At 39.7% G+C, this 288,358-nt stretch overlaps 5 protein-coding genes across 8 annotated transcripts; 3 read left to right on the plus strand and 2 right to left on the minus strand.

The window, feature by feature from the left end:
- The first annotated feature begins 7,982 nt into the window (after positions 1–7,982).
- CFAP206 (cilia and flagella associated protein 206) lies at positions 7,983–46,064 on the plus strand. The gene is made up of 13 exons (XM_081093695.1): positions 7,983–8,252; positions 9,336–9,448; positions 10,538–10,621; positions 14,941–15,031; positions 17,044–17,232; positions 17,688–17,846; positions 19,154–19,362; positions 27,087–27,206; positions 29,011–29,209; positions 31,107–31,247; positions 33,658–33,851; positions 41,881–42,024; positions 45,453–46,064. The coding sequence occupies exons 2-13, from the start codon at positions 9,341–9,343 to the stop codon at positions 45,681–45,683; spliced, it is 1,869 nt and encodes a 622-aa protein (XP_080949821.1). The 5' UTR covers positions 7,983–8,252; positions 9,336–9,340; the 3' UTR covers positions 45,684–46,064.
- A 3,674-nt stretch (positions 46,065–49,738) lies between these two features.
- Positions 49,739–79,762, plus strand: SLC35A1 (solute carrier family 35 member A1). Of its 2 annotated transcripts, XM_081094413.1 has the most exons (8): positions 49,739–49,994; positions 53,626–53,803; positions 70,558–70,717; positions 70,899–71,051; positions 73,296–73,362; positions 74,992–75,168; positions 75,596–75,730; positions 78,682–79,762. In XM_081094413.1, the coding sequence occupies exons 1-8, from the start codon at positions 49,979–49,981 to the stop codon at positions 78,807–78,809; spliced, it is 1,014 nt and encodes a 337-aa protein (XP_080950539.1). In that variant the 5' UTR covers positions 49,739–49,978; the 3' UTR covers positions 78,810–79,762. The 2 variants fall into 2 exon arrangements, with proteins under 2 accessions (XP_080950539.1, XP_080950540.1); XM_081094414.1 differs by lacking the exon at positions 74,992–75,168.
- Positions 79,413–149,890, minus strand: RARS2 (arginyl-tRNA synthetase 2, mitochondrial). 2 transcript variants are annotated; one of them, XM_081094412.1, is made up of 21 exons: positions 149,800–149,890; positions 141,457–141,530; positions 139,091–139,190; positions 137,644–137,727; positions 124,958–125,055; positions 120,927–120,982; positions 118,967–119,050; positions 113,884–113,960; positions 102,058–102,216; positions 100,685–100,791; positions 98,952–99,047; positions 90,694–90,754; positions 89,152–89,228; positions 88,315–88,439; positions 87,169–87,236; positions 86,976–87,085; positions 85,057–85,152; positions 83,493–83,567; positions 81,299–81,362; positions 80,777–80,848; positions 79,413–80,045 (listed from the first exon to the last, which is right to left on the minus strand). In XM_081094412.1, the coding sequence occupies exons 1-21, from the start codon at positions 149,833–149,835 to the stop codon at positions 80,004–80,006; spliced, it is 1,761 nt and encodes a 586-aa protein (XP_080950538.1). In that variant the 5' UTR covers positions 149,836–149,890; the 3' UTR covers positions 79,413–80,003. The 2 variants fall into 2 exon arrangements, with proteins under 2 accessions (XP_080950538.1, XP_080950537.1); XM_081094411.1 differs by lacking the exons at positions 79,413–80,045; positions 137,644–137,727 and having other exon boundaries at positions 80,510–80,848; positions 149,800–149,889.
- A 117-nt stretch (positions 149,891–150,007) lies between these two features.
- Positions 150,008–206,817, plus strand: ORC3 (origin recognition complex subunit 3). 2 transcript variants are annotated; one of them, XM_081094409.1, is made up of 20 exons: positions 150,008–150,068; positions 153,684–153,738; positions 156,305–156,402; positions 158,837–158,981; positions 161,465–161,569; positions 162,556–162,701; positions 164,540–164,670; positions 166,422–166,581; positions 167,904–168,017; positions 172,385–172,518; positions 173,205–173,268; positions 183,049–183,165; positions 184,220–184,299; positions 192,352–192,485; positions 195,362–195,441; positions 196,575–196,675; positions 202,432–202,573; positions 204,601–204,717; positions 205,544–205,623; positions 206,130–206,817. In XM_081094409.1, exons 1-20 carry the CDS (start codon positions 150,045–150,047, stop codon positions 206,233–206,235), a joined length of 2,133 nt encoding a protein of 710 aa, XP_080950535.1. In that variant the 5' UTR covers positions 150,008–150,044; the 3' UTR covers positions 206,236–206,817. The 2 variants fall into 2 exon arrangements, with proteins under 2 accessions (XP_080950535.1, XP_080950536.1); XM_081094410.1 differs by having other exon boundaries at positions 150,009–150,068; positions 195,365–195,441.
- Positions 206,818–208,856: 2,039 nt separating this feature from the next.
- AKIRIN2 (akirin 2) lies at positions 208,857–229,595 on the minus strand. Its single transcript, XM_081094415.1, has 5 exons — positions 228,782–229,595; positions 213,637–213,780; positions 211,388–211,537; positions 210,092–210,163; positions 208,857–209,598 (listed from the first exon to the last, which is right to left on the minus strand). The coding sequence occupies exons 1-5, from the start codon at positions 229,014–229,016 to the stop codon at positions 209,588–209,590; spliced, it is 612 nt and encodes a 203-aa protein (XP_080950541.1). The 5' UTR covers positions 229,017–229,595; the 3' UTR covers positions 208,857–209,587.
- Between the last annotated feature and the right edge of the window lie 58,763 nt (positions 229,596–288,358).

Below are 288,358 nucleotides of genomic sequence, written 5' to 3' on the forward strand. Positions count from 1 at the left end.
AGGGAGCCCTCAGGCATGTTTTTATTGAAGAACAAACAAATCAACCAACTTCTGCTCACAAGCCCGATTTCTGAGATTTCTGAAGACTTAACCTAGGAGCCATCACTTCCCAGAGACTAGGAAGTCAGCCTGAAGATATTATTGAATACATTACCATATCTTAGCACAGCAGCTAACATCAGGGACCCTGTGTTAGGGATTCTTGCAACTGTGCATAGACATCAGTAGGGCTATGGGGACACTGAGGGTTACTACAGAGGGAGAAGCTGACTGAGCAGGCAGGAAAGTGACTCCCCTCTCCATCCCTCATCTCCCAGGGCAGAGGCGCCTCGCTCGCTTCATGACTCTCTGTTTTACATAATCTCAGCTCAGTATTTCTGCCACCATAACCATTTCTATTTAAACGTAGTGAGTCCTAGAACAGGAGAACAAGGACTGTCATTTTAGAAAAGGTCATAAGGATAGGTTATATAAACTTTAAAAGGAAATATGAAGACGTTTGGGTTTGAGGGGAAATTGCTGAATTTGAAAAGGAAAAAAAACAACCTAGGTTTTAAAGGAAATGGCTTTTGAATTTTAACAAAATTATTTTATGTTGCTAAGAAATCTGAGCAGAGTATATACTACTTTTTCTTCCTTCCTGAGTGATGTCCACCCCCCAAAGGGCCATCTGGGACCATTCTAAAGCTGCCATGGCAGAAGCTTGGAGACATTAGTGGAGCAGATGTCTTTAGTCTTAATATAGTACCAATTGCATTTTAAAATAAATGATTAGATAACCTATTTCTACTTTGTAGAGATGGGCACTTCCAAAAAATATCATTAACTGTATTTTCTTTCCATTGTAAATGGATTCAGATGTAATTTTACTCCAGGATGTTAATGTCACATTTTATGACCCATTGCAGAGTAATAAATAATTTGGAGTGCTTTGGATGACTGAAATGTGAAAGTAAAGCCAGCCTTGAGGTCATGTAATAGTTCTGCAAAACCTGAAGCCATCTTAAAGGTCAGCATCATCCATTCATAGTCCTGTCTGCCTGATCCCTCGGTGACTGCAGTGCTCGAATAAGCACCTATAGCAGACGTTTTTCATTTTCCCCAGAATTAGGACTTTAGAGGAATACCTAGCAGGGGCGTATCCTAGCATTATGTCATCAATGCTAAGGTAAAGCCCGATACTAAAGAAGGAAAGTGATTTGACTCCAAAAGGGAATAAAAATGTACATGAAAATATTTTAAAATTCAATTTTTTCAGATCTTAAATAAGGAATGTAGGCTGGAGGCAGTAGGTTTGATCGTGGAAAACCTATGGTGTGCAGTCACTGTGCTGGGTTCATGGGGACTAGAGAGATGTATCGGATGGCAGTGGGAGATGATGGATCCGTAAACAATAGTAATAACAACATGCCAAATCTGGGGAGGGCCCATGGCGGCATTAACAAAGCAGTTAGGGGCTCAGAGAAATGTAACGGCTAGTTTTGATCTGGGCCTTGAAGGACCAGTCCAATCCTTTTGGCAGACTGAGTAAGAAGAAGGTAGAGTAATTTATGAGGAGGGCACTGTCAGGAAAATGTGATCTGGGATGGTACATAAGGGGGGTCGTGAGAAATACGGCTGAAAAGAGAGGTCAGAGTTCATCATGGAGGCGTTCCAACACCATGCTAGATAACTGGGAACTTACTTGCTAGGCAATAACGTGATCATGAGCATCTTTAAAATGAATCAGAGGAAAATCAGAAAATAATCAACAAGTGAATCTAAGAATCAAGTGAATAAATAATCTGATGAACAGAGTGAACTGGTGATTATAATAGAATCAGGAACATAGAAAGGAAATGGACTGACTATTCTTTGGGGGGAAAGGGGTGTGGGAGATGCGGGAAGAGACTGGACAAAACTCGTGCACCTATGGATGAGGACAGTGGGTGGGGAGTGAGGGCGGAGGGTGGGGCGGGAACTGGGAGGAGGGGAGTTGTGGGGGGGAAAAAAGAGGAACAAATGTAATAATCTGAACAATAAAGATTTAATTAAAAAAAAAAGAAAAGAAAAGAAAATCAGAAAATAAAGAACAAATCCAACCACATGATACTCCAAATTCATGTTGCAGGGAGCTCTTCTGCTCAATCAAGAGCTGCTTCCCTATTCAAATAAAAGAGGGTGGGAGCTTTTTGCTATCATTACCCACTTTTGTAATTTGGAACACTGTTTAAGAAGGGGGTTTTCAGAAGACCTAAAGCTTAACAAAATAATGCATGTGAAAGCTTTGCAAACAATGAAGTCCTATTTATTTAATTCTTCTCAAGTGAGAGAGAAGGAGGGTGGGGTTGGAGTGGGGGGAGGGAGATGGAAGAAGGAAACAGGGAAAACAGGAGGAGAAAGAAAGATGGAAAGGAGGAGCGGCAGATTGCGGGAGGCGGAGCGGGTCCGCAGGAGAGAGGCCCGGGGTGGGGGATGCACACAGCTGGGAGGAAGCTGCGGAGCGTTCCCTCAGATGCTCCCTTCCCTACGCTGGCCGCTTCCTCTTTTCTTCAGCACTGGCACTGTCTCTCAAGTTCTGAGCTGGGTACTTCTTGCTGCTCTCTAAATCCAGGAATAAAGAAACCTAAGGGTGATATTTAGGTCATGGCTCACATGATGACAAGTCTCTCCATGGCCTGCTTTTGCAACAGGCTTCTTCATAGGTGTGTGATTTACTGCAAAGACATTTCACTTTTCAAAATGCCTTCATTACCTCCATTGATCATCAGTCTGCCCTTCCCTTCTTCATCTTCCTTTCTTCCCTGTGTCCATCGTCTATCTCCCTTTGGGCTTCTAGTTATGTAGGACAGACATTCTTATTCTCATTTTATAGAGCCGATGAGGTAAATGGTTCTAGGGTCTTCCTGAGTAAGTGATATGCATCTCCCAAAAGATCATCTGTGTCCATTATGATGTCACCTTTGTAGAAACTTGAGGACATGGGTAGGTCAGATGTCTAGGGAATAAGTGGAAACTGTCTGGAGTCTTGATAAAACACCAGTTTCATTTAAAGATCAATGATTTATAACCTACTTCTGCTTTTCTTTGAGGGGGAGTACTGTTTATTGTAGTGAAAGGAAACTAAGTTGAATCAGAAGATCTAAATTTTAATAGTAATAATGATATTAGCCAATAAAACTAGCTATGTTTAGAGGCGTATATGCCAGACACTGTGCTAAACCCCTTACATATATTATTTCCTTTCAACTCCACCACAACTGTATGAGGTCAACACTCTTTTCTGATGTGATGTAACTAAGGTTTAGAGAGCTTAAGCAATTTGGCCAAGAGTTTTAGTTTAGGCTCTGTATCATTCAAACTATTTATAGCCTCTTTGGGTCTCTTATTTCTTCATCCCTAAAATAAAACCACTAAGGTGATTTGAAAAACAATGAAGATATAGTTTATGCATGAAAGTAAGGGGGTCTGTTACACTATGTCAGGGGTTGCTAAACTTTTTCTGTAAAGGGTCACATATGAAATAGTAGGCTTTGCATGTCGGCTCTGTTGCAACTACTCCACTCTGCCCTCCCAGAGCAAAAGCAGCCTTAGTAAGTACACGGATGAGTATGGATGAGCAGGTCTGTGTTCAAGTCAGACTTTATTATGGACACTGAAATTGTCCATCTATAATAATAAGAGGATAATATGCTAATTACTGGACGTCTTCTGAATGTCATTTGGACGTCCTTCCTGACTAAGCCAGGGCCGGAGGGAAGCAGCCCAGGTCCCGGGTGCCAGAGGGAAACTGGTGCTGGCAGCCGGGGGAAGGAAGGCCTACTCTTGCACAAATTTTCGTGCATCAGGCCTCATAGCTAGAGGCCCAGCAGGCACCCAGGACCCGGGCTTCCCTTGCAGCCCCAGCTTCATCCGGAAGGCTGCCTGGAAGGACTTCTGGTCTAATTAGCATATTACACTTTTATTATTATAGATTAATGTGAATTTCATATAGTTTTCATATGTCACAAAAGAGTATTGTTCTTTGTTGTTGTTTTTTTCAACTATTTAAAATATAAAAATCATTCTTAGCTTGCAAGCCCTACAAAAACAGGAGGGGATGGATTTGGCCTGTAGGCTGTAATTGATGGGAAGCTATCACAGATATAGGTGTCTGTAGATTTTCTGAGAAAACAGTTGCATGTATCAACTTGGTACATTATTTCTAAATGACCAGGAAGGAAATGTTTTTCATCTATCTTCACCATAGCCCCTGACCGGGGAGTGTCTTATACTTTTGGTGTGTGCCATATTAGAAGTTATGCTGAGACATATAAGAATCTTCATGTCTGGGGACTCGTTGGGGTGGATTCAGTAGAGGCAAAGGCCAAATTAGTCTCAAGGCAAACAGCAGAAAAGAAACTTCCAGGTAAGGCATTGTTGCCAGATTCAGAGATAGTTGTTTTTCAAAAAGAAAAAGAAAAACATTAAACACGCATTTAGTAAACTAACGAATAGCTTTTGGGTATCGACAGTTATGGGTTGGGTTCTCCTCCAGGTAGTTAGGGCCCTGGCAGCAGGGGACAAACAGGTCCGGAGGCGACATCAAGTAGAAGTGATGACCAATACACTTTCCTCAGTATTTGTCTCCACGTGCTCTCTTCCTGGTGATCTCGCCATCATTAGTACCTCAGACGACAGTCACTGGGAACAAAAATGCCTGTCACCACTGCCAAGTGCATGCTCGCAGGCGTGTGCGCACGTACACAGTGTTGTTGGGATGTGCTCCTGGCTGGAGTTCGTGCATCTCCTTGGCTTCTCTAAATTCTCAGGCATCATGGAGGGAGAACTCCTTTTGTCCCTTGATACCCTGACTAAAAACTTGGTTTGTGGCCTCCTACTGCTGCACATTTTTTTTTTCACATTTAACTCTTTCATACAGCCCTTAGACGTATTGTGTTATCCTGTGGAGCCTTCAGAACACGTCTTATTCCTGGAGGGAGTGGCTGGAGGGCAGGCAACTCCCCAGGAGAGCTCCTGTCCAGTGTCTGTGGAAGAGGCAGGCCCTCAGACAGGAAGCAGAATTCAGAATTCTGCCTCCCATCACAGGGCATTCCCTTCCTCCCACCTCCTCCCCAGCCCTCTAGAGCCCCCTGTGAAGAGGGAAGGTACCCGGTGAATGCCCTGGGGTGGTGAACACAGGCATGGAGCTTCTGCAGGAAGGAAGATCAAGAGTCAGCCTTGGAGTGCAGGCCACATCTTGTAACCATATCCTGGGCTCTTTGTTATGCTCTCTCTTTGTTTTATTGCCCTCGATTTTGACACATTCTGGTTTAAGTATCTATCCTTGCTTCAGGACAGCTTGGGTTTTAAAAGCAAGCCAGTAAGCCGAGGTGTTAAAGGGGAGCAGTGTCTGCTGAGGCCAGCGCGATGCTGGCAGCGGCCACCAGGGGACTCCCCAGGGCCTGTCCCAGGCAGGAGATGCTCCCACCTGCACCTCGGCTACAAGATTAGGACTTGGAGTTCTCTGGAAAAGGCCACCGTTTCTAAATCTCTTTACAGATAAGTATTCTCGCACAGTAAGTGTGAGACCATAGCATGTAGTTAGGTATGAGTGACTTTAGGCAGGTTACTTCATCTCTCTGTGCTGCCGTTTCCTGGTCAATAAACTATGTATAATAGTTCCTCTCTGAAAGGACTTTTTAAGGGATTAAATAAGTTAATATATAAAAATACTTAGCACAGTACCAGGCTCATAGTACCTTCTCAGTACAGGTTCTCTTTTATGACTATAATATCTGGCCAGACCTTTTTTATTTTTAAAATCAGCCCGATTGATGGGACAAAATGGCCCTCTTCCCTGGGTCTTCTGCTTCATAGAAAGTTAATAAACTTTAGGAAACCAATAAACATCAGCTCTAAGAGCCGAGCACTAGGCTAGGCACCTTGAGAACTCCAAAAGCATTTTATGGCACAGTTCTTGATAGAGAAACATGGTAATTAACCGTAACTTCGCTACCCTTCCCATTGGCTAATCAGGGCGATATGCAAATTAACTGCCAACCAAGATGGCGGCCGGCAGCCAGGCAGCTGAAGCGAACAGGAGGCTTGCTTGCTCCAGTGACAGAGGAAGTCAAGGTTCCCCGCCTGCCGCAGCCGGCCTCTGAACTTGCACTCTAAGAAACAATGTTGCAAATATAGAAGCTAAACAAACCCCAGAAACCTGCTTTCAGCCAGCAGGCAGCTGCAACAGTGTTTCAATTATAGAAGCCAAACAAACCCAGACCTGCTTTCAGCAGCCGAGGTCTCAGAGCTGGAGCCGAGCCTCAGAGCTAAAGCCGGCTCTCAGCTCCAGTGACAGCCATAGAAGGTAAATAAATCACAGACTCAAAAAAAAGAAAAGAAAAAAAGGCGAGGTTGGGAGCTTCAGTCACCCGCCAGCCTGAAGATGGCCCTCAGACCCTCACCCAGATTGGCCAGGCACCCCAGTGGGGAACCCCACCCTGAAGGGGGTGTGACCAGCTGCAAACAGCCATCATTCCCTCATCCAGGCTGGCCAAGCACCCCAGTGGGTATGCCCACCCTGAAGGGGTTGTGACCAGCTGAAAACAGCCATCAGCCCCTCATCTAGGCTGGCCAGGCACCGCAGTGGGGACCCCCACCCTGAAAGGGGTGTGACCAGCTGCAAACAGCTATCATCCCCTCATCCAGGCTGGCCAGGCATCCAAGCGGGACCCGCACCCTGATCTGGGACACCCTTCAGGGAAAACCAGCCTGCCCCCACCCATGCACCAGGTCTCTATCCTATATAGTAAAAGGGTAATATGCCAACTGACCCTAACGGCAGAAGGACTGGGAATGACTGGTCACTATGACACACACTGACCACCAGGGGGCAGACGCTCAATGCAGGAGCTGCCCTCTGGTGGTCAGGGCACTCCCACATGGGGGAGCTCTGCTCAGCCACAAGCCAGGCTGATGGCTGCCAGTACTGCGGTGGTGGTGGGAGCCTCTCCTGCCTCCTCAGCAGCACTAAGGATGTCTGACTACAGCTTAGGTCTGCTCCCTGCTGGCAAGTGGGCATCCCCTGAGGGCTGCCGGGCTGCCAGAGGGATGTCTGATTGCCATCTTAGGCCCAATCCCCCAGGGAGCGGGCCTAAGCCAGCAGGTGGTCATCCCCTGAGTGGGTCCCAGACTGAGAGAGGGCACAGGCTGGGCTGAGGGGCTCCCCACCCCCCCGAGTGCACAAATTTTTGTGCACCGGGTCTCTAGTTTTTATATATAAAAGGCTAAGCCACCAACCAACTGGCCGGTAGGGATGACACACACTGACCACCAGGGGGCAGATGCTCAATGCGGGAGCTGCGAAAACTTGGCAGCAGCTGGTCTTGGGTGACACACGAGGAGGGAGCCTGAATCTGGGGTGCGGTCACCTGAGAACAGCCCTCTCGCAATCCGGGACCCCTGGGGGATGTTGGAGAGCGGGTTTCAGCCGACCCCTGCAGGCCAGGCTGAGGGATCCCACCTGCCCGAGGGACCCTGCTCACTCCGCAGACATCCTTTGAATATGCATTTTTCTCTTCTGGCATCTTGGACCATTCTCTTATGGACTTTCTTTGATAACAGGACATGAAATTAAACTGCGATCCTTTTTACCCTTGTTTTTTAAAACTAGACACTTTCACATGGACTCATTTCTCAACAATACTACGCTTTGGTTTTCCCATCCTCTGGGAACAGGTTCCCGCCTCTCCCAGACCCTCCTTTTTTAAAATGCCTACAGGTTCCCACGCTGGCAAGTTGATACCCTTGTTTAAGAAATTTCATGTTTAACACCCTTAACCCTGAGGTGTAATGAACCTGGCTTTTTCTGACTGGGATCTGGGCATTTGTGGGGGTTTTTTTGGTTTTTAAAATTCTTCCCACTCATCCTTCCGGGACAGACTCTCGAGGTTGGTCCCGCCCACACACTGGCCCCGCCCACACGGTGGCCCCGCCCCTGGTTTCTAGCGTTCGGTCTCCATAGTTACGCGGCCGCCACGGAGAATGCCCAGCTGCCCTAGAGGCTCCAGAAGAGACGGATAAACTGGGCTCCTGCTCTCGATTCCGGCCAAGGTCAGCCCACTCAGGGCTCCGTGCCCTTGAGATGCGTCCCGTGACGAGGCGAGCGTAGGCGGCGGGCAGAGCCCCGACCGCTGGCGGATCCCGCGCCGCCGGTTGAGTCTGACTGTAAAGGTCTCTCTCCTCCCGCTCGGCCGCCGCAGAGCAGATACCGCGGTCACTTCCGTCCGCAGGTGAGGACTTTAATTCGTCTTCCTGTCTCTGTTCAGCGCCGCTTGCACCCCCAAGGGCCAGAACTCGGGAAAGTTGGCGCTTCAGGGAGTGGGGCGGGCGGGGTACTAGGAGGCGTCAACAGCGACCGGGTGCACGGAGCCTAACAGCGTTCGCGCAGGCGCACAGACACAAGCGCACGGGGGCGACTAACGCCGAGTACTTGTTACAGGCTATTTTAAGCGCTTACCTTATGCCATGCACTATTGTAACCACCAAATATCATCTAGAACGCGGTCCTCGTCACGATGGACCCCAGGTAGTCTGGTTGTACTGGACAGAATGCCAGGTGCTACCTCTTCCCTGAGCGCTGATAGTGCTGAGCGTTAGCTTTGTCTCCCTGCGCTTGCCTTGTTGTGCTTTCCCTGCTCAGTTCCCCAGGCTGTGACTGATGCTCGGAAAACTCCGAGCACCCCATAGCCATTAACATCTACCAGCTTTTCCTGGTTTATAGTAAATGGAAGTAATAACCAGGAGTTCATTTTTCTCCATGATGCATAACTCTCATGTTTGGAATTTTGGCTTTTATGTTTTTAATTAAGAGTCTAAACTCCAACTTGGATGTGCAGTAAAGACAATTTAGATGATCTGAGCAAGAATGCCTTTCCAAGTGCCTTGTAATTATGAAAGTGCCTTATAATTATTTGGTGAATGTGGTGGAATAAGCATTTCCACTTTAAAGCTGTACTCTGCCACCTACACAGGTTAGGGTGGGGTTTCCCATGAATTCTAACCCCTCGCCCCATACTGTTTAACCTTTTTTAAAATTTAAAAATATGATATAAATTTATTTTGGTGACCACCATTATTTAAATAAAAAGGAAATGTTTCAGTTGTTTGAAGTCCCAATTTCTCTGTCATCAGCAAAGTCCTTCATTTTTATAAATATAAAGCAAATTAACTAATGCAAAACAGGAGAAGCCTACATGTTAATAAATACTTATAAGTTAATTAATAATATTATGACTCTACAGATGAAACATAAAATCTAAACAAGAAACAACATATAAATACAAATTTTTTAAAATAATTATTGTTTTATTTAGTCAGAATGCCTCCCACTCAGGCAGAAAGTGTTATAAAGAATATCATTCGAGAAATAGGACAAGAATGTGCAGCCCATGGAGAAGTGGCCTCTGAAACTCTGGTTGCTTTTATGGTAAGAATGAATATTTCTGTTAATTACTGGTTTATTTTTAAAATGTTTTTAAGTGGTACCTATTTTCCTCTTAAGCTTCTGTGAAACTTTCCTAAATGTTATTCAGTTGAAAACATATTGAGATCATCAGACAAGTTAGCAAAAAATACTTTTTAAGAAAGTCTATAAAGCATGTCAGTTCTAGAATTATAGAGACTGAGTTAGAAGATCTTGCTGAGTTTTAGAAACATCAATAGTGTACTGTGTCAGAGTTTTTTATTTATTTAATATTTTACATTTATTTAATATATGTTTTGTTGATTTCAGAGAGGAAGGGAGAGGGAGAGAGAGATTGAAACATCAATGATGAGAATCATTGATTACTGCCTCCTGCATGCCCCACACTGGGGATCGAGGCCACAACCTGGGCATGTGTCCTGACTGGGAATTGAACCGTGACCTCTTGGTTCATACCTCGATGCTCAACCATTGAGCCACACTGGCTGGGCTCAGAGTTTACAGTGTTTACTTGTAAACATTACTTGTTGCCTTGGTTTCTCTGTTTGCTTTTGGTTTAACAATACACAATAAAAGCACAGTAAAATATTCAAATAGTTTCCCAATCTAACATCTAGCCATTGCTTTTAGCCTATTTCTCCATGTAATTTTTCTAACACCATATTCAGATTTGATGTTTAGTACTTCCTTTCTTCAGCCTCTAATGAAGGTGCTGATGAGTTGAGTAATAAGAAAGTCAGCTGAATCATCAACCCCTGAGTAATCAAGAGGCAGTTGCTTAAAAAATGGAAACATGCCGAAACCGGTTTGGCTCAGTGGATAGAGCGTCGGCCTGCGGACTGAAGGGTCCCAGGTTCGATTCCGGTCAAGGGCATGTACCTGGGCTGCGGGCATATCCCCAGTGGGAGATGTGCAGGAGGCAGCTGATCGATGTTTCTCTCTCATCAATGTTTCTAACTCTCTATCTCTCTTCCTTCCTCTCTGTAAAAAATCAATAAAAATATATTTAAAAAAAAAAAAATGGAAACATATTAAGCTAATTTCATAATAATGTTAAATGAAATGATTTAATGGGCTCTCTCCTGCTCTCAGGTGAAAGCTGTTGTCCTGGATCCCAGAAATGGCTTTAACATGGATAGAACCCTCATCAAAAGTGACGTGGAGAAACTTGTTAAGGTGATTAGCCAACAATTCTCAAATTTTGAAATACCTATTTGCAATTATAAATATAGTATGAGTGTTAGCCATTATTGACTTCAGCTCCATGAAACAAAAACCCACCAAATGATGGTGTGAACAAATAAGAGACTTGTTTTTTCTCATAAAGCAGAGTCCAGAGGTACATAGGCTGTTATTCCTGGCTTCCTGGGTCACTCACCATCATGCATATGGATTCCATCCCAGGGTCACAAGATAGCTATTCCACCTTAAGGCAGGTGTAAGGGGGAAGGACAAAGAGCAAAATGTGTGTGTCAGTTGGGTCTCTCACTTTCTATTAGGAAAAGAATAGCTTTCCCAGGATCCCTCCCATGCTGCTTGACCAGAATACTGCAAGTCAGCCTGAAATGTTGATTTTCTTTTTCTTTTTCAGTTGAACAAATCTTTGCCCCAATCCAAATTGGGGCTTTGTTAGTAAAAAAAAAAAAAAAAGAAGGTATGGATACTGGCTGGTAGAATGTCTGCCACAGTATTTTAGAGACATCTTGTAATTAATCTAATGTTACATTCAGAACATTATTTTTTTTCCAGAACATTATTAACTGACTTGTCATATACTGTAAAATTACATAGTACTGAATTAAAATTCATATAATTTTATTTACTTTTTAATTTTCCCATCACCATTTATCCCCCCTGTACCCTCCTGCACTGTCGATTACCGTCCATCTCACACCCAGTCACCACATTGTTGTCCATGATCATGAGCTCTCATATAATTATTTTTGGTAATCCTCACCCGAGGATGTTTTTCCATTGATTTTTTGAGAGAGTGGTAGGGAAGGGTAGAGAAGAGAGATAAGCATCAGTGTGAGAGAGAATCAATTGGTTGCCTTGCACATGCGCCCTGACCAGGGCCAGGGGTCAAGCTTGCAACCGACGAATGTGTCCTTGATCAGAATAGAGCCTTCGACTGGACTCGAACCCGGTACCCTTTAGTCCACAGGCCAACACTCTGTGCATTGAGCCAAACGAGCTAGGGCTATCATATAATTATTGATTCAGTGTAATTTGTGTTTTTCAATTCTAAAGGAAAAAATTGAAGCCAAAGTAACTCATAATTAGAAATCAGGTAGACGTGCCTGAAAACCATTTTTAAAAATAATTTTTATTGATTTCAGAGAGGAAGGGAGAGGGGGAAAGAGTTAGGAACATCAATGATGAGAGGGAATCATTGACTGGTTTCCTCCTGTGCACCCCACACTGGGGATCAAGCATGTACCCTGACCAGGAATCGAACCGTGACCACCTGGTTCATAGGCCAATGCTCAACCAGTGAGCTATGCCGGCCGGGCTGAAAACCATTTTTAAGAACTAAAGAACATCATTAATTTTTTTCATATGTTTTAAGTTTGACTCACTGGATTTAAAGCTTAAATATTTATTTTTAAAAGATTCTTAAATGTATTCCCTAAAAGTTCAACATTTAAAAAATTTATTCTGGGCTTAATGATTTTAATTCCCTTCTTTACACAGAAGACTTGAAACAAGCTTTCCCCAACTCGTATATGGATATTTTCTGGGTTCAAAACAAATGGCAGAGAAAATTTTCATCATCCCCATCTTCTCTCACAGTCAGCAGTTCACACAGCAGAGCACAGGTCTATGTGCAGATGCTAAGGGTCCGGAAGGCCTTGGGAGCCTGAACTGGGGGGAATGTTGTCAGGGTGATTGTGCAGGAAGTACAGACTCCATGGTTCCGCAGGGCAGCCTGGAGCGGGGCCTCTCTGTGCTGATTTTAAATGTGCTATGGAACCTATTCGTAGCAATAGAGGCAATGACTGGCGGTCATTGAGAAATTCTGTTGGAAAGCAGTGGAGAATCGAGGAGGGGCAGAACATAGTTTTCTTCTTTTCTTGGCTCAAGATGAGTTTTTCTTTTTTCCTCTGATTCAGCTAAGTTGGAGAGAATCAAGCTCAGTATACTTTTAGTATGACAGGTATATTAACTATCAATGTATATCACAATTAAAATGACAAAGTTTTTTTTCTCAATTTAAAATTACTTGGATAATATTAAATATAAATTGTTACTGAAAAATATTAAAATTAAAAAAATGCAAAAACAAATCACCTGGATGAGGTAGACCTCGTAAATTCCTTGTTTATAACAGCCCTCCTCCACTTGGAGGGACCCAGGTGCACAGGTTCCATTCAGACAGTGTCCTGTCCTCTTGCATTCTTCCCATCCTCCCAGGAAGGCAGGGCTGGTGCTGGGGAGGTGGGGGGCAGGTGACACTGCAGACGTGCCAGCCAGCTGCAGATGAAGCCTAAAGAGTGAAAGAGTGAGACAGGAAAGATTGTGTGTGAGGGAGGGGGTGGTGAAGAGGGGAGGGGAGGGGAGGAAAGGAGGCAAAAGTTCAGGTTGATCATGTAATCTAAAGGGCAAAGCAGAGAAGGGGGGGAAATAGGAGAAAACAGACAAGAGGAAGACATTTTGAAATGAAAGGTAGAGCCAGATGAATTTTGTGAGCAGAGGAGGGTAGCTGCAGCAGTTTTTTATAAAATGCATATGCCCTCCAGCATCAGCAAGAGAGTATTGTTTAAAGGCTCAATTAAGTAGGAATGAGGAGTTTGAGAAAAGCTCTAGACATGAGTCATGAGCTTCATGGACCATTTACCCACATTCACTCTATAGACTAACCAAAATGTAAGTTTCTTGTCTTCATCTAGACCAGGGGTTCTCAACCTGTGAGTCACGACCCCTTTGGGGATGGAATGACCCTTTCACAGGGGTCGCCTAAGACCATCGGAAAACACATATATAATTACACTAGAGGCCCAGTGCACAAAAATTTGTGCACTTGGGGGGCGGGTCCCTCAGTCCGGCCTGTGCCCTCTCGCAGTCTGGGACCTCTTGGGGGATGACCACCTGGTGGCTTGGGCTGCTCCCCGGGGGATTGGGCCTAAGCTGGCAATAAGACATCCCTCTGGCAGCCCGGCAGCCCTCGGGGGATGTCCACTTGCCAGCGGGAGCAGACCTAAGCTGCAGTCGAACATCCTTAGCGCTGCTGAGGAGGCAGGAGAGGCTCCCACCACCACTGCTGTACTGGCAGCCATCAGCCTGGCTTGTGGCTGAGCAGAGCTCCCCCATGTGGGAGCGCACTGACCACCAGAGGGCAGCTCCTGCATTGAGCGTCTGCCCCCTGGTGGTCAGTGTGTGTCATAGTGACCAGTCATTCCCAGTCTTTCTGCTGTTAGGGTTAGTTTGCATATTACCCTTTTACTATATAGGATAGAGGCCTGGTGCATGGGTGGGGGCAGGCTGGTTTGCCCTGAAGGGTGTCCCGGATCAGGGTGGGGGTCCCGCTTGGGTGCCTGGCCAGCCTGGATGAGGGGCTGATGGCTGTTTGCAGCTGGTCACACCCCCTTCAGGGTGGGGGTCCCCACTGGGGTGCCTGGCCAGTCTGGGTGAGGGGCTGAGGGCCGTTTTCAGGCTGGCTGGTGACTGAAGCTCCTAGCCTCTCCTTTTTTTCTTTTTTTTTATTCTGGGATTTATTTACCTTCTATAATTGAAACTTTGTTGCCATCACTGGAGCTGAGAGCTGGCTCCTGCTCGCTCCCAGCTCTGAGGCCACGGTCTGCTGAAAGCAGGTATCTGGGGTTTGTTTAGCTTGTATAATTGAAACTTTGTTGCTTACGGAGCTCAGAGCCAGGTTGCAGCAGGCGGGGAACCTTGGCTTCCTCCATCACTGGATCAAGCAAGCCTCCTGCTCGCTTCAGCTGCATGGCTGCTGGCCACCATCTTGGTTGGCAGTTAATTTGCATATCACCCTGATTAGCCAATGGGAAGCGTAGCGAAGGTATGGTCAGTTACCCTTTTTGTCTTTTATTAGATAGGATATTGTTTTTGTGATTAATCACTATGCTTTAATTATGTTCAATTTGTAACAATGAAATTGGGGGTCACCACAACATGAGGAACTATATTAAAGGATCGCAGCATTAGGAAGGTTGAGAACCACTGAACTAGACTATTAACCCACCTGGGTATGATGATACTGGTTAACTCTGGGGAAATAACTTATTACTTAATAAATGTTCTTGGTTTGGTGAATAATAAAGTATGAAGTCCTCAAAAAGGAAAAATAATAAAAGGAGTTATTGGTAGATAAGTATCAAAAACTATTACTTTGATGTTTTCTTTATTTTCACACTTAATCTTAGCCAAAAGCTCAGAAACGATGTTTTCCTTATTTTTTAAAAATAAGTTTAGAAAATACTTTGGATCACTTTAGAAACTATAACTAGAAGCATTCATGGGGTATTCTTTTCTAGGTTTGTGTGAATCGGCTACTGGATGATAAAAATCCATCCCTGGCCACCATTAAGATGCAGGTCTACTTTGATATGAATTACACAAATCGAGGTAACATATCTATTTTGATATGCTTTTTAGAAAGTTTCATATTGTATTTAAGGTAATAAGGGCTTTATTTGGTTGACAATGAACAATTTAATTTTTTTGGCCTATCTTTTGAAATTTGTGCCGATTTTGAAGAATCCTATATAATAAAAAGCTAATATGCAAATCGATTGAATGGCAAAATGACCGGTCGCTGTGACGCACACTGACCACTAGTGGCGCACACTGACCACCAGGGGGCAGATGCTCAATGTAGGACCTGCTCCTGGTGGTCAGTGCACTCCCAGAGGGCGAGTGGAGAGCGCCGCTCAGCCAGAAGCCAGGCTCAAGGCTGGCGAGCACAGCTGCGGTTGCGGGAGCCTCTCCTGCCTCTGCCAGCAGCGCTAAGGACCCCGTGGGGGATGCCCGCCTGCTGGTTTAGACCCACTCCCTGTGTCCTGGACTGAGAGAGGGCGCAGGCCGGGCTGAGGGACTCCCCCCTCCCCCCCCGCCCCGCCCCGCCCCACCCCGCCCCACAATGCACAAATGTCGTACATTGGGCCTCTAGTAATAATGTTGGAAATGCTAAAGGAGAAAAACACCAATGGCCTTTCTGAGTGTTAAAAGTAAATTCTAATTATTATACCCATAATAATTGTGTTTCTAAATCTATTGTGTGTGTGTGGAGAGAGGGAGAGGGAGGGAGAGGGAGAGGGGGAGGGAGAGGGAGAGAGAGAGAGAGAGAGAGAGAGAGAGAGAGAGAGAGAGAGAGAGAGAAACATCAATTTGTTGCTACACTTATTTATACATTCATTGGTTGATTCTTGTATGTACCCTAACCGGGTATCCTGCAACCTTGGCACATCGGGTCAGCGCTCTAACCAACTGAGCTACTGGGCCAGGGCAAATCTATTGTGTTTTAACTGTTATACCTCTGATACATAATAATTAGAAATTAAAGCAACCAGCCCATTAAAGTTAAAAGTTTTTAATTTGCTGATTTTTGTGTGTGTTGCTGGCTATATTATCTCATAGTGCTTACCTAAATTATGTACCTAACACAAAAATGAAATGAATGATGGTAAATTTAAGTTTAGGACATATTTTCTTATGTAAATAGTTTAATGCTACATCAAAGAAAAACTGGAAATGAGATAAAGGAAAATGAATTCCCCTATAGACTATACTGCCTCTGTCCCACTGTAATGCAATCATTATTAACCATTTGTTTATTTGCATTGTCTTTTTTTCCTTCCATGCATTGAACTTTCATTTATGCTTCATATGTAAAATCATATATCTTGCTTTCTTTGCTTAATAATAATGAAATGGTAAGCAATAAATAATCATGAAATTGTTTTTTTAATAAAAAGATTATAAGTATGAACTGTACATGGTTAATATAGTAATTATTATAAAATGAAGTGTTTTTGTTGAGTTAGTTGCAAGAATTGTGCTGCTGGTAAATTGTGGCTACTGCTACATTAAGCGTAGACCTCTTCATATCACAGGAAGAAGGGGGGGGTGTACCGTTCTTGAGGCAGCATTATATTATCAGTAATGCTAGTTGTCAAAGGAAATTTATCTAGAACTAAAATACAAATACACACAATTGAACAGAAATATTTACACGACATCTATGTGTATACTGTATGTGCTTACAGTAAGCATACCTGTATAGTACAAATATTTATACCAAATGTTTATTATGTATATATTATAAATTGTCTTGTATAGTTTCTGCTTAATTGAAAGGTCTTAGCCCTCTGATATTACTGTGTGGATTGTCCATTTAAAGTCTTATATGTTTTGACAAGTATGCTATTTAAATTGCCGTGTTAAATCTTTCCCACTAGATTTTTTTCCTTGAGGTTAACTGCTGACCTCTGTTTATTATGACAGCTGATGAAAATTGTTGTTTTTATGCAGTAGAATTGCTATACCCAAGCCGTTTTCTTTTTTCTGGGTCCTACTTTTTTATGTGAGAAGAATTCTAAGTATCAAATATATGAAACATTGTCTTTTACCCCTTTTAGAGGAGTTTATTGAAGAACATCACCGGATCATGGAGTCTAAATTAGGCTTCATTATCAAAGAAATTACAGATAACAGAGCATGTTCTCGAGAAGAATTGGAAAGCCTCTACCGAAAGATCGTCAGCTATGTGTTACTGCGCTCTGGGGTCGGATCCCCTACAGATCTCAAGGTTGTCAGAGAGGCAACAGGTGAAAAAACCAACAACACACAATTTCCATTCTATAAGTGAAAATATTTGAAGACTGTATCTTATAAAATGTGTTGAGTTACAAGTGTTGAAGATTGAAGGTTCCCTTTTACCTGAAAACAAAATTAGCACAAGAAAGAGGTTAAAACTTACCCAGACTCCTTTCACACTGTAGCTCTCATTAGAAGGCTTGTTTTAATGCCCATTACCAAACATTACTGATGGATGCTTACTTACTAAACACAGACATGAGGCAATGGCAGAAGTTCAGTAGCTCCACTTTAACGTATGATACATTTTGCTCTGTTTTCTGAAATCAGTATCAGAAATTTAAAGAATCATGTAAGTAATTCTACAAAGACAGGCCTTTTAACACTTCTGCTGAAAGGAACTTGTGGTTTGAGTCCTGATGTTTTTATTGTATCACCTTGTTGTCCTTTTTGTGGTTTGTTTTAGCTGCCCTACAGAGTATTTTTCCTCAGGCCGAACTTGGGACATTTCTAAGCCTCTCTAAGAAGGAAAAAGAACACCAGCTGAAAGAACTCTCCATGATTGTTACTGGAATTCGTTTATTTAACCGAGAGACTGGAAAGGGAGGAGAAAGCATTGAATACCGTAGGTATATCGATAGGTTAATTCTATGGGTTATGCAGGTTTAACATTTAACTTGCATAGTGAGGAAAACAATTGCCAACACACCACTACTATCCTTAGATTGAAGGTTTGATTGTACCTTAGTTACAACTACAGTTCATAATGTGTAGTCATTTTTAATTTTGCCGGGGCAGGACTTTAAGTTCTATGTGTCATGGAGCTAGTCTAGAAGAGGGAGTCCGTGAAAGGAATGAGGAGACCTGCCTGGAAACCATTCATTGGGCTTTGTGTACTTTACTCTAAGTCAGGTGACCAAAAGGGAGTAAAACGCAGTGATTTAAGAAATAGAAATCACTCTGAAAATGAAACAGTTGCTGATGCAGTTACTGGAATGGAAAGGTCCAAGAGAAGATATCTTCAAGTCTGTAAATTCAGGAGCATTTACTGTGCTGTAATGCACTTACTGCATGTACTGTGTATACGTCCGAAAGTACTCATGAAATATTTCATCAAGGATCTACCAGTAGAAATAACTTCTTTAGGAGTTTGGTGCACATATAGACCCACTGTTAGGGTGTTAGTATTTTTTTTTTTTTTACCAGATCACTGATCTAGTACAATGGAGTAAGTTTTTGCATTTTAAAAACTTCTAAAAAGTCAGGCTCCCATTCTATATCAGGTTCTCTATTTTGCTAGACTGTTCTGTTATTCTTAAGTATTGTAATGAGTTTCTTAAGGTGTATGCTTTTTCTTCTCCTTTACAAACAGAAAAGATGACACAGAAGGAAAGATAGAGTGACTTTTCTAGAGGCTCGTGGTCAACAGTACACAGCACCACAGCCTACCAGCTTTTCAGGCTCTTCTGTATTTCAGTGGCAAAAACTGATCTGTTCTTCCTTTGGGTTATTATTCTGACAGTATCTTTTGTTTGGACAGGGATTTTTTTGGAATCTTCTTTTTCATGGTTTGGGACCCATTGAAGTATATGCCTCAGCATTATTAATTTGGCTGACATAAGACTAACTCAACTTCATGCTCAAAATATGACCACTTTCTAGACATTTTAGATTTAAAAAAAATATGTTTTTATTGACTTTAGAGAGAGAGGAAGGGAGAGTGTGAGAGAGAAACATCGGCGAGAGAGAAAGGTCAGTCAGCTGCCTCCTGCACACCTCCCCCACTGGGGATTGAGCCCATAACCCGGGCATGTGCCCTGACCAGGAATCCAACTGGCTACCTCTCAATGCATGGAACAACACTCAACCAACTGAGCCACACTGGCCAGGGCTTAGATTTCTTAATGTCTCTCTCAATACCTTTAAAAACAGTGCCAGCTCTTCTACAGGAAGCAATCCCAGCCACCACTCAACATATTGACTCCCAACTACAAATAGCTCAAGAACAGGCATACCGCTACACGGCCATCCTTGAGAAGGTGACAGAGAACCCGTTCCTGGCTGCAGACCTGCAGCCGTATATGTTAAAAGAAGCGCTCTATAATGTGCGGCAGTATGAGGTCTTCCTTCAGATCATTTTGGTGAGTTAATGTCTTAAGATCTGGCCTTTTCCATAGACTTCAACCTCTTTAGATATTGAGCTGAAACAAAAGGTAGAACCAGGTCACTGATAAAGAAGGCAACCTTAATAACTGCTCAGTTTATTAGTTTTTTAATTTATTTATTTTTGTTCATCCTCACCCACAGATAGTTTTCCATTGATTTTTAGAGAGTGAAATGGAGGTCTGAGACAGAGAGAGAGAAACATCAATGTGAGAGAAACACATGGATTGGTTGCCTCCCACACACCCGACCAGGGTACATGCCCTTGACAGGAATTGAACCCGGGACCCCACAGTCCATGAGCCGATGCTCTATCCACTGAGCCAAACCAGCTGGAGCTTATATTTAAGGTTTTAACTGATTTGGAGTTTATTCTTATATATTGTGTAAGAAGGTGATCTACCAGTAGTTTTATTTTTTTGCATGTATCTGTTTAATTTTACCAACACCATTTATTGAATCGACTGTCTTTACCCTATTGTATGTTCTTGTTTCCTTTGTCATGTATTAATTGACCATAGAGGTGTGGGTTTATTTCTGGGCTTTTTATTCTGTTCCATTGATCTATATGTCTGTTTTTATTCCAGCACCATGCTTTTTTGATACTATGGCCTTGTAATATAGTTTGATATCAGGTAGCGTGATATCTCCAACTTTATTCTTTTTTCTCGAGACTGCTGTGACTATTCGGGGTCTTTTGTTATTTCATAAAAATTCTTGGATTATTCTAGTTCTGTGAAAAATGCCGTTGGTATTTTGATAGGAATTATATTGCAGTCTATAGATTGCTTTGGGTAGTATGGATATTTTAATGATATTCTTTCTATCTGTCAGGCTGGCATAGGCTTCCATTTATTAGTATCTTCTTCAGTTTCTTTCTTTAGTGCCTTCTAATTTTTTAAGTACAGGTTTTTACCTCCTAGGTAAAATTTATTCCTAGATATATTTTTTTGATGCAATTGTAAATTGGATTGTTTCTTAGTTTCCCTTTCTGATAATTCATTATTGGTGCATAAATATGCAACTGATTTCTGAATATTAATTTTGTATCCAGCTACTTTACTGAATTCATTTATCAGTTCTAGTAATTTGTTAATGGAATCTCTAGGATTCTCTATATCTGGTATCATATCATGTGCAAATGATGACAGTTCACTTCTTTCTTTCCAATGTGGATGTCTTCTATTCATTTATTTTTCTTGTCTGATTGCTGTGGCTAGGACTTCCAGTACTGTGTTGGATAAAAGTGGTGAAAGTGGGCATCCTTGTCGTGTTCCTGATCTCCAGGAGAACCGTTTTAGTTTTTCCCCACTGAGTATCATGTTAGCTGTGGGTTTGTCATATATGGCCTTTATTATGTTGCGATATATTCCTTCTATTCGACTATGCTGAGATATTTTTATCATAAATTGGTCCTAGATTTTGTCTAATGCTTTTCTGCACCTATTGATATAATCATATGATTTTTATCTTTCATTTTGTTTATGTGATGTATCACACTTACTGATTTTCAGACAGTGTACCAACCCTGAATCCCACAATAAATCCCACTTGATGATGGTGTCTGATCTTTTTAATGTATTGCTGTATCATCAAAGATATTAAGTGAAATAGGCTTTTTATTTTTTAAATATGTTTTACTAATTTCAGAGAGAGGAAGGGAGAAGGATAGAGGGATAGAAACATCAATGATAAGAGACAATCATCGATCAGTTGCCTCCTACACAACCCCTACTGGGAATCGAATCTACAACCTGGGCATGTGCCCTGACCAGGAATCGAACCATGATCTTCTGGTTCATGGGTGAATGCTCAACCACCTGCCAGGCTGAAATAGGCTTTTTAATTGAGATATAATTACATATAATATTACATTAGTTTCAGATATTCAATATAATGATTTGATATTTATGTATATTATAAAATGGTTGCCACAATAAGTCTAGTTAATGTTCTTCACCACACATAGTTATGATTTTTTTTCTAGTGATGAAAACTTTAAAAGGTCTACTCTTAGCAACTTTCAAATCCTATATAATAAAAGCCTAATATGCTAAGTGTCCGGTCATCTGTTCAACCAATCAAAGCATAATATGCTAATGATATGCTAAGGCCGCTCAACTGTTCGCTGTGATATACACTGACCACCAGGGGGCAGATGCTCCGACCAGTGGGTTAGCTTGCTGCTGGGGTCTGGCCAATAGGGACTGAGCGAGACAGGCTGGACACGCCCTGGAACCCTCCTGTGGTCCTTCTCCAGCTGGCCAACCTCCCACATCCCTCCCCAGTCCTGCTCATGCACCAGTGGGGTCCCTTGGCCTGGCCTGTGCCCTGTCACAATCTGGGACCCCTAAGGGAATGTCAGAGACCAGTTTTGGCCTGATCCCGCAGGCCAGGCTGAGGGACCCCACTGGTGTACAAATTTATGCACCGGGCCTCTAGTATACAATAAAGTATTGTTAGCTATAATCACCATGTTTGTTACATTCTATCTCCAGGATTTAATCTTGTAACTAGAAGTTTGTACCATTTGACCTCCTTCACTCATTTAGCTCAGTCCCTAACCTCTGACTATGACAACTACCAACCTTTTCTCTGTATCTATGAGCTCTTTTATTTGGTTCCACATATAAGTGAGATCATACAATACGCATCTTTCTCTTTCTGACTTATTTCCCTTAGCATAATGCTGTCAAGATCCATCCATGTTGTCATAAATGGCAGGATTTCCTTTCTTTTATGGTTAAAGAATATCCTATAGTATATGGATGCATATATTGACATGTGTATAGATATGTGTGGACAAAAGTAGGTTTACAGTTGTGAGTACATAAAACAGTTTATTCTTAAATTATTTCTTAATTATATTATTTATTTGTATTATTTGTCTTTTTCCCTATTATTGTTATTATTTCATATCCTTACTTATGATTTATCTTTTAGGTAATAATGGCTGGTAATTTAACCTACTTTTACCCACTCCTGTATAAATACATACATTTACATTAAAAGATTATATATATAAAATATTTTCTTTGTCCATTCATTTATCAATAGATACTTATGTTGCTTCCATGTCTTGGCTATTGTGAATAATGCTGCAATGCACATGGAAATACATGTACCTTTTCTAGTTAGTGTTTTCATTTTCTTTGGATAAATACCCAGAAATGGAGTTGCTGGATCATATGGTAATTCTATTTTTTTAAATTGATTTTTAGAGAGAAAGGAAAGGAGAGGGTGAGAAACACTGATGTGAGAGTGAAACATTGATCTCCTGAATGCCTCCTGCATGCCCCCTACCCAGGATGGAGCCCGCAACCCAGGCATATGCCCTGACCAGGAATCATCGGACAGGCAATCTTTTTGTGCACGGGACAAAGTCCAAACAATTGCGCCACACCAGCCAGGGCTGGTAGTTCTGTTTTTTACTTTTGAAGAACCTCCCTGCTGTTTCCCATAGTGACTGCACCAGTTTACATCCCCATCAGCAGCGCACATTTTCTCTACATTCTTGCCAATACTTACCTCTTGCCATTCATTCTGACAGGTGAGAGGTGATCTCTCTTTGTGGTTTTGATTTGCATTTCCCTGATGATTAGTGATGTAGAGTACATTTCAGGTGCCTGTTGGTCATCTGTATGTCTTCTTGGGAAAAATGTCTTTTCAGATCCTATGCTAATTTTTTTAGATTGGATTGTGTTTTTTCTATTGAATTGTATGAGTTTGTTATGTATTTTGGATATTCATTCCTTATCAGAAACATGACTTGCACATTTCTCTCTTTGGCAGGTTGCCTTTTCATTTTGCTGATGGTTTCTTCTGCTGTGGGGAAGCTTTTTAGTTTGATGTAGTCTCACATGTTTCGTTTTGCTTTTCTTGCCTTTGCTTTTGGTGTCAAAGCCAAAAACTAATCATTAAGACTGATGTTAAGGAGCTGACTGCCTATGTTTTCTTCTAGGAGTTTTACGATTTCATGTCTTACTTCAAGTCTTTAATCTATTTTGAGTTGGTTTTTGTGAATGATGTAAGATAGTGGTCCATTTTCTTTTTTTTTAAAATATATTTTATTGATTTCAGAGAGGAAGGAAGAGGGAGAGAGAGATAGAAACATCAATGATGAGAGAGAATCGTTGATCAGCTGCCTCCTGCACGCCCCTCACTGGGGATTGAGCCTGCAACCCAGGCATGTGCCCTTGACTAGAATCGAACCTGGGACCTTTCAGTCCGCAGGCCGACACTCTATCCACTGAGCCAAACTGGCTAGGGCGATAGTGGTCCATTTTCATTCTTTTGCGTGTATCTATCCAGTTTCCCCGAAAGCATTACTTTCCCCCTGTTGTTTATTCTTCCCTCCTTTGTTGTAAATTAATTGACTGTATATACATGGTTTATTTCTGGGCTCTCTTCTGCTCCATTAATCTATGTGTCTGTTTTTATGCCAATACCATACCACTGTGATTACTATAGTTCAAATAATAATAATATAGTTTGAAATCAGGAAGCATGAGCCTTCCACTTGTGATCTTATTTTCAAGTCTGTTTGACTGTTTGGGGTATTTTGTGGTTTCACAAATTTTAGGATTCTTTGTTCTACCTTTATGACAAATGTCATTGGAATTTTTAGAGAGATTGCATTAAATCTGTATATTGCTTTGGGAAGTATGGGCATTTTAATAATATCAGTTCTTCCAATACAGAAACACAGAATATCTTTTCATTTATTTGTGAGGAATAACTTTACAACCTAAACCTCTACATGGTTGTAAATGAGCTCTTTTTGGTAAAATGTCAACAGAATGATTGTTCTAAGGCATTATCAGGAAAAATCAAGAAGTTCTGCATACCTACTCTGTGAATGGACCCTACAAACATACTTGGGGAAGAAGGTCTAGGGCAGTGCCGGGGTCCAGCCCCAGCGGGTCCAGGGGTTCCCAAAGGTGTGGACGGAGTCGGCGAAGAAGGAATGACACGGAGACAGTGTTCAGTTGATCAGCAGCCTAGCCAAGATCTCCAGCCAGGATCTCCAGCCAGGTTCTGTGTCCATGTTCTCTTGCTATGTTCTCCAGCCAGGTTCTGTAGCCAAGTTCCCTCGCTAGGTTCTCCAGCCAGGTTCTGTCCAGGTTCTCCAGCCAGGTTCAGTTACCAGGTTCTAGTCAGGTTCTCTTGCCAATTTCTGTAGTCAGGTTCAGTCCAGGATCTTTTGCCATGTTCTCTCACTAGGTTCTGTCTCTAGGTTCTGAGGCCAGTTTCTGTCCAGGATCTTTTGCCATGTTCTCTCCAGCGAAGTTCTTCTGTCTCTAGAGAACGTTCTGTGTAGGTTCTGTGCCTAGGTTCTGTCTCTCTCTGTTCTGTCTTCTTACATCTGTATTTATACCAGTTGATTCCAATCCTATCAATCTCTATTTCAAAGGTTTGGGTGTTTCTTATCTCCATTCCAGGGAGTAAAGATTATGTAGCTTAAGCATGATTGTTCGTAGTTAAAGTGATTAATTACCCGCCTGGCACTTAGTTAAGAGGTTTTTATTCCCTCCCTAACTTCAGGGGAAAATCCCTACCTGGGGAAACAACCTTTCTCAGAGACCTTGGTTAAAACACATAGTGCCAAGAAGGTGAGCAAACATATTAAGAACAGTATGCCATATATGCCAGGTCCCTTGAAACAGCAAGCATGGACCAGCCCCCGGCAGAGCAGTGGTTCTCGACCTTGGCTGCACATTAGAATCACCTAGGAATCTTTTTAAAATCCTGATTTCTGGGCCGCCTCCTCCGGAAATTCTGTTTCTTTGTTACTAATGTTGTGGCCCCACCCCATAACAAAGAAACAGAATTTCCGGAGGATGAGGCCCAGAAATCAGGATTTTATAAAAAAAAAAAAAATCCCAGGTGATTCTAATGTGCAGCCAAGGTTGAGAACCACTGGTCTAGAGCAGTGGTCTGCAAACTGCAGCTCACAAGCCACATGCGGCTATTTGGCCCCTTGACTGTGGCTCTTCCACAAAATACCGACTTCTGCGCATGGGCCACGAAGTTTCAATCGCACTGTACGTGTGCGCCTGCACGTGGTATTTTGTGGAAGAGCCACACTCAAGGGGCCAAAGAGCTGCATGAGGCTCGTGAGTCGCAGTTTGCCGACCACTAGTCTAGAGTATCTTCAATTGTAGGGTTTAAGAAGTGTTATGTGTTGGATATAAGTTGTGATTTGGAGGACATATGCATATTTATTTCTGTTTCTTGTTTGCTGTTGCACAAATCTGAAAAGATTTCAAGTACTGCATTTTCATATTTGATTCCTAAAACAGAGCTAACATCTAGGAAGGTAATTCTCTGGGGGATTAGACAAGAGACGCATTAGATAGGATAGATAATATGATATGGGAGAATGAAGCAAGAGGAAGGAAGATGCTTAAAGAGTCATAAGGGTAAAATTAAAACAGGATGCATGTTACATTTTTGAATAAAAATTTTCATTAGTTGGCCCTAGACCAGCTGTGGGCAAACTACGGCCCGCGGGCCGGATCCGGCCCGTTTGAAATGAATAAAACTATTGAAAAAAAAGGCCGTACCCTTTTATGTAATGATGTTTACTTTGAATTTATATTAGTTCACACAAACCCTCCATCCATGCTTTTGTTCCGGCCCTCCAGTCCAGTTTAAGAACCCATTGTGGCCCTCGAGTCAAAAAGTTTGCCCACCCCTGGTCTAGACGGTTTGGGTCAGTGGATAGAGCATCAGCCTGCGGACTGAAGGGTTTCGGGTTTGATCTCTGGCCCCGGTCTTTCCTGGTTGGGGTGCCTACAGGAGGCAACTAATCAATGTGTCTGTCACACATCGATGCTTCTATCTCTTGCCCTCCCCTCCACTCTCTCTAAAAATCAATGGAAAATATACTTGGGTGAGGATTAACAAAAAAATTTTTAATTAGTTGAAATACAGTAAGATTAGATATTTTTGTGAAGTAAATGGTTTTTTTATTCAAAAATAGGTACAGATGTTTGAAAACTCAAATGCACTTTTTTCACTTCAAGTAAATGTCACTCTTTTACACTGTACCGGTAGAGCCATACCACGCCATTTCTGATGGCGTCTTAGGCAGGACAATGGGTAAGAGCTGGGCTCCGCACGCTGATGGTCTGGGGTAGAATCATGATCCTACCTCTTATTCGCTGAATATTCTTGGGCAATTTACTTCCTTTCTATACCTTGGTTTTCTTATTTGTACGTATTCCTTTTTGTTCTTATGTATTTAATATGGCTTTAGTACATAGTAAGAATAAATGCTCGCAATTATTTCAGACTTAGCATTCAGCACCTATTTTCATATTACTATTACTGTATCAGATATATATTATTTTTCTGTCAATACTGAGATTTTTAAGGATATCAAAATAGTGTTCAGAAGAACACCTCATTAATTTTATCACTGAAAATAACAGTTATGCAAAGCTATGCCATAGGATCCATTTCTCAGGAACTCAGTATACATTTGAGAAAAAGTATAGCCATTGTGTTTCAGGAGGTTGACCCATCCACCAACAATTTGTAGAGCACTGTCCATATGCCAGCACTGTTCCTGGTGTCGGGGTAGCCACGGAGCAGAGAATCTCTGACTGACCTTCAGAGAGCAGATGGGGCTTGAAACACATACGATTTTTGAGGTGAAATTATAAAAATATTAATGCAAATTATGTTGTCTTCGCAGTCAGAAATAATTAGTTGTGCTCAAGAAGTGGAATTGCTGACAAAGCAGTTAGGAGCCCTACTTGAACAATTAATAATGACTGTGAAGTCCAAGACGGCTGTCCCAACGTCGCAAGTCTTTGTAAGTATCTGTCATCAACTTTGACCTTCTTGAAGGACGAATATCATTTGGGTCCTATAAAACGGAGTCAGAAGTAATTAAGATTATACAGGGTGGGGCAAAAATAGGTTTATACTTGTTCATATGGAAAAGAATACAATAATTAATAAAAAATTAAACAAGGATAAACTGTTTTGTGTATTCAAAACTGTAAAGCTACTTTCGCCCTACCCTGTATTTAATTATTAAAAATTTAATATTGGTTTCATACAAGTTGATTCTGTTCTTTTTGGTAATTTTGTAGTAATAGTGTATATTGAATGACAGAACTCCCTTGGTAGGCATTTGCTGCTGAAGAAAATACAGCTATTCTATATAATAAAAGTGTAATATGCAATTTGACCAAACAGCGGAATGACTGGTCACTATGACGTGCACTGACCACCAGGGGGCAGATGCTCAACACAGGAGCTGTCGCCTGGTGGTCAGTGTGCTCCCAGAGGGGAAGCGCCACTCAGCCAGAAGCCAGGCTCATGGCTGGTGAGCGCAGCGGTGGCGGGAGCCTCTCCTGCCTCAGCTGCAGGCGGGCGGTAAGGAGTGAGGGGTCCTGGAATGTGAGAGCCCTGGACTGCAAGAGGGATGTCTGACTGTCGGCAGGTGAACATCCCCCGAGGGGTCCTGGACTGTGAGAGGGCACAGGCTGGGCTGAGAGGAACACCTCCCCCCCACCCCACCCCCCGCTCCACACATACACACACACACACACACACACACACACCCAGTGCACAAATCTCGTGCACCGGGCCTCTAGTATGTAATGACAACCATACTATCAGTATTGGCTGTGGCAACAAAAATAATCCGTAATATAGTATTGAAAATGTGTTCACAGTAGCTGGTTTCTAACTGCCTTCAACAGAGAAGTGATGCAACTTGTGACTTTTCTGAAAAGACAAATAATAACCGCTTTGATGACCAGACCTGCATTTATGCTGACTTTTCTGATTATTTGGACCATCTTATGGACAAATCTGGTAGCCCCAAGGAGGTAGAAGATGCAAATGCAGTATTTTATAGAGCACTTTGGGGCTTTGATAATTTTCTATAATCATTCCCAATATTTGGTTTTAAAAACTAAGAAGCCAAAGGCTAAGTTGTTTCACTTATAATTTGAACCTGAATAGTTGTTTGTTTGTTCTATAAGTCTGTGATCTTTAATACAAATATTTTGTCTCACTGACCTAAAAATCTTTAACTTGCAGCTCACAAGACATGCCCCAAGATAAATTGCTAGACTTTACATGTTCTTTTGAATCATGTTGAGACAGATAAATCTAATCATGTGTCAGATTTAGCTTTTAAAAAAAATACAAATGAAGTTATTTTCCCTTTGACCTTTTGAGATGAAGCACCCATAAATCTTTCTGCTTTCAGGATGTCAGGGAAGAGGAGGAAAGGTTTGTTTTCTCCAGAGGGTGCTTTTAGTCCCAGTGGTAGCCACAAGGTCATTGGTGGTGTCTGCTATTTGGAAACAGAGCCAGACGATCAAATGTGTGTGTTTGGTTTTTGTATTGTTTGTTTGTTTGTTTTTTTGAGTAAATTAATGTTATAATAATCACACCAAAATAAAATGCTTTCAAATAAAATGTTTATTTTCTTATAATTTATGAGTTCACTTTCTATTTAGATTCTGTTGTTTAACTTCATGAGACTTTTATTTGTCTTAAGGAATAATTTCTTTACAAATTGTATTTAGTTTCAAGACTACAATGATTATAATTGAATTAAACAATTACATTTTGAACTTTTATTTTCTCTTCCTCAGCCCATCTTCATTGCACTTTCCAATGTGTGGACTGGCTTTCAGGATGAAACTGTTTTGATTGGAATCCTCACTAATTTAACCGCTAACCTTGAGCGCTTTCTGGGCACTCATGAACTGCTGTTTCCTGAAGGAGTAATGCAAGATCTTCTTGATGAAGTAACTGTGAAAACGGACATGATTCGACTGAAAGAACACATGGGTAATAGAAATCATCTATTATTTCCTTCCTCTTAAAATCACCTCTGGAATAAAGTCACTCTTTTGTTTTAATTTTTTCATAGTATATCTTTCTTATAAGGTGTTAAACATCTTTCTTGATTGTAAGGTAATTTTTCATATCGAGAATTTGGAAAACAAAAATATGTAAACTGGGTATCTTTTCAGCAATAACCACTCCTAATGTTATGGTTAGTGTTTAGGTTAACAATGATTTTTCTCTGCTTACATGTTTCTCTTCTAGTTTTAGTGATTTTTATTATTGATTTGCAGTAGAAAGGGATATTAATTTTTGCTATATTTGTTGCAAATTAAGTTTCATTTATTGGAGTGCTGTTTGCCATATACCTATCTCAAATTGAGGCTGAAATTTATAAATTAATAGATTTTATCTTTGTAAAATTTATTGAGCTTATTTTAGACCCTTTAAGAGATGCATTGATTCTTGAAAGGCTGTCTTTATCAATAAACTTCTCTTTACTTTTTTGGTCCCTCTTACCCTTAAGACAATTTAAAATTCATGAGAAATGCCAAAATAGAGCCTGGGATTTGAGTTGTTGCCTGAAAAGAAAGTTTTTCCAGAAAATCAAATTAGATAATTTACTCTCCAAATTTCCTTTTCAAATTCTATTTTTGTAAAGTGGAAAATAAAACTGAATCAGCAGTTTCATTCTTAAACTGTTAGAACACATAAAATCTGAAAACAAGATCAAAGAAACTCAAAGGCATGCTTCCAATTAAAGTTTTTCTTACTGATTTTATTTTTATTAAAACAGCATATCTATGCAATTACTAAATTAAATTAAAAAGGTACAGCCACTTCAATAGTAAATATTAAATTCAACCATATCGGCAAGACAGTTCACTTGCAACTTAGATTTAGACATGTGTTTCCCACCATAGGTCAGAACTTTGTACCCACTAGAACACTCTCAAGATACTGCTCCAGTGAATTGGGAGACCCAATGTTCTCTTAAATATATATATATATATATACACACACACACACACACAAACACATACACACACACACATATATATACACATATATATATGTGTATATATATATATATATATATATATATATATATATTTTTTAAAGAGAGGTGAAGGGAGAGGGATAGAGATAGAAACATCGATGAAAGAGGACCTCATCCATCAGCTGCCTCCTGCACACCCTTACTGAGGATTAAACCTGCAACCTGGGCATTTGCCCTGACTGGGAATCGAACCAGCGACCTTCTGGTTCTTTGGTCGAAGCTCAATCACTGAGCCACACTAGCCAGACCCAGTTTTCTTCTGAAAGAACTCACTTGACACTTGGCATCTGTCATAACTGTTCACGGCTTTCAGGCATATCGGGAAATAAAGAGGGAAGGCTTATTTTCTCCAAAGTATGAATTTACTTCTCGTCGTAGCCATGAGGTCACGTGTGGCATCTGATCGTTGGATATAGAGCCAGACACAGAAGTGTAGTAGGATCACGACAGCTAAGAATCTTGGGTATCAATGTTTTACAAAGGCATGTTTTTATTTGTGTAAAAATAGTCAATTTGCTTATCAAATGGAATAGGTTAGCTAACTGACACTGGGAAGAATATTTAAAAGTATAAAAAACAAAAATTGTACACCTTGTTATGAAAATGAAGCTACAAAGAGATATTTCCTTGACTCTTTCTGTTCAGAATAGTCTCACCTGACTCAAGAAGCACTAGTCCTGCTATGTAAGCGCCGCCTGGGGTAAAGAGCTGCAGCCTCTTGAGTGAAGTTGATGCATCTCTGTTGCAGTCACAGAGCAGCCAGTTCCTTCCGCCCATTTCCTTGGGTTGTTTGGTCTTCTCGTTGAATAAAGTTTTTCTTGTCCTCCTCTTTCATTGTAGGAGAAAGAGTACATCCAATGGAATTCAAAAGACAACAATGGCTTTTCCCAGAAACAACAGCAAATTTTGATAAGTTGTTAATCCAGTACCGGGGGTTTTGTGGTTACACATTGGCTGCGACAGATGGGCTTCTCCTCCCAGGTACCGCTGGAAATAACACTGCTCCCACTTCCTTCCTTTTCTTTCTTTAAATGAAGTGCTGTCATTGTCACTTGTTCACTTTTTAAATCTTTATGGGATCTGATGGTGAACTCAGAAAGGAGTTACAAAGATGACCTAGACAACATGTTCCTCTCTGATGTACTCACAGTGTAATCTGGTAGATTGACATAACCATGAAATTATGACTCGCGTGATAAGTAATTAAATGTGTAATAATAAAGTATGGATGCCACTGCATCATAAATAGGGGCTGACTCACGTGTCCGGTGATGGATTGTAGAAATGTTACATGACAGCACTGAAATGCATCCTCCTCCAAAGTAATTACATGAAAGAGAAACACTGATTTTATTGATATTTTATTTTAAAATACTCTCTGTCATTTTACATTCCACTACCATAGATCAGGATTTCTGTATAAGGCAGATGCCACTAAGGAAATGGCCAGTTTCTTATCAAGTAAAATCTATCTTGATATTACTAGAGCTTCTAAAGCAAACAGCAAATCAGGAATTGAGATGGAATAAGTTATTATCCAAAAAGTCCTGTGTGAATTTGGGATAAGATGTTGGCTAGGACTAGAATGGGAACAGTTTGACAAGATTGTGTCTTATTTCCCTTACACCATTAAGCTCCTCCTTCCTTTTCTTCTTTTTTATTTCTTTTGTTATATTTCACAGGTGGGTATTACTTGTTTACAAATAATTATTGGGATTGTGCATATACAGGCTAGAGAGCACACAAATGGACTCATTTCTATGGTATTGGATTTTTCACAATGGGATTAACAGAAGGGTTGCCGTGGGGAACTGAGAAAATAGTTTTCTGAGACCCCTGTGAGGGTCATGGATACTGGGGAGAAAACATTCAAGGTCCGTGAAGTAGAGCAATGGAATGAATGCAGAAAGATGGCTTCTTCTCTTTTCTCCTTAGCTTTCCTTCTGTCTCCCTCCTTCCTTCCCCCCATTTCTTCCTCCAGTCAGGAGAGACACAAACACGAAAGGAAACATGGGTGTGTGGAGCGACAGGGGTCGCTTGATGAGGTTGAAGAGCTATGGGCTGGGATTCAGAAGTCTGGTTTCTAGTCCCAGTTGTGCCGTTAGTGGGCTGCGTCGCCTTCAGCAAATCTCATGCTTTCTGTGGACCACGGTGTCCAAGTCCGGAAAAGGGGAAGGACCAACTAGGTAGGAGATCTGGTTGGTCCCTGCCAGCTTCTGTACACTGTGATTCTAAGAAAGAGCGAAAGTGGAAAAGTGGGGAGCTTGTGGGGCTCGGGTTTTAGAATCCTCTCGGAGTGAGCCAGTCCCGACTGCTCTATGTCTGTTTACTGCAGTAGTACTTCCACTGGCGGCATTATTTTCTGGGCAGCAGCAGCCGGCACCGCCCCAGAGGAATTCTGTAGCACCTCCCGGCCTCGGTTCGGTCCTGCAGACCACAAGAGGCCAGCCCTGCGGGACACCGTGGCTCCCCAGTCACGGTCCTTTTCCGATGGCCTCACCGGCTTCGTGGCTGCCACGCGTACCCTTGCTCCCTACTCCAGCCCCGCTGCCTCCTTGCTGTTCCTGGACGTGCTAAGCTCATTTCGCCCCAGAGCCTTTGTCCTCGCTGTGCTCCTGCCCTGTGGCTGCGGACACTGCTGCTTATTTCACTCCCTCTTCCCCGATCACCCAATGGAAGATGTCAACCTCCTCCGCTTTCCTATTACTGTGTGTTTAACCTGCTTTGCTTAGGTCTTGTGTTTTTTTTCTGTAGCACTGATCACTCTCTGGCCGAGGGTATAATTGCTGGTTTGGGGCGAGTGGGGAGTTTGTTTTCTTCTGTATCCTCAGTGCCAAGAGCAGGGCCAACAGCTATTTGTTGAATAAATGAAAGAACAAATAAGTAAGACAGACTTTCTATGTAACTCCCACCAAGCAGGTGGGTGTTTAATAACCCATATTTTAGGTGGTATCTGTTCACAGTGGGAAATGCTTTCTAACAGGCAAACGTACATTTTGAAAAGGAGGTCCCATTTTTGCAGTTCTTACAGAATTATTTTTAAACAATGATTATATGGTAGTTAGTTTAGTTGAAAGAGATCTGTGAAACCTGCCAGGCAATTGGCTTCTCTTAAGAGATTTTTAAAACACCTTGTATCTAGATAGTGAAATATTTTTCTATAAAATCATGCTTTAAAATAAAAGCATATAAAATTAATTAACTTAATATGAATTTCAGAGAAACTGTCATTTAATAAAATGTATACTTTAAAATTACTTTATTAGCAAAATAAAAACATAAGTGATATGTTAAAAATGCAGTATATAGGAAACGTTTCTACGGGTATATTACAAGCCCAGAATCAACTTAATATTTCATAGCCCATTCAGTTCCTTTTCTTAACTTTCAGGAAATCAAGCAATTGGAATTTTGAAATATAAAGAAAAATATTACACTTTCAATACCAGAGATGCGGCATATTCATTTGCAGAAAACCCTGAAAAGTACATTAACTTAATTACAGAAAGGGCCAAAAAGCATGCAGAATTAATTCAGCTACTGGAACTTCACGAACAATTTGAAACCCTCATTCCCTGTTCTGAGGTAAGCAGGGTAGATATAAAACTTACGATGTTTAAGCCCTGGCTGGTGTGACTCGGGTCGTTGCCCATTGTCCAGAAGGTCCGGGGTGTGTGCAGGAGACAACCCATCAATGTGTGTGTTTTTTTTCTTTTCTCTCTCCTTTTTTCCCCTCTTCCACCCTCTCGCCCCCTTTCCCTCTCTCTTAAAAAAAAAAAAAATCAAGTGAAGATTTAAAAAAAAGAAAAGAATTTATGACACTTAAAAATACAGTTAGTTTATTGCTTCCTGGCCTTTTGGCTAAGATCAAGTGTAGTATCTGTTCTTATCCATTTAAAAATATAGTTAACTTAAAAGTTATATTTATCTTGTTCCCAAACCCAGGCAGAGACAAGGTCAGATGAGGGCCTTTACAGGTTATCTGAAAGGGATGCACATTGAAGATGGAACTAAGGAAATCCACAAAGAATAGTGAAGACAAGACAAGGAGTCAAATTGATGCATTAGACTGGGAAAATCTGAAAAAGAAAAGCTACATTTAGAGAAATAATTGCAACTACATATTTTCTTGTCTAAAATTGAAGGAGCGCAGCACAGACAGCATGCTGGTCATTTGCACTCAGAGCTGTAAAATAATTTAACATGTTTCAGTTGCAGGTCTGAAAGGCCGCAAGATGGATCTGAAGGTGTGTTTCTTTGTATGTTGGCACTTAGTCATTCATTGCCGAGCCACTTCCTGTGAACCAGGCACTGGCTTGGCACTGGAGTTGGCAGTGCACAGAACAGATTAAAAACACCACCTCCTCCGCGGGCTCACATTCTGCTGCTGTGCTCTTCTCATTTTCTTCCCCTTTGTCTCTCGTTTTTGTTCACCTTTTCATTGTTCTTTTCTGTCTCTCCTCTCATTCGGTTCCTCTCTCTCTCTTTTTAAATGTATGATCTCTTTTTTAAAATATTTTTTTATTGATTTCAGAGAGGAAGGAAGAGGGAGAGAGAGAGAGAAACATCCATGATGAGAGAGAATCATGGATCGGCTGCCTCCTGTAAATCCCCCACTGGGAATCGAGCCCACAACCTGGGCATGTTCCCTTGACCGGAATTGAACCCGGGACCTTTCGGTTCGCAGGCTGGCGCTCTGTCTGTCCACTGAGCCAAACCGGCTAGGGCTCAGTTCCTCTTTTTTAAAAAAAACTTTATTGATTTCAGAGAGGAAGGTTGAGGGCAAGAGAGAATCATTGAGCGACTGCCTCCTGCACGCCTCCTCCTGGGGATTAAGCCCGCAACCTGGGCATGTGGCCTGACTGGGAATCGAACTGTGAACTCCTGGTTCATAGGTTGACGCTCAACCACTGAGCCACACTGGCTGGGCAGTTCCTCTCTTTTAAACTCACTGAAATAAAAACCTGAAATGTTGTGTGTGTGTGTGTGTGTGTGTGTGTTATTTTATCAGTTTTTTGACTATGATGCAGGTGGGTTTGTGTTCAGTTGACCAGGTCAGCAGGGACCGAAGCAGTGACTGTTAAGAAGAGAGTTGGGCTGGTGACAGTGAGGCACAGAGGGTAGTCTGAACATTTGGGCAAGGAGCCTGGCACACACTAAGGCTACAGCAGTGGGGAGTGGTGTGGAGGCCGCTGTGGCGGTCAAACCCTGGACAGCTCAGTTGGCGCTCTTATCTGACAGAGTGCGATCAGTCTATGAATGCGGCATTCCTCTTGGATACGGCAATGCTCCAGGCATTCTAGGCTTCTCCTGACGTGGACAGAGACAGTATATTTAGTATATTTCTGTATGAGGCTCAAATGGTAGGTCTACAATTTTTAGCTCAACTGAGACATGACTCTCAAAATAATTGGACCAATTTAATTTCAGTCAATGGGGCTTGTCACTTACCCATAACCCTGCTAGCACTGCTATTACCTGTGTTTATAATGTTTACCAATGTGATGAATTTAAAATGCTACTTCATTATTGTGGTAGCGTACATTTTTCTGATAATGAAGTTCAGCATTTCTTCCTACGTTTATTACTCATTCAGATTTCCTTCTCTATACACCAGTTATTCATAACTTTTGCCAGTTTTTTCTTTTTTATAGTACTCTTTCTGTATTTAACCTGTTGATGGGCAGAGATTCCTTGTCTATTATAGGCATTAATTCTTGATCGGTTGTAAAAGTTGCAAATGTCTTTGCCCCGCCTGTCACTTCTTGGTGAGCTTTGCCAGTTGCGTCCTTCACTGAAGACACATCTTTAATTTTAATGTAGTCACAACTATTAATTTTTCTCTTTAAAGAATGCACTTTTTGAAGTCTTGTTTTAGAAATCCTTTACTGTCTTGAGGTTATTCATTTATATTTTCTTCTGTTTTAATTTATTCACTTATAAAAAATATATTTTATTGATTTTTTACAGAGAGGAAGGGAGAGGGGTAGAGAGTTAGAAACATCGATGAGAGAGAAACATCCATCAGCTGCCTCCTGCACACCCCCTACTGGGGATGTGCCCACAACCAAGGTACATGCCCTTGACCGGAATCGAACCTGGGACCCTTCAGTCTGTAGGCCGACGCATTATCCACTGAGCCAAACCAGTTAGGGCCAACTTATTCACTTTTAAGACTTTAGTCTATTTGGAGATAATAAAGAGTTCTAACTTTATTTTTATTCATGTAATGAGCCAGTTTTCCTAACATTTACTGATAATGTATGTTCTTTCCCACTAAATCTGATGCTACCTCTTCTGTATTAGCAGTTCTCATATGAAATGGGTTTGTTTCTAGGCTCTCAATCTTGTCCTACTGGCCTATTTGTTTATCTCTATGCTGAGACCATACTGTTTTATTCCTATTGCTTTGTAATATATTTTATTATTTGATAGGGCTTGCCTTTTATTTTATTCAAAATTGACTTAGACATTCATGTATGGATCTTTGTATGTTTATGTAAATTTTTAAAAATAAATTTGCCAACTCCCTCAACCCCAAAAATCTTCCTGGATTTTAACTAGTATTGCATTAAAATAATACAATAATTTGTGGAGGAATTTAAATGTTTATTATATTGGGTTGTTCCATCATTAAAAAATACCCCATTTGCTTAGTTTTTGTTCTTACCATTAGTAGTTTCATTAACTATGCCTTAATAAAACTTAATGGTTTTATTTGTATTTTATTTTCTGTCTACTTCTAAAACAGTGAGATAACTTAAAAAGAAACCCACTTATGTATCAATTCTGATAAAAATAAAAGGCTGAAAAAAGACATTACATAAGGGAAATATGTCTCACTCATTTTAAATAAATAACTTTAACTTTTAATTGTATAATATTTATACAAACCAAAGAGTATGCAAAATGTATCACTATATACAAGCATGAAAAACAAACCTCTGCATATGTCACTTTTAACAAGTATCTCAGAGAATCCTATGTATCCCTTTCCAATGTCCTTCTTTTCTCTTCTCTGCAATAGTAACTACTTTATGAATTTGGTGTTATTCATTCCTTGTCTTTTTGCTATTCATGTCTATATTCCTAAACAATATATTTCTGTGAAATTACTAAGTTTTTTGCCCAATTTTCTATTGGATTGTAAGTCTTTTTCTTAGTGATTTATAGGAGGTGTTTTTTTTTAAAAAAAACATTTTTGATACTAATTCTTTGTGAGATATGATTTGCAGATATGTTCTTCCATTGTGTTGCTTATCTTTTCATTCTCTTTGTGGTGTCTTTTGATAAAAGTTTTTCATTTTTATCATTTTTAATTTATGTCTTGAACTTTTATGTCCTATTTAAGAAATCATGTATCCTTAGATCATTAAAATATCCTCCTAAATTGCTATTTTAAATATAAATTTGGCTTTTTTAAAATATATTTTTTATTGATTAAGATATTACATATGTGTCCTTATCCCTACGTTACCCCCTACCATCCCCCCCGCTCATGCCCTCACCCCCCCCCCCCGTGTCTGTGTCCATTGGTTAGGCCTATATGCTTGCATATAAGTCCTTTGGTTGATCTTTCCCCCTTACCTCCACCCTCCCCTACCTTCCCTCCAAACCCGACAGTCCAATCAGTGCCTCTCCGTCTCTGGATCAGTCCTTGTTCATCAGTTTATGTTGTTCATTATATTCCACAAATGAGTGAGATCATGTGGTATTTATCCTTCTCTGACTGGCTTATTTCACTTAGCATAATGCTCTCCAGTTCCATCCATGCTGTGGCAAATGGAAAGAGTTCCTTTTTCTTCTTCCTCTTCTTAAAGAATACCTTTCAGCATTTCATATAATGCTGGTTTGGTGGTGATGAACTCCTTTAGCTTTTTCTTATTGGTGAAGCTCTTTATCTGACTTTCAATTCTGAATGATAGCTTTGCTGGATAAAGTAATCTTGGTTGTAGGTTCTTGCTATTCATCACTTTGAATATTTCTTGCCACTCTCGTCTAGCCTGCATGGTTTCTGTTGAGAAATCAGCTGATAGTCTTATGGGTGCTCCCTTGTAGGTAACTGACTTTTTTTCTCTTGCTGCTTTTAAGATTCTCTCTTTGTCTTTTGCTCTTGGCATTTTAATTATGATGTTTCTTGGTGTGGTCCTCTTTGGATTCCTTTTGTTTGGGGTTCTCTGTGCTTCCTGGACTTGTAAGTCTATTTCTTTCACCAGGTAGGGGAAGTTTTCTGTCATTATTTCTTTGAATAGGTTTTCAATATCTTGCCCTCTCTTCTTCTGGCACCCCTATAATTCTGATGTTGGTATGCTTGAAGTTGTCCCAGAGGTTCCTTACACTATCTTCATATTTTTGGATTCTTTTTTCTTTTTGCTTCTTCGGTTGGGTATTTTTTGTTTCTTCGTATTTCAAATCTTTGACTTGATTCCTGGGATCCTCTTGTCTGCTGTTGGATCTCTGTATATTATTCTTTATTTCAGTCAGTGTATGCTTAATTTCTAGTTGGTCTTTTTTCATATCTTCCAGTGTCTCACTAAATTTATCGGCGGTTTTCATAAAATTCTTGAAAAACCTTATAAACGTGGTTTTGAACTCTATATCCAGTTGTTTGCTTTCCTCCATTTCTGTCATTTTTGACCTGTTTCTTTGTCTCCGCATTTTGGCTGCTTCCCTGTGTTGGTAGAGTGATTTTGTGTGCTAGGTGTCCTATAGGGCCCAGTGGCTCAGCCTCCCCAGTTACCTGAGGTGGACACTCTTGGTGCACCCCCTTGTGGGCTTTGTGCACAGTCTTGTTGTAGTTATGCCTTGGTTGTTGTAGGATCACTGGGAGGAATTGACCTCCAGGCCAATTGGCAGTGAGAATCAGCTGTGTCTGCAGTGGGAGAACTTCTGTGCTAAAGACACCCTTCTGGGGCAAGACTTGCTTCAGTAGGGCTTTGGTGCTCACTGAGACTGCACCCTGAGTGTGTCCCTTATGGATCTGAGGAGTTGTAGTCTGGATGATCCCACTCTGACCACTGGGTACACTGGCTCTTGGATCTAAGGAGGTGCTAATTTAGTCTCTGCCTGAGGTTACCCAGCAGGAGCTACGAAAAGATCTGCAGATTCCCCTTCCTTTTTTGGAGTTTGGAGGTGCCCAGATGAGGCCCAGCTGTGAAGCAATGCAAGCTGCTGTGGAGCCTTGGGCCTTCTCTTGGAAGTTCTGGGTCTGTCTGGCCTGGCTGCAGTTTGTTAGGTAATTTTCAGGTTGCAAAGGGCCAGGGCATTCATATGCAAAAGCCTCTGCCTCAGCCTGGGTGGGGCGGGGTCTCAAGGAATCAACAGGGCGGAGCAAGCAGCTATGGCAGATCCTCAGCCCTGCCCTAAGCGGCTGCGCGTCTCAGTGTCCCAGTAATTTAATTGCTGCAAGCACCTCTGAGGGAAAGCCGCCCTTGAGTTCCGAGTTCTGCCCGCTGCCAGACAGTCCAGATTCTCCCCGTATGAGTCCTGGGTCCCCAAAGACTTCCCAGAACCGGAGCTCAGAGCAGTCGGGAGCTTATGACTCCCTCCTGATTCAAAAAGACAGCCACGTCCTCAGGTACCAGCCCCTTTCCTTGTGCGCTCGAGCCTCCGTACCTTTGCACTTTACTCCCGCAGCTCCTGACTCTCAGTGTGCTTTTCTCTTTTCTTCTAGTTGTAGAATTTCCACTCAGCCAGCCTTCCTGTAGTTCTGGATGATGTCCGTTTTGTCTTTTTGTTGTATTTGTGAAGTTGTTGTAGGAGGCAGCAAGTTCGGTGTTTACCTATGCCGCCATCTTGGTTTCTCCATAAATTTGGTTTTTACAATAGAATTTTTAATCAGTTGGATTTGATGTTTTGGGTCTGGTGGGAGGTGAAAATCTAATTTTATTTTTTTCCCCCCATTTGAACAGCAAATTGTTCCAGCCTGTATGTTCAATACTCTCTCCTTTCCCCACTGTCTTATATGCACAGGCTTATTTTTTTAGGCTCTCTATTCTGTTCAAATACTCAGTTTTTTATTTTTATTTTTTAAAAATATATTTTATTGATTTTTTACAGAGAGGAAGGGAGAGGGATAGTTAGAAACATTGATCAGCTGCCTCCTGCACACCCCCTACTGGGAGTGTGCCTGCAACCAAGGTACATGCCCTTGACCGGAATCGGACCTGGGACCCTTCAGTCCACAGGCTGACACTCTATCCACTGAGCCAAACCGGTTAGGACCAAATACTCAGTTTTTAAAAAAATTCCTGTGTCTCTATCTTACTATAACTTCATAAGTCTTAATATCTGGTAGAGTAAGTTGCCCCGCCCTTTTCTCTCTAAGAATCTTGACTATACTTGACTCTTTACTTTTCGTGTAAATTTGAGAATCACATTGCCAGGTTCTGTAGAAAACCTTGAAAAAGTTACAAATTTGCATGTGTATAGACAAGATTTATTTGACCTTTCTATCACTGACCTATAACTTAGAGTTGTGAGATAGTTTGAAGACAATGAAAGGCTAGAATGGGATAGCCAGACAGGTGTGCTGTATGTAAACAATGCATACTTTTCCACCATAGAGGAAAGTTCCCCTATATGCCTGGTCTTGTTTTTCCCTTTCTTTCTATTTATTTTTTCTTTTAAAAAAATCTTTACTGTTGAAAGTATTAGGTCCCCTTCCCCCTCCCCCCTCCATTAACCTCTCCCAACCCGCTCCCATCCCCACCCCCTTTCTTTCCATTTAATTCTCAGCTGTTCTTCAGTGACCTTCAATACCATGGAAGTAAGTTTTCTCCCTCCAGTGCTATAGTCCGTATTGTTATTTACTTGCCATTTACCTGTATGGTATAATGTCGTTAATTATCTTTCAGCATGTTTTTATCTACCTTACTATATCATAAGTTCATTGCGAAGGTAAAATTCTGTCTCGTGTTAAATGGTAGGCACTCATATCTGTTGCTTGACTTGGGAAAAAAGTTAATCTTTTCTCTCTCCTTCATGCTGTGTCTGAGCTCCTTAAATCCCTGCCACTCCTCCAGCAACTTCATATCCAGCATAACGGTACCTTGTTAGCATGGAATTACTGAGTCCTTACTATGTGAATAGTAATAGTGAGCTTTAATTTATTATGTCCCAGCAGAAAATTCACATATTCAGTTAAAACACACACCCCTTTTGGATAATAATCTGGCTATGTATGCCTCGTTTGAGTTTCAGATATATCCTATGTTCCAATACTTTAAAGAAATGTGTTTTATACCAAATATTTAATAGCTATTTTAAGCTTCTGTTCATTTCCAATAAGGGTTCTCTTATGCGACCATTTGTGAAAGTCAGAGAGGGGGCATTTGACTTGGCAGTGAGTGGTGTTAGGTTTACCCCTTCCAAAACCCACCTCCTGCATTTAAGTCACAAAATCAGACAAAGCCACAATGCCCAGGAAGATAAATTATAAACATCTCACTAGTTATGAGCTATTTTCTCTGCTGGTATTTACAAGTATATCCCATGCTCAAAATTTCTTGTTTTTTTTCTAGCCTTTTGTTAGTTTTAGCTGAATACTTTATTAGTTAACTGTAAATAATGTTTATTTTTTGCAAATATTAATGACAAAACTCCATTTCTTTAGCTCAAAGATACTGGCAAACGTTTTATAAAACCAATTACAAAGAGTGAAGCCAGCACACAGACGGATACACACATATTACCACCAACAATTGTGAGATCATATGAGTGGAATGAATGGGAATTAAGAAGAAAAGCTATAAAATTGGTTTGTAACCATATTTTCTAAAATCACTTATAGGTTAGAAAATTTTAATATGTTGTTCTAGAGTTAAGTTTAATTATTTTTACAAAATATGGAGTTGTACACAGTTCTTTGTTAACATAAAAACTTACCATTTGCCAGCTTTAGATTGTAAGATTGTCTTCTGCTTTTAAGCATATGTGGAAATATGGAAGCATGAAACTACTCTCAAATTATCCCAGCCAGGTTCAGCTTCCTTCTAGAGCAGTGGCTCTCAACCTTGGCTGCACACTAGAATCACCTGGGAATCTTTTTAAAATCCTGATTTTTGGCCTCATCCTCCGGAAATTCTGTTTCTTTGTTACTAATGTTGTGGCCCCACCCCATAACAAAGAAACAGAATTTCCGGAGGATGAGGCCCAGAAATCAGGATTTTAAAAAGATTCCCAGGTGATTCTAGTGTGCAGCCAAGGTTGAGAACCACTGTTCTAGAGCATTGTTCCATTAGCGTGCGATGTGTGTGATCTCTCTCTCTCTCTCTCTCTCTCTCTTATTTTTCTGTTGATCTATATAATAGTTTTAATTTATTATGCTAATCTATGAGGTGCTAATATTTAAAGCACTCCCACTCTGGCCAGTGTGTGGCTCAGTTGGTTGGAGCATCTCAGGTTCTAGTCCCAGTCAGGGCACATATGCAGGTTGTGGGTTTGATCCCTGGTCAGGGTGGGTATAGGAGGCAACCAATTGATGTTTCTCTCTCCCCCTCTCCCTTCCTCTCTCTCTAAAATCAGTAAGAACATATTTTTTATTATTATTAAAAAATAAAGCACTTCCAACTTCCTCTAATCATAAAGTGTGCCCTTCTCTTCTTTGGACTCCAGTGAGGAGCAGAATGTACCTCTGTTGCATCGTAAGTACCGCCCCCTCTTCCTGGGGACATGCTCTTTCCAGACACTGAGCTCTCCAGTCCTGATTCTCAGTCATCTTAATCACAGACGGTGCCTCACGTGAAAGCCTGTCCCATCCCTATCTGACTCCGTGGAATACCCCCACTAGTTCTATTGAAGTGTCTTGTCATTTTAAACAACCATTCACTGTAGTATGAAGACAACAAACCCTTGATATCTTTAGCTTTTTCTTAACATATTTTATCCATCTCTTTAACTGAGGTCAGGTTTCAAAATAAATGAAGACTCCCCAAACGAGAACAGGCTGTTTCTTCAGACCTTGCTGCAGTGAGGGCGCTGCCATCACTTGCCTTTGGCGGAGACTCCAGGGCAGGGAGCAGAGCAGGAAAGCTTTACAGGGAAAAAATGGGGGGGAGGTTGTTGACAGGGGCAAAGCAGAGGCGGGCATCTCAGGCCTGTGGTTTGGTGAGCGTGTTTGGCTTTCTCGGGTTGGTCCCCAGTTGGGGGAGGGGACGGGCATGCAAATGGGGATGCCTGCCAGGTCCGGAGGGTCTGAGCCCGGATTGCTGCAGGGCAGGGTTGTGGTTGGGCTCCCGCACTGGGTGCTGCGGGGCTGTGGGTTAGAGTTCTCTCCTCACATAAGGTCTGGCCTTTGTGTCTCACAGGCTCTTCTCTAACCACCTCGTTTCCCTTGCCACCCTTTCTGGTGGCAGCTTTTCAAACAGGTCCCCGGTTTCCTGGGTTGAGGGAGGTTCAGCCCAGGGGTGTATCTGCTAGATCACTGTCCCATTAGCATCGCTATCCGTCTCTCTCCTGCGGTTCTTGAGACGCCCAGTCCCCATATTCCTTTCGGTTACCTACTAACCCTCACTCTAACTCATCAGATAGGTACCAGGTAGCATGTAGATTCCAATGCCTTGTCCTTCAGGAGCTGAGAGTCTTACCAAGTAGCACTGAGACGCTATAAATCTTTACCTCTTGCTAAGTGGCATGACAGGAGTGAAATAAAAATTCTACTAAATTGACTTAGGTGACATTTCCAGTTGGTGTTGAGATACAAATAGGCAAAGGAGAAGAGGGGCGTGATGGCTGGATGGGATATGAGAGGTGGAGGCGACAGCACAGGTCTGGAGTAGGCATGTTAAGAGAATGGGGTGTTCAGGGGGCTGAACCGCATACTGATGAACCCTCTCCTCATTCCTCCACCTCCACGTCATCCTGAGTCCCACCGTGGACCTAATTACCCCCTCCAGTCGCATCACCTCGAACGCAGCGCCCCATAGCTGCCCACACGACCTGCTGCTAAGACAGAGCCGAGCTATTGCCTCACAGTCACCAGGGAAACCACCTCCTCAGCAGAACTCGGCAGAGGAGCAGCAGCCAGGGCAGCACTTACTGAGAACCTGAAGTTCAGTTGAAGGCAGGCCTGTCGGTGCCAGGAGTAGATCAGGGACGGGATAAGGGCTTGAGCCGGACTGGATAGAGGTCACGAGGAAGCAGCAGCATGGAGGGGAATAGCAAGGTGACTCTTGGGGCAAGGGATGCAAAGAATGCTAGGGCTTAATCTACGTGTTAATGCTTATTTCTGAAGAAATGATGCATCTTTTAGGATGTTCTGTAATGAACAGTCAAGTTATTTGGTTTGGCAGGAGTCTCTTGAAATAGTAAAATTATGAGAATGAAGACAATGAAATAGCAAAGTTATGTTAATGTGGACAATAAGCTGTGTGGGGGGAAGTGATTTTGGTTCTCAGTCACCTGCAGTAGCTCAAACTCTGAAATGTTTCCTCTAATTCTAGGTCTCTCTTTAACTCATGCGCTCTAATGCCTTCTGTGTTTTTTCTTGCACTTCACCATAAGTCCTATTCTTTTTTTTAAATACAGTTTTAAAACATTGATTTTTAGAGAGGGAAGAGAGGAGAGAGAGAGAGAGAGAGAGAGAGAGAGAGAGAGAGATGTGAGAGAGATACATTGATTGGTTGCCTCCTGCATCCTACATGCTCCTGGGCCGGAGATGGAACCTGCAAACCTCGGTATGTGTCCTGTGTCCTGTGCCCTGACCAGGAATTGAATCTGCCACCTTCTGGTGTACGGGATGATGCCCAACCACCTGAGCCACACTGGCCAGACCACTCCTAGTCTTCTTATAAGCTCCTCCTTGCCTCTCAGCCTGAGTAATCTGTTTAACTTCATGTTTACTAAGAATTCACAAAAGGAGTAAGTTGTATGAATCTCAAAGTGATGAAGGAATTAGAAGATTATTTAAGAAATGATGGAGCTCACTGTAAGTCTGAGCCTGTATGTTCTTTGTTTGGGTCCATTTTCATTATTTAATATAATTTCCTACTTTGCAGCAAAGGGTACTTTCTATTCCCTCCTAGATTTCTTTAATGCTCTAATGTTTTGTTGAAAAAATGCTGTGTTGTAAAACTAATTTCTTTATGGATTGAAAAAATAGCCAGATATTAGCTGGTGCCTGATAATATTTTCTGTTATTCGTTTTTTAGAGAAATGTTAATCCTTATGTATTCTCTTTCTATGTAGGCCAATTTGCGGCGGAAAGTTACTCACTCGGTACAAACTGATCTCAGTCACATGAGAAGAGAGAATTGTTCACAGGTGTACCCTTTAAAGCTCGTGGGCACGCAGTGCAAGAGGGAAGGCAGCACCGCAGTGCCCAGGCCTCAGATTTTCATAGCTGGTCTCCGCGGGGGGCAGAGTAAAACTACCGGGGCTGTCAAGGTGAACCTAACCAGAGCTGTGGATGAAACCTAGTTAGAGACCATATTTTTAAAGAAGCTATCACCAAACTGTGAGCAGTGGCAGGTATTTAAAAGTATTTTTGCATCCATGAAATTTCACGAATGTTGTGGTGCTGGCACATTCATTAGTTGTGTGAATTTTTTTGAAAAAACTAACAAATGGTTTTCTGTGACATATTTTTCATTCTATTAAAATTGAAAAATAAAACTCGGTCCATTCATCTTTTATTTGTTAGAAAAGTTTGGCACATTAAGACTGAAATTATGATGCCATTTAGATGTTAATATAAGATTATTATGCCTGGGTTAGAAATTTCTTTCTAAAATCATACTTAGTGTTAAACATTAAAAATTTAAAATCTAATATGTAATACTTTAAACAATAAAGAATTAGAAAAAGAAACTGACTACAAAATAGCAATCATTCAATACTAGGAAAAAAATTTAAAATCTAGTCAGTATTTTCAGCTTCATTAGCTATTCATGGTTAACATAGATTTCATTGGTTACAGTTGTTCACGGGTTCACTTTCACCATTTCATTGACCCTCTGTCTGATCCAAAAATATTAATTAGGAACTTCCAGAAATAAAACATTTATCAGTTTTAAATTGCATGCCATTCGGAGTAGCTTGATGAAACCTTACATCCTCCTGCTCCATTCCACAGGATGTGAATCATCCCTTTGTCCAGTTATCCTCTCTGTACCTACAGTTGAATAAGATATTTTGAGAGAAAGAGAGACCATGTTCACATGGACTTTTATTATAGCATACTAGAGGCCCAGTGTATTTTTTATTTTCTCAATTATAAAACGCAATAATTCTTCTGCTTGTCTTCAGTAATATTACCCCACAGGAAAGAATTGTTCTAAAATAACAATAACCTAGCAAATCGGTTTTGTATGCTTTTCTTAATAGCAGAATAAGACTAATATGTTTAAACTGACATGGAAACAATTATGTTGAAGTATCTGCATTTGTCTACATGCTCTTCATGGTTAATGGTTTACTATACTTTAAACCTTAGCACTTTTAATAGCCTATTGTATAGCTGAATTTAACTATAACCTCCCTATGCGTCTTGGTATTTGCTTACTGCACAGCCTTTCTGTTTAAGTTCACACTTTCACTTTATTGCCCATGGATACAGTACTGGGTTTCCTTGTATGTAATTCATTGAGATGATGGTAAGCTCTCATGCCTGAGCAGAGAGAGAGGTGAGCAGAGTATCAAGACAAATCCTGAAGCTTGACAGTACCATCAGGACTATCGGTAGGCTCTCAAATGGCAATAGAAATTGCTGCTCGAGGACTGTCAGCTTAGCTCATTATCAAATTACCTTGTGGTTCACATGTTTAAGAGTTGATGCTTCTTGCGCTAACCAGTGTTGTATAGAAAGCTAGGCATACATAAAAGAAACATATTAAGCCAATATTGTCTCCTCCAAGACTTAGGATAATTCAGATTGGGAAAGGAAAAATTATTTCAAACTAAGAATGTAAATATCTGGTTGGCTATTTATTGGGTTAGGTTAACGAGCAGAAAACCCAGCCATAAAGTTAATAGGAAATAATATTTCTCCTAAGGATATGCTGTAAAGTCTTAATAACACTCCCCTCCTTTTAGTGCCTACTTTCTCACTCACTGCAAATTTTGGAACAATCATACTCTAGTAGAAGCTTTACTGTTGAAATTATGTCATTAAGAATGAAACACTCACCAGGCTGGTGTGTCTCAGTGTTTGAGCATCAACCCATGAAGAGGTCACCAGTTGGATTCCTGGTCAGGGCACATGCCCAGGTTGAGGGCTCAATCCCTGGTGGGGGGCGTGCAGGAGGCAGCCGCTTGATGATGTTTCTCTCTCTCTTCCTCTCCCGTCCTCTCTCTTTAAAAATCAGTAAAAACATGTTTGTTTGTTTTTTTTAAAAGAATGAAACACCCTACTTTTGCTTGGAGGAAAGACACAAAGAAGCAGCCTCAATTTCCAACCAAGGTGCAAAGCCTTCGATTCAGGGGCTCCTGACTACAACAGTCCACACCCGCGGGAACTGTGTAGTTTCCAAGAAACGGGATCCCCGAACTATTCTGCAGTCCGGGTCTGATGCTGTCCTCGTTACACACTGTTGTCTTTAAATTTTACTTAAGTCCATTCTCCCTCCAAATTCTATAACCCTGTTCCTTGGTTTCTCTGGTATGTAATTACCTTCACTGGAACTGGTAAAAAATCCTCACTCTACTTGACTATAGGTCTTGTCCCTTACGGTCTTGAGCTGATCAAGTTAGGACCAAAGGCATCAAAGTCTAGGTTTGTGTCAGTGTAGTAGGAAATCTTTGTGGGTAATGAAAATCTATAAGAAAAGTAGGTTCAGCCGCATGATATGTTCACTGCATCAAAAATGCTACAAAAGCGGCCTCTCAGCATTTTACCCACCATGCTCATGTGATCAGTGTGTGTGAGTGTGTGTGTGAGATACTATTCTCTACCAGAAGGAACCATGTAGTTCCTTGAAGTGTTGTGGAGTCCAGGACGCTGAACACAGAAACATCAGGATTGGCCTGGAACCTCTTGTTGCTAGAATGAAAAAGAATGCTTCAAAATCGTGTGTAAGCTTCAAGAAATGCGCAGGCTCACAAGGGCCACATTGGAGTCCTTGGAGCATCAAAAGGGAGAATAATTATAGTTAATTAATCTAAACTGAGACTATAATGATACTCGAAACAGAAAGAGATAAACTGGACAAGGCATTAGTTGTAAGACAAAAGAATGAATATGATAGAATATTTTAATTTTTAAAAGTAATTTCAAGTACACGTGGTTTTTTTTGTGTGTGTGTGTATAAGAACACACACACAGCAGGGAACTGAATAATTCTACAAGTGAGAAATGTATCAATTACAGGAAGAGCTGATTAACACTAGTGGACACACATACAACCAGGTAGAGGGAAGGTCCAACCCTGTTCCAAATGAGATTAGTCAACTGTACAAAGTCAACTGTGGTCTCCTAGGAGCCTCCTAAAATTAATGAGATGTTAATATGGCAAAATTTTCCAATAATGTTGGAAATAGACTAGATATATCTGTGTGTATATCTGATGATAAGAAAATAGTATATAACATCAACTACTCAAACCTTTAAAGTCATTTTGGAAATATTCTACAGAAGGTGTAACCTGCTGTGCATCTCAGAATCTTGTACCCCTGTTCCTTTGAGGGATGAAGTACCTTTGTAGTATTTTTAACCAATTCACATATCTTGAAAGACATTCATTTTGCCAATAAATTATTTCTAACATTGCTAATGCTAATATCCTCTATTGAAAGTGGAGATTATAGAGGTTGAAGTAATTGCCAGTTGACACATCTAATATTTTTGAAGCCCTTTTGTGCAGCAATGGTGTAGTTAGAATGTCTGGCTAATTATAATCGATGAGAGGCCCGGTGCATGAAATTTGTGCACTGGGGGGGGGGGGTGGTCCCTCAGCCCAGCCTGCACCCTCTTGCAGTCCGGGAGCCCTCGGGGGATGTCCGAATGACAAAAAGGTGGGAGAGGCTCCAGGCACCACTGCTGCACTCACCAGTGGTGAGCCTGGCTTCTGGCTGAGTGACACTCCCCCTGTGGGAGCACACTGACCACCAGGGGGCAGCTCCTGCATTGGGCGTCTGCCCTCTGGTGGTCAGTGCACGTCATAGCAACCAGTTGTTCCACCATTTGGTCGATTTGCATATTAGCTTTTTATTATATAGGATTATTATACAGGATGATAATCCTGACTATAAGGACACAGGCACAAGACTTCTGAACAGTATGTAATGTAAATTGTTTAGGTTCAGTAAGAGGTGACATTGGAAGGGAATGGACTTGCCGGAAGTTACAACGTTGCCGAAAGTAGTTTCTGTTATGAGTTGTGGGAGTTTCTGCAATAGCTTCGACCTACGAGAATCACGAAGGCTAACCGCAAATCCTTATTCGCTGTCGACTTGCTTTGGACTACAAGTCCCAGAAGGCAACGCTCTGCTCCCTTGGCTCCACTCCCTTGGGGGTCGTAGTTCACAGAAGACGCCTTCCCGTCGAGTTTTACGCACTTGTCAGCAAGGCCTCCGCTCCAGCCGTAGCGTCTTACTGTCGGGAGTGGCACGGGTTTCCGCGCCTAATCCTTGTCCCTGGATGGCCGGGAAGCGGGCGGCCGGCCGCCGGGCCCTCTAGGCCGAGCGCTTCGTCTCTATGACGACGGAGGCGGTCCCGGGTGTTCAGCGTGCGGGCGCGGAGGAGCGCGCGTCAGTTCCGCGCGGGGCTGTCGGGGAAGATGGCAGGGGCGAAAGGTGAGCCTGGGGCCGCGGGAATGGGGGAGGGCGCGGGGCTCGGCGGAGGCGCCGGCATGAGCAGTGCGTGCGGAGCCGCCCCCGGGAGTCCGCGCCGCCGCTGGTCCGGGCAGCCGGCCTCCCACTGCGGCTGCCTCCGCGCGGGATCGCTCGGCGGCTCCAGACCGCGTCGGCCCCAACGAGCGGGGTGGGCGGCAACCAGGTCAGACCGGCCGGGGCTGCGCGGCCGGGGGAGGGCCGGGGGAGGGCCGGGCACAGTCCCTGCTGGACCCGCGGCTCCCGGCGGGAGCGGTCCCGGCCCGGCCGTGCGCCCGCGGTCCCAGGGGCGCCTCCTGCCGCGGTGCCCGGAGGCGCGGGGGCGGCTCCCGTGCGGAACCCCCGCGCGGCTGGTCCCGTAACCGCCGGTGGGAAGGCCCCTGGGCGTTAAGGCCCTGACCCCCGGGCGGCGGGGAGAGCCGTGTCCCGAGGACGGTGCTGCGGGTGCTTAAAGGGACCGGATGTGCGGGTGAAGGTGCGGAGACCCACCCTCCGCAGGAATGGCCCGTCTGGTGCTGTTGGGTGACTGGCGGCCGCCTGCTGAGGGTGAGTGGGAGGGACTCCGCAGCTTTTCCGCTTTGCTGTGGGGTCAGTTAGGGCGGTGGAGCGGTGGCCGGGAGGGGTCGGGTGACACCCTTCCCCATAGAGCACTTGGCTTCATCTCTGAGTAAATGTCGAACAAATGTTTAAAGAGTACCTTTGCATGGGTGCCAGATTCGTTTCCTGGTTGGGGAGCCCGCATTTATCACTTAGCCCTGCCCAGGATGACTGCCTGTAGTTCCTTATGCTGCTTTTATGCATGTTCCCATTTCAAGTCAGTCCAACCTGAAGAGCCTTAAAAGCAGCACAGCACAGGAAACACAGGAAGAAAGACAGAATTGTTTTGATAATTAACAGGGTGGGAACAGCAAGAGTAATGAGTGAAACTTAAAGGAATCCGGGTCATTATCTGAAATAGTTGTAACATTTTATTGGTTACAGGCTATTGTCTGTACATATTCGTGTGCCTTGGTCATGTTATAGATCTCTTCTGCAATCTAGAAACATGTAATCCTAACAGAAAAGCAGTTGCTATAGCTTCCGGATATTCCCAAAGATTTATCTGGAACTTGCTAGAACTTCCAAGTTCTCAGGCATTAAAAATAATCCCCACTCTAAAATATAGTAAAATATAACAAAACAAAAACAAAAACCACTTCAAACCGTACATTCCTTTTGGGGAACATTAGTCTACGCAGGAACAAATAATGTGAGGGAGCGAATGGGAACTTTGGGAAATGGAAACCAGTGCAGATGTGCTAACTGCCAGTGTGCCAACTCAGTGAGTTGCGGGCTAGGTTTATAGTTACAGGCCTTGGGCACAATGCGAATACTTGGCAGAATTTACAGCGAGTACATGACATGAACTTTTTATTTTTACCTTGAAAATTTGAAATTGCTAGTAATTGAAATTCCATACTGGAGAATTTGTGAATGGAGTGAAGAACTATTTTGATCCAATGTTAAACTGAAATGAGAGAAAATAATGCTTAAAAGCATTAAGTATTTATTTAAAGTTTATGTTTTTAAGTATTCCATACCAAGTGATCATGATTCTCTCATCATTGATGTTTCTCTCCCCCTCTCCCTTCCTCTCTGAAATAAAAAAAAAAAAAAAGTGGGAACAAATGAGCATGGCTGTGTTCCAATAGTGAGTTATTTATGGATATGGAATTTGAATTTTACATAATTTTTGTGTCACAAAAGATTATTTAAAAATGTTTTCCAACTGTTGTTCTGAGCTTGCAGGCTGTATAACAATGACAGATGAGATGTAGTTTGCTCACCCCTAATCTAGAAGATGGGAAGTGCTTTCTCATTTATTGAGTAACTAAAGGTTATTGCTGTTTATTTTTGCAGTTATATACTTTTCCCTTGATTAGGGAAAGTGTTAAAACAAAGGAAGTATTGTAGTGATCTTCACTTCCTTTCACATAGACATTGCTTTTTGGCTCAGATCTTTTGGAAAGAAAGTTGAGGCAGATATAAGCTCTACTTCTTTTGTTCTACCACATTACTTTTTAGTTAATAACTGATATAATTTTAAAAATTGTCTATAATTTACAAATAATTCTTTAATTGCCCCCAGGGAAATATTTATATTGAAGAACCTGTAACCTTGAAGGTTTCTGCCTCACATATGTAACTCCTGGTTTATTTCCCTATGAAAACCATCTTTGAATTGTGGTTAGGCTCCCAAAGCAGTGAACAAAAGCATACTTCGTGGATATTGTAGTTACAGTAGCAGCCCAGGGTCGCCCCTGTCCAGAGGCGTGACGGATTCTTCATCCGGCTGCCAAAGTATGGCCCACTGGCCAAATCCAGCCTGTCACTTGGTTTTGTACGGCCCATGGTTTTTACAGATGAACAGTTGCAATTGATTTGATGGAGCAGTAATTCTGAAGACCATTGAAGCAAAACGTTACCCCTCGAAATAATTCTGTTCTCAATAGCAGACATATATTATAAAGCATTGTACTCAATTGTTATATTTTGAATTTGTCAGAAAATTTGTTTTCTCTTATGTTACATGTTGTTCGTGATTTTGCCTGGTAGGGTGAAGCCTAAAATGTTTACTATTTGCACTTTACAGAAAAAATGTTGCTTACCCTTGTGTAACCTGAACCTGAAGCTTTGAAAGGTTAAGGATGAGAGGTGGGAGGTTTGTAAAGAAAGTAGAAATAGTTGGAGCCTTAGGTGATGGCAGGATCAGAGCAGGGCTGGGAGTGAGGAGGGAAGTGTGGGGGAGACCTGGACCCCAGTGCCTGGGCTTTATGGAGGTTGTTGGACCCACCCTGGTGCCCGAGTGATGGCTGCAGCGCACATATACTTGCAAGCAGTTCTTAAATTGAGTGTGTATAAGTTGTACATATCCAACATTCCCAGTTTTATAGGGCTTCATTCTTAATACTCTTCTTTTGAGTTATGAAGTATTCTTCTGTGCATAAAGCTATGAAACAAGAGGCTACATGATTTTTTTTTTATTATATGATAAATTTTATATTAAGCTCCATTTTTATCACTCAGTCCTTTTTGTTTTTCTTTCTGCTGTCTTTAAATTTAGGATATAAATGCTATAATTGTTTTCATAAGTTTGAGTTATAAAGATTATAAAACTAGAGGCCCGATGCACGAAATTCATGCAAGGGGCTTGGCCCCCGCCACCATGGTGGCTGCCTCTGCCTCGGCCCCCGGCACTGCGGCTTCGTCCAGAAAGTTGTCCGGTCTAATTAGCATATTATGCTTTTATTAATATAGATTATTATAGATAGGTAATTTATAACATCCCAAACTAGAATCAGTCTTGCAATTGAGGCATTCCCAGGAACAAAATCAGTTCTTAACCAGTTGATATTCAAACTCACTGTGTTCTGTGTATGTGTGTTTGTTTATGTTCATATAAGTGGAAAGTATTGCTTTAAAGTAAATTTTTAAATATGGGTTTAAAAAATTATTTTGTGCTTGAAGTTGGAAGGCATTTTGAGGTATAATGTTGATTAACTTTTATATACATTGATATTGTCTACTAAATAATATCTTCGTTGATATTTTCCAGAAAATGTCAGCTTATTATTCAAGTTATACTGCTTGACAGTGATGACCCTGGTGGCTGCAACGTATACCATAGCTTTAAGATACACAAGGACATCAGACAAAGAACTCTACTTTTCAACCACAGCCGTGTGTATCACAGAAGTTATAAAGTTATTGCTAAGTGTGGGGATTTTAGCTAAGTGAGTGTAATTACTTTTTGATGAATTAAGTTCTTTTTCCACTTAAGGTATTTTCATTATTAGAAAAAAAAAATCAAGCTACATTTTTATATGTTTGATTGCTGTAGAGCAGTATTGCTCAACTTGAGGCGATTTTGCTCCCCAGGATATATTTTTGGTTGTCCCAACTTGGGGGTTGCTACTGGCATGTGGTGGGTAGACAAAGGATGCTTCTAAACATCCTATAATGCACAAGACAGCCATACACAACAAAGAATTAACCAGCCTTAGATATGCGTAGTGCCAAGGAGTTGGAGAACCTTGAGCCAAATCCAGCATGCTGCCTGCTTTGTTGCAGCAGAGACCGTATGACTCACAAAGTTAAACTGTTTGCTATTTGGCCTTTACCAGAAAAAATTTGCTGACCTGTTTAGAGGATTATAATGATGATCAGAGTGACCATCTCTTGAGTGTTTTCTGTGTTAAGTGCTCGGCACTGTGCATTGTGCTTTTCATGATGTCATTTAACCTTTATATTTGTAGGTAAGTACTACAATTACCCCTATTTTACTTGTACAGCATCTGAGGTCCTCAATATTACACTGTTAATATGTGGCAGCACTGGGCTTGGAATCAAATAACATCATATGAGAATCATTTTAGCTAAGGATGCAGTGTAAAAGAGGATTAAGAATAGGGACTTCGGAGTGATACACTTAATTTTCATCCTAGCCTCGTTGGGATTATGACTTTACATGCATTTCTTCTACCTCTTAAGCTTTAGTTTCTTCCTAATTTAATGGGAGAAAAAAATACAGGGTTGTGAGAATGAAATAACATTTTGTAGGAAATTACTTAGGGAAAGATTTATGATATGTGAGCCCATCTGGGTCCTGTGAGCAGGTGAGACTTCCTACAGGTTTCGAGATATGAGTGGGGAACCAATGCAGAATAGGATGTGTCAGAGTTTAGGTAGAAAAAATTACATTTAAATTTCATTTAACATGATTATTAAGTGATTTCTATGTGACAGTTTTATAACAGGTGCTGAATGTACAGGTGTGAATGAAAAAGATAGGGTTCCTGCTTGCTTGGAACTTAGGTTTAGTAGAAGAGGGAAAATCAGTAAACACATATGATTACAAATAATCATGTGGGGAAAAATACTAAACATGGCTTGGGGGAGGGAGAAAAGAACAGGAACGCAACTCAGGCCAGAAGGTAGAAAGTTTTAATGTTTTTGAGTTTAAAATATATCTTACAGGCAGCCTAACTTGTTAGGTTGAAAGTAAGGTAAAATCTCAGACCTTTCAGTTTCTTAATTAACAAGATTTATTTTTATTGATATTTGGCTTTCATTAAAAGATTCTTCATTTTGGATAATGTCAGCTAAATGAGAGGCCTTATTGTGCCTTTAAAAATAAGTGTTTCAGCCCTAGCCAGTTTGGCTCAGTGGAAAGAGTGTTGGCCTGTGGACTGATGAGTCTTGGGTTCGATTCCGGTCAAGGGCATATTCCTGGGTTGTGGGCTCAATCTCCCGTGGGGTGTGCAGGAGGCAGCTGATCGATGATTCTCTCTCATCATTGATGTTTCGGTCTCTCTCTCTTCCTTCCTCTCCGAAATCAATTAAAAAAGTGTTTCAGCCCTAGTGGGTTTGGCTCAGTGGATAGAGTGTTGGCCTGCAGACTGAAGGGTCCCAGGTTCAGTTCTGGTCAAGGGCATATGCTGGGTTGCTGACTTGATCCTCAGTAGTGGGTATGCAGGAGACAGCCTGTCATTGATTCTCTCTCATCATTGATGTTTCTCTCTCTCACTCTCCCTTCCTCTCTAAAAATCAATAAAAATATACTTTTTTTAAAAAGTAAGTGTTCCAAAGGCAAAAGTCTGTATGTTTAAAACTTCAGGACAGTTTCCATATAACAACCTAAGAGTGACTAAATGAACAAAATCTTAAGGTCTAACTTCTTTTAAGACAAATATAGTGCTGTTGGAAGAAGAAGGATAGGGGAACACATTTCTTCTCTTTATTTCCTAATTTTCTTGGGGACTCAAGATTGAAGTAGGACTGTTAAGCATGAAATGAGGCATTTTAAACTGTAAAATCAAATTATGGTTCAGTTGTTTTGTGACTCTTAAGAATTTTAAAAAACCAATGTGCAAAAAAAAGCAATGAGGCCTTTGGTGTAACTTAGCAGTTAGGCTAGTCTTCTGCCAACCCACCTGCACAGACTTTGTTCTATTTTGATGTTTTATGGTGTGTAGTATTTCTTATTTTTCAGCTATTCATTGTTATGGGTATGGTCAGTTATAGTTTGTTTTGTGGAAACTTTTTTTGAAATTATATAAAAACTAGAAAGGCTCAGTGCACAGATTCATGCACCAGTGGGGTCCCTTGGCCTGGCCTGCGGGGGTTGGGCCGAAACCGGCTCTCTGACATCCCCCCGAGAGATCCCGGATTGCAAGAGGGCAGTTTTCGGGTGACACACCCCAGAATCAGGCTCTCTCCTCTCTGGTTCTGGGTGCATCACTGGAGAACCACCGCTGCCAAGTGACCACAGCTCAGTAGGTCCTGTGTTGAGCATCTGCCCACTGGTGGTCAGTGCGTGTTATAGCTATTGGCCAATCAGCCAGTCGCTTAGGCTTTTAGATAGAGATAGAGATAGAGATAGAGGTATAGATATAGATATAGAGATAGAGATATAGCACACAAATTTCTAAAACTCCCCAGACAAGTCAAATAATGGCATTGAAATAACAAGTGTGGAAAACCAATTACTATACTTAATCAACATCATCATCAATAATTAGTTGCTGTTTCCGTCACCAGCATAATGTAGAGACTCTTTTGTGAACATTGACCTGCAAAGTACACAAAGACCAGGGACAATCAGGAAAAATGAAGGAATTATGATATACAGAGTTTTGGTGGTTGGCATTTCACATTATATGTCTAACTAAAACTTGGCTGTGAAGAAGAATCATTCAAAAGATTTCTTTTAAGTGAATAATTTTTTTTGGTCAATGCCTGTTTTCTGTCTTTTTAAATATAGTTTTATTGATTTCAGAGAGGAAAGGAGAAGGAGAGATAGAAACATCAACGATGATAGAGGATCACTGATAGGCTGCCTCCTGCATGCCCCCACTGGGGATTTGAGCCCACAACCTGGGCATATGCCCTTGACTGGAATCGAACCCAGAACCCTTCAGTCCGCAGGCCGACACTCTACCCACTGAGTCAAACCAGCCAGGGCCATTCAAAATACTTTAAACACAAGGAGTTTCTAAGTGGGGAAAAAATTTATAGACCATGAAAAAAGTGAAATATATTTGAAATCGCTGGATTTTAAAGTGAATATGATTTTTTATGGAGAAATATGTTGGTAAATTATCAGGCACTTCTTCAAAAACACATTGGCAGAAACTGAATACCTGCTATTCATAGCAAAAAATATTTTATTTATTGGAACAAAGAGTTTACTTTCCAGAGGATATCTGTGAAAATGTTAATTTCTTGGAATAAAGATAAAGGAGAATTATTTCAACCTATAAGGTCACAGATTGGTAGCTACACACTGAAATGGAAGGACATTGTGATTGCTTTTTCAGCACTGTCTGATGATTGATTTAATGAAACGAAAGCATAGCTACCAGTTTGGGAAAGATAACCAGTAAAAATGTTGAAAGTTGATCGTAGATCTTGAGAGGCGAGTTGGCTTATAATAATGCACCTGGAGCAATTTGAAATAGGGAAAAGATGAATAAAATACATGGCTGGACTATGACTGGGCTACTAAGTGAATCGAACAGGTAAGAGTTGCAACAAATTAAAGAGCTTAGAACTTTATATGTGTCTTTTCTATTTCTTGGTGTGACATTTGCAACAAAGTAAAAGATTTTCCAGATGTTCTCCATGCGTCATTTCTTGTTCACATTAAAATTGGTAATTAAAAAATAAGTTTCAAAGGCAAGTAGGATATTATATAGTTTTTAAAAAACATATTGGCTGCCAGTGCTTTATTTGCTGTGATGGAGAAACTTCTAAATATCAAAAATATTTGTTACTTGAAAAAATTTCGAGTTGATTTGTTATACATAAAGCTAACCAAAGTTGATTTCATATTTTTGAATTTATATCTGTTAGAAAATTCTTTACCACAGTGTTAAACTAATTCTTTCTATACAGCTAATTCTTTCGATGAGACTAGACTTTTAAAAAAATCTTTGTTTTCATAGTAGGAGCAATACTTTCACCATCTTTGAGAAAGGATAACCATTTCAGGATATTGTGGGAGAATGTGAAAGAATTATATGAGAAATAACAAAAGGTTTAGAACTTGAAAAACCTCTTCAAAGAAGAAAATACAGGAAAAAAAACTTTTTGATGATTAAAATAATTTCCTCTATGTTCCCAGGAAAATAAAGTTAATGTAAAAATTAGATAAAATATTACTGGATTTTTATTTCAAATTTTTAGAGAATGACAGAAAAAGGGAAATAAACTGGAACTGCTATTTAAATGGAGAAAACTATTGAAGGGAGTAAGTTATTTTTCTCTTCTTTCCACTTTAACCTATGGTAAGGTATAACTTTATCGAGTTGATTTGCATATCATTGCAGAACTTTATCTGAGCTATGCAAAGCTTTACCTCATTATAGACCAATTTGTTTGGCTGCTTATTTAGTATGGTCTCCATAGTAATACTCTTTACTCAGTAATATGTGTAGTCTTGGCTAATTGTTAAAGTAAGTGCACATCATTTTATACTATGTGGAGATGGCAGAGAGTCAATAAATTTGAATTTCATAGTGTCTTGCTTATAATTAAGGTTCATTTACAGAGAAACATATCACTGCCACATCCAAATAATAGGTGTTTCACTTCCTCCACACATTTTAAGCATATAGTCATGCTATGTCTATCTCAATATATTATTAAAAAGATGTAATGGGATAATCAGTTTCATTCATTTATTAAGCCCCAGTCATGTGCTCAGCACTGTTCCAGATGTAAGAAGTATAGCTGAGAACTAAGAAGGCATAGTCCTGTCCTCATGGAACTCACAATCTAGTGGAGAATCAGATACTTGAGCAAATAATAAATTGGTGTTGTTACGGAGAAGTAGAAGATGCTGTAACTATAATAGAGGGCTTCCATTTGGATTAGAGGGCTTTCCCTCTGAGGATATTATATTTAAACTAAGACCTGAAGATTGAGTAGAAGATAGACAAGAAAAGAGCAGAGAGAAGTCAAAGAGAAGAGTGAATAACAAATTAGTGTGTCTGGAGAATTGTGAGAGGGGAGTAAAGGAGGAGAGATCAGAAGGATATCAGAGCAACCCTATGGGCCTGTGAAGGATTTTGGATTTTATTTGATGTTGTTTTATGTGTGTTTGTGTTTAAAGACACCTTATCTATACTTATAATAGGGTAATATGCAAATTGGTTGGGGCACTGTCACATAAAGACTGAATAGCAGGAGGGTGAGGCAGCGAGCTACGGTGGAGAGCCATGAGCGGCGGTGAGCGGGGCGGCCAGCTGAAGCAAGTGGCAGCGAGCTACTTGTGCACGTATTCACAATATATATTATTGATTCATTAGCATTGAGCTCACAGACAACAACACTAGACTCATACCTGAACAAAACTTACCTAATGTATTTTTCTCTCTAAGGCATATAACAGCCTTCTTGCACTAAGGAGCACGACACTTTTTAGCACTACTCGTGGGGGTCATTTTTAAACAGTAAAATCACCAAAAAAAAAAATTAAAAATTAAAAAGCACAAAAATATAAAAAAAATTGGCACTAGATAGACTGTGCTTGTTTACAGTATGAGCTGAAATAAGAAGTCAGAGTATTGCCTTTATTTTACCTAGGCTGAAAATGTGAGCATCAGGCCACTAAATGTTTTTGCAACTCTACATTCCACCGATGACTGAAAGTGCTGTGAGGATCGATTCTGGGATTACAAATACATTTTAGCATATTGGCAGATTCGCATACAGACGGTCCTTGGGTTGCATCGGACTTGACGTACGTCGTTTTGTGGTTATGTCGCCATCTCCCATTTATTTATAAAAAAAGTTCTGTCATTTTGACGTATGTACATATGTGCTTTATGTTTTTTATTATTTATTTACCACAAGTAAAGGTCAGGAATTATCTTTCTTTTAATTTTTTTTACTGTCTCACTTCATTACTGCTGCGTACGTGCGCCATGTGAGTGACGCAGGTGCTTATGTAGGAATGGATCTCCGACGTAACCCGAGGGCCTGCTGTACACAGAATCCATGACTAATGAGGACCAACTGCAATAGACGAGAGTAAGGGAGGTGTCAAGAATCATATCTTTCTTTGTATAGAAGAGTAGGTAAATAGAGATTTTGTGTTTTCTTTTTTGAGACAGGAAGAAAAGCAGCTTTGAGGGAAGGTGAAACCGACAATTTGGGGTAGGTATAATGTAAAATTTTAATGCCTCTGAGACATCCTAGTGGGCATGGAAAAATAGGTACAGAATAGGCACACACACAACAGAGGTCTGGGCTGGAAAAATAAATATGGGAGTCCTTACCACATGAAAGTATTTAATCTCAGGATTAAAAGACTGTTAAAAGAGTGATCTTGTAAAAGTATCGTTTTCAATGTCCTTTGACCCCGTATACATTAAAGAGTATTGTTTTCTGTACAGTATAACCAGAAACTACAGACTATAAAGAGGACATACAATAATAGTTGCAGTGTTTAGACAAATGAAAGTCAGCTTAAGAAATAACTGTCTGATATGAAGCAGTGTCCAATAATTTTATGAGTTAAATGAAGCAGGATAGGTTTAAGGATAACTTCAGTCAAGGGCCCAGATCAGGCAAATTAGAATCATGAGTTCCCATGAGTTTATGCAGAGGCCGTTGTAGCTCCAGGGATCCTGGTGAGCCTTTGGAGGCCTGAGGTCTCTAGTTACTCTTCTCTAGTGTGAGAACTTTGAGCCTAGAAAGGGACTAATTGACGTAATCTTTGGCTAATGAATGTTACCTAATCAAATGTAACATCAAGGTTCCAGACCCAGTGGAAGGTCAGTCAGGCTTGGAAGTGACCCAGAGTTTCTATACCTACAGAATCTTATTTGGACAGAACTCACAATTGCAATCTAGGTCAAATGGCTGACACCTATTCTCTTTGGTTCTTTCTCTTTTCCCCTTACCTGGGGTAGGAGTAGCAGAACTGCATCCTTGAGGCATGAGTACCCTAATGTTCACATTATCAGATTGTTAAGACCTTTGAAAGCTGCATGGTATTGCTGGCTTGCCAAAACACTGCATGATGATAGCTTAATTTTAATTGCAAATCTTTCTTCTGCCCTACTTATTTATAACATTTTAAAAGGAACTAATTAAAAAATTATAAACAGAATTGACTTGAAAATCTTTTCCCTGATGTATTTAGGATTTTTAGCTTCTTAGAAGAGATATAGACTTGCTTCAGTGAGGAGTGCCTGATATATATTGGGGAACAGAGATCACAGACTTGATTTATATTTCTTCAGAAAAAAAGTAAAAACACCTCTTTCAGGCAGGGAAGTGCATACCTTGGTGAGATCTCCAAGAAAATTGGGCAATAAATTATGAGGAAAATTCTTAAAAATGTATCATTGCTATAATATATAACCTAAGTTAAAATTTCCTTAGAAAAACCAGAGAAGACCGCTACCTGTTCTTTTGGGGAGGGCTATTGTGAAAAACGAGGTTTTAAAACTAATGAGCAGATATCAAATTTCTGTGTTTTTTTTTTAGAGAGCAAGTAACTACTCTCTAGGATACCAACTGTTAAATCACTGTCAAAACATGTTATGTAAAGTGCCAAACATCCTCTTTTTAAGATTGCAGCAACTAAGTTTGCTGCCTTCAGACGTTCAGGACTGTTGCTATTGAGAATGGCAGGCTGCCAGAGTGATGGTGTTAAGAAAATGTTCTTTCCTGTCTCCCCTTAAAAACAGGTGAGGGAAACATACAGGTAAATACAGCTAATTTTCATCTCATTCTCATACCTCTTTAGCTGTATCTATTATTTTATCATCTGTGATGAGAAACTTTAGGCTGAGGGAAGTTATAATTTGTCAAAAATATCTAGAAAGTGACTGCAGTGATAGGAATAGAAGACAAGTTCCCTGATCTCTAGTGAAATTACTAAGCAGGTTTTTTTGTTTGTTTGTTTGTTTGTTTTTAATTAACTAAGACAAAGATAAACACTTAATAGCACTGTTAAATATCTCAATGATTTTCAGTAATTTTATTTTTTCTCTTTAAGTTTTTATCCCCAGATGTTAAAATTTTACCATTCATGTTTTATATTCTTTCTATGTATGTATTTGTATTTGTGTGTATAATTTTTCCTGAACAGTTTTACACAAGATGCCATATGTCCCTAAATTCTTTAAGGCATATTTCCTAAAAACAGGACATCCTATCTAATAAAAGAGAAACATGGTAATTAGCGTACGACCGCTACCCTTCCCATTGGCTAATCAGGGTTATATGCAAATTAACTGCCAGCCAAGATGGCGGCCGGCAGCCAGGCAGCTTGAAACTAACATGAGGCTTGCTTGCTTCAGTGAGGGAGGACTCCAACGTTCTCCGCCTGCCTTGCCGGCCTCATATCCTGCAGTTTGCAACATTGTTACAAATATAGAAGCTAAACAAAACCCCAGAAACCTGCTTTCAGCGGGCCGGGATCTCAGAGCTGGAGTTATACATTGTTTCGATTATAGAACCCAAACAAACCAGATACCTGCTTTCAGCAGCAGAGGCCTCAGAGCTGGAGCCAGAGCTAAAGCTGGCCCAGAATAAAAAAGAAAAAGAAAAAAAGGAGCAGTTGGGAGCTTCAGCCCTCAGCCCCTCACCCAGACTGGCCAGGCACCCCAGTGGGGACCCCCACCCTGAAGGGTGTGTGACCAGCTGCAAACAGCCATCATCCCCTCATCCAGGCTGGCCAGGCACCCCAGTGGGGACCCCCACCCTAATCCAGGACACCCTTCAGGGCAAACCAGCCAGCCCCACCCATGCACCAGGCCTCTATCCTATATAGTAAAAGGGTAATATGCCTCCCGGCACCGGGATCAGCGTGACGGGGGCAGCGCCCAAACCCCCTGATCACCCTGCGGCTCTGTGTGTGACAGGGTGCGGTGCCCCAACCCCCTCCACCCCCCCACGGGCCCTGCTCTGTGTGTGACAGGGTAGAGCCATAACCTCCCCATCGGCCCTGCCCTGAGTGTGAGAGTGGCGGCGCCCCAACCCCCTGCTCAGCCTTGCTCTGTGGGTGATAGAGGGCAGCACCCCCCCCCCATGGGCCCTGCTCTGTGTTTGATGGGGTAGAGCCATAACCTCCCCATCGGCCCTGCCCTGAGTGTGACAGTGGCAGCGCCCCAACTCCCTGATCGGCCCTGCTCTGTGTGTGACGGGGTGGTGCCCCAATTCCCCTATCGGCCCTACTCTGTGATTGACAGGGGGGAGCTCCTTAACCCCCTGATGGGCCCTGCTCTGTGCATGACACGGGGGAGCTCCCCAACCCCCTGATCGACCCTGCTCTGTGCGTGACAGGGTGGCGCCGCAACGTCCCCATCGACCCTGCCTTGAGTGTGACGGGGTGGTGCCCCAACCCCCCAATCGGCCCTACCCTGAGCGTGACTGAGGGTGGCATTGCAACCTCCCAATCCGCCCTGCTCTGTGCATGACAGGGGGCGGCGCCCCAACTCCCCAATCGGCCCTGCTCTGAGCCCGACCAGGGGCTGCACCTAGGGATTGGGCCTGCCCTCTGCCACCCGGGAGCAGGCCTAAGCCAGCAGGGCGTTATCTCCCGAGGGGTCCCAGACTGCGAGAGGGCACAGGCCAGGCTGAGGGACCCCCCCCTTCCCCCCGGGTGCACAGATTTTTGTGCACCGGGCCTCTAGTCTATATATATAAAAGGCTAATATGCTAAGTGTCCATGTGGGTAATGACGCCATATAGCAACGCCTGGCTTCCTCTCCCTAGCAACGACTAGCCTCCTTGCAGTTTCTTCAGCTCAGGAACATGACTTGCTTGCTTTACAGCCAGGTGCAAACATTTCACACTTTAACCAAATGTCTGTGAAGCATTTTCCCGTGCCTCATCTCATTTGATCTTCACAGAAGTCCTGGAGTAGGTAGAGACTCAGTAGAATCCTATTTTCTTTTCGTTAGCTGGAAAATGGAGATTTAGAAAGTTTAGAAACTTGACCCGACTGAAAAGAAGAAATGGTGGACCTTGAAAATGACTTCAGGTTTTCTCACTGTGCAGAATATAGTCAAACACCGCTGCAGTTAAATATTTTAGCCTTTGTTCTCCCTGCGTGATCTACAATAATAATCTGCTTTGTGTTGATATTTACTGCTGTGTTGCTAATTACCTGAAAGACAAGTTGGGGTGCTTCACTGGGCTGGAAAAAGTTTAGCTAAATCAGAAAGCAGGTCTAACTAAGCAACTTTATTCTGTGTATATAAAAGGCTAAGTTGCCTCATGTATGCATGATACATATAAAGCTCTCGCTGGCGTCAATCGCATGCGTGTGTTTTGATCTGTTATTTTCCATCGTGAATTTGGCTGACACTTCTATTATAAAGAAAGGGCGAATAGTGATATTAAAACATTTCTTCTAATTAATTTCCTTTCAGTGTACACGAATCCGTGCACCGGCCACTAGTTCTTACATAATCACACAATATCAACATCAATACAGTACTGTTTAATTCACAGACCTTAGATGACCTTGCCAATTGCCCACTATTGTCCTTTAATAGTAAATTAGTCAGTTTACATCGAGTTGCCGTATCTGTAGCTTCCTTTAATCTAGAACAGTTTCTCCATCTTTTTTTTTCATGCCAAGATGGTCAAGACTGATCTTGGATTTTCCCTGCCCCAACTCTGAAACCATACATTTCTCTAAGAAGCCTTAAAGCTTTGTTCCTTTTTCTTTATTTTTTTCCAGAATGGTACTTAACAAGAATATAGATACTAGGTGTGCTTATTGCTACTGGGGTATCATTGCTTCTAGGCCCTCTCAGCAGACAGAGCTAGGAAATATATGTATGTGCACATATACACACCTATCTGTGTATACATATGTATACATATATATGTCTGTGTGTGTAACTGTGTGAGTTACATATTGTTTGATGCCTATAATTCTGATCCAACACTGCAGAGTTGATTAAACCTTCCCCTTTTTCATATTTGTTCCCTTCTTCAGTGGTGGCGAGTCTGGCTCCCATTATTCTTAAGGTATTTATTTGCTCAATTCTAGAATACATAAGTAGATTTAGAATTTCTAACATACAATGTGAAAAACAAACCTACTAACAAGTTCAGTTTTTGTATATAGTTCTTTTTGCCTTTAGTTTTAGAGCACATAGACTGTTTGGAATACTTGGGTTATTCTTTTTCTGCTTCAGTGTAATTTTGTAATTAAAAAAACTGACCAGTTCTTTTTAGTTTCTGTTAGTAATTAATTTGGGTTTTCCCATGCTTGTTGATTTTACTTATAATTTGCAGTAATTTTTGGAATGGAAAATATACTTATTTCAATGAGAAGATAAGTTAGAACTGCAAGAACATAATGGAGTATGGGGAAGAATGAATGGACAGTTACTTTGATAAATAAGATTTAAGGTATATGTGGTCTAATTGGTGAGTTTTAGTTATATGCGTGTGTCTATATATACACAGTATAGACTGTACTCCTCTTTATTTACCTTAGAGATTATTGTTCCATGTCAGTACATAGAAATCTGTCTCGTTCTTTTTGAGAGCTGCATGGTTTTCCATTGTATGGATGTATCAGATATGGAGTCTCTATTGATGGGCATTGGGTCATTTCCAGTCTTCTGCTACTACAAAAATGAAATAATTATCTTTTTACATACACTGTAGTGTACATGTATGATTACATCAGATCACTTTTAAATTGAGAAGGGAACGATTAAATTCTGTTTTGGTGAATGGGCAAATTAATATTTTGGTGTTGTAAACGCTCTTATGTGAATAGTTAATTCCTAAAATCTTTGAATTATAAGTTACCAATTTCTAAGTTGTAATCTCATTTAAACATAAAACAGTATAACATTTTAAATATTTTGGTTCTTCATAAAACTAATTACTATTATAATTCACAGGAAAATTACTGGTTACTTGTATGATTTATTAAACCCTGTCATAGCTATTAAAACGGACAGTTTTGATTTAGTCTTTTGTGCTATGAAGAGAAGGAAATGAAAACACTTTCACATTGCCAGAACAAAGTCAACTTTTTATTGTTTGCTATTCACCACAGTTGATAAAATAAATCTAGTAGGATGTATAAATGTACCTATACTTTGGGTGTGTTTAGTAATAAAGCACATGTGTCTTAAATCTTTGAGCTACTATCCACATAAGGCTGGAGGAAATTCTTTTATTATTTCAAGTATTACCTAGAATAATTAACGTAGCTATCAAATACTTATGTTGTAGATTATCCAGCCCTATTCTATTTCTCCTGCTGAGTTTACATTCTGACTGCCTCTCTGTATCCATGCTATAAGGGGTGTAGGGACATGTGATAGTAAAAGTCTTGTACCTCATATGAGTATTTTTGTCCTCATATGACCTCATTATTGGGTTTTTTTTTGTTTGTTTTTTTTAAAATATATTTTATTGATTTTTTACAGAGAGGAAGGGAGAGAGAGAGTTAGAAACATCGATGAGAGAGAAACATCGATCAGCTGCCTCCTGCACATCTCCCACTGGGGATGTGCCCGCAACCCAGGTATATGCCCTTGACCGGAATCGAACCTGGGACCTTCCAGTCCGCAAGCCGACGCTCTATCCACTGAGCCAAACCTGTTTCGGCCTCATTATTGGTTTTTATACCTGGCCCCCTAAGTCTTTTATGTAAGTTAATTATACTTAACTTTACAGATAGGAAATTTGTAAGATTTAAATTTCTTACGCTCATAAGTAACTTCTGCTGTGTTCCATTTAGCACAGTGCCTTGGTAACCTAGCCAAGGATTTTATGCCTCCTAGTAGTTCTCGTCAGATCAGGAGCTGGAAGAATGAGGCCTACTTTTGACCAAATATAGGTCAGAAAGAATTGGTTTCAGTATTTGATAGGAAATTTATGAGGGGTGGAGGCCTTGGAATCTCTCTGCAATCAATATGGAGCCTCAATTTCTTCAGGTAACAAAAGGCTGCACATAGATTTTGTTTTAGTGATAAAAATAACATTGTTCAAGTAGGAAATACGTTTATGAAAACTAGTATATGCTTTTTGATTATACATGCTCTTTCTCTTATCTAGCATTGCCATTTACAGAGTTAAATTTAATAAATTAGTTTTTAACAAAAGATACTCATTAAGGTACTTGGGTAAATATGAAGGCATGAAAATGGAAGAAGAAAATGGCCATTGGTTTTTCTTTTTTTTTTTTTTTTTTTTAAGCTGGGGGTGGGGGTGGGGTGGGGAGAGGGAGAAAGGGGGGAGAGAGGGAGAGAGAGCGCGAGAGCGAGAGAGCGGCCATTGGTTTTTATTTGTTACTTTTTATAGTATATTTAAGGCTGCAGTATATTTAGAATTGATCATTTATTTTTATCTACTAAATAGTAAAAGGATTGATGATTAGTGTTTTCTGGAAGATACATTGCTGTTACTTTTTTTTAAACTGTAGTGATTAAAGCTAAATATAAGCTTTCAGAGCTGTATTAATACATGTTAAATTAAGCAGGATTTAATCTGATTAATACTGAAATCATTATCATCTTTAAAACTTTCTGTGTACTGATTCCCACATTTTCTTCTTTCTTATACCTATTTTTCTTTTATTCCCGAGCTTGTGTTTTCTTTTTACAAGTTCTTTTAGTATCCTCTGACATTTTTTGTAACTTTTTTCAAAATACCTTATAATTATAGTAGAGGCCCGGTGCACAAAATTCATGCAGGGGGGCGGGGAAGAATGTCCCTCAACCCGGCCTGCACCCTCTCCAATCTGGGACCCCTCAGGGAATGTCTGACTGCCAGTTGGACATCCCTCTTACAATCTGGGACCGCTGGCTCCCAACCACTCGCCTGCCTGCCTGCCTGCCTGATTGCCCCCTAACTGCTCCCCTGCCTGTGGAGCCACGGGACCCCCAGGCCTCACTGTGCGGAGTGGCCGCCGGGCCCCTCCTCCGCTGTGCGCGTGGCCATCTTGTGACAGCCTTGTGCTACGCCACCTAGACTTTTATTACATAGGATAATATTGCTGTAATTCTGAGGTACTACAGTGAAACTTGAGCATTCTAGTAGTTAGCATTTTGGTATAGCTTGGCTTCTCAAACGTCCACATTAGCAAAGGAACCAGAAAAAGATGCTAAGACCTTACTGGCAGTGAGTAAGTAGTAGCTCCGAAGCATTGAACAAAAGATATAGTCAGAAGAGCAAAAGATCTGAAGGTTAATCCAAAACACTGTTCTCTACTGGTTTGTCACATGTCAGGAAAGGTGTACTCAGACTGGCTGGTGGTCTCATAGGGCCATGTTTTTGTGAAAACTGGAAAGTATGGAAGAAGAGATAAGAAAGGAGAAAAGTGACAGGGAGGAAAGGGGCTACAGCCACCTTGATTATTGGTGCAGGTATGGTTATTAGAAATAGCAATAAGATCGTTAAGTAGCCCATATTTCGACAGGCAAAAGGGTACCAGTGATAGATCAACTGTATTCTCTCATTAGCCAAAAATTAACGATGCTGTTGAAGGCTTTCAGTGGTTCTCAACCTTCCTAATGCTGCGACCCTTTAATACAGTTCCTCATGTTGTGATGACCCCCAATTTCATTGTTACAAATTGAACATAATTAAAGCCTAGTGATTAATCACAAAAACAATATGTAATTATATATGTGTTTTCTGATGGTCTTAGGCGACCCCTGTGAAAGGGTCGTTTGACCCCCAGGTTGAGAACCGCTGGCTTAGAGTATCTCTAATGGGTGAAGGTAAATGGTATTGCCCATAGCAGATTAGGGAAAGGAAAAATAGTGACTATACTAGAGTTTGGGGAGTCTTAGGTGGGAGATCAGTGGACATGGAAGGAGGTAGAATGTGGGAAATGGGTACAGATGGGTACATCTCAGTAGCTCCTTGGGGAAGCACTCTGAATATGTCAATATATGTCAGTATTTTAGAAGGGCATTGAAAGTATGGTGAAAGCAGTATTCTATACTTCACAAAATCTGTAAGATTTATATCTCTACTATCATATAATTGCTTACTAGTGAGAATTATACATTAAGGAAAATGTTGAATTATGTTTTCTAATACATCACCTTGTTAATGATGGTTAGAACTGATTATTTTCTCTTTAATTTTTTCTTCAATTTTATAATTGAGGGAAAACATTCTTTGAAAAATTCTTTATACTCTGTTTTAAGATGTTGAGAAAGTGTATAGGTCACCTTAGATTTGCACTAAAAGTAATTTAAAAAAGAATGTGAAATGTTTAAAGGGCCCATCTTCAGATCCTTGGAAACCCCTACCCTGTAAAATTTCTCAGAGTGACCTTTCTGATATTTTCTGCCTCCTCTGGATGGATTGCAATCTCCCACCAAGCCATGTGTGTTACTTCTCAGCATAGAGATTTACCGTTGGAGCAGGGTGAATTTGGCAACAGAGGAAGATCTGTAACTCAGGATATCTTTTGTTTCTGTGGCCTAGGCCAAATTTCCTGCCTTACTTAATTAAGCACTTAAGCATTGTCTTGGGGGCTGGAGTGTTGTACCCTGGATAGGTATAGATAGTCAATTTAACATTATGGACTTTTTGCTCCCCCTTAGAACATTGATGATTATTTTTGTAGGAGAAAAATCAATTAATGACTCGATTCTAATAAGTTAACTGTATCAAACTTGGAGTTGAAACAGGTCAACAAAGTATTATGGTCCTCCTAAGTATATTGTGAATTGTAGTTAGGCCCTTTTGATAAAGTACTTTTTTTGGTGTGATGCTTATTATGATTTACAATGGGAGAAATAAGCCAGATTGTCTTATTCCTCCTGAGGAAAAATAAGAATAGTTAAGAGCATGGATAATCAATATGCAGTCAAGTAGTAAACTTTATATTCATTATAGTTTTTGTTGGTATTAGTTACAGATTTCCTGCAAAATTATAGATAGGTACTTGAGTTTTATGAGAATATACTTAAAAGTTGATTGTCCACTATACTTCATAAGCACTGAGCTAAGTTGCAAATGATATTGACCTGAATCCATCAATTCCTATCCCAAGTAACTTCCATAGCTACCAAAGCCTTTTTCTTTTAAAATTTAAATTTATTGTAATAAAAAAAAAACTTTAAAAACCGATATGCAACCTGATTAAGAAATAATCAGGGTGAACTTGATGTAATGGCAGTTAAAGTGTCAGGGGTTAAATTAAATAGGTAATCGTCAGCATTTCTGGCTTCCTGCTGTCTTACTATTTATTTAATATACTCAAAAACTCCTGGAACTTTTATCAGAGGCTGACAATGGTAAACCTGTTTTCATACTTTCCCAAAGAGAACTTATAACTGCTTTTCTTTTATGCAATTGTTGGCATTTTTTAAAATCTAAAATTAGTTGAAAATTATAAAGACAGAATAAATTTGCTAAATTAACATCAACGGACTTAATATAGCTATTCTATGTGTGAAGAATTCTTATCCAAAGGATGCTCTTTAATTTTCCTCAACTCCTTCTCCTTTCCTCCCTTTTGTTTTAAAAGAGAAACTGGTAGTCTGGGTAGATTCAAGACTTCGTTAAGAGAAAATGTATTGGGGAGCCCCAAAGAACTGATGAAGTTAAGTGTGCCATCATTAGTGTATGCTGTTCAGAACAACATGGCTTTCCTAGCTCTTAGCAACCTGGATGCAGCAGTGTACCAGGTAAGTGGAATAAATGATAATGGAGAGCAGAATCTTTAAAAATGTTTTTATGGTGAAATTATTTTTATTAACCCTTTAATCACATTATCAAATGTTTTTCTCAATAATTCTATTAATGATAACAGAAATAGTGGTGTCAGAGATTAATGTTAAGTTCACTGATTCATTATTTTATTTCTAGGTGACCTACCAATTGAAGATTCCTTGTACTGCTTTATGTACTGTTTTAATGTTGAACCGGACACTCAGCAAAGTACAATGGATTTCAGTTTTTATGCTGTGTGGTGGAGTTATACTTGTACAGTGGAAACCAGCTCAAGCTACGAAAGTCATGGTAAGAAACAAAATGCTTACCATAACTAAAATAGAAAACTTCCTATGTCTTATATACTTTAGTCACATTGATGATGAATACAGCACCATTATATTTCTTTGATTGAAAATATTTGCTCTATTTATAGGCTTTTAAAATCCCGTTAGTGTATTACTAAGGATAATGTAATTTATTGGCTTTCTTTGTTTTTAGAGGGGAATATGCATAAATGTTTGAGATGGAAGGTTCTTTAATGTTATGGATGACAAAACTAAAGTCCAAAGAGGTGAAGTAACCTGTAACTAAAATTGTGACTTCTACCAAAGTGTGTATGTTCAGAACTTTTAAGCCTCGTTAAGACATTTTCTCAGAAACACTGAGCAAGGTTTTGTCCATCTAGTTTTCATCTCTCTGTACCCCCAACTTCACAGTTTTTTTATCCCCCTTTTTAAAATCCTTACCTGAGGATATGTATATTGATTTTAGAACGTGAGGAAGGGCTGGGGGGAGAGAAACAATCGATTGCCTGTCATGTGCGCTAGACTGGGGATCAAACCCCCAACCTAGGTATGTGCCCTGACTGGGAATAGAACCTGAAACCTTTTTGGTGTATGAGATGGCACTTGAACCAACTAAGCCACCCAGCCGGGGCAGTTTTTTATCCTTTTGCATATACTCCCACTGTCAGTCATAGAGATTAAAGGGTAGTGTTTTTACTGATAATTGATAACTAAAATAGGGCAAAATGTGTACTTTACTTTACAACTTTTAGTTTGCTAAAAGTTAAATGTTAAGGTACATACCTGAATTTTTAAAAATATTATACGCTTTAATTGGTTATTTTCTTAAAGAGCTGTAGGAAGTGGAACTCCAGTGAATGACTTTCTGAAAGTCATTAGTTTCTTTCTACAACGGAAGACTCTTCAACTTTTAATAAATGAAAGCTCTTTTTAGGAATTTAGGGCAGCTGGGGATGTAAGGAGAGCCTGTAAAAACAGGAAGTCAGTTCCTTTTTAGATAGTTCCTTTCTAGTCTGGAGGAGATTTCTCCCCGCCCCCCAAGAAAATGAGTTTTAGATTAATATTTATTGTCTTCACATGTTTAAACATGCTCATATTCTTGGTGACATTTCAAAACACTGATCAACCATGCACTGCATATTGAACTCAGTTGTAGACTTTCAAAGAAATTTGTTGGGAAATAAGGCCAATATGTAATTAAAAGTTAAATGCGAACTTTAAGTAATACCTCACACCATTAGAAAAGATGTTAGGTCCACCTTATGTAGGTAATGTATATGAAAAGTTTAATAAACTAAAGCAGAGTTTAGGGCAGCTTATCCTACTTTTGGATCCCTCTAGAGCAGCAATTTTCAACCAGTGCCACAGGAATTTTTAAAACATGGAATACCTGACTATTCAGTCAGGGGTACTGACCTCTTTTACGTAAGATTTTGAAATTAAAAACAAAACAAAAAAACAAGACAACAGCCAACACAACCATAGCTGTCTGGTGTGAGTGAATCAAAATATTTTGTCAGATCTGCAAAAGTTATGTTTTTTTGGTGTATTTTGGAATTTCAGTAGTTTATGTGTGCCATGAGATGAAAAAGGTTGAAAATCGTTGCTCTAAAAAGTTCTTTTATACTTTAAACAGGGTACAGCTTCCTGTAACTGCCTCATTGTTCTTCGTTCTTGTCAGAATAACTCAAATTCCTACTATCTCCCACATAGCTTCTGAATGTTTGAGGACAGTGTCACATCCTTCCTCTCCAAGTCTTTTTTCCTCATTGAGACAACCTTGTGGCTTCTTTCTAGAATTTGGTTTCTAGAGACTTCCCGATTCCTGCCTCCTGCCCCAATACTTCCCTGTATTTCTCGTCTAGATGTATTCATCTGTTACCGTTCCTCATTATGTCCTAAAACTTTACACTATCTCTAGATTTTGACTGAGCAGTGTGAGATGTAACTTGCTAATTAACTTTGTTCTAAATACTAGAGACTTGTTACATCAAGATTATATTTGTGTGGTTTTTTTTTTTTGGGGGGGGGGTGGTATTCCATTCTATAACTGGTTATAGCTATATGTTTTTATCTCTATTTGTATTATTTCAAGAGTTAGGACTATAGAATAGCCGTGTCTAATATGGCAAATACTTTAAGTAAAACTGTAACACAAATTTTTGTGTTCATTTATTTGGTCTCTTCTCTTGGATGAATTCTATTTATTATTCATTAAAAATAACTTAAAACATTATTATTGCAGGTGGAACAAAATCCATTTTTAGGGTTTGGCGCTATAGCTATTGCTGTATTGTGCTCAGGATTTGCAGGTAAATCATAAAAGCATTTTACTGTTACCCAATTTTAAAAATATCAAGCTTTAAATAGGGATTTAGTTTATCTTGTTTTATTATAACATTTTATTTCCATTAAAGCTTACCTATAGTTTAGTTTATGTCAGCTATTTTTCCAATAAATGCATGGTAGTGTTTAACTCAGTTCAGACCTCAGTCTTTACTCGTACTTGCAGTTCTTTAAGAATATACTTGTTCTTGACCATTCTTAGTCCAGCCCAGTATTTGTTTTTCCCTCGTAACTTCAAGTTCTTCCTCTGCTTCAACAGGGAGAAAAAAGGGGTGGGGTAGAGGGTATCAGAACACTTAATACATAAAGTAACAGCCAAAAATGGAGGGACAAGAATCAAAATCACTAACATCAAATAAAGAAATCTGGAATTGTGTAGAGACAGCCATTCTGCACTCAATCAAGAGACAGTATATGAATGTGTAACATAAGAAATAAAATGTGTTTTAGAGATAGTTCTTTCTGGTAAAGAGTATATTAGTTATAGCTATATGACTTTACCTCTATTTGTGTTATTTCAAGAGTTTGGACTCTGCTTTTACTTTTGACTAGGAAAGTAGGCTGGATATGGAAGTGAAATATTGATTATAAAAAAAGATGTTTGATGAGAGGGGAATATCTAAATTTGAGAACATACCTAATGATAGCATCATGCTAAATTTTTATTCTTAGTAATGAGCAAATTAGAAACAAAATTGTGTTACCCCCCCCCCCCAAATAATATACTATTTGATTTTTTAGCATTACTTTTAACAATTAAATGTTTGTGTCCAACATTCTAGTTAGTTCAATTTCTTAAACAGTTGAAGAAATGGTGAGTGGCTTACTATCCCTCTATACTGGAATAACTGAGCACTCACTAGTTAAGTGGTTTTCCCAGATAGGAAATTCATAGGTGGAAATTATGTTTTTCCCCATTTTCTGGCTCTTCCCAATATGTTTGTCAAAATCAATCTTGTTTTTCATTAGAATTTTTAGTGGATTAGTACTTCAGTGGCGATTTCTAAATCTCCAATTCACATGGTATTTATAATTAAAATCTTCAATATCTTTGTTAAACGTGTTCATTTCAAGAGTAAAACTTACAATACTGATTGGGGGTGGATGGGGAGGTATCATGCGCTCTTTTAGAGTATCTGAAAAAAGCTGTGGTCGTCCCAAACACAGAAAAATGCAGAGTTCTTGGTCCTTCTGACATTGTGTATGAACGTGGCTTGGGGAGCCTTGCTTTAAAGGCAAATGGCTCCACTCAGCAAGTTCTATTAAAATTTCATTTTGGTTGTGTTACTTACTCTGAAAAAATCCCAAGTGGTGATTATACAGGTTACTTTGCAAAGCTGGGAATATTCACTAATAGGCAGATTTTATAAGGATGTGATTACGATATTGACTCTAATAGTATAGTTTTCCAGCTGACCAAAGCAAGTCTTTTTATTAGCATTAATAGTTTTGTGATGTATCTTACTGCTATAATAATGGCAGAACTGTTCTTAACAGTAATTTAGAGTCCTGTGAAATGCGAGTTAGGAAGTTCTTTTTAAGTTAATTTCTAATAATATCTTTGTCTCATATTTGCATGTCTAATTTTCTTTTAGGAGTGTACTTTGAAAAAGTTTTAAAGAGTTCAGACACTTCCCTTTGGGTGAGAAACATTCAAATGTATCTATCAGGGATTGTTGTGACATTAGTTGGCGTCTACTTGTCAGATGGAGCTGAAATTAAAGAAAAAGGATTTTTCTATGGTTACACATATTATGTCTGGTTTGTCATCTGTAAGTATCCAGGAATCAAAGGTTCTGGGTAGACCCTTAAAAAAAAAAAAAAGAGTCAGATGTCTATTTGAAGCGTTTATAGCATTTTAAAGTTGTTCCTTTATATTGTGAACACTAGTTTGAAAATGTAATTTTGGTTTTATTGACTTAATTTTGTGGCATAGCTGTCCCAAAGCAATCTTGCTTTCTTAATCAGAATTGTCTAATGTGTTAGCAATAAATGTGTACAAGTTAGTAGTGGACCACATAGCCCTTCGGGCATCTGAAAAACAGTTTTGTAGGCACTATTGCTGAATTTTAATGTAACTCTCACAGGTGGCTGCTTCTAAGGAAAATAGTATGGCACCTTTGAGGATGAAAATTTCCTTACCACATAGAAGGTTTCATTTATTAGCATGTTAACATGTTCTTTCTTTCTATATACAAGTTCTCGCAAGTGTTGGCGGCCTCTACACTTCTGTTGTGGTCAAGTACACAGACAACATCATGAAAGGCTTTTCTGCAGCAGCGGCCATTGTTCTTTCTACCATTGCTTCAGTGCTGCTGTTTGGGTTACAGATAAGTATGTCTTAGTTCGTATTTCCAAGTTTTTAACATGGAAAAGCCTCTCATTTCCTTGATTTGTCTTTTAAATGTGGCATGGTCATGGTGTTTTACAGAAATTCCTAGTTTCGTTATAATTTATTCTACAAGTGCTGCAGTTCATAGTTGTGTGGAATATGGGTCAGCAGTACTTAGGTGTTAGTTTTTAAATAGTTCTAGAGCTTAAGCTGAGGGGTGCTCATTCTGTATGAAAGTGAGGGGGCTACTGTTAAGCTTTTTTTTTACAGGCAAGACCTCCCAATTCCCCAGATGTTAGATAAGACAACGTAAGTGCTCCAGGGAGAATATACTATGATGAGATACATGAGGAAATAAGTATAAGGACTTTCGGAATTTATTACTTTCAAAGCAGTAGAATTAGAATAAGCAAGGCTTTTTGAGTAAAGAACAGACAGATTCTTTCATTTCCCCCTTAGTTTGTACCTTCCTAATTGTTTTGGACTTGGGTGCAAACTGGTTTTGAAATTACAATTCAAACCTAAATGTTCTATTCTCTTTTATAAAGATATCTTTGTTTCATTTAATATGTAACTGATATAAAATTCATTACTATAGGACTATACTAGTCCTCTTAATACAGTTGTCCCTAGCCCACACCCAGCATTAAGTTGGGTTTTCTTATTTAAGCATTGATGCTGACTTAACATTTAAGGGGGTTTTATGATGTAATAATAATTTTATTTAATAATATGAGGAAAATTTGTCAAATATCAACACTGAAAAGAAACATGTTTATATTTCATTTAAAAATTGACTCCTGTTATAAATGCAAGTAGAGGAATACCAACCTTGTAGACATCTTAGAAAACTATTTTATAGTAATAGAGGCCTGGTGCATGAAATTGGTGGACTGGGTGGTGGTGGGGAGGAGAGAGTCCCTTAGCCTGGCCTTTGCCCTCCATAGTCCAGGAGCCCTGTGATTGATCGTTGATCGCCCCAAAGAGGTAGGCCCTGCCCATCTGGCCAGGGCCCTTTGATTGATTGCCCCAAAGAGAGAGGTCCACCAACCCGGCTGGAGCTCCATAATGGATCACCACTGCAGAGATTGTGCCCCGCAGAGGGAGGCCCCAACTACCTGCCGAAGCCTGCCAGTTGGTGGCCTGGGCCTCTCTCTTTGGGGTGATCATGGAGCTCCCCGATTGATTGTTCCGGTGGCCTGGGCCTCCTTTTGCAGGGTGTTTGTGGGGCAATGGCCAGGCCCCAACCAATCACATTGCACCTGCCTTGGCTGGCCTGGTGTCATAGGGTGGTGTTCTGCTGTTCAGTTGTTCGGTAGATTTGCATATTATGCTTTTATTGTTATTGATGGCTCAAATTTTGCCTGTGCCATTTATTAACTGTACAACCTTGGGGAAATTATTTACCTGTGTCTCAGTTTCTTCATATGTAAAACGGGAATGGTAATAGCACCTACCTCCTAGGGTTGTTTCAGGGAAAGTTCTTAGAATAGTGCCTGTCACGTAGTAAGTATTCTGTATAAGGCCAACCATTTAAGTGTCAGGTATAGGCCCTCCTTTAGATATTTTTCTTACCTGATTTGGGTGAACTTTTAATTGAAGTTCTGATCCATCCTTATGCTCAACAAATCCTTATGACTTTGCTTCTAAATAATACAGTGGGGCCTTGACTTACGAGTTTAATTAGTTCCGAGACTGAGCTCGTTAAGGAGCTCGTTAACTCAAATTACTCTATCAACTCAATGCAAAAGATTGGCCGAGAGACAGCTGGTATCTCAAAAAACTCATTAGTTGGGACACTTGTAAATCAAGGCCCCACTGTACTTGGGAACAGTATAAAATGGCTTTGGTCAATGTTCTGTGTTAATGATGGTCAAGGAAATTAGACTGTCTTAGCAATCTTCCAGTTTCTTATTTACTAGAGGCCCAGTGCATGGATTCGTGCACCGGTGGGACCCCTTGGCCTGGCCTGCTGGCATCAGGCTGAAACCAGCTCTCCAACATCCCCCGAGGAGTCCTGGCAGGCCAGGCTGAGGAACCCCACCGGTGTAGGATTGGGGCCGGCCGGGGGGTGGGGGAACTGAGGGAGGGCTCCAGGGCATGTCCAGCAGTTCTTGTCCAGTCCTGATTGGCCGGACCCCAGCAGCAAGCTAACCTACTGGTCGGAGCATCTGCCCTCTAGTGGTCAGTGCGCATCATAGAGACTGGTCAAACGGTTGGACACGTAGCATATTAGGCTTTTATTATATAGGATTTTCATTCCCCTTTTTTGAAGGTAAAGCTAATCTTTTCTGGTTAGGGTTGAACTAAAATCATAGCTTGATGGCATTTCTTGACATGCCATTTTGTAAGCTGTTAAGATTGTACTCTATATAGAATGGAGTATACAGTTTTGACATAGCATTTATTTATAAAGTGACTACTGGTCAAGTTTAGACAAGTTGTAATTCAGTGGTGTCCTGATTTTTAGGATTAAGATGATAAAAAAAAAAACAAGGTTAGCAGAAAATGGAATTTTACTTAGTAAATCACCACTTCTCCTATTTAGAAATCTTCAGTAGATTTAATTATTGGTTACTTAACTACCTTGGCTCTAAATTTGCACAGGTTTCTAGTATCATGAAAAGCACACTCCACTGCTCTTTATTTCAGTCAGTGTAGAGGGAAGTTAGTATGTTCTTTGTCAATGGTTCAGGATAGGCATACTTGTATTCTGAAAAGTGTATGTATACTGTCACTCCGTTCGTTGGTCTTTCTAAACCTTATAATCATAGAAACAGATTTACGTATTTTCCATATTTACATTCCATTTTAAAATTGACTCTTGTCATAAATGCAAATAGAGGAATGGTCTGAACCCATAATTGAAAATCTTTAAAATTCTAAACCAATCATTTGTTATATTAGTTTTACAGACACAATACAAATTAAGCTTATTTTGTTTCCTTTTCAGCACTCACCTTTGCTCTGGGTACTCTTCTCGTATGTATTTCTATTTATTTCTATGGATTACCCAGACAAGATACTACATCCATCCAACAAGGAGAAACAGCCTCAAAAGGAAGAGCCAGTGGTGTGTAATTTCAGCCTCAAAGGAGATTCCTACTAAGATTGAAACCATTTGCATTAAACTAGAGCCTTAAGTCAACCCCAGAAGGTAGCTTAAAGAATAACAAATTAACTATGTGGTATAAGAATTAAGAAGAAAGCTATCTTTAATGAATTGCTACCAAGATTTAATGTGACCTGTTTGGGGTCAATCCATTTTGTTTTAGAATGAATTTTTTTATTGTATATATAATGTATATAAAAATATGGAGATAGTACAGTTAAAAAATCATGTGAGGCTATAATATTCAAATAATAAGGTTTGGGACAATGTTAAAGGTTAAAGTGCCAAAGCCATTTCTGTACTAACTGTTGTCTTGTTCAGGTACCAGGGGAGAAGGATGGCCCCTCCTTGTTCCCCAATTCATGTAGAGTATTTTGTTCCAGCAGCAGTAACGACCTAACTCTTTTCTTAAAAGGGAGACAAAAACAAGACAGGCTAGTCAGAAACAAACTGAATGTGGAACTTCTCAAACTGAATATTTCATAACTCAAGACAATGATTTCTGGGTGGTGACTGAATACTCCTGTAAGTGCTGTATTTGTGCCATTTATTGTATGGATTCATATTTCTTTGCTGTTAGATGATATACTTTTCTCCAAAAAATATTTCTACTGTCTTTTGTACTTTTTTTTATAAAATATGTTTAGCTGTGGGGCTCTCAATAATTTATGAAATTGTTTTTTAAAAAAATTTTTATATGAATAGGGAAATTCAGCAATAAACTTTATATGAAATCTGTTTGATCACTTTTTGTATTATAGCTATACCATTAAGGTAATGCAAAAACATAAACCCCAAACATTACATTTAAAATTTTCTCTATGTTGAAATTGTATTAGTGTTCTTTGGTTGCGAATAGTAGCCAACTATGACTAAAGATGGTATACCATACTTGCTAATATAAAACTATATTCATTCAACTAAGAAGTTTGGTTCATGCTAATTTTCCCCTCTGGTTCGTAAAAATTAGATAGTCACTGATACTGATACTACAGAAGACTTCTCGTAGCAACATTTAAAATAAATTACAGCAGTCCCAAATGGAAATGCTGGCAGCCATACTGATCAAACAGATCACATGTTAACCTAAACAATCACACAAAACATACTTTACCAATATGCAGATACGTGAAGTAAACGGTTTATGTACAAGTAATTTCTTGTTATTCAATGTATCCAGTTCCCGAGTTCACGCAGTAAGTTACCTGTATACGTATCAACAAAAAGATAAACACGAGATCTGTCCTCTGGGTGTTATCAGCTATATTGGCAAAAGGGTGTAATACTAGTCTCTCTAAATTTTTTCAGACTAGTCATAATTATAACAAATTTGATGTAAACATTAGGTAATCTCAGTTAGTTATAAGAACAGTTTCTGGCCCTAGCTGGTTTTTCTCAGTGGATAGAGCATCGGCCTGCAGACTGAAGGGTCCCAGGTTCGATTCCAGTCAAGGGCAGGTACCTTGGTTGTGGGCACATCCTGAGTAGGAGGTGTGCAGGAGGCAGCTGATGGATGTTTCTCTCCCATCAATGTTTCCGACTCTATCCCTCTCCCTTCCTCTCTGTAAAAAGTCAAATATATATATATATATATATATATATATATATATATATATATATATAAAAAGAATAGTTTCTGGAGGAATGACATTGTGAGAAACCTCAAAGTAGAATTTAAACTCTAACCCTTTATTCCTGTTAGACCACAATGCATTGAAAAGATTTAAATGAATTTTATAAAAGTCTAATACTTAATGAACATAAGATTTCTTTTTAAGGATTAAGATTTAATCAGATGATAAATCACTTATAGACTTAATATATAGATTCTGACACAGAATAATAAAATTCTAAACAGCAAGGCATATAAGAATAGATAACTAGAATTAATTAGTATTTAAAAAGCCATTTTCATTGGAAATTACATCCTACATACAGGTGTTATTCCAAGAAGTTTCATCCCATTGGCAAGGACAGAACGGACAGCTCTGAAAAGATGAAGTCTGGCCTGCAAAATAAATCAAAGAATGATTAAATGTTCAATAATAGGCTAATTATAAAATGAATAAGAATGTTTTTAAGAATAAATTTAACTTTCTTCTAAGTACAAACAATATCTGAAAAGTTCCCTGGGGTTTGCTGTAGGCAAGGGAATACAAATTCCTAGAATCCCTAACAGTAACACTGGTACCCAAGGGTTGGGGAGTGAGTGACAGTATCATCATACAGCACAGATTCAAAAAGGGAACCAATCTCTAACACTTTATGTAGGAAAATCGACTTCATAGTTTAGTATGTTGGAAAGTAGATAAATGTTGATTGTTACAACCAAATTCTAATAAGTACACTGCTGTAGTTGAACAATTGGATACTATTTTAGAAACATTTGCAAGACTGACTCAGTAATATTAGTCTGGGGAAGCTAGAGATTATACACAAAACACTCAGTGTAACATACCCCAGCCACTTCAGGAGGACTCTGTTTTATGGGCAGTGTTCTGTGTGCCACAGCTGCAAGGTGACTGAAAAGAGAAATCCTGATCAGGACCAGTAGTAATTTCCTGTTGTAACATATAAGTCTGATATCTAATCTTACTTCCTCAATTTAAAGATTAAAAAAAAAAATCAAAGCCTATATACAACCATTAAAATGTATCAAAAATTGAAGGTCCTGGCTGGGTAGTTTAGTTGGTTAGAGCATCATCCCGAGATGCCAAGGTTTTGGGAAACAAGCAACCAATGAATGCATAAATACACTGAATGGCCAGATTATTATGACCACCCCATCAGTACTTCGTTGGGCCACCTTTTGCCTTCAATACTGCGGCGATTCTTCTTGGCATTGACTCCACGAGATGTTGAAAGGTGATGTGAGGAATCTGACACCATGCCTGATGGATAGCACTGTCCACTTCTGTGAGATTTGACGGTTGTGGAACCAGCTGCCTGATGGCTCTTTTAACTTCATCCCACAAGTGCTCAATTGGATTGAGATCTGGTGATTGTAGGGGCCACCTAAGCAAGGTAAAGTCTCCGTCATGTTCTTGAAACCACTCCTGCATAATACGAGCACCGTGGCATGGCGCATTGTCTTGTTGCAAGAAGCCATCTCCATTGGGATACACCATCAACATGATAGGATGAACTTGATCAGCAACGATACTTAGGTATGTTGTGCTATTCAGACGTTGTTCCACACGAATTAAAGGGCCCAAATCATGCCAGGAAAACATGCCCCAAACCATAACACTGCTCCCACCAGCTTGAAGGGTTGTACTCATGCATGTGGGATGCAACTGCATGATTCATCGGACCACATGACTTTTTTCCAATGCTCGACTGTCCAATCCTTGTGTTCCTGTGCGAATTGGAGATGTTTTATCTTGGTAACTGCAGACAGCAAAGGTGTTCGAACAGGCCTTCGGCTTCCATATCCCATACGATGCAGTGTACACCTAACTTGCCTACAAACATCAGGTGGTCATAATAACCTGGCCACTCAGTGTAAGTGTAACAACAAATCCATCTCTCCTCTCACCCTCCCTCCCTCCCTCTCTCTCTGAAAAAAGATGATGGTTTCATTATTAGTTTTATAAGTATAGGAGACCCCTTTCTAATGAGCTTTTCCTCAATAGGCTTCCTTATGGTCTGGCCTTTCCCCCTCTGTATGGTGAAGAGGTCAGGTAGAGACTCGTTATGAGTGCACGCTGCACACATACTGGCCACTCATCTTTAAAACATTTTTTCTATTTAGGTAAGGCAGCAATTACAGCAGTGTACCGGAGAAATGATGCTTATGACATTTGTTTCAATGATTAAGTGGCATTTAATAAGACTTTCTGGCTTCTTCATTTCTATATGCCTAAGTGGATTTTAAAGGAAAAAATTATTTAAATCTAGAGAAGACAAAATAAAAAGCATAATTAAGAGAACAGTCCCAATAAATCTTTGGTTTCAATAAGTCTTGAGTAAAAGCAAATATTTCTTAAATAGCTTTATGGGGAGACAGTTATCACTCAGAAGACAGAATCAAATAGTCAAGTTTCTAAAATGGCTACCATGAAATGCCTATCATAGAGTGTCACTGACTTGCTTCTCAATTCACTCTTGCCCTCTAGCTGATATTTCTATGCCTCTGCTTAAAGCCTTTTTGTGGACCCTGCTGCCCTGAAAATAAGATGAAATGCCTTAGTACATGGCAGAAATGCTTCATCTGACCCCGCCCAGGACTATGCTGATCGTTCCTTTAATGATCATGTTCTTGCTTAATTCTGGGCTTTCTCTTCCTCCTCTGCCACCTTGCTTCTCCTAGTTAATATCTACTCCTTTCCTCTGAAAAGCCCTCTCTGATCCCTCAAGGCTGGGCTGAGTGCCCTGACATTTTCTCTCACATCCACTCTAGCCTAACACATATGCACTGTTCTGTAACCTCCTATGAGGCTGCTGTTTCCTGTTCACTTGACTTAGTGAATAGATGAACACTGATTGCTAATTTGCAAAGATGAAGCAAGAATTCCTGTAACTTAAAGAGCATAATATTTTTAGGCCAAAGGATTTATTTATAGGAACACTTCAGATGAAGGAAAGGTCCTTTGTCAGATCAGGCCTCAGCTGTCTGGTTACACCTGAAAATAGCAAGATTATGAAAGTACCTTAGAGTTAGAAGATAGCTGACAATGTGCCTGGGTTGAAGGTCTTGAGATGATCTATAAAGCACTTCGTCAAACCTAAAAGAAAGATGTCAGGAGCAACTGTCAGGGGAAGACTGTGCACATGTTACACTACGCTAAGCTGTTAAGACAGATGTAAGGTTGACTTGACATCACTAAGGGTAGGAGGTATATGAAAAAAGACCTGTGTACAGTTGAAGGTAAGGGCACATTTTTCTCTCACAAATTTCTAGATGGCAGGCACTTTCTAAATCATCTTTTCCTTAGGCCTACTTCAGCATAAGGACTCAAACCATGGCTGTTAAACTGAATGTAAAAGCTGCTTAGTGATGTTTATGGACAAGCAAACAGTGTCTAGCCTCAATGCCAAGAAATCCAAGTTGGCTCATTTTTCCTCATAAACTAGGTCCTTTTGATCCCAGGAAAGAATCACTGACCGCTGTGTGGCAATCAGACAGAACTGCCGTGTTAACCGTCCGCATCCCTGCTGGAGCCTGAGCTCTCAAGGCTGGCTTCCCCAGTGATGCTGCAGAGAGCTCAAAGGTGCAGTCTCCTGCCCAGATGAGGGCATCAGACAGATGCATATTTGAAACTGTGACTTGAAACCAAGAGGCAAATGAAACCAAGAGGCTGTGTAAAGGCAAGGATTTTCCTTTACTTATCAGAGAGGGTGAGAAGATGATCTTTTAAAAAATTACAGTTATGCTTTTACCAGGGTTCACATTCTCATACTACCTAAAGGGTGGTAGGCGCTTAGGCTAATTCAGTGGTGGTAATATTTTTAAAACCTAATGACTATTCATTCATATGCCCTCTGTATACCCTTAAAGGGCAATCACTTTTTAGTCTACCCTGAGGAAAATGTTGTCTAGAGGCAGGAGCTAGCTACTAGCCTGTTCCCTCCAGCGGTTAGCAAACCATCAACAATCATTTTGTAACCAGAACCCACAGGTCAGGCCCTCTGCTTATCTCTGCAAGTTAGGTCCTGTTTTCCCCTAACAAAACTGTATTAACCCACCCATTCCCTTGTAGCGATAGGCTGCTTAATGTTTAAACTGTGGGGCTTAGCAAGACTGACCAGTACCTGGATTAATAATTTATGACCTACTGGTCAAACAACATTTCAGGAAAACCACAGATAACATCTTAATTCAATGTTTCTGCTTCTTCAGAGAAAGGAATGGTCACAGAGCATTAATTTACAAGCTGACTTTGCAGAAAATGATGGAGACTCAATACCACCCATGACCCATGTGCCCTCTGACAGCATCTTAGAATCTACTCCTTGAGACCTTATCAAGAGACCAAAGACCATGGGTATTTACCCTAACACCCCTCTCCCAACTTAAAAATCCTTAACCTCGTCCAGCGGTAAAATGGATTTGAGGTACTATTAGGGCTCATACATCTTGGTTGGCTCCTCAATCAATAAATTCCAAATGCTGAGGTTTTGAGTTTTGGCCTTTCGAAGCATCGGGCATAGGAACCTGGGTTCAGAACAATTTCACTAAGCAGAAGCTGACTCAATAATACTCAAAAACCATACCTGAGAAGATGCTGGAGAATTGAAACAGACTGCGGCTCTTGTAAACAAGCAGTGTTGTAGTCATTGAGATAACCACATCCAAAAGTCTCTTCCAAACTAATCAAAAGTTTGAAACAACAAAGGATTAGACAAGTCATCGAAGGACACATAATTGTAAGTGATGAACACCATGTCATAATACAGTCTTGCTCTCCTTAATATATAGTCATGCCGCATAATGCTGGCCAACCATGGACGGAGTATAGGATGGTGCTCCCATAAGATTATAATGGAGCTGAAAAATTCCTATCACTTTGTGATATTGTAGCTGTCATAACACTGGAGTACAATGCACTATACAAATACTTACCATTGCGTGACAATTGCCTACAGTGTCCAGTACAGTAACATGCTGTACAGATTTGTAGCCTATGAACTGTAGGAAAACAGTATCTATTACCCCAAAATATGTCTATTTGGCATAAGGATTATTTAGGCTGGTTAATTTTAAGAGATAGAAGATACAATAGGGGTGAAGCTCTGAAAATCAAGTAGAATTTACACTTTGTAAAAGACATTTATATTTGTAAGAGAATCTCCATTTGTAAGGGTGTCTCCCTGTGGTACCCTGAAGATGAAGATGACCTTATTTCTAGAAACTCTTATCAATGCAGAAGACCAGGAATTAAATCTGCGTAACAATCTCACCCTTGTTTTTTACTGTGCTCTTCCTGGTAACCTTCCATAACTGACCACCCTCACCCCCAACATCTCCTTTTGTCTTCAACTGAAGATGGTATTTTAAGTTGGTGGCTCCAGGCATTTTGGCGAGTAACTCAGTTTTCCTGGGTCTCTTCCATGTACACTGGAAGAGTACACATTATTAAACTTTGGTTTTTCTCCTGCTAATCTTTTTTTAATATATATTTTATTGATTTTTTTACAGAGAGGAAGGGAGAGGGATAGAGTTAGAAACATTGATGAGAGAGAAACATCGATCAGCTGCCTCCTGCACACCCCCCACTGGGGATGTGCCCGCAACCCAGGTACATGCCCTTGACTAGAATCGAATCTGGGACTCTTTAGTCCGCAGGCCGATGCTCTATCCACTGAGCCAAACCAGTTAGGGTTAATCTGTCTTTTATTATAGGAATATTTCAGACAGGAACCCAGAAGGAAGGGTACAGGGAAATCATTTTTGCTCCCCTACCGAGCAATAGGTGTGTGTAGCAGGCTATACCATCTAGATTTATGAAAATGCACTCTATGATGTGTGCACAATCATGAAATCACCCAAGAACGCATTTCTCAGTCATGCTCCACTTAGTGACAGGGCCTGTCTTTAAAGGTAAGTTCAACCTGATGCTTCAATATTTCTTTAAAAAATATTTTTTAATTTTTTTTAGCGTAAGAAGAGGAGAGGGATAAACAAGATAGAGAGAGAGAGAGAGAGAGAGAGAGAGAGAGAGAGAGAGAGAGAGAAAGAGAGAGATTGATCAGCTGCCTCCCGCATGCACACCAACCATGCATCAAACTCACAACCTGCGCCACATGCCCTGACGGAACTGACCTCGCCACTGTTTGGTGTATGAGATGAGGCTCCAACAGAGCCACACCAGCCAGGGCTTGATGCCTCAATTTTTCCTAAATCTGTATTGTTATCTGAAAACGGAGTATATTCTTTTGGTAGGTTTATTGTGAATACTAAATTAAGTAATATGCATAAAAGCATTTCCTACATAGGTGCTCAATAAATATTTTAAAAACCCCACAAAAAAACCAACGTAACAGGTAGGCAGTCCACTGTACTTTAATTAGTTTTGAATATGAGATATCAGAGAAGCCTGGAAAATAGGGCCCTTGGTCTTAGGACTGCAGCAGTCAAACCCCACCCTGGGAAGGGCAGAGTGGCCCACTGTTTCCCTGCAGCCTCTTCTCACCTGTGGAGGCGGGCGTGCGTGTACTGCAGGAAGACACCTGTGTCCCCACGACTCTGGAACACACGGTCCCAGCTGAACTGATAGTCAGATAAGAGTGAACCTCTGAAGTCCTAAAATGACAGAGGAATCTCAGTGCTGGGATCCGTTCTACTACCACACAAAAGGGTCTCTCTCAGGAAGCAGTCTAACAGACCTGAATAATGAGTGCTGCCAGCCCGACCCTCTCTGCAGTCTCCTGCGGGTTCTCCAGTTCTTTGGTGGCTGAAACAGAAAAAGGTGGTATTGTTAACCTGCATGAACCTACACAGAGTCAGGGACTGAAGTGGAGACAAAATCTGACAAAAACGGATGCTGGCAGTATCAAGAACAAACAGGTTTATAGTGGGCAATTTACTTTTCTAATTTGGGTTAATTTACCTTTGATAATGATAATTCCCCTGCCTTCATTAAAAGAGAAAATACTCAAATTTATTTTTTTAATAAATAGCCCTTATAAGAAAATATCCTTCTAAGGCAATAGATATAGCTGGCACTTATTTTTTCAAGGGTGAAGGTTAAACAAAGCCATGAAAAGAGGCCATGGTAATATCAACTCAGATTACTGAACTGAACAATACTTGAGCAGCCAAGTCTGAAAATTCTGGCACCTTTAATTAGTGAAAGCTATTTTTTAACAAGGTTAGTGAAAATTCAATGGAGGAACGGTCATAATAAATCACACTGCACGAAAGTCCAGCAAAATATGCAAGTGGCATATAGAGTAAATCCTTTTTTACAGCTGCACAGCATTCCATGGTATAAATGTACCACAGCTTTTTTATCCACTCATCTACTGATGGGCACTTGGGCTGTTTCTAGATCTTAGCTATTATAAATTGCGGTGCTATAAACATGGGATGCAAATGTTCTTTCTGATTGGTGTTTCGGGTTTCTTAGGATATATTCCTAGAAGTGAGATCACTGGGTCAAATGGCAGTTCCATATTTAATTTTTTAAGGGAACCCCATACGGTTTTTCATTTTGGCTGCACCAGTCTGCATTCCCACAAGCAGTATACTAGGGTTCCCTTTGTTTAACCTTCACCCTTGCCAGCACTTGTCATTTGTTGATGGTAGCTAGGGATAGGTGGATGGGTGGGATGAGATTAACCAAAGAACTTACATGCATATATACATAAACCATGGACACAGGTAATAGGGTGGTGAAGGCCTGGGGTGGGGGGTGGGAGCAGGCTAGAAGAGGTCAATGGGGGGAAAAGGAGACGTATGTAATACTTTCAACAATAAAGATTTTTTAAAAAAGGAAGGTAAGTTAGTAAAACAAAAAAAAGTGAATTCACTCTTAATAGAAGCCATGTTCTGTAGCATCCTTAATCGAATCTCATTTAAGACATCTTCCAGAAAAGTGACATCTCCTCTTCGAGTCCTCATTCCCTGTACCACTCCGAAGGGCACATGTTGGCACCTGAAATGGAGGGGCATTTAGTCAACTGAACACTGAGAAAGAGCTGGTTACCAAAGGAGAGAATAATACCCTTTAGAGAGTAGTCTGAACTTAACTCTCATAATGGGGTTTTACAAAATTAACAGATTGAAACATGATGTGATTTATTATATGCCACAAATGTTAAACACACAGCATTATTTTAGACAGATAATCACTAGCATAATTGCCTTTATGAAAAACAGGAAAGGGGGGTAAAGAATTCTGAAAATCAGCCCTAGCTGGTTTGGCTCAGTGGATAGAGCATTGGCCTGCAGACTGAAGGGTCCGGGTTTGATGCCAGCCAAGGGCACATGCCCAGATTGTGGGCTCGATCCCCAGTAGGGGGCGTGCAAAAGGCAGCCAATCAATGGTTCATTTTTATCATTGATGTTTTTCTCTCTCTACTTCCTCTCTGAAATCAATAAACATATATTAAAAAAAAGAATTTTGAAAATCAAGCCACTGAGAGCAGACATCTAATAAAAGCATTTATTAAATGTTTATATAAGCTACATATTAATACAGCCAGGCATAAATTAACACACATAAAAAATCCGCTTTCCCACACTAACACCTTGAAACTTAGAAGTGAAGTTTCAATGAAAATTTTTAAAAAATTGGCACATTTTTGGATTTGGCTGACCTAACAATGATTCTGGAGGCAGGTAATTAAGAACCATGTACACATTACCTTTTTGCCCAGTCATATCCCATGATCTGCAGCATTTGGAACACTTGCTGAAAATGCCTTTTTTGCCCTTTATCTGTCTTTGGAGAGAGAAAAGTATTTAAAATAAAAGAACAATGATAATCTACAGAAATATGTTGGACATGAATTAAATGAAAATATTTGAGTTCTGACAGACTACAGTCATTGTTAATTGATATGTTTTATTTATTTTTTAAAACTATATTTTATTGATTTTTTTACAGAGAGGAAGGGAGAGGGATAGAGAGTTAGAAACATTGATCAGCTGCCTCCTGCACACCCCCTACTGGGGATGTGCCCGCAACCAAGGTACATGCCCTTGACTGGAATCAAACCTGGGACCCTTTAGTCCGCAGGCCGATGCTCTATCCACTGAGCCAAACCAGTTAGGGCTAATTGACGAGATCGGGCGCATTCAGGGTGGTATGGCCGTAGACAGGGCTAATTGATATGTTTTAAATAAACACATAAAGAGGATTCCACCAGAAGACTGTCTTAGTGAGTGCACTAGATGAGAAGAAAGAAAGAGCTGCTATACTGTAAGGAGGAAATTCAAACTTTAATATTCTGAATCTTCTATTTAAATTCCTTCTCTCCCAGCTGTTATGATCTTTATCTCAAAGAAGAACAAAGCTAAGCTCTAAAAAGATATTTAATGGCAACGTTTCTTCTTAGGGGAAAGGAGGTTGCACATGGAAGTGAAAGGGAAGAAGAGACTAAAATACTCAGCAACAAATGGAACAGATACAAACAAGAGATTAGGTGGTTCTCAAGGGCATTCATGATGCTGAGTAAAAAAAGCCAATCTCAAAAGGTCACCCGCTGTGAATGCATTTATATAACATTTGTACAACGACAAAACTGCAGTGATGAAGAACAGAGAAGTGGTTGCCAAGGGCTAGGGTTGGGGAGAAGGTATGGTTGTCATGAAGGAGTTTGTTTTGTGATAGAACAGTTTTGTATCCTGAATGTGGTGATGGTTATGTGCATCTACATATGTGATAAAATTTCACAAAAACACACCACACAAAAACATTCAGGCCCTTATACCAGTGATGTAAAAATTGGCAAGATTTAATTAAGGCCTCTTCCAATGTCGCTTTCTTGGTATGGACATAGTATTATGGTTATGTAAGATACTATCTTTGGGGAAGGCTAGGTAGAGGGCATATGAAAACTATCCTATTTTAAAACTTCTTGTGAGTATTAATATATTTAAAATAGAAAATTATTTTTTAAAGTGTATGACAGTGACCTGTACATATTTATTTTATATAACCATTTTCCTGATTTAGATAATTTTGTTTTTACTACAAAACAATGTGAACTTTCAAATTTTTATGTGTTTTTTAAAACATCGTGGTTACCACCTTAACACACTTAGTACTGAATTCTTTCTATAGTTTGACAAAATTGTTTTTCCATAATTTTTCAACATGGCATACATTTTCAACCCAATTTCTATCTTTGCAGTTTTTGTGAGTAGGGATCATAACCTTTTGTTCTTTACTGTTGATTACTTACCACATAAATCATTGTATCAAAATTATATTTGTCCATTCGATCTATAGCGGCTGCAAGATCTCTGAAAAAATGGCCATAAGTTAAGAGTTACTAAGCACATCTGGGTAATAATTTGTTTTACCTATTTAATAGTAATGAAGCTTTTCTAGTTAAGAACTCCTGTTATCCCACAGGCTGGGGTATATTACCCATGCTTGTATAATCCCAATATCATATTTTGAGATACCAAATAATAAAAATAGCTTTGGGAAAAGCAATAATAAGTGTGCTGTGAAAAGATAAAAAAATAAATGAGTAAGTCTCTGGGACAAGTAGTAATAATAACTAAAATAGCTCTAGGGAGATTAGGTTAAAAATGGCGGCAGAGTGGGAGGATGCTGCATGGTCATGCTCCCAGGAACAAGCTGGAATTACAACTGAAATACGAGAAGGCTTCCTGAATAATCAACGGAAAACTCACAGGAGAGAACCCTGATACCCAAGGACCAAGGTGGAAGGTGGAGCCCGCATAGACACTGGTAGGAGGGGCAGAGACGTGACCCACAGAGGGGAACTGAAGTCCCAGAGAGATATCTCAGCTGGTGGTGGTGGTGGGGGGAGGTGCCACTGAGAATTCTGGGATCTAATCCCAGAGCTGGGCTCCCCAGCAGAGAGCACCAAACTGAGGAAGGTATCCACATAACATCAAGCTGTGAAAAGCAGTGGGGTGCTGTCTGCCAGGGAGTGGCAGCTGAAAGTTCAGGCACCCTCTTAAAGGGCCAAGGCACAAACATTCCCTGTGGAGCCACCCACCTTGTGCTCTGGCAGAGGGAAGGTGAAGTGGACTGGAGTTATGAGAGCAGAAGCCTGCACTGGGGACTCGGGGGACAGAGCTCAGAAGGCAGACACCCCAAGTCTCCTCGGCTCAGTCATTCCCTCACACAGCCACATAGACATCTGCCTTGCCTGGGGGGAAGGCAGTTGACACATCCTATTGGAAAACACCTTGCCCTGAGGCCGCTTATGAGATTAAAAGTAACAATTCGAAGGAGTAGCAGCTGCTTGTGTAGCCCACCCCCATCCAAGGAACAGCAGCCTCGTGATCACCACACCTTCTGTCTGAGGAACAGCAGCTGTGTGTGAAGCCTCCCCCCACCAGCCAGAGGAGCCACCACAACAGTGAACAGCACCCACCAGAGGAACTGCTACCAACTGAGGAGCAGCTGCTACCACAACTGCCTGAGGAGCAACCGCAGCCCGAGGAGCCACTGCCACCCAAGGAGCAGCCACAGAACGACTCAACATCTAGATATGGCAGTCCGATCAAACATGGGTAGACAAACAAACCCCCAAAGGAAAGAAAAGGAGGACTCGCCAGAAAAGTAGCTAAGTGATACAGAGGCTTGCATACAGAAAAAGAATTCAGATTAAAGGTCCTAGAGTGCATAAACCGGATGGAGGAAAAAATCAACAACTTATGCAAGAAGCAAGAAGAAACAGATGAAAAAAATAAATTATGTAAGAACCAAGAAGAAATGAAGAGTGATATAGCTGCAATAAAAAACACCATTGAAAGTTTCAACAGTAGAGTAGGAGAAGCAGGGGACTGAATTAGCGAATTAGAAGACAGGGAAACAAAACACACCCAAACTGAACAGCAATTGGAGAGAAAAATGAAAAGACAGGAGGAGAGCCTAAGGGAGCTATGGGACACCATGAAACGAAACAACATGAGAATAATAGGGGTCGCAGAACAACAGAAAGAGGAACAAGGGTTAGAAAACCTATTTGAAGAAATAATATCAGAAAACTTTCCAGAGGTGGGGAAGAAAAAAATCACACAAGCACAGAGTCCCAAACAAGGTGAACCTGAAAAGACCCACACCAAGACACATCATAATTACCATGGCAAATGTTCAGGACAAAGAGAGAATTTTTTTTTTTATTAAATCTTTATTGTTCAGATTATTACATTTGTTCCTCTTTTTTCCCCCATAACTCCCCTCCACCCAGTTCCCACCCCACCCTCTTCCCTCAATCCCCACCCACTGTCCTCATCCATAGGTGTAAGATTTTTGTCCAGTCTCTTCCCACATCCCCCACACCCCTTTCCCCGCCAAGAATAGTCAGTCCACTCCCTTTCTATGCCCCTGAATCTATTATAATCACCAGTTCATTCTGTTCATCAGATTATTCACTTGATTTTCAGATTCACTTGTTGATAAATGTGTATTTGTTGTTCAAAATTTGTATCTTTACCTTTTTCTTCTTCTTCCTCTTCTTAAAGAATACCTTTCAGCATTTCATATAATACTGGTTTGGTGGTGATGAACTCCTTTAGCTTTTTCTTATCTGTGAAGCTCTTTATCTGACCTTCAATTCTGAATGATAGCTTTGCTGGATAAAGTCATCTTGGTTGTAGGTTCTTGGCATTCATCACTTTGAGTATTTCTTGCCACTCCCTTCTGGCCTGCAAAGTTTCTGTTGAGAAATCAGCTGATAGTCGTATGGGTACTCCCTTATAGGTAACTGACTTTCTTTCTCTTGCTGCTTTTAAGATTCTCTCTTTGTCTTTTGCTCTTGGCATTTTAATTATGATGTGTCTTGGTGTGGTCCTCTTTGGATTCCTTTTGTTTTGAGTTCTCTGCGCTTCCTGGACTTGGAAGTCTATTTCTTTCACCAGATAGGGGAAGTTTTCTGTCATTATTTCTTCAAATAGGTTTTCAATATCTTACTCTCTCTATTCTTCTGGCACCCCTATAATTTGTTTGTTAGTGCACTTGAAGCTGTCCCAGAGGCTCCTTACACTATCTTCGTATTTCCGGATTCTTTTTTCATTTTGCTTTTCTGGTTGTTACTGCTTCTTCATATTTCAAATCGTTGACTTGATTCTTGCAATCCTCTAGTCTGCTGTTGGTAGTCTGTATAATATTCTTTATTTCAGTCAGTGTATGCCTAATTTCTAGTTGGTTCTTTATCACAACATCGAGGGTCTCATTAGATTTCTTATAGATCTCATTAAGTTTATCGGCAGTTTCTAGAAAATTATTGAAAGACCTTAAAAGTGTGGTTTTGAACTCTATATCCAGTAGTTTGCTTTCCTCCATTTCTGTCATTTGTGTCCTTTTTCTTTGTCTCCGCATTTTTTATGCTTCCCTGTGTTGATACAGTGGTTTTCTGTGCTAAGTGTCCTCTAGGGCCCAGTGGTTCAGCCTCCCCAATTACCTGAGGAGGACACTCTTGGTGCACCCCCTTGTGGTCTTTGTGCACAGTCTTGTTGTAGTTAAGCCTTGATTGTTGTAGGTATCACTGGGAGGAATTGGCCTCCAGGCCAATTGGCTGTGAGAATCAGCTGTGTCTGCAGTGGGAGAACTTCTGTGCTGGAGACACCCCTCTGGGGCAAGACTTGCTTCAATGGGGCTTTGTTGCTCACTGAGTCGGCCCCCTGAGTGTGTCCTTTATGTTTCCACGGAGTTGCAAACTGGATGGTCCCACTCTGACCTCTGGGCTTCCTGGCTCTTGGAAGGGTGCTAATCTAGCCTTTGCCTGAGGCTATCCAGCAAAAGCCTCCCTGCAGGCCTTGGGCGGGGCTAGCAGTTATGGCTGCTCTCAGTCTTGCCTTCAGAGGCTTTGCTTCTCAATGTCCCGGTAATCACTGCAAGGCCCTCTGAGAGAAAGCTGCCATCGAGTTCCGAACGCTGTCAGACAGTCCCACCTCTCCTGTATGAGTCTGGGTCCCTAGAGACTCGCCCGGAACTGGAGCTCAGAGCCTGAGACTCCCTCCCGATTGAAAACGACAACTGCGCCCTCAGCCACCAGCCCGCTCTGCACGCACCTCCGCACCTTAGTATTTAACTTCTGCACTGCGCCTCCTCTGAGTCTCGGTATGCATTTCTCTTTCCTTCTAGTTGTAGCATTTCCACTCAGCCAGCCTTCCTGTGGTTCTGGGTGATGTCCGTTCCGTCTTTTAGTTGTATTTCTGAAGTGGTTGTGCAAGGAAGCAATCTCTGGTGTTTACTTATGCCGCCATCTTGGTTTCTCCTAAAGAATATTATACAGACTCCCAACAGCAGACTAAAGGATCGCAAGAATCAAGTCAAAGATGTGAAATACAAAGAAGCAAAAAACACACAACCGGAAAAGCAAAATGAAAAAATCCAAAAATACGACGATTGTGTAAGGAGTCTCTGGGCAGCTTCAAGTGTACCAATGTCCAAATTACAGGGGTGCCAGAGAAAGAGAGAGAGCAAGATATTGAAAACCCATTAAAAGAAATAATGACAGAAAACTTCCCCTACCTGGTGAAAGAAATAGACTTACAAGTCCAGGAAGCGCAGAGAACCCCAAACAAAAGGAACCCAAAGAGCACCACACCAAGACACATCATAATTAAAATGCCAACAGCAAAAGACAAAGAGAGAATCTTAAAAGCAGCAAGAGAAAAAACGTTAGTTACCTACAAGGGAGTACCCATATGACTGTCAGCTGATGTCTCAACAGAAACTATGCAGGTCAGAAGGAAGTGGCAAGAAATATTCAAAGTGATGAATAGCAAGAACCTACAACTAAGATTACTCTACCCAGCAAAGCTATCATTCAGAAGTGAAGGTCCAAAAAAGAGCTTCACAGATAAGAAAAAGATAAAGGAGTTCATCACTACCAAACCAGTATTATATGAAATGCTGAAAGGTATTCTTTAAGAAGAGGAAGAAGAAGAAAAAGGTAAAGATACAAATTTTGAACAACAAATACACATTTATCAACAAGTGAATCTAAAAATCAAGTGAATAATCTGATGAACAGAATGAACTGGTCATTATAATAGAATCAGGGGCATAGAAAGGGAGTAGACTGACAATTCTTGAGGGGAAAGAGGTGTGGGAAGAGACTGGACAAAAATCTTACACCTATGGATGAGGACAGTGGGAGGGGTAAGGGAAGAGGGTGGGGTGGGAACTAGGTGGAGGAGAGCTATTGGGGGAAAAAAGAGGAACAAATGTAATAATCTGAACAATAAAGATTTAATTAAATTTTAAAAAAAGAAATAACTAGTTTGCTTTACTTTAATTTTCAATGTCACTTCTGGGAGTAGATACATGAGGAGAAGTTAGTGATTTACATTTGGTACTTTTAATTCTGTAAGTTCAAAAACAATAAATGTTTAATAAAATAAAATCTCAAGAAATGTCAAAAGAAGTATAAGTGTCTTCACACATGTTTTAGAAAAAGTTAAAAATAAATGAGATTTAAAGTAAAAAATAAATTAATAAATAAATAAATAAATAAATAAATAAATAAATAAATAAGATAGCTCTAGGCAAGTGTCTGTAGGTAAGTATTTCAGGATCTTTTAATTATAAAAATAAAAAACCTATTGTAAAGAATCACCTAATTGTCACCTATTTGCAATACACTCTGTTAAAGAACATATTGAAAAATAGTTGATGTAGTATCTAAATAGATAAATTCTAGCTACTCCTCTATTAGTATGGTCAAGGAGTTTCAGTCTTGGATCAGTCATAAGTAATATTTTCTAAAGCATTTTAAAAGATTATAACGTATTTTAATAAAAGTTCTATTTAACTCTTTCATCTCTGATTAACTAGAAAAGACCCAGTTTACATGTTATATAAAATAATAAAAAATAAACCATAAACTATGAAATTTCAAGTCAAGATGATAAAAATGTTGAAATTAAAGTGATTTTTGATAATATATGATACTGGGGGAGGATTTAAAAAGTCCCTAGATCTTTTGAAATGTTAGGATTATCAAAATATCATTAGTACTCACCTCATAATCTATAATAATAAAAGTGTAACATGCTAATTAGATCAGACAGCCGAACGACCTTCCGGACATCCTTCTGGATGAAGCCAGGGCTGTGAGGGCCGAGGCAAGCTGTAGTGACTGTGAGGGCTGAGTTCCTTGCATGAATTTCGTGCTTTGGGCCTCTAGTCCTATGTAATAAAAGCCTAATATGCAAATTGCCCCCTAGACTGGGAGTGCGATTAGGTGGCAGGGTCTGAGGCAGTGGCAGGCAGCTGGGGGAAGGGAGGCACCCCGGTTGGTAGCCGGCAGCCGCTAGGGACCCTACCCGTACATGAATTTTGTGCACTGGGCCTCTAGTCCCATTATAACACAAAACATGCACTCTCAATGGAGGCAAAAACTGGCTCTTTAGGGACAGTAAAATCTTATTCTTTTTATGTATAAAGCACATATTTGCATACAATACATATAGGTATATAGTACATCTGTGTTGTTAAAATTCATGAGAGTAGGCAAGTAGGAAAAATGGTTCCCGAGAGGGGTTATAATGAAAAAAAAAAAAAAAAAAAAAAAAGGTTGTGAGACACTGGTCTAGAGACGATTATTCCCAAAATGAAGTCACATTATATACCCCAATTATACTTTTTGGTTTGAGCAAAGGACAAAACAGATAAACCTTCTGATCCGTTGAAAGAATAAACGAGAGGAATATAAGAAAAAGTTGTAGGTTGAGTTTGTAGAACTTGAATTGAAAGCTAGAAGATATGCCAGGTCATTTAGTTCAGGCCTCTCATTTCACAATGTATGGAACCATGGCCCAGAGAGGGTAAGTGATGAGCCTAGTCCCAGAAGTTCAGGTATCCAGCCTCACCCTGTGCTCTTGTCAGTATTCTATACTTTTCTTTGTGTTATAACAAATCCTTTAACTCACACTTACACAGATGTATTCTATAAGGAACCCAATGAAAAGGCAGAAATAACTAAAGATAGAGTAAGGCAAAAAATCAAACACTTCAAACAAGTAGCAAAAAGAAAATCATTTTCCAAAGAAAAAAGAGAAAGTGTAAGTATTATGATAAATACAGTTGGCCCTCCACACCCACAGGTATCACAACTGTAAATAGGAAATTTTGGACAAAAAGGTTATGTTGTTGATACATGTGTACTGTGTAATCAGGACTGCTCTATGATGGTTGCAACTGTACTAAACATGTATAGACTTTTTTTTCCTTGCCATTATTCCCTAAACAATACAGTGTAACAACTACTTACATAGTACTAGAATTGTTAAGTACTCTAGAGATGATTTAAAGTACACGGGAGAATGTGCGTAGTTTATATGCAAATACTATACTTGAGCATCTATGGATTTTGGTATCTGTGGGGCATCCTGGAACCAACCCCCCATGGATACAAAGGGATGACTGTACACAGAAAAATCTAGACCTAATAATAACCACAAAAAGATACCAGATTCAGGGCAGTCACAGAGTCTTCATGTCATGGAACTTCCATTCTGAGTGGACACAATTCTTATAACCATTGCTCATGGGTTTCTTTTGTAATCTGTCCAGCAATAGTTAGCTGGCACAATAATGTTTTCTACTATTTATTTTTTGTATCTAGAAAAAGAAATGTACTTCTTAGATATATAAGTTCTTTTCATTTCTCACCCTCAACTGTATGGAACTGATAAAAGGACATTTCAAAAAGTAATAAAAAGTAGATGAATTTTCTGAAGGACAGTAGATGGATGGCTGTTTAAAATTGTTTGGAACAAATGATAGTAGTTAACAAAAATTTTTAAAAAATATCATTACTTTCACTATGCTTACAAGAGGTTTGTGATGTAATATAAAACTAGCCCAAGAGACTAGAGCCTTTTGCCAGCATTGCTTGAGTATGGCCATGTTTGCTTGTGTGGCTTTTTTATTTTTCTGTCTTTTCCTTCCTATTAGCTTTGTCTCAGAAATAAGTGTGTTTAACAATCCTAGATCTTACTAACAGAGACTGCTTTGTTCCACAGGAGTCAGTCATGGAGACAGAAGAAAAAAATTTAAGTGAAATGGCCTGTTTTACCACAATCATAATGAGGACTGATTGTTAAGATGGTCTTTACAGAGTGAGGACACCACTGAGCTCACACAGCCACCTTTTAGCATACATTCCCTCCCACTATGCAATTGTAAAGAATTTATAGTTGATTATAAGAAATCTCAATTTTATAGTTGGTAGAATAATGTGGAATCCTATGATGTTTACTTAACAAATTGTAAGTAGTTTTCAGTCACTTTTCTGATGATTTTTAACCTTTCCAGGCAATATAACTCGCACTAAACAGAAACCCAAAAAGTATATTTTAGTGATGAGAACAAGAGATTTAGAAACTAGCTTTTGGTAATAGTTTTGAGGATAACATAATTGTTTTAGCATTAACTCTAGAACAAATAACATGAAGTCATATACACATGCTAATTCTAATGCTGACCTTCACATAAGATACAAACCTGGTTGCATACAGAGATGTCCCATCACTACGCATCACAGTACAAACTGAGGAGGGGTCACCATTCCCAGAAAGATCCACTACAGCCGTTCCTTTTCTAGAAATGCAAAAAGGTAACTTGAAGCAACATAATAAAAATTAAGACCTTTAAAAGTATAATATCTATAACATTATCTTTGGCAAACCAGAAGCTGTTTTTATTGCTTAAGTAGCAATAAGTGGTATAACCAACAACAACGAAAAATAAGATGGAATCTGACCATGAATCTATTAAGAGTGGGTATAATCCTATATAATTAAAGCCTAATATGCTACTGTCTGGTCGTCCGGTCAACCATTCAACCAATCATAGCGTAATATGCTAATGATATGCTAAGGTCCCTCAACCACTTGCTATGACATGCACTGACCACCAGGGGGCAGACAGTTGACCGGTAGACCAATCGCTATGACATGCAGTGACCACCAGGGGGCAGATGCTCCAACTGGTAGGTTAGCTTGCTGCTGGGGTCTGGACAATTGGGACAGAGCAAGATGGGCCAGGCACGCCCTGGAGCCCTCCTCCGGTCCCTCCCCAGCTGGCCAAACTCCCACGTCCCTCCTTGGCCCCAGTCATGCAACAGTGGGGTCCCTCAGCCTGGCCTGTACCTTCTCGCAATCCAAGCTGAGGGACGCCCCCCCCCCCCCACACACACACACAACCGAGTGCACGAATTTCGTGCACTGGGCCTCTAGTACAATTAATATTTGGTTATCTTGTAACTCTGGGTAAAGTACTTAGATAATGTCATAAACATACCTAAAAAAAATGCAATTACAACCGTAGTTTAACTATAAAACATCATATTTTTTCTCTAATTCCAGTTATTTTAATATTAAATATTGGACTAGCTTTGAGATGCCATAAAGTACCCTTGAATAATAAAACCATGGGATTTTGTTATTGTCTTTCCTGCCTGAGCAAAAATTAGAATTTGTATACAGTAGTCTAAAAATTTTCCTTAACGACATTGCTAAGGATGTTATTAAACACAGTTTCCATGTCTTCCTTATAAAGATGGCAAAAGAAATTGCTCTTTGGTTCTATGAAAAGCAGCCCCTCTAAGCAACTGGTTTGCTTTTACATTACAGATATCTGAGCTGCTATGACTGGTACTATTTTTCTGTTTGGTTGACAGGAAGCTCAAAGCTAAGTTAGATATCTACCTTAAGCCAGGAAACAGAATCCCAGTGTGTGTTACATGACGTACTAATATCACCCTAACTTCATATTATTTTCTGCCCCCACTTCCTGATTTTCTCCTTCACTCTTTCAAAAGCTTGTTGTATTACACCTATTTTCATGAGCTGCCTTAAATCTTTTTTTTGAAGAGGATAGGATTACTTTTTTTTTTTAAAGGCAGGGTTAAGTAAGAAGTTGTTAATTCTATTGCTTTTTTTTACAGTTATACCATTATCAGCCGTTGTGACCTTAGGCAGGTCATACGTACCTTCTGTTCTTGTTTGCTCATGTGCAAACAGCAGATAACATCCTTTCTCCCAACCTTACCAGACTTTTGTTATGGCAGCAAAAGACAGCATGTGTAAAAGTACTTCGAATAGCAAAAGCACTATTAAAAAAAATGCCAGAAAGGGCTGCAAAGCACATTCTGTTGTGCTTACTGAGTGAATATATCAACACCAATTTCAAAATAGAAGAAAAACCTTTACTAGAGAATAGTAGCCTGATCATACATTGTTTTCTGCAGGAGTCCTTTACTGTCCAGCAACTTTAAGACTTCTTGAGATTTTTCACGATAAAATGATTCTCCTGAGTATTCATCAAAATGTACTCCTAGACGCTAAAAGGGTTCAGAAACAAAAGAAAAAGAGTTACTTAAATGTCCTTTACCTTACCCTAAGACAAAATAGGATGCCCTACAGCAGTGGTTCTCAACCTTCCTAATGCCGCAACCCTTTAATACAGTTCCTCATGTTGTGGTGACCCCCAACCATAAAATTATTTTCGTTGCTATCTCATAACTGTAATTTTGCTACTGTTATGAATCGTAATGTAAATATCCGATATGCAGGATGTATTTTCATTGTTACAAATTGAACATAATTAAAGCATAGTGATTAATCACAAAAACAATACGTAATTATATATGTGTTTTCCGATGGTCTTAGGCGACTCCTGTGAAAGGGTCGTCCGACCCCCCACCCCAAAGGGAGAACCACTGCCCTACAGTCTGGCACACAGACCAAGTTACTCCTCTGCTCTAATCTTCTAAAGGCTCCTCCACCAGTCAAGTCCTCCCAACAGTATCATACTGTCCAATATGGTAGTTTTAGGCATAGGAGGCTATTGAACGTCCCATGAAATACAATTAAACATTTAGTTTCTCAATGACATTACTCACACTGTAGCCACACAAGGTTAGTGGCTGCCATAATGGGCAGCAAAGATATAGGACATTTCCATCACCTCACGAAGCCAGATTGGACAGCCCTGGAAAACATCCCACATCACGTCCCACCCTACAACCTCTTCAATCTCCTCTCCTATAGTCCGCATCTTGCTTACCTACTGCAGCCACACGGGCTTCTTTACAGAAACTCTCTTTAGTCCACGCATGCCTGACCTCTTCTTCCCTGCTTAATTTTTCTCCACAGCATCATTACCATCTAACAGACGACATGCTCTTATTTAATTCACACTGCCTTTGTTTAATGCACTGTCTCCATGCTAGAATGTAAAGTCCATGAGAAAACTTATCTTTTTTATTCACTGTTGTATTTTTCCCATGCCCTAAAATGTTAATTAAATGAACAAATTTATACCCATCATGAAGAAAAAATTGTAAAAAAAAAAAAAAAAGTGAAGGAATGATAGGGAAAAGAAAAGCCTCCCCGAAATGAAGTATCAGAATGTCAGTCTGTTAAGCTCATAGGCTGTAGGATTATTTCATAGCTCTTTCAGCCCAAAGAACAATATCTGAGTCCTAAACTCCAACTCAATGACAAATCTATTCTTAAAACATGAGCATAAGAAGAAACATGGCTGCCTGGTGGTACCAGTCAAGAGCTGCACCGTATCTCAAGAAAGCAGGAGAGAGCTCAGGTACCTTGTAAATCCGAATGTACTCTTCTACGCTCAAGTCCCGAAATTTTTGCCATAGTGCAAGTGCTTGCATGTCTCCTAGTTCCAATCGCTGGAAGAAATCATGTGCTGATTTGGCTACACTTTTGTCTTCTGCTGCTTCTTTATTAACTTGTACGTAAACCTAAAAGCACAACAGTAATACATATTACTAGTCACAGTTATCTTCAATAAGGAAAAGAAGGAAAAACAACCCTAAAAATTCTCATTTAAAGGTTATCCAACTACCCTCATCACAGAGTGTAACCTTTTCTTTTATTTTTTGCCATGAGCCTTTAGTGAACCCTATGGACCCCTTCTTCTCTAAATGCATAAAGTAAAGTACATACATTTACAAAGGAAATAATTACATTGAAATACAGTTATCCAAATATTTTTTATTTAAGATATAGTAATGAAGGAAAACGCTAATTTTCTGATAGAGATTAGTGAAAATGTGTAAATTTTTCTTCCCAACCAAGTTCACAGACCCTTACATTAAGAAAGCTTGGCTTAGACTAGAATAGCATGTCTTATTTTTTTATTTTTAAAAGTCAAATTGTTATTGCTGCAACTTGGCTCAATCTGGCAAAGAAAAGGCCAAAGAATGATTTAGCAGGTTTTTTTTTTAATGAAATATTTTTTAATTGTTCTCTAAATGCACAAAAGACCAGTAAAATAGGTGATCCAGGACAGTTAGCTTAGCTTAATTATACTCCAACGTGGGCTCCTGAAAATGCGTAGAGCCCTCACCACTGGAGTGCTTTGCACCACCTGCCTTGGCTGGTTCAGCTCTGTACCACCCAGTGACAGGTGTGGAGTTGGAGACCTTATTAAGGACTCTGGCAGTTCTAGGATTCTGTGTCCACAATACAGTTAATTATTTTCCAGTTTCCAAAATGCAAGGTTAAAAATTGACATTATAGCTCAAGTAGTTTTGAAGTTATGCATATGGACTATAAAGATTTTATTTACAAGTTGTAACTCACTTCCAGAGAGAAACAGGAATAAGTTACATACCCCCATAATTTTCCCCCAGAAAACTATTAAAGTAGCATGAAAGTAATATAATTTGACAAACTACCAAAAAAAAAAAATCAGGCCTCTAAACTCTGACAGTAATATCATCAAAATATCATGGCAGGAGTATTTACAGAGAAAATGCTTTGATTGCTGGAGAATATGTTGGGAGAACCAGAATATGGCTTATACCCATGAGATATTACCACAAGGGACAGGGCATTAAACATCTGTCTCAAGGTAAAAGTATCTCATCTTTCACAGATGGCTTGTGTTAATTATTGGAATGGCAGAATTGAATGAATACATACCTAACTAAAAGTAAAAACTACCCTAATATATTTTTCCTCTTTAAAGTATATTGTGTAGAAAAGAGTTAAAATAGCAAGTCTGAGACTGAAATCCTTAAAACATTCTGTTTGCAAGGTTAGCCCCTGACTGGCATCTAGGAACTTGGATTTTGGGAATGTTCTCACCAACCTCACTGATAAAAGTGTCTCACTGTGCCTAAACTGTTCGTGCAAACACTACGGTTTATGCTAAATAGCTGCTTTCCTCTGGGAGTTTGAAATTTTAGTACATGCTATGTAGAGGGTACCTACATGATCTTCCAAAAGAAACCCTGGACGCAGAGTATCTAATGGTTTCCCTGGTAGACATTATTTCACACATGCATTGTCACAACTGACTGCTGAAGGAATTAAGTGCATCCTGTGTGACCCTACTAGGAAAGGACCCTGGGAAGCTTGGGCCTTGTTTCCTCCAGACTTCTCCCCAGTGCCTTTTCCCTTCACAGACTTTGCTTTGCATGCTTTTGCTGTAATAAATAATAGCTATTAGTACAATTATATGCTGAGTCCTGTGAGTCCTCCTAGTGAATCACCAAACCTGGGAGACCTGACGCACATATCATAAAAATTAATTTCCATATGGTCCTATGAGTAAGTCCAAATAAGTGAGAAAACAGAAAAACATGATTTCGGTAAAGTATAGGCAACTGAGAGAGTCAATGTAAGACAGTAAGTTGCAAACTTCTTGACTCTTGAATGACCTATCTACAATGACAACTGCTTAATACACGCATACCTCAAGATTGCCTACAACTATGAAGAGCAATAAAGCAAAGTGCAATACAATGAGGTATGCCTCTACGCCAGCCTATAGGAGACATATACATATATAGTTTATGATTAAAAATCAATCTATCTCTCTCTCAAACATATACACACAATTTATAAGCAAACATACACAAAATACCCTTATTTTCAGACGAGGAAATATTTTAGTCTTTTTAAATCTAGGACTCTAAACTCAAATAGCCAAACATTTAAAAATCTAATAAGCATTCAAACTACTAGTAAGAATATTCTTTGAAAACCTTAACCAAAATCTTTTTCCTTTCTTAAATTTTAAAATAGAAATAAGTAAAACAAAACATAAAAACCCTTTCTGCCCGACCAGCGTGGCTCATTGGTTGAGTGTCAACCTGTGAATCAGGAGGTCACAGTTCGATTCCTCGTCAGGACACGTGCCAGGGTTTTGGGCTCAATCCTCAGTTGGGGGCATGCAGGAGGTGGCCAATCAATGATTCTTTCTCATCATTGGTGTTTCTATTTCTTCCTCTCCCTTCCTCAAAACAAAAACAACACAAACAAACAACAAAAAACCCCCACCCTTTCTAATACTTTAAGAATCTTGGCATTTCAGCAATTTGTAGTTATAAACCAAATATTACTGAAAATCAACTGACACTGTCAAACAACAATAAAAACCCGCAATTGGCACCTAACAATTAGCTTATAAAGGCACAATCCTACATAATAAAGAGCTAATATGCTAATTAGGCCAAACAGTAGAACGACTGTCTGGATGAAGCCCCTTGCACAAGTTTCATGCATCAGGCCTCTAGTAGAAACTATAATTATTAACATTCATCACTGTTTTAGAAAAGAAATGCCTTTTTTTCACAAATAAATTTAATACTGTGTACTTCTGAAAGTGTAGGTTTTAATTTACAACTACTACAAAGTTTTTACTCTTAGAAAGTATGCATTTGAAAACAGCTTTCTTTTGAGCCTAGATCTAGACACAAAGGAAATAAAAAGGCAAATTATTTGGATGTCTAGAATCAATTTAGTCTTGAATTATCTTCTTTACTTAAGTTTGAGGAATTGTTCTGGGACTCAACACCAGGAAAAATATGCTCTCTTAAGGAGTAGATACTTTTCCTCCACATTTTAAAGAATGAGAGCATCATGAGATCACTCATCAAATTAGCACTCATCAAGTTGGTTTTGATCTTGCCCTATATTTTCACTTACTACTATTTTTTACTTTTATTTTTGCTACTGATACAGGGAAACTCAGGGTCAAATCTCTTATATACTACTAGAGGCCCGGCACACAAAATTCATGCATGGGTAGGGTCCCTAGGCCTGGCCTGCGATCAGGGCCGTTCTTCCCTGGCTGCTTGTAGCCGGCCCTGCCCGCCGCCACCCAGCCTGGTTCCCTGTTCCCCATTGGGCGATCAGAGCCTGCTGGCTGGGGGGAGGGGCTGAGAGGTTGGCCGGCAGGCCCCCATTGGGTGATCGGGGCCTGTGGGATGGGGGCAGCTCCTGCATTGAGCATCTGCCCCCTGGTGGTCAGTGCACATCACAGCGACTGTTCGTTCCCCTATCCCAGCCTTGGGCAAACTACGGCCCGCGTTTGAAATGAGTAAAACTAAAAAAAAAAAAAAGACCGTACCCTTTTATGATGTAATGATGTTTACTTTGAATTTATATTAGTTCACACAAACACTTCATCCATGCTTTTGTTCCGGCCCTCCGGTCCAGTTTAAGAACCCATTGTGGCCCTCGAGTCAAAAAGTTTGCCCACCCCTGCCCTATCCAGTTGATTTGCATATTATGCTTTTATATATATAGATTTCCTAATTATATGTTATCCTCTGACTTTCTGTGTCTTTTTTAAGTGCCCATCACTGTCATTACCTCAAATCCGTTTAGAATGGAGCAAGGTAAAAATAAAATATTATGGGGATCATTTTGAACTTAAAAAAAATTTTATAAAATAAAAGGCATCCAAATTGGAAAGGAGGAAGTAAAACTATCATTATTTGCAGATAACATGATATTGTACATAAAAAACACTAAAGACTCCATCAAAAAACTACTAGATTCAATAAATGAATTCAGCAATGTAGCAGAATACAAAATTATGGCATTGATGGCATTTTTATGCACCAATAATGAACTCTCAGGAAGAGAAAAATGAAAAAACAAAACAAAACAACCCCACAATCCCATTTGCAATTGCAGTGCAGTGCTGGTGGCATAGTGGTGAGCACAGCTGTCTTCCATTTACTACTGTAACACAAAAATTAAGATACTTAGGAATAAACTTAACCAAGGAGGTAAAAGACTTGCATTCAGAAAACTACGGAATGTTGGAAAAAAGAGATAAAGATATAAACAAATGGAAGAATATACCATGCTCATTGATTGGTCGAATCAACACCATTAAAATGTCCATACTACCCAAAGCAATCTACAGATTCAATGCAATCCCTATTAAAATACCAATGGCATATTTCACAGATCTAGAACCACTGCTACAATAATTTATATGGAAACAAAAAAGACCCTGAATAGCAGTAGTAATCTTGAGAAAGAAGAACAAAGTTGGAGAAATTAGAATACCAGATATCAAGTTATACAACAAAGCCACTCAAAACAGCCTGGTACTGACACAAGAACAGGCATAAAGATCAATGGGACAGAACAGAGAACCCAGAAATTGACCCAAGTCATTATGCTCAATTAATATTTGAAAAGGAGGCAAGAGCATACAAGACAGTCTTGTCAATAAATGGTGCTGGGGAAAATGTACAGGTACATGCAAAATAATGAAACTAGACAACTAACTTATACCATACACAAGAATAAACTCAAAATGTAAGTTGTGAAACCATAAAAATCTTAGAAGAAGCCATAGGCAGCAAAATCTCAGACATCTCTTGCAGCAATGTTTACTGATACATCTCCTAGGGTAAAGAAAACGAAGGCTAAAATAAACAAAGTGAACGACAGCAAAAGAAACCATCAACAAAATGAAAAGGGAGCCCACTGCATGAGAGAACATACTTGCTAATGACACATCTGATAAGGGGTTAATTTCCAAAATACATAAGGAACTCATACAACTTAAAAGAAGATAAACAATTGAATTAAAAATGTGCAAAGGACCTAAATAGACACTTCTTCAAAGCGGACACAGAAAAGGCCAAGAGACATGAGAAAATGCTCAAAGTCACTAATCATCAGAGAGATGTAAATTAAAACGACAATGAGGTATCACCTCATATCTGTCAGCATGGCTATCATCAACAAATCAACAAAGGACAAGTGTTGGTGAGGATATGGAAAAAAGGGAACTCTAGTACACTGCTGGTGGGAATCAGACTGGTGGAGCCACTGTGGAAAACAGTATGGAATTTCCTCAAAAAATTAAAAATGGAACTCCCATTTGACCTAGTGACCCACTTCTAGGAATATATCCTAAGAAACCTGAAAACCAATCAGAACATGCATCCCTATGTTCACAGCAGCTCAATTAACAATAGCTAAGATTTGGTAACAGCCCAAGTGCCCATTAGCAGGTGAATAGATAAAAAGAATCTGTGGTACATTTACACAATGGAATATAATGCAGCTGTAAAAAAGAAAGAACTCTTATCATTTGCAACAGCATGGATGGACCTGGGGAGTATTATGCTAAATGAAGTAAGCCAGTCAGAAAAAAGATTAAGTATCACATGATCTCACTTGTGGACTCTAATGAACAAAAGAAACTGATGAACAAAATTTTTTAAAATAAAAAACTAATATTATCTGTTTTAATATATTTTGTTACCGTTATAAATGCCAGAGCTAGGGTACAGAGCTAATGTGTACTTATTGACATAATTTTTAACCCTTGTGAGAGGCAGCTAGTATTTCAGAGGAATATCTATAGTTATCAAAATCCATATTAATAAGAAGCATGCAATGAGTCGAATTTTAAAATCTTCTGTAGCAAAATAAAGAAAAAGAAAGAAAAAAAAGTTTATATATATATTCCTAAAGGTACAGTGTTAGATGTTATCAAGGTCTATTCAAGTAGTTTAAATCTAGGAGGAACCCTGAGAAATTTCTTCTAAATATCATCATTAAAACAAAAATAAATGATGACACCTATATATCCATGATTTAGATTTAACACTTGTTAACTTTTTACCATAAGAAATTACTTTTCAACATAAACGGAAAGTCTTTTTGTAAGTGTTCCAAAATTTATCACAAATGTTTTCCTTGAATTAACAGTACAAATTCTAAACAGCAAATGCATTAACTTGTTAACTCATCAGCCAATTCACTGGGGAGAAACTATTATGAAACCATTTCCCTATTTTGTTACAACAAATTAGAACAACAAATTAGAAAAAAGAAAAAGTTTCAAATGTTGGCTTACAAAGGCCTAATTTTATGTACAAAACAACCAGATGTCATTGGCAAAGAATGACTACACATACATAGAAAAACTAATAATGAGCACAAAAATGGAAATGCAGTAGAGAAATGACTAAAAGCGTTAAACATTTTCATCACAGAAAAGAAATGCTAAAAGTATTCTATAATATCATTTCCAACCTGGCTGAAACACTGAAAAAAAGATAGTGACCATGGTGCATTTTAAAGGGAGGTAGGACACAAAATAGGCTACTAGATGACTTAAGCCAAATTCGAAACAAATACGCCAGAGGCTGAAACTGCCAAAACTAAGTTACTAATTGCATCCCTGCTACAGCAATTTGATGATGAAAGAAAAAAAAAAAAATGCTATATAAATAATTACAACCAATGGAAATAAATGGCTCAAAAAGGTACTTTTATAGGGCCAGTGGGGGCAGGACAGTGTAGTACATAGTGCACTTGGGAGCCAAATTACCTGTGTTAGAATTCTGGGTCTGGTCCTTGGGTTCTTCATTAGTAAACTGCATAACAAAGTAAGTTAGAATCTGACAAATGGTAACTAGTATGTCCTACCACAGTTAGCCCTTTCCTGGAGCTATACAGGTTTTTTACTGCATAACTTAAATGAAAGATAGAGAAAGGGGCAAGACCAAATTCATTCAAACATTTCCTGCAAGGCATAACATTTGGAGCTGAGGATAAAAGATCAGGAAAACACAGTCCTTTTTCTCAAAGAGCTTACAACTACAATTTGACAAGGAAAAAACCAGAGGTTAGGCCACAGGTCAGGTTTTTTTGTGTGTTTTTTGTTTGCTTGTTTGTTTTTGGAACAGGATAAAGTCATTTTATAATATTTGCTTAAAGCTTTAAAAAAGGGGAAAAATCCACATTTATGCTAAAAGTTGTTGAAAGTAATCTACAGTGACAACTGTAATTTTAAAATAAAATCTAGGTCTGCAAGAATTAGCACAAAGCTAAAATAACCTGGAGGATGTCACTTTAGGCACTGCATTTTCTCTGTCCTGCAAAGGAAGAAGAAAGAGAGCAGGTGGGTGCTCTAATGGATTTCTATCTTCTACCACAAACAGCAAGGTGGGTGTATTTGACTTGCACTCTTTTGTCCATAAATAATGCTCCCCTATAAGGCAAAACACTTAATGAAAGCAAAGCCATTGTTCCTTGAGTTTTTAGTTATTCATAGGAGTACTCTTGCCCATTTATTCCTTCTGTCTATCCATTAATTAGTCACCTCTAACACAGACCCATGATCTCCTTCCTATGAGTCTCAAAAGACAGGAAGCTACATTAAACTACATAGAAAGAAACACATGTTTAGGTTTCTATGGAGTTTAAGAACAGACTTTACTAAAATATTTAAAACACTGTGGCCAACAAAGATTTACTATTTTCAAGATTCAATAAAAATTTTTGTGTGGGTGGAAGAAAGGTGAGAACACTTACTCTCCCATGTGAAGCAATACTCAAAATTCTTTTTTTAAAAAGTAATTTTCTTCCAAGAAATGTTTGTTAATCCTTATGTGGGGATATTTTTTCATTGATTTTTAGAGAGAGTGGACGGGAGGAGGAGAGACAGAGAAACATCGATATGAGAATGACACATGGATTGGTTGCCTCCTGACCTGGATTGGGCAGGGATTGAGCCTACAGCTGAGGTATCTGCCCCTGACCAGAATTAAAACTGAGCCAAACTGGCTAGGGCTGTACTCAAGATTCTTAAAAATGTTCTCTGGCCGGGACTGGTTTGGCTCAGTGGATAGAGCGTCAGCCTGCGGACTGAATGGTCCCAGGTTCGGTTCCAGTCAAGGGCATGTACCTTGGTTGTGGGCACATCCCCAGTGGGGGATGTGCAGGAGGCAGCTAATCGATGTTTCTCTCTCATCCATGTTTCTAACTCTCTATCTCTCTCCTTTCCTCTCTGTAAAAATCAATAAAATATATTAAAAAAAAAATGTTCTCTGAATGACACAAGGTCTCCAAGGCTGGTATTTTCTGCATCCTGGGTTGTCTCTGTGGGCCTGGATCAAATGAAAGGTTCACTAAGCTTGTGGTAAAAAATACTTGCCATTATTCAAAGTTTAATAAAATAACACAGTAAAAATTCCAGGCATTAATGTGACATACTTTATTTATAGACAACCATAAAGAATTATTTTTAAAACTCTTGCCTATCAATAAGACTCTTAATGAGAGAGAAAAAAATCTTTTGGTTAATCCTATCTAATAAAAGAGAAACAAGGTAATTAGCGTACGACCGCTACCCTTCCCATTGGCTGATCAGGGTTATATGCAAATTAACTGCCAGCCAAGATGGCGGCCGGCAACCAGGCAGCTGGAAGTGAACATGAAGCTTGCTTGCTCCAGTGACGGAGGACTCCAACGTTCCCCGCCTGCCTTGCTGGCCTCTGAGCCTGCAGTTTGAAACATTGTAACAAATATAGAAGCTAAACAAAACCCCAGAAACCTGCTTTCAGCCGGCCAGGATCTCAGAGCTGGAGTTATACATTGTTTCAATTATAGAACCCAAACAAACCAGATACCTGCTTTCAGCAGCAGAGGCCTCAGAGCTGGAGCCAGAGCTAAAGCTGGCCCAGAATAAAAAAGAAAAAGAAAAAAAGGAGCAGTTGGGAGCTTCAGTAACCCGCCAGCCTGAAAACAGCCCTCAGCCCCTCACCCAGACTGGCCAGGCACCCCAGTGGGGACCCCCACCCTGAAGGGGGTGTGACCAGCTGCAAACAGCCATCATCCCCTCACCCAGGCTGGCCAGGCACCCCAGTGGGGACCCCCACCCTGATCCAGGACACCCTTCAGGGCAAACCAGCCAGCCCCACCCATGCACCAGGCCTCTATCCTATATAGTAAAAGGGTAATATGCCTCCCAGCACCGGGATCAGCAGAGCCGAGAGGCCTCCCAGCACCGGGATCAGCGTGACAGGGGGCAGCGCCCAAACCCCCTGATCACCCTGCGGCTCTGTGTGTGACAGGGGGCGGGGCCACAACCTCCCTATCCACCCTGCTCTGTTCATGACAGGGGAAGGTGCCCCACCCCCACGTGCCCTGCTGTGTGTGTGACAGGGTAGAGCCATAACCTCCCCATCGGCCCTGCCCTGAGTGTGAGAGTGGCAGCGCCCCAACCCCCTGATCGGCCCTGCTCTGTGGGTGATAGAGGGCGGCGCCCCAACCCCCTGATCGGCCCTGCCCTTTGTGTGACAGTGGCGGTGCCCCAACCCCCTGATCCGCCTTGCTCTGTGAGTGACAGGGGGGAGCTCCCCAACCCCCTGATGGGCCCTGTTCTGTGCGTGACAGGGGGTGGCGCCGCAACCTCCCCATCGACCCTGCCTTGAGTGTGACAGGGGGCGGTGCCCCAACCCCCATCAGCTCTACCCTGAGCGTGACTGAGGGTGGCATCGCAACCTCCCAATCCGCCTTGCTCTGAGCATGACGGGGCGGCGTGCCAACTCCCCAATTGGCCCTGCTCTGAGCCTGACCAGGGGCTGCACCTAGGGATTGGGCCTGCCCTCTGCCATCCGGGAGCAGGCCTAAGCCAGCAGGGCGTTATCTCCCGAGGGGTCCCAGACTGCAAGAGGGCACAGGCCGGGCTGAGGGACGCCCCCTTCCCCCCGAGTGCACAAATTTTTGTGCACCGGGCCTCTAGTATTATATATAAAAATGTAGGAATTTCAAGTGCAGTGTAGGCATGGACTCAGAAGGAAATTACAAATCTTTAAAGATTTTCAAGAATTAGAATGTGTTTTTGTGAAATTTAACTACAAAACCAGCTGCAAGAGAAAACCATTTAACAAAAAGAAAACCAGAGAAAGATAAATATCACATACTCTCACTCATTTGTGGATTATAATGAACAACATAAACTGATGAATAAAAACAGATCCAGAGACTAGAAGCACTGATCAAATGCTCAAACCTCAGAGGGGAGGGGAGGGGAGGAAGGGTGGGGGTAAGGGGGAGAGAGATCAACCAAAGGACTTGTATGCATGCATATAAGCCTAACCAAAGGACACAGACACCAGGGGGTGAGGGCATGAGCGGGGGAGGGGGGGCAATGGGGGGATAAAGACACATATCTAATACCTTAATAAAAAAGAAAGAAAAGAAAAGAAAACTAACAAAATGCTCTTGGTGGCTTTGGCTAGAGGAATAAAGCATATTTTGACACCCACTCTTCCTCACACACAGCACAGGCATAACATCTTTAGTCTGAGCCCATGGACTGTCACCAATATGGCTAATGGTGTATCTGTATTTCTTCGTGTGAGGCCCAGAAATAGCAGAGATAACAACTGAGACAATGAAAGGAAACACATCCTTGGAGATTAATTGGACAGGAAGAGTTTTATTAATGAACTCCAGGATGGATTGATGACAGAGAAATGAAGGGACTAAATGAAGTAGAATAGAAGAGTTCACATTGGGCAAGAGCCAGGATAAAGAGCTGAAAGAAAGAAATGAAAAAAGGCCATATAAAGTTAAGAGAGAAACACACCTCCCTTCTTCCATACCAGAAGAAGAGCAAAAAGAGTATAATCTCATGTTTTTTCAAGTCTAAATAAATTATAGTTACTACCATGAACAAAGCTACAAAGGCTGTCCTGCAAAGGAAGGAGAAAGAGATGCTACCGGGATGCTACTGACATGTTATGTATACAACTAGAGGCCCGGTGCACGAAAGTGTTCTTTTGCCTTATAGGGGAGCATTGATTGGCTGGCATGGCTCAGTGGTTGAGCGTCGACCTATGAACTAGGAGGTCACAGTTGGATTCCCGGTCAGGGCACATGCCCGGGTTGTGAGCTCAATCCATCCCATGTGGGGTTTGCAGGAGGCAGCCGATCAATGATTCTTTCTCAGCATTGATGTTTCTATCTCTCTCTCCCTTTCCCTTCATCTCTGAAATCAATAAAAATATATTTAAAAAAAAGAAAGATGCAGTATATAACAACTAACAAAAATTCAGAAATTTCTCTCTGTATTATTAAATTTTTATCCTATGTGTTTATTCTAAGAAGATTTGATACCTGGAGAACTAGTGTCCCAAATCAACTAAAACAGTAATAAAAGAACTCTTGGATTTGAAAATTAAAATAACTCCCCAGTAAAATAAAAGCAACATTTTCAATTTTGTAGTTCCTTGTTTTAAGGAACATTTGTTAAAACCTCTGGGATTAAAAATGTGTTACAAAACTGTATAGCACTCTGGAAAAAAAAAAAGTTGAAATATTTTCTAATATTGTTTGTTGAAACTTACTTCAAAGAGATGCTGCAAAGGATTGGACTGGAGCTTTTCTTCATAGCCAAACAGTTGGAAGCCAGTCCCCAGAAGACCTACCACAATAATCCATAAGTGAAAACATTATAAAATGGAACAGTAGAGATCAGTCATGGCAGGGAACAGGTATAGTTCTACAAAAAGATCAAGCTCCCATAATTATGTATCTTGAAACATTGCAAAACACATGCTATCACCTGCTACCCAATAAACTAACACAAGTCAAATTCAATATATTGAATCACAAGTTTAATATACTGAGTTACTGAAATTAACTTTACAGAAACCAATAGACTATGAGCTCATCAAAGGCAGAGGTAAAAGTAATTTATCTTTGTACTAACAGTGCTCAACACTTCCCTAGCAAACATAATAAAAGTAGCATTTGTTGAGCAGCTAACTCTGGAGAAAACCAAAAATTGCCCCCGCTGGACACTGGGCACTCAAAATTTGTGAAAACAAACTGATGGCAAGTGATTTCAAAACTTTCTTTTTAAACTTGTAGCTGTTAAAATAAAACAAAGGTAGGAATTCTCTGGATATTATAATATCACTTCTTACACAAATAATTAATGAAAACAGTAAAAGATAAAACTCAAAACACCCCTGGTTACTTCTCTCATTCAAGGTGACCAAGCAACAAAATTCTTTTATTTGGCCATATTTTTGCCATTTGACAATTTTTGGGGGGTAATCTTTGGTGGGAAGTTCAGCATTCAGTGAGTGTTAGTTTGAACCTTTTTAAAAAATAGTAATTAAAGTTTATAAACCAGCAATGAAAATGCCTAGTTTGGAATGTGAATATTTATACTCTTAAAATATTTTGCTAAAAGATAATCACAATTTCAGTTTGAAAGGATATCTGCAGCCTGGGGTCAACAGCAATAAAAAGTAGTTTAATTATTTAAAAAAACATCTGTTTCTACAAGTGTATCAATTACCAAGCTTCAGCTCTACAGGAGCTACTGCCACTGGGCTTTGCTGATTGGGGTACATTTTTCTACATGGGCTCAGCAGAAAGTGGGATGCTACTGACACGTTATGTATACAACTAGAGGCCCGGTGCACAAAATTCGTGCACTTGTGGGGGAGAGGTCCCTCAGCCTGGTCTGCGCCCTCTCGCAGTCTGGGAGCCCTGGGGGGATGTCCGACTGACGGCTTAGTGGGCCTAAGCCGTCAGTCGGACATCCTTAGCATTGCCACAGAGGTGGGAGAGGCTCCCACCATTGCCGCTGTGCTCGCCAGCCGTGAGTCCGGCTTCTGGCTGAGAGGCGCTCCCGCTGTAGGAGAACACTGACCACCAGAGGGCAGCTCCTGCGTTGAGTGTCTGCCCCCTGATGGTCAGCACGCATCATAGTGACTGGTCATTCCACCATTCGGTCATTTGCATATTAGGATATGCTTTTATTATGTAGGATATGCTGTAGATGAGGCCTCCTAGAACCATAAGAAATGCAAAAAATTCACTGTTAACTGATTCTCAAATTGCCCCACTTAAAATGAAATTGCCCCCACTGTGGGGCATGTGCTGCACCTTGGGAACCACTGGGCTTGACACTTTTCCTCTCGGACCTTCATTTCTGAATACATATGCATATACTATGGGAATTGTAATCTCTTCTCAGCCTACCTCACTGGGTAGTCATGAGGAGGTTCTGAGCTAATACACCTAGAAATGTTTCATCAAGTAAGTGGTGTCTAAATGGGAAGAGATTATTATTTTTAAGCTCACGGGTACCCTTGTAGGTAGTAGATGCTGATTAGGGGAAGAGGGCATGATTGTTTCCTGGGATTGTAGCTATGAAGCTTTGCAGAGGGTTCCGCAGGCCTCAGAGGGGCAGGTTCTGGCCAGCAGCCCTGTAGAGGTGGTCGTCCCTGGAGGTGCTGGTGGGGGGCAAGGCCTTAGGGGGGTGCTAGGGCGGTGGTGCGGCTGAAGGGGGAGTAACTGTCAAACCTTCCTGCTTGGCATCATTCTTTAAATTGTACATGGCTGTTTCAAGCTGACCAGCTCAGGGCGGGGCTCCAATCTCCAGGAATGGGGTGGGGGCCAGGCCAGGGCGGAGCCAGGCAAGCTAGGAGGGCAAGTTTAGCCGTGCCCCTCGTGAGGTTCAGCGCACTTCTGCTGCGGAGATGGAGCTGCTGCTGTCGGGGGGGGGGGGGGGGGGGGGGGGGGGGGGGGGGGGGGGAAGGAAGGGTCTGACCCTGGGGGACTATTTAGGCCTGCCTCCACTCAGGTCTGGAGTTGTAGGGAGGAGAGGCACGCCCAGCCTCAGTGGAGGGGGCCTGGCAGCAGTGGGCCATGGGCCCCGGAGTTACTGACGGGTGGTCGCTGGGGTGCTATTGTTGTGGGCGCCTCTGGCGGGGGAAGAGATTGGGAGTCGGAGGTGCGGGCTGCAGCTACCTCCGAGGCTGGGTCTTCTCCCCACCCAGCCAGCCTCCCTGTTCCCCCAGAGGTGCGGGGGCTGGGGTAGAGTGTCCGTCCATCCCCCTGGGAGTGCAGGGACTGGGGCAGGGTGTCCGTGCAGGGGGAGTGAAAGAGCTCCCATGGCTGCTTCCTCTTCCTCTCCTCAGACCCCCGGGAACTTGCCTCCAGCTGCCCGCCCCCTGCTGCATGCACAGCCCCATGCTGGTCTGTCAATATGCAAATTGGCCGAAACTGGTTTGGCTTAGTGGATAGAGCATCGGCCTGTGGACTGAAAGGTCCCAGGTTCGATTCCGGTCAGGGGCATGTACCTGGGTTGCGGGTACATCCCTAGTAGGAGGTGTGCAGGAGGCAGCTGATCGATGTGTCTCTCTCATTGATATTTCTAACTCTCTATCTCTCTCCCTTCCCCTCTGTAAAAAATCAATAAAATATATTTTTTTAATATGCAAATTGGTTGTTACTGGGACCCCATAACAGACAATTAGCATATTACCTCTTCATATGTATAGATACTTTGGAGCTTAGACAGGAACTAGAAAGATGACTAAAATATGTACCAGCTCTATTCACTTTCAAGCAAACGCAAATATGATTGTGATTCAGGGTCTTGGGAATAAGCAGGGTGTGGAAAGATGCACAGAGTGTTTTAAAAAACAGAACTAGGAAAAGAAAAGGCCAATTCCATTTAACATTTCACCTAATATATTTTCAAAACCTCTATGCCTAGGTATCTCTGCCAACTTTCAATAAGGGATAGCTGAAACAACCAAAATTAAAACTCTTCAACAATGACGGTTATAATAGGAATGTTAACAGGTCAGTAACCACTGTAGTCCTTTAGAGAAAAACTACAATAAAATCCTGCAGCTAAAATTCCATGAATATCATCATCACATATTTGCTAATGCCTGTGAAATGCCTAAATCAGACAAACTAACATAAAGTAGATACCATCTATTAAGTCTGACTATTGAGCCTAGAGCCTAAACCTCTGCCAGCTGTTGTGAACTGCAGATAGATTTTTTAAATGCAGGGCATGTTTTCAGATTCCTCTACAGTGAATACAAGGGCACTATTAACAGGTTCAAATTTATCCACTGTAAGGTCTAAAAAAGATTTTTATTAACTCAAAGTATAATATTCACAAGAGAAGGTCCTGATAAGTCTGTCTTTTGAAAGCTTTGATTCCAATTCACTAGATATGGAACATACTATTATCAGTGAACTTTAGAACTAGCAGTGTACACTGCACCTTAAAGAAACTTTAAAATATTACCTAGCCTTTCTCTTGGATTAGGATTGTAAAATACGTTCCAGAACAGAGTCATTCATCATTCTGAGTGCCTCTTATGTGCCAGGCACTATGGATACAAAAATAATTAAGACACACTCCATGCCCTCAAAAAAACATTGTGTAGCAGGGAAAGAAGGACAAAAATAAGAAGACAGTAAGACAGAAACCTCTTTGAATAGAGCTGGGTACTAGGAACTTGGTGATGCAAGAAGGTGGGCAAGGGTGTGTCTGGGTGTCAGAATGCTTTAGACGTGACAGTGTAAAGCAGGGGTCCTCAAACTACAGCCTGCGGGCCACATGCAAATACAAATATTGTATTTGTTCCCGTTTTTTTTATTTCAAAATAAGATATGTGCAGTGTGCATAGGAATTTATTCAGTTTTTTTTAAAACTATAGTCCGGCCCTCCAACGGTCTGAGGGACAGTGAACTGGCCCCCTGTTTAAAAAGTTTGAGGACCCCTGGTGTAAAGGCTAGATCTTAAAACAAACATAGTAGTTGCCAGAGATTTTTAAAAACTTGCACTTCACATGCTTTCAGTCTTTTCCTGCCTTAGCAACTACATTTACCTTGCCCTTCTTATACCTTAATTTCTGGTGTATATGAACTAGGAATGTTTCTGACTGAACTGGACATTGGAGATCATTTGTGGCACTCATCTGTCTGGATCTCACTCCTCTTTTCCCTCTAGGCCACGGGCCCAGGATATAAAAACAGATCACTCTTCACATAGAATGGCCCAGAAGGGGCTGTGGTTGACAAGGGTGTATATAGCTAGCTAGACCTATCTTCTTCCCTGTATACGCACTCCTCCATTTAACTCACAAATATAAGCGATTTTTCTTTAATAAAACCACAAGAGGCCTGTATTATCAGGTGTTTCTCTGAATGTGTGAAGTTTCCTCACCCAAACTTACTTGTGTGGTGAGAATTACTCTAAAAAATAAAATACAAGATTTATGCAAAAGAGCCATTAGGAAAAAAAATGTAGGAGGTACTATTTTTTTTTTAAATATATTTTATTGATTTTTTACAGAGAGGAAGGGAGAGAGATAGAGAGTTAGAAACATCGATGAGAGAGAAACATCAATCAGCTGCCTCCTGCACATCTCCCACTGGGGATATGCCCGCAACCCAGGTACATGCCCTTGACCAGAATCGAACCTGGGACCCTTCAGTCCGCAAGCCAAAGCTCTATTCACTGAGCCAAACTGGTTTCAGCAGGAAGTACTATTTTATCTAATGGGATTCTGCTTATATTCTGTGCAGATGACCAAGTGACATGATATTAAAACATATTAAATTTAACAGTGAAATGAAAAATAAAATCTTGAACTTACTTACCAAACTGCATACCCCAATCTCCAAGGTAATTTATTCTCGTTACTTGATGTCCTAAAGCTTCTTTGAGATTTGCTATGAAATTTCCTAGTAATGATAAAATATACAGTTTCTCATTCTTGTTAAACATTTTGGCATAGGAATCGTGTGCTTCTCTATTATCAAAATATAACACAGACAATTCTTTTGGCAAAATTTACCAGTTCAGTTTTTTTTTGTTTTGTTTTGTTTTTTAGTAAAACTTTCATTATTGTGTTTTCATCTATGTTATGGAAAGTAAGGCATTATTGGGCGGGTGGTTATTACAAGAAATCTCCTAACTTTCATAAGAACAGAATTTTCATTAACATTAATGGGAGTTGGGAACATGTTAGAGTAATTGCTATTCCAAGTTAATCCCAAGGGCAGAAAATAATACTGTTTTAGTAATTAGCAAGGAATAATTTGGCTGTGCCCTACAGAACCTGAGCCATACTGGTTTTAGTTTTAAATAGCTCACTTTAATTTCCTTCAATCACTGAAGTCCATCTTCTCATGCCTGCTCCCTAACAGCACACAGCAGTCCAAGGCTTCCCGGAATGGCTAATACTGGTTTGATATTCAACATCTATTCCACTTTCCTTCTAGTGTGCACTCAACATACTGCAGAGGCTGGAAACCTAAAAATTACATTTCCCAGAATCTCTTGCAGTTAAAGTTCCAGAAGTAATTTAGCTTTAGCCAATCAGATATACTTTGCATGAGATTCAGAAGGTGGAAGGGGAACTACTTCTATTATTTCTGACAAACATAGTTGTGGGGCTTGTGTGTATGTGACCACAAATAGAGGGCCTGGCGTCCTACCATGCATCCTCCAAGGTAACTAAGTGAAAGACTGAGAATGAATGGGGCTGCCTCTTTTGCCAGTATGAATTCTAGAAGGCAAGGCGGGACTAGTGGAGTTTCCTGACTACGGCAGTGGCAGCGTGATTCTAAAGTAGTGGAAGTGATTGCAGAAAAGGGAGATGCTCCTTGATGACCAAGCTCATGGTATAGTTTTAGGAGTAATTTTTGCCAGCTTAATCCAAAGCTTCTTTAGCACTCCCAACAACTTTGTAAATTAATCAATATCCTGTAGTAAATCCCTTCCTGCTTTTACTAGAGTAGATCCAGTTTTCTGCAAATAATCTCTCACTTATATGTATATCTGACTTAAATTACTGCAGCTTCCCTATTTCAAGGTCTTCCCAACCTATAGAGTCCCAGCAACAGGAACCACCTCTTCAGGTGGTACTCAGACTGTATTCCTATTTTTTCTTAACGCCTTATTACGTTACAAATCCAACTAAAAGACTGAACCTAGGCTTTTGGAACCGACTGTCTAATTTCCAACCCTGGCTATGATACTTAGCTAGCTATGTGATTTTGGAAAAGTTATTTTTGGTATCTGCGTTTCCTCACACATAGACTAGATAGAAGCATCAGTGATGAGAGAGAATCATTGATCTGCTGCCTCCTGCACACCTCTTACTGGGGATCGAGCCTGTAACCCGGGCATCCTGATGGGGGAAACTGACCTGTGACTGCCTGGTTCATAGGTCAACGCTAACCACTGAGCCGCCTGCCAGGCAACAGTTTCTTTTTTAAAACAAAATACACGAACAAAAAAATTGCGGAGATCACTACCATCTTCACATAACTATTTTCATATTTTCTCCATATGCATACAAATTTTTTAAAAGTTAAAATCATAACAAACATTTCAGTTAAAACTGTTTCCTGAGTTAATCTTGAAGTTTTGAAACAAATTTCTTTTTTCCACTTCTAAACCAGTTTTTCCCATTTCATGTAATATTTAATGAGCACCAGGCTCATATAAATTTGAACTTTTTGTCCTATTGCTATTTAAGCATTAAACCATTAGACAGTATTATCAAATGTACCCCAAAGACTTGTTTAATATTTTCTGTGAAACAACACTTACCTATGATGGTAGAACGCAAATGTCCAACGTGAAATTTTTTGGCAACGTTAGGTGAACTGCAAATAATTGCAAAAGTTATATTTTTGTGCTAAGAACAAAGGTTCTAAAGTGAACTAGGTCATGCCTCCATAGTTCAATACAACTGGGGACTAAGGCCTTTGGTAATTTAGGGCAAAGGTAAGTTAAAAATTACAAATTTAGAGCAAAGATAAATTAGAACTCAAAGAATCATGTGTAGTGAAAATGACCCTGTGATTCATGAGGCTGTACCATACACAGAAGTGGCAAACTGAGGAAAACGCAGATACATTTAAGGATTCTAAAAAAGATGAAGAAATTCAGAGATATTGTTTTGACACAATGTTGACTATAGGGAATTAAATTTAGTGCACCAGTTAACAAATCCTTTATCCTTTTAAAATTCAGGACCCCAAAGAAATTTACTCTGTATGGTAGTATCTATCAATATTTACTGGATCAGAAATTAAAATATAAAATTATTCATGCATTAAGCTTCCCAGAATAATCAGAAATCTGATTCACCACTTAAAATTCTCAGTCATCACCTTTATAACTACTCTGTGTGTTTTGAGAAGTTTTAATCAATCATTTAACACTACAAGTGCTTCTAAGGCACTCACTACCTGACAGGCAGTTTTATGCATTAACTCAATTAATACTCATAAGAGGTGTGAAGTAAGGTACTCTTATTCTACAGCTGAAAGAACTGAGACAACAAGAAAAAAGAGATAAAACAAATGTGACAATATGTTGATGACTTGAATCTTAGTGCTGAGCACATGGGATTTCCTTACACTCCTCTGTTTTGTATATGTTTGAAATTTTCGTAAGTTTTTCAATACTAAAAAGGTAAATTGACCGGGAAACCAGAAACATACATAAAACACTGGTTTTATGAAACTGTATAAGATCTGTGATCCTGTGAGAATGAGAACAAGGTGATCCCTAGGACTGCCTTAAAAGCAACTCTATGAGATAAAGCAGAAAAGCTCATAGCACAAAATGTTTATATTAGAAAAGAAAAAAGGTTTCCAATCAATAATCTAAGATTTTCCTTTAAGAAACTAGAAAAAGAGAACCAAAGAAAGCAAAATAAAAGAGAATGAGACAAATAAAAGCAAAAATCAATGAAACAGATAAAGACAGACAATGTTCTATACTATAAGTGTAGTGGTAGTTACATGAACTGTACATCTTTACCAAAACTCATCAAATTATATGTTGAAATATGGTGAACTGTATTGTACAGTATGTAATTGTACCTCAATAAAGATGATTTTTTAAAAATTAACAGACTACTATGAAACAATAAAAATTACAAACCGCCCTGGATGTTCTGATATTAAAGGAGCATAAGATACATTGTTTTGTGAAAAAAAAAAAGCAAGGAGAACAATATATAATGTGTGAGATCTGTTTATAAATGCAAAGGCTATTTCTAGTTGGATAAATAAGAAAGTAGTGTTGGTGACTGCCCAGAGGAGAGAACCAGGAAACTGGATGGGGAGGAGACTTGCTTTTCACCGAGTATCCTTTTGCAATCTTTGATTTTTTTCAAACTAGGTATTTATATTATGAGGAGTTTTTTTGTTTTTTGTTTTTTTGCTTTCACAGAACTTTTATATTTTTTCCTTTAGGATTAGAAGAACTCAATCTATGTAGGTCTTTAGCCTTGATAAAAGATCACTTGAAATCATCAATTTGCCATTCTCTGTTACCATATTCCTACTGGGAAGGGAATAAATAAAATGGAAAATACAAATTCAACTCCTTTGGCAACCAAAGTAGCTGCAATGAATGAATGAATTATAGTTTGGACAACTTACTGGGACTTATAAATAACTATTTCATGTAACTTTCTCAATTTTGTAAGAAAAGACAAATATTATTGCTCTTATTTTCCAAAAAAGAAGAGACCAGGGAAAAAAAGCTGTCTCATCTGAGATCACCAAATCAGTTACTAACAGTCAGAACTGGTACTCTCATCTTTTGGATTCTCATTTTACCAATCAGAGGTTCTCAATCTGTTCTCTGAGAACACTTCAGACTGGGAACAGCAGAGGGTGGGAGAAGACTACGTTGAGGAAACTGCTGACTGTGCTCCTGCAGGTTTGATCTGAACAAAACAGGAAAGGCTGACTTTGCAGAGAGGAGAGGCAATAGCAGTTATCTATAAGTTTTACACCACCTACCAGGTACAGTTATCTACTCTGGTACTTCATCACATTGCTCCGACATCTGACAAAATATTATGACAATCAACACTGTATCAGGGAGGCAGTAAAGGTTACATATGTAGGCTTCAGAATCAGTTAGCGCTATGACCCTAAGCAAGTTAGTTGACCTATTATCATCAACATCTTTATGCAAGGAGCAAGTTTCTTGAGCACAGTGATTATATCTCTTGCTTTTGTGGGGAAAGTTGCCTGGTTTATTTAAGATAGTACATATTTAAAACATTCTCTTCAGTCATCTCTCTCATTTTCAGGAGAAATTCAAGAATAATGTTTTCTATCAATTTTGCCCCATCCCCCACCTGTTTGTCTCTACTTTGAAACCACAATGGTAAGCCCCACAGTAATTAGAAAACTTCTAAGGGAGGGGCAGCTATGGTCATCCCACAGCAATGCCAGAGAGCAAAGATGGCTGCTGGGAAAGGGACCCTGCCTTCATCAGCATTCAGATGCTCGTTTAAGTTCCAGCTCTCCGTAACTGCTATAGAAAATAGTTGAGAGGGACAAATCCATAGGCAAATAACACCAGAGAAAAAGCCTACAGAATACAACTCAAATAGAACAGGTTATTTTTAGACATTTCTTACAAGCATAAACAAAAAGAGCAGTACAATGGAACCTCGGGCCTTGAACTTAATTCCGGAAGGCTGTTCGAAAACTGAATCATTATTTCCCATTAGAAGTAATGTAAATTGAATTAATCTGTTCCAGACTCCCAAATGACTCCCTTTTTTAACCTTTCTTATATATAGTACATGTCTAAGGTACTATTTAATCTATAAATAAATACTTTAAAAACAAAAAGGACATGAAATATAAATGAAAATTTAATAAAAGGACATAAAATGTACAGTAAAAAATGAAAATTTAATAAAATAAGCAGTGACAAAAGCAAAAAACAAAACAAAACACCAAACACATACACACACAAATATTCACAGCATACTTTCCGGGGATGTTAACAATGTGAGGTTTAGTAGTAAACTGACTCATACTCGCACATTCTTTCCTTTGTCGCCCTAGAGAGATGTGACTGATCATACAGGTATAAGCATGAAGGGTGCATGAAGGGTGTTGGGTCGAGAGGCGAATTATTTGAGATGGGAGACGTTAGAGAACTGAGGTTTGATTGTATATGGGAAATGAAAATTGAGGAGAAAAGCCAGAGAATCAATGAGTAAGGAAGACTAAGGTTTTGGTATTTTGAGCTTAGTTGGGGAGGAGAGATGGTAACAGTGAAGTGAAAATGAGAAAGGTGTTAGGAGTGAGCCCTAGTGGCAACTTTTCAAGTTTCAAGAAACTTACAATGGCACTATTTCAAGGATGTATGCATGGGAACAGATATTGTACCACCTTCCTACTGATTTTCCTTTACTATTGGTTAGGTAACAGCAAGGAGCGTGAGTAATACAGTTAGTACTGAAATGTATCACTAGAGAAGACGGTGCTGTGTTCTGCATCAATTTAAAGATGTTAATTTCGTGAGCCCTTATATGGTAACTAGTGGCTGGATGCACAAAATTCGTGCAAGAGTAGACCTTCCTTCCCCCGGATGCCAGCACCAGCTTCTCTCTGGCACCCAGGACCCAGGCTTTCCTCTGGCCGCTGGCAGGCACCCGGGACCCAGGCTTCCCTAGCAGCCCTGCTTCATCCCGAAGGTTGTCCAGAAGGATGTCCGGACTAATTAGAATATTACGCTTTTATTATTATAAATAGTAAAACACTCATCTGATCAGCTAATTGATTAACAAACACATAAGAAGAATAGGCACTGACCTGAATTCAACCACGATCTTCTTCTGGGGAAGACCAGAGAAAAGCTCACTTTTTAATCCATATTTTGAACCATCTTCGATAACTTGTTTTAACACTGCCTGAAAAGTAAAGGTTGGGATTTAATGATAGAAAAAAACTGTAGTTTTCTTAAGTACTCTGCTACTGGAAACTAAACGTTGCTAGTTTGCTCATTTCAATTTGTGGAACTGAGACGTTTATAGCACTGTCAGCAGCATCACCTTCTTGAGTTCACATCTGTACTCTTTTATACATGCTGTCTGTTCCTCCTCACAGTGATTGATGAAGTAAATATTTTACAGGTGAAGAAACAGAGTTTAGAGAGGTTAAGTACCTGCCAAAAGTCTCACAGCAAGTAGTAATAAAGAAACCAGAAGCAGCATCTGAATATTTATTGACTGCATACTATGTGTCAGGCACTATTCTACATATTTTCTATGTATTTACTTTTATAATCCTCACAACAATCTTAAGAGATAAGTATCATTTTTTACAAATGAGAAAATAAAAGCACAGAAAGGTTAAGTAACTTTCCAAGATCACACGGCTAGTAAAATTGTTTTCACCCCATAGCTAACTATTGTATGCTGCTACTTTTTTTGATACTAATGATAACAAGCAATGGTAGAAAACAAAATATAATTCAAATGCTTATCCTATCTAATAGAGGGAATATGCTAATTGACCCTCACACCATCCCAAAGATGGAGGCGCCCAGAGCCAATAAGGAGGGAATATGCTAATTGACTGCCATGCCCTCAAAGATGGCGGCGCCCACAGCCACAAGATGGCGGTGCCTAGTTCCCTCGGCTTCGCCAGGGCGGCAGGCGCACGGCAAGGCCGGGCCCACTACCAGGCAGCCTGGCCTTGCTGCACGCCTGCCACTGGAGGCCCCCAGTCCCCTCAGCTGCCCAGGGCTGGCCCGAGGATAACCAGGTAACCAGGGCTGGCTGAGGCTTGCGCTGTCGGCAGTGGCAGCAGCAGAGGTGTGATGGGAGCGTCACCTTGATCCCCAGGTCACCTCCTGCCCCTGAGGGCTCCCGGACTGTGAGAGGGGTCAGGCCGGGCTGAGGGAACCCCCCTCCAGTGCATGAATTTTCATGCACCAGCCCTCTAGTTGGCTACATAAGTAAATAAAAACAGGAAATCATACAGAAACTGCCAAAACATATTCCAGGTTAATTTTTAGTTATTAACACAGAACTAGTGTATAGTTCACAAAATTCATATTTTATTACTTTTTTGCTAATGGTGATGATTTATTTACTTCAAGGCTTTAAATTTATTGTGATAGACTTTAATTTACTCTTATATTGGTTTTGCTTTTCAAATTGGATTCTGAGTCCTAAATGTGCAGTTTATGATGTAAAGAATTTCACTATCATAGGTTAAAATGGTCACTTAATGGAAAAGGCAGAGAGGTAAAAAGAAACAGCAAAGCAATACTTTTAAGATACATCTACAGAGTGCTAGGTTCAAGTCTAGATGCTTTTATGTTATCTTTAAGACCCACAATCTTAGAGGTGGGCAACAGCTGTAAAAACTAAGGTTCAGAAACAGTATGTATTTGCCCAAGGACACAGAGAAAATAATATTTTCTTCACTCACACTGTACAGTAGGACACAGAGATATAATATTAATAAATATATAGACATTAAAGAGAATAGTGTCTGTCATACACTAAGGGCCTATTAAATGTTAATTACTCCAAGAATATGGGCAACAAGAAGACTGCAAGTGGAGAGGTAAACAGTGAGAAGAAATTCATTCTCAAGATTATTCTATAGTTAAAGTCTAAGCATCTTTTTCATTTTCCATTCCTTTTCATGTAATGGATGGTAGACTCCATAAATGGTAATAGCAGTAAGTTAGAATTCTCTTTTACAAGTGACTCTCTGTTTGTTGATTTCTCTGGCACAAAAAAAAAAAATAACTAATCAAAAACTGTCTTATATGCTTCACTTCCAAACATTCCTTTAACAATTTGACTTATCTGCCACCTGGAGCTTTTTTCCTCTACTGTTTCACTGAAAGTGCTCTCCAAATCAAAATTCCAAATGCCAAACCTAAATGAATGCTTAAATTTTATTATATTACTTTTATGAATACATTCTTCTGTAAAATGAACAAATAAACAATTAAGGTAAGGCTAAAGTCTAGAGTTCCTTTTCATCATCCACCCTAACCTCCTTGGTCGCTTCCGGTCTTCTCCAGGGTAACCACTTTCATACACCATCTTAGCTGATGATTACTTTCTTCTCCTTGCAACTATCCTTCCTCCTTGGTTGTTATAACATCACTGTCTACGGATTTTTACTTCTCAGTTTCCTCTGTAGGTTCCTCTTCCACTGTCTGTCCCCCCCCACTCCCCACCCTGTACTACTTCCTTGCTTCTGGCTCCTTACTTTACACATCTCCTAGGTAGGAATTGCTAACACTTCAACTATTACTTACCTAACAAAATCTCTCCTGTGCCACAGAGTGATATATACAGCTCAGGATTAGACAGCTCTCTCAGGCACTTCAAACAAAATAGTATACTTCTCTTCCTTCTGCATTCTCCATTTCCATGACTTTTACCCCCAGCTAACCAAGTCTGAAACCTAGGAGTTCCTAAGATTTACCCTTTTCCCTCCCTAATATTCACAACCAATCATCTATTAATCACCAAGCCCTGCTCATGTTCTCTCCCCAAAATTATAGTTATCCTCTGGCCTCGTTTAGACCCTCATCATCTCAGCTACACCACTAAAAAACAATTACACCTTAACTACCTTCTTATATAATGTACATATAAACACATGGTTGGCTTTTGAAGAATGTGGGGGCTAGGAGCGCTGACTCCTGGTGCAGTCAAAAATGCATGTATACTTCTGACTCCCCCAAAATACTAATAGCCTACTGTTGACTGAAGCCTTACCAATAAAGTCAGTTAACACATTTTTGTATTTATATGTATTAAATACTGCATTCTTACAAGAAAGCTAGAGGAAAAAATACTAAGAAAATCATAAGGAAAATACATTTACAGTACAGTGGGGCCTTGACTGATGAGTGTCCCAAATAACAGGTTTTTCGAGATACGAGCCGTCTCTCGGCCGATATTTTGCTTTGAGTTGCGAGCTAAAATTTGGGTTACGAGCCAGCTTCAGATACCCCACCGCTAGTTGGCACAGCGAACGTCACAGTGAACGCCACAACATCAGCCCAGCATCACGTGTCTCACTCGTTCACTTTTTGATTTGACATACAAGTAATTTGAGTTACGAGCTCCGTCACGGAACGAATTAAACTTTTAAGTGAAGGCCCCACTGTATTTATGAGAAGAATCCACATATAAGTGGGCCACACAGTTTAAACCTGTGTTATTTAAGAGTCAACTGTTTATTAAAACTAAATTTCATTAGTGTAATACCAAAAATCATCATATGTACCAGCTGTGCTACACATAACATACCATGAAAAATGATTACATAGAAAAAGCTAACACTATGCAGAGCACATAAGGCCTTTCACAGTATATAATTTCATATCTTCTCCCATACCATCCTGTGTGCAAAACATAATCATCTGCTGATTTCCAGACAATGCCATGTTCTTGACTGCCTGCACTCTGGCCCAAGCTGTCCCCTTTGCCTGGAATGCCTGCCCTTGTACCTCCCAGGTATATTCTTCATTTTTACCCCAATTCAAAGTTATCTCCTCTCACCTCAAGACAGACCTAAGTGTACCTTTATTTAGCCTGGATTGCAACTTTAATTTTGTTTTATTTCTTAAAGTATTACAAAGAGTATTACACGTCTCCTTTTTTCCCCCCACTTGACATTCCCCCGGTCTCTCCCACCCCCCAGTGTCTTGTGTTCATTGGTTATTCTTACATGCATGCATACAAGTCCTTTGGTTGATCTCCTACCCCACCCCCAACCCTCCCCAGGCTTCCCACTGTAGTTTGATAGTCTGCTCAATGCTGCTCTGCCTCTGTATCCATTTTTGTTCATCAGTCTATAATGGTCCTTATTATCCATAAATGAGTGAGATCATGTGGTATTTTTCTCGGCTTCCCAGGGACTGTCTCAGTTTCACAGGGGCCTTCGCAGTCTCACAGGGGCCACCCCAGCTTCACAGGGGCCGTCTCAGCCTCACAGGGGCCATCCCAGACTCACTAGGGCTGCCGCAGCCTCATGGGGGCCGTCTCAGCCTCACGGGGGCCGTCTCAGGAACATGAAGTTTGGCATTCTGTCTTTTGTTGGGTGGCTCCTTGCTGGACAAAATCTCCAGGCGTTCTTGGTGGCTGAATATCTGGTATGCTTGCTTGGATTTCGTTTTCTACTAAGTGCACAGATTGCTTGTCTGCCGTCTCCCAGGGTCCCATGTGAGACTGGATCTGGTGGACCTGTTTGTGCGTTTGCTGGTACATCGGTTCCACATCACCAGCCCAGCCGGGTCCAGCTCCGGCTCCGGCTTCCTCCGAACCTGATTCTGCTTCTTGAGTGTGTCCCTTATGTATGTGAGGAGTTGAAATCTGCAGTCTGCTTCCACATCCCGAGTGCCGGCGAGCACCTCTGCAAGAAAGCCACCCTCGCTCTCCGACCTGTTGCAAGGCCGTCCCACCTCTCCCTGTAGAGGTCTGGGACGTCAGAATCCCGCCCCAAACAAGCTCAGTGGATTCGAGTCTGCAACCCCTTCCGATTGAAAATAACCGCGCATCCAGTTGCAGCCCGCCTGGCACACGACTCCACGCCTCTGTTCTTGGCAAATCACCAGGACGGAGCAAAGGGCAATGGCGTCTCCGCGACTCCTCGCCTCTCGGCGACTCTGCGTCCCCGAGTGCCGGCGAGCAAGGCACTCACAAGTAACCACCCTCGCTCTCCGACCCGTTGCAAGGCCGTCCACCTCTCCCTGTAGGGGTCTGGGACCTCAGAATCACGCCCCAAACAAGCTCAGTGGATTTGAAAGCCTGCAAGCCCTTCCAATTGAAAAAAACCGCGCATATAGTTGCAGCCCTCCTGGCAAGTGACTCTTCATTGATTTTCTGTATTGTTTTTTTGGTCTCTATGTCATTTATTTCTGCTCTAATCTTTATTATCTCCTTCCTTCTGCTCACTCTGGGGTTTTCTTGTTGCTGTCTTTCTAATTCTTTGAGTTGTAGAGTTAGCTGATTTACTACCATTTTTTCTTGTTTTTTGAGATAGGCCTGTAGAGCTATAAACTTCCCTCTCAGGACTGCTTTCATTGTGTCCCATAGGTTTTGGATTGTTGTGTTTTCATTGTCATTAGTTTCCAGGATGTTTCGAATTTCTTCTTTGATTTCATTGGTAACCCAATCAATATTTAACAGCATGCTATTCAGCTTCCAGGTGTTTGAGTATTTTGGGTTGTTTTTATTGTAGTTTATTTCTAATATTATGCCATCATGGTCTGCAAAGATGCTTTTTATGATTTCAATCTTCTTGAATTTGTGGATACTTTGCTTGTGACCCAATATATGGTCTATTTTTGAATATGTCTTATGAGCATTTGAGTAGAATGTATATTCCCTGGCTTTGGGGTGAAGTGTTCTGAAGATGTCTATTAAGTCCATCTGATCTAGTGAGTCATTTAGGATTGCTGTGTCTTTACAGATTGTTTGTCTAGAGGGCTTATCCAGTGCTGTCAGTGGTGTATTAAAGTCCCCTACTATGATTGTATTGTTGTCGATCTCTCCTTTGATATCTTCCAGGAGTTTTTTTATGAATTTGGGTGCTCCTGCATTGGGTGCATATATGTTTACCAGAGTTATATCTTCTTGTTGTATTGATCCCTTTAGTATTATGAAGTGGCCTTCCTTATCTCTTGTTATGGCCTTCACTTTGAGGTCTATTTTGTCCGATATAAGTATTGCTACCCCAGCTTTCTTTTCCTTTCCATTTGCCTGAAAGATATTTTTCCATCCTTTCACTTTCAGTCTGTGTGAGTCCCTTCTAATGAGGTGGGTTTCTTGTAGACAGCAGATGTATGGGTCATATTTTTTTATCCATTCAGCCACTCGATGTCTTTTGTTTGGAGCATTTAGTCCGTTTACGTTTAAAGTTATTATTGAAAGGTACTTGTTTGTAGCCATTTCTGTTTTTGTGTGGCTGTTTTCTTTCTGAGCTTTTTATTTCTTATTTTTATACCAGTCCCTTTAGCATTCCTTGCATTGCTGGCTTGGTGGTGATAAACTCCCTTAGCCTTTTTTTGTCTGTGAAGCTTCTTATTTCCCCTTCAAGTTTGAATGATAGCCTTGCTGGATGGAGTATTCTTGGATTCAGTCCTTTGCTTTGCATCACTTTGTAAATTTCCGTCCATTCTTTTCTGGCCTGATGTGTTTCTGTTGAGAAATCATTTGACAATCTAATGGGAGATCCCTTGTATGTAACTTTCCGTCTCTCTCTTGCAGCCTGTAAGATTCTCTCTTTGTCCTGAACGTTTGCCATGGTAATTATGATATGTCTTGGTGTGGGTCTTTTCGGGTTCACCTTGTTTGGGACTCTCTGGGCTTGTGTGACTTTTTTCTTCCCCACCTCAGGGAAGTTTTCTTATATTATTTCTTCTAATAGGTTTTCTAATCCTTGTTCATCCTTCTGTTGTTCTGGTACCCCTATTATTCGTATGTTGTTTCGTTTCATGTTGTCCCAAAGCTCCCTTAGGCTCTCCTCCTGTCTTTTAATTTTTTTCTCCAATTGCAGTTCAGTTTGGGTGTGTTTTGCTTCCTTGTCTTCTAATTCACTAATTCTGTCCTCCACTTCTCCTAGTCTACTGTTGATACTTTCAATGGAGTTTTTCATTGCAGCTATATCACTCTTCATTTCTTCTTGGGTCTTACTTAAGTTGTTGGTTTTTTTCATCTGTTTCTTCTAGCTTCTTGCAGAGGTTGTCGATTTTTTCCTCCATCCGGTTTATGCACTCTAGGACCCTTATTCTGAATTCTTTTTCTGTCATGTTGCATGCCTCTGTATTACTTAGCTGCTTTTCTGGAGAGTCCTCCTTCTCTTTCCTTTGGGGGTTTCTTTGTCTACCCATGTTTGATCTCACTGACATATCTAGACGTTGAGTTGTTCAGTGGTTGCTCCCTTGGTGGCAGTGACTCCTTGGTCTGTGGTTGCTCTTCGGGCGGTTGCGGTAGCAGCTGCTCTTCAGTTGGCCGCAGCTCATCTGGTGGGTGCTGTTCACAGCTGTGGTGGCTCTTCTGGCTGGTGGGGCGAGGTTTCACGTACAGCTGCTGTTCCTCAGCAGAGGGTGTTGGTGCTCAGGAGGTTGCTGTTGCTTGGATCTGCTGCGTTGATTTAAAGGCACAAAATACAACACAACAAGGCACCACGTACCAGGCAGTATACACAAATATATTCACGATATTAATAACCCCAAATAAAGGTGACCACCTGAATTAAGAGAATTAGGGGATAAGGAAGAAGGAAGAGAAAAAGATAAAAGAGAAAAAAGAAAAGAAAAGTAGGGACCAAAAAAAGGAGTGCAAAAATGAAATTAGGAAAAAGGAGGGGGGAAAATAAAAGCGAGAAAAGAAAAGAAAAGAGCGAAAAGAGAGAATGAAGTGGAAGAGGGGAGGAGACTTATTTTATATGAGGAGAATACTCCTATAGAACAGCCATTAATCCCAACAAATTCCAGCAACAGCTCCCTGGAGATGAATGCAAACTAGAAACAACCAATAATATAACGATGAAAATAGAATGGAGAACACTAATCCCAAAATAAAATAAAGAGAAAATAAAATGGCACTTTAAAAAAATGGTAAAATGGTAGCAGTAATAATACTGGTTAAAAATAAGAAGGTAGTAATTAAAAGGGTAAAATCAGGTGATGGAAAAAAGAAGAAAGAGAAAAGAAAAAAAAAGAAAAAAAAATTGGTTTCTTCGATAAAAGGTGAAAAAAGAAAAAAAAAATTGCAGTAGTGAAGGTCCTTCGGTTCTTCTATTCTTCAGTGTGGCTCGCCTTAGACCTGCCAGGTATTCAGGAGAGTGTTGAGTTTCCCTGCAATACACTGTTCCTCTGTGTTGTAAACCACAGTCCTTATTTTAAAGCAAGCCGCATTTGTTTCCCAGACTGCCTTATTTTGTGTTTAGCAAAGAGTCAGTTTGTGGGTCAGCCTCTGGGTGGCAGTGTTCTGGGGTTGGCCTCTGAGGCTATAGGGCCTCTCTGTCCAGTTGAGGTTCACTGCCCAGAGCTGGCTGCGTAATAGTTAGTTACCGGGGCTGTGTTGTTGCTGGGATTCCCCCTGGACTGCAACTTTAAACGCCTCCATGATATTAGTCATCATATTATCATACCCATCACACATTACACCATTTTTTATGCTTTTCTTTCTCTCTTAATATTTTTTTTTTATTGATTTCAGAGAGGAAGGGAGAGGGAAAGAGAGATAGAAACATCAATGATGAGAGAGAATCATTGTTAGGCTGACTCCTGCACACCCCTCACTGGGGACTGAGCCCTCAACCTGGGCATGTGCCTTTGACCGGAATCAAACCTGGGATCCTTCAGTCTGCAGGCTGACGCTCTATCCACTGAGCCAAAATGGCTAGGCCTATGCTTTTCTTTTTTTATTGTAAGTTCCTAAAAGGTAGGATCTATGTAGATTTCTATAATAGAGTCCCTGATAAATAATAAGCAGGAGGCTTATTAAATTAGTGGCCACACAGAAGAAAAATATTAACTATAGAATGTCAGTGAGCTAGTAAAGTTTCCTTATATTCCAATAGATGAACAAGCTAGAGGCCAATTCATTCACCAATAAGAATGTCTAAATGTAAAATGTACTCAGTAAACTTAAGTGCATGATGAGTTTATAATAAAAAATTAAATCTTTCAAAGGTTTTACTTTTTGGAATGCTTTAGAAAATTAATATTTTAATTGGCTGACATTTTTTGTTTGTCGATCACCATCACTTTTCCTGTGGATAACTTTTGTCATTTTATCTAACTCTGCTGGTTGCTATTTCTGTACAGCTCTCAACAGGATTTGTAAACAAGCTACCACTAACTATTTGTCTAGTCAATTCTTTGGTCAATAGTAGAGAAGTGTTTAATTATTCATTCTTTCCGTGTGTTCAGCCAACTGGCACTACACATAACTTAAATGCATCCTGACTGCCTACTGACAAACTTAATTAGTCAAATAATGAGCAGAATTAGAACCACTTAAATTAGTATCATTTTTCTTCTTCTCAAGTCTTGATAAAGTATACAAAGTTGAATTTGGCAAATAAAAAATGCATTTGTACATGTAAAATAAAATGTCATCCACTGTATTTCTAGGGCACACCTAAAAAACAGGATTTTGTTTGCCCTTTTCCTAGTTAAACTCTTATTTTCTTTTTTCTCTCCCTAGACTGAATTAATTATTACTCAAAGTTTAGTTTCTCTTAAAAGTCATCCTTTAGCTACTAACAGGTGGAAGTTTGGTAAAAGTGATAGTTCTTCACAGTGTATGAACTGGTCACATAATCTTCTAGCTTTGAAAATTTATGGTTTAGTCCCACATATCTGGCAGTTTCTATTGCCTTTAATTTCATATTTTAGCCTCCTACCCTTGAGAATGATTTATATGAAGAGATTTTAAGCCACTATGTGTGATCCAAACTTAAGCTAACATTTAATCATCCCTGGTGCTGCCAGTGCTAATAATTCAATTGCAATTCACGGACAGGTAATGTTTCATTCCGTCTAAGTTTATACACGTGTAAGCAATGACAAATTCACAATTCTCTGCTTGAGGAGTAAATTCTGGACATAGATCATTGGCTACATGTCAATCTTGCCAACTCTAAAACATAAAAAAAAAAACAAAGAAAAGGAAAAAAGACTTACAATGGTCCTAAAATGGTTGAATTTTTTTCTTGACATGATCTGAAAAATTCATTAGACATGCAAATGATCACTGTTGAAATTAGACTTTGAGCAAAGAAGTATTATCATTTAAAAATTATAATTTAAATTAAAAAAAATAAAAGGCAAAAAAAAAAAAATCTAGAGCCTACTGCCATTGGTTGATAAAATATAGAAGAGGCCCCCAAAGAGACTATTTCCCAATACCTTCACACAAGCCATTTGTAATTATGATTGTATTGCCAATAAAAATAATGTTCTGTTAATAAAAAAATTATAATTTATAAACACAGGTACATTCAATATTCTTTCCTTAGTCTATGGGTGTTCACTGCTCTAGGATGTATCTTTACTGTGACACTGAGAAGGCCTATGTGAGCAATCTGCTCGTTCCTTTAAAACAAAAATCACACTAACATCCAGATTCTCAAGGCCCTAACTCTTATTCCCTCTGTTGTCAACTGAGAAGAATTTGGGAATATTTTTAATAAGCAAGCAAATGGGCATCCTTAAACCAGAGAAAATCTATTTAATTGTAATAAAGCATGAAAATCCATGGCCATTAAAATTTTAAATTATTAATATATGCTGTGCTTTAAAATACAAATCACATCTCTTTCAGCTAAGCCAGCTATAAAGGCAAACTCCATCTACCACAGTATATTTTCCCATCTTAGAAAAAACAAAAACAGTACAATATTGCTGCCTACCAAATGGCCTAAAGTTTGGTAGGCACTTTGGTGAGCTGTATTTATACTTCAACAAAAGTAAGTCAACAATTAGAAAAGTCACTAACTCAAAAAATGGTAAATTAGACTCACTGGTTTGCTTAATTGACATGAAATGTTATCAAGAGCCTAGCATGTTGTAGACCAGCCGTGGGCAAACTACGGCCCGCGGGCCGGATCTCGCCCGTTTGAAATGAATAAAACCAAAAAAAAAAAAAGACCGCACCCTTTTATGTAATGATGTTTACTTTGAATTTATATTAGTTCACACAAACACTCCATCCATGCTTTTGTTCTGGCCCTCCGGTCCAGTTTAAGAACCCATTGTGGCCCTCGAGTCAAAAAGTTTGCCCACCCCTATTGTAGACACTTTGTAAAAAGCTCAAAAAAAATTGTTCCTTCTTGCCCTTGTGACTGATTTTGGTTAACTAATTTACCTTGAAGAGTGAAAAAAGATAAAAGAAAAAAATTAAAAGATCTAGAGACAAGTATAAAACACTATCTCTCTTTCAGTGAAAAAATATATTACTAGAAATTCTGGTTTTATAGTTATTTTCAATTCAAGAGGCAGCATTTACTAAGCCTGACCAACTCAATACTGGTGTGATTTGTTTTTTTTTTGTTTTTTTTTACATACTATACCCGTGGCCGGCAAACTGTGGCTCGCGAGCCCAGCTCTTTGGCCCCTTGAGTGTGGCTCTTCCACAAAATACCACGTGTGGACGCGAATGTACAGTACGATTGAAACTTCGTGGCCCATGCGCAAAAGTCAGTATTTTGTGAAAGAGCCACACTCAAGGGGCCAAAGAGCTGCGTGTGGCTCGCGAGCCGCAGTTTGCTGACCACTATACTACACCAAAGCCTGCATTATGATAAGTTTTAATGTTTGAGATGAGATTCTCAACAAAAGGTCTCATACCACTGCCTATCCAGAATTACATGTCCTCCATGGCCTTCCTCATGTGAGACCTAATTCCTCTATGCGATTTCCCCAACCCTCCAGGACATCCTGATTTTTCCATCTTTGATCTTTCTTATGCTTATTGTACCAATCATCTTTATTAATTGTTGTTTTTTTAAAAAAATCTCTTTTTTTATTGATCTTAGAGAGAAGGAGGGAGGGAGAAACATTGATCAGTTGCTTCCCACACTCAGCATGTGCCCTGACCAGAGATCAAACCTGCAACCTGGGTATGTGCCCTGATCTGGAATTGAACCCACCACCTCTTGGTGTATAAGACAACACTCCAATCAACTGAGCCACATTGGCCAGGACTATTTATTGTTTTATTTTTTTTAAAAAAAGCTGTCTTATGGTTGCATTTGTATAATTCTTTTTTTTTCTTTTTTTTTAAAATATATTTTATTGATTTTTTACAGAGAGGAAGGGAGAGAGACAGAGAGTCAGAAACATCGATGAGAGAGAAACATCGATCAGCTGCCTCCTGCACATCTCCCACTGGGGATGTGCCCGCAACCCAGGCACACGCCCTTGACCGGAATCGAACCCGGGACCCTTGAGTCCGCAGGCCGACGCTCCATCCACTGAGCCAAACCGGTTTTGGCAATTCTTATGCTTCCTATAGAATACAGGCTACCAGAGAGCAGAAACCAGTATCTTTCTTACATTTGATACAGAGCCCATTACTTCATTCAATAATAATTATCTCACATCTACTACATGCAAGGCATTGTGCTAGGAACTGGGGATTTAATAGTGAGTGAGAAAAGCAGAAACTATAAGCCCTAATGGAAATTAAGAGTTTAAAGGCAACAGACATTAATCAAATAAAAAGAATGTAAAAGGAACTATGGTAAATTCTACAAGGAGAGATGTACAGTGCTATTAGAGTATACAAATGAAGGTATCAGAAGGCCACTGCCCAGGAAATATCAAGATCTGAAGGATAAGCAGGAGTTAACATGGGGTGGCATTCCAGGCAGAGGCATTAGAAAGTGCATAAGTTCTGAGGCAAGAGTAGGCACAATAAGTTTAAGAACTGGAGGGAAACCACTGTAGCTAAAACAGAGAGAGTGAGTGAAGATGCAAGAGCTAAAACATAACCCATTCTTACCTTTGTTAATAGTTCTCTGTTTATTTTGAAATTTACAGTCCCTTGACCAGTGCTGATTTCAGTCACCACTGTATCACATTTTAGCTGAAAAGGTAACAGATCAAGTAAAAGAGCTATATTATAAAGTAAGCCCAATGAAAGTTGTAGTTCTAAAATTATCAGATTTTCAACTGTCTAAAGGCAAAAGGTGCATCATCTGTCTGTCTTCATATTTGGACCTGGGCCTTAGCCAGTCCCTTCAAATCAATCATTCTATCTGGGTAAACGTGTTTTCTTCTTTACTGATTAGAACACTCTTCTGTATTCCAAGTCGCTTCCTCTTTTTCATTCCCTCGCCTCAAATTCTCCATCTGACATGGAAGAGAGAGAGCGCCGCTTTGCTCCCACCCTATGTACCCTGACATGCAATGAATTCTTTTTTTTTTTTTTTTTTTGCAATGAACTCTTTTTATCTCACCCACCTGTTGCAAAAGCGACAGAACAAGACATTATGTCAGGGCCTATGCTAAAGCACTTGTGTCAACACATAAAATGTAAATAACTTACTTTGTCTTCAGTGAATATGCCTTAAAATTTTAACCAACTAGATATTCAAAGCACCTGATATACCCATGGACCTTGAAAAAACACTTGTCACTGAAGAACCACTTGTTTTTATTTTGACACTAAATATTGTAATTAGGATGATTCTATTCTTGGTTTACTTCCTGATAAATACCTGGGGTGGTTTTTGATCAAATAAATACTCAGCTACCAAAGCTCCTTTATCACACTCATTCTTTAAGCATCCTTTTCTATGATAATGACTTCCATTGTTCCAATTCTTCAGGGTACCCACACACCTCTTTTGTAATAACTTTATTTAAAAAAAAAACAAAAAACTTGTCCAACACCTGCCTTTTCTGGTGGTATTATACTAACAACTTGGTCATTCTCTACAATCCTTTCAATTACTCTTTTAGGTACCAAATTCATCACAGAAATTAGAAATGAAAGAGGTTTATTAAATCATCTAACCACTTTGTCTCTGCAATCATAATTCTATTGCAATCTAATAATTTCTTCTCATATTTTAATGTTCATTTTCTCAGAAACTCATTTTAAGAAGTGCAATCCACTGCTCTAATTTATCAACTTGTTCTCCTAAATTCAGAAGTCCAACCAGCTTCAATCTGTAAATTTAATTAACACTTCAGTCCTCCTGTAAGTAGTTAATAAAAAAACTGAACAATGTCAGCTCAAGAAGAATGCTCTATAACTAACTTGAAAAATCATACTAATCTTACAGTACATGGCTAAAATGAATTTAAATTATGTTTTCCAAGGTGCTTTCAACAAAGAAACATTATTAAATTCATTAGTATGGGTGAGATAACCTGCAGAGTATTTTTTTCTTTAAAATAATAACTGTATTATAAAGTAAAAACAAGTAATAGTGCTAAAGTACCTTTTCTGCCAGTTGTGTGGCTTGAACTTGAATATCTGGTCTTGAATAGTCATTGTTCCCCAACAGAGAATCCACAGAAAGCTGAAAATCAGCTACTTCTCTAAAGAAGTAGGGAAAACGGTTATTACCCTACAAACATTATTAATATAACAAAAAAAGATTAATCATTATGAGTTTCCCACATTGACATAATTTTATAAGAAAAAGGTATTATGCTTTTAATATAAAAGTAATTAGAAATATCATCACCTTGTATTTTAGAACTTTATCTTTTATCATTTTATGAAATTCTTCCTCTTCTATTACCTAATTGTAGCTTCGTAATATCTCTGTGAGATAGGAAGAGCAGCCACTTTGGAAAAAATTAAGACCTGACTTGTTAGAAAGTAAGCACATGAGTGTTTATTACATTGTTTTCTATACATTTTTCTGTAGGTTTACAATAGGTCAAAGTGCAAAATAATTTTAATTGATATAGAAACATCTACATAATTACCCATATTGAACATCTGATATTTAATAAGAAACCAGAGAATGAGAATCTATGGGCAGAGCAAGTGGGTTAAACCGCTGTCTAGCGGCTAGCCCACTCTCATTGACACAAAAGACACATTCCAGAGGGCCACAAGTGACTCCATTCTTATCACTCTTCAAATTAGAGATGTGCCTAAAAACTCCTGTGTATCTTTCATTTAACAGCACATTAACGAACCTAGTCAACAATGACCATTGAGAGTTTTCCTGAGCCTTAATCCATTATCCAGCAGCCTAGTGTAAATTATATTTACCTACCCAAACTCATCTACTGACATTTAAGCTGTAACTACAAACCCAAGTTCATCTATTAATCAGTGTCTGTGTGATCTTCGGTATGTTGCTTAAACCTCCCTTGTAACCTCAGTATAATGGTAATAACAGTACCTACTTCATAGTGTTGCTGAAAAATTTAATTCTAGTTAAATAATACTGATCATAATTCTGATGTTAAATAAAAATGTTTAATAGTACCAGTACTGAGCCCTGGGAATTATTCTGTCTGTAGTTCTTCAGTAGCTTGGTTGGCAAACTGTACTCTATTTTTTTTTTCTAAGACTAGTCTCTAATGATAAAATGACAATTTGATTTTCTAAAGATTAATTTTAACTCTATAAACTTACATAAGGTCTAGATGTATTTATTTTACCTATTCTTTCCAAAAGACTCTGACAGCCTAGCCAAGTATTTGTGCCAATAATGTGGGACACTGAAAATATAAATTTAACAAAATGGGAATAACACACAAACATAAAGATTTTTTTCATGAAAAAATATTAAATTAAAATAAAATCCATACAAACAATGTTAATTATACAGATTTGAATATACCAAAGATTAAACTATGATTTTTTTAAAAAGGGGACATATGTAATACTTTTAACAATAAAGATTTAAAAAAGCTATGATTTTTAACATGCAGCAAGGATAATTTATAAAAGGTTAAATATGACCATAAACCTATAGGTGGGCTCTCAAAACATCTAGGAAACACAGAGGTCACATGATTTTCTATAGACAGTTATTTAAAATCATGAATACAATTTTATTCTAGACACGAATAATAAAGTAGTTCAATTGAATTTAAAAATTTTATTATTTCAATAGAACCATGACAAATATTCCCAATTAGTTCAGTGACAGGACACATTTTAAAACATCACCCTTTTAGTCTATTAAAAATGATGAACAATCATTTGTTAAACTAGGAATATTTAAAACATGAATTCTGAAATTATGTGAAGGGTTATTTGGCAGTAAAAAAGACCCAAAAGAAAAATAAATGCTTTAAGGAGGTAGGTGGAACTCAACCAGACTTGACCTCTTTTACCATTTTCCCTTTGGGGAGCTTTCAATTATATAGCCACAAGGAACTTTTGCTTTGTCTATTTAAAGACGTATTCTCAAATGTGAATTATGTAAAAAGTCTGAAAACATTCTAAACGTCCAAAGGGGAGCATTAGAGTATTAATTAGCTATTGTTAAGTGATACTTATAAAAAAAGAGATTGATGTCAAGGGAAAGAATTAAAAATTATACATACAGTTTTATGACTATGTTTTGTGGCTTTTTAAAAAAATATATTTTTATTGATTTCAGAGGGGAAGAGAGAGATAGAAACATCATTGATGAGAGAGAATCTTGATTGGCTCCCTCCTGCAAGCCCACTACCGGGGATTGAGCCCAAACTCAGCCTTGTGCTCTCACCAGGATTTGATTACTAAAAGGGTTAATTTTAAGGACTACTCTATAACTTGAAGAGTAACTTTCTTTTTTGGTATCTTTACAAAGTAAGCAACATTTTATATTATTACAAGTATGTTATACTTAACTCTTTTCTGGAAATTGGAACTGCAGATATTGACTTGATCAAGTTTTCTGGTGGAAGATCCAATACTCTGGAAAGCTAAAAATAAAGAAAAACAAAAACAAAACAGAGCAAGATTGTTAATATATTTGTTCCAGGTTCACTGTAACAGTGCTTAGCAGAAAAAGGAATATTGAGACACTTAACAACATAAATGAACCTCAAATGCAATATGCTAAGTGACAATGGCCAGACTCAAAAAGCTATATAGTGGCCCTAGCTGGTTTGGCTCAGTGGATAGAGCGTCGGCCTGCGGACTGAAGGGTCCCAGGTTCGATTCCAGTCAAGGGCATGTACCTTGGTTGCAGGCACATCCCCAGTAAGGGGTGTGCAGGAGGCAGCTGATTGATGCTTCTCTCTCATTGATGTTTCTAACTCTCTATCCCTCTCCCTTCCTCTCTGTAAAAAAATCAATAAAATATATTTTTTAAAAAAAGCTATATAGTGTATGATTCAATTTACTTAAAATTCCGGAAAACCCCAAACTGTAAGGATGAAGAATAGATCATGGTTTCCAGGGACTGAGGATGAGAAGAGGGTGTGACTATAAGTAACAAACATAATGTCCCCCACCCCCTCAAAAAAAGAATTTTGCGCCGAAACTGGTTTGGCTCAGTGGATAGGGCGTCAGCCTGCGGACTGAAAGGTCGCAGGTTCGATTCCGGTCAAGGGCATGTACCTTGGTTGCGGGCACATCCCCAGTAGATGTGCAGGAGGCAGCTGATCGATGTTTCTAACTCTCTCTCTCTCCCCCTTCCTCTCTGTAAAAAATCAATAAAATATATTTTAAAAAAAAAGAATTTTGCACTTATAAATTTAAAAATAGTTAATGCTTTTTCCTAAAAGAGATGAACCACTGAGGAATCAAAGATAATTCATTTTATTCGTTAATAAAGTATTTATTGAGTGCCTAATTTGTGCCAGGCATTGTTCTAGAAATTGGGGATATAGCAATGAACAAGAGAGATAAAAATCTCATGACACTTAAAAATAAACAAATAAATAATGGGAGAAAACTATGATCCCCAGGCCCTATTAAAGGTTAGCTAGAACAGCAGGAGCAGGGGCATTTGTATTTTTAAAAAGTTCCTTGAATGAATATAATGCATAGCCATAGTTATGAACTATTGCTTTAGTCAATCCTATTTATTGAATGATTCTTACAGGACAGGCACATCTTACATGCCTTAATTTTTCCTTGAAATAATTCCATGACTTTCACACTATTATAGAATTTATTTCAAGAACGATGAAACTGAAATAGAGAATTTATGTAACATGCCTAAGTGAAAAAGCTCAGATGTTAACACAAGCAATCTAAAACCAGAACCTACACCCAACCCGTGTCATACACATATCCTTTCAATGAGCAATGCATGAAAAGACTGAGATAGCAGTATTGCCATAATGAATTTAGAACTGCCTTCCTCTTTTCTCCTTGTCTCCTTAATTTTTATGAAGCCTTTGCAATGGACAAACCATGGCTGTTGAGGGATAAGACAAGGAAGAAATGGGGTAAATAGGAAGTAAAGAATGTAGGAAGAACTCTTCTTCAGATGTGTTTGTAACTATTCCGGAGAAGAATAAAACTAAAAGCACTGTCTCCTAACTGGTAGTATTACCTTCAAATTTAAAAAAAAAAAAAAAAAATGTTGAATTTCACAAACATTAAAAAAAAAGTCAAAACTTGCCGACCTGGAGCTGTCATTTCTCTTTAAGATGCTCTGTAATTTTCTGCTTTGATCTAGTAAAGGTTGATTTTTAAATTTTAAAGTGCAATCTTTATTTTTAAATTCTGGTCTTTAGGAACTGCCATTACTGTATCCCCTACAAAAAGGTATTTCTTTAGGATATTTTCTCAGAAGTAGATATTTTCAAAGCATTTATAGAATGAAAGCTGCAATACTTCTTATTTATACTACTAAATATTCCTGCCAATAGAGATTCTCAGTAATAAAGGTTCTGTTATAATTTCTCTTAGAAAAAAAGGGGTTCAAATTCCAATTCTAGTTTTACTAGCTTTGCATCCTTGGGAAAGTCATTTTACATGCATGAACTTAAGTTTACACATCTGACAAATGGGGATAATAAATCTATTAAATAAGAAACCAGGTAGGGCTCTTGTGAGGATTAAGAAAAATGTGTCACATAATAAGGATGTAATAAATCCTATTTCCTTCTACATCTCAAAACATCCACAACCACTAACATTTTCTGCCTTTCTTAAATAAAACTAAACTTTGCTGGGGGAAAAAAAAGTGATGTAGGAAAGTTTTAAAGTTTAATTCAAGTGAACAAAACAAAAAATTTCTTATATAAACTAAAAACTCTTTTAAATGTTTCTTTTTTAAATTACATTTATTTGCTCCAAAAGGGCTCCGAGTGGGGCTTAAGAACATATAAATAAAATGAAGGTGTAAAATTATACCAGAAAACCAAGCTAAAGATAGTTACTATGCTTCTTGAAAACCAAGGTACAAAGGGCATAACTACACAGCATGTTTTATCTAGTAACTACAGGCACAGTGCACAGAATTCATGCATGGGAGGGAGGGTCCCCTCAGCCCAGCCTGCACCCTCTCCAATCTGGAACCCCTTGGGGGATGTCCGACTACCAGTTGGGATCAGGCCTAAACCGGCAGTTGAACATCCTTCTCACAATCCGGGACAATGGCTCCTAACTGCTCACCTGTCTGCCAGCCTGATTGTCCCTAACTGCCCCCAACCCCCGCCCCCCCGCCCCCGCTGGCCTGGTCGCCCCCAACTGCCCCCCCTTACAGCCTGGTCCTCCCACGCAGCCTGCTGGTCAGTCGTTTGGTCGTCCCTCACTAACCCCCCTGCTGGCCTGGTCGCCCCACGCAGACTACTGTTCGGTCTTCTCCAGGTTGTTTCGGTCATGACGGCCCCTGGCTTTTTATATATTAGGCTAGATCTAGCAAGTCAGGAGGAACCAACTTTTCCTAAAAGTAAATTCTAAGACCAAGTTATATTCACACGGAGATATGAACACCAAAATAGAAAGTATCTTCAATAGTAGTTTTACAAAGGCACAGAAACATTCTTATATGATGCAAATTAAAAAACAAAAAGAAGGGACTGGGGGAAAAGGAGCAATGGGGATTTACTGCTTAATGAGTAGAGGTTCAGTTTTGCAAGGTTAAAAGAATTCTGGAGATGGTTGGTGGTGATGGTTGCATAACAATGTGAATGTATTTAATGCTACTGAACTGTACATCTACAAATAGTTAAGATGGTAAATTTTATGTTATGTATCTTTCCCCATAATTAAAAACAAAACAAAACTCTAAAAGAAATACTCGGATAAAGTAGTGGAATGAAGGCTTCTGTATATACTCTCTCACCTCCCAATTCCCACCTATTTTCAAATTAAAATGAAAAGGAGGGAGAAGAGGAAGGAAGGAAGGTACGTAATAAGTATGTAGGTTATCGGTTCTCCATTATCAAATACAACAGATAGGCACAGTCCAAAGATATACACTTAAAGCAATAGCCAAGGAAAGATACAAATTTTGAAGAGGAATGGATGCAGCCTGTTTGGCAAGGCTCCTGACATGAATTAACAATTCTCATTAATACCCCAAATCTGGAGAAAGAAAAAATGGAATGATTTCCATTATTTTTTTTCACTGATGAATAGGTGATGCTACAGAGTTTCGGGAAGAGTAAAACAGAAGTGAATTTCAGCACTTTCCAGCGTAAGTGCAGATTCTAGGACAGCACACTGAGGAGCCTCCCAGTGAAAACACAACACATTCCCCCAAGTACAGGAAGTAAATCTTGATTTGGTGTTGCATGGGTAGAAAGAATCAGAGAAGGAACTTTTGTGGGAAGATAGAAAGTATCAGGGCTACCTAGTAGAAATCGAATATGCTAAGTCAGAGTTCAGAAATATGTGTACAAGTCACAACCTACTGGAGAGGCAAAAGGGGAATGGACAGCTGTGGAGTTTATATTTTTGTAACCACAAAAGTGAGGTGAGCCAAGAACAAATCTGAAATGGAAAGTGAAGAAGTCATCCACACAATGCAGGAACAAATACAGAGTTTGGGCAGAGGTGACAAGCCTCAGCAAGATGAGAAAGAATAAGCATCACAAATAGGAAAACAAACTGAGAGAGAAGTGAAGGGGAGAAGAGAGGGAGGAAAAGAAAAATACAGAAGAGAAGGAATGTGGCATATAGGAAATCAAAGAACTCTTGTCTGAAAGAAAAATATAGCCTAATAAATACAAAAACATTATTCACAAGTGCTTCAAGATTTGTAATTAAAGTAATCAGAGCAATATAAAAATTGCATGACGACAATCCATCCTTAGTATATTTGATGTCCCTAAAATATAAAAAGGGTAGAAGAGGACAGGATGATAGGTACACTGGTTCTCCAGTAGCAAAGACATAAGGATAGAGACAAAGCTCAAAGCCACTCTTCAAAAAGTGATAGCCAAAGGAAGACATTAACTTGGTCTTACTTACCAGAAGCCATAGAAATGAATAAACAAAACCCAAGAAAATTCTAAAGTATTTGTTGATATATATCTTGGCTCCCCCAAAAGCAGGGCCTGAGAAAAGGATTGTATGCAGGTAGTTTATTTGGGAGGTGAACCCTGAGGGCAGAAGTGATGGAAGGAGAGTAAAAGAGGAGAATAAGCAAATATAAGATTGTGCTATCAAGGCCACTACTATAGGCAATGGAGCCTTAATTTCCATTATGTACCACCTCCTAAGAAGCATACATGATGCCCATCCAAAAATAGGAAGCAGGAGCCTCCATCCCTCATTGGTTGAGGGCTGTCCTTGACATTAACTCCACCACACTTGAGCCCATAGGCTGGGATTAGCAGGCTTTCAAAAACAGAATGGGATGCTGTTAGCAATAAGGAATGGGAGCACATGTGAAACTGTTCACACAAAAGTGGCAGCTGGAATCACAGGTGTGATCAAGTGACGGGAGATAATAGGGCATAATATTCAATAACAGGAAAAATGTCCCTGAAATAAAGAACCAAATCTATATTGTGGTATATTATGGGAATGGCACACCACTCTGCAGTGAAAGAATTAAACCTCCATACATCTTTATAAATATTTTTTAAAAATTGAGGCAAACAAACAAAAACCCAAGTTGCAGAAGGATAATTACAGTTTGATTATCACTTATATAAAGTTTAATAACTGGCCCTAGCTGGTTTGGCTCAGTGGATAGAGTGTTGGCCTGCAGACTGAAGGGTCCTGGGTTCCATTCTGGTCAAGGGCATGTACCTAGGTTGCAGGCTCCTCCCTGGCCAGGGCCCTCCCTGGTCTGGGCACAAGCAGGAGGCAACCAATGGATGTGTTTCTCTCACATTGATATTTGTCTTTCTCTTCCACTCTCTCTAAAAATCAATAGAAAAATATCCTCGGGTAAGGATTTAAAAAAACATAAAATTAATAACTGAAAAATAAATTATTGTAAATATTAAAATCTCCTGGCTACTCATCCCTGGTTGCAAATTCTCTTTCCTCACATATGAGGTTTTGTTTTACCATATCTGTGCATGTCATTTACAACCTATGAATGCATCCCAATTAGTAATGGGTACATGAATATTATCTATTTTCTTCTCCATGATTAAATATTTCATTAAAAAAAGAAACAAACTGAACCCACAGATGATAGTAAATTAGTATGTCAGGAAAATATTACACAGAAAATTTAACAAAGAAACATCAGGCTAAGTTACTAAATTTCAAAAGATAAAGCATCCAATCAAAAACCTAGAGATGAAAAGAACTTTACTTTGTATTCATGTTGCCTAATCACATGGTTAAAGCAAATAATTTAGCAATGATGTTATATAGGACTAAATTCATCCACTAGAAAAACTACAGGCAGGCATGTTTGTTTCACTTGCTCAGTTGTTTTTAGTTTGATTTAGTTGCCAACATATGAAAATTGGAAATTTAAAAAATAACATTGGATTGTTGTATGCATTTGTACATATGGTATAAGTCTTTGGAAAATTCAAAATTAGAACTAAATAATGTTATTGCTTTATTTCTAAAATGAAGATATTTTATATTTCCAAATCTACTTTGATATTTCTAAACATGCTAATTTTTTTTAATAATTAAACCTCCAAGATTATTTTATCTGAGAAGTCAATTTTTTTTTAAAGTAATGTTTGAAAAAAATAAAGCACCATGAGCCCTTCTTAAAAAATATATTTATAAAGAAATCCGGCCAATTAAGTCATGTAACCAGGAAAAGTATTGGTAATAAGCATCTTATCCAAATCAATATAAAGTGAACAGCAGATAAGTTGTGCATATATGGCTAATAAACAGACTATGGGTGTTACAAATGAATGAGAAAGTTACCCAAACAAATTAGGAATGGTAGAGGAAAGTTATGCCAACTATAAGAGTTCTAATGTCCTCGTCTTTCACACCAGGGGTTGATATTGTCTAAATATGAAACATGAAGATTTTAAAGAAACATTCCAAATTGTATTGTTCTGCATAATCTCTTAACTGCAGAGGATTCGTGTAGAAAATACATCAATAATTCTTTGCATTACACTTTGGTTTCTTTTTCTTTCATTAAATTCAAGCAAAACTATGTTTAATACTTCTTATTTAAAACAATATTTCAGTTATGCATACATGGGGAATCCTAACACTATTACACTTTTAGTAGTTGGACATTTTTCATTATAAAACTTTTAAAGAAGCAAACAAACCTAAAAATAAAAACTCATTACAATTTTTATAAAAAGCATATTTACCCAGTTTTTCTACCTTCCTTCCTTCTTTTTTCCTGACTTTATAAAAGTACTGCTAAGGAATTTTCACTGAAAATTAATTAGGGTTCAGATACGTAGCTTTCTGGTGACCTAACCTCATGTGGGACTAAAGCATTCACTGAGAGTAATGTATAACTAGATTCCCAGATCAGAAGTGTAGCAAGGGGATTCAAAATACCGTCCTCAGCATTCTAATTTAAGAGTAATGAATATTTATTGAGTGTATACAATGTACCAAACACAACCCCCAAGTACTAAATACGGATTGATTCATTAAATCCTAATGACAATCCTATAAAGTAGCTAAATAACTTTCCAGACTTTACAAATGAGGGACAGAGAACTCACATACCTACCAGAGAAGCGGGACTTAAACCCACATGTCCTCATGGTCAGTGTTCTTAATCACTATACCAATGGCTCCCACCGTGGCTGCACATTGGCATGACCCACGGATCTTTAGAAAACACTGATGCAAACATTCTCATTTAACCAGCACAGGATGGGGTGTGAGCAACAGGATGTTAGTAAGTTCTTGTGTTGATTGTAGTGTGCAGAGAAGTGTGCGGACCACTGCCCTACACCTTTCTGCCTCCTGGCCGTCCTTGGTTAGCAGTTATCAAGCCTGGATGAACATCAACATCACCTGATAGAACTTCAAGACCCGCCCCTACGCGGGGGGCCTGGGCTTGGGTATTTTTTAAGGGTCCTCAGGTGACCGCAGTCTGCAGCCAAGGCTGGAGAACCACTGTTTAGGGCAGTGGTTCTCAACCTTGGCTGCACATTAGAATCACCTGGGATTTTGTTTTATAAAATCCTGATTTCTGGGCCTCATCCTCTGGAAATTCTGTTTCTTCGTGACTAATGTTGTGGCCTCACCCCATAACAAAGAAACAGAATTTCCGGAGAATGAGGCCCAGAAACCAGGATTTTAAAAAGATTCCCAGGTGGTTCTAATGTGCAGCCAAGGTTGAGAACCACTGGTCTAGGGAGACACCAGTTGCCCTCCCTGTTAACAATCAGGACTAATTACCACCACCTAGGGATTCAGAGGGCAAGAAGGCAGAACCATGTATTTCCCCAGAACTTCCTTTTTACTATAAGAACACTCTGGGTACTGCACGGCTATATCTTCGGTTTACAAACCCTAAGACCCTTGAATAAGCCTTTATCTTTCATTTTAGCCAAAGCCTCCTGATTTCCCTAGGACTAGGTCAACGTTCATTGCTGTGGGGTCTAATCATGGCCCCGCGACTTCTCCACCCAGATAAGGCGTACAAAGCTGTAGGGTGGGAAGGCGTGAGGGAAGCCACGCGCGCCTCTCCAAGTTCACTTTCCACCCTGAAGGCTGGTCTGAACCGCACGCCCGACCCTCCACTGGGTTTGCCTCCGCAGCGGAGGCATCCAGAGGACGATGAGGAAGCGGCAGAAACAAGCGGGGTTTCCTCAGAACCCGCCCGTCCGCTGACGGCTTCGGGGGCGCGGGGCTCGGTTCCTGGGACCGTACCTGACCGGCAATGGACCTGCGGAAGCCGCACGCCATGTCTACTTCCACGTAGTGCGTCCCCGAGTGTCCAGACAAAGCCACGCCCCGCCCTCCTCTGAAGCCCCGCCTTCACGCGCCGGAAGCCCGCCTCGGGGGTGATGCCAGCCAATCAAGAAGCCCAGTGGCTCGTCACTAACCTCTGCCCTGCTGCCGCGAAGGAGCGCGGGAAATCCCGAGTTTCTGGATGCCGTGCTGCCGCTGGGACCATGGCCACCTCCTCGGTGTCCAAGGTACGCGGGGGCGGGCGGCCACTAAGACTCCGCCGCAACCTCATCCCCTTTCGGGGAAGGCACGGAGCGGAGGTTACCTGGGCCTCGGTGTACCGACTTCAGGGGAAGGTGGCGGTCGGAGCTGAGATCTTGGCTCCCGGTCTGGTTCAGGCCAACTTTGGGGAGCGAAGACGCCCGCCCGCCCGCCCGCCTGCCTTAGTGTTTTGGCTAGGAGGATTGATTTTTAAATTCTGGTTTGTGGAGGTCGGCTGTCCGGAGGATGTGCCCCAGTCAGCCGTCCTCTTTCTTTCCTTCTCAAATGTTTATTGTGTCAAACACTCCATGCGGTACCAGGATACAGGGGTTAACAAAATAGACTGCACCGCAGAAACACATTAAACACGGGTAAACTGAGCACAAACTGTGATAAATGTGAGCAAGAAAGGAAGTTCTAAGCGAGAGAGCAGGAGAGCTAGAAGAACCTAGATTGCCCGAGGTCAGGGAAGGCCTTTGGAGAAAGACATTTGAACTGAGACCTGAAAAGTGAGAAGTTAGGTCAAGGAGTGGGGCGTGGGTGGGGGGTGGAGGGTGTTCGCAAAGAGGATATGTGCTTTGGTCCAGAAAATAGAAGTAAAATGGCATATTAAATAAAGGAGTTGAAAAATCTGTATAATTAGAGAGTAGAAATAGAAAAGGGAGCCTTATGAAAAGTAGTGTACGGGTGTGTGTGTGAGGAGATCATATAGATCTTCTCATACTGGCTGCTTGGATGGCCAGGGATTGCAAGACATGGTATAGTAAACCGCGGCTCGCGAGCCACATGCGGCTCTTTGGCCCCTTGACTGTGGCTCTTCCACAAAATACCGACTTCTGCACATGGGCCACAAAGTTTCAATCGCACTGTATGCGCGCGCCCGCACGTGGTATTTTGTGGAAGAGCCACAGTCAAGAGGCCAAAGAGCCGCATGAGGCTCGCGAGCCGCGGTTTGCCGAGCCGCATTTTGCCGACCACTGGTATAGTTGGTCAGAAGATAAACTTTAGAGCCCTATTGTCCAGTGCGGTAGCCATTAGCCACATGTGGGTATTTAAATGAAAATAAAGTAAACTTAAAAGTTTAGTTCCTGCCGAAGCCGGTTTGGCTCAGTGGATGGAGCGTCGGTCAAGGGCATGTGTCTGGGTTGCGGGCACATCCCCAGTGGGAGATGTGCAGGAGGCAGCTGATCGATGTTTCTCTCTCATCGATGTTTCTGGCTCTCTGTCTCTCTCCCTTCCTCTCTGTAAAAAATCAATAAAATATATTTAAAAAAATAAATAAAAAGTTTTTAAAAAAAGAAAAAAGTTTAGTTCCTCAGTCTCACTAATATGACTACATCTTAGTGCAGATTTTAATATTTCCCTCGTTACTGGAAGTCCTGTTGGATAGCACTGCTATAGGCGGTCAAGTAAGACCTTTAGTAATATGAGTGCAACTGGAAGCATCTTACGTTAATGCTGCCTGGTAAAAATGAGAATGCAGATGAAGAAGCTACAAAGACATTTCTCTATGTATAAAACCAGATGAATGGAGAAGGCTACACCATGGGTCTAATTTTTAATGATTAAAATTAAAATAAAATTATGAGAACAGTGCCTTTCAAGATTATATATCAAGGAGGAGCTACAAGCTTAGGGTTAAGTTTACAAAGAACTGTGTTGCTAGGTGCAAGCTAGAAGAGATATTTAACTGCTAGTATTTAAAAAAATTTTTATTACGATTGGTACTGTTTTTGTTTTGCCCTGGTTGTAAAGTTTCACAGATTTTAGATGGTCTGTCTTCTAATCCCTTTTGTTGCATAAGCCTCATATTATTTTTTAATCCCCACCTGAGAATATGTTTTTATTGATTCTTAGAGAAAGGAAGGGTGTGAAAGCGAAAGAAACATCAATGTGAGAGAGAGACATTAATCGGTTGCCTCCTGTACCCACTCTGATGGGGAATCAAACCCATAACCTAAGTATTCCCTGAACAGGAATTGAACCTGCAACCTTTTGGTGTATGGGAGCACGCTCCAACTAATTGAGCCACCCAGCCAGGGCAAGCCTCTTATTTTTGTATATCTTGCAGAATTGTGAGAGTTTTCCCCCCCAGAAAAGCACTAACGGCATTATAACAGAAACGCTTGTATTGAGATGATTATGAAGGGAACCTTACATGAATAAGAATATTAGGCTATTTTTCCCTAACCTATCTAAACTTCTCTTTCTTTGTCATATTTTCTTGCTGTCGGCTGTCCTAGACTTCTTCCTTCATCTCAAACATTCCTTGATCAGGAGTTCAAAGTGGTTAACCATATTACTACCACTGCCATACATTAGGATTCCTTATTGACACTATATTTCACTCCTTCAAAGCTCCTTTTCCTTTACTGAATTGCAGATAGATATAGAAAGGAGGTGATAACAAGCTTGTCGTGGTACCACATGATTTTTCTAAATATGTATGTGTATTTTAAATAGTTGCACTAGCTGCAGATACAAGAGTATAGGGCAAAGTTCTCACTTTGGATCCTGTAATCCAAATGGCCACTTTATATTTGCACTGACTTTTTCTAGATACACAGGTATCCACCAAAAAAGATATACACACTTTGAATGATTGTAAAGTCAGTGTTTATTAACACAGTTCATTTTCAAAATTGAGTTATCAGCTATTAAAGTGTATATACATTTTTTTCCGACACCCTATATTTTTTTTACTTTTTCATTTCCACAGAAATGGCTGTCTTAAGAAGCTGTCCATGCTTTAGGATTGGGAGAATAAACATAGGACCAGTAGCTTGGGGACTATATATCACTAATCAAATAATAACATGAAATTAGATGTAGCTAGGAAATTACCAGGGATATTACTTGGCAAGCATTCATTCTATATACTGATTGCCTAGTGTATATGTTAACACTGTCCTAAACATTGGGAAAATGATCATGCACTAAATGCAATCTGTGCTCTGAAGACACTCAGAAACTATTTAGGGAGACAAACCCTAAATAACTATGATGCAGAGTGAAAGTGATTAAAAAATAAAGATACTCAAGTCCTGTGAGAGCGTAGGAGAAAGAATAATTCTAACTAGAGTGGCTGAGTTTGAGTTGATCTGTAATAGATAAATGAATATGTATTTATCAGATGAAGAAAGGTGATACAATAACAGCCCAAATTGTCTATTTCCCATCATGGTTAGATAGTTGGAGTTTAATTAAATAACAAATACTTCTTTTGAGATGGAGAGCATCACTATTTTATATCTTCTTGATCTTCATTTTAATGTATACTACTAATGTTCTTTCTTCTCTAAGTTTTATAAAAATGGAATCTTTCTGCATTTAAATTTCATCAGAGTTTATTTTCTTCGTCTCTTAGATCAGGTCCCAAAGAACATAATCAAAGATGAACATCCCATGAGAAGGAAGAGAAAGAAATGGATAGTCCTTGTTTAAGAATTTTCCTTCTATAACTCAGATAGAAAAGAGCCATTTTAGCACTTTAAAGAAACACCTTTTTTAAAAAAAAATCTGCTTATCCATAGAATACTTGGTTAACAGATTTATCTGCTCCTTGGCTACTTTGACTTTATGCTTTGTATTTCTTTTTATAGGGCTGTTTTGTGTTTAAGCCAAACTTCAAGAAGAGAAAGATCTCTGTGCCAATAGGTATGATGTCTTAATACCAAATTTGTTACTTTTCTACCCCTGATTGAATTTAGTACTTTTCTTGTCTAAGCATGGCTTACAAAGGGCAAATTGAAAAGTAAATTTCCTTCAAAGGATATGTCACCATTCTTTAAAAGAGATTGTCCTAAAAATCTCAGTGGTTTTTCTGGGGCAAAATAGGGGGTATTGACTGTCAAAGGGCAATAGGGACTTTTTTGGAATGAGGAAAATAGTTCCCTAGATTTGAGGGGGTGGTCATGAGAGTGCATACTTTTGTTAGGACATATCAAATGGGGATACTTAAACATAAAGAACTTTCAGTGATGTTGCTAGTAAGTGACAGAGCTGGGTTTAAACCCAAGCTGTCTGATTCTCAAATCCATGGTCTAACTTTTACTTTCAAAATATGAGGTGAGTTTTTGCTTAGAACTTTTTTTGTATTGAATTTCAGCTATAATTTATTAAGATTTGTATAAAGTTTTTAGTATTAGTAAACCTAATGTGTGCAATTGTATAATATGAACTTTGAGGTACATTAGGTTTTTCCCATTGTGCTGATCTAAGACCCACAGATATTGTTATAATATGAAAATCTTAGAGGAACTGACCCTAATTTTAAGACAGATGGACCAGAAATGAAGAAAACATCCAGAATTTAGCACTTGCCTTCAATGGCTTCCGTTCTTGAAACAAGATTGCCTGAATAAGTAGGAAGATGTTTTGCATTGTGCCCACCATCTGTCTAAGAAAAGATTGGTAACTCTCCTCCTCAGTATTCTGTGGAGAGAGAGAGGTTGGGAGGGCTATGAGTAGGAGCAGGAGGGAACCTGTCAGCATTGAAAGCTGGTATTTATTCTGTAGCTCCTACTAGATTGATAAGTGACTGAGAGAAGTCTTGGTAACAGGTTAACATGTCCTATGCTCTTGTTTTCCAATTTTTGGAAGTTTTTTGTTATCTATTTTGATGCAGCGTTATTCAACACAAAAAAAATTCATGTCTTAATTTGCCATTTTAACATTTGATAGGATTTTACTGATTTTCAAAGATGACTATTTTCATTCTGTTTAAGGCTAACTTATTATTCTGCTTTGTCTCTTAGTACTAGTATATCCCCTTGCTTTTTTTTTGTTGTTTGCATTTTTATACTATAACCTTGTCTATCATTTTACTATATGATGACTTCAGTATATTCTAAGCCCTTTGATAAAATTTTTTAAAAATCAGTATTTGCCCCAAACTTAGTCAACTGTGATTAGGAGGAAAGTTCCTTAATATGAAAGAGAATTTCTATTACAAACTCTCAGTTAACATTTAAATTTGATGGTGGAATACTAGCAGCATTTCAGTGAAGTCAAGAACAAAATGTGTACTTTCACAATTATGTAATATCATGAAAGTTCTAGCTATTAGAATAAAATACCTAGTAGTGAACAAGATTTAAGGAATGTAAAATATTGATTAAAAGAAGAGACTTGTAGTATTTTTGGACATGAATTTTTAATATATTTTCTCCCCAGAATCTATAGATTTTCTTTTATCCAGTCAAAATACCAGTGTAGTCATTTTTTAGAAATGACAAAATAAGTTTGAAAGAATGGCTTAAATTTTTTTGAAAAAGAATGATGATGTTTTGTGGTGATGGGAAGAAGACCTGAATTTATTAAATATTAGCTACAATAATTAAAATAGTTCAGGACTGGTATGGTTAGATGCAGTAAAACAAAAGAAAAAGTTCAAAAATAGTTCCAAATGTATTTATAAGCATTTAGATGATAAGGACATCCCAAATCAGACGAAAGGAATTGTTTTTCAAACTGAAAATTTTTACATATAATCCAACTGCGAGTCATGAAATCAATTTAGTGGGTGTTGAGAGTTTTAAAAAACAGAATAGGAAACATTTGGTATCACATGGTAAGTATTGTTTTGTGGGACTTTGTTTTGGTTTCTATTATATGTGTGTGTGTTGGGTTATGATGTAAGATGTATTCCATAAGGTGGATCATGGTTTTAAAAGTTTGAAAACCACTACAGTAAATGGTATTTTGATAAATGGCCAACCACTGGGAGGAAAACATTCCAAAAATATATAACATAATGCAGACAGAATAAATATAAGTCTGGGCTAAAACTGTCTCAGTTGAACAAATGAACAAGGATAGTAGTAGTAAGAATCATTTAATAAAGGAGAATTCAAAACAGATATATAAAACAAAGTATATACAGCCTTAGAATAAGAGTAAATAATGAGAATATATTAATATTGAACGTATACAATTCAAATCAAAACCATTAAATAAAAACTTAGAAGTTCAGAAGTAAATGATAGAAATACATTATAAAAATTAAATAAGATATTTAACCTTACAATACTTACAATAAGAATTTAAGATGTATAAATAAAATGAAATATAAAAGATAATGTTACCTATCCCCAAATATATATATATGTATATATATATATATACCAAATATATATATATATGTATATATATATACACACACACACACACACACACACACATATTATATAAAAAAGACATTGACTTATTTCTGTGTTTTCAGAGGAGTATTTTAATGAAGGGAAAAATGAGTCTGAGGACAGTAAGCTTCGATTTGAAACTTATCAGTTGATATGGCAGCAGATGAAATCTGAAACTGAGGTGAATACTTTTTTTAATAACATTTCTCTAATACCGTAAATCTCATATTTGTTGTTTCTCATCTTTTCCACCAGTTTATAAGACGATTGATGAAATGTTGGTAATATTGGTTAAGCACAATCTGTATATCGTAAAAAAATCAAAACCCTCATGTTCCAAGTATTAAGCATAGCTTCAGGTACTGGAACTTACGTTTATAATGATAGTTGCTAAGGCAAGGGGCTCTTTACATATCCTCACAGCTTTGAAATGCTGGCACTGTCCAAATTACCCATTCAGTTACACAAATAAGAAATCAAGCTATTTCTAAATACTTCACTCTCTCATCCTATATCTAGTTACTATGTTCTTTATATTCCAGCTCTGAAAAATTTCTCCACTATAGCCGATTCATTGTTCTAGAGCTAACAGATTTTTTTTGGCCAACACAGTGTTGTATTTTTTTTTCTTTATTGATTAAGGTATTACATATATGTCCTATCGCCCTATTGTCCCCCCCCCACCCACACACACACACCCTCCCACACTCATGCCCTCACCCCCCTGGTGTCTGTGTCTGTTGGTTATGCTTATATGCATTCATACAAGTCCTTTGACTTGTTGATCTCTCCCCTTTACCCCTTTCCTCCCCTACCTTTCCTCTGAGGTTTGACTGTCTGAGCGATGCTTCTCTGTCTCTGGATCTGTTTTTGTTCATCAGTTTATGTTGTTCCTTATATTCCATAAATGAGTGAGATCATGTGCTTTCTCTGACTGGCTTATTTTGCTTAGCATAATGCTCTCCAGGTCCATCCATGCTGTTGCAAATAGTAAGAATTCCTTCTTTTTTACCTCAGCGTAGTATTCCATTGTGTAGATGTACCATAGTTTTTTAATCCACTCATCTGCTGATGGGCACTTAGGCTTTTTCCAAATCTTAGCTATGGTAAATTGTGCCACTATGAACATAGGGGTGCATATATCCTTTCTGATTGATGTTTCTAGTTTCTTGGGGTATATTCCTAGAAGTGGAATCACTGGGTCAAATGGGAGTTCCATTTTTAGTTTTTTGAGGAAGCTCCATACTGTTCTCCACAGTGGCTGCACCAGTCTTATTTTTTTTTTTTTTAATGCCTTTCGGACGTTTATGTGCTTTTCAGTTTATTACTGCTTCCCGCCACACTTTATTGCTTTACACCTAGTGGCTTTGCTCATGCATGTATTCCATGTGACCCTTGAAGATATTTGAGTTTGTGGTTTCCAGTTTAGGCCCTCCTTATTTTTTTACCTGATTGTCATGATATCCTCCTAACTGACTCTAGTGTAAAATCCTTCAGGTCTGCCACTAGTCCCTGTGGCACTGTTGGCCAAATTAGAAAAATCCTCCTTTCATGCAGATACAGTCTTAGGTCCTGCAACAGGGGTTTTCCAACTCCGGGGCCAAATGCCTTCACAGTGCTGCCAGATTAACCCTTCCTAATCCCGATTTAATCATATCTCTACTTCAAATGTCTTCAGTGGTTCTCCCTACATGATAAAATCCAAACTCTTACCATCAAATATATTTTTTCTTGGTCTAGCCCTTTGCTTATTTGTCCAATCGCATTCCCTACCACTTTTCATGTTCTTTATGCTTAGCTATATCTGTGACTCTTCAGTTGTTTGGTACTTTCTTCCTTCCTTGCCTCCTTTACTATTTATTCATTCAGACTTCCTTTACCTACCATCACCAACTCCATCACCTGCTCTAATGCTTTGGCTCAGATATATCACCTCCTCAGCTTAAGTTGGATGGTCCTACTCTTTATTCCTATATTGTCATAGCACTCTACACAACATTATTTGCATTTTAAGTGTTCTTGCTCAATTTCTTTACATTTTAGGGTAGGGACTACAGACAGTCCTCGGGTTATGTTGGACTCACGTACGTAGTTTTGTGGTTACGTCACCATCTCCCATTTATTTATAAAAAAAAAAGTTCCGTCATTTCGACATATGCACATATGTGTTTTATGTTTTTTATTATTTACCACAAGGTCAGGAATTGCTATCTTTCTTTTAAATGTTTTTTACTGTTTCACTTCATTACTGCTGTGTATGTGCTCCATGTGAGTAACGTAGGTGCTTATGGAGGTGGGTTCCCACTTAATGCGAAAATCGTGTTACATCGCGCCATAGGAATAGATCTCCAACATAACCTGAGGACCTCCTGTATCTTTCATTTGTAAGATGGTGGTTAATCAGTGTTTGTTGAATGATTAAATGAGTCTCTTTAATGAGGAGATCCAAAGCCCTAATCATTGGAGATTTAAAGAAAAAAATTTTTTTCATCATGATTGTAATTTTACATGTAATCTTTGGAATTGAATTCATGACAGTTTTCTTTCCCAAATATTGAAAGACACATCAGATTATTGCTAATTATAATGAATAAAATTTTGTGTGTTCTGTGTAGCAAATGCAAGAGGAATTAAATAAAAACCTGTTTGACAGTCTAATCAAATTTCTACAAAAGTCTCATTCTGGATTCCAGAAGAATTCAAGAGACTGGGGCTGTCAAATAAAACTAAGAGAAATTCCAACTGCTGCTCTTATTCTAGGTATGTACAGATTTGTTTGTTTTTTAAAATTGGTGGCTCTATTTTTGAGAATAGTGGGGAATAATCTGTTCTGGTAAACCTGTTTGTCGCTCTCATTTACAGAATTAAAACATTCATATTTTGTGAGGCATAATTTCAAAACCAATAAAAGTTCTTTATATTGATCATGAATCTATAAATTAGAAGAAATTGATTTGGGTTAGCTAGTACCCTCATCAACTTTCTGTCAAAAAATGAAGGGGAAGTATATATGTTACTCTTCTCTTCTTTAGTTATATTATGAAAGTAGATGAGATTTGAATTTGGTAATAAAGAAACCAGTATATTAAAAGGTTTTATTTTTATATCTTTTTATCATTTCTTCAGTGCAGTTACTCTATGACTAATTTTATTTCCTTGTAGTTTTTTTAATATTTGTTTCATAATTTTGTATTAGTAGTAATTGTTTAAAAGAATTTTGGATGAATTATATATAAACTGCTTTCAGACTACAGGTTGTAAATTTCTCAGTTACTTAAATTTCTATCATTAACATGCAATTTTAACCAAATATCTGGCTTGCAGGTAATGGAAACATTTTCTTTGAAATAATAGTAGGTTTTTTTCATTTCGTTTAAAACATCCTGCCTAATACTGTTAATTATCTTCCTGATATTCAGGGCAGTACTTTTCAAACTTTCATGTACCTAAAAATAACTTCTAGGGGATCTTAGTAAATGAAAATTTTCACTAATAAGTCTGGGGCAGGGCCTAAAACACTGTATTTCTAATACGCCTCTATCTGATGCCAACACTGCTGATCCCAGGACCATTCTGAGTAATAAGACTTTGTGGAATGATTTTAAAATGCTGTGGATCAGCTTCTCAGTGCAACCTGCCAATTAATTTGAAAACCCTTTCCCTTATGGATGAGAAACTGAAGCCCAGTGATGGCTGGCTTATACTGTATGTTGGGTGCTTTCTTTCTCTATTGCCATGTTAAAGTAATTGAAGTGGGAGAAACACGATCAAGAGGGATGGCCTGATAGGTTGTTGTGAGAGCACTGTTTAAATCTCTTCTCTGCCTCGTGCCAAAAGTAGAGGAGAAGCTAATGGAAATCATGTGTTTGAAAGTCAGTAGTTTGAGGAGAACATTTTTCCAGTTACAGACGCTGATTATCTTGTTTCCAATTGACAAGTGCATTATCTTAAAGAACAGTGTTAAGTAGCTTACAAAGTCAGTCAGACAAGATAAGCCAGTGCTTTACTAAACTCCTAAATTTGTTCAGAGATGTAGTATCATAATCTTAGACTGTAATGCATGCTAGGAATATCATTTTGACACTTTAAAAAAATCTGTAGCCAAAACCAGTTTGGCTCAGTGGATAGAGCGTCGGCCTGCGGACTGAAAGGTCCCAGGTTCGATTCCAGTCAAGGGCATGTACCTGGGTTGCGGGCACATCCCGAGTAGGAGATGTGCTGGAGGCAGCTGATCGGTGTTTCTCTCTCATCGATGTTTCTGACTCTCTGTCTCTCTCCCTTCCTCTCTGTAAAAAATCAATAAAATATATTTAAAAAAAAAAATCTGTACTCAAAGTTATTTAAGCACATTGCACAGTTTCTATTTTCCGTAAGGTATATGTTTATTTCTTTTAGTGTATGTCTGTTTAAAAATATCCTGCCGACATTTTTGGGTGTTGCCTCTCCTAGGAAAAAAATGTTGACTATTGGTGGTCTGGATGATTCTGAACCTTTCTTGCAAGCAGTTGAAGGTTTATAGTAGCAAGCCTCAAGTAGTTTCAGGATGTCTGCTGCTGGCATCTGCCGAAATGCCTAAGCTCTTTCTAAAAAGCACAGATTGGGACCTTAGGGAAGTTACCAGTTAATAGAATTTTTTCCAAAGTAGTGGGAAGTTTTCACTCAATTCTGATAACTGCATGAAGAGCACTAAAATTCTGATGTGTGGAAATGAGAATCGGAATTTAATAAATACCTAAAAGACCAAAAACTATAATATAATTTGGTTTTAGACTCTTTCCTCAGAAATCAGTTTAGTGTACACTTTACCTATTATATTTACTACTGTGATCATAAATAATATTACTGATTGGATTCTCCTCAGCTGTTAATTGAGGGTCACAGTAAGATTGGAATCCATAGTCTTTATTTTTGAGTAATTATTTTAAAGAGCTCTTAATGAATGTGACAAAGAAATGAAATGTTTTCAAGATGTTCTTAAGATGTTTTCAAGGGTCAACTGCACATCCTCAGTAATTTTTTTTTAAAAGAGAAATTGTGCTAAATATCTTTCCTAACAAATAAGTATAGTGTGTGCCTCTAGATATCTAGTATTACTGGAGATCTCTTCATTTATGCAGTGTGTTGTTTTATTAATCATGTAAAAATACTTTTACTTAGCAATTCACTTGACATGTTAAATAGCTTTTGTTGTTAAATTATTAATAATAAAAACGATGGTGTAATATTGATGTATAATCCCATAGGTGTGAATGTAACAGATCATGAATTTACATTCAGAAGCCTAACAGAAGCCGTTCAGAATAATGTCACTCCATATGTAGTCTCATTACAAGCTAGAGACTGTCCAGGTAAAGTATAAATGCTTTAATAACCTTGGTGAGGTGTTACCAATTTCTTCGGCCCTTCTCTCTCCATCTTTCTTTGTGTATCTCTCCATATCTGTCTGTCTGTGTCTCTCAAGCTTTCCTCATCCCTTTTTATTTGTGGGAAGAGTATGGTACTATATTTTAGCAGGGTGAAGTTTAGTGCCTCCCAAGTTGCAGGAGTCTTTGACACTTTATTCCAGCCCTCCTCCTGCCATATGAGCTTCACTGCCAGTAATAGTCCAGGCATTTCAAGTTAGAATGTTTGGGACAGAGAGCTGAGAATTGAGGAATTGGGAATTCTTACTTAGCCTAACAGAGAATAGATTACATAGGCTTATATTTATAGGCTCAGATCATCTCAGATCATCTTATTGTTCCATTTTGAAAGGCCGCCATTGGTAAAAATGGTCCATTGTCAGAGCTTACCTTGGGTATCTGAAGCCATTAAATAAATCATAAAGGATGTAGACACTAAGAGTAAAATGTGCTTAGATTTGGACTGATGTGCTTATGTGCTTTATATTACTTTCATATTCATTAATTGATTGTAATGAAGTAAAAGCCCTTAGGACATCTTTAAAAATGACTTTAAGGAAGATTTATAATCAGTAAAATAACTTATGTAAATAACACTTTTGGTCTTTTTTAGGTTCCTTAAAAACATTTTGCTGTCCTGAAGTAATTTAAATATATATTATTCCTAATATAATTAATAGTTTTCATAGGTATACATTTATTTAGGTAACACTTTTATTATAGACAATACAAATAAACTTTGGCCTAGTGTTAGTCTCAATTAATGAAATTTAAATATTGAGAGAATACTAATGAACATTAATAGTCAATACGTTAAATGTTATGCTAATTAATGTTAAGTATAGAAAACACATTCTACTGATCAGGAAGTTTCAGTTGTTTTAGATTTGCTTTAAGGAGAGAGAAACTTTCTTACGTTTTATCTACTGCAGATATGAAACATTTTTTACAAAAGGTGTTCTCACAGTTGGTGGACTGCTGTGTAGATGTGGAATCCAAAGAGGAAGAAAAAGATATCCAGAAAAGGACACATTGTTCAATGGATTCTCTTTCGAGTTGGTATATGAATGTCACACAGGTAAATGTACACTGACAATTTTCTCCCAGGAAATTGGCATATGATTGAAGAGGCTTGGGATTATATTAAGCATAGTACTATTTTGTTCTAATAAGGATATGCTTATGTAGCACTAGCTGTTAATTTAATAGTAGTTTCTTTTGTCAGTATGCAGCCTATTTCCTGGTAGAAGTTTAGGTTCCTACAAGGCCATTTTATTTGTGGGAGAATGTCATCTAGTGACAGAAACAGCATTTGGAATTGGTTCTGCTGCAGATTTTATCTCTGTAACAATGTCTATAATGTTAATATATTATCTCATAGGTTCCTCAATATTTGCTTTTGTGTAGTAGAACCATGCTGTCAGTATCTGTTATCAACTTACTCTGATGAGAAATAGCCATAGGTATATATTTTTAAGAACTTTAAATTTGTTCCATGTTTAGAATTCTTGGGGAGTAAATGCTCTCTAAGTAAAGTGTATTCAATAAACAGATAAATAAAAAGAAATTTTATTCTACCATGTTAGTCTCTGGTAAAAATGAATAACTTAGGTGATTCATGGGTAACTATACCATAAAACTATAGCCTTAGTTTGTGATGCTGTGTAGCCAGATAGTATGGGAAAAAATACTGTATTGACATTTTTTGATGGATGTATTTGCTGAAGTCATCATAAGTGAAGCTTCCTTTTGCAATATGTAGGTATCAAATTGGGTCTAATGCTTACTGCAGTATCTTAATTTGATCAGAATTAGATTTTTTGTTGTGGTTATTAATCCTCACTTAAGGTTATTTTCCCATTGATTTTTAGAGAAAGTGGAAGGGAAGGGGAGAGACAGAAACATTGATGTGAGAGAAACACATCTATTGGGTGACTCCTGCATGTGTTTCATGGGAGGTTGGGAGAGAGGAAGGGAGGCAAGGAGAGAGAGAGAAAGAGAAAAAGAGAGAGAAGCATCGATGTATGAGAGAAACATTGATCAGTTGCCTCTTGTATGCCACCACTGAGGATTGAACCTATAACTTATGTATGTACCCTAACCAGAAATCTAACCCACAACCTTTCAGTGTACGGGATAACATTCCAACCAAATGAGCCTCAATGGCCAGGGCCAGAATTTTAGATTTTGCAGAAATCAAATACTGTATGCAATTTAAAAGATTGGGATTGGACTAGATGATAATTTAAGATGCTTTTCAACTTGAAATTTTACAGTAGTGGAGCTGGGTTATTCATTATGCATTTTAATTAAAAATACTACTTCTCACCTTTAAAGCAAAGGAAAATATGACATTCTGCCAACAGAAAAATAAATTTTATAGAGAATGTTCTCTTCTCCCTGTGCTTTTCGTTCATTTTTTTAGATAGCAGAAAATATAAATATTTCTTATGAGTTATAGATTTTTTTAAAAAAATATATATTTTTTATTGATTTTTCACAGAGAGGAAGGGAGAGAGGTAGAAAGTTAGAAACATCGATGAGAGAGAAACATCGATCAGCTGCCTCCTGCACATCTCCCACTGGGGATGTGCCCACAACCCAGGTACATGCCCTTGACCGGAATCGAACCTGGGACCTTTTAGTCCGCAGGCCGACGCTCTATCCACTGAGCCAAACCGGTTTCGGCGAGTTATAGATTTTACTGGACCTTTTTCTTCTTGGTTATTATTCCCATGTCAAATGGAAAGATTCTGCTAATAAATGTTGGAATGAGTTTCCGTTTAATATGTGGGAGAAATAAAAAACACACACACTGTTACTGTGAAATATAAAGGGAGAGAGATCTACAGGTATAGCATTATTTGGTTGGTAAGGCTTACTTTTTAACTCCTTCTTTTCACAATGGCTTAAAAGAAGACAGACCCAGGAAAGCCATGGAAAAAGAGGACTTCTAGCCAATGGCAATCTCCTCCTGTTGTGCTTATCTTAAAAGATATGGAAAGCTTCACCACAAAAGTACTCCAAGACTTCATAATTATCAGCAGGTAGATGATGTATCACCTGGTTTTTGCACAAAATTTCTTGTATTAAGAAACCATACCATCTTTAACTTAAAAACAATCTTTTTCAGAGAAAATGAATGGCAACATAATCTTTATTTTAATACCAAAAGGATGTAAAGCAAGATGATTTCAAATTCCTTATAATTGAATGTTCAAAGATCTCCTATCAGATTTTCATTTGCTTTTTGACCAAAGAATGAGAATCAAAAGGCAAAAGTCAGCCAGTTTTAAATTAGCATGATAAAGCAGTATAGAACCTAATTTCTATCTCGCCAAGATTGTCTGTCTCTTACTTGCTCCTTGAATGTATAAAGTATTTCAGATTGAGATGTTTTTGTCAGGTATTATTTTCTATTACCTCTCCACCCTTAGAAGTTTTGAGTTAGCCCTACTGTTTGAGTTAGCTCTACTGAGCAAGAATGTTTTCTAAATAATATTTTATATAATACTAGAGCCCTGATGCACAAAATTTGTGCAAGTGGCTCGGCCCCCGCCACCGTGGTGGCCGCCTCTGCCTTGGCCCCCACCGCCACAGCTTCGTCCGGAAGGTCATCCGGTCTAATTAGTGTGTTTTGCTTTTATTGTTGTAGATATCTAGTGAGAATCTACTTCCTTGATCTCATTGGATCTTTAAGGCAGTCCTGTGAGATTTAACTCTATTTTAAAATCCAATAGCTTGCATTACCTGTGGTATATTTTTTAAAGTATAATTTATTTTGTTTCCTATATGTTAACTTGTTTAATAGTTAGGGCTACATGTGTTTAATTTACTAATATACTTATTATTCCTATTTTGATAGTGTCTTTTTTCCCCACTAAAACTAAGATTTCTAGATCCTAAGACTTTTTAAAAAAATATTTTTTTTATTTTATTTTTTACAGAGAGGAAGGGAGAGGAATAGAGAGTTGGAAACATTGATGAGAGAGAAACACCGATCAGCTGCCTTCTGCACACCCCCTACTGGGTTTGTGCCCACAACCAAGATACATGCCCTTGACCAGAATCGAACCTGGGACTCTTCAGTCCGCAGGCTGATGCTCTATCCACTGAGCCAAACCAGTTAGGGCCTCAGACTTTTCGTAATGCTAATACTGAATGCTTAACATACTGGAAAAATGTACAGTATAGAATAGTGATGGAAAAGCTCTACTTTTATGAAGCTCAGACTTATGACTACTTTTACCATCAAAAGTAAGGAAAAAGAACTTAAAACAGTAACAGAGTCCATGCAATACTCCTATGATGGTAGAACTGTATACAGCTATACTATGAAAAGCAATAGCTAACAGGAGGGACTAAGCAAGATCAGCAGCCTTGTTACATAGGACTAACCTGCAGTAGCTCTCAAGAAGAGAACTGTTTTACTCTGGGGAAGTCATTTGTGTTCCTGTTGGTAATGCTAAGAATCAATCATATTCAATAAGTTTGAGTTAAGGATGCGAGGAAAGGATGTAATATTTTTTAGTAATGCCCACTAAAACTATGTCTTTGAAATGTGTCTGTTAGAAATGTCTATAAATAGAATAAGTTACCTTGAAAATTAGTAATCTTCATGTCACTGAACTCTTAAAGCATAGGCTGGATAACTAACTCTGAGGAAGACTGTAAATGGGACTCAAATTTTGGGTGAGAGGTTAAATTGTATGGTATCTTACACCTCTTCTAACACTTGAGATTGTTTTGAAATATATTTGCTAAAGAAATCCCACTTCTGTATTTTTTTTTAAACTAGTCAGCATCTACATGAATTTCCACTAATACTCATTTTTGGAATTGCCACATCTCCTGTTATCATCCATCGATTGCTTCCTCATGCAGTATCATCTATGTTGTGTATAGAAATATTCCAATCTTTGTCTTGCAAGGAGCACCTGACTACAGTAATTGATAAGGTAAAAATAAAGAAATTTATCAGTGAAATAGGATGAAGGAAAATTGCCAAGAATAGATTATAAGTATAAATGTTAATGATAAATTTCTGCATCTCTTCAGAGTATGATATTGAACATATTCCTTCACAAATTTTAATATTTTTATTGAGTGATTTTGTGGTATAGTATTGCCTCTTGAAATAAAAAGATAAGATTTATGAAAAGAATGATATCTGTCAATCTATAGCTATCAATCAGTTATTACTCAATGGAAAATTATTGGTTTTAAAAATAAATTTTTACAGAATTTAATGACTTCCTGGTAACAGTAACAATATTTTGACTCATATTTAATATTAAATGATTTGAAATTTTTAGTGGACTCTTGTCATGCTGCTCTTGACTGAAAATAAATACTAATATTTTCCCAAACCATAGCTCTATGCCTCTACCTAAATAGAAATACACTTCTTTAGTATTGACCTTCCACAAATTGTTGCTAGACTCAGCTCTCTTGAGATGTGCTTTATGTTGCTTGTGTAAGGTAAACTAATGACAACCTTCCATTTAGTTACTAACCACTTCTACAGTTTTTCCCCATAAAGGTGGTATCCATTGGTTTGCTGACACTCTAGGGAAAATTTTTCCAGCTATAGTTTTTAAAATTGCTTGGTTGTAGCTAAGTTCAGTTGGCCTTCTATGACCATGTTTCTGTTTAAAATGTCTAGACCTGGGGAGGGGCAGGAGTGGGGTGGAGGGGGTCAATGAGGGAGGAGGAAGGAAGACATCTGTAATACTTTCAACAATAAAGATAAATTATAAAAAAAATTTTTGAAGTCTAATATGACTTCATTTTCAGATGTGAAATCTTCACTATAGGCCATTGAAAATTAGCTAGTTAATACAAATTCAGCTATTTTATATTTTTGAAATAAACATGTTAATTTGGGGTTTCTTATCTAATAGTACATAAAGTGTATCAATAGGGATGAGAAAGAAATCAGATAACAAGAATTGCCAAAACTTGTAGCTTCAGTGGCTTCTGGTGGGAGAAAGGGGTTTATATAGTTGATAGGCAGTATTTTTAAAAATGAGGAATTGAATAGGAAGTGATGGACATCTTTGATTTTGAGCGTGTGGTATGAACAGCTCCTTTTTGTTATTGTTGTGTAAATTAATTTAAAATTTTAGTTGATGTTTAAACCTAAAAAACCTAGCTACTATTATAACTCTTATAGTTACTGTGTCATAGTCTTATTCTTTGACTCATTACTTATACTTGATATTTATGAAGAATAAAGACTAACAAGGAGTATGTCCTATCCCCCATTTATCTCTTTCAGCTACTTCTTACAACTCAGTTTCCCTTTAAACTAAGTGAAAAAGTATTACAGATTCTGACCAGCATCTTTTTATATTATGATTTCTCAATACAGAACTTTATAAAAGGACTTCAGGTAAGAAGACACTAATGGATTTGAAAATTCTCAAGCTGATTCTAAATAATTTGCATGTTATTTCAAATTGACTAGTGTGATATTTAAGGCATTTTAAATGGCAAAATCTAGAGTAAGTAAATTCAAGTTATATTATTCTAGGTCCTACTATTGCTTTGTTACCTTGCAGCAAAAATATAGAGAGTGCATTAATTGGATAGCAAAATGGAAAAGGGCCCCTGTCCATTCCAATGATTCTTCACCATGTTAGGGGGTGGGGTGGGAAAAGAGACCTTTTTATTTATTTATTTATTTATTTATTTATTTATTTATTTTATATATTTTTATTGATTTTTTACAGAGAGGAAGGGAGAGAATAGAGAGTCAGAAACATCCATGAGAGAGAGACATCGACCAGCTGCCTCCTGCACACTCCCACTGGGGATGTGCCCGCAACCAAGGCACATGCCCCTGACCAGAATTGAACCTGGGACCCTTCAGTCCACAGGCCGACGCTCTATCCACTGAGCCAAACCAGTCTTGGCAAGAGACCTTTTTAAAAACAATTGATGAAAGCTTATAGACTTTCTACCTAGGAAATCCTATATAATAAAGAGGTAATATGCAAATTGACCCTCATGCCCTCACATGATGGCTGCCTACGACCAGGCTGGCAGGGGGGTTAGTGAGGGGACTACCAAACAACTGAGCAGCAGGTTGCATGGGACGACCAGGTTAGCAGGGGAGTTAGTGAGGGATGACCAAACGACTGAACAGCAGGCTGCGTGGGGCAACCAGTCCAGCAGGGGGAGGGCAGTTGGGGATGACCAGGTCAGCAGTGGGGGCAGTTGGGGGTGACCAGGTCAGCAGTGGGGGCAGTTAGGGGCGACCAGGCCGGCAGGGGGGCAGTTGGGGGTGACCAGGCCATCAGACAGGTGAGCGGTTAGGAGCCAATGGTCCAGGATTGTGAGAGGGATATCCGACTGCTGGTTTAGGCCCGATCCCTGGGATTGGACCTAAGCTGGCAGTTGGACATCCTCCAAGGGGTCCTGGATTGGAGAGGGTGCAGGCTGGGCTGAGGGGAATTCCCCCCCTGGCCTCCCCCCCCCCCCCGCATGAATTTCGTACACTGAGCCTCTAGTGTTATATATAAGGGGTCAGCAAACATTTTTGTAAAAGGACCAGATATTAAATATTTTTGGCTTTGCATGCTACATATGGCCTCTGTTGTATAGTCTTTGTTTTCTTTTAAAAAAACAACAACCCTTTAAAGATATAAAAAACATTCCTAGGCCATATAAAAATGGGCTGTGGGTCATAGCTTGCTGTCCTCTGCATATATGTGTATGTGTTCATTTATATTTATTCTTATATATTGGGAATGCATTTTCACCAAGATTTCCTAAATTGCCAGAAAAAAATTCATTAACCTAGCTTCATAACATCTATTCTAAACTAAAAATGGACCCCATTCTTTAGTTGTTTAAAACTTAATATTATTTCCTTCTCTTGGTGACTACCTAAAATACCTTAGCAAAGTGTAATCATTGTGAACATATGTCAGTTGTCAAATTGATTAAAACCTGAATATTAGTAACGTCAGTACAAAAGCACAATATAATACCTCATGTTTATGTAGTGCCTAGATGATTATAAATTACTTTCCATATCCACTCTTCTTCCATATAAAACACTGTAGTGGTCTGTTGTGGCTAATATATGTCTTTTTTCAGTTTAGATATTTTTTATAAAAGTATTTAAAAGCAAGAAAATATTTACTTTAGCAATATGTGAAATTAAATGATGATGGAGTTATAACAACTTCTAACTTCTTATTCATTTCATTTTATTTATTTATTTATTCATAATTATTTATTAAGAGCCTACTAAAATCCAAGCACCATGCTAAGTTCTAGAAATGCATAAGACAAAGAAATGTCTGCCTTCAAATTGCTCATTGCTTAATGAAGGAGGCAGAAAAGTAAACATGCATTTATAGTTCTGAGTCAATGCTATGAAAGAAACATTCCTGGAGATTATATAGAAAGAAGTGTGTCCTAAGGAAGAAGAGCTAGCCAGGTCAGAATTGGAAGAGCAGTCCCGGCAAAGGCAACCAGGGACGGAGAGATCTATCAGAGATCTGCTGCAGTAATATAGACAAGATAGGACAAGGGCTAAATAAGGTAGTGATAGTGGGAATGGAGAGGAGGAAACAAATTTGAGAATGAGATAGAATCAACAGAATCTGGTGACTTAAGTAGATGATAGGATGTATAAGAGAGGAGCATAAGTGACAGATACAAAGGTTCTGGTTTGGCAGATAGATTGGAGGTTGGTACCATTTATTAAGTGTACATTTAATATAAATGAAAGCCAGTTAGAAAAGGGTGAGTTTTTGAGTAGGTTAATTTAGGTTTTCTTGGATATAAAGACTTGGCACTGAGGAAAAAAATCTGGGCTAGAAATATTTAGGATTTATCATTAAAAGGTGGTTAGTTGAAGTCATGTAATGAGTATGAAGCATCAAGCAGAAGAGTAAGGAACGCACTAAGAGTAGAACCTTAAGGCAGACTGATACGTAAACATGAGCAATCGAAAAGGAGACTAAAAACCAAAGGAAAGCCAATAGAAGGTAGAGTACTACTGAAGTCAAGGGAAGAAGGAGCTTTAGGAAATAGAAATTGTAGTCTCATACCATTGAAAAGGTGAGTGAAGAAAAGGACATTAACCAAGTTACTAATCTCTATGGGCCTCAGTTTTTTCATCTATAAAATCAGGGGAATCAGATTGGATGATTTTATAGGTTTCTGATCATTTACTAAGCACCTCCTTTATGCACTTTACTAAGTATTTTCTTTGTTTCATTAATGTATTATTGCCCTCAATTTTGTACATGAAAATACAGCCTTAGGGTAAGTAGCTTGGCCTAGGTCACATAGCTAATAAGTGGCAGAACATTTAGACCGCATTTTTCCAGTTTTCCTAATCATCAGTGGGAAATATGTGTAAGTCCTGATTTCTGTAGTGATAAATAGGGAATATGATCATTCTGCATATGTTTAAATCCTTCCTTCATCAGGTGGATATGTTAACCAACTTGTTAATTGACCCAGAGATTGAGGACGCACTTGAACAAAATAGTTAAGTGACACTGGGTTCTTATCCTATTTGTAGCTCTACTGTAACTTGTGACTTGCTCCCATTCATCTTCTCAAGGAAGTTCCTTATCATGTTTGATTTTTATTTTTCTTATGTTTAAAAAATGGTGTTAACATTAGAATAAGTATTACCACATTAATGTCATTGGAAAATATAAGTAAGAAACAAGATTATGTTAATATGTGCAAAAATAATTTAGCACTTGGCATGGATAGTTGCTTTCTGATTTATACTTGTTTTTAAGTTAGGCTGGTCCTTCACCTTACAGCCTTATATTTCCTCCAGAATGAACTATTTTGGAGGATTTTCTCTAGCCTGGGGTATCTGGTCTGTAGCTCTATAGGCTCAGAAATTCATTATTATTTTACCCAGGAAGGACCAAGCTCAAATACCTTAAGAGTGTTATGTAAACTAGCATATTAACTTCTTATTTTGTGATGGGAATGCTATTTTCCAGTGATCACAGTGTGTTTTGTCTACTATGTAGGGAACTGTCTCTCCAGTATCAAGGTATCTGGAAAAAAGCAAACTGGTCAATAGAAGGTTGCTTAGAGTCAAAGTTTTTAATATTTGGAGAGTTTTACGAGATATATCTTATCAGTTATGCCAGAATCTGGAAAATCATTCATCCTTATACTGTGACAACTACAGCATTCTAGTTACTAGATTACTTGTACCTATCAGATACTATACTATGTTTTCCTCCATGAAGTAAAACTGAATTTTAAAAGATACATTTTCTTTAGCCATCATCATTTTTCATTATTCTTTTTATGAAAAAAGAATAGGCAAAGCTTCTACCATTGTAACATTTTTATTTATTTAGCAGACCAGTGTTTACACTGATTCTAGATTGGTATTTTTTTATGAGTTTTGGGACATAGATTAGAAGCTTAGGTCACATCCCAGTCTCATCCCCACAACATTTACTGTACTGCTATTTTAAGTGAGTTACTTCTGCAAATAACTAATTTATCTATTTGTATTAGTTTCTTTAGTTTATACTTCAGAGATTATAATGTTCTGACCTTGTCTACAAAATGAAAACCTTAAAATATTAAAGGTATTAACCGTTTATGTATTTTTTGCAGTGTTACTGTGACCATTAAGTATATTTTGTGTCATAAATACTTCTGCTGTTTAAAAAAACAACTAAAAATTGAGCAGACATAGGGCAAAAGATTTACTGCCAAAATATAACAAATATATTTAACCTTTACCTTTTCCAGCTTTCTCTATTAGAGCATTTCCATTCCCAGCCCCTCAGTGTTCTGTGTTGTAATCTCCCAGAAGCCAAGAGAAGAATACATTTTTTATCAGATAATCAATGTGAAAACATCCGACGTCTTCCATCATTTAGGAGGTAAAAATAATAAAGTGTATATTTAACATGTCTTACGATAGAGTTTGGGCCAAAAGGAGGGATCTCAGATGCAGTTATTTTTACAGATGAAAAAGGAAAAAGAAACTTAATTTTTTTAGAGCAGATTTAAACCCTTCTGTGTTTTTTGAAAATATATTTTTATTAATTTCAGAGAGGACGAGAGAGGGAGAGAGAGATAGAAACATTAATGATAAGAGAGAATCATTGATTGGCTGCCTCCTGATGCCCCGATGGAGCCCACAACCCAGCATGTGCCCCACTGGAAATCAAACTGTGACCTCTTGGTTCATAGATTGATGCTCAACCATTGAGCCACACTGGCTGTGCCCCTTCTGTTTTCAACTGTGAGATTTCTTTGTTGGATTTGAAAATTTGGCATGAAGAAAAGTATTTTTTACAAGGAGACATAATTTACAGATTCTCCAGAGTTACTTTTTATAAATAACATTTCCTGTTTCTGGAGATTATGATTGGACCCCTAGACTGTGAACTGCAGCTGACTTAAGGAGTTAAAAATATCATTAAACTATCATCTTGAATGAATTTTTGAGAAGAAATGAAAGAATGTCACCACCAATCTAGGTAGTTCTTTTCCCCCATGTGTTATTCAAATACTTAGAACGTTTAATTTTCTCTTTTTGTGTTTGATACGGTAAACATTTTAGGTACGTGGAAAAGCAAGCTACAGAAAAGCAGGTTGCACTGTTGACTAAGGAGAGATTTTTAAAGGTAGGAGTGTGGCTGTATTTCAGTTTTATTCTCCTTGTTTTCTTAATGAAAAAGAATATACGCATAATATATATTGAGTTAATTTTACAAAACATTTGTATATCTTAATATGCTTTGTAGAATGAAGTAGTCCTTGATAATCACATAGGAATGTGACTATTAAAGATTACACCAAACCTCATATCAAAGATAAGACTTTATTAACAACTAGAACATTAGATTTCTCCTAGGGTCTATTTTGAAAACACTTTTCGATCTCAGTTTTCTTTCCACATGACAGTTTGGAAACTGCAGACAGTTTCATTTAATGTCCTTTTAAAGACTGTCATAAATAAAAGCACAGAGAAGCCATGTAGTTTAGGAACCCACTGCTAAGTGGGTATTGATTTGATACAGTGTCATTATATATTGATAATATAATGCCAGGAAAGAAGTAATGAGCTTAAAATATTATGAATTAGCCATAAAATGAAGGGAATATCAAAAGAAAGGGTTTGGTTTATATCTTTTATGAATAATAGTTGGACATGGTACATCATTCACAAGGCAAAGGCAATATAGAGTGAAAAGATTCCAACTGCCCTCTTTCCCTTCCTGAATATAGCCAGCCTTATTAGTTTCTTACATATCATTCTAGAGATATTCTCCACATACACAAGTAATTATATATATATAGTATGGGGGTTTCCTCCACTGTCTTGCAGAAATAAGTATATTATATACACTATTATATCTACCTTGCTTTGTTTTGCACTTAATTTTGGAAATCATTGCATATCTGTACTAAACAGTGGCATAGTATTTTATTGAATGAATGTCCCTTCATTTTATTTAACAAGTCTCTTACTGATGGACAATAGAAATTCATAATGTCACACTTATTTTTATACTCTTTATGCCATTTTAAGGAAAAAGTTGTTAGAAAATTGTAATAAAATTAAGATGAGATTGAAGTTAAGCTCTGGTGCTATGTGTGAGTTTTGCTATTATGTATTATTTTCAGATTTTGGATAAAAGAATGTTAGTCCCCAGAGGGCATATGTTCTGTATAGTTCTAAATACTAATTTACCTCCTTTTTGTAAAATCTAAAAAATTATTAAGAATGGTTTTCTTGAGGTACAATTGACATACAACATTACAATAGAGGATGGCTTTTATTAAACACTAGAGGCCCAGTGCATGGATTTGTGCACCGGTGGGGTCCCTCAGCCTGGCCTGTGCCCTCTTATAATCCCGGACCCCTCGGGGGATGTCGCAGTGTGCAAAGTGGCAGGCGGCCCGGAAGGATCCCGAGCTGGGGCGGGCACCGCTCCACTCATCCCGGCCCTGCTGTGCCTGCTGCCACCGCTCGGTAGTGCTACTGCGGAGGTGGGAGAGGCTCCCACCGCCACAGCTGCTCTCACCAGCTGTGAGCCCAGCTTCTGGCTGAGCGCGCTCCTGCTATGGGAGCGCACTCACCATCAGGGGGCAGCTCCTGCATTGAGCATCTGCCCCCTGGTGGTCAGTACACGTCATAGCAACTGGTCGACCAGTCAACTGCTCATAATGGTTGCTTAGGCCTTTATATATATATATATACTAGGGGCCTGGTGCACGAAATTCGTGCACAGGGGGCTTCCCTCAGCCTAGCCTGCACCATCTCCAATTGGGGGCATCCCTCTTGCAATCTGGGACTGCTGGCTTCTAACCGCTCACCTGCTTGCCTGCCTGATGGCCCCTACCTGCCTCTGCCTGCCTGATCACCCCTAACTGCCCTCCCCTGCCGGCCTGATCTTGCCCCCAAGTGCCCTCCCCTGCTGGCCTGATCACCCCTAATTGCCTCTGCCTGCCTCATCGCCCCTACTGGCCTGATCTCGCCCCCAACTGCCCTCCCCTCCCAGCCTGATCTCACCCCCAGCTGCCCTCCCCTGTTGGCCTGATCGCTCCTAACTGCCTCTGCCTCGGCCCTCACCACAATGGCTTTGTCTGGAAGGAAGTTGGACGTCCGGAAGATGGCCAGTCGACCCGGTCTAATTAGCATATTACCCTTTTAGTAGTATAGATAGATTATATAGGATACGATTGCCCTTTTCAGCAGGAGGAGATGCTCTGGACAGACAAAAACACATAATCCTTACGGACTGATAGCCAGCCATAAGCATCATACTACCAAACCAGTCATGAAAAAATTGAACTGCTTTCTTACACCTTACACCAAACAGTTGTTGCCCTTAAAACCCCTCCTCAGCCCCCACCTTAGGTTCTGCCTTCACAGTTCACCCAGACTAGGTTCTGATTGGTCAGTTTCTATGCCGGTCAGCGTCAGAAGCTCTGCCTCCTAGGCAGCCATTGGCTCCTGGCATTTCACCCAGATTTGGTTCTGATTGGTACATTTCTGTGCCAGTCAGCATCTCCGGGCCTATCTCTGGGCCTGATCAAAGAGGTGGGGCTGATCAGCAGCCCTCGAGGAGGCCCAGAGAGAAAGAGAGGCATGGCTGCTGGCGAAGCCGGGAGAGAGAGAGGCAACGGCTGATCAACAGCTTCCATGGAGGCTGGGAATCAGACCCTGCCTCTCTCTCTGCAGGCCTCTCTCTGGGCCTGATCCACAGCCCCCTTGGCAGTCAGTGCTGGGTCGCCATGGCAACCCAGCACTGACTTCTGGTGTTTGGTCGAACCTTGGTTGTTACGGACCCTGGCTCTTTATATAGATAAATAGATATAGACTAGAGGCCTGGTGCACGAGATTCGTGCACTCACGGGGGGGGGGGGGTCCCTTAGTCCTGTGCCCTCTCACAGTCCGGGAGCCCTCAGGGGATGTCTGACTGATGGCTTAGGCCTGCTACCCCTGGGGAGTGGGCCTAAGCCAATCGTCAGACATCCTTAGCGCTACTGAGGAGGCAGGAGAGGCTCTCACCACCGCTGCTGTGCTCTCTAGGTGTGAGCCCAGCTTCAGGCTGAGCAGTACTCCCCCTTCAGGAACACACTGACCACCAGGGGGCAGCTCCTGCGTTGAATCAGGCAGAAACCGGCTCTCCGATATCCCCCGAGTGGTGCCGGATTGCTAGAGGGTGTAGGGCAGGCCGAGGGACCCCCACCAGTTCACAGTCAGGGCCAGGGAGGGACACAGGAGATTGGCCAGCCGGTGAGGGACTGCGGGAGGGCTCCAGGGTGTGTCTGGCCTGTGTCACTCAGTCCCGATCAGCCGGACCCCAGCAGCAAGCTAACCTACCGGTCAAAGTGTCTGCCCCCTGGTAATCAGTGCACGTCATAGCAAGTGGTTGAGCAGCCTTAGCATATCATTAGTATATTACGCTTTGATTGGTTGAACGGCTGACTGGACAACCGGACACTTAGCATATTAGGCTTTTATTATATAGGATTACTTTTTAAAAATATGTTCTTTATTTTTTTAGAGAGAGATGAAAGGAGAGGGATAGATAGAAACATCCATGAAAGAGAAACATTATTGATCGGCTGCCTCTTGCACACCCACTACTGGGGATCAAGCCTACAACCTGGGCATGCACCCTGACCAGGAATTGAACCAGCTAATTCTTGGTTCCTGGGTCAAAGCTCAACCTCTGAGCTACACCAGCTAAGCTATTAAACATCATTTTAAATGCAGAATCCACACTGGGCCTTAATATAAAATTACTTCTAGATTGAGTTTAAGAATCGTTTTCATAATTTCTGTAACCTTTCTAAAGCAGTACAGAAAGTCCTCAAACCCTAATGCAGGTTATTTTGGTAGAGAGGAAATTTAAGAGCCACTGGAAAAGGATGTGTGCATGTTTACTAAAGTCTTTTAAGATCACATAGATTAGCTCTCTGCTAAGTGAGCTTGTTGCCAAGTGCATTTCCTGCTAGAACTTTCTTTCGAGAGTTTATTTTTAAAAGCCAGGAATAGATTTTTAGAGTACCTTTAACCATTGAGTTACAAAGGGAGAGAATGTCTAGGCTAGTCTCTTATAGAAATAGCCTGATATTTATCTCTGCTTTTCAGTAATTTTTTGTGTACTTTCTAAGCATTTATTTCTACTGTACTTGTTCTTGTTGCACTCATCAGCCTGCTTCTTATCTTTCCCGAATTCATTTTAGGATTTTATGTTTTTTCATTTAGAGGCATATTTTTTGAGACTTACATAGAATATGAAGGAGCATAAAGATTTATACCCTTAGCCTGAAAAAGTTATCTACAGGCTACCTGCTGAATTCCAAGGACAGAAGAGGTCTATGAAAAATTAGTGTGTCTGTTGATTTGAATAGTGTAGAGTGAAAGTATCTTTGAATATTTTATTCTTATAATGCTTTTTTCTTTTTATAATTTTGTTTTTAAATACAATATAATTCAACTTCATGTGTATTTTGCTACAGTTTTAAAAATTGGAAAAAATTTCACATTAAAATATGGTACTGCGTGATGTAGGGAAAGATCCTTATCTTAAACTCAGAAATCTTACATTTTATCTTCAGCTACTCAAGAACCATGTGTACATAAGAAAATCACTTACCCTATTTAAGCCTCTATTTCCTTATCTAAATAATCAGATAATAATTCCTAGTAGAATTTTCTTATAGGTTTAGTGATAATCAAAGTCTGCTCAGCAAGTGAAAGTTAAAAACAAATATAACTAAAACTTTTGTAAATGTAAATCATATTGTTACTATTTTTACTATTATAAAAATTAAGATCTCATATGAATACATAGTTTTATATACTATACTGTTTTATATACTATATATAAATACTAGAGGCCCAATGCATGAAATTTGTGCTCAGGGGTGGGGCTGGGGGAGGGGAGGATGTCCCTCAGCCTGGCCTGCACCCTCTTGCAATCCGGGACCCCTCGCTCCTTAACTGCTTGCTCACCGCTCCTGAACGCTGCCGCGGAGGCAGGAGAGGCTCCCGCCACTGGCGCTGCACTCCCCAGCCGTGAGCCCTGCATCCGGCTGAGTGGAGCTCCAGCTGTGGGAGCGCACTGACCACCAGGGGGACAGCTCCTGTGTTGAGCGTCTGCCCCCTGGTGGTTAATGCGCATCATAGCGACCGGTTATTCTGGTCGTCCAGTCCTCCCGCTGTAGCGGTCGCTGGACTTTTATATATATAGATTATATATAAAATATTTTACATAATCATATAGATTACATAGTTATATAGACATTCCTATGCTTAGAGTTTATTTTTATTTTTATTTTTTTAAATATTCTTTTATTGATTTCAGAGAGGGAGAGAGATAGAAACATCAATAATGAGAATCATTAGTTGGGCTTAGTGTTTGTTTTTGTACCTAGTTTCTAAACTAAGATTTCTAAGACATATACCTCAAAGTATATTCCAAAAAATGTATACTCTTTATGTCTGGGCTCTTTCTGCCCTAAAAATCTACTTTCCTCTTTACGCTAATGAACTAAACCAATGGTTATCAGATCAGAATCACTTGGAGAGATTGTTAAAGGAGATTTCTGGTCTCCATCCCCAGGGGTTCTCATTATAGCTCTGTATTTCCAGCAGGGTTCCAGGTAATGCTAGAGACCATTCTTGAGAACCACAGAACTAGATTGACTCCCTATGTTATTTATCTTTCCCTTACCTTATTTTAAGTATTATACTAATATGTGAAATCCAAATCTGAACAAATGATTCACTTTCATTATCCTCTGACTGGACTCAAGGTGTTAAAAAAAACCTTCAACTCCCTTGAAATTATGGACTTTGTGTTTACTAAATATTGTCTTAAAACTGTATCTCATATCAGACAGACTGTCCAATCTATGAGGGAAGGCAGGGGTGAGGGGGTAAGAGATCAACCAAAGGACTTGTATGCATGCATATGAGCATAACCAATGGACATGGACAGTAGGGGAGTGAGGGCATGTGCTGGGGGGTGGGGGCAGCCGGGGAGAGGTCATTGGGGGGAAAAGGAGACTTATGTAATACTTTAAACAATAAAGAATTAAAAAACACACATACACACAAAAATTGCAGTTAAGGTTTAAAAAACAAACAACAAAAAACCTATATCCCAACTGTGTATTTTATAAACTTAAGGACTGGGCTTTTTGAGAGTGCATTTTTAAATTAAAAAATTCTGCTGACTAAACCATGTACATTTGCATAAAATTAACTAGGAAGTTTAAACTAAGGTGGGACATTAGACCATTTGCAGCTGATGAAAGACTAAAAGATTCTGTGCATTTTCTTATTTCTGAATAGTCTGTCCCTTGAATAATTGTACAGTGCAACTGGGTACAATGGCTAAAGAGTATACTCTGACAATTAACAATCAAGTTCTAGTAAGTTTAAGCAGAATAAGCTTACACAGCTATCACTAACTGAAACTTCTGATGACTCATAGCTTTCAGACCCTTAAAAGAAGTTTAATCAAATAACCTTTAGAGTTTCTTTTGGCTCTGGAATGCTATGAATTTGTTCATTAAATAGATTAGTAATAATTTTTCCTGGCTGGTTAAGTCATTTAAATTCCTCATTATAATTTTCTTTTAATGTATAGGTTTCATTGAAGATAGATAAATTATTAGTTATTATTAGTTAGGCAACTATAGGTTTTAGATGAAATAGCAGGAGACTGGATATACTTTTACAGTGTTTTTTGCCCCATAGTGTTGCTTTAGTAATTAAACCTCCTTTTTTTTCTTCTCAACTTTAAAACTTTCATTTAGGAAACTGTATCTCATGAAAAATTGAGAAGTCAAAAGAACCTTCAAATTTACTATACTTGCTTGTGCCTGAAATATAAGACTGTGGCCTCATCTTATTTGCATAGTTGTCATCATTATCTGATCATAAAAAACACTAGGCCTTGAAATACTGAAAAGGTTTTTTAAATAATGAAAAATTACTTTCCTTTCCATGAGCAAATGTTTGGGGGAAATGGGGGAATATTAATAGCTTTTCCCAATTAGTTTTTATGCGTTGCCTCACTGTGAGTCACAGCCACCACATAAGACAGATGTTTTTACATCCCTTTGTATTGATGGGGGAGTCACAAAGTGATTAAGTAAGTTGCCTATCTAAAGTGTCACAGTTAGCAAATGGAAGATCTGGCATTAATTTCCAGGCCTGATGTCAAAGCCCACAACTTTCTGTAACACTTTGTTGAAGAGTTAGTGTGAGCTGAGGAGCAGGTGCCCAGGGTTCTTTATCAGTGTTTGAGAAATCTGAAATGGGGTTTTCAAACACCTCACACTCCAGGGCACAGTTCCTGAGTGCAATGCTGCCCATGCCGTGTACAGTATTCTTTTCTCTCATACAAGTCAATTCCGGAAAGATGTTACTCAGTTCCACTGTACCACTCAGTTATTTGTATATATAGTTACTCCACAGAGTAAAAGTAATGGGTAGTGCAAGTAGCATAAAGTATGACTTTATTCAGTAATAGATTCCTTTTTCTATGGAATGCTTCCCCTGTTTAAAAGCTATTTAAGCATTCATCAAGGGAAGCAATTGTTGCCTTTATGCAATTCCTGTGTTACAGTTTACAGCAGCGATATTCAATCTTTTTTTTTTTTTATCTCATGGCACATAAACTAATTACTAACATTCTGTAGGACACCAAAAAATACATTTTTTGCTGACCTGACAATAAAATAGGTATGATTTTGATTCATTCACGCTGGATGGCTATTGTTGTGTTGGCTGTTGTCATTCTTGTTATTTGACAATCTAAGGGGAAAGAGATCAGTGTTGCTGATTAAATAGTCAGGTATTACCGGTTTTAAAAATTCTTGCAGCAAAAATTGCTGGTTGACAGTAAACATAGAATTAAAATATGCTCTCCCAGTTGGTGGTTAAAGTACTATTTGCACTGATGTACTGGTGTACTGATGATGATAGCAGACCTAGATTTTTGAATAACCAACTAATTCAAATACTGGGGAGAAAAATATTTTGATATTAAAGGCTTTTTTTTTTTTTTTAATTTGCCCTAGGCTTTCAGGGTTTTTTTTTTTATTTGCCCTAGAGCCTAGGGCAGTGATGGCGAACCTATGACACGCGTGTCAGAGGTGACACGTGAACTCATTTTTTTAGTTGATTTCTCTTTGTTAAATGGCATTTAAATATATAAAATAAATATCAAAACTATAAGTCTTTGTTTTACTGTGGTTGCAAATATCAAAAAATTTCTATATGTGACATGGCACCAGAGTTAAGTTAGGGTTTTTCAAAATGCTGACACGCCGAGCTCAAAAGGTTTGCCATCACTGGCCTAGGGGCTAATCCATAGATTGCTGAAACAAGGAATTGATTTCTAAGTGATTTAGAGTTTAGGAAAATATCTCAGATTTGCTGCTTTTTAGATTTGTTTGAATTTATTGATACCTGAAGTGTTCTTTTCTGCATGGTTGACTACTAAAATTAATGGGTATCTGCAAGATATTACCGAAAAAAGACAGGCCAGTAGTTAAAGTCCTTTATTTGACTTCTCAGAAAAGAAAAGAAATCTGAAAAGCAAATCATAATCCTGTTAAGAAAATGTTACAGAAGTAAGCAGTCATGAAAATATGAGGCCTGAAAAGCTCTTGCTAGGATGCAGTGTTTTAAAATCATTTCTAAGCTACTTCAGAAGGTTTTAAAAAACAATGCTCCTTCTCCTCAACCTCCCTTCCCCCCTAGAAAAAAAAAACCTTTTGAAATTGATCTGCAAGATTAGTCATCCTTTCGGTTTCTTAACACACTATCTTTCATATCATACCGAATTCTAAATTATAAAGCTTGTTGGCTTTAGATTTCTCTTTTTCATTATTTTTTTCTTAATTGGTGAAGTGAAAGAAAAACCTATACATATTCGAGAATCTCAACAAAAGGCAGAATCACCTGTGATGTTTCTTCCCTTTCTAACACAGCTCTAGCTGTGCTTTAAGAAAAGCATACATTGCCGAAACCGGTTTGGCTCAGTGGATAGAGCGTCGGCCTGCGGACTGAAAGGTCCCAGGTTCGATTCTGGTCAGGGGCATGTACCTGGGTTGCGGGCACATCCCCAGTAGGAGATGTGCAGGAGGCAGCTGGTCAATGTTTCTCTCTCATCGATGTTTCTAACTGTCTATCTCTCTCCCTTCCTCTCTGTAAAAAATCAATAAAATATATTTAAAAAAAAGAAAAAGAAAAAGAAAAGCATACATCGTAAGTGGGGCCTCAGTAACTGTTAATTACTGGTCATCTCACTCTTCTGATGCCAGTGAGGTAGAGGGTAATGGGCCTACTTTGCTCTGGCACACACTAGGTGCCTGGCACAGGCAGGCATCCAACAAGGTGCTCTCTTTCGTGTTTGTTTTTCTTAATATTGATTTCAGAGAGATGAGGGAGAAGGAGAGAGAGATGGAAACATCAAAGATGAGAGAGAATCATCAATGGACTGCCCTTTGCGTGCCTCTTACTGGGGATCGAGCCCATGACTTAGGCATGTGCTCTGACCAGGAATCGAATTGTGACCTCTTGGTTCGTGTTCAGTCACTGAGCCACACTGGCTAGTTAAGATGCTATTTTTCACACATGTATCTTGGAGGGGGCCACACTTGTATTTGTGGCAGTGCTGTAGATAGGAGATTAAATCACAGTATTAATTTTGGTGTGTGTAAAGTAGACTTTATACTAAATAAAAAATACCCAGCCTTTAGTCTGGATTTTGTATACATTATAAATTCTCAGAATTGAGAAGGATAATTTGTTATTCTGAATCATTTCTTTTCAGTTTTTCTGAAATTATATATATCCATTAAGTAGATTTATTGTTGTATTTTTTAAATTACTGACTTACATATGTATTCTGTGATTTTTTTAGGAGGAGACACAATCATTACTAGAAAGCCTGCATGTGTACCATACAAATTATTTTCTGGCTTTGAGATGTCTTCATCAGTTCACTTCTTCTCTTCCCAAGTACCCATTGGGTCGACAGGTAACCAAAATTTCCACATTTGGAATCTGTGAAGTCAGAATATTGGTAGTTTCTTGCTTTGATTTCGGTAACATTCAAACATCAGAATTTGAAATGGATCCAAATCTTGCAGTGAGTGCACAATCTAAATCCATTCCAGCTGTACCCATTACTGGTAATTGAAACAATATTTTTTACTCTGATGGCCACAACTAGAAACGACCACATCAATCCTATTGATGTTGCTTCCTCTACAATGTATTTGTGCTAAGGCATTTCAGCTTTCTCTGTTTAACACTTTCCATCATTTAAACAAAGGTGACCCTCCACCTTAGGGAAATGGAAAAATTCTGTTTAAGAATGCTTAATGGTTAACCTTGCATTATACTAAGAACTAAAAGGGAACTAGTACTTCTCCCTGCAAAATTATCCTCTGCCGGCCTTTGTGTCATATAAACCCATGAACCATCTGTAGGATTTTAATGGAAGAATTTTGTATTCTTAAAAGTTTGCACCTAACTCAATTGTTTAGACAATAAATATGTAAAAAATGACTTGTTGCTCTGGCTGGTTTGGCTCAGTGGATGGAGTGTTGACCTGCAGACTGAAGGGTTCCAGGTTTGATTCCAGGTGGGGACACATGCTTAAGTTGCAGGCTCGATCCCCAGTGGGAGGCAGCCCATCAATGATTCTCATCATTGCTGTTTCTAACTCTCCCTCTCCCTTCCCCTCTGAAATGAATAAAAATATTTTTTAAAAATGACTTGTTTATAAAATGATTGCTGCCATTAAGCCTTTTTTTATTAATCACATTATCATTTTCATGATTTTTGTGTTGCAAAGTGACCAGTGATTAACAGCCAATTCCAATATAGTTTCATTTTCCTTGTATGCAAATGAAGTTCTTATAAAGACTGATCCATGTGATATATGCCAGTTTTGCTGTCGTCTAAAGAAAATGGTTGTTTTTAATAACCCTAATTTTTTGACTATTTATGTGGATTTTGTCAAACTAGTAGTATGCCATTTTAGTACATCACTTTCGGTTCCTCATAAGTGTGCTATTCACTTACAGATCAGAGAGCTGTACTGCACATGTTTAGAAAAGAACATATGGGATTCAGAGGAGTATGCATCGGCCTTGCAGCTGCTGAGGTAGTTTTTTTTAGTCTGCTCTAAGCTTGCCAATATGTAACATCTTCCTCCAGACCTCTGCCTGCCAAGTAGTTTTATAAGTAGCCGTGTGTGTCTAATATTTCTATCTATCTTGAATTTATGTTTGTAGCTTACAGTGTTTTTAATGTAGCAACCGTCCATTTCTTTGTTGGTGTTACTTTGTTTTTAAGTGTGATTTTTAAAGTAAAACAAGTCAAATAGTAACACTACACGAGTAGGTGTGGATAGTTCTCATGGAGCCAGCTTGACATCGGGGCAGGGAAGGTAGTCATGGAAAGCGAGCTCACCATGGCCCCTCGCTGCTTGAGTGGCGGAGCAGCATCACTAGGGGAGATGCATCCTGTGAAGGAGGTCCCTGCTGACCGCGCTGAGGAGCAGCCATGAGTAGGCAGTGGCCGTGATGCTTTTCCCCACCTGCGCTGGCCCTGTTCACATCAACATGGGATAATTCATAAATTATTTGTCTAATATGACATGAATAAGTAAGGTATATTGTGGAGTTACTATTATCAAAGGTCAGTTACCATCCTTGACAAATGCATCTTTTAAAGTTATAATCATTTGTTTTCCTTAGCTTTATATGTATGGTGACTCTTTAGTCTTCCATAAAAATAGTGACCACTTGGACAATGAGAAAAGGAAAATCAAGTGTGAGTTAAGTTTCTGCACACAGTCTTGTAATTTTCCTCAGTGGATATAAATGCGTATATGAAAATATAAAGATGTCTGAAAACTGAATATTTATTAAGCTCTGGCTTCCTCTGGGCCCACAAGAAAAGAACAGATGGGCACAGTAGGAGGAAAATTCACATTGACAGCACTTTAAGTCCAGAGACTTAATAATACAAATGTTTAGGATCTAGCAGGTGCAGTTTAAGATGGGAAACTAATTTTATGCTATTTGGAAAAATAACTCCCCATGGAAACTAGGTTGCTACTGAAAAGCTGTATTTTATTTTTTTAAATGCCAGTAAGAGATTTCTATGTATTTATATACTTCTACTGAAATATTTCTGAGACTTCTTTTGTTTTCTATTCAAGTTAACATACCTATCTCAAACACCCAATTGATTCTTGCTAGATTTCCTCTTAAACCTTCATGATTAGCGATTGTCTTCCTTCTCCAGGTTGGTATTTCCAAACTCATAGATTCCTTTGTCAGGGAAGGACTTGTTCTTTTCCTTCTGTATCTCCCTTGGCGTGTAGTCTTGGGGTACAAGTCAAGGATCATGAATAGCAATTCCAAACTAGGGTAGGGAAACATGAATAATAACCACTCTGTGTGAAGGCTTGTAGGGTGCCAGGCACTGCATTATGTACTTTCAATACATTTTCCAGTTCAGTACTCAAGTATTACTAGTATACTATTAGCCACACTTTAAAGCTGAGAAAACTGAAGCACAGATAGTGTTTTAGTGATTTTCCAGATTCTCTTAACTGTTAATGGAACCAGGTTCTAATCCAGGCTTCACTTTGAAGCTGTTGTACTTATGGATTTGGAGGTTTCATAAAGCATAAACAATAGAAAGCAAAGTTTTAGTCATTTTGCTAAGCTGAGGTCAGAAACATAGGAATGTAAAAGGCACTAAGAGCAAATAAAGCAGCTACAGAAAGGACCAGCAAGAGTGGGCACTACAAAAGGGAAGGAATCTGGGAACCTGGACTGGATTTCTTTTCCCCTTTGTGCAGATTAGACATAGACAGGAAGTCAGAGACACTTGTCAGTTTGGCATTCTAATTAGGAATCATCTGAATTTAGGAAACTAGACATTCTTATCATCTGTCTTCAAACAATTCAAATGATGAAAGAAATTAAGAATAAAATTATAATTGAATGTTACTTTGGAAAGAAAAACTAAGGTACTGTTAGAACCATATTCTAGTAACATCTCAAGTATCTTCTCTTAAAAAATCCCTGTTATCTGGAAAGTGACATGCTAAAATAACCATAGATCTACTTGATGAAATATTTCGTGACCCTTAAAAAGTACTTAATTCTTTTTAAAAAATGTTTTTATTGATTTGAGAGAGGAAGGAAGAGAATAAGAAATATCGATTTGTTCTACTTATGCATTCATTGGTTGACTCTTGTATGTGCCCTAACTTGGGATTGAACCCACAACCTTGGTGTATCAAGACAATGATCTAACCAACTGAAAAAGTTCTTTTGTGGAATCATAAAAGACCCCTAGTAACCAAAACAATCTTAAAGAAGAATGTAGGTGGAGACATCATGCTTCATGATTTCAAACTATATTACAAAACTGTAGTAATCAAAAACAGAATGGTATTGTCATAAAAACAAACAGATAGATCAATGGAACATAATAGAAATAAACCCACACATATTTGGGCAATTAATGACAAAAGATCCAAGAAAATACAATGAGGGAAGAAGAGTCTTCAATAAATGGTGTTGGGAAAATTGGACAGATACATGTGAAAGAATGAGGCCAGACCACTATCTTATACTTCACAAAATCAACTCAAAATGGATTAAAGACTTGAATGTGAGACCTGAAACCATAAAACCGGAAGAAAACATAATCGGTAAATAAGCTTCTTGACATTGGTCTTGGCAATGATTTTTTAGGAAAAGATCTACAGGATTTTATATCACAGTTATTTTAAAAATCTATGCAACAGACATTGATGTGTGTGTGGGGAGCATGCAAGTATACCGTAATAATATGTCATAATTTGATATGAGTACATGGTTCTGCATGTTTTCCATACTTCTCCTCTCTGAGTCAACTCTTGGAGCATGAAGACCACATACAGGATATGAATTGGTTAATTTTTTGCTCAACTACATCCAATTATATAAGGACATATTTAAGTTAAAATGCCATTTGGGCCAAAACCGGTTTGGCTCAGTGGATAGAGCGTCGGCCTGCGGACTGAAAGGTCCCAGATTCAATTCCGGTCAAGGGCATGTACCTGGGTTGTGGGCACATCCCCAGTAGGAGATGTGCAGGAGGCAGCTGATCGATGTTTCTCTATCATCGATGTTTCTAGCTCTCTATCTCTCTCCCTTCCTCTCTGTAAAAAATCAATAAAATATATTTAAAAAAAAAATGCCATTTGGGAACAGGAAGTGGTAAAAATGATGCCATCTCTGCAGTGAGCTAGGGAGTACACTGGCTTTTCCTGGTCAGCTATGAAAGACCTTAAGATGAAAAATTTACCTTCCTGTTGGAGAGACTCTCTCAACAGCCATCTAGAAACTAAATACTAGATCAAGAATTTTTCAGATGTAGGTAATTCTAAAAACCTTGCTTCATAATAAGATTGATCTAAGTCACAGTCCTCAACTTAGAGGAAGGTGATGGATCAGCTGGGCCTGAAGAGTACTGTGCCCTCACATTGGGAGCGATGGATTGCTATGGCAACGATTCTTAAATTGGGATAATGAAAAGTATGCCCCTTTTTAGGGAATTTATTCTGCCCCCTACCCCATCAATTGAGATTTACTCATCCATACTTACTCCATTTTATTCCAAATAAGGAAACCAAAGCCAGAAACATTGAGTGACTTTTTTGCAGTTAGCAGAGCTGGAATTTAAATCTGAATTTTGAAAGTTCAGTCTGTTTTTTAATCCTGCTTTAATTATTTGAAAGGTGGTATAAAAGGAAATGTATATGGGCATTTCCGGTCAAGGGCATGTGCCTTGGTTACGGGCACATCCCCAGCTGGGAGTGTGCAGGAGGCAGCTGATCGGTGTTTCTCTCTCATCGATGTTTCTGACTCTCTATCCCTCTCCCTTCCTCTCTGTAAAAAAAACCAATAAAAATGTATTTAAAAATGAGCCAGCTGAGCAAGTTTCAGGGGACTCAACATCCCCACCCCTCCTCCCCATCATGTCCTGACACTAGTCATCTTGGCACAGGCTGCAGACATAAATAAAAGAAGCCATAGTGTATAGTCTGCTTATCCTGAGTGTAACTTTATGAGTTTGTTGCAGAAACAGATTTGCAAGTTGAAGTTGATTTGATAGCTGAAGGAATTTACTTTATACTGAAAGAAATTATTCTAATTTCTGAGGAAGGCTTCTGAGTTAAACAGTAATATATAGCTCAGCTTTCATTGAGTTGAAAAAACATGACTCAAAAAACATTTGATCACTTTAGCTTACTTCAAAGAGACTAGAGATTTGGAATCTAAATAATGCGTTGTTTTCTGACTTTGCAGATCATCTTTAGATGATATTTAAAGGTCTAGTGATGAAAATGACAGTTCTGCAGTCTGTGAGATGCTCCCTAAATAGCAGTAATCTAACTTTGGATGGTCTAGGCCAGTGATGGTGAACCTATGACACGCGTGTCAGAGGTGACACGCGAACTCATTTTTTTTGGTTGATTTTTCTTTGTTAAATGGCATTTAAATATATAAAATAAATATCAAAAATATAAATCTTTGTTTTACTATGGTTGCAAATAGCAAAAAATTTCTGTATGTGACACGGCACCAGAGTTAAGTTAGGGTTTTTCAAAATGCTGACACGCCAAGCTCAAAAGGCTCGCCATCACTGATCTAGATTTATCCATGCAGGAGATACATGAGCTTGCACTATTAACATCTAATTTCTTACGTTTAGAGCAGGGATTGCCAGTTCTGAATTTGCATCACAGTGGGTCCTCCACAATTATTTGTAGGCTTGTGGTAAAGTCAGACAAACTACTGAACTGTTGAAGTTCATTTTACAGCAAAATATGTTGAGAGTAATGTTTTTAGAGTAATGCTTTTCAGGCTTTAGTGTTCATAAGAATCAGCTGAGGTATATTAAATGTGTAAATTTATGCCCTCTCCCCCAGAATTCTGAATCTTATTATTGGGAACCTCAGTGTTGTGGTCAGCAGCAACTTGAATTTAACAAGCACTCCACCACATTTGGACATATGGTCCAGGAACCACTTTGAGGAACACTGTTCTAGAAAATAAGGGAATAGGAGCCCTTGTCAGGTGGTTCAGTTGGTTGGAGCATTGCCCCATACACCAAAAGGCGGTGGGTTCAATTCCCAATTAGGGCACATACCCAGGTGGCAGGTTCGGTTCCCAGTCGGGCAATGTGCAAGAGGCAGCTGATCGATGTTTCTCACATCAGTGTTTCTCTCTCTCTCTACCCTCTTCCTCTCTTTCAAGTCAATTAAAAAAGAAATTGAGGAAGAAATGAAGCCATTAAAGGAAAAGATAAGTCTTAATTATAGAGAAGTGCATGGCTTTGGGCCATTGATCTCAAATTGATCTCTTAGTCCAAAACTGGAAAAAAGTGTTTAATTGCTAATAGTGAGCCATGGTTTTTTTATATCAATAAACAGAAAAAAAATCTGAATTTGTATTTTAAGTTTTTTTTTATTAAAGTGAATGCCCACTACTACTTTTCTGCTAGTAAAATGAAGAGGTAGCTAAGAAATAAAATGGAGAAATAGCTAATCAAACTTAGTTTGACAACTTATTTTTTCTTGTGAATTTAGCATTATACTTTTGTAGTTTTTTGTGCTTGATATGTTGAGCCACTGATGGCAAAGATGACCCTTGTTTTTACCTACATTGAATTTTGCTCAAGTGAGAGATTAAGGTAGACAAGTAGATAGGCAATTAAATACAGAGTAATAAGGGCTGTGATGGGTGAGGAACTAATAGACTGTACAGTTAACTTTCATTTGGAAGTTGAGCAGTTTCTTGGAGAAGTGGCATCTAAGATGAAATAGCGAGGCTTAGGAGGAATTATGCATATTTTATTTCACTTGTCATGATCATATACGATTGCTTTGTTGTGTTGTCTTTGAAGAAGATAATCTCTAAATGTTTGTAGGTTTTTTTGGTAAGCATTTTTGTTTTTTCTTCTTGTCTTCATTGATATATTTTCAGGTTTACATTTTTGAATATTTTTCAAAGCAGTTTTATAATGGTGTGTTGAAAACCTGCGAGCTCATTATTCAGATCTTTGCATTAGCCGTGGATTGACTAGTTTCTCCTTATAGTCTGTTCTCAATCAGACGTTTATATAATCAGTACTTAACCAGATATTATTCTGCACAATGAAGCAGAACACTCCATTGCCCTGCAGGATGATTGCTTTTAATGATTGCTAAAGGATTCTCTTTCTGTCTCATTTAAGGAAACATTTTTTATGGGCAACCTATAAAACTTTTAACACACTAAGTATGACAAGCCTTTTTTGAACCATTTACTTGATGGTGATATAATCACTTAATCAAGTTGGTTAAAGATAAATAGCTCATTTTCCACATTAATATCATCTATCCTAGATGTGTTTTTTCCTTTCTCTTCAAAGTAATCTAGTGTGATGGCTTTTATACTTTTAAATTCAAATATTTTCTTTTCAGTTTTATTCTATTTCTTTGAAGGCAATGTGCTGGATGGAATCCACCAAAATTCGAAAGCATTGTCACACTATCTTCAATTCCTCTCCTCCCATTCTCTCTTTAACTTACTTGTTTTTTGCACAACTACCTTGATCAAGGTCAACAGTGACCTTCTTGTACCTAAATGTAATGGTCTAATCTCCGTGTGCATTTGTATTTTTAAACTATTATCAGCATTTAACATAGCTCATCACTTTTTTTTTTTAAACCTCACCTGAGGATATATTTTCATGGATTTTTAGAGGGATGTGGGGGAGAGAAAGAAAGAAACTTAAATTGGTTGCTTTCTGTACGCACCCCAAACTGGGGGGATGTAATCCAAAACCCAGGTGTGTGCCCTGGCCAGGAATCGAACCCTGGACTCTTTGGTGGATGGGAGGATTCTCCTACCAACTGAGTTACACTGACCAGGGCAGAAGAGAAGATTTTACATGTTTTCTTAAAATCAGGAAAAGTTTGCCTTTTGTCCACCCCTACCAGTTTCTATATATATTGGTTTGGTTGTATGATATTTTTTTGTTTTTCAGTCGGCATCTAAATTTTAGTTGAAGTAACCAGGTTAATTTTTTCAGTAGTCATAATCTAGTTAGATTTGTATTTTCCCCCTAACTTAGTAATATTAGTATTTTTCCCCATTTTTTATTATGAAAATTGTCAAACATAAGAGAATTATCTTGCAGAATAGCATACATTCTGAATTTGTCTGATTGTTTCTTCATGATTAATATAAGAAGTTTTAATCATTGTAGTCTTCATAATTTAGGACTGTTTGCTGAGAATAGCTTGTATACTTATGTCATAGCGCTTAACATTACTAATATTAACTTGATTCCATTTCATTCTGTTACTGAATATGATCTTAGTGGAGAGATCCTATAAGTAATGGCTCTGAGAACAGGATCTTAATTTGAGAATATCTGTGTTCTTTCTCCATTTCTAACAAAGATTTCCAAGATGGCCTTAAATGAGTTACACAACTCTTCCGCTTGTTACAAAACAAGCAGAATTTCCCATGTTACTCAAAGTTAAGTGGATTTCCTGACTGATGTTTATAATGCCCATAAAAGATATAAAGCATAGCTAAAATAGTAATTAGAGAAATTATTGTGATACTCTTCTGGTCCTTCCAAGCAAGCTTTCTTTTAGCATAAGTGTTATTTCCTCAGCAAACATTTCTTGTCTCATATTTACATTTATATCTGAAGTGAAGGGAAACCTTCAATGCTTACTGTATGGCAATCACTGTGTTAGAGTCTTCAAATACATCTTCTCATTAGTTTTTAAGCCTCCATTCTAAGCTGTGAAATAGGTAAGTCCCTGTTTCATTTTACAGACAGGGAAACCAAGGATCAGGGGTGTTTGGTAATTTGTTCTATATTGCAGACATGGTAAGTGCCAGAGCCAGACTTTGAACCCACATGTTTGTAAGCTTTCTAAGCTGAGCTTCATCATGAGAACTCTTCTGAATATTTCTGAATGTCATACATATTGAGGAAAATCTCTCCAACAAATGTTGGTAGCTACTAATGAAGAATTTATACCATCTTCTTCTGATCAGAATCATTTCATATGTAGACAATATTTTTTAACCTCATTAATGTTCCAGTTAGATTACATCTCCTGTCACTGATTCTGTTCTAGAATGTTGGCAAAGGATGAACTGATGACCATCCTTCAGAAGTGTTTCAGCGTTTTAAAGTCCTCTTCTGAAAAGCAGCTTGGCAGCACAGCAAAGAGGATAGAGGAGCTCCTGGCCCAGCTTCAGAGCCTGGATGGTGAGAAGATGATATCCTGCCAATTTTACTGGCTATGAAAATCATGTAGCTAAAATGACATGGAAAACCCCATGTTCAGATATATTGAGAGATGAAGGCATAAAGTAGTTCATGTTTAGTCAGTATACCAAGCCTCAGAATATTATATATTGATAATTACAAACAGGTCAAATGGTTATCTTCCAACTTTGGTTTAAGCAATGAAAAACATCAAATGGGCGAAAAATAGAAACATTCTTTGTGCAGATGGATAATTTGGAGGACTTACCTTTAAAAAAAAAAAAGGTGGGGGAGGGACAAAAATATTAAGATTGATAAGATTAGCAGGGCATCATAATTAAGGACTCCTTTTAGATTTTTTTTTTTCTTAAGCATTCCATCAGGTCCTTTATAGATTTCAAAAACACTGCATAAGTCATTAGGAAGCCTGAAAAATTAATAGTTCTCAACTGCTTTCACAGCAGTGAGGCTCATTGGTGTGCTGATTGCCAGTGCATGAGGTCTGCTTTAATCAGACTTACAAGAGCCTGAATCCTTCAGTGAAAGTGAACTGAGGCAGCCTGCCATTTCTCTGTGTTGAAGGGTTACCAGTTCCCTTATTTTCATGGCCCCCATGTGACCATATTTATATTTGCCAGATGCTGGGGTACCTGGTTGTGTACAAGTACCCATGTTCTGTTCTCTCATGCTCCAGGACTTCTTGTTCTTGTGGGCACCACAGATTGGTGCTGATCATTAATTCTCATGGGCTCTTCTGCTCTCTCTCTAGCACCAAAGTATGGAATTCTCTTGGTAAAGCATTTCCCCTATTCAGGAAAATTTTAATGGAGCTTGGGGGAAAGAGACAGCTTGGTGGATAATGTATAAGCACATAGATTGGACATGGATTAGTGGAAATATTTTACTTGTAATGTCCATAGTAATCCTTCCTGTTTGGCAAGTGTTCCTTTGTCTTGTAAAGCCTTTGGATTTAGGAAACCACTTTTGCTGATACCCCTCCCCGTCTCCCTGCTGCAGTGTTAGGCACCGGAGGAATGCTTAGTTAATGGAAGGTGAAAGAGCAAGTGGCAGGAACAGGCAAAAGGAGGAAGTACCCCATAAGACTAAGGGGTGGGTTCCCTCCAGGTTGTGGGTGGGCATGAGCCTAGCCATGTTTCAAAAGGGCTGTAATTGGTAATTGTGGATATCATTGAGTCCAGCCTCAATACAGAACTAAAGCTCAGAGGAGAAAGGAACTTGCTCAAAATCCCACAGCCAGCTAGCACCCAGACCAGTACCTACCTCTCTTAATCACCAGCTCCTTGTTCTTTTCTCACCGATTCTCACTTTAAATGCCCCCTAATTATGGTCACTGGGACAGTGAAGTCCACTTTAAGGACATAAATAGGGTACAAGACTTAGGAGTATTTAAGATAAATTAGGTAAATTTCAATCTTTTACAAAATTGGACTCAGCCCTACCTGGTTTGGCTCAGTGGAGAGAGCGTAGGCCTGCAGACTGAAAGGTCCCGGGTTTGATTCTGGTCAAGGGCACATGCCCAGGTTCTGGCTTGGTCCCTAGTAGCAGGCGTGCAGGAGGCAGCTGATCAATGATTTCCTTTCATCATTGATGTTCTGTCTCTCTCCCTTTCCCTTCTTCTCTGAAATCAATAAAAATATAAAAACAAACAACAACAAAAAAAAACCCACACCAAATTGGATTCGGATATTTGTAAAATAAAACTGCATATATAATTTTAATTAAAGTTCATATAACATAAGCTAATGAACAAATTCTATGATGTGCTAATACTACATGAAGTAATGTAGCTTAATGGGAAGGATGGAGATTAAGATGATTAATAGTGTAAAGAATAAAGAATTTTACAAGTTGAAGCAAAACTAGTGTCTAGAAGAAATGTTTGTAATTTCTCTATTTCCAAAAGTGACACATTGTTGTTAATAAAGTGACATTAAAACCCCCTACATTGGAAAGCAGAAATATTTGACTATATGCTATCTCCAGTTCCTTCACACTTATTACATATTATAGTCTGGTTTTAAAATTACATTTGGAGGGTTAAGTAGGTCAGAGTGTCATATTTATTTTTAAGAATCTGCTACGTGTTAATGAAATGGGACAAAGAACTTATCAGATATTTTAACCTTAAATTATATCTTTCTTGAACCAAGAATAATCCATAGCTAAAAGGAAGTTTATTCTTTGAGAACAAGATCGCTTCCCTAGCTGCAGCCTCCGGTCTCAGACTTGGTCCGAATGAGCCGTGTGAGTGTACAGTTCCAGCAGCTGCCTTGCACGAGGAAGAGGGTGTACAGCCTCCCCTCTCCAGAAGCACAGCTGCACCTCTGGCCAGATGTGGTTTACTGTGGCCTATGCTGAAGAGCAAAGGTGCACTTTGTGTTTTAATAGATTATGTCAAAACTTTTACACACCCTCTTTATTACTTTAATAGCATTTTGTCAAAAATAGTACATTGGAACATCAGGGCCAAACTTGCCAGTGTGTAGGTTTATGTTGTTGATCATCGGCATAGTCAAAGGAATACAGTTTAAATTTGATTTTTAGAAGCTATTTATAACAGGACAAAGACTTGGCGCTTTTTGCTGTTGGCTTTTTTGGAGGAGGGTATTTGTTTGTACTTTGTTTTCATTGTGGTCACATTTTAAAAATTCAGTAGCTGGTTTTTTCAAGACCCCTCTGCAGCATAAGTTATGTAATATTTATTGACCTTTAGCTTCTAGAAGAAATAATTTATCTGATGGACCCTTGATCCCCTGCCAAATGTAACTGTATTTCTCTTGGAATAGTAGAAATGTTGGTTCTCCTGACTTGAATCGATTTATCCCAGTTGCTGTATATTGGTTTTGTATTAAAAGCAGAAGTCAAAGAGGAAGAAGATGCTTCTGGATCACAGTCAAAGGCGCTTCAGAAGACAGACCTCTATCATCTTCAGAAGGTCAGGTCACTTCTCCTTCCAGTGACATTCTGTGATACTCCCTTTTTTCCAGTATGTACTGTAGATTAGCTCTGCCTGGATATTTCTATTTTCCTTTTAAAATCACACCCAGGAACAAAGCAGATTTTGTAATTTACTTGTAAATGAAACATCCTATTTATCTCACTGCCAGCCTCATTCTCCATGTACACAGTCTGGAATTTACTAGTGAACATAGGTGGAAACTGTTCCTGTAGCCTCAGAGAGAGAGGAAATTAACTGGCAATAGGGAAAATGGGAACATAGTTGCAAAAAAGAATCCAATTATTTATCTGATGTATTTATTGGTATTTCTGTTGAGCCTACCTCATTAGTTTTAGATACTTTTGTTGATTTTTTAAATGTATAGTCATGTAGAGCAGAAATTGAACTGCAGTATACCCATTGTAATCTTTTTCAGGTAGTTCTAACTTTATTTATTTATTTTTTAAAAAATATATATTTTATTGATTTTTTACAGAGAGTAAGGGAGAGGGATAGAGAGTTAAAAACATCGATGAGAAACACCAATCAGCTGCCTGCTGCACACTCCCCACTGGGGATGTGCCTGCAACCAAGGTACATGCCCTTGACCGGAATCGAACCTGGGACCCTTGAGTCCGCAGGCCGATGCTCTATCCACTGAGACAAACCGGTTAGGGCTAGTTCTAACTTTAGAATCTTGGTTGCCAGAGTATAGAACCTTCTTTGTATAGCATGATACCAAGTTATGATAAATGTAGAATAAAATTTCAGTCTAAGCAAAAGCAAACCACATGGAAATCTATGCTGTTAGTGTGGGAAAAGGGTGAGGTTTTTCTTTTCCTTGTAAGTCCTTTACTTAAATGAAGTAATGAGTTGTGGATAGTGAGCACTCTGCCATATAACTTAGTAACGATGTTAACTGCCCTTTTCCTCTTTCCCTGAAAATTTACTCAGTGTTTGGAGCAAAACACTAGGAGGAAAGATTCTTTCCAGACCTTAAAAATAAAAAAGAACCCATTTTGATCTGATTCTTTCCTTGCATATTCTGTCTTAGGCAAAGGGCATCAGCTGCCTTTGAGGGGTTTTCTTTCTCCAAATCACCAGAAAAGCTATGTTCTTTCCATCCACAGTCACTATTGGAAATGAAGGAGTTAAGAAGAACAGGAAAGAAACAAACCAAGTTTGAAATCCTGAGAGAAAAAGTTGTGAGCTTCATTGACAGTCTGGTGAGGTGAGTGGTTGCTCTTAAGAGCTAAAAATCTGGCTATTTTCCCAAATAGCACTGATGTGATAGCATCCATACCCATTTAGGGACACTTCCCCCTAGATTAGGCTTTATGCTTTTCAGGTTCCTCCTTCCAGCTTAGAATTGTAATTTTGATCGTCTTTCCATCCTTATGAAGATGTGTAAACAGAATGACTTAGTGCATTCTTTTACAGCTAGTTCAAAAATACAGGTTTAAATTTGATCTAGTTCATTAGGCTGGGATAGGAGGGGTGGTGATGAAAACAGAAAGCATTTTCTCCCTCTCTAATAACACAGTGTTTGCATTGCACTTTATTCTTTTTTTTTTTAAATTAAATCTATTGTTCAGATTATTGCACTTTATTCTTTTTTTTTTTTTTTAATATATTTTATTGATTTTTTACAGAGAGGAAGGGAGAGAGATAGAGAGTTAGAAACATCGATGAGAGAGAAACATCGATCAGCTGCCTCCTGCACACCCCCCACTGGGGATGTGCCCGCAACCCAGGCACATGCCCCTGACCAGAATTGAGCCTGGGACCCTTCAGTCCGCAGGCCAACGCTCTATCCACTGAGCCAAACCGGTTTCGGCCACTTTATTCTTTCTCTATCTCTGCTAAGAGTATGCTGGACCTGGGCCAAGCCCCAGAGCAGACTAGCCGTAATGCCCTATTTTATCCCGAGTAAAGAAAGGACTTATAATTCTAGAGAATACCTGTGCGACTCATTATCAGCACTAAATTCATGTTGAGAAATGTACTCATAGCAAACTTAGAATTCTACCAGTCTTGCTTGTTTTTTAAAGATGATTCCTTTTTGGGAAACCCAGATCATTGCTATCGAAAAACAAAGCAAGTGAGAAAAAGAAAATGACTTAATAGTTAAAGAGTAGGAAAACAAACTGCTATTTATCATTGCTGATTATATTTTAATGGCAGTCTAACTCAGCCGCCAGCTAGACACTGAATAGAATCAAGTACTAAAAATATAGCAGCTCAGTTATTGAAGACAAAAAGTGGTTTTCTGATAAATTACCTGACCTTCTTGAAAGTGAAAAGTTCCATTTTCCAGGACAATGTGGGGGCAGAGTCATTGTTCCTAGTCATTGGGGAGAAATTACTAATGTCATGAAAGAGGTCCAAATGACCAACCAAGTATGACAAAGGCAGTTTACAGTGAGAGAAATGTGTCATATAAAAGTGATGCAATGCAATGTTGAACTGACCTACAAACCAGAAATGACCTTATAGAACTCGTAGAGTTAATCTTGCCCTGCTGGCTTCCCTGTTCTTATAGTTTCCTGACCCAAGTTCCTGGATCTTCCCTTTTACCAGGTTGTGACCATTGCAGTTGCTAAAAATAATGTTGCAATGAATTGTAGCATAATTTCTAAGCCGAATATCAGGTTCCTTTTGTAGTTCTCACAAATCCCAAATTGTAGGCTCTGAAACCAGACAACCATTTCCCATTTGTGATCTTTGACCTAATATGTCAGACCTTTTACCTTTCTGAGTAGTTACTAAAATAAAACTGAACATGATTGAAATATGTTGTGAAATCACAAAATTTTCCTTACTAGGATTGACTTTCTTTACTAAGATTGACTCTCCCAGGAGGAAAGAGATTAGGATTTGTAGCATATTAGAGCTAAAAGGGACCCGAGAAGTCATGTAGCAGCTAAAGCCCAGCAAGAGGCTGACTGTGGAAAGTCCCAGGCCCCGTATGATGACATCTGTCAAAAGGCCCTCGTTATTTCTCCATACTGTTGCCAAGGATCAGTCACATTACAGTTGTTCGAGAAGAGCTTGGAGTTCTGGAGGAAGGTGATCTAGAGCTGTTCAAACAAGTGATATACAAACAGACCGTGAAACTTTGCTGAGCTGGAAATTAAAAGGAAGAGAGAAGCCAAAGAGATGCTTGAAAGGAAGTGACAAAGGAAGAGACTTAAGTTCAGAAAGTTAAATGGGAAAGGAAGTGGCTAGAAAAAGCTTGAGGAAAGTCAAAATGGCCTTGTGGACATTTGGCAAACTTCGAAGCAAATACCAAGAGGAAGAAAGGAAAAATCAGACCTTCCTGAAACCGCCGAAAGTAAAAGTGAAACAGTGTTGAGTGGCCACCGGGGGTCACAGCCACATAACCTCCCCCCAACTCTCCCCTCCGACTCTGAAGGACTCATTCTTTACTCCCATTTCCACCCCAAAGTAGAGTAGTATTTTCTTTTTAGTCTACTTTTGTTTGCAATTCAATTTTATATCAGTAGTAATTCTTTTGTACATTGAAAGGAGGGGCTCTGTTTAAAAAGAATCTGTCCACACTCCCTACCCTTAGGCCAACCAAGATTGGAAGGTGCTACCATTGGTGCTGCCTTCTCTTCCCACAGCCTGTTATTTAATGTTTTGTACTTCACTGAATTGTGATAGTTAGAAACTTCATATATATTTTGTGGAAATTATCGAGTTAAACATATTGCTTGGGGGGAAAAAATTAAACATAAGCAATAGACTCCAAAAGGCAGGGCTCCCAGTGTACCATGAGCCTTATTGAGACTACTGAGAGCAGAGACTAAGTTAATGGTTTTCACCAAAATACAAGCTTCAACTTTTTAGCCCCTGATACTAAGTGGTTCTACCAGTTCCCTAAAAACACCTCTCTGATCTGAATCCAAAATGAGCATGGTAGATGCTGTAGTGTCCGACTAATTGCGTATTTCTTCTCACAGCAAATAAGTTGCAGAAGAATGTTTCTGTGCCAATCTCCAGGTTTATAGTTGTTGTTTCCTTAATGTAGCCCAGTGGAAACAAAATATAGGCAAATATATTACCTCTGATGGAGATACTTTGAGGATATTAAAAAAGACTTTTTCCCTTAGGAATTCTAAACATCCTATCTAATAATAGACAAACATGGTAATTAACCATACCTCCGCTACGCTTCCCATTGGCTAATCAGGGCGATATGCAAATTAACTGCCAACAAAGATGGCGGCCGGCAGCAAGGCAGCTGAAGCAAACATGAGGCTTGCTTGCTCCAGTGATGGAGGAAGCCAAGGTTGCCCGCCTGCTGCGGCTGGGCTCTGAGCTGCACTCTAAGCAACAATGTTGCAATTATAGAGGCTAAACCCCAGCTACCTGCTTTCAGCCAGCCGGCTTTGGAGCTGGAGCCACAACAAAGTTTCAATTACAGAAGGTAAATAAATCCCAGAATAAAAAAGAAAAAAAGGAGAGACTGGGAGCTTCAGTTGCAGGCTTGGCCTGCCTGAAAACAGCCCTCAGCCCCTCATCCAGGCTGGCCAGGCACCCCAGTGGGGACCCCACCCTGATCCGGGACACCATTCAGGGCAAACCAGCCAGCCCCCACCTGTGCACCAGGCCTCTGTCCTATATAGTAAAAGGGTAATATGCAAACTGACCCCAACAGCAGAATGACTGGGAATGACTGGTCACTATGACACACACTGACCACCAGGGGGCAGACGCTCAATGCAGGAGCTGCCCTCTGGTGGTCAGTGTGCTCCCACATGGGGGAGCTCTGCTCAGCCACAAGCCAGGCTGATGGCTGCCAGTACAGCGGTGGTAGTTGGAGCCTCTCCTGCCTCCTCAGCAGCGCTAAGACTGTCTGACTGCACCTTAGGTCTGCTCCCTGCTGGCAAGTGGACATCCCCCGAGGGCTGCCAGAGGGATGTCTGGTTGCCATCTTAGGCCCAATCCCCCAGGGAGCAGGCCTCAGCCAGCAGGTGGTCATCCCCTGAGGGGTCCCAGACTGAGAAAGGGCACAGGCCGGGCTGAGGGACCCCCTGCCCCCTGCCCCGAGTGCACAAATTTTTGTGCACCGGGCCTCTAGTTAAATATAAAGATGTTGAAAAGGGAGAGGATTACAAATGTGAGACAATAATTTTTTCTGAAATTAACTATCTGGTTGCCTTGTTAAACTTCTAGTCCTATTACATAGCAGGGATGTCAATAGAGTCTTTAATGATTGGGGAGAAACAGCCTGAGGTTGGTGTAGGAAGAGATTATGGTCAGAAATTATAAATGAGTAACCAGCCATCCAGGGTGGCATTCAGCATCACCAAAACCATTCCTGCGGCTATAGCTAAATTAACTTAATTTTGAGTAAGGTGTTAGCAGTACTTGAGGTACAGAATGCTGGTCCTTAGGTCAAGTTACAAATCATACTCCTTGCAATTGGTTTTTATTCTGATTGACTGCAGATGTCTACATAAGTGGACTGAGCTGGGGGCCAGGAGCTCTTGAGACAGGGAGGAAGGAGATACTGGGGAGTGATGTGTATGGTTAATACCCTCTTCACTATCTCTTCCTCCACTGACACACTGGTGAGCAGGAATAGTGGGATTTTCTGGGGAATGGTATCCTCTGCAGGAGGGAGAAAGCCAGGACTCCAGGAAGAAGAGGGTGATTTCCCTGGTAACTGGGCTGAGGTAAATGCGCTGCTTGCACACATGGGAAAAGGAGCTGTTACAGTCTGTCATGTGGCCAAAATACTTTAATCCTAGGACTGAACTAAGCCCCAGGAATCTTTCTGAAGGCATGTGAGTTCACTGAATTAGTGACTTATTACTCTGTCTTTGGGTAGTGTATACCAAAGCTTCTTCCAATTTGTTACCCTCTAGGCCAGGGGTCCTTAAACTTTTTAAACAGGGGGCCAGTTCACTGTCCCTCAGACCGTTGGAGGGCCGGACTGTAGTTTAAAAAAAAAAACTATGAACAAATTCCTATGCACACTGCACATATCTTATTTTGAAGTAAAAAAACAAAACGGGAACAAATATTTGTATTTGCATGTGGCCCACGGGCCATAGTTTGAGGACCTGTCCTCTAGGCCACCAAAGACCTATGTCGCTATCATGGTTGAGACCAGCTGATGGGCTCATTATACATTCAAAGTGAATTTAAAAAAAATGATTTTAGAGAGAGGAAGGGACAGGGAGAGAAACATCAATGTGAGAGAGAAACATTTATTTGTTGCCTCCTGTATACACTGCAATTGAAGGACAAATGCACAACCTTTTGGTGCATGGGACAATGTTCCAACCAACTGAGCCACATTGGCTCAAACTGAATTTTTTAATGCTTTATTTTTTAAGTTCAGATTTAATTATGTTTATTATCTAACTCAGAAGAATCCCAAGTTACACTTTTTAAATTTGCTTGTTTTTCAATACCGTGAAGCTATCACTTAGCCTTTTCTGCCTTCTAAAGTAAAAAGTAATTCTAACATAAAAAACTTTCAAGGTACCATTTCTATGAGAGATACCAATTAAAACACTTTCTGTGATCCAAAAAGAATTTTGTAAACTTTTAATTCCAGGCACAAGGCCTTTTTAATATTTGCAAGAGTTAAGTGTTTGCTCTGGCAGGAATGTGGATATCTTGGTTTTCTAAACAATTTAAGAAAGTATATCTTTAATACTTTAAGAAATTGTACTCTAAAGGTTCATAGCAGAAGTGTAATTTATGTGCATTTGTTCCTAAAGGTTTAAATCAGAACAAATATAGTTTCTTGTGCTCTAAAGAGTTCTGGAAGTTTTAAAAAATAATGGAATAGGTACAATTCTTTGTAAACCTGCATTGAATTTGATATTTGGGTTTGTTTGTTTTTGGTTGTTATTGATTTTGCCCATTAAGCAAATTGCTCAGTCTTCCCCCAGATTTACAAAAATGTTACACTGAATTTAAACCTGTGCTTATCTAAATGCTGATAGCTGACTTTGGCTTTTTCAGAGAATACCTTCTGCTTCCCGAGACACAGCCTCTGCACGAGGTGGTGTACTTCACTGCTGCTCACACCCTTCACGAGCACCTCAATGCTGCTCCGCGCATGGCCCTCCACACTGCACTCAACAACCCCTATTATTATCTCAAGGTAAGGAGCAGATTCACTCTCTGACAGTTTGGGTCAGACCCCAGGAATTATTCATCACAAAAACATAAATTTACAGTTCCTAGTGACCAGGCAGTTAGTTGGCAGCTCAGAGTTGTCACCTCTGTCAGATACCTTTAAAGATCCTTTAGACTTCGGAGGGTGTTTTCTAAGCCAGTGAAAATAATCAACTAATGCTGCCAACATTGGATCATTGTAAATGTCTTCCCCTTCGTGTGATAAAATCAGTAGATACTAAAACGTGAGTAAAATGCTACTACTCTTGTGAAATAAATGTTTCCTACAATAACAGCAAAATAATGGCTCAAACTATATGGCCTACTAAAATTACTTAGAAATGCTCTGGGATTTCATCTTGAATTTTTTTTTTTTAAATATATTTTATTGATTTTTGACAGAGAGGAAGGGAGAGAGATAGAGAGTTAGAAACATCGATGAGAGAGAAACATCGATCAGCTGCCTCCTGCACATCTCCTACTGGGGATGTGCCCACAACCCAGGTACATGCCCTTGACCGGAATCGAACCTGGGACCTTTCAGTCTGCAGGCCAACGCTCTATCCACTGAGCCAAACCGGCTTCGGCTCATCTTGAATTTTAAACCAAGGAAAGATCTATTCTGAGAGAGCATCTCCAGATGGCTGGAATCTGCCAGGGATAGACTCCTAAAACCAGACACATTTGATAGTTCTACGAAGTTGTTTATACTGAGAGTACAAGACAGATCAGGATCTTAAAAATCAACTTTCTTTAGCAAGGTAAAGTGGTCACTTTAAACATTTTAGTAAGCTATGTTGCGGTAAGTTAATATACATATATTAAAAAGTTTGTTGACAGTTTTTTAATAAGTTAATATTAAGTTAAAATATTAGTCACTAAGTTGTCAACTCAGTTTACCATGTAGAAATCTTAACACAAAGGACACCTAAGAAGTGACTCCATGAAACCTATGAAGTATCCTAATGTACTAGTTTCCTGTTCCAAAATGGCACACAGGCATGCTAAGCATTATAAGAGAAATCTTGAGTGGGAAGATATAAATCAGTGGTCTTCAGTGATGGTGGGTAGTGGGGGAGCTTGAGTAATTTCATATTCACAGCACAAAATATCAAGTCATTTTTATTATATAAAGCACACATTAAGTCTCTTACAAAATAATTCTGGCTAGTGGTAGGTCACAGAAAAGAACTGGTGTGATTTTAGCAGTCTTTGGGAGTATCCTTCCTATATAATAAAAGCATACTATGCAACTCGACCAAACAGCAGAATGACCTGTTACTAACATGCACTGAACACCAGGGGGCAGACCCTCAATGCAGGAGCTGCCCCCTGGTGGTCAGTGTGCTCCCACAGAGGGAGTGCTGCTCAGCCAGAAGCCGGTCTGAGGGACCGCTCCTGCCCCCCCCCTCCCGCCCCAGTGCATGAATCTCATGCACCTGGCCTCTAGTGTAATAAATTCCATGTGTAAGTGAATGTGTGAGAAAGATTTTGTTTCTAAGTAAGAACCATGGATTTCAAATAAATCGAAAAACACTCATGATTTTTGTAAGGGTTAGGATCTGCAGTGTTGATAAGCCTTTGGGATTATAGACTTGATAGTAGTGTGTTGGTATTAATACGCTATAGTAATTGCTAGAATCCAAGTAATTTCAAATGTTGGAAGTAGCATTGTGTTGAAAATCCACAAAGAATTTCATAAACTTTTTATGGAAACCAGAAATGCATTAGGGTCTCAGAAATTAGTAATGTATTACTAAAATGAAAAGTAAAAAAAAGAATGAAAAATATGCTTGTCTTCTGATCCTGGGAGTATTCTTTAGTGACCAGGATTATGACCAAGACTTAATCCTAAACAAGCAGTTAACTGTTGGAGAGTAAATGCAACTCACTAAATAAAGGAAATTATATTCCACATACTGATTTACTAAATTTAGGTCAGGAGTTTTATTGTCTGATTTTGTACCTAATCATTTCTGAAAGGTAATCATCTTAGTTCACTGTTGTTTTTAGAATGAAGCACTGAAAAGTGAAGAAGGCTGCATTCCAAATGTCGCCCCAGACATCTGCATAGCATATAAACTGCACCTCGAGTGCAGCAGGCTAATCAACCTTGTGGACTGGTCAGAGGTAAGTGGAGGGAGAAGAGCAAACTGTATTTGTACACTATCCATGACACTTTCCTGGGATGTTTTTCTTAATGTCTTTTTTGGAAAGCATAAATCACCTCATGCTTCAGAAATTTCTCCAAACTAGCAGCTTACTGTTCAACAGTCCCACTCCCAATCCCCTGCACTCTGATCCAAGCCAATGGTGCATTCATGGGATCAAATCCAAGATAACAGTAAGCAGAAGCTGAGCAGTTTAGATCAGTTTTGTTATTCCACAAAGTAAAAGTATATTAACTACCATTTCTCTTCCAGCATAAACGAAAAAAAAAACCCATTAGAATAATTACACTAGCAATGAGGAAGCACAAGGAATAGTTGGCAAGGCCATGGACAACTGTTGTTCTTATTTTAAGTAACGATTCTTTCCCTCCTCAGAATATTACAAAGTTAACTGTTGAAGGCCCTATTCTACAGATCTGTTGTCACCACTTAAAAATAATTGGCTGCCTCCAAGAAAAACAGGCATTTTGCTAGGGTAATAGAGGTTGGGAGTAGAGGATTCAGTGCATCCTTTGCTTTTCAACTTTGATTAGTAATTTTTCTCTGCACATTTCTTCTCTGAAATAACATTATGCAGGAACCACTCTTATTATCTTTTAATGTGTATTTGATTTAAAGTGAATATTAATATAGTTTTGAGAATCTGAAACTTGGTGTAATTGTTAAAAATGTGCCAGTTAGCAGCAGCAGTGCTTGACCTGGCTTCATATAGAGCCATCAAGGGCAATTAAAGATGTTTGGCAACAGTAGAGATTTTTATTTTCTTCTGTCTTCTCTCTCAAAAGGCTTTTGCAACAGTTGTGACAGCTGCTGAAAAAACAGATGCCAATTCTATAACCTCAGAAGAAAGGAATGACATTATTCAGTATCCTTTTAAAACCACTCTGCAATGTCCAAGTATATGTATAGAGAATGTTTATAATTTTCTAAGATCTACATTCGAGATTTATAAAGATGTGATGCAGCCAACCTTGATATTAACCATTCCATCCCAGAATGTTTCTAAATATTTAATCCAAACAATCTAAAATGAGGTCAAATATAAAATACTTGGTTTGAAACTTATAGCAAGATCATATTCCAAAATTCACCAAAAATATCCAAAACTGTCATTATTGAATTCTCTATTTTTATAAGGTTATTAATGTACTTTCAGTTTTCATACTGTGCAAAAAAATCAGGTAAATATTAAGCACTTTCCAGTCGTATCTTATTGACTGGATTCTAATTACATTTAATGGTTTCCCTTAAGGGTTGTTTAATTTAGGAGTATATTTTGAACTATATTTCCATTTACTAATGTTTTAACATTGATATTTTAACCTCTTGTCAAAATACAACATGGCCCATTTCCTTAACTATATCTTCCAGTGCTCGGTTCATTAGAGCTGTTTCTGAACTGGAACTTCTAGGATTTATAAAACCTACCAAACAGAAGACTGACCACGTGGCAAGGCTAACATGGGGAGGCTGTTAGAAAGCAAATGAATGAAGCCACAAGGATCACATTTAGTTTAAAAGAAGAGAGAGACCAGTCATACTTACCACTAGAGGACAAATGTATAATCCCCACATGATATTTAACCAGCAAGTAGACTGTTAATCCCAAACAGGACTATATCAAAACACTTTCGGCATACTTTGGAATCCAGTAACAAGCTTACATTGTAACTGAAACCTTTCTCACATTATCACTAATTTTCATATTAATAAAATGTTCTTGAACATAGTCTGTAAATGTAATAACTTTATTTAGGAGTATAAAGTATTTGCGGTTGATTTAATAGTACTCATTCCTACTCCAAGACATTTTGGAGACATGGGAAAATCTGAGTATGGACTGGATGTTAAATTAAGGGAGTATTATTTTAAGTGAGATTAATAGTTTCTAGTTATATAGGACTACCTTATTCTTAGAAGCTGCACTATGTATGTTCTTTGAAATAATTAAATATAAACATATAAACAAATATGGTACAGTAACTGTTCACTTTAAATGTATTTATTGACTGTTTTCAGCTTGAATGTTCTCTGAATAAAAAAGTGGGAATGAAGAAAATTCTTGAGTTTTGCTCTAAAGGTTATTATAAAGCAGAAAAAACAGGGTAATAGAGCTAGAGGGGGATTACAGGATTAAAAGATTTCTAATGGCATGTTTATTATGCTTATGGGAATGATCTAGGTAGGAAAAAGAAAACAGATGCAGGAGAGAGGACTGCTAGACTGGTCTTTAATGAGAGGATTTTGGATCTAGTTTTTACCTAGAACATAGGAACAATCTTTGGAGCCATGTCTGAGTAGATAGGGACAGGTTATTAGGTGCTTTAGCTGAATATTCACTTATTAATACCAATTACTGTATAATTTCGAAGGGAGTAGATAACCCAAATAAGATAATCACTTCCACCTAGGGAACATATTAAACAGATTCTAACAGTCCTCCCCTCCCTCGTTTTCTAAAGCAGTCTCTGGGTTTAGAACATGGGATCTTTCCTAGTTCTCCAGTTACTACTGTGATGCAAAAAAAAAAAAAAAAAAAAAAAAAAGTTTGTCACTCCAAAAAATTTAATTAAAAAATCCAGTTTTATATTTAATACTATGTGAAAAATTACATACTAAAAAAGAACATTCATTCATATTCTGATAAAATATATTCATAGTCGCTCCAGATTTTAACTTCCTACTTGCATTCTCCTAAAAATGCTATCCCACTATATCATTGGTTCTCAGCTGGGGACTGTCTCCTCCTCCTACTACCCCCGGCATTTGGCAGTATCTGGAGGTACATTTTGATTGTCACAGTGCTACTGTTATCTAGTGGGAGAGGCCAGAGATGCTGCTAAATGTCCTATACTACACAGGATAACCCCACAAAGAATCATCTGGCTCAACTTGATGTGTTGCAGTTGAGAATCTATTAGTCCATTAAAACCAGACAGAATCCCCCCTCCCCCCCTTATTGATGGCACCTTGTTATACCAGTGTTTCTCAAACATTTAATGGGCATATCAATTACCTGGAGATCTTGTGAAAGTTCTGTACCTCATTTTGGCCTTATTTTAAACAAAGAATTGGTAAAAGATAATCACTAAAGTTTTTATAAAGGATAAATTAAGCATTTTGCTTTCTCTGACAAATTAGGTCATATATAAATCCTATCTATACTAATAAGAGTAATGTGCAGATTAACTGTCACTCTGCGACAGATGGTGGCACCCATAGCCACAAAGATGGCGGCACTGGCTGGAGCCCCGGAGCAGGCCGGAGCAGGCAGACACTTGGCTTCCTGTAAACCCCGGCAGGCCGCCAAGAGCCGGCCTCTGGGTGGCAGCCACAGAGCTGGCTCCAGCCTGGAGCGAAGGTGGGAGGCGGTGGTCAGAGCTAAGGCCCGGGTCCCAGGTGCAGGAGGGAAGCCAGTGCGGCAGCCAGGGAAGGAAGGCCTATTCTTGCACATATCTTTGTGCATCAGGCCTCTAGTCCTATATAATAAAACCCTAATATGCAAATCAAACAAATGGAGGTCACTATGACATGCACTGACCACCAGGGGGCAGATGCTCAATGTAGGAGCTGTCTCCTGGTGGTCAGTGCGCTCCCACAGGGGGAGCGCTGCTCAGCCAGAAGGTGGGGCTCAGGACTGACAAGCACAGTGGCGGTTGGGGGGAGCCTCTCCCGTGCGGGCGGTAAGGAGCAAGAGGTCCCAGACTGCAAAAGGCACAGGCTGGGCTGAGGGACGGCCACCAGTGCACGAAATTTCATGCACCAGGTCTCTAGTGTATATATAAAATATCTCCTAGGCCATTTATGACTAGGATATGCTAATAGAATTCACAGAAGAACTCACTGAAGCATTTCCATTCATTTCATTATAGGAAAGCTGTGTTGAAAGTGACTTAAATGTGCTTTTGAAGTAAAACTTCCAAAGCTATTAAAACTGATCAATCATGTAACCTTCTATCATGCTGTCAGTTATAAGCAATTTGGAATCAGACTCAGCTTTTGAAAATAGCACTCAAATCTTAGATTTGGTCAATGAAAATACTGATATTTAAGTCTTATCTTTTAAGTCAGATTAAATTGATGGTTCCTGGAAAATGCTTACATTTAAAACATTGCTTTTATTCAAATACTACCCATCTGTACATTAAAAAACAAGCAGATTAGAAGTAAAGATTTTATTCTTCCAACTAAATTCCAGTACTACAAGGGCAGTAAAACAATGATACACTGGGGGTGGGGGAAATGCAGCAATAAACATTTGTTAAAAAGACTGATAGAATAAATAAAAACTACCAAAAAAAAAAAAAAGGAGAGAGAAAATCATATAAATCCATTTTGAAACCCCGAGAAGAAATGCCCTTCTCCTTCACTATTTCACAGGAAGCACTGTAGGCTATTTGCTTAATAATGTCCTGGGATTACATTCTAAATTATTAATAACTGGTTACAGCTTGTAGTGCACAATTAAAATCACACTAACTTCATCTGAAGTGTCATTCTACAGTTTTATTTACATAACCAGTGAAGGGCATGTTCTTAGAATACCAGCGCTAATCCTTTCAAACATATTAATATAAGAAGCCAAACTGTAATGATACAGCAAGTGAGACCACTGGTATTAATATAGGTAGCAAAGGTCCATATCCAGGTGGTACTGACATCAGGGAAATTTCCAAAACCAGTTGCTGCCTAAGAGTAATTGTCACTGACGAAAGCTTGAAATAACCTGTATTCACAGGGGGGTATTCGCATTGCTGCATGTCATAATTGGGACCTCTTGCAACAATTCAACAAGGAACAAGGCAGCCCACAAATGCAGAAAATGTGATTCATGAAACATCTAAAGGGGGAGAAAAGGAAAATTAGTGCAAAGTCTAATTCAAAATTCAAACATATACCAGATCTCTATTCCCAATATTGCTCCAGGTCAGCAATTTTCAACCATTTTCATCTCGTGGCACACATAAACTAATTACTAAAATTCTGCAGCAGGCCAAAAATATGTATTTTTGCCCACCAGACCAAAAAAAGTATAATTTTGATTCATTCACACCCAATGGCTGCTGTTTTTATCTGACAATCTAAGGGGAAAGGTCAGTGCCCCTGACTAGTCAGGTATTCCATGTTTTAAAAATTCTTTCAGCACACTGGTTAAAAAAAATTACTGCCCTACATACTTAAATAAATAAAAAATAAGCCTTAGTAAAATGTCCTATTCCCACCAGGGTTTTTCAACCATTTCTGTTTAATTCTCTTCTTAAGTATGAAGATAATTATAATAAATGTCTTCTTAAAAGATTGTCTTGTTTTCAGCTCATATATGCAATACTTACAACTAGCAGGCTGTTCTCCATATCGTCGCATTATTTGATCATGCGTAAACTTCACAAATGCATCATATTGTTCTATAAATAAAGGTATATGTGAATTACATGGCTTGTAAATGTCCTCTGTAATAAATTAGAGCCAGATAAACTGAAAAGTCCAGTATGTATAGTGAAACAATTCTAAGTTGGCACTTAATCAGACACATAACCTCAGTAATAATGATAATGTATCATATAAAAATCCACATTTTAGTCCACAGCACAAGACCATGTATAGGCTGGGTAGGGCATATTTCTTAACCTATTAAAAATAAAGGGTTTGAAATAAAAAGATGTCTTTCTATTCTGACATTATATTGTCTATTAAATGGCAAATTTACTGCAACGAGAGAAAATAAGACAACACTTAACAACCCAGGCATGTGTCCTGACTGGGAATTGAGCCAGGGACCTCCTGGTTCCATGGGTCTATGCTCAACCCATAGAGCCACAACAGCCAGACTATATTAGCACCTTGATTTAATTCCTTAAGAATCAAAAAGCTTATAATATTGCTATCCCGTAAAATCTGCATAAAAATGGGGGTGGGAGGATTCTGATTATGTTACCACATGTAACACATTGTCTTTACTGCAAATTTTACCAAAAAGAAAAAAAAAAATTTTTTTTTTTTTTTTTTTATATAATTAAGACTGCAGCAGCCCAGCCAGTGTGGCTCAGTGGCTGAGCGTCAACCCAGGAACCAAGAGGTCATGGTTCGATTTCTGGTCAGGGCACACACTCAGGTCGCCGGCTCCAATCCCCATTATGGGGCGTGCAGGAGGCAACCAATCTATGATGTTCCTCTCTCATAGATGTTTCTATCTCTCTATCCCTCTCCTTTCTCTAAAAATCAATGAGAGCATACTTTAAAAAAAAAAAAAAGGCTACAGCAGCTTGATACTCTAAATTGATGTGCAATACTCATTAGATTATTTCAAGTTTCTAGTCAAAGTTGATGGCAAAGTTACCATGAAAGAAATAAAGCCCAAAAATCCAACCAAATTTATATCAGGAAAAATAAATCTAGTTCATTAATATTGGTGCTGATCTACATGGCTAACAAATACCACTATTTCTTGAAGTTACTGAGGGCCATGAGCTACAGAAAGATGCATTTCCTTTCTTGAACTGAAATTCTCTGGTTCTTAGAAAACACTGTACCAGTGTATACAGAAAGGAGTAATTTAATTGACACGAAGTATAATTTGGAAATAATGCATTTCTTAAGGTGAGTTTCTGGGAGACTAAATAAACTCATACCTGCAAGTTTTGTGTTCAGTATTTCTTCATACTCTTCTCGAACTTTCTCTTCACGTTCTTTCAACAAACGTTCACAGATCATCCCAACCTGCCGTAGAGTGAATAAGGGCTGTTCTTTTTTTAAAGGTGAGGCTGTTGCAGATGAAGTCCCTATGTATAACATGAAGAACAAAGAAAAGCAACTGATTTAGGGTTGCCATAGAAAAGCGTCTTGTAATGGAAGAGGTCTCATTTGAATCTTTTGCTGTGATTGGAAAAACAGAAAGATGAATGCAATCATATATCAGAGGAAAAGCCTGAAGATGAGTGGAGAAAACTATAAAATACAAACAAAGTTTAATAAAGTTTGTTTTTTTCAGTGATATTAGCTAGGAGACCACTTTGTAAAAATAAATACTGAGAATATATTGTTAATATTCAGTATTAAATTTAATGGATCAGAGTCCTTAAAGATTTATTGATCTAAAAAGCCACTTGGCATAACCAGATAGTTATGCTTGATACAAAAGATTTCTTTCTTCAGCCCTGGCTAGGTGGCTCACTTGGTTGGCGTGTTGTCCTGTATACCAAAAGGCTGTGGGTTGCATTCCTGGTTGGGGCACGTATGAGAGGCAACTGATCGATGTCCCTCCCTCCCTCCCTCCCTCCCTCCCTCCCTCCCTCCCCCCAACCCCCTCTCTCCAAATCAATGAAAATATATCCTGGGGTGAAGATTAAAGGAAAAAAGAAAGATTTCTAAGAATGTATTCCTCTTAAGGCAATTTTATTTTCAAAAAATATCATTCCTCATGTCTTAAAAAGAACATCTAAAATTAATCTTTTTGAGAACTCAGAACTGATGAGCATCCATTATAACATTGCTGCAAGTATTTTATGCACACAAATACATAGATTTGCTATCAACAATTTTTCCTGCTATGTGTATCTGTTCCTGGTGTAGCCTCAATTCCTCTTTTCATTTGCTCCTTATAATCTGTATGACTGAGACCAGTTAACTAACTGCTTCTTAGAGCTATGTCTATAGCAAGAATAAAGTATCCCAGAACTTTATTTATACCACCTAAAGTAATGCATAACTACACTAAGGCTATGTTTATTTACTTTCAAATTCCCAGCTTTGTTAGTTGAACCTGACAGTTAATTGATCTATGAAATAAACAGACTAATGAATGATTATGATCTTCATCCTCTGATATAGTCTAGTCCAGTGATGGCGAACCTTTTGAGCTCGGCATGTCAGCATTTTGAAAAACCCTAAACTTAACTCTGGTGCCGTGTCACATATAGAAATTTTTTGATATCTGCAACCATAGTAAAACAAAGATTTATATTTTTGATATTTTATATACTTAAATGCCATTTAACAAAGAAAAATCAACCAAAAAATGAGTTTGCGTGTCACCTCTGACACGCGTGTTATAGGTTCGCCATCACTGGTAGTCTCTACACTTACCTCCCCGTTCTACATTTTCACCCACTTACACCTGGCCTCCCAAATTGGCAGGAGTGCTGCAGAATTTAGTTTTGAATAAGTTTGTTTCCTAATCTCATTTTATTTCATTGTTTTTACAGACTTTGAATGTTTTTTTTTTCTTTTCAATTCTACCAGATTTTCCTATCCCAGCTGGGAGGGGAGAGAAAGAAGGCAGGCAACTATTGTCACAAGAAAAACTATTTTGCTGAGAAGTTTACTAAAGGTAAGAGCCACTTTTGATGGCTTTTTCAGTAAGAAGCTTTACTTCCCCTTCATTTCAAATAGCCTTCATTTTTCTGCTCTTTTTAAAAAGTGTATTTGCAAACTACTCCCCCCAACTAAAAGGTAGGTATAAAACAACACTGGATCAAAACAATACATGTTTAGGAATCCATCCTAACAGGACAAGTGCATGAGGGTATATGTACAAAAGACAAATTTTTGTAAATACTATATAGCAGAAATTCTGAGTCTAATTCATTAATGGTTTGATAATCGTGGGAAATCCATAAAATGGCATAGTATTCAGCTATGGCAAAGTACGTATATACCTAACAGAGAAGCACGTGGTATACTGTTACTTTTTTTAAAATGGAGGCTTCAAATCATAGCATTTACTTATTTTTGTACCATATTTTTTAAGTGATCATGCATTACTTGAATAAATGTTGTGGTTTTTTTTTTTTAATCAAGGGGAGAAATAGGAGTTTAAGTGTCTAACAGATTATTTTTTCCTATACTAAATAACATTGCCTTTCACTTAGTTTATTATTACCTGGCGAAGCTGGTCCACTGAGGAGAAATGCATTTGGCTGTGCATCAGAAGTACAACATGGATCCGTCTGTTGAAAACTAGTTTCTAAATGTCTTCTCTTCTGCATGCGTTTATACTCTTGTTTTATGTTGTACAGAATTTGTTCTAAAAGAAAAAAGTTAAAAGTTGGCAAGATAAAAACTCAAGTTTTTTAAAAAGCGTTGTTTATATCAATTAGCTTATGGTAAAAACTGGTTTTGTTATATGTCATTTCACTGAATGTCACAGAACCTGTCAATGATGTAAAGTGAAGACTTACTGTACATCTTTAAGAAGTTAGTAATTCCGATCCAAAGCCAAACAAAAATTAAAAGTGAGAATTGTCATTCAGCAAAATGACAGAATACATGGGAACTTAATTATCACATATTAAATGGTAATAGCCATTTAATGGTAAAAGCTCAACAGAACCTATGACAATGAAGGCATTAACAGCAAACTTTTTTTTTTTTTTTAAAATATATTTTATTGATTTTTTACAGAGAGGAAGGGAGAGAGATAGAGAGTTAGAAACATCGATGAGAGAGAAACATCGATCAGCTGCCTCCTACACATCTCCTACTGGGGATGTGCCCGCAACCCAGGTACATGCCCTTGACTGGAATCGAACCTGGGACCTTTCAGTCCGCAGGCTGATGCTCTATCCACTGAGCCAAACCGGTTTCGGCAACAGCAAACTTTTGTTCTGAATATTTGGAGTAAAAACCCATGTAAAATGATTGGTATGTCACAAGTAATTAGTTAGAATCACAATACCATGGTGCCATTATCTTCAACCATAACCATGGAAACAGGGATAAAATTATATCGAGCATATCCCTAAGGTGAGTATGATTCACTTTAGAATAATTTCCAATTCAAAATAGTTACCATTTAGCCTCTCCAGAAAACCCCTCCTTGAGGTTCCAATGTCCCTCCTAACAGACTTTCTCACAAACACCACAGCCCCTAAATTAATAGGCTACCCATCTGAAACTACAGGTCTTTTTATAACATCATTTCATTGAATGTTGTTTTAAAACAACATTGATGAGAATCAATTAGCCATGGTAAAACTAGTTTAGTTGTACTTCAATGATGTGAAGTGAGGACTTACTGTACATCCCAAAAGCTAATAATGCCAATCCAAAGCAAAATTAAACAAAAATTAAAAGTTATGGTAACTAAGAGGCAATAATATGGTCCATAAATATAACAGAGTGTAACTATCAATTATACAATGATGGATTAATTTAAATATGAACTAAAAACTCACTGAAGGCTAGCAATTTTTATAAGATAAGAATGATCCTTTAAAAAATATTTCAGACTGGTGGTTTTCTTAGGTATATATTTAATTTTCTTTTCTCACTTTATATTGTTTCCTAGTAAGTGTCCTTTTAGGGCTTTTGAGAGATAGACTAAGCAGACATCAATCACTCCTTTGAACATTATAGATTATGCCATTTCATTATTTTAACTGAAAAAAGGGGGAAGAAAAATTGCAAGAGATATATTCAGTGAAGATTTCATTTATGTAAATTTTGTGTGCAAACAAACCTGTTTACATATAGATGAATGTGCAGTGTAAGTACAAAAATAACACTTTGGAATAATTAACTTTTAGGGTAGTTGTGTGAGGGATGCTTTAGCTTTATTTTTCACAATATTAACATTTGTTTATGTCAAAGTTATTTTCAGTCTTGATCCATTTATTTGCAATAGTTTATAATTTAAAATCAAAGTTACCAGTGAAATAAAATGGCTGTCTATTTGAACAGTTAAGCACCTTAATAGAAAAGGGTTTCCTTAGATTCACATGTGTCCATTAAAACTGGTGCAACATCCTATACCAACCAGGACAAGCTCAAGTATCCTTATTTTTTAACGCTTTCAGTAGCAATATTGTAAAAGGTTTCAAAGTTACGATGGTTTAGTCTCATTCATTTTTTATTTTCTGCTGAAAGCTAACATCATCGCCATCAAAAGTGCCATTCAAAGCATCCTAAAGTTTATTCACAACCAGAGATTTCAAATGTACTAGGCACAGAGTAACCTGACCTTAACATCTCTTATATGATTTATTCTTTGATCACCACACAGCTGTTCTCACAGTACTTAGTCTTCCTTTTGTTTCACAAAGTCAACAAAAGCATAACTAAGATGTACCAAAAGAATAGTTATAACAAGCAATTTATTCCTTTAATACTCTCAAAAAATATCTAGCCTGGGATTAAGATATGGTAAAATTTATCCTGGCCAGGTGGCTCAGTTGGTTGGAGCATAGTCTCATACACCAAAAAGGTTGAGGGTTCCACTACCGTCAGGGAGCTAACAAAAGGCAAACCAATCAATGTTTCTCTCCCAGCCTCTTCCTCTTTCTAAAATCAATCAACATATCCTCAGGTGAGGATTAAAAAAAAAAAAAAAAAAAAAGATACGGTCAAACTTTTAAAATTTTAGCTTTATAAACGTCCATACCATCTTAAGAAGAATCAAACAAGCTAAGGATTTTTTAAGATATAATTTACAAACTAGTTCACCAATTTAAATGTACTACTAGTACATCTAACAGGATGCAACTATGTCATCCAAGCCTCAATGTGCCCTCAAATGCTCTAATACTGGTAACATGTGAATAACTTAACCAAGACCTTAGCAACACAAATAGCAAAAGGCTAATAACTGCAAGCCTCAAACTTAATCCTCTATCTCAGTTCAGAGTGAAAGCAATTTTGAAGCTGGTAACTCAAGTAATTTCCCTAGATTCAATTTAATACAACACACATAGTAAGCTCAGCCTAGATATTTGTCTGACTTAAGTTGCTTTCATACCAGCTGCATAAAGACCTTCCATATATCAATAAAGTACCTATGTCCACTTAATCATAAGCTACTTAAATCTAGCCATCTCTTAGCAAACTAGCAAATGACATTTTATTCTAAGTACATGTAACATCTGACATTGTTTTGCCAGCACAATTTGCAGTCCATTAAAGAAAAAGTCAAAGCTTCACTTACACGATCAGTTAGTTGCACATTTGAGTTTTAATCATGCAGCTTTCATACTTGACCAGGAAAAATAGACTGAATTTGAAGTAAATCACTTAGTAGTAAAATATGTAGTTACCTTCATGACAATCTACCACAACAAATGGCTGTATATCGTTTTTCAAAAATCCTACATCACTCTTTTATGACTACTGCTAAGACTTTCTTTTTTCCACTGTACTAGATTAAGTAATAATCAGTATTACTAAATAATCAGTATTACTAAATTCTATGACTATAGCTTTTCATTCCCAAATCTAGTAAATGACATTGAGATTGTGAATAAAATTCCCCTCCTTTAACAGGTAGTAGGAGATTATCAATGAGACAACACTTACTCCTTTGGGATATTAAAAGAGAAAAACAAACAGAAACAAAACAAAAACAAAAAATCCCAGGTAAATGTGAAAAGAAAAAGCCTGAGTTGATGAGGGTAAGAGAAATATCATTAAGATGGGACTGAGAGCAAAAGGAGAAATACGGAATTAGAAGCAACTAAAAATGTGTTTAGAGGGGACAAAATATTGTAGGAGGGGAGGAATCAAGTATCTTTTTCTAGAGTAGAGGCCACAAAATGTCTAAACATCTGTGATACTAAACTTTTGGTCTGGACTTGTATAGACTTACTAGTTTTCCTACTGACATCATTAATAGATCAAACACTAAGTTTCATTAACTGTTTTAAGTGTAGAATAATACCCTTTTTTTCACATTGTGTACTAATTTTTCTATGGCATATCTTTGAAAACACAAAGTGAAAGTTCATTTAGACAGATGACTCTAACAATGGGACTAAAATAATAAAATAAATCTTGAAAGTTTGTCAGCTCCAGGCAGGAACACAAAGCTAATGGAAAGCCTATACACAAGTACAGAAAACCTGCAGTAGCCATTAAAACCTAAAACTAAGAAAATGTTCCAAATTAAGACCAAATCTAAAGCTTTGAACTATATACTAGGCATGTCATGCGTACTTTATAAATTAAAACACTCAATTAACAGTTGCTATGGAGACCCATTTTTTGTAAATCAATTATTTTCCCATGATCATCTGTTCAGAAACTAACAGTTCTCACACTCTCCTTGAAGGAATCCTTAAGAACAATGTTCTTATCCAGCCAAGAGCTATGTAAGTAAAAAGAATGTGCTGATGCTGTTTTTAATTCACTTTAAAATTATTGCTATGTCAAAGGGACCTGAAACCAAATTTTAACCAAAAAATTGTAAAGTTATATCTACAGTCTTAACTTCTACTTGGATTAGCATGAATCCTAACAAGCGTAATATAGTTGCACACAATTATATAACATTAGGGTATTATTTACAGTTCTTTTAAAAAAAGTACATTATATAATATTTTAATGTATAAGAAGCATTCATTGGTTTCCTACAGGAGGAAGAAAAACTATAATCATTATAGGTCAAACTCTATTATTTCATTGGTACTATAATAGCCATTGAGTATTTTTTTTGAAATGACTCAATCTGTTAAAACCCTGCCAGGCCTAAGTATAAATTTCACAAATTAACTGCACAACGGGAGTCACTAATGCAAGGAGTCCAACAATCCTCAACCAGCAGATGTCTCTTCCCTGATATCCAAGAAGCTTCATACCTCTATTTTATATTACACTAGATAGATTCTAAAGGGGTATGTTAACCCTGTTGCTTTTGCTGTTCAGCTCTTTACTATCTGCAAGTATCTCTTCAAATAGCTTACAAACTAGAAAAATACAGAGTAATAAGAACAAAAAAGCAGTCTTATCCAAAACAATGGATAAGAGAAAGGGGAAAGTGAACCATCCAAATCTAAATCCTCAAGCATGCATGTTACAGAAGCTTTGATTCCAATTTACCATGGCCATCATAAGGTAAGCCTTGGAAGGACAGACAGCACAATCAACCTGAAGAACAAACCAGTCTTCTACAACAAGTTATTAGGACACCCAAATCACACATACATTGCTATAGCATACCTGGAAACCAGGTTGCAAACTGATGATTGTCAGACTAAAGACATGTCTGGCTTGAATACTTAAAACAAGTATGAACTTGTGGCTGTCATTTAAAAGTTGGGTATTTTACATTAAAAGTTGGTTTTTGGCTACGTTGGGGTGAGAGAGGAATTGGATATGTGGTAAAATTCAGCTAAGAATAGCTGCTACCTTTTGGGCATAAGTTCTCAAGAGCTTTTAAACTTCAAATGAATACATAAATCACCTAGGGATTTTTTTTTATTTTTTTTTTAATGAAGACAGGAATGGAGCCTCAGATTCTGCATTTTTAATAAATTTCCAGGTGATGCTGCTGATCAATAGCAAGGTTGGAACTCACTGGTTCCCACAAACTTTATGGGCATTAAAGTTTCTATCCAATTAAAAAGTGGTTGGTTTATTTTTTATTGGCCATACCAGGAAATGGAGAGAAGAAAAGTAGTAACAACAGAAATTATTACAAGTATAAATATACGTAAGGTGTACTAAATACACTTTGCTACCCTCACTTGCATAGCTATTCTAGTTCAATGGTAGACATGCCCTCCTCCCCAGCAGGAAAATATCCTGTAAATCAACTTGAACTTGATTGGATCTACCTCAGGAGACTCTTTACATGACATTAACATACACATACCTATTCATTTTTCCTAACACACCTTTCTTAAAATCCATGTTCATTATGTAATCGATAGTGAACGAATGCATGTGCTTTTATTTCTGTTTAAAAAAGCAATTAAGACTATCTCACACCAGAAGGTACTGATTAGAAGCCCACAGACATCTTGTTTATCCCCTATATATTGTAAATTAGTAATGAATATTTAAAAGTCAACATATTTCACAATAATTGTGACTTCTAGAAGGAAGGAAGGCTACTGAGAAGATATGACAATAAAAAGGTCCAAATGCTCAATGGCCCAAACTGAGAGAAATGGTCTGAACTAAAGATATAAACATGAAATGTGACTGCTTAGGGACTATGAAGCTAGACAAAGTGGAGCTGAATCTAGAACTAAGGAACCCCTAAGTTTAGTGGCCACATGAAGACAGAAAACAGCCAGAGAGAAATGGAAGAAAACAGTATTGTCACAGAAGGGAAGAAAAAAAGTATTTCAAAAAGGGAGTAAGTCTGCAATGTGCTGTAAGAAAGGTCAAACAAGAAGAGGAGTCACAGTGTGCCATGAAAGTCATTGGTGACTTGACAAGAGCTGTTTGAGGCACAACTATATTTGGAATGAGTTGAGAACCCAAGAAATGGAAGCAAATAGACTACCTGAAAGCTTTTCGAATTAGATTTTGAAGTGGAGGACTCTGGATGACTGCTGAAGGAAAATGAGGATGTTTTAGTTACTTTATAATGGGAAATTAAAGCAAAGGTCTGGTTGGGAGAGAAAAATAGTTGAGGAAATGGTCCTTTGGAGAGAAGTGGGACCCTTCCCTTCACTGTGTCAAGTGCTTTAATGATCTCAATTTTCCTCAATGATACTAAAAGGGAAACAAGATAGGCACAAATGTTGGTAGTGTTGGTATGGGGGAAAAAATGAAGTCTGCCATACGATGGCTTCTATTTTTTTCTGTGAAATACAAGACAAGGTTATTCACTAAAATAGCAGGATTGCTGGACAGTGTAAAATGTCACATTTGAGGTTGCTCTATTGTGACTGTTTTCAGCACTCAGGGACAGGAAAGCTCAACCCTAATAACAACTCTAGAAGGGAGATACTATCACCATGTGCATAATTTGAAATTTTGCTTTAAAGTCAGCTGTATTATGGCAGAGCCAACCCTGATCTCTGGGCCTACACTCTTAATATCCACTCCCCTCTCCAGTATTGTACTACTAGACCTAGCCAGCATTCTACAATCACCTGAAGCTACAATAAGTCACAAAAAAGAAAGTTAATTTTTAAAAAAACCACATAGGATGCCAGTTATAAGAGGGACTAGAGGCCCAGTGCATGAAATTTGTGCATGGGTGCGGTCCCTAGGCCTGGCCAGTGATCGAAGCATGAGCGTCTGGTGTGGAAGGGCAGGTCCCAGCTGACCTCTGGGCAGCACCTGGGCCCCCAGGCACCCCCCCCCCCCGCCTGAATCACGGTGCCCAGGTCCCCACTAGGAGATGCAGTGAGCGTGGTGGGCCAGGGCACAGCATGGGCCTCTGGGCCACCCAGAGGTGCCATGGGGAAGCCAGGCAGGCAGCATGCTCTCTCCCGGCCAGCCCCACAGATGGGCTCCTGTGGGGCCCGGCTCACCTAGAAAAGGCGCGCAGGTGCAGGACGGGCTCCTTGCAGGCACCCGGCACCTGAGTGTGGGGCTTCCCAGTGTGTGAGCCCTGGCCTCCCGGTGGAGGGTAGCAGGGAGAGTGAGAGCAAGTTCAGCGGACACCCTGCACTCTCACCACACCTCCGTCCCCATCACCCCTCCTCCCCACTGGTAGCCGGTGAGAGGTCACAGCAACCCCTCCCAGGTGCCGTGGGAGGTTGGTCACCACCACCCACCCCCAGGTCCCCATCCCAGCCTGGGGCCCAGCCCCCTGCCTGGCTCCCTCAGCACCTGGGAGCCAGGTGGCGGCCCCACCCCCCACTGCCACAGTCTGTGGGGGGATTGGTGGGGTGATGGGGCCCCGCTCGCACCCACCTTGGCCTGGCGCCACCTGCTCACCTGCTCCACCATCCCGCCGCAGACCCGCTCTCGTTGGGGCCCACCAGGGCCAGCAGTGCCTCCACTGCCGCATCGCTGATGCCCGCCATGTTCCACACCCCTCGTGGTCAGCGCATGCCATTGCAAGTGGTGGAACTCCCAGCCGAACAACCGCCCAAGGGGACAATCTGCATATTAGGCTTTTATTATATAAGATCACTACCATGTATCATTGCTACATCATACCCTGAAACTTCAAACTTTGCGACTCTTAAGAAGGTAGTAACCAAAACGGAGCATAATTCTCATCTACCTAGAACTCCTAGAACTCTGAAACAACGATCACTGGCTATAACAGATTGTAAGAAATCTTTGTTACATTCAGATATTTACTTAAAGGATGCTTCAAGAGTCTCTAAACTGTCTCCTCTCAGGATAAGCACCTATACCAGAATGTTTTATTGGTATTTTAAAAGTGAGGAAGTATTCTAAATTGGCAGATCAGCATTGCCATGCAGTACTGATTACAATGCCAGCCTCTGATAATGTACTATATTCACCATGGGCCATGGATGGGTGGTTACAGTGAGCATCAGGTTCCCCTGTTCTGTCATAGCAACCTAAAACCTCCTATACTTTACTAGTAAACCAATTATACACTTAGAAAAGTTTTGCTCCAGAGAATACGTCAGCACTAGAAACAAGGCAATCCTCTATAACAATTAAAAGGCAAACTCCAAGGACAACAATGTTTTTAAAAATTGGCTCTCTGCAAATTTTCAAATTCCACTCTATGTTTTGTTCTTCGATTGCTAAATCAATGCAACAATACTTTTTTTTTTTAAAGAAACTAAAGAAAATCAATTCTCCCAGGTCCCTCCCTCCAACCTTTCCTTTTAGTTTGATTTCTGGAGGTGTTTTTTAAGAATTAACATTAATGAAAATGAATGCTAAAGTCAAACTACACATCATACTTTGAAGCAATTTCAGAAATAGCCAATAAACAAGGTTCAACACTCACATAAAAAGAGTAACTTTTTCTTTAAGGTTTCAAAAGTAGTAAACCTGTGATTTAATCGAGTAACCCAATTTCAAGACTTAGGCTGCCAAAGGTGAAAATACTAACGCTAATGTGGATAAGCATTATTAAAGTGGAATTAAAGATGTGATAAAGTATAAACACTACAGTATTTTTATTCAAGTTTAGCTAGCTAATAAAGTATTAGCAGTGGTGGCTTTATCAGCCCCTCCAGAGACTGTCTTTTCTTTGCCTAAACAGCACAGTATCTGGAATGCAAGTGGGGCTGTTAAAAGCTAGAGCAAGTGACTGCTAGCGTAAGTATTTAGACTTTTTAAAGAATGTTGTGTAAAAGCTCGTACTTACATAGACCTAGAAATTAAAATTTAAGTCAAATCCAAAAATTATATCAATGGAAAAACTACAATTTTAATAAAATAAAAATACTGCAAATCACTAGTTCATGTCACAATGATCTGACCTATGATGATTGTGGCAAAAACTCATGACTTATGATTTTTAAAAAGAGGAAGAAATTAAGTTATACTCCAAGACAAACTACAAGTATATTTATTATGAGCTGTTTTTCTAGTACTAGAATGTTAAAAACCATTACCACCATCCCCCAAAAGCTTATTATCTCAGGAAGACTACACAATCTGGCATACTTGCAAAATTCTGATCAAAAGACCCAAAATAAATATCAAAGCTGACAACTTGACATACACTAGAATTTTAATTTATCTTCAAAGATAATCTCCCTGCTCAATATAGCTGGCAACATCTTAACACATGAGAATATTTTTGTAACTTAAAATAATTCAATTATTTTAGAAAAGATTAGAACTTCATAATACAAAATATTTTCTCCTAAAAATCATGTCAAATCTTTAAAAATGTGTTTCTTCAAATGAGCCAATCTCTGAAAATGGTAAAATATTTGTAAATGGGGCTATTCCAAACATTAGAACCATGCTTGCTTCGGCAGCACATATACTAAAACTGGAACTATACAGAGGAGATTAGCATGGCCCCTGCACAAGGATGACACACAAATTCGTGAAGTGTTCCATTAAAAAACAAACAAACTAGAATACACATAATCCATGTTTACCATTATCCAGAAAGATGAGGGAATACTAAGTATACTTCAAATGCCTAAGAAAAAGTCCCGTTTAAAGTCTTAAAGGAATTGCTATATTTATTATCACTACCCATTTTGTTGCATCACAATTTAAAATAATATATATAATCACAAAGTATAACTATATTGTCCCCAAAGTCTTTAAAAATTGGTACAGAATGAGGGGTAAAACTGAAATTACATTAAAAAACAGCTTCAGCCGAAACCGGTTTGGCTCAGTGGATAGAGCGTCGGCCTGTGGACTGAAAGGTTGCAGGTTCGATTCCGGTCAAGGGCATGTACCTGGGTTGCAGGCACATCCCCAGTAGGAGATGTGCAGGAGGCAGCTGATCGATGTTTCTCTCTCATCGATGTTTCTAGCTCTCTATTTCTCTCCCTTCCTCTGTAAAAAATCAATAAAAATATATTTAAAAAAACAAACAAACAGCTTCAGTATCTCTAAGAACCTTGGGAAATGCCAAGGCTTGATTAATTCATAAATATTTTAAACTTTGTGATTATGAGGGCAGAAAATATTAACTTTGGGATTATTTTCGAATTATACAAGACCCATGTGACCACCCACCTCAAAATCCAGGTTAACAAATCCTGTTAACAAGTCTCATTGCTACAAGGCTGCTACTGATGGATCACATTTCTCAGGTGTGTTTGTTTATAAGCTGAGAAATGTTAAGCCAAGTTCTAGAATCCCTACACTCAGCAATAAAATTAAAGATAAATCTCTTTAACTAAATTCATTTGTGAAGACCTCTTTACCAACTGCAGATGCCAGACTGATTCATATAGGCTCCAACAAGTATTTCGCCCTTCATACTTTTTTGAAAGTAGGTAGTCTTCTCAGAGGCAAGAAATTCTCTGTGGTTTTACATATTCATAGAGAACATACTGTGAGTCACAGTACTAGCAGTGTTAAGGCCAAGACTGCAGGGACCACAAGCTGCTGGTTAGTTCAGTTATAAGGAAGTATTTGAAAAGACTCACCACCCCCAGCACCATTATCTAGTTTCATAAGCCAACGATCCAAGAGGTCCAAACTTACTGTAACCCATATTCTGAAGGAGAACCAAAAGTTCCTTTTTAAATAAGAAAAATACACAAAACTGGGCACTTCCTCTGAATATCTTATCTTAACCTCTCAAAACAAAAGCATTGCTATCATTGTCTTCCTCGGTGTACCTAAACACTTAGGAAAGACCTACCTGAAAAATACAGTATATTCTTTTTCCCATAATGTCATTCAAGGACAGAGAAATTATTCTCCTTTACATCTCAGATTATATCTTGGTGGCAACCATGGTAGCTAGTAGCATCTATATCTAAAGGGCTAACTTCTCTCTGATCTAGCCATGTTTACCCAATGTGTTTCTGTGCTGAAGTTAGGCTTTATTTTTCTACTTTCAAAACATAATAGCTCAATAATGAGTACAACTGCATTCTGCTTTTAATGGCCATAAGCTTACAGGATTCTTAAATGCATAATTCATAGAATTATAAAATAAATGAAGCTACACACATAGTCCTAAATAATATACAGGCTTAAAATCCCAAGTACAAAGACCATTAAAAACTGTTTATTTGCCAAACCCACTGAGAAAGTAGAAGCAACTTAACAGCTGTCTAAATAACCACAAAATATTAAAAACACTTCTGGTTCAATATAAATGACATCTGAAGTGAAATGCTGCCTCCTCCAACAGAATCTCATTTGTTTGCCGAGAACCTACATTTATACTTCATTTAAGCCAGCTGGTGTCTCTGTTTGCAGGCATGCATCAATGCAAACCCTTCCTCATTCACAAGCTGCAATTTCCATTTTTAATGGCAGGTTTCCAGCAAATACAATGAGTCCTTACAGTGGAATTTAACTCTTCATCCAACTCAATTCCTAAGGCAGACTAGACTAGAACAATGGTAACAAAACAATATGTACAAAAGTGCCTGGAAACTCACAAAATAGGCTGACATTTACAGAAGGATCTTTTCAACCAGACAATTCATTCATTCACTACATAATTATGAAAAACATTGTGCTAGATTTGACTGACAGACTTTTATAATGTTGCATAATATTTTGGTTTTATTAAAACAATTTTGTTCTTGGGAATATCATAACGATCTTCTGGCTAAATAGAATATTCTAAGATGTTTCAAAAACCAAGTGAGAAAGGTAGAAACCTTTGACTGTTTTCAACTAACTTACCATGGGTGCTGACATAGCTATTATAGACCTTCATTTACCCAATTACGGTCAATGCTTCCTCTACCCTCCTCTCCTCATTCAATTTTCCCCTTTCACATACACAGTATCATAAACTGCTGACACTCTAGACCAGGGATAGGCAAAACTTTTCTGTAAAGGACCAGACAAAATATTTGAGCTTTGGGAAAACACACACACACACACACCATCTGTATGAAAAGTGATAAAGCAAAAATTATATTCGTGTAATAAATAGAACCCAAACTAAGGAAATATGGCAATTTAAGTAGTATAGCTTTAGTCAAGGTACATAGATGGCAATGCCATAAAAAAGTCTATCTCTGCTGCAGCCACCCCCATTTTAAAAGTTACCCTAATTAAAAAAAAAAAAATCTGTCACAACTACTCAACTCTGCTGTGATAACCTGCAATAAACAATACTTAAAAAAAAAAAAGAACAGGCTGTGTTCCAATAAAACTTTATTTGCCAGCCCTTTCCTTTTTCCTGGTATGAGGTTGCAACAGTTTGGAAAACAGTGATTTAAGTAATAGTCGTCAAGTCAAACTTTGGAATCACCTTCCTGGGATGAGTAAAATAAACTAGGGTTTAAAACAGATGTCCACTTTTCTGAAACTACTAGTAAAGCCACAACATGACTTCAGCTACACATCAGAAGACATTAAGTAGCCAAAGAACAATGATAATGATTAATTATATAAATGCTCTGAATTGTTTAAATTATATTTGAATTCACAGAAATGAAAGGAAAACAAAGAGTTTCTGCAGATCCCAATCTCAATTTGGTAAGTCACTTTCCATTTCCAATCCTAGTTACTTAATTTCAGCTAAGGATATATGGATATTCACTTTTGTAAAGCTTAAGAATCACCACTGTTAAAAAGAGAAATCTAAATATTAGGTGGTTGGAAAGTTATTTCCAAGTTTGGTGACCACAAAACTGGGAAGCTCTTTGATACCTGCACAACACTGCAGCTCCCATTATGACAACATTATTACAAAAACCACACAAGAGCATACCCCAAACCGGCCATGAAAACACACAAGGCCAAATTACATGTAAAATGTTATCCAAAATTAGAAAAAGCAAACTTTAGCAATTCAAAACTTCAGCGATTTTAGCTGCTTTTTTCAAGGCAACCTTTTAGGTTAATATTCAAATTAGTCGTAATAGGTAAATAACTATTAGCAAACTCAATAAAATTCAATTACGGTGTGATTTTACAGTTCAGGGTATGATCAAACTTCAGGAGATGTCAAAAACACCTTGAAGAACAGAAGACAGCAATATTTTGGAAAATGTATTTGAATCAGCAGGCTTACGCAATTTCAATCGTTTTACTATCCACTTAATTGAAATTTGAGATAATGTGAAGCAAATGCATTAGCCTATGCTACAAATATATCAATGAAACAGCAAATTTGCCAAGGATCACAATTCTTTCTGAGTAAGTTCCTTTTAAAGTGAGGACAAATGTTGTAACTCCTAGCGGTTTACCATATTATGTGCTCAAGACTATTTCAGCGTTAAGATATACTTTAACTCCCAAACCTAACACTGCATTAATTCACCCTGTGGACTAAAATTTATTGCTGGTTACCTAGAGCTATTTTTAAGTGGCCTAATTAGTTAAGTACAGGTTCTATGGTATCATTTCAATTTCCAATGATTTTACTAAAGAGTCAAACTCTAAAAATAATGTTCAGCACTAGGAGCCCATTCTTGTTTCTTTTTTAATGTAAAGCCTAACAATAAATCAATAAATGCCTTTACATAGAAGACAGCTTAGGCGTGGTCACTAAATAAAAGTGGAAATTCTCTGAAAATTCACTACAACTATAAGATAGTATAGATACTCAAGTTAGATAAAATATTTACTAGAAAAAAAGGAAGCCCTATATTATTTAGAAAAGGATATTTAAACTAAGTCAATTCCAAATGGAAGTGACTAAACATGGTGGTATATACTACCCACAGATTTTTTTTTTAAGCTCAAGGTAGCGAAACATCTAATGAAGCTATTAAAAGGCTTTGTCTACAGGTCATATTATTACCAAAGGCTCACACACAAAGGAAGCAGATTTACACTATCGAGTCCACAAAAGCCTATCCTGGGACTGTGCCCAGGGCACACAAGGATTTTAAAAGTACATAAAAATGGCACACACATGCAGTACAAAGCAGCCCCGCGGGGCCTTGCCCCCTAGTCACTTTCAGGAAATGTTTCAAGATGAAAAGCAAAAATAGTCTGAAGTCCCTTGGAATCTCGGGTTCATTTCTTTATTATTCTCAGGGCCGAGGCTTCCTCCCAACGCACTTTGCCGGGCAAAAATAAAGCCCTTCCTACGAAAAGCCACTAACTACTCAGCCCCCATTTTCGATACAATTTGCTTTTCGTGAAAAGTTCAAGTTGTTCAAGGTCTAGACTCGGTCTCTAGAGTGTAGTGCGCTCGCGTTCCCGGACTCGGGAAGAGCGTTTTCTTTGTTGTTGACCCTGCTAGGAAAACAGGTCTTGACTCAGCCAAAGCGGCGTTCTTGCGGGTGATTAATGACAGGCCTAGATCTCGCCCCGATGACAGCCGCCCCCACCCCCTCCGCGCCGAAGCCGGCCATGTCTGCGCTGGAGGAGGGCGGCCTCCGCGCCCGAAACCGCCCAGTCCCGGAGTGAAGAGCTGCGGCCAATCGATTCGGGGAGATCAGGCGTCGAGATTCGCGTGAAATGTGACCCTTCTACAGCCTAAGCCTATGAATAATATCGCCCTCCCCGATCATTTCCGCTGGGGCTCTCCGGGCCACGGAAACACTCCATTCCCGTCACTCGCCCCCAATCAAAGGACCTTCCTCCTCCCCACAATACCCGGCGGGGCGCAGCCCCGACTCACCCCACGTCCCGGCGCCCCCTCCCCGCCCCTTCACAGCGGGCCGTTTCCATTGTGTCTCCGAAGCCGGAGAAGTTACAGAAAGGGGGTCGCCCGACGACTTGGCCCCAGAACCGGTCCCGCGCCCCCGCCCCGGCACCCCACTTGCCACCGCGGCGGCCGCGGGGCCGAGTCCCACCTGTGGTGAGGCGGGACGAGACGTCGCCGAAGGGGGACGGCTCCATTCGGAGGTACTTCTGCGGCGAGGCGGCGGCGGCCGAGAAGCAGGCGGCGGTGGCCGCGGCCGCCGAAGACGGGGAGGCTGCGGCCGAGGTGGGCGCCGACAATGGCGCACATCGCCGCCGCTTCGGGGACGCCGGGCTCAGCAGCGGGTCGAAATCCAGAGTCCTTTTCAGAGTGGCCCCGCACGCCATGGCCGGAGCCGCCGAAGTGCCGGGCTCGGGCGGGGTGGAGAGGGGGGACGGGAGGGGAGGGCGAGGGAAGCGGGGAGAGCGGGGACTCCGAGCGCGGCTGACCCGCGGGCTCAAGAGCAGACAGGAGTGTGGGGAAGCGCCGGCGTGAGGGGAGGCCGCCGCCGCCGCGGCAGGGGCAGGGGCCCGGGCCGGCGCGGCGAGAGCGGGAGGGGCGGTGTCGCCAGCTCACGCCAGCCGCGTCAGGGGGGCTCTCCCGCCTCCTCAGGCGCGGATCCCCCGGGAGAGGCTCCGGGCGCCCCCGCCGTCCGCTCGAGCTCTGCGCCGCTCCTGAGGCGCTCCTGCGCCGAAACCGGCTCCCTTCGGCAGTCGATAGCAGCCCCGTGAGCTGTGAGGCTGGAACGTGGCTCCTCAAATGACCGAGTGGGGGTCCGAAGCTTGAGAGCGGCGGGCGATGAGAGGAGATTGCAAAGCAGCAGCGGCGGCGTCAGGAGCTCCGGCAAACACGTCCAGTCACTTCCCCCTCCGCGGTACGACTCTTCCACCCGCCACCGGCCCCAATATGGCGTCAATAACAACGCCGCCGATTCAAATCCTGCGGCGTCAGGGCGCGTGCGCCCAGGGGCGGACACCCGGAGGGTGCATTCTGGGAGTTGTAGGTTTTCACTGTGGGTAGGAATCGGCGTGAGAAGGGGTTAGGAAGGAGTCGCCAAACTACGACTCCCGTCATTCAAGGCGCGTGACTCCGAGTTCCGGGTTGGAATTTAAATCCCCCCTACACACAGTTTGAGTGTAAAAGAACTCAGCAAAAGAAAAGGCTTTGAGAAACTGGGAGACAGGAAAACTAACCGGTAGGGAAAGCAGGCTTAAAGACCTTTAAAATGTAGTTGTCCTGATTCCAATTCCACAGTTATTTAACAACCGGGAAATAAGAAACAACAGCCCAAGACAGATTAATTTCGATAATGTGAGTGCCAAAAGTAAAACCTGTCACCTTGAGGGGCTATGAAATAAGATTATAGAACTTGTTTAGGACTGCTAGAGAGAACAGTAATAGTATCAGGTTACAGGATCCTTGACTGAACTAGATGCTTTGCCTTTCCGAAGTAGTTACTTGCATCCACTTAGTAATTCTGCTAAGCTAGTTTTACCCTGTAACTGAATAAAATTTGAACAACATTCAGAACCAAATTGTTTTGCTTTGGAGAAAAAGTGAATGATATAGGGAATTCTATTATCTCTGTTGAATATTGGTGTATACCTTGTGAAAGGTAAAAAAAAAAAAAAAAAGTAAAAGACAATGTCTAGGGAGTAGATGTTGAGCCCATTTCATAAGCAGAGAAAACTTTTTTTTCCCTGTAAGTTGTACTTTTAATCAGAAAATACAGCAGTAATAAAAAAGTGATTTATGAAGAAAAAAAAAACCTGTCACTAGTCCTTTGCCCATGTAATCTATCGCCAGTCCAATATAAAACTAGTTATCTATGTGACCATATTGGAAATAGGGTAATTTCAGATGTAATTAATTAAAATGAGGTGTTACTGGGAATCCAGTAAAACTGGTATTCTTATAAAAAGGGGAAATCTGGACACAGACAGGCAGAACACCGTGTGACTATGAAGGCAAACAGAAACCTAGGTGGTGTCCACAAGCCAAGGAAAGCCAGAGACGCCAGCAAACCACCAGAAGCTAGGAGAGGCATGGAACAGGTTCTCCTCACAGTCCACAGAAGGAGCCAACCCTGCTGATACCTTGATCTCGGAGTTCTAGTCTCCAGAACTGTGAGACAATAAATGCCTGTTGTTTAAGCCATCCAGTCATGGTACTTTGTTACAGCAGCCCTAGCAAACTAATGCAGGGGGTTGTGGTGATTTGAGCTACACTGGACTGCCTGGAAAATTAAAGAGTTGTATGTAAAGGTGGTAGGGGATGCCTAGTAAACAACATTTTAGTCATAATAGCTGCCACTGTGATCACCACTGCCCAGCATATCTACACAGTCCTCTCTATTATGATTAAACAGTGACAGGGCTGGGGCAGCCTCCCCTTTTACTAATGACTAAGAAGCTGAGAGGAACAAGAGGGACCTTTCTCTAGTCACTTCTGTGTGTTTGCTCAGGCTTTCTGCTCAAACTTGTTGCCTGACTACTCACCTTTAAGACTCAACCGAGGCTAACTCCTCAACACTTCTAGGATGAATTTGTTATATAGATTCACAGAGAAAGAGACACCTCTCTGCATATCTTCATCATTACCCTCACCACATCCTATCTAATAAAAGAGTGATATGCAAATTAACCATCATTTTGCCATAAAGGTGGCAGCACCCACAGCCAATAAGGAGGGAATATGCAAATTGACGCCACAAGGTGAGAGGCAGAAGGTGGCGAGGCGGCTCTGGGCCAGAGCGAAGGCGGTGCCAGCAGCCTTCCAGGGGAAGGAAGGCCTATTCTTGCACGAATGTTCATGCATCGGGCCTCTAGTTGTAATATAACTCTGTTGATGAATCTGCCTCTCCCACCACCGTACTATTTAACTCCTTGCCTATAGTATAGTACCTTGTAAACTTCAACAATTGAAGTTGAATATTTCTTAAATATGTCTTAATCACCCTATCCTCCAGTAGCCCACACTATCCTTGTCCTTTGAGATAGATATCTACTAAAATATTATAGCAACCATGTTAGGGTAGAAGAAAGCTGTTGAAGAAAAAAAAAATTAAGGAAATATTTCTTAGACCAAAATAAAAATAATACTAAAGCCCATAAGTCTTAACATTGTTTAGAAGTGAATTTTTATTTTGATGATCAAGAAGAAAAGAAAACTATATTTAACACATTAAGAAGTTGATTCAGGTCACATGAATCTAAATATATAGTACAGCTAAGGGCTCCAGTGACCGACACAGACCAGAATTGCTCTTGTTGTGACTAAAAGGCCTAAGACAAACTTTAAAGGCTTGAAATATTTAGAATAGTTTTTGCAACAGTCAAGCATTTTCCAGTTTGTATAATATCAGAAGCCTCTGAAAAGAATCAAACGATTATACCAAGATGCTGGTCTTTGCTTGGCCCTCGACATCTCTAACACCTCCCAAAATATTCCCCAGGATCTGATTCAGATGAGTCATTCTTTAAAGCTTATAAAAGTAGACATAGCTGGATGACACAAAATTTCATCATCCTGAGCCTGAAGATCCTCTTCGCACCATAAATTATTTCTAAACTATTGTTCTGACGTCAAATAAAGATAAATGCAAATATGTAAGGTGTGGAGAGGTGTTTGCTGACATTGCATGCTGAGTTTGAGTAATGGTAAGCTTAGCATTAGGAACAGCAGTTCCCATTCAGGAGCGGCTTCAAATCTATATTCAGAACAAGCATTGCCTAGAGACAAAAAAAATTGTTTAATCACTGCGTAAATGGGTGCAGCAGGGAGGACTAGACATTGTAATTCCTTCCACATAAGATTTTGCAGGCTGGCCAGAACCTCTTCTAAGCACCATAATTGGAATACATACTATTTTCCATTGCAGATAAGATGTTGGCTAATTTAACTTTGATTTCATTATTTTGGATGTGGTCATTATTTTGAGTTGATTGGATAGGTCATAAAGTAATCAAAATTACATATCTGTGAGTGGTTTCAAAAGGTCATCTAGTCTAGTCCCCAGACTCAAGGCACGATTACTATGATTCCTCAAGCCAAATCAATATATATCTGACTCTTCCTAAAGATTTTCAGAAACAACATCCAAAATCCTGAAGGACTTTGAAAGAAACTACAAGATGATCTCTGGGCAGTCAAAATAAATTTTTTATGAAGTCCTTATTTTAAAATTTACATACTTCTCCCAAATATGTACCTTCAAGTACCTGTATCTTTACTCAGAAACTAGTTGCTCTTACTTTACAGAAAAGTCAACCATGTTTGGGGTCTTCTTTCTCAGCCCACACCAATTAGAACAAGGAAGTAGAAGGAGAGGGGAATGAGAAATGAAGATGCTACCCCCTGACTACAACAAGCAGCACAATCAATGGATAGTAAAGAAAAAGACTAGCCACTGTGGAGAACAGTGTGGAGTTTCCTCAAAAACCTAAAAATGGAACTCGCATTTGACCCTGTGATCCCACTTCTAGGAATATATCCCAAGAAACTAGAAACACCAATTAGAAAGGATATATGCACCCCTATGTTCATAGCAGCACAATTCACCATAGCTAAGATTTGGAAACAGCCTAAGTGCCCCTCAGCAGATGAGTGGATTAAAAACCTGTGGTACATCTACACAATGGAATACTATGCTGTGGTAAAAAAGGAGTTCTTACCATTTGCAACAGCATGGATGGAACTAGAGAGCATTATGCTAAGTGAAATAAGCCAGTCAGAGAAAGATAAACACCACATGATCTCACTTATTTGTGGAATATAATGAACAAAAACAGATCCAGAGACAGAGAAGCATTGATCTGACCACCAAACCTCAGAGGGAAGGTAGGGGAGAGTGGAGGTAAGGGGGAGAGATTAACCAAAGGACTTATATGCAAGCATATAGGCCTAACCAATGGACACAGACAACAGGGGGGTGAGGGCATGAGTGGGGGGAGGTAGGGAGTAATGTGGGGATAAGGACACATATGTAATAACTTAAACAATAATAAATAAATAAATAAAATGAAAAAGACTAAAAAATAACTACAAAATTCAAAAAGCACAACAGCCTTGAGCCCCAAAATATCAGGACAATCAGCGCAATGCACCTGAGGCATTACTGTATTACTACAGCTTCATATAATAATGGTGGGATTGTCAGATTTAACAAATAAAAGTGTCAGACACCCAGTTAAATTTGAATTTCAGGTAAACAAGGAATAATTTGTTAGTACAGTTGTCCCAAATATTGCCTATGCTGATCTGAAATCCAAATTTTACTGCTTGTCCTTTATTTTATCTGGCAATCCTAAATAAGATGATGACCCAAGTCATCCGTAAAGCACAACCTATGTTTAGCACACAGTTCAAAGCCATGTAACAAATACAATATTATAAAATGTTCCATTGATCGTATTTAAGAAAATCACAACTTGCAGTTGTCTGAAAAGTTCATTTATGTGAAATACTTTGAGCTATGCATGTTCTATTCACTACAGCATCTCAGGCATAAAATATACACTTAATAAACATTGGAGAAATAGTGGAAAAGCTTAACATACCATTCCCCAGCCGTGGGGTACCTCAAGCCCCTGAAGATTGTCTCTAGCCCCTCCTGGTCATTCAGTTTTAGAATTCCTTCACACCTCCTACTGCGGTGTCAGTTCTGTTGTCCTGCTTGAGTCCAAGCCTGACTCAGAGTCGGTGTCACTGTCCATGTCCAGCTCCCGTTCTCATGTGTGCCTCTTGTCCTGGGTTTCTGTGATGCCAGAGTCAACCTTCTGTGATAGGCTTTTTGAGAAAATGAAATGATACTTACACTTCCTTAATATTTTGGGCTTTCTCTGCAAGCCCATTGTTACAAGGGTCAGTCAGGTGTGTGGTGTGAAGGAAATGAAGAAACAGGCCCAACTCTTCCCCAGGAGCAGCTTTTCCAACCCCACCCCCTACAGCAAGCCCCAACCTGGAACCACTTGTTGGTCACTACAGGCCTGGGGGCTGGCATTAAGCTTGGGGCTTCACCAGATGTCCAAGAAATGGCTACATTTCATCTAGAACTTGTGGCCCACAGTTATTCTTTGTGGTCCGACCAGACCAAGACATTGTCCCTCTCTTAATAGAGACAGTCTTGAACTCTTAACAGGGTTTGCCTCAGAGAAGTGAGACATGGAGTGTGGCTGTGGGAACAAGATGAACAGGACATGCTTCCCACCCTCAAAGAAGCTTACTTTCTATCTTATGTGATTATCTGAAGATGGTTTTACAAAAATCTTATTTGTCATAACTATTTCTAAAATAAAATATAATTTTCTGGAAAAAATAAGTCCATCTCAGTTATCATCAATCTGAAAACTAAATGCCAGTATATCTCAAAACAGTGCTTAGCATGTAGTTAATCATTAATAAGTGATGGCTATTATTATTATTATTTTTAATCCTCAATTGAGGATATTGTTCCATTGATTTTTAGAATGAGTGAAAGGGAGGGGGAGAGACAGAGAGAGAGAGAGAGAAACATCAATGTGAGAGAGACACATCGATTGGTTTCCTCCTCTGGCTGGGGATGGAGCCAGCAACTGAGGTACATGCTGAAATGGAACCCAGAACCCTTCAGTACGGGGGCCCACATTCTATCCACTCAGCCAAACTGTCTAGGGCAGTGATGGCTATTATTAGCCTGCTAAGACAAACTCCAAAGTCTCACCAAGCTGAAGGAGTGAAAGAATTTCAAGAATACCTTCTTATTAGACTGCCCAGAGGCTAGTCACAGCTGTGGGAGGTCCATTTCTTAGCCAACCTCTATCCCCTGCTCCTAGGAGGGAAGTCAGACAAGATCTAGGTTCCAAATTAGTATAATTGGGTTACAGGGTGTGCTTCACATTCATCCTACTTAAGTAGGTGACTTAGAGCCTAGGTTGGCAACATTTGGAGGGAACAAAAATTATTTACAGGGATCCCACCATGGCCTAAGTGCCCCCTCAGTTTATCCTAATAGAACTCCAAGGTAGGAGTGTTAATCTTATTTTACTGTTGAACCTGTGGCTTATGTCTACAGCCACACAGTCATAAATGGGTCAGTATTGGGAGTATTACCCAAGTTTGTTGCCTTGGCAGCAAAGAAACCTGGAAAGAAACATACATTGAAATTTTACAATGCACGGACCATAATGGTAATAAGTAGTAAGTGATTAAAAAAATTAAGGACAGTGCCATCATATACTCCAGAAGATACAAAAGAATGTATCCTATGACTGCTTCACTGTGTTTTGTTTCCCCATGGAACCAGATGCTTGAGTACCAAGCTTTAAAAGATGGTTGATTGTTGTGGTCTCATGTTTCTGTTCTAAGGCAATGGTGAGTTCCAAGGGAGTATTGTGGAATCACATGTGGCCCACATGACTTATTTTCCTTTCTTAAAAAGGTCTTTCCTGGTATCGCCAAAAGAGCTAGCTACAGATCACTAAAAATCATTCCTAAGTCATATTACCAGTTTTTAAGCTTCATTTGCTAAAACAAGCAGTGAAATTGAAGCTCAGGTTCCTTTTATTCCTTTTGGTTACTTGCTACTCAAACTGTGGCCCCTCGACCAGAAGCATTGGCATCTCTTGAGAGCACACCTGGAGCAATTGAATCAAAATCTGCATTTTAACAAGATCCCTCAGGTGATTCACATGCACATGAAAGGTGAGGAGCTCTGCTCTAGTTCACGCACGTAGCCTCTTCCTGGCAGATGTGCTGATAACACTATGCCACAGTCCTGAGGTGTGTGCCAGGCCCTCTATGAGGCCGCAGTAATACTAAGGTAACTAACAGTGACCTCTGTGATAGAGAGAAAGTAGAATTAAAAAAGGATTCTGAGCAATCTAAAAATGCTCACCTGGATCAATGAGAATTCCTGTATCTAAATGCCTTTCTGCTCTGCAAAAGAGTGGAGTTCAGATTGGTTTTCAGTGAATACAACACACCTGAATGTGTGTTTGCTTCTCATGAGAAGATAACCTAGCAAAATAGAACGAAGAAAAAGGAAAGATGCGTACATCTCCTATACTGCTAAACTGTTCCTTCTTTCCCCAGTAACTATGCCTCTGCAGCACTCCAACAAAGATGTAAGACAGCGAAGTTCGTTAGAATTCACTCCCTTAACGAATGTTTACTGAGTGATTACTATAGGCCCATCTCTGTGCTCAGTGCTCCAGTTACAAGTAAAAAAATACATGGTCTTTGCTCTCATGAAGCTCACAGGTGTGTGTGAACAATTACTACCCAAGCCTGTGAGTATGAACTGTTTGTAGTGAGAGAGGAAAGGACAAATTCTGCCCCCGTTTTCCTTCCTCAGTAAAGTTTGTAGCATTACTTTGATAGCTTCCATATTCCTCTAAATATTTCTTTAGCCCCTGAAATGCAAATGTGTGTATAGGAGTTGTTGTGTTTTTTTCTCCAAATGCAGAAATAGTCTTGATAAAGAACTGAAGCATCATCTGTCATCCAGTAATATTCCTCCTAAAATTATGCAACTCATCATTCCACCACTGTGCTCCATATCACTGTTACTCAAAGTGTGGTCTGTGGGTTTGTTCCCAGCTACAACAAGATAAATAAAAAATCAGCAATGATGGTTTAGAAACTTTTATAGTAATTGGACATTGTCACAACATGTCAGGGCATCACCAAAGAACTAATCTCATTGAACAGGTTGCTATAAATTGAATGTTTGTGTTCCCCACCTATCTCTGTAAGACTGGTTTCTCTACTATGAATGTTTTTGAAGCAAACCTAGAAACTGTTTAGATATACATGATCCTCTCTTCGTAGTGCTATCATCTATCCAAACTTGATAAGATAAATTGACAAGCAAAAAGCAAGCTCACCACCTCAAACTAATACAAAATAATATTGAATGTAAACTGTAATTGAAAAATAAAATGAAAAAAAGCAAGCTCACTTACCACATGAAAACTTTAAATATTAATATACAAATTGTTTCCAGTATGCATATCAGCATTTAATATGGAGAATTGCTATTTCCTTCATAACTCTTTGTTTCATTGCAGATATAGAATGACAAAAAAGTACTAAAGTAAGACTATTAATTGCCGGTACTCAGGCTTTCAATGAACAATGTACACATTTTTGTAGTTTTTCCTGTTTTTCTCTGATTATCTTTATTGAAATATATGTCTAATGAATCTAATTTAAAAAGTGGGCTTGTGTTTCATATTTTCTCTTTTATTTTTCTGGTAATTCACTTTTGCTCTATTTACAACAAGTATTGTTTTATTTTTCTAGCAATTTACTTTTGTTCTATTTATAAAAGTATTGGTCCACATGGATTGGTAGTGGGGGAGGGAGGTAACTGGTCCTTCTTCACAAATATTTTGAGAAAAATATCTCTATAGTAACCTGCCTGCTAATGACTACTATTGTCAAACCTAGCTGGTGAAAAAGAAATACCATTAGCTAATATGTATATCGTATTAAATACCTGTCAGGCATGTTCTGTGTGCTTCACATGTGTGAAATCCTTTGCTCTTACCTTATGAATTAGGTGCCATTGCATCACCATATATATTACTGATAAGAAGACTGAGAGATTGAGTCCTTTGCTCAAGGTCACACAGCTCTGCAGTGGCAGAGCCCAGTTTCAGAGTCCATGCTTTATCTGTATGGGGACAGAGACAGGCGTTGTAGCCATAGCTCTCCACCAAATAACTATGGGCTTATGTGAGTCATTTAAGTTGTGTGGGAAAAGAAAAGGAAGAGTTATAAAAGATAACAAAAGCCACACTGAAGAGTCCTGCCCCTGTGCCAGGAGCTGAGCTAAGGGCTTTACATATGCATGATCTCAGTGTACCTAAGTGTGGGGTGGTACAGGAAATGGTTTCAGGTAATAGGGGAGACGATTAAGTGGTGCATGGGTCAGGCAGAAGTCAAATCAAACCACATAATGAGAAAGCTATTTCTCCTTTGGGTCTCTGACTCCCTCTGATCACATCTGGTAGAGTCTCTTCAGTGCAGGTCTTGAGTGATTTCCTAACATATTTCCTTTTGTTACATAAGGAGACCAGGCCTTGGACTTACCATTTGTCTGGAAGCAAGGTCTTTTTTATTTTCATTGCGCCTTTAATTTAGGGCAAGTTGTTTTCCGTTTGTAATGAGGATGTAAAATTTCCTTAAAAATGTATTTAAGTTTAACAGTGAGCTATGGAACAATATAAAGAGGAGAAGAATATAGGCCTTACATGGACTTGACAAAAGATAATTACTAATGAAGTTGGGAAAAAACTTCATCTTTCAAAAACCCAGCAATGTAGTATCATTTTCTATTTATAGGTAGGAGAGCTGAGGCTTAGAAAAATTCAGAAACCTGCCCAAGGTCGCTCACTGTATAGGAAGGTGAGGAGCTGGGATTCAAGCCTAGAAGTGTCTGCCTCCAAAGTTAATGTCCTAACCCATTAGGTATACCTCCTCCCTTCTATGAAAACCATATCTGTTCCCTCCCAGGGTTAGTACTCTGTGCTTCATGATTTAAAACAGCAGTTCTCAAAGTGCAGGACCAGAGAGTGGTCCTCCGCAAAGGCCCTCCCCCAGGTATTTTCATCATAATACGAAGATCTTTGTCTCCTTCACTCTCGTTCACTTACAAGTGTACAGGGAAATTTTCCAGAGACTGCATGACATGTGACATCACAACACACTGAGTGCAGAAGCAGATAGGAGAATACAGCTGCCTTCTATTAAGCCAGACATTTAAATGATTTACAAAAATTTAAGCAACACCTCCTTCTCATTAAATCTTTTTTGTTTTAAAAAATTATTTTAAATAAAAAATATGTGATTTATGTTAACATGTAATGGGTTTATTATTTTAAAATGAATAAATATGTTATTTATTTATTCAACTTAATTTCTAATACATTAAACATATACATTTTACATGTATTAATTTCTAATATATTAGTACATATAACCTACAGAAACAAGTTTTTTGAGGTTGTCATGAGTATAAAGGGAGTCTCAAGATGGAACATATGGGGTGAGATTTTTTTTTTTAATATTAATGAAAACTTTTTCTCCCATTATTTCCACTCTTTCTGTTTCCCACTCCATTTAAGCAAGTAATCCCTGTGATTCATTGCTTCAGTAAAGGAACTTTTCCAAAGCAGAAACAGTTTGTCTGGCTTTTGTTTTTCCAAAAAGCCTAAACCCATTAAGAAAGTTCTGCTAGGTGCTTTGAAGCAGTAATATCAAAATACAGCAAGTGCCACTGAGAAGGAAAAAAAAAATAGCAGTGTTGAGAGAGGGCAGCTTTCCCAGGACTAGAAGAATATTTCTCACCTCTTGAGGGTGTGGGGAAGAACAAGACAGAAGAGAGATTAGGAGACCAGAAAGGGCAAGACTGGGCGGAAGGGGCCAGGAGGACAGAAAGTAGGCACTGCTCAGCCACAGCGGGGAATCTTTCATTGTCCAGGAGCCATGTGGGAGTTGGTTACTGACACTGCCCAAATCCAGTGTCACTGAGAGCCAGCTCTTTGTCACCATCCCCATGACCATCTGCAGGAGTGACACCATCTGATTCATCCAACTGGGACACTACACCCTCAAAACATCTTCGGCCCATCAGAAGCCCAAGGGAGTGTGGCTGGGGGTCCTTTGTGAAATGGGAATGTTAATAATATCCACTCTAAGGCCTGATGTGAGCAGTAAATGAACTAATATATACAAAGCTCTTTGAATGGCAAACTCTTTGTAAGTGTGGGCTCTCATAAAGGAGACAGACTGTGGGGAAGGGGAGTTATGGGACGTGTGGAAACCCTGTGTCAGAGGGGCTAGCCTAAGGTAGAGAGGTGAGGGTACCTTTGGTAACCAACCCATTTTGGGGATGTAGCCTGCACAGCCCGCAGAGCTCACTTGTTCAGCAAATGGTCCCAGCACATTGGAAATGAACAGCAAGGCTTCTCCGCATGTGGCCAAAAAGGCTGCCAGCAGCTGAGACATGTGTGCCTCTTTTTCAGAGAAAGACAAGCATCTGAAGGTGGCAGTCTGAGGGGGCCTGGAGCCATGATCTTGGAGACCAGAGTTCTGCTCTAGGGACCAATGCCACCTTAGTTCTAGACTCTAGGTACCCAGGTGGGCCAGTCCACGGAACAGAAGGTACAGCAGCCAGTTAGCGCTAGCACATAGTTGGACCTGCTACTGTTAACCAAAGTATGTATACATAGGGTGGGAGAGGGAGGAAATAGAAGTGAATGGTACAGACACACAGTTTCAAACAATTCATAGAAAAAAACCAAATGGCTAAGGAACACCTGAAAAGACATACATCTTTGCTACTACTCAAAGAATGCAGATTAGCACAAGTATGTGAGGTGCTCATTTATTCTTTTTGGATCATCAGATTGGCAATAATGAAAAATAAAGGTAATTGAAGGAAACTTGTTAAGTGTATGAGGTGCTATGACTTTTCTAGTGTGCTATTGGGCATTTTGTTATAATATTTTAAATGTACATAAGCTTCAACCCACTAACTTTAGTTGTAGGAATTATTCTAAGGAAATAATTAGAAGATACACAGGCACATATGTGTATGCATATATGTATATAGATATTCCCAAGACATATTTACCTGCTGTCAATAATGGGTTTGTGTGCATGCTTAGGGCTCTTTTAAAGGAACTTGAACAGGTTGGGAAACTGAAATTCTCACTGGGATTATTTATTTTTTTATTTTTTCAATTTGGATCATTTCTTTCTTTCTTTCTTTCTTTCTTTTTTTAATCCTCACCCAAGGATGTGTTGAGGGAGATGGAGGTAGAGAGGGAGGAACAGAGAGAGGGAGGGAGGCAGAGAAAGAAAGAAACGTTGATGTCAGAGAGAAACATCAATTGATTGTCTCCAATATACACCTCAACCAGGATCAATCCTGCAACCTAGGTATGTGCCTTGACTGGGAATCAAACCTGCAACCTTTTGGTGTACGGGAGGATGCTCCAACCAACTGAGCCCCTGGGCCAGGGCTCGATCCTTGCTTTCTGATAGGAATATGCTAAGTATTAAAAGAGCCAATTGTAATTTCTTTCAATACCACAGTGGATTTCAATGGGGGAAAATTAATTTTGCTGTATAGGCAACTTTATAAGAATGTCTCAATTTCACATATTTTGAGATAGCTCTATTAATTTGGCATAGATAGAAAGCAATTTCAATTACAGTCTTTTGTCTTTATTTGCAGGGGGTGGTTCACCAATAACGCATTTTAGAACATTGTTCACCAACAACATTAGGATTGAGTGAATTTTATCCATATTACTCCCCCCCACCCCCACATTACTTTTTTAAGCCTCTAATATCTAGAAAGGCAAACTCTTTTAGAACAAGGTCTGCTTCTTCTCTTCTTTTTGAATTCTACTCTGAGCAAGAAACATTGGCTAAATGCCTACCTAGGGACTTCAACATTGCTAGCTCATATAATGGCCTTGCAAAGTGTTTACAGTAATGGTAATGTTGGGGATAATACACTACTGAACTTGCTGCAAAGACAGCTTTTTGAATGATAGTTCATATAAAACCTGCCAAATCATGGATATTAGAGTTGGTCATTCCTTATATGATGAAATTCTAAAGATGCAAATAATAATCATAGACAGCAAGAGCTGGAAGGTCGTCTTGTTCTGTTCCCTCAGGTTACATATAAGGAGATGAGTCTGGGAGAGATTAAGAGCGTTGTCTAGTTTCATGACTTAGAAATGGCAGAGATTTATTTTATTCCAAAAATGATGCTTTTTTTATTATAACTCAGCATACCTCTCTCAGACAAGTCTGCCTAGAAATGCCAAACATTCCCTTCTTCCTACCCACGTTCCACCTTGGAGGCTCTGCCCCACTCATGACCCTGGGAGGGGCAGCACTGCATACCGTGTGACTGTGCCCCGCCAATCTCCGTGACTGACCCAGGGATAGACATATGACCTAAGTTGGGCCATTCGGATACTCTCACAAGAATTTGGAATAGGGACAAAGAGGCTGAGTCATTTAGCTAAGCAGAGTCAAGTTGCAAGGTCATGCCCAGCTGGCCTGCCACAGCAGGCCAAAGCCTCATGCTAGTTAGTGAGGGGAAAGCTCAGAAACCATGAGTCAGCAGGAAAAGCCGGTTAGCAAACAGAGAAGCAGAAGGATGGAGCAGATGCCCAGAGACAAACAGGGAGACCATGTACTTCGAAATGCAGAGGAGAAACAGAGAGAAAGAAAAATCTGCAAAATCACCTTCTTGGTCCCGTAATGCCAACTTGATCTCCTGCACCGGCTTATCATAACCCCATAACAAACTGACTTTCAATCAACCCTCTCTTTATTTGAACTAAGTGGAATTCTGTTCTTTGCCTCTAAATTCTCCCTAAGACACTCCAAAATTCATAGTGAATATATTTTGGGTGAAAAGACTGCTATGCTTTTTTTGTTTGTTTGTTTTTTAAAATGAAGATTATAGAAATAGAAGTTTTATCTCAAAATCCACAATAGGATGAATGGTTTTCTGCATTCTCCTCCCTAACTATTGAGACCCTGGAGATCAAGCTTTTCAGAACTTTAGGTGAGATCTAACCCACTTTGGACCTTTCCCAAAGTATACTAGAGATAGTTTGTACAGAAATAGAGACCTTATTGGTGTATGTAGATGCCACCTTGGAAATATATGTCAACACTTCCTAGAGTCTTTCCATTTAAAGATTCCAAGGGCGGAGCCTCTGTTCCTGTAGATGTACTTGTGGAATCTCCATAGGCCCAATTTTGACCCAGCTGGGAGGCGGCCCTATCCATGAAAAGTTCAGGTATTATTCCTGCACTAATCTCTTTTCAATAATAGAAAAGGCCTTTTGAAAAAGTCTACTTATCCTTTTAAAATGCGTAAGACTAAGCAAATATAAAATAATAGAGAAATGATTGAGTAAATTAGGATTCATCAGATGGAATACCATACAGATGTTTTGTTTATTTTATTTTATTTTTAAATATATTTTATTGATTTTTTTACAGAGAGGAAGAGAGAGAGATAGTTAGAAACATCGATGAGAGAGAAAAATCCATCAGCTGCCTCCTGCACACCTCCTACTGGGGATGTGCCTGCAACCAAGGTACATGCCCTTGACCAGAATCAAACCTGGGACCTTTCAACCCGCAGGCCAACACTCTATCCACTGAGCCAAACTGGTTAGGGCCCATACAGATGTTTTAAATAATAACTACCAAGATTAAATAACATAGAAAAGTATTTATGATCAAATGAACAAGGAAAAAAGGAGAATACAAAGTTGTAAGTATCAACTCTGTGAAAACAGGTTCACCTAAGAACATTTTTCTTGATAGTCCTCAAAAGGTAATTGAGGTAGCCACAACCCATCCATAGATCTTGGCTTGTAGGACAAATTCTATTGGGCATTTCTGCTTTAGATGATTTTGGTTAGAAAAAGTTACTGACCTGGTTCAGGTCCTAAACTTCTTACATAGGCCTGATTTTGTGTTCTGTGCTGATCTACTTCTATGCCTGTCTGTAGCACTCATAGCTGTGACCTACTGATAACGGAGAGTTCTCTCTCTCTCTCTCTCTCTCTCTCTCTCTCTCTCTCTCTCTTTCTCTCTCTCTCCCCCCATCATTAAAATTCTTGTATAGGGGCCTTTGGCTTTGCACCTCACAGATTTCAACAACTGTATTTAGATTGTGCTCATTAGTGTTTCTCTATCTACTATTTCTCAACTCTGTGACAAGGTGGAAATGTGACTTCCCACCAGTGTGCTAATAGATTCTGCAAAGTTTCTGGGAACACTCTCTAAAGCTAGGTGATAAGGGGAGAGGTAAATCTTCTTGCATTTGGTAGGAAAAAACAATTTATGGACTTAATACCATTGGAAAGTCTTCCTTTTGTTAAAGAAGTGTGTTATTCTTTGGCTGTTTTCTGAACCAGTCCCGACAAGTCCTCCTGACAAGCAGAAGGAGTTAAACATTGGTCTCTTGCTGCTTAACAAAGGGTTTGGTTGCATAATGATCTCATGTAGACTTTTGTTATGTTTGTGGCCAGGCAGCATCATTTGAAAGCTTTTCCCATATCGAGGAAACTTAGACATTATGAATCCTGCCTTCTCAAGGGAAAACTGCACCTCCCCTATTCCAGCCTTCTCTGCAGCCAGGGTGTGAGCATGTGACCTTGTCTCTGCAATCAGATGCAGCTGTGCACTGCAATGTAGAAGAGGAAACCATGAGAAAGCAGGTGTCACGCAGAATCAGTTTTCTGGTGAGGGCTGTGGGGCTTGGCAGAGGCACCAAGGCGGACATAGTAGCAGCCCCATTGTCGGCGCCCCCTGTGGGGATTGTTATGCAGCCACAGTGCCTGTGCCTGGGAGTCCCTGCTGCACTGCCCAGCAGTGTAATTGGGATATAACTTCTTGCAAAGTAGCCTTAGGGCATGATTCTCTGGCCCTTCCAGAAGTCTATGTGCTAAATAACATCCATTAAGGCATTCTTTTTATTTTTAAACTGGCAAGAGTGGATTCTATTGTCTGCAACTAAAAATCTTGAATAAAATACTCACTTGTATGATTTAACATTAGGTTGAAGGACTTAAAAGTGATGTATTTTTCTTATTAATCATGCTCCACCAGCTGGGAGATACAAATAAGGCTATATTAATGACAAATCCTAAATTTTACTGGTTCTCCTTCCACTTGCATAATGTTGATTTTTCTGGCCTCACCCAAAGCATCTTCCAGAATCCCCAAGGTTGTGGCCTATGTGCTCATAGTTCTCTCATGTTCTTTTCTCGGCCTCCTGTGTTTTCAGCTGTGGCCTAAGAAGCCATTTGCTGGTGTTGGCTCCTTACCTCTGTCAGTACCAAGCACGATGAGGCTGATACTCATGTCAAATGTGTGCTGCTTCTAATGCTGTCACTGGGTGTCATCCCTGTGAAAGCATCCCAGCCTATGTCCACTTGTTTTACAGGTGCCCTTTAAACACCCTTCCTTTAGCGACTGCATACAGCCCTTCTCTCTAAGGCTCCAATGTAAGTGCCTGGGACTGAGCCGAAGGATCAAATAGGGTGATGTTTATCTTTTCCATTTCCTTATTCTTTCTCCAACCCACAGACTCTCCTCCCTCTCCCCCCATGCAAATCAACTCATGCAAATAGACAGCGCGGGCTGTAACATCACAGTTCATCAAGCCTTGTCCCATCTGTGCTCTCAAAGTGGGAACAAATTAGAACCACGCTGGTGGACTTCTGAAGCATTATTTTTATTTTTCAACGTTTCACAGTTGTCGGAATGTTATCGCTCAACAAGTAGAAAAGCATGAGCTCAAACAGTCACTTGGGCCTGTGGAAATTATGCTGACACAGCCTGCTTCTGCCAGGCTACTTTCTTACAGATGTCTTCTTCCCCGACACCCTCGGGTATTTGTCTATTAACAGAATACAAGCAACTTCTTTGGCAAATATATTCAGAATGTCAGCACAAGCGATGAGTCTTAGGAAAATGGAATAATTAGGGGATTTCTCAGCAGTTCCACTGCCAGTTTTCCCTGGGCACTTGTATCAGTGCTTATTTTAATGACTTCAATCAGGATATTTTACTCACCCTAACTAAGAGGCTCCAGATTTTAGAGATCAGCAGAGGATTCAATGTATTATAGTCTGGCTCTGCAGAAATTATTGGGTGGAGTTTTTGTGAGTAAATGGAGCAGTAAAAATCCCCTCTTACCACTGCTTTCCACCCCAGCTTTGCCATTTGGCATCTGTCCACCTGTAGTTATTATAACAATTCCAACTTATGGTTCATAAAAGATCATAAGACAATATTATGCCCACAGATGAGTCCTGCAAATAGCATTCAAAAATCTCTTTTTTAGGAAAAATTATCAAAAAAATGCCTCAGAATTCTATAGATCCAAGATTTCCATGTTGTTGTTGTTTGGTCTGTGTTATGATTCCTGTGGAGAACACAGTTTGTTCCTGTATAGTGAAATCCTATAACCTTTTCCAAATTCATCAAAGGGCAAGGCAAGGAAAAACTGGTGAGCATAAGGAGGGTTTTCCAGTCATGTTTTAAGGCAGAGATTTCACCAGCTGTCAAAGTGGCCCAAAAGGATTTAAAGGGAAGAGACATTCCAAAGAAGCTATAAGCCTTCTAGTTGATTTCAAGCAAAAGTTTCACTCTGGGGAGCTCTCATTGTTGAAAAAGTATCTCAGGATCTCAGTTTACTCCTATCTCTAACTGAATCCTAGAGGAGAAAGGAGAGATGTTCTTAAGATGTGGTAGGAAGGAAGGCAAGCTATATGAGAAGGGATAGCAGGAGATATAGAGAAGAAATATGACTCAAAGATGTATGTGGGGATAGTTTGATTTCAGGGAGAATGATTCTTTCATCAATGCCTGTTTCTACCACTGTAATGCAGTATCTATCCTCTCTTATATTTCTTTCTTTTTTTTTTTATTTCAGAGAGGAAGAGAGAGGGGAGAGATAGAAACATCAATGAAGAAAGGGAATCCTTGATTGGCTGCCTTTCTGCACGCCCCCTACTGGGGATGGAGCTGGCAACCCTGGGCATGTGCCCTTGACCGGAATCGAACCTAGGACCCTTCAGTCCACAGGCTGATGCTCTATCCACTGAGCCAAACCAGCTAGGGCCTCTCTTGCATTTCTTGATGACCAATTGTCAAAACATCCACAGAGATATATACAAATACTAATTTAAAATACCTAGCCATGCATAAACTAAGCATCACACTTTTTATGAATATGAAATAAATAATCACTTTAGGAGTATTTATATTGAAAGTATAGAGTAAAAACAAAAAAATGATAGAAGATACCAAATATATTTAATTATTTTCATAGGATACAAAAGCCTCATGGTACATGTATGGTCAACTTGAAACCTTAAAATGCATTAATTATGAAGCTCAAGTAGTTCTGAGATGAGGCATGATTTTGATTTATGACCATAAAATAAAATTTGAATCGGGGGGAAAATGAATAATTTTCTCAGCTATTGTGCTTTCTTTTTCATTTCAAAATGTATGGAAAGACTAACTTTCTTGCGTCTTTCTAATGACAAAAAGGTGAGTGAGTCATCTGCTCAAACACCAGCCCAGAAATTTTCTCTCTTGCGTCTTCGACTAAGAAGCCTCAGCCGGCACCGCTCCAGTTGGTAAGAGGATCTCAGAGTCGCATGATGAAAAGGGGAGGCTGAACCCGCAGTCCCCCCTCCCACCCCCCTTCTCTCTCTGGCTTCTCACAGCCTCTCTGCACACAGATCATCCTGTACTGTGATTCTGCATGCAAATTTCCAGTGCTATTTCCCCTCGGCCCACACCAGTTGGATCAGAACCCTGAGCCTCTGTGGAGATATAAAACCAGGCAGGTCTGGCTCAGCTCCACTTTATTACACAAAGGAATGTGACCTTTTGGTTCCCTGGGAATAGTTTGTGCAGTTGGCTGAGCCCCCGAGATCAAGGTCATCTGTGTGATTCCTGGAAAGAGATGCAGAGTGGGCATCCCTAGTCTGGGCCAGGTGCCTCCAATGATAATATGTTAGAATAAGAAATGTGTGCCTATTCTTGACAAAGACCAGGCTAGTGAGGAAGGCTGCAGTGCAGGCGACCTCTTCCATTAGGGAGACCTGAAGGATGTCAGCTGAGTCACCTGCATAGGAGAACTCAGTTTTAGAAATCAGATAAGCCTCAGTATGTGACAGCCCAGGCTCCTCACCAGGAGTGCAAGTTCAGGTCACTTTCCCTTGCAGAGGGGGCAGGGAAATTCTTTCTACTTTGAATCTCCATCGTGATGATTACACAATTGGAAAGGCACGAAGATGAAGGACACTCTGTGGCTGGCTCTCTTGGTGAAGTAAACCAGTTTGGCCTAGAAAGAGGTGAGTAGCCCATGTCAGATTAAGAGCAATACTTCCTGTATCCCCTCCTGAGTTGTCATGTAATAGGCTTCTGACACGTATAAAAGCCCCGAGGAAATGCAGCAGAGAAGGAAGTGAATGAGCCAACTGCACTGGCTCGGTGCCAGAGGAACGCCCTGCGTTGAGGATAAAGTTGCACCTCTCGTGCCAACGGTTCAGGCAAGGGAACCCACACAAGTAATGCTTGGAATTTAGCAGAGGAACAAGCCAAAGCGCTGCTGTAGGCATTTTTTGGTAAATGGCCTCTAAGAGTGCTCTTTCGCTTGGTTTGTTTGCTTGTTTGCTTTAAAGCTCAGGTGATGAGGTGAGGGAGTAAATAACCCACCTTCTTGTTTGAGTAGCATCTGTTTAGATGACACAGAAGGGCATCATCCAGGTAAAAAAGGGTGTGGAACCCTGCTCCCTCATACCTCCCTTTCTGCGTCAATGAAAAGCCCGGGGCTACCGTAAAAAGTAATTTGTGTCCAGCTCTTCGGGGAGGGAAGTATTTCACACTGAGACTGTCACTCTGAATTTTAACCAAGTAAGAGCTGTTTCCTGCTCTTACTCATAATGTGATTCACATGACTGTTCTGTGGCTTTAGCTTCTTTAGGATGGAGGAACCAGCAAGCCAGCGGCTGCCGATGAAGTTACACAACACGGCTTATTTTGGAGGAAAGGGAAGTCAGGGTGAGGACCATTTATTTCATCAACCTCATGATCACAAAACTTACCCAGGCTAAAAATGGTCTTTAGTCACTCAGCCATTTATACTCCCCGCTCCCCTGCCACCGCGCCCACCCCCCATCTTCCAAATTGTCATGCTTAATTTCTTTTTGAAAGCTACTTTTAACTTAAAAACTCTTCCTCTGTCCTTCTATCCTGTCACTTTTGTCCTTGTTTAATCCTTTTCATTATCCAATAATAGAAATAGCATAGCATAAGGAGTTGAGGAGGTTTCCTAACTCAACCCAAAACCAGGGAGTAGGAAGAGAAATGGAAGACCCTCACACCCCAGGTTCTTGGCTGTAATCAAGAAACCAACACGTAGGCCAAATCCAACCAGATTAAACAAAGAAAGCTGTAGATTAATCACGTGCATTACAACCAGACTGAGGGAATTATGGACACGAATATGGTAGTTTGACAAAAGGAGACCCAGAGATCAAGAATTCAGGAACTGATGGTAAACATTATGGAAAATACTTGATGTGGCCACAGAGCTGATACTTCAGAGCTTACTGTGTGCTGGGCATTGTTCTAATCACTTTACACCAATTAATCACTTAATCCTCGCAACACAGCTACCAGGTACTTACCATTGTTTTCCCCATTTTGCAGATGAAGGAAACTGAGGGACAAAATGATGCCTGTGGTAGACATGGAGAGTCACTGTCCTTGAAAGGACTTTCTGTCCAGCTGCCTTCACCTGTCAGTACCTTTGGGGTCAGCCTCAGCTATTTGGCTCGAGGCCAGGGCCTCCCAGGGCAGCCTACATTGGGTGACAGAGAGGCAAGGAGTAAAGAAAGGCCCAGCCATGTTGGCCCAACATGGAACAATTCTGATGGGTAACAGTCACAACAGAGCTCCCTGCCTGGGTGGCAGAACCTTTGATGAGCCTGCGTAGCATGTCAACTTCTGCCTCCGCTAGAGTGACTAACTATCCCAGTTTTTTCAGACTGTCCTGGCTGTAGCACCAAAAGTCCTCTGTGCCAAGAATCCCTCATTCCAGGCAAACCAGAATGGTTGGTCATATCAGCCCAATCCTGCTTCCTTCCCTTTCCTTCCACAAGTATCAATCCCTAATAATCGTCTTGTACCCTAAACTCCACATCAGTGTCTGCTTCCTGAGAACCCAACATGTGACAGGGCCCTGATTACATCACAGACGATGGGTCTTCTAGCCTCAGATTGTGTGTTCTTAATCTCCGAGTTCCACTGCTCTCGTCACTGGAAAGGAGTACTCAACAGAGGTGCAGCCAGGTTCTCTGGGCTTTATGCAGTCCAGACGAAATATTTCTCAATAAGAATGAGAGTAGTTCCTGTTTGTTAATGTGCCAGGTGATAAGCTAAGTGCTTTAGCTAAAAAAGGAGGTTCTATCAATATCCTTATTTTACAAATGAGAAAACTGAGCCTTAGAGAGTTTATTTGCCCTAGGATTTTGCCGGGGTCCAACACCAGCAGGTCCAGGGGTTCCCAAAGGCGTAGACGGAGTCGGCGAAGAAGGAAGGACACGGAGACAGTGTTCAGTTGATCAGCAGCCTAGCCAGGATCTCCAGCCAGGATCTCCAGCCAAGTTCTGGTCTGGATCTCCAGAGAGGTTCTGCTGTTTATTGTCTTGTTACATCCGTATTTATACCAGTTGATTTTAATCCTGTCAATTTCTATTACAAGGTTAGGGCGTTTCTTATCTCCATTCCAGGGAGTAAAGATTATGTAGCTTAAGCATGATTGTTTGTAGTTAAAGTGATTAACTACCCGCCTGGCACTTAGTTAAGGAGTTTCATCCCCTCCCCAACTTCAGGGAAAAATCCCTACCTGGGGAAACAACCTTTCTCGGAGAGGTGACCTTGGTTAAAACACACAGCGCTAAGGGGAGCAAACATATTAAGAACAGTATGCTATATACGCATACTGTTCTTGAAACATATGCTGTGCAGATGTTTCTATCCTGCAGCGACTGTGTCAAGCAGCAAGGATGGACCGGCTTCCGGCAGGATTTTAACCCGGGCACTCTGGCCCTAAGTTAGAAGTCTAGATAAATCTGAGTAGCTTAGCATGATAAATTGAAAATATTTTTTTGGGGTGGGGGAGGAGTAGAGTTATAGAGTGGGTTCAGAATAAGTTAGTGAAGATTTTTTTTTATATATATATATAATATTATTTGCAGATTATATATATATATAATATATATATATATAATATATATAAATATATATATATATATATATTATATATATATATATATATAATTTCCCAGCAAAATAGCAGGAGGCTACAGTCCAAGTTGTCAAAAAAATGAGAAGAGTTTAAGAACAGGGGTGTTAAAAATTCAATTGTAAGTCGTTTTCATTGCAGTAAACATCTATCACTCTATCTTCTCAAACCTTCCTGAAACTGTACTAAAGTTTGGCACAGAAGGGACTCACATTTAGTATGTGTGTAAACCACAAAGGGGCTGCCTGAGCAGAGAACAGGAATTGGCAGAGGCAAGAAATCAGAGCTGGAGGGACCATGCGATAGACTTCTCCAATTCCCCTCACCTCTACCTCCACCAGGCCTAGAAGAATTTGCAGAAATACTCAGGAGATTATTGGACTTTCCACAGTCCTGGGAAGAAATCTGAGTCTAATTTGTTTATATCTTTAGGAATAAGGAGATGCCAGATGACAGCTGAGATGCACATGCATGATAAGAAATTTATTAAGATAAATCAAAATGATAAAGGTAGCTATCTAGAATGAGGAAGTAGGAAATTGGGTAATTCATATTTTACTCTTTCTGCTTTTCTGTGTTTTCCAAGATTTCTACAACAAATATGTTGTAACCTGAGATAAGAACAATAAATGATCAGTGTCTATTTCTCCTGTGTTCCTGATTATATAGACTCTTCTGTCTCTTGTGTGTGCCTAGTCACTAAAAAGAGACAAAACAAATACACATGTAAACCATACCACTGACTCATACATAGTTATTTCATACACAGTTGACCCTTGAGTGACAAGGGTTTGAACTGTACAGTTCCATTTATATGTGAATATTTTTCAATAATTATGCAGTCAGACTTCCATATCCCTGGGATTTTGCATCCACAGATACAACTAACTGCAGATTAAAAATTTGGTTGAGAATCTTCAGATGTGGAGGACTGAATGTACGCATTGGTGTACACTATCCTACTTAATAAAGAAGGAATATGCTAATTGACTGCCATGCCCTCAATGATGGTGGCGCCCACAGCCACAAGATGGCAGCGCCTGGTCCCCTCAGCCCCACCAGGTGGCAGACGCGCGGCACGGCTGGGCCTGCCCCCAGGCAAGTCCAGCCACTCTGCGCCTGCCTCCAGAGTCCCCCAATCCCCTCAGCCCCCCAGCTGCCCAGGGCCGGCCCGAGGCACAGGCAAGTCTCGAATGGTGGCTTCCCAGCCGATGCCTGAGGTGCAGGCAAGCCTTGGATGGTGGCTGCCTAGCGGCCCAGGGCCGCCTGAGGCGCAGGTAATCAGGGCCAGCCTAGGCTTACGCTGTGGGCAGTGGCAGCAGCAGAGGTGTGATGGGGACGTCGCCTTCCCCTGATCACCTCCCGTCCCCTGAGGGCTCCCGGACTGTGAACAGGTCAGGCTGAGGGACCCGCCCTCCAGTTCATGAATTTTCATGCACTGGGCCTCTAGTTTTATATAAGGGCTTGAGCAGCTGCAGATTTTAGTATCTGTGAGGGATCCTAGAACTAACCCCCCATAGAGACCAGGGGATGAATGTAGATATGTTTTGGGAGAATCAAAAGCTATACATGCATTTTTGATGATGCAGGGGTCAGTGTCCCAAACCCCAGCATTGTTCAAGGGCCAACTCTAACTACAGAAAGATAATCTATATATTGAGGACTCATTATTTTAGTGTCAGAACACCTAAAATGTTTCAAGTCAGTACCGTTGGTCTAGGAAGAGCAAAGGTCTTTAAGATTTTAAGTCAGTCCTTGTGACTTTGAGCCATCTTCAATGGCTGAAGTTATTCTTTCTACAACGTCAAAGTCCTGTGTCATCCCCAGGACTAATCCCTCCTATGGCTGCCTTACCCAGACCACAGGCCTCCTGGGCAGGGCTCTATCCTATGCTCAGCCTCACCTCCTGGCTCATCCAAGATCCACTCCACCCCCAGTAACCCCCTTCTGGTCCCTTAGCCTATGTCATTCTCACTCACCCTCTCACAATCTGGGACTTGAACCAGACCCCCGGTGCAAGCATGCAGAGAGGCATCTGCCGCGGCCCTGACCCCGCTGCGGGCCCCCTGCTCTTGGTCGCCCCCCTGGTCGTGATGGCCCTAGGCTATTATTAGTATACATTGTTTCTTTGGCTTAGATCCTGGTTTGGAAACTAGCTATAAAAGACATTTTGGGGGATGGCTGGGGGGAAATTTTGAAGATGGACTGGACTGCATATTAGGTGATATTCAGGAGTGAAGTTAATATTGTTCAGGGAGATAGTCTTATTTTAGCTATGAAGGAAAATGTTCTCTTTAAAGGTGAATGCTGAAGTGTTTATAGGTAGACTGTCACTGTCTCTAATTTGCCTTAATAACTTCAACATGAAAAGTAAAGTGAATTAAAAAATTAAAATTTGTTCCATTCTGTTCTGTTCTCGGTTCATATTGTTATTTATTATTTTTCTTTTCAAAACATCTTACCTCCTTGCATTCTTATTTATACATTTATTATTATTATTTTTTATATACTTTATTGATTTTTTACAGAGAGGAAGGGAGAGAGATAGAGAGTTAGAAACATCGATGAGAGAGAAACATTGATCAGCTGCCTCCTGCACATCCCCTACTGGGGATATGCCCGCAACCAAGGTACATGCCCTTGACTGGAATCGAACCTGGGACCTTTCAGTCCGCAGGCCGACGCTCTATCCACTGAGCCAAACCGGTTTTGGCACATTTATTATTATTATTATGAAAGTGAGATAGCAATATTACCAAAAAAATGAAAAATTCATTATTCCACTTCCCAGCCCCAAATATTATTAGGAGATGCATTTTCTTTCAGTGTTTATGTATTTTTAACTTTAATCAGAATGTACGTACAATTTGGTCTCCTGTGTTTTTTCCCTTAATATTGTATCTTGTGTCTTGCTACCTCTTAAATTTCCTAACATACATCCTTTTAGTGCTAAAGGGCAGGCTATTTTTAACTTCTCCACTGTCGGTCTCATGGCCAGTGAAGCTCAGTGACCATTTGCTGGACACATGTGGTTGCCTTGTGGCCAGTGCAGCATAGCTGGAATGGATAAAGAAATGAACCATCGCACACTGAAGCCTGGGTTCCTCCACCCCAACCTGCACAGAGCATAGATAAAGCCTTCAGGTCTTATGAAAAATGGGGGAAAAGTCCATTGTGTCCGTTGTGAATTTTTATGATTAGTCCACATATGACTTGCCAGTTACAAGGGGGGAAACTTTGCCATGGTGATATCTGGAGGTCACCACTTAAACCCAGTGATCAATTTCAGCATTGCCAATAGGAAGACACTAGACATATGTACCTCCTCTTATGATGCAATATGAAGTACTGGTTTTTATCTGTGAAGTATGACTGCCAAAATGTTTAATCTATATCTAATCAAGACTTCTATATCTACATTTCAGCTTATGGGAAATACAGGGGATTAAGGAATGTGTTACGTGGTACCATAAGGAAACAATCACATGAATCTAGAAGTTGGAGCATTCTACAAACCAGTGGGCCCACACTTCTCAACAAGCCAAAATCTTGTAAAGAAAGGAGGTGGAGGGGAGAAAGGGCTGTGTTAGATTAAGAGAGACTTGAGATCCATAACAGCAAAATGCAGTGTGGTTCCTTGTTTGGATCCTGGTTTGAACAAACCACATGTAAAGAAATTTGGGGAAAACTGGGTATTAGACAGTAATAGAAATTATTAAAAATTTTGTTAGGTTTGTTACCTAAGAGCATTTTTTGTTTATAGGAGATGAATATTCATTGTATTATTCTTTCTTCTTTTCAATATATTTTAAATATTTCATCATTAAAAAGGTCTTTTGGGAATGAAGTGGAGGAAAGGGAGGGAGGCTTCACAAGGAGCAGGGTGGGATGCTTCTCTTGTGTTTTTGTTACAATAAATGAATTACTGTTCAACATATGAGACTTGAGACAGGCAAATAATAGAAATACAAGGTTACACATACTCCATATTATAAAGCTTGTTGCAGAATTTAATTTCACCTGCTTGTCTCTGAGATGGGGATAACACAGACAAACAGTCTTAAAATGGAAATACCAAATACAAAGGTTCTACTGCACAGGGGAAGAGCAGATGAGCACAGTATGTATTTATGGAGCACCTACCACATGTCAGGCACCGTGTCAGGCACTGGAGATACTGTAACCAGGTCTAGTGTAGTCCCTGCCATAGTGGAAGGTTTTCTCTGGAGGGGAAGGCAGGCAAAATTATGCAAACAGACAACATTGATTCCTCTTGTGGGAGAAACAAACAAGGGTTACAAAAGAGAACAGGAGTGACGGTCAGGGAAGGGGACTTCTTGGAGACACACTGAGGTCGTAAGAGTCCTGTAAGAGAAGGAGGAGCCATCCAGAGGAAAGATGAAGGACATTCTGGCCAGAGGAAACTGCGTGTGCAAACGTTTTCACGGGAGAAAAAGAAACCAGTGTGACATAGGTTTGAGCAAATGGTGTAAGTTGAGCCCAAGAAATAACTTCTAGGTCATGGCAAGAAAATTAAATACTTTTCCTAAGTGCAACGGGAAACTATGTTTGAATAGTATTCAGTTATTTTTAAATGTCCCATTTTATAAGAAGATTTAGGGAAATTGCTAAGATGCTGAAAGCTTAGGAACTCCAACCACATGTCCTACACTTCAGCCACACTCAACCATTCAGTTACCTTTCAGTCTAATTGGATGCCTTCCAGCTGCCAATATGGCCAACTGATACTCAATGGGGGTATTAGGGTTCTATTGCTGGATGACAAATAATCACAAGCTGTAGTGACTTAAACCAATAGGGAATGCTTATCATCTCAGCGTTTCTGGGGGTCAGGAATTCAGCTGTGGCTTAGCTGTGTGTTCTGGATGGTCTGGGGGGTGGGTGGGGTGGAGTCTCTCATGCAGTTGCAGTCCAGATGTTGGCTAAGGCTTCGGTCCTCAAAGGACTTGCCTGGGACTGGAGGAACCACCTCCATGGTGGCTCACTCGCCTGGCTGGTGGCAGAGGGTCTTACTTTCTTGCCGTGTGGTCCTCGTCATAGACCTACATAGACCTCATGAGGTGACAGTTGACCTTCATGTGAATGATCCAAGTAGGAGAGTAAGGAGGAAACCACATTGCCGTTGACAACCTAGTCTTGGAAGTAACACACTGCCCCTTCTACCACATTAATGTCACAAAGAGATGAGTCACTCAGTCCAGCCGGCACTAGTGGGGAGAATTAAGTTCCATCTCTTGAAAAGAGAAGTTCCAAAAATTTGTGGCCATGTTTTTAAAAGTACAACATTTAGAGACCCGACTCAATTGTCAGTTTCTATGTGAAGCCTTCCTTGATTTTTCCGAGCAGAGCTAGTCATTCTCCTCTCTCAGTTTTCACATTTTATTTCTATCTCTTACAGCTCTTGCCTTATTTACCGTAATCTATTTACATTCTCACCAGACTGGAAACTCCTTCCGGCCAAGGGAACGTGTCTTATTAATCATTTGCACCCCACTCTGCTCATGGATAAAATTCTCAGGCCACCACAGGACACTGCACCCACCACTCCTGAGACGGGATTGTTAAAAGGCCCGTCACACATAGTGCTTGTCTTGCCTCTCTTTCTTTCTTGATTACTCTATGTATTATACGTAGACATGCCTTCTCATATAATTTTTGGATGATAAACTCCCAAAATAAGACTATCTTAGTCATCTCTCTTTTTAAGTTCCTTATAGCACCAAAGGCATTGCTCTGCATTAAAGTAATAAATACTATTTTTAAAAGAAAAGAACTTATATACTTATATGCATAGCCCATGGTCACAGGCAATAAGGTGGTGAAGACCTGGAGGTAGGGGGGTTGGCTAGAGGCTGGGAGGTAAAGGGAGGGAAATGGGAGACACTTGTAATACTAGCCACTATATATATATTTTTAAATTTAAAATAATATATATATTTAATTTTTTTTAAAAAGAATTAAATAAGAGTGGGCCCTGTAGAGTTCAAAAATCTTTCCAGCTTCTTTGGTAATCAGAATATCTACTGTCTATCTCAGCTCTATGTAAACTCTAGTAAAGAAAGATGACCTCAGCTCATGATGCATAAAACATTTAGCATTTCGAAAGCGCTCTGAAGCACAAGAGGTCTGCTATTCTGTTTGCTTGCTTCCTTCTTGTTTGGGAGAACGAAGATCTAACACTGTGAGGCTCTCCTTAGCATTTGGTGGGAAGAACCTGGGGAGATCTTGTTTTCACTGTTTCTCTGAAAGGGAGAAGCCATGTTCCCTCCCATAGTTACAAAGTATCATCTTATCCTCCGTTTTCCTTTGTAGACTGTTACCAAGTCAGGTAGTTCTATCCAGATCAAGTTGGAGACCTGGCTGGTCTTGGTTCTCATGACTAGAAATCTTGTGACATTCCAAGCAATCTCCTGGGGTAGAATTCTTTGTGTTGAGGGAAGCCGTTTGACCAGCCCTGAGCTTGTTATAGGCCCGGGGTGGGGACAGGGGAAGAAGAGATGAGCAGAGGATGGAATGCGGCCTGCGCCTCAGCCTCCCTTTTCCTTGACGAGGATGTTCTTTCTCAGGGTTCCTCATGAAAGAACCAAGATTACTGCACATTAAAATTAAAGGAAAACGATGGAAGAGCCTCCAGCAGAATAGCTAGTGCAGCATACTATTAAGGGGTCACTTTCTTCACAAAAGGGAAGAGCAAACGCATGTAAACGCCTTTCCTTTCTGTCTCTGGCCTTTAAGGACAGACTTGCCTTGACAGAACAAAAATGCCTGCTTTCACCCAATCTCCCGTTTCTAAGAAGGTAACCCATTCATGCTCTACCAGGTGACATGGTAATCCCAGGGCATGGTATTCTGCACACAGTAGGCTCTCAATCAGTGGCAGTTGTTCTGATGGCTATAATGCTGATGCCGGTTGGGGACTTTGATACTGTGACAACTAAGCTGTAATAAAACCCTGGATTACTTCTCCAGCAGGAGAGCCAAATAGGATCTGAAGCAAGAGCCAGAGTATCTGGATTTCACTGGGTGGTATTTATTTGGCCTAGAGTCAAATTGGTATTTACATGTCTCGATTAAATAGCACAGTAAACTTGAAAGGAAGAACTAGGCTTTTAAAGATGTTGGAAGGAGGGGCCTGCTAGGAAACCTCTCCTCGCCAGAGGAGAGGGCAAGGGATTCGCAAGGGAGAAAGACACCTCCCACCCTCCCAAGAAGACAGAAGGGTGTTTGTTTCTCATTGGGGTTGACAGCACACATTACTGCTTCCTTTGTTAGGCAGCTTTCTGAAACATGTTAGTACCTTGTCTGACTGTTGCCTGAAAGGGTGGAGGGCAGAGAATAAAAGTGCAAATTGCTGGTTAGTTTTCCAGTATTCGAGTTTTGACTAATCTGGAATTCATACTGGTATTATATCTAATTTCAGAGGTAGTGTCAAATCTGGAAAACCCGAAATCCTGTTGACAACCAATTAAATCATAAATGAATTAAAAAATCAACGCAGAAGAAAGATGGAGAGTTTAAAAAGAAAATCATTTTAGCTAATACACTCTCTCCCCTGAGGTTCTCTTCCAAGTCAACTGAAAAATGCGTAATCAGGAGTCTTTAATTAAAGGTCCTCACCCATGGAGAAGCACAAAGGGAGCTTGTTTCACTTCGACAAGAGTGTCCAATGGTTTCGTTGCTAGAAAATGGGTATTTAATGACATGTATGTCTAATAGACACTCCCATTTTGTTTCAAGTTGTGAAAAAACTGAGCCTTGCTGAGGGAGGAAACAGCCTTGGACATCTCTTCTATTTTTTCCAGTTTTCATCTCATTCACAGTGATTATTACTGGTGTATTAATTTAGCCCGAGCATCCTATATAATAAAACGTAAGTGTCTGGGTAGGATAAGCACCCTGAGATTCATTTCCTAAGAAATGCCGACTGACTTCACAAACTACTCCTAAGCCAACCAAGAGAATTCATACGATAAGCCTGTGATTTAGCAGGTGCCGCACTGTGAGAGATGTGAGCAGAAGCGCTCTGTCATGGATGAAGGCACACCAGGTTGGGCACCAGGGCTGGGCACCAGGGACCTCCGTTCTAGCCCAGCTCTGCTGGGAACAAGCTCTGTAAGTCAGGATAAGCCATTCACCCCAGTGGTCTCTATTTCCTGCTCTAGGCCTTGACTAGAGGGCTCATAATATGTAGCTGATTAATGAGTGTTGCACATCTGTACATGGCAAGGTACCATGATGTTCCATGTGGTGTAGAGCATGGGCTCAGGTGCAAGGCTGTCTTAGTTCAGGGTGACACTTTGGTGAGTGAGCTCAATGCCCCATTTCTCATCTCTCAAATGGGGATGGTAATGGGCCCTGGGTTATAGGGTGGCTGTGAGCTGTAGATGTGATAATACACTTAAAGCCCTTAGAATAGAGTCTGGTACAAATGTTAGTTGACATTTGATTTTTAAAATGTTTTCCTTTCCAGATGGATTTTTTTTTTTTCTGAGTTCAGTGCTTTTGCCTGGTCACCACCCCCTAATGTCTGGAGTGTCCATATGTCCCCTGTGACTATTGTGTGACCTAACTTATCCCGTGGAAGTGTTTGATGGATGTTCTGCATGGCCATTAGAACTCTAATTCTCAAGCTGTGAAATTAAAAAGTGAAACTTGTTAGAGAGAAAAGCCTTCAGCTTTAAATACCTCTAATGTTCTTTGGTTTTAATCTCCTGTGCAGTGACTGCTGTTTAAAGCCTCTGTGTAGCATTAAGTACCAGGATCTGAAGATGGAGTATCAGGCTCTGAAGAGGGTATTAGAAATGCCGCTGAGGGCTCCCATGGTTTTACAAGTCATTAGACTTTGCCTAGATCCCAACCCAAAGGCATTTATTCACGCCCTCATTCCTTCTCTCACTCACAAGCTTTTATTGCGCACTCACTCTGTGTCAGTCACCATACAAGATACATAATACATGGCCCCTCCTTTTGAAGGGCTCAGAGCGCATGGGAAAGACATGAGAAAGACGGATGAACAAGTTTATAAAGTGCCAATGTGGTAAGTACTGCTGCAGGGACAGGAACAAAACGCTGTGGGAGCCCTGAGAATGGAGCAATGAATGGCGCTTGGAGGGTCCAGGAAGTGACAACAGAACTGAGCCTTACGGGCAACTGAGACCTTTATGGGTGATTGTGTGTGTGTTTACTCATCTGGGCATTGCAGGGAGGGGGGAAGAGTGGAGGCATTGTGAAAGGGGCTGAGGCCTGCAGGGAGGCACAGTCTACTCCCTGGGAAATGACAGGTTTTTTGGGTTTTTGTTGTTGTTGTTGTTGTTTTAAGTAGTGGGAGAGAAGTGGGGAACAAACTCCTCTAACATCCCATTTTCCTCCAGGGATGAGAGAATTTAAGTGAGATATACTGAGTGGAAAGGGAATATCTCTACTAGTACAGGATATGTCATGTTAAGTCTTGAACTTAACACCAAGTTTGGAGATTTTGAATTCTCCAAAAGAACCTGGTATAGCCACAAAGCTGCCAGATTCATCCTAAAATGTATGTAGTACAGGATGCCATCCACAATTCCTAAAAAGCTTCTTCAGGCGGGCTTGTGAGTAAGGCAAAGAGAATGGATGCAGGAATATGGAAGATAAACTAACTGTATGGTTTCAGAAGCTCACAAAATCAGGACAATGAACACATATACCTACCACCTAGTTCAGCAATCAGTAACGTTTTTTCATTTCACCATATTTGATTCACATATAGATATGCATGTATGCGTGTGTATATACAGGGTGTCCCTCCCCCAAAATGTATACATAGTTTGAATGATTATAAAGTCAGTGTTTACTAACATACAGTTCACTTTCAAAATTAAGTGAGTAATCAGCTTCTAAAGTATATATATATATATATATATATATATATATATATATATGCCACTTTAATGAAAATTACCAACATCAAGATATTTTATACCAAATATCTCTGCACACATGCCTCCAAATTCAGGTCATTTTTCCTGTGTAACCAAACACCAGTCTCACACCTAACAGAATAAACAAGAATTCCCTAATTTCTAGTACAGAACCCATATGTGTTTTTCTCAGATTGTCCCAAATTCTCTTTCATACCTTTTTTTTTTTTAAATAAAGCAAATATATATTTTTAATGGGTGGCATATGATTTTTTGACATGGGAAAGTCTGACTTACACTTTAAACTGTATTTTGCCCTTTGCCACATTTCTTTGAATCTTGAAAGATCACGTAGGCTTGTATAAGTACACTTAAATTCACAAAGGGAATGGGATTAATCTGCTAAGAAAAGCTAAAGAAAAGAAAAGCTGGGATTTAGGACACGGTGACATTTTAAGAACCTCATCCCTTCAGACCAAGGCTCTTGGAAAGGTTGGTCTTTTTTTTTCTAACAGAGGGGCCTGGAGAGATTATGTTAATGACAAAAATGCTAACAGATGACACTTAACTTTTCTTCTTGACATTCCAGAGTGAACTTGGGTATTTTAATCAGATGTTAGGAAAATTTAAAAAGGGAAGCAAGAATATTCTGACTGCTTTTCAAAATTGTTTTCTCACATCATCTCACCCCAGCCAGGATTCAATCAGTGCTGTGACAAGTCCTGCCGGACCATGCCCCAGACTCAGCATTCTCCACTGAGGTGTGTGAAGAAGAGGCTCTGACTCCTGAGAAAATGAGAAATACCCCTTTCTACCAGGAGAACTGAAGCAACCGTTGGAAGGGGAAGATTGAATTCTAGTACAGTGTAAGAAACGGATTTGGGAACAGATGATATATACTACATTTTTTCAAATGAACTCCAATTTACAGAAAGGTTATAAATATAGTACCAAGAATTTTGTTCCAGAACTGTACGAGAATAATTTGCCAAATCGATGTCCCCTAATTCCTAATACTTTATTCTGCCACCTAACCACAGTGTAACCCTCAGATTTAGGAAATTAACACGGATACTTTAGTACTATCACCGAACATTCAGACCCCACTCACGTTTCACCAAAATAGCCAAAAGACCAGCTGAGTTGTAGAGTGCCCCCCCAGTTTGGTTTTGTCAGCTGTTTCCTCATGGTTAAATTCAGCTTGTGAATCTTTGGCAGGAATCACACAGAAGCGAAGCTTTGTTCTTCTCATTGTGTCCTATCAGGTGGGTATTTTAATTTGTCCCATTACTGATAATAGTCATTCTGATCATTTGGTTAAGTTCTTATCTGCCAACTGGTTTGATGTACAGCTCTTCTTCTTCTTTTTTTTAAAATAATGAATAGCATTTTGTTGGAAGGTTTTTTGAAATGGTGTAAATGTCCCCATTTCTAATCAAACCTGTAATTTACTCATTTATTCATTTACATCATTATGGACTCATGTTTCCATTTTATTAGTGGTTTGTAATCTCTTACTATTATTCTTTCTTTTGATGGTCAGATTGTCCCAGGTTTGTCCTCAGCAGCCCCTTCAAGCTGACTCCTGTGTCCACTTGACAAGGCCCCTCCATTCTTTGAGCACTTTCTTGCTTTCTGATACAAAACATATTCCAGATTTCTCTTGTGTGTTCCAAGCCCAGCCCTGAACCAGCCATTTCTCCAGGTTCCTTGGTTCCTTCCAGGGCAGGATGGTACGTACATGCTAGGCTGCTCCTTGCTATTGGGTAGTCTTGCTCCCAGGTGGACAGAACTCATTTGTTATCTTCCCACTCTGGAGTCAGAAGTCCTTGGGCTGTGTTCCTTCTGGAGGCGCTAGGAGAGGGTCCTTTTCCTTGTCTTTTCCAGCTCCCAGAAGATGCCTGCATGTCTTTGCTTGTGGCCCCTTCTACCATTTTCAGAGCCTGCAGCACAGCATCTTCAGTTCTCTCTGTTTGTCTGACCTCTGTTTCTCTTGTCCATCTCCACCTCTGACTCTGACCCTCCGGCCTTCCAGTATAACCACGACGGCCCACCCAGATAACCCACGATGATCTTTCCATCTTAAAACACTTAACTATCACACCTGCAAAGTCCTTTTGCCCTGTGGGTAACACATCCACAGGTTTGCTGCATTAGACTGTGAACATTTTGGGGGTGGGAAGTCCATAATTCCACATTCCACAATATGTATGCACATCCATACATGCTTATTTCTATTTCTACATACATATTTTGAAAAGCATGAATTTACTTGGTTACCTCCCATTCCAATCCAACAACTACAGTGTTCATTCCAGATTTCTCTCTGTTTCAATATTTGCAACTCTCTTTGCCAACAGTAAGAAACCCAGCTCCCAGTATCCTTAATAGGTTACTTATTTGACTTATCGCCTCTGTGTAACCAGTGTCCTGTTCCATTTCCGTCCTCTTACCCATGGAAGAACGGCCTCCCCCTCGGCCTGGACTCTGATACGTTACACCTGGCTGCCTTCCCACAGGGTCGCCCTTCTTCCCAACCTGGACTCTGCCCCCCTCGCCAGGCTGCCCCCTGCAGGAACACCATCCTCAGCAGGAACGTCACCCTGCTCAGGCTCTGCCAACCCTAGCTAACACCCTTCAAACCCTGCTGGGGTCCCACAGCCATCCTGGCTTTCCCTTGTGGGTGTTCTGTCCCACTCAATGGCTTTAGGAGCAAATTGTTGAAGTGGGGCAGGAGGGGGGAGAAAAGAAAGAAAAGCCCAGATGACATTTTTAAGAAGGAGGAAGGGTACTGAAATCCTAAGCCAAACAAGGGTGGGAAAGGCGGAAGGCGGCGGGGAGGGGCGGGGGTGAGGCAGGAGTACAGAGTAAGGGACTTGAGGCTTGAAGGAATACTGGTTACTGGAACTGGTCCCTGTTCTTGGACCTGTTTGCATATTTGAGGAGCCGACTCATATTTTTCTGGGCTGAGAAGGCTGCCACCAGCCTGGAGCCTCATCAAACCACTTTTTATTAAAAAACCACCCTTTGGCTCCTGATGTTTTTTATGCTGATTAAGAACACTGACTTGGCTAAATGAACAAGAGGGCTGATTGTGGCTCTGTCTCTTGAAGCAGAAGAAGCTTTTGATCAAGTTAAGTGGGAGTTTATGTTTGAGGTACTTTAAAAAATGAAATTTGCAGATAAGCTTATGAACTGAATTTGAACTTCATTCCAAGCTCATTGAACAGAAATGTTTCAGATCCTTTTAATCTGGGAAAAGGCCATCACAGTTGCCCTTTTAATCCCTTATTTTTCTTTAAGATAAAGTTCCTTCTCACGTTGCTTATCATTTACCTACTTACTGAGAAGGGCACTTCAAAAATAAACTCTCAACTTTAAAAATGTTTGCATTTTCTGAGATGAGGGACACCGTGGCTCAGGTGCCTTCTCCCTTCCCCCCAACATCCAGACCAAGGACGCTGTCCGGGGGTGGCTAGAGGGGACGGTTTCCTCAGTGCCAACCTGGGGTCACACTGGGCTTCATGATGTGGGTCTGTCGGTTGGTTGCACAGAAAGCAGAAGCATGTGGGTTCCACTCTCAGTTCCTCCTCTAGCTTCTGAGTGAATTTAGGTGAGTCATTTAATTTCCACACTCGGCCTGCCCTGTTCGCCATATGGAGCTAATGATACTCCCCCACGTATCTCCCAGGGATGTCGTAAGGGCTGATGAATGTACAGGGCGGTCAACCATTGCATATGTGTGATGAGCTATGCGAAGTGAGCCCGTGAGCCCAGAGACCTCTTCAAATTAGAGCTGATCTTTCCCTTCAGGAATGAGCCGTGCTTATGGTGCTAGTAGTTTTTGGCCATTCTTCTGTTTGTCTTATGAATTCAACTCATGCTATTATTTATTATATACATGATACTATGCTTGGTTCAACGCAGATGAAGTCATCCACTTTAACATTATCTGTGTACTTCCTATGTGCCTGGCACTCTCTGTGTTAGAATTAAAACCTAAGTAAAAACCAAATTGCGAGAAGGTCAGAAAATGTGAAGTATTTATGAGGAAATTCTGATGATTTATTTGTTTGACTAGAGCAGCGGTTCTCAACCTGTGGGTCGCGACCCCTTTGGGGTCGAACGACCCTTTCACAGGGGTCACCTAAGACCATCGGAAAACACATATATAATTACATATTGTTTTTGTGATTGCTCACTATGCTTTAATTATGTTCAATTTGTAACAATGAAATTGGGGGTCACCACAACATGAGGAACTGCATTAAAGGGTCGCGGCATTAGGAAGGTTGAGAACCACTGGAATAGAGGCTTCTCCTTTTATGGTAAAACTTACCCGCGGGAGCTGAGCTCCAGTTTCCTGAGGACTTGTGAAAGCCACAGCTGGAAAGGTAGGACTCCTCACGAGCCAACTGCTCCCCGGCGTATCCTCCACACAGGGAAGGTGAGTCAGGCTGTACATGAACTGAAAACTAAACTGAAAGGAGTACCCCACACCCTGAGAAACCCTCGCTTATGCATGAGCGGAAAGCATTTCTGTTCGCAGCACACCCCGCTGGTGGGGGTGACCGCGGCCTTCGCTGACTTGATGTTTGAACGAGCCGCGGCAGGGACGCTCTGGGCTTTCATAGCAAGCAGAGCTGACAGCTACGTTCAACATGCCAAGGGGAAAAACACACACACACACACACAATAACACTACACGGAGTGGGAAATATTGAGGGTTTGGCAACTTTGTTTCCAGTTGTTGGGCTTGGCTCTGAGTAGGGCTTCTGGTTGGCTGCTGTAGGGGAACTTTTGGACTATTTTCGACAGAACAGGCCACATGAAATTTCGAATTCTACTTCAGTCTTGCTTGGCTCTAGGGCCCTGACCTGGCTGCCTTCTGTCCCCTGTGCTGCAGCGTGTCATTACTGAGTGTAGCTGGATACACCGGGCCCTCCCTCAGAGCCTGTTCCAGGAGCGTCCCCTCCAAGGGGTGACCCGCCCCAGTAAGCTCTTCTCAATACTGTGGCGGCTGCTATAGTTTCTGGAGGAGAATCATGATTTTTCTCTTCTAAAACTGTGTCATAACTATGTGTCAACATCCAAGGCACCACTAAACCCTTAAGTCAGACACTAGATAACATTTGGCAGGATTGCAACATTTAAGATTCCTGCGTATTTCTAACATGTATCCCAGTGGAAGAACCAGGGAAAATGTTACCCGTTCTCTGAGCAACTCCCTTGGTTTGATCCCCAAACTCTACTTTCTCCTCCTCAGTTAAGGAGAAAGGATGTAGCAATTTGAAGGATCTCCTCGGGATTTCAATAGAATCCTTGAAGCGTCGAGTTCTCAAAATAATAATTCTTATATCTTTATGTGTTGTAACCTCAGGCACTGAAACACCCCACAGGCCGGTGGTCTTGCCCTTTGGTGTTCACATTCCTTGGCCTCCTAAGCAAGAAGAAAGACTTTGGGCCATGTGAGGTTGACTCTGTGGTGTGCTTGAAGGTTGGAGTTGACGGATGTCTATTTTTTAGTAGGAGTCCTGAGCTTTAGGAAAATGGAATTTTAGCCAGGGCATGGCTTTGCTTTTGAAATGGATTTTCGTTTCTTCAGGCTCAAGGCCAATTGCCTTGGGAACCATTAAAAATGGAAGAATAATGATAAGAGAGGGAACATCTGCATGCAGATGGGGGTCAAGAAAGAGCCAGGATGGTAGCGTGTTCTGACTTTGTCACCGATTCACTGTTCAGTGAGCTGTTTCACAAGTCAATTTGTTTCACAACTCAACTTCTCTCTGTCAAATCAGGATGCTGCTGACATTCCTCACCCAGGTGGTATGGCAAGAGGACTGGGAGTGTGGGGTCTGGAGGCAGATTGCTTTGTTTGGATTCTAACTTCACCATTTCTAACTGTGTGGCTTTGGGCAAGTTATTTGACATGTGTCTGTGACTCAGTTTTTTCATCTATACGATGAGGATAATGATAGTACCTACTTCTTAGTACCTACTTCTGTGAGGAATACATGTTATGCTATAGGTAAAAAGCCTGGCACATAGTATTCAATCAGCATTAGTATTTGTGATAGTTAACTTACCTGCAGGTATATTGATGATTATTATACTCTACCCAGAGATACTGAGGTCCAAAGAAGTAGAAAAATAAACACAAATAGTTTGCCTTGCGTCTACTTAAGAAATAAAAACAAGACTAAAAAAACAACACCCCAAATATTTTGTATAAGAGCCAAGATTTCAAGAACTTTTGCAAATCTGGATTCACTGAAAATATTGCACAACTATCTCCATGCGATGTCAGTAAACATTTAAGGAACCAGCACGCAGAGTGACACAAGGTCAAGGAGCAAAGTGGGAGGTCCCTGCCTCTGTCCCTGCGTCGCATCCGGGGTGATGCCAAGGCATTTGCAGGATCTCCAGCAACATCCTCATAACAATTATTTTAGGTGGCATTTGGATTTTACAATCATTAATTAGTTACTTGGGCGAGGTGTAAATGATGTCACTCCCTGGGCTGGGTTAATTGAGTTGCAAATAAACAAATGCTTAGAGATGATGCATCTCGAAGTGTTCACTTACAGAGAAGGGGAAGCCCAAAGCAATAACCGGGTCTAGTCTTTCCTGCGCTGGCCCTTCTCCATCTATTCAGGAGTATTTTCTGCTTTTCCTCAACATCATCTTTCGCTTCTTCAGCCTCCCATGGTCCCAGCGCCATGATGTGCTCAGGCTCTTACTCATGTTGGTCACCTGGCAAAGCTTTCCTTTCTCATTCTCTCATTTATACTTGACTCATTCTTGAAGCACAGGCTTTCCTCTCCATGCATCTCTCCCTCATTATGCTGCTCCTATGGTTTCTCTCAGCATCTAGAAGAATTATATGGCCAAAATAAGGCTTCCATTTTTATTTTATATAGCCACAGCACCATGTTCCTGCAATAATGAACACATTGTGTCCCTTGTTGCATATGTGTTGAATGCCTACAATGTGGCACATCTGTGCTAGCAGCCAAATGTTATAAGTTGACATTATTCCTGTTTCATCGATTAAAGCAATGAGATTTTAAGATATTGAGTTATTTGCTCAAGGTCTCACAGCTAGTAAGTGACAAGGATGGCATTTAAATCTGGGTCTGTCCTTTTTCCACCTAGAAGAGAATCTCATGTGCTGAATGTGAACAAGTCATGGTGAGTAGATAGGAGGGGTAGGAAGGGCTTCTTAGAAGATCTGGAGATGAGCTTGGTAGAGGCATTAGAATTGGTTACTAGATTTAGTGGGTGATCGAGTGGGGGAGGGGTAGGCAGAGTGTTCAGAATTGAGGACCTAAATAGAGGCCAAAGGGAAGGTTCATGGCAGACCAGAGGGAAATGAGGCTGCAGAGGTGCGTGAGGGCTACATCTCTCTGAACTCCTGTCTTGTGGGGAGGCTTGTCTAAGGTTGGCCCAAGTGCTGGCCAGAGGCCTGGTGCCAGGGTGAGAGTTTCCCTAAGCAGCAGATAGAGAGACCTACAGGATGAACACCAGCTTTCCCCTTAGGCTGGAAGCAGGCCAAAGTGGGCTGCTTCCCCATCACCAACCCCAAGCACTGAGAGTGGGGCCAGACTGAGTCTCAGAAGCTAGGTGGACACAGAATGGAGTGGGGAGTCAAGAGTAATTGTGGGGGCAGAGCTTAGGTCCAAGGCACATTTGATGAATAGAGCTGGAGGGCTGGGGCTTGTTTGAAATAGCTTCCTGGGGTAAGGGTAGACCTGTGTGGCTTACAGGCACAGAATCTGGAAAGAGAAGATCATTAAGAGCCTTCGATGATTATATAGTCCTGCTCTGTATAACAACGTTCTGGCCAACGACAGACCACATGCACAAAGGTGGTACCATAAGATTATAATGGAACTGAAAAGTTGGTATCACCTAGTGATGTTGTAGCCGTCTTGATGTCATAGTACAACGCTTTATTCATGTGTTTGCAGTGATGCTGGTAAAAATAAACCTGCTGCACTGCCATTTGTATAAAAGTATAGCATATACAATTATGTACAGTACATAATACTTGGGAATGACAACAAATAATTATGTGACTGGCTTATGTATTTATTATACAGTATTAAAGGGTACAGTCTTTAAAGAGATCTCTCATCCCTCTGACCTCACAGTAAGCTGTTAGGGGTTGGGGTGGAGGTGGCGAGCAGCACTGTTGGTGAAAGAATCAGTTAAGAACCTCTGTAGTTGATTCTTTGGGAGCCTCTGTAGTTGATTCTTTGGGAGCCTCTGTAGTTGATTCCTTGGGAGCCTCTGTAGTTGATTCTTTGGGAGCCTCTGTAGTTGATTCTTTGGGAGCCTCTGTAGTTGATTCATTGGGAGCCTCTGTAGTTGATTCTTTGGGAGCCTCTGTAGTTGATTCTTTGGGAGCCTCTGTAGTTGATTCTTTGGGAGCCTCTGTAGTTGATTCTTTGGGAGCCTCTGTAGTTGATTCTTTGGGAGCCTCTGTAGTTGATTCATTGGGAGCCTCTGTAGTTGATTCATTGGGAGCCTCTGTAGTTGATTCTTTGGGAGCCTCTGTAGTTGATTCTTTGGGAGCTGCAGAGATATGGGTAGAATGTCCTTTCCCCAGAAATGGTCTCAGAGACTATGGAGCAAAACTGTCTAGGAGGAGCTCCGTTGAGTTCTCTAGAAGTTTCATGTTGTATGAGGGAGGGCTTCTCTGTGGCTGCTGAGGGATTCCCTTCCTTCCACAAATATTCATCTGTCCATTCATTGATTAATTATCTGTTGAGCATATAACACTGTGCCAAGTACTGCTCTGGGCACTGGGAACAGTGGGGCCCAAAACATCAAGGTCCCTGCATGCATGGAGATTTGTCCTAGTGTAGGAAACAGACTTGGAACAAATAAACACATAAATGAAGGTACACTAGTACATTTGAGAGAGATGACAGAAGGGTGTGATTTAGATTGCTATAAATGAGGAGGTATCTCTGAGGTACTGATATTTAAGCTGAGATCTGATGGTTGAGCAGGCGTTGATAAGGCAAAGCACAAGGGAAGAATATTCCAGGCCAAGAGAATAGTGTGTGCAAAATCTTTAAGGCAGCAAAGAATGTGTAGTTTCCAGAGAAACCAAGAAGGATGGTATGTTGTTGGAATTCAGTGAGCAAAGAAGAGAGGGCTGGAGAGTAGGCAGGGGCCCCGGGTAGGGATTTCCAGTTTTATCTTCCATTCAAGGGGAAGCCTTTAGAGAGAGCTAAACAGGGGAATGACATGAAGAATGGATGTTTAGCTCTGACTGCTGTGTGGAGAATGGATTGGAGGGTGAACGTGGGAAGAACATTTCAGAGGCTATTGCAGAGCCCAGGCAAGATATAGCATTCAGAAAGAGAGGAGGCAGTGATGATGAACAGATGACAGCAGATGCACAGTGTACATTAGTTTTCCCTTATTCATGGGGAATACGTTCAAGACTCACAGTGGATGCCTGAAAGTATGGATAGCACCAAACCCAATATACACTATGTTTTTCCTATGCATACATACCATAAAGTTTAATTTATAGTTTAGGCGCAGTGAGAGATTAATGAGAGTAACTTAATAAAATAGAGCAATTATAACAACATAGCAGTGTAATGAAAAGTTATGCAAATGCAATCTCTCTTCTGATAACTGATCTGATAACGAAGCCAGCTACTAACTGACTAATTACGGGGTGGATAGCACATAAAGGGGTGATTCAGGTCCTGGGTGGGACTGCATCAGATTTCATTGTGGTACTCGGAATGACGCAAAATTGAAAACATATGAATCGTGTTTTTTTTTTCCTGGAGTTTTCCGTTTAATATTTTCAGACTGCAGTTGATTGTGGGTAACCGAAACCATGGAAAGTAAAACCACGGATAAAGGATTGGGGGGTACTGTAGAGTATTTTCAAGGTAGAATCAATCCACAGGACTTCATGGTGTGCTCTAATCTCTGAAAAGGAAACGTTTCCAATTCCATGGAATGTGGAGAATTTATAACTACAGATTTGCTTTCCTGCCCAAGTGTCAATGAAGATGCTCATATTCTTTTCAGCATCTACCAAGAAAGAAAGCACCTTATGTGTCTTCTCCTGATCCCAGCAAATTAGCACATTAGGGTATGAGCAGTCAAATTTGGAGGAGCTGTGTGCTTTATTAATGTTCTCGTAGTGGCAGCCATTAATCTCTTGCCTGCCCCAGCTATGTTTATTTGTATAAGACTGCAGGCTGGATGCATTTCAGTAGATGTGTCTCCTTGGTGAGAGGGTCACAGAGGGACAGTGGGATATTATGTGAGCTGATATCAAAACCATACACACGGCACAAGGCAGACAGAGGCTGTATCTCTGTAGGGACTGCCTGGTGCTGCACGAATCTACTTGTGTTTTCAAAAGAGCATCTTTAAAAAAATTCTTTCTTTCTGGCAATATAACTTACTGGTAGTTTTTTTAAAAAATTAACTCATAATATTGTAGTACTACAAATAAATAGATGGCTTTAGATTTCAAAGGGTCTAAAAGTGAGGATATAAAAGAGAGATCTATAAAGAATTTCAACTTGTTAAATATGGACAGAGAGGTCTCTTGGTGAAATTGGTTATACATGTATTGCATTGAGGCTGTACCTTTTTATTTTTATTGAGGTAAAATTGATATACAACACTGTATTCAGTTTCAGGTGTGCAACATGATTCGATATTTGTATACATTGCAAAATGATCACCATAATAAGTCTAGTTAACATCCATCACTATACATAGTTACAGATTTTTTTAAGGCTATATTTATGAGAACATAAAAAAGTAAGAAGCAACAAAAATGCTTCTTCTTTCTAATCACTGCTCCTCCACCCATGTACAATTCAGGAAAATACTTCAAGAGGAAGAGCCGTAGGTCACCCCGCCCTTCTCTTTCTCTTCCTGATGTCTAGTGTCTTCACTGGGAGAGAGGGGAGCCGTTCTGGGGGAGTCTCCAGATAGGCCATGCGTGATAATGTTTCGCACGTTCTGAATTCAGAATATTGGGATGGCAGCAGAAGGAAAGTGAGAGGAATTCTAAAAACAAAGAAAGGCAAATATCTCTGCCTAGTCCTTTTGAGACTGGAGACAAAGATCTGGAAGCAGAAAACCAAAATGTACATGCAGAATGGTGAACAGTACCCTGGGAATCTTTAATGTCCCTAAGACCAACAGGGCCTGGGTTGGTTGGGTTTTTTTTTTTTTGCCTTCAAGTAGAAAGGGAAATAAAAGGGACTACAGGAGGAGAATGGAAGGTGGAGCCAAGGAGAAACAAGGAACATCAACTCACAGCTGGGATTTAACTATTTTTCTCAGCCTTTGTGGGTCTGAAAGGGGTAAACTAACCTTCCATTAGATATCTTCTTCTACAGCTAGACATCAAGGTACCTGTTGTAAATACCAGCAAATAATGGAGAGCTTAGTTGAACCTACATTAACATACAATTTACTGTTCGTGAACCATCAAGGGCCTTCTAGATAATTTTAAGAAAAAAATTTAGCCTTTTCTTGACCAGTGTGGTGCAGTAGAAGCAGAGTCAGTCTTCCTAGTTAAAAAAATATTACTTTAGATTTATCAGCTCTGTGAACTCCTACAAGTTCCTGCTATAATATAAATTTCATTAGCTTGGATTCACGGATAAATCAGCATGCAGTAGGCACTCTGTAAGTACTTGCCAACTGAAGTCATTTATATTTCTGAACCTTGGTTTGCTCCTATTAAAGAAGGAAATGTAATATCTGAAAGCGTTGTCATAAAAATAATGAATGCCATATTATAAAACATCTGGCCTGAGAAGACAGTCTGGTTAGAGAGAATCTTGGAATAATTTCAATTGTATTGCTGTCTCCAGGTATGGTTTGTTCTTGTCTCTCTCTTTCAAATTTTATATTTTGACTTGCTTTTACTAGTTTGTTCATGAAACTTTTGTCCTATCTTAGCACTGTTTTCAGATAAATTTTAGCTTTATTGGAGGATGCAAGCAATTCTTCATTAAAAACTATCAACCAGAAAGCAGAATCCTGCCACTGGGCAACCTCTTAATGATGTGCTAAAACAATATTTACATATAAATATTTTGTATTGTTCTTTGGGGATTTCTAGCTCATCTAAACAAGTGCTTTTAGACAAACACGATCCTTCAGCCAAGTCCTTTTATCTCCATGACTTCCTCTCTCCACAGTTTCTATTTTCTGGCCACCCTAAGTTGCTCTCAGTTCTTGAATAAACTACATTCTTTTAGGACCTTTAGGCTTAACATGTCTATTTCCTCTGCTTAGACTTCCCATCACCCTACCCAGTCCTTTAGGTCTCATTTCCAATGTCACATCTTCAAAGTTGCCTCTTTATGCTTTTCCAGAGTAGCTCATAAAACCCCATAATATCTGCGTTTCCTCTTTCCTAATACTAATCACACCTGTTATCACTTCATGACTCTTTCTCACTACACTGTGATCCTCAGGGTGGCAGAATCTTCTTTGCCTATCATCACATTGTTAGTGTCTGGCGCAAAGTAAACACTTCAAAATTTTCGTTGAATTGAGAGAGAACAAGGTAAAGCGGAGCCTCAAAAAACTCCGCACTGGCCTGGCTGGTGTGGCTCAGTGGTTGAGTGTCGACCCATGAACCAAGAGGTTGCTGGTGAAACGGGAATTTTTGGGGGTGAAAAAGACAGGTGTCAGGAAATTTTAGAAATTTTGGAAATTAAGAGGACCATGGAAGAAACACAGGGTAGCAGAGCAGCAGAAGGTATATTTCCATAGAATAGGAAAGCTGAAAAGCTGCAACAGGTACATTTCCATAGAATGACAGAGCTGGGAACAGCAAAAGGTCTATGTTTACAAAATAAAGAGAAGGAAGCCCTCATCCAGAAGGAGAAGGAGAAAGCCCAAAGGGAATAGGAAAACAATAAGGAAGGAGAGAGGTAGGGGAGAACTTCACATGTCCCATGTGAGGTTCGACCTTTGAGCCTAGGAGTTACCATAGTAAGCAGTCTAAAAGAATAGTGACCAATCAGAGGGGATATCAAGGCGCCAGGATCGGAAGCCTTTATAAGCCACTATGTTGGGGTCCAGCCCCAACAGGTCCAGGGGTTCCCCAAGGTATGGACGGAGTCCTCGAAGAAGGAATGACACGGAGGCAGCCTTCAGGTGATCATCATAGCCAGGTTCCTCTCTTTATTGTCCTTTTACATCTGTATTTATACTATCTGATCTTAATCCTATCCATTCTATTCCAAAGGTTAGGGCGTTTCTTATCTCCATTCCAAGGTTACTCTATTGTTCTATTAAGCTACAAGGAAGTAACTGAAGGAAATCATTCTAAGTAAAGATTATGTAGCTTAAGCGTGATTGTTTGTAGTTAAAGTAATTAACTACCTGCCTGGCACTTTAGTTAAGGGGTTTTACTGATAAAAATCCTCAACTGGGGAAACAACCTTTCTCCGGGAGGTGGTCCTGTTTAAAACACCTAGCGTTAAGAGGGGGAGCAAACATATTAAGAACAGTATGCCATATACGCCAGGTCCCTTGAAACATAAGCTATGCAGATGTTTCTTCCCTGCAGCGACTGCGTCAAACAGCAAGGGTGGATCGGCTTCCAGAACCACTAGAGCAGCAGTTCTCAACCTGTGGGTCGCTACCCCTTTGGGGGTTGAACAACCCTTTCACAGGGGTCACCTAAGACCATCAGAAAACACATATATGACTACATATTGTTTTTGTGATTAATCACTGCTTTAGTTATGTTCAATTTGTAACAATGAAAATACATCCTGCATATCAGATATTTACATTACGATTCATAACAGTAGCAAAATTACAGTTATGAAGTAGGAATGAAAATAATTTTATGGTTGGGGGTCACCACAACATGAGGAACTGTATTAAAGGGTTGCGGCATGAGGAAGGTTGAGAACCACTGCACTAGAGGCCCAGTGCATGAATTTGTGCACCAGTGGGGTCCCTTGGTGTGGCCTGAGGGGTCAGGCTGAAAATAGCTCTCCGACATCCCCTGAGGGGTCCTAGATTGTGAGAGGGACCCGGGGAGGGACTCGAGAGGTTGGCCAGCTGGGGAAGGACCATGGGAGGGCTCCAGGGAGTGTCCAACCTGTCTCGTTCAGTCCTAATCAGCCAGACCCCAGCAGCAAGCTAACCTACTGGTCAGAGCATCTGCCCCCTGGTGGTCAATGCACGTCATAGTGAGTGGTTGAGCGGCCTTAGCATATCATTAGCATATTACGCTTTGATTGGTTGAACGGCTGACTGGACGACCAGACACTTAGCATATTAGGTTTTTATTATATAGGATAGGGAAAAAGAACTCAGTGAGACCCTTTCCTTCTTCCCACGTGGGAGTCCATTCTGTGGGACTCGTTCCCTCTCCCCACGTGGGAGTCTGTACTTGTTCTTCAATAAATCTCCACCTTTGCTATACTATCCTCTGTCTGTGGATTCATTCTTTGACTCCAGTGGACAAAGAATCTGGGTTCCAGTCCAAAAATTCCATTTCACTGGTTTGATTTCCAGTTAGGGAACATGTCCAGGGTGCAGGCTCGATCCAATACCCAGTAGGGGACAGGAGGCAGCGAATCAATGTTTCTCTCTCATTGATGTTTCTATCTCTCCCTTCTTCTCTCTCTAAAAGTCAATAAAAATATAGTAAAAAAAATTTCAGCACTGGAACAGATCTCAAAGGTACAGTGATCTTATTTTCTCAACAAAAGGCAAAAAGTTATGTCTGATAAAGAATTTTGGTTTTGATTTGTTAGAATGCTTATATGAAAATTCTAATAAAACTGAAAATTAAATAATATTTAGTTGTGTACTTAATAATTTGCCTTTATAAAAATATTAAAGTTACTTGATATTATAATTATCAAGAAATATCTGGTATGAATGTTTCTTACACCTAAAGTAATCCAGAGTTCAATAAAAATAAAATCCTATGTAATGGGTTAATGTTTTTGAAATACCAAGTGAAGTATTTTTTATCCTGGTAATTCCTAGTTGTTCCACGTTACCTCACAGCTCTTGATTCTAGAGCCAGACAACCTGGGCTCAAATTCAGTTTCCAGCATGTAGTTCTTAGTTGACCTTAGGCAAGTTATTTAAATTCTCAATGCCACATTTTCTTTGTCTATTAACTAAGATAATAATAGTACCTGTAAATAGGACTATTTTGAAGATTAACTGAGATAATACATGCAAAATTATTAGAATGGTGCTGGGCACGTGCTTCTCAATAAATCTTATATTACTATCATGTCCTCATCCAGAGAGAGAAAGCAGGTACAGCTGAAAACAAAAGTCATTGCTTAGCTTTGCATTTTAAAACATTTTTAAAAGTCTGGAGTAGAGTGACATCAGCAAAAATAGCAGAGCAAAGACCTTCAAAAATTCCATGAAAGCAGTTAGAAAACTGGCAAAAGAATCAACTGTTTTTTCTTTTTCTTTTTGAATCCTGGAAATTAATCAAGGGCTGTAGCACCCCAGGGAACATTTATTCAAGAAACCAGCTGATTCTCAATAACAATGAACTTTGTGACATTTTAATTTGTTCTGTTCCTATGCCCCACTCCAGTTCTATGGTAGCCTGAGAGCCAATGGCCCACAATATGGTAAAAGCCAGCAGTGTGGTAGCCACTGGAAAGGGAAGAATAGGGTTGTGATTCCTTCCAAAGCTTCATTTACAGAGAACTGTCATTATTTGATCTGCATGATGGTTTTCTAGAAGAGAGTCATTTCAAGATGGTCTTTATTTAACTTGGAGCTCGCTTATTGCTACTGCAAAGGGTCATTACCCTTGAGACAGGGTGTTTGTTGATAACATTCAGAAGCAACTGTTTAACTTTGTGGCTGTCTGAAGTGGCAGATAATGGTTGGGGAAAACCATAGGCTAACCAAACAGCTTAAAAAGGAAAACCTGTGAGGTGAGATGTCTACAGGGACTTTAAAAATCTCTGACATTCTTCTTGGGAAATTTGAATGCCATGTGCTTGTGTAGGGCTCTGTGTGTGCCAAGACTTGTGTATATGATCAGGAAAAACCCAGGAAAGTCCTAAGGCCTCACCTCTGACTAAACTTGAGACTCTACAGAAAGTGAAGGCTAAGGCAAAATGATCCACTGTCTGGCTAAATATTTAAGGCACTAGAGGTCCAGTGCATGAAATTTGTGCATGGGAGGGGGGGGGGGCCCCCTCAGCCAAGCCTGCACCCTCTCCAATCTGGGACCCCTTGGACATCCCTCTCACAATCTGGGACTGCTGGCTCCTAACTACTCACCGGCCAGCCTGCCTGCCTGCCTGCCTGATTGCCCCTAACTCCCCCCCCCCCCCCCCGCACCCCCGCCAGCCTTATCACCCCTAACCTCCTCTGCCTGCTGGCCTGATTGCCCCCAACTGCCCCCCCTGCTGGCCTGGAGCTCTGGGAAGTGTCCTGGGCTAATCTGTGGGTCATAATAGAGAAGAAAAGCAAGCACAGTATGTTTAGGGAAGAAGGTGTGGGAAAAGTTGGCTTTCTTATCCTCTCCCTCTCTCTATCCCTCAGTCCATGGGGCTGGAATAGATCTGAAATTATTTTGCGTGTCTTAGTGGGAATCTTAATAAGGTTCAAAACTGAGGGTGGGTGTATCTGTCAGAGGGTCACCTTGTTGTGAAACAAGGGGACCCAGAGTCGAGGTCATGGGAAAACAGTCCAACAAGGGCTGGGATGAGAGATATGGTTAAGTGGCCGAGGATCTGCAGTGCAATGAGGGCTGGTGTGGGAGAGACTACCATGCGCCCAGGCTTTTCTGGAGCACAAAGTGGCAAAGAGGATTTATTACTCCAGCTGACATTTGGATACAATCACAATGATTCTGTTGCCAAAGATACTTCACTTTTACAACCCCAAATGCAGGTCACTTATTTCATCTGGTGCTCAACTCAAGCAACAACCATCTGTCCCAGCAATGGAACAAAAACTGTCTCTGTGGAATTTACTGAGTGAGTGTAATGGTCTCTAACGTAGAGGCTTCCTAAGGGATCGTCAAGGAGAGTTGCTAACATGCTTTCCTCTGCATATGCTGTCATTTGAACCTAACCTTAAGGGAAGTTAAGATTTCATTGTAGATTCGAGTTTTTGGCTGAATAACCAGAGGACAGCTCTAGACACACTGCCTTTGAAGAGCTTACAGTGGCTTTATGTTTCTAGGTTAATTTTTCTTTAATAACTTCCTAGATCAAGTTAAATTAATGTTTACCTTTCTCAAAATGTTGCGATCATCACCCTAAATTAAATCTAAATGTGGTAGTTTAATCTCATCTTATAACAAAGTACTAATGTTGGAGGGAAAAAGATTGCCTTATGGATTTAGTTTCATACAGACTGGGGTCTCTCAAAGGTGAACAAACATGTGGAGCCAACTGGAATTTGCCGCTGACTTAAAGCATTCAGCGAGCTCAGCACAGTTGCCAAGGCCTTGGGCCACGATCCTGAAGAGGGCCATTGCAAGTGGGGCCCTGTTTCTAAGTGTCAACAGACTCCAGCATATATCTGGGCATTTCCCCTCTTCTACTGGTCAAAAAGTCAAAAAGAGAATTCAGCATTGACTTCTTCTTCTTTTCCTCCTCCTCCTCCTCCTCCTCCTCCTCCTCCTCCTCCTCCTCCTCCTCCTCCCCTTCTCCTCCTCCCCTCCACCTCCTCCTTCTAGCTATTTAGGAAGTCTTTGTTAAAATGGAAATTTTTTTTTAAAGTAAATACATGTACATAGTTTTAAAAGTACAATACTATTACTGGACTCCATCTCTCTGCATGTTCTAAGTCTGTTTCCTAAGAGGTAAAAATGTTCAGAAACGTTCAGATAAAAATAGCTATAAAAAGCTAGCAATTTTCAGGTATATGTTTCTGTATTTCTTAATGTACCACTACTACTTTTTTCAGTTGTAGATCTTATCTATAAACTTCTTACTATAGAAAATAAGGATTCAGCTTTATTAACACCCACTCTACCCCAACACACACGGGACTTTAAGAGAGCCATAGTCATGGAGAGGTCACCAGACAGGAGCTGTGGCCAAAGGTTAAGGAACAAGGCTGTTGCCAAAATTCTATGGACTGGTGGCAGGAGTGAGGGGGAAGGTGGAATCAATACCTCAACCTTTCCTGCTCTTTGATCTCTTATTGTAGACACTGATAGCAGTGGGCGACGTCACACTGGCTGAACCAGTCTAGAAACCAGAAGATAAAGGGGCCTGGGTCAGGCATTCTGCTGGAGGCCAGCTGCCTGAAGCCAAGATGGATAGAGAGGAGAGGCAAGCTAGCATGTACAATTTTTGTTGTTGTTTTCCCTTAAGTTAATTATTGTTTCGCTTTTGTTGTTGTTTGTTTGCTAAGTTTTTTATTGCATTTGCAGAAACAAAAACTGATATTTTGCCCTGATTCCAATATGACTAAGCACTTTTTACCCTGAGACAATCCAAAAATAACATGACCCACCTGCTTCTGTTCCCCCAAATGATAAAAACTTGAATACTTCTTGTAATCTTGAACTCTCCAACAAAACTGATTTTATCCATGAATTTTACTGTGGGGATGTCTGAAAATAAGGCATGACCTTTATGAATGAGATAATCATGTGAAAAAAAATCTTTTTTACATCATAAACAGAGTAATGTAAACTTGGTAGCTTGGTGATTTTGTGGTGTGGTTTTTTTTTTCTTTAAAAAAGTGTGCTTTTAATTGGGAGACCAGTTCTTACAGGTCTGACTTCCCTGTAGCCTTTGCAGGTAACATTTTTCTTTCCTTTTCTAAATGTTTCTGCTTCCAAATCTTCTACTGACATTACCTATCAGTAACTCACCCAGAAACTTGCTGGCAAAAGTGAAAGTTTCCCCTCAATGTTTAGCACATTGGGTATTCAATCAATTTCTACCTTGGAATCTGTCTGGTTCAACCTCTTCAGAAAGTAAACAACAGTCTTTTGCCTGGCTAAGGAAAGAGTGATTGTTGGCTGCGCAGGGAGGGGGTACATGGTGGAGAGTGGGGATCAGGCGTTCTAAATATTCCTTGTATAGACTTGTGCAATGATCAGATTCTCTGCACTATCTCTCTGCTTGCCTCCAGCATTCTCCAGTGTCTTCGATTCTTAAGGCTATCAGAGATATTTACTATCGACTCCCTCTCTGCCCTCCTAAAAGTTTGGAAACTTAGTTTTTTCCACTTTGCTAAATCATTTACTACTTATCCATCTATATTCTAGCTTCCAACCTTTGCATTGATCTCTTTTGTCTGCTCTCATTTTCTCTGTTCCTGGGGCCTTTTCTATTCTTTTAATTTCATTTGGTGAGATGTTGGCAGGGAGAGGAATAAAGTACATATGCTCAATTAACCATATTTAAACAGATGTCAGAACTTCTTTGGGACACAAAAATGCTAAATTCCAGGATTCAGCATTCTTCCACACACAAGTTTTTCTGAGCTGAATCAACTTAGATTTATCAAATATAATAGCGTTGAGAACTTTTTGTGTGTGCACACCTTACCAAAAAAGGCCCCACGTCTTATTTTGGCCGCCGCTGTGGTAACTAGTTCCCTGCAGGTTTAGATGAACTGCACGCAGTTTTATGCTGATAGGGCCTCATATCAGCCTCTGGTTCCTTCCCTAGAGCTGTTTTGATGCCAAGGGGGGACACCCACAGAATCTCTGAACACCCTTGTGTGGGTAAACAGGAAGTTCAGGGCAGTCGATATTCATGGCCTCATTTTAACTAATGGGGGATAGGAATCAATGGATAAATGCTTCCTTCTTTCGTACTTGGCAAAAGTTTTTTTAATGCAAGCCTCACTTTGAGGATATGCTTCCATTGATTTTAGGGAAAGAGAAAGAGAGAGAAACATCAATGTGAGAGAGAAACATCTATCTGTTGCCTCCTATATGTGCCCATCTTGGGATCAAACCCACAACCTAGGTATATGCCCTGACTGGGAATCGAACCCACAACCTTTTGGAGTACAGGACAACACTCCACCCAACTGGCCAGGGCCGCAAGCAGTTTTGAGATGACTTTCAGGAGATTTTGCTTCCCTGTTCTGCAATTCTGCTCATTGGGAACACTTCCCAAATAACCCTTTGTACGTGGACTTTGTTTTGGGTTAAACTCTCAGGGGAACCTAGGATAAGACAGTTGGTATCAGACGTGACACTAGAAAACAGGCCCGTGTAGGATTTTAGAGCTTGGGTCATTCAGCAGTGAAATGGCAGGAAGAACCCCATTGCTGTAGTAGTAGGTGGATGGTGATTAACCCTGGCATGGAATAGCATCACCATTACTAAGACTCATCCATGGGGGATTGGATGAAGTACCAGTGGAAGGAGAACACCAAGTTATCTAGTGGTTATGCATCTGAATGATACAGGGGAATGGTTATTATAAAGACTAAAAGTGTAGGCTTTTATAGCTTGCTTTGAATAAGAATAAGAAAAGAATAAGACGGGTGTGGGTCAGCTAACTATGAACTCAAGGCAGAAGGCCTCTATAGGATAATTGAAGGAGACTTTTATCTCCTATCATTGCAGGAAAGACTGTGCTGAAATTAGGGCCAGGATGTAATGATAAGGAAGTCAGAATTACAAAGGAGACAGAAGTGCAGCTTTGGTAGGTCTCCTATGCCAAAGGATTTTGATGGGACACGAGTACGACTTGAGACCTGGGATAAGATATTTGGGTGAATAAGCCTGAGAATCTTAAATCTTCCAAACCCTCTGAAACTTTTGGGTTGGCAAAAAAATCCCCTTTCTTCTTGCAAAAATGAGGAGCCTGCACTTGCAATGGAGACTATGCATTTAGCTTATCTGAGGCAGATGCCTCTGTTCTCATCAAGATCTACTTCTGTAGACCAGTAATGAGGGTCAGGTATCACAACAACTCAAGTAGGGAAGCATAGTCCTTGCTCCAGGAGAAAATAGCTTATGCACTGGAGGAATCACTGGGGCCTGATTAATACATGTGGGCGGAATTAGAGGAGCATGGGAGGGAGTAAATCTTAAGGAAATCAGGCCATGAGGGCAGAATGTAAATCTGGATAGGGGAGAATTTATTGGGGACTTAGAAATTGTGGGTTTCAATGTTATATGAAGGACACATAACTGTCTAATTAGACTGTTTAATCCTCCTTGAACCAAAGTTGGATGTAGTGATGACCTAAGGTTGATGAGGTGAAGATGCTGAACTCCCTTGGCCTGACACCGAGGGATGAGTCAGAAGGTCGGGGGAAACCCTGAAAACCTACCACCTGATTATGTAGCCCTGAGAGTCCTGAGAAGATTCCCTTTGTTAAGAAAATAGGAATTCACTGGTGACAAGGGACCCATCTTTGAGAAACTCAATAGTGGTCATTCTCTGAAGGGTAGAGGTCAGGTGATGGTACTTGCCTGTCAGAAGAAAAAAGGCACTTAACCAAAGACCACAGTGGTGATCAGGGTGTGCTTACCTGCAGATATCTCTGGCGATAGCCCAATAGGCCATGGTGTTCTTAGAGATGAAGTAGTTAGAAAGCTAATTAGGATGTCACTCAACTTGCCAATATAAAAAAGAATTGAAGGCTTGTAAGAAAGTTAATTCTAGCCACTCAACAAAATATGATGGTACCTTACCCAGTTTCCAAATGTAAGTCAGTTTACAGATTCAGGTCCTTTTGTTTGAAGGGGAGGCCTGGTCCTTTAGAGAAAAGATCTTATATTGCAGCACAAGTGTATAGGTCAGTGGTCGGCAAACCGCGGCTCGCGAGCCACATGCGGCTCTTTGGCCCTTGAGTGTGGCTCTTCCACAAAATACCACGTGCAGGCGCGGACATACAGTGCGATTGAAACTTCGCGGCCCATGCGCAAAAGTCGGTTTTCGGAAAAGAGACAGACGAAACAAGTATACAAGACGAGCGTGGATGGGAGAGTTGAAAGGGGTCGACCTCAGCGAACGTACCTCGATCAGGTTGAGGACGTTTTTAGCAAAGGCCAGCTTAGGAGTACCCTAATTAAGTGAATAACAATGTACCTACCTATATAGTTTAAGTTTAAAAAAATTTGGCTCTCAAAAGAAATTTCAATCGTTGTACTGTTGCTATTTGGCTCTGTTGACTAATGAGTTTGCCGACCACTGGTCTAGGTAAATATTTCCTACTCTCTTTCCCTGGGGGGACCTGTAGACATTTGTCATGGGAATGTCTATTCTAGGGAAAAATGGAATATTCAGATCCAAAGAATTTTTGGTATGGTATCCAAGTTAAGACTTATTTCAGGGAACCCCAAAACACTGCCATGGACCCTCAGACAAAGTGGGTACTTTTGGAGGCCACGTGCTAAATGGAATTGTTTACCAAGTCTATCTCATAATGGGTCCAGTGGGTCTGTGAACCCATCTTCTTATCTCCCAGTCCCCAAAGGTATAGTAGATACACCTAATACTGAAAGAATCCTCACATTGTTTTCCTAATTAGTAGAATGAGAGCCATTAGAGTAGGAAAGGACAGGTGGAAGCTCCTAAAACTACACCTCCCCACTGCCAGGTTAATAAATCAGAAGTGTACAGCATGCCAGAAGGACTTTGAGAGGTTGGCACCATCACAAAAGATATAAAAAATGTAGGTGTTATGGTTATCATCACTTCCCCTTTCATTTTGCCTGTATACTTCCTGTAAAATCTGGATAGATCATGGAAGATTGTGGACTCTCACAGACTTAATTAGGTATTGAGTTCAAGTGTATCCTACTGTCCTGGATGTGGTATCTTTACTGGTTCAGCTCAACACAGCCTCTCACAGCTACTGATGAATGCATACTTCTTAATCCCCATTAAAGAGGAAGATCAAAAGTAGTTCACCTTCACATGGAGCAAGACCACAGTATACATTCATGCTCCTACTCCAGGGCTATGTAAATGCTCCCCCCCCCTTTTTTTTTTAATCACAGGGGCTTCAATCATATTGACTGTCATCAGATTACTGTATGGCATTTTGCTAAATGATGAGCAGGAAGTAGTAAGTACCATATATACCCTGGTAGAATCATATATACCTCAGAAAGGGAGATAAATCCCATGAAGAATCAGAGATTAGCCACATTGGTGAAGTTTTTAGTGATCCATCCATCTGGAGAAAGTCAAGACATCCTTTCTAAGATAAAAAAGGAAAGGCTGTACCTCACACCTCATACCACTAAGAATGAGGCACAGTGGTTGTCTCCCTAGCAACTCCATCCTTTGGGGATAGGAGATGAGAATATTTTTTAAAGTTACCTCACAGGCCCTCTGGATTTCAAAGTAGGCTTTGAATTGGCAGTTGGTTAACATGAAACTGTTTTCTTTTTTCAAGGCTTCTAGTTCTGCTAAAAGCATGAAGGCCAATCCACAATTTTTATAGTCATAATTGCATATTTTTCAAGCACCACAGCAATTTCATAGCTCATTGCCTCACCCTTCACCTAATATTAAATTCAAGTGAAAGCATTAGTACTTGTGATGCCCTTGCATGCCAGGAATATTCACCACACTTATCACCAATAATTTGAACCCTATTGCTTTCAGGTTAGTGAGTAATCAAGCACCAAAATCTCACCTTGGGGGTCTGCTTCCTAGGTTCACTCTTGTTACCAACTGTGTGATAGGCAGAATTCTCAGATGATCCCAAGTGACCCTTGCCTTTGTGCAACCCATATCCATTTGAGGGTGGGTGAAATCTGTGGATATGTTACATTATATGGCCAAAGAGATTTTGCAGATGTAAATAAGTTCTAAAATCAGTTGACTTTAAGATAGGGACATTATCCAGGTAGGCCTGACCCAATCACAAGAGCCATTCAAATCTGGGTTTTGAGATCAGGAACACAGAAGTCAGTGAGATTTGAAACAGGCATGATTAGATGTGCTGTTGCTGGCTGTAAAGATGAAGGGAGCCACATGGAAAGGAAGGCAGGTGGTCTCTAGTTGCTGAGAATAGCCCCAGACTACAGCCAACAAATAAATGGGAACTTCAGTCCTGCAACTATGAGGAATTAAATCCTGTCACAACCAGGTAAGCCTGGAAGAGGGTTCCAAGCTCCTAATGAGACCTCTACTTGGTTGACATCTTAATTTCAGTTTTGTGAGAACCTGAGCAATAAACCCAGCCACACACTGGTGGACTTCTGACCTACAGCATGGTGATCTGGTACATAGATGTTGTTTTAAGCCCTTAATTTGTTACAGTCTGAACCTTAGACAGCAGAGTCTGAGACCAAGGCTTATATGCTCTTACTTTACTAGGTAGTGTAATCCCAAATAGGGAGCAGGAATAAGGGAAAAGTAGAAGGAGGTAGGGAAGGAGGAAAATGCAATGTGGGAGTGTTTATTAAGAGTGATTGATTACTTCTGAGGAACTATTTATTGAGAGACATATAAATTGTTGTATGATTGCTTCTCAGGACAGTATTCCCAGAGGAGAAAGGGGAAGAATTATTTGTTGGCTTCCATCTCCCTTTGGTCAAAGGTTCTCCCCATTGGGTGTGCATTCCCCTGAACTTCCTGAGTATGCACTGTAGGCACTGAGTGTGTTCTGTGGGGTCTCACACCGCAGTATCAACAGGAAAGCCACAGGACAGAAGGTTGAGAGATATACTTGAAGTGAGTTGCTATTGGCTTGTCTAAGTGGAGTTGGTTGAGTTAACATAGAGTTGGCTGCCACAGTGTTGGCTGAGCTGGAACAAGAGGCCAAAGACCACAGAGAAAGATAAGGTTGAGAGGATCTGAAGTGGCACATAAGAGGTGACTGATTAGTAGGAATGCTCTCTTGGTGTCCCCTTTTATGTGAAGAAAGCTGAAGAAGTAGTTAAATTTTTATTATGTTTTGATTTATTACTTTCTTTGACAGAGATCACTAACTGCAGCTGCAAAATCTATCATAATATTTGTGGTAAACAGGATATCTAATCCTGCTGGAGCATCTCCATAAAAATTGCTCTTGGTCTCTCTGGGGCACTTTGATGTCCCAGAGAAAACTAATCATTGTCAACTTTTTTTTCTGAGTGAACATGACAGTTTTATCTCAGAATTTTAATTTTTTTCCAAATATGGTTTCTTATTTAATACAGAGTTTGATTTGGACAGTGTCTGAAGAGATAAATACACCCCTTTGATCTGTAAGGCATTCTCCAAGAGTAAACATATATTTGTAATATCAACCCTTCTGAAATTCAAATTACACTAATGTTTGCCTTCACCTACTTTGAAGATGCTTCAGTTTTCTCCTTAGACTCTGGGCCTAGGGAAGGGATAAGCTTCTTGGGGGTGGTTTTTATTATTATATCACAGAGAAAATATAACCCAGAAGTATCTCAGAAGATTGCCCCTCATGACTTTTTGGCTAGAACAGAATTACCTTTTCACCCCTAGCTGCAAGAGAGGCTAGGAAAGACAATCTCTGGTATTTTCACAGCCAATTATGGGAGATAGGTTCTGACATCGATGAAGAAGGAGAAAGGAATGGCTGTTGGAAAGGCAACCTAGAAATTGTTTTCTGTTTTCTTATTTTCCATTAGTCTGTCTCTTTGGGACTTACTCTAAATAACTTGACTAAAACCAGAAATAGTGAATCTTTCTAGCTTCTTCATATCTGCAAAGGCTTTAGAAAAAGGATCACTAAATTCAAAAGAGTTTTGTCTAAAACAACAGTAAGTGGTATCTGAATTTTGGACTCTTTTATGTTTCCCATTGGTGTTTGCCTAGCACAGCTGCCACGTGACATATCCCTGTATTTGATGTCACTGCCATCCAGGAGAGGTTCTCCTTGGGACGACCCAAGGAGGAGGGAAACCTTTGATGAGATCGGGCACATTCAGGGTGGTAGGATCATAGACTAAGGAGGGATGCCTTTGAGAACTTCAATCAACCTCCTATAGTTCTAATACTATTTCCTCATTTGATGGAGACCTGGAGAAATTTTATCACACAGTCAGTGGGAGAGCCTGGGCAAGAACTCAAGAGCTTGGGTGTTTTACTCCATGGATGCAGAGATGGACCTCTTTGGGTAGCTTGCCCTGTTTCTCCACATCAAGTTGGCAGCTCCATGGGAGAGAGCTGGGAGTTTGTCTTATTCACAACCAGATTCATAGCACCCTGAAGGGACATATTGGGCGATCAATGACGATTGAATGATTGAATACTATATTCCTGCTTCCAGTCTTTTTGGTATATTCTTTATTTCATTGTCGTTCAAACTCAGAGAACATACTATGGAGAAGAAGCAAAAAAGGAGAATTCTAATGTGGAAGGATGCCTTAGAAGAGGAGGGACATTGAAGCATTTCGTAGAACAATACCAGTAAAAAAAATTTTCTTGTTGGGGATAGGGTACAGTGAGACATTCTCTCCACTCCTTATGTGTCTGTGTGGAAGAGCTTCAGCTAGAGTTATCTTCTGGGCTCTCCTTACCTCTGAGATGAAAGCAGCTCTGTACAGTTTCTTCTTTTCTTTTTTAAAGACTCTCCTGCCTATTCTGCTCTCTGCCATATTTTTTTTAAAAATATATTTTATTGATTTTTTTACAGAGAGAAAGGGAGAGAGATAGAGAGTTAGAAACATCGATGAGAGAGAGAGACATCGATCAGCTGCCTCCTGCACACCTCCCACTGGGGATGTGCCCGCAACCCAGGCACACGCCCTTGACCGGAATCGAACCTGGGACCCTTCAGTCCGCAGGCCGATGCTCCATCCACTGAGCCAAACCGGTTTCGGCCTCTCTGCCATATTTTAAGTGACCTGCCCTTGAGGAGGAGACCAGCTGTGCCTGTCTGAGTCAGAGGTAATGCTGTATAAGCCTCTTGTATTCTCAGCCATATATTTACAGATCAATTTTAGGAGAGGTGATATTGCTGG

Source organism: Myotis nattereri (assembly GCF_964212035.1).
Source record: "Myotis nattereri genome assembly, chromosome: 6".
NCBI classification, from domain to species: domain Eukaryota; kingdom Metazoa; phylum Chordata; class Mammalia; order Chiroptera; family Vespertilionidae; genus Myotis; species Myotis nattereri.

Coding starts and splice junctions, on each gene's coding strand:
- AKIRIN2 (XM_081094415.1), bottom strand. CDS start 229,016: ATGGCGTGCGGGGCCACTCTGAAAAGGACTCTGGATTTCGACCCGCTG. Junction 213,781..228,781: donor CTCGTCCCGCCTCACCACAG/GTGGGACTCGGC, acceptor TTTTTCTTTTAG/AACAAATTCTGTACAACATA. Junction 210,164..211,387: donor ACTGAACACAAAACTTGCAG/GTATGAGTTTAT, acceptor CTTTATTTATAG/AACAATATGATGCATTTGTG.
- SLC35A1 (XM_081094413.1), top strand. Junction 71,052..73,295: donor CTCAAGCTACGAAAGTCATG/GTAAGAAACAAA, acceptor TTATTATTGCAG/GTGGAACAAAATCCATTTTT. Junction 73,363..74,991: donor ATTGTGCTCAGGATTTGCAG/GTAAATCATAAA, acceptor ATTTTCTTTTAG/GAGTGTACTTTGAAAAAGTT.
- RARS2 (XM_081094412.1), bottom strand. CDS start 149,835: ATGGCGTGCGGCTTCCGCAGGTCCATTGCCGGTCAG. Junction 90,755..98,951: donor ACATCTCTGTATGCAACCAG/GTTTGTATCTTA, acceptor CCATTTTTTCAG/AGATCTTGCAGCCGCTATAG. Junction 83,568..85,056: donor ATTCTCCAGCATCTTCTCAG/GTATGGTTTTTG, acceptor TCTTTCTTTTAG/GTTTGACGAAGTGCTTTATA.
- ORC3 (XM_081094409.1), top strand. CDS start 150,045: ATGGCCACCTCCTCGGTGTCCAAG. Junction 162,702..164,539: donor GGTATATGAATGTCACACAG/GTAAATGTACAC, acceptor ATGGCTTAAAAG/AAGACAGACCCAGGAAAGCC. Junction 205,624..206,129: donor GAAAGGAATGACATTATTCA/GTATCCTTTTAA, acceptor TATATCTTCCAG/TGCTCGGTTCATTAGAGCTG.
- CFAP206 (XM_081093695.1), top strand. CDS start 9,341: ATGCCTCCCACTCAGGCAGAAAGTGTTATAAAGAATATCATTCGAGAA. Junction 17,233..17,687: donor GGTTGTCAGAGAGGCAACAG/GTGAAAAAACCA, acceptor GGTTTGTTTTAG/CTGCCCTACAGAGTATTTTT. Junction 31,248..33,657: donor AGATGGGCTTCTCCTCCCAG/GTACCGCTGGAA, acceptor CTTAACTTTCAG/GAAATCAAGCAATTGGAATT.